Below are 217832 nucleotides of genomic sequence, written 5' to 3' on the forward strand. Positions count from 1 at the left end.
ACCGCACTGATTAAAACTGGATTTCTCTTACAAATTTGACTTACCCTGACTACATCCAGGGAGATTTTGGGGCTTCTAAAGTTGTGGGCAGAATGGTTTATATTTTGTAAACCATCTGGTTTTTGCAATTATTCTTTGGGAATACTTGAAATTTTTATTCAGAAGAAATAATTACAAATGAGTAATGTGAGTTATAGTTTTACAAGATCCTTCTCTGCCAGAGTGCTAGTATGTCATCAAACTGTTGAGTGATTTCAGCTACCACAGGAACCGTGGGTTCAAGGCCTGGCATGCCTAGCTCCAAAGATTAAATAAGACATGGATGGGTCGAAGGGAAAAGAATCAGAGGCTTTTATTCACTCGGCCAAAGTGGATGTCAGTGGAGTCTGCACACCAAAGACTGACATACCCCAATGCAAACATACAGAAATATTTATAGGACTTTGATAACAGTTTGAAACAAGGACTTTTGCTGTCCTGGGTGCATATCTTGGAACCAGCTGGATCCATGTGCTGGTTGACTCTGGTGCGCTGTCTTGAGCTACAGTTGATTGGTTTCCAGATCTGGAGAGAACTGTAATACTTTCATTTGCTCAATTTGAAGTTTGGTGGCTGTTTCTTGTTCTGCCCCTCATGGGTGTGCAAAGGGAGGGATGTGGATTAGGATTGAGGTAATGAGTGCTAATAGTTTGGTTCCAGTTTGCCTGAGGTACGACAACGGGTCTTGGCTGTCTGAACAGCCAGAGTGTTGGCATGACCTGAATGGGTTCCTATGGATAAGGATTGTCTGGATGTTGAATAACTTCTGTGATCTTTTGGTCCAGATCTATTGTTAAGTATGTGGGGCTTTGTGAATGGCTTAAGGTTTCTACTTGGATAAACAATGGTATTCACTCTGGTGTGCTTGGTGTAACTTGGTGGCTACAGACTGGAGGTTGCCTGAGACTGGGTTTTTGGAGGAAAGGCCACAAAGGTACTGTGTCTCAGTGCTCTTGAGGGTGCCATTATTAAGGTTTGTTTTGGGGTCCTGGGGTTTCATAGCATTGAGCCATGACAGTTATAGTTGGTGGGAAACAGCATCCATTCCACAATGTAGCTCCACAATAAGGGTGCTACAGCAGTTCTTCTTGATGGGAGGGAGGAGGAGGGGGTTATTTCCAGCATTTCGGGGATCAGTAGCATATTTATGCCTATTGGCTATGGCTTCTTCTCTCCTGGAAATTCTTCATGGACAAGCTGCTCTTGGCTTGTGGAGTGTAATGTGATACTTTCCTATCACATTCTAGCAAGTCTTTCATCAAGTTTCAAAATATCAGAATTCCATTGGATGGAGCTATTGCTTGATGTAATGGTTGTGTAAAGTACTGAAAAACTTTAGAACATATGATGTATAGAGAGATTAGGAGGCGGGCTTAAAAACAATATGAACCACAATGAGACAGACTTTTCCTCGTTAGTGATACCTTTGGCTTGCTTGCATATGTTACCTGTCAGAAGCCTCTTAGGTACAATCTTCCAGTTTGTGTCACCTGCTTCTTTTCACTGCTTGGATTGTTGCTGTTTTTTCCCCTTACAAAACTCTGTTTTTGTAGCAGTAAGTAAATTAAATCCAGAAAGTAATGCTTAACAGATACTTTGATTTCACTTTTTATTTAGAAGACAACAGCTGTCAGTTGCTATAGAAATATTCATTAACGAATATGTGCAAAGAGAGCAGAAATAGTAATAATAATATAAAAATACCCAAGAGTTTTGTACAGTTGGCCCTTTGCTGTGACAGTTACGGCAAGGGGACACCAATATCATTTATTTCCCAGGAAAACCTATTAGTACTATGATCCAAAAACCAGTCATAAATTCTTGGAGTTTGTCCTATGATTCAGTCATTCACTCAGCCTTGAGCTCAGTGGGTGGTTTTGTGCAAGTCCCTGCCGTCTTTCAGCCTGACCAGTCTCTATATATCAGTCAGAATTGGGAAAAGTTACTTGTTTGGACTGAGAATCCTCTAGCCAGCAGGTCCTGTGGTCCCAAAAAGTCCCCTTTCTCAGTTCTGGATTGAATGAATTGCCACCATTCATGGCTCTATTGGCTTCTTGGGAAAACAGTAGGATCCAGATATGGTAAAATGCATATACATTTAATCTGATTTCCAAGAAATCAAAAATAAGAACAGCCCAAGGGCTGGAAGTGTTAACAGCAAGGCTTGGTGTTTGCTAGAATATTACTTGCTAGTGATTTTCCAGTAAAGCTTGAGAGAAGAGTCCCATTTCTAGTCTGTCTCAGACCACATCTACACAACAATTTAATGCAGTGAGAACTCTCCAAACTTTGGTGGCTGCAAATGCACGTTACAATGTGCATTAAAAATAACACTAATGTCCAAAACAAGCCATAAAATGTGCTAGAGCAGATTGCAATATATCCCAGATATATCAAAATCAGCTCCACAAAAGATAGAGTGCATTTAAATATCCTTCCCTGCTGGAGTGCAGTATAGAATCAAGAATGGAGGCTGCCAAAAAACACAGTGAGGACATGGTTGGGAAACAGAGGGCTAAGTGATCCCCTGGGAGGAGAACTTTCCTTTTTTTCACCATTATGCCTTTGGTGCACTCATGTGCATCTCTGCAAGACACAGGGCAAAACATCTGCAGAGCAATTTGAGGTCCTGTGTGCAATGTAATCATCACCTTGGCCTTAAACCAGTTCCTGGCATGGCAGTCTGATCACCTGCACAACAAAACCAGTTTCTGCCAAGCCAGTTCCATTCTGTATTATAATGCCAATGTAGAAGTGCTTGCAATTTCATTGGTGTCCATTAATAAATCATTCCATCCTGCTTCTCTATCAAACAGCAATTGAAAAAAACCCCAAAGTGTGTCAAAGATGTGCATTTATACATGTATAAATGTGTGTTTCAAATAACTTTCCCCTAAATATACTTATGAGTATCTAATTATATTGACTGCTATCCTGTTAGCCATATATATATAGGAATATATCCAACTTATGTACCTGGTGTTTTTTTGGTCATTGCAAAAATCACAATTCTGTCTCCTGCACATAATGTCCAAATCCTTTTTTCATGCTTTCTACATGGCCACTTAGTAATAAGTATAGCATGGAGACTGCTTAAGGTCCTCTGCCTATGTGACTATCATGAAATGCACAGTGATGCAGTCATCTTCTGGGATTTCTTGAAGTGTTTGAAGATGACTCCACAATTGTGCGTCTGATTAGTCAAATAACCAAGCCTAACTAGTCACATTTCCAACCATCTCTTGCTCTCCACTGGCTATGACATGGCTGTGTTTCAGGAGTAGAGGAACAAGATGAGTCACATGAGTTGGGAGATGTGTACTTCCCTCCCTTCCTCTCTATGTATGTGTGTATGTATATATGTATGTATATATATGGATAATTTTGGTATGCATGTATTTTTATACCATGTTGGGATATTTTTGAACAGCATATTGCTTTGCAAAATTACAAGATTTTAGAAAAGTAGCACTTTATGGGAAAACAACTCCAAGAGTCTTCCCTTGAGCCTGGCTAGAGGCTGGAGGATTCTAGGAGTTGTAATTCCAATTCACACATCTGTCTTACTGGCAGAGCTTGGGAACATGACCTTTTGAATGACCTAACTCCCAGCACTCCCCCACCATTGGCTAGGAGGTTTCTAGGACCACATCACGCTAAAGCCATAATTCACTAAGTTCTGTGGCTGCCTCCTGCAGAATTCTGGGGTTTGTAGTTTGGTGAGTCCCAGGATCTCTCTGGCTGAGCAGTTCAAAAGCCTATCCCTAAACCACAAACTCTATAAACCTACAGGAAGCAGCCATGGAATTTAAAGTGAATATTTGCTCTAGTGTGATGAGGTCCTAGGAGTTGGTTTTTTTTAAATTCTAAGTTGTATGACATAATCAATTACAACTTTGCTTCCTGATAGCTATGGCATTTAGAGACAGAGTGAATGTCACTTTCTCTAGGTCTCACCATGGTCATAGGTATGTCTGGTGAAGTCACCTGAATGGATTTTCTTGAACATCTAATGTGGGCCTGATCCAGAGTCTAGGGTGCCAGATTGGTCAGCATGGAGTCTTCACTGGGACTCTGTCAGCCACTTTGTAGGTGAAAGGGGTTCCTACCACCAGCTGCATTGAACACAGTTTAATGCTATTGGGCAACCACTCTACAGATTTCCCTCCCCACCATACACTGGTCCTAGGCCATGACATAGCAGCTGCTTGCTATTTGCTTCTCTACCTGACATCAGGCAGAGTGTTGGCTCTTTGACAGAGAAAGGAGGAGAGACAAGAAAAGCCCTCTTCTCCCCCTGCCCATTCCCTTCTCCAGTGCACTAGAAGAAGATAGGTCTCCTGTTGTGAATGGGGACCCACCACAACACAGGGGTGTGTGTAGGGGGGAGGACATAAGGAAGTGCCATTCTGTGTTCCTGGATTGCTAGAGCCTGGGGAATGTGGAATGGTAGTCAAGACAGTTGCAGCTGCTTCCAACTGTTTTGACAGCTCTTAAGTCGGGGGAAAACTCAAATCCTGGGGTAGGGTTCGACCTTTCCTCTGACCTCGGTTAACCTGGGACAAGGCCACATTAATGTTAACCCTGAGTAGCCCTTTGCAGTGTTTAGCTGCCATGAGACTGATCCATTTCCACACCAATCTAAGTGGCCAGTGTAGAAATACCCTTGGTGTCTGCTTCCACACCACGGAACTCTCTCCCACAAGAAGCTGAATCAGCCTCTTCTTTGCTCAACTTCTGATGGCAGACAAAGACCTTTCCATATAGACAGGCATTTGGCTATTAGTTGGGTGGTTGTACTTTTACTATTATCACTATGTTTTCTTTGCTTATAAAACTTTTGAACTTGTGCTGGTTTAAATGAGGTAATTTATTTAAAAGTTTTAAACTTTTTATTATAACCATTATTAGCTGTATTTGGTCCTATGTTGGAAGAAGCATGAAGTAACACAACACAATACAATATAATATATTCCAGTAGGCACTGGCCATTCTTTATGTTTATCTGGACCACACTGAACTGTTCACCAGACTATGTTTGGAGGTTCTGGGAACTGGAAGCCTACAAAAGTTACTGTTGGAGGGTTTTTTTATTTTTAAAAAATGAAATGGCAGAGGAAGCCCTCAAATAAAATCTAATGATGCATGCCTTGGCTCACAACGCAGTTGGCCTGGGCTGCCTTGCATTGCTTACTCTCCCTTCAAGAGCAGCATTTGCAAGGTTTCCTGGAATACATTCATTGTCAGTGCAGAAGCTATTTATAATCTGATAAACCATATTTTATGGACAACTCACATGAAAGTGGCTAGTTGTCTCAAGAACAAGCAGGTCTGAAGAAATTGCATAGACCATGAAGAAGGAAATATTGTACTTGACAAATTGGGTGTTTCCATACAGAAAGGCCCCAATTGACAAACACAATGGCTCATGGATCAAATTAAAGAGGCAAAGCCTAAGAAGAAAATTGCTGAGATGTTTGCAGGCATGCCATCATGTAATGGGAAAATGGCATAAAAGAAAGGAGTACAGAAGGCCTTCCACTTTTGCAGGGATTAGGAGCACCAGATGCCTCTGAACGCCATGGTTTTTTTTTTTGGGGGGGGGGGTTGCTGTGAGTTTTCTGGGCTGCATTACCATGTTCCAGAAGCATTCTCTCCTGACATTTCACCCACATCTATGGCAGGCATCCTCAGAGGTTGTGAGGTATATTGGAAACTAGGCCAGGGAGGTTTATATATCTGTGGGAACTCCAGGGTGGGAGAAAGAACTTTTGTCTGTTTGAGGCAAGTGAGCATTGAAAAAGCCTTGCAGCTTTAATGCTAATTAATTGCAGATTCAATGCCAATCAAGGTGATTAATTGCAATATTCACACTTGCCTCTGCAGAAGTTGGCCATAGAGTTCTATCAACAGCATAGGCAGAATTGATTTTTAATCTCCTCTGAATAAATCCTTCCCACCCCCCAAAGTTCCTTTGACAGAGTTGCTGAGTCAAGAGTCAGCTGAAAGGCACATAACAACAACAGCTTGGAAGGACAGGATAAGTACACAGATATGCCCTTCTTCCATATGCAAAATTGGAAGAGTACAGTAATGACCATTCTGGCCCAGTAAACTGGATAACAAGCAGTTCAGGCCAACAGATTTCAGACACTTGGTATTTCCATTTATTCTTGGATTTTCACTGAAAAGGTTTACTGAAGTGATTTATATGTCATTTGGTTTACAATGACACATAGAGAGAGGTAAGGGGGGGGCAGCCTGGGATTTGTGTGGCCTCGGCGTTTTTGGCAACACTCGTGATTAAGGATGACAGGGGGCTCACACCTGCCAAGATTTTAAAGGGACAAAATAGCTATTCAGTTGTGTCCAGTAGCCTTGGGTGCTCTCTTCCCAGAAACATGTGAGCAGAAATCACACTGTCCAAGTTGTACCAGCCTGGGAAAACAGAAGGAGAAAAGAAAATGTCACTTTGGTACTAAAGATGCCCAGACTTTTGTGACGGTTGCCAATTACATGCACAGAGGAGAGAAGACTCATTAAAAGGATCATTTTTAAAAATTGCCAGCTTGTTCTCTTTGGTTTTCTTGGCAGAGTTTACATAGCTGAAAGCCCAAGAGCCAGAGCTTCACTTCATCTCCATGCCAGGAACTGCTGCACCTGCTGACAGTCTCCAATGCACCTGCTGAGAGGGGAGAAGATTGAAGGCAATTCTTAACGATTAAAGACTTAACGAGCTTTGAATTCTTATACTGAAAGTGTATAATTACACTCCAAAGAAAAAGTGGTAGATGTGATAATTCTGCAAAATGACAAGAGCTGGTCTATGATAGTTAGAATATGTAGTAAAGGTAAAGGTTTCCCCTGACGTTAAGTCCAGTCATGTCTGACTCTGGGGGTTGGTGCTCATCTCCATTTCTAAGCCGAAGAGCCGGCATTGTCCGTAGACACCTCCAAGTTCATGTGGCTAGCATGACTGCATGGAATGCCGTTACCTTCCCGCCAGAGCAGTACCTATTGATCTACTCACATTGGCATGTTTTCAAACTGCTAGGTTGGCAGGAGTAGAATATGTATTGACTGTGTAAAAGGGGATCATAATTCACTCTCACATTTTGGAGTATTATTTTTGGACTACAGCTCCCAAAATTCCCTTCACTATAGCACTCCATGGCCAATTTCCAAGCCCTGCAGCATATACCCTAAGAGACTCATAGTGGTTGTTGAATCATGGAATAGGATCATAATATCATAGAGTTGGAAGGGGCCTTATGGGCTATCAACTCCAATCCCCTGCTTAGATCTTTAGTTAAAGCATCCCCAGCGGGTTGCGGTTCCAATTCATATTGAAGACATCCAGAAAAGAAGACTAGATCTAGGCAATTGCGTTCCTTATTTGGAAGCTAAATAGGGTCAGCTCTGATTAATAACTTGGATGGGAAACTGCCAATGAATATCAGGTGCTATATGATACATTTTGGAGCAGAGGTTCTCAATCTATGGGTCCCCAGGTGTTTTGGTTTACCAGCTGTTGGGATTTCTGGGAGTTGGAGGCCAAAACATCTGGGGACTCACAGGTTGAGAACCACTGTTTTAGAGGGATGAACTTCCAAAACCACTCCTGAGTATTCTTTGCCTAAGTCACCCTAAGTCGTCTGGTGACTTGATTTTTAGATTTAAGCTTAAAGTGGCAATACAGGAGGAGACACATGGGCTAGCAATGAAAATTCCTCAGCAGCCTCCCCACCATCCCTAATCTCTGCAACTTTGACAGATGAAGAATGGCAGAGGATCCTAGACCTAGGACATAGCTTCATTGATCACTCTTAGCACAGGTTGTTCTACATCTTACGGTTAATGTTTTTGCTAAACAAGTCACCAGTTTCTTTTCTGATAAAGGAGATGTCTTTAGATACACTAATAAGACTACCATTATTATGCTTTAAAAGTAAGTTTGAAGATGATGGAAGCATTAATTTGGGAAAATCCTTTTGAAAGGAAACATTCTGTATTTACCTTACCAGATAACTGGGGATGGGAGTAAGGATGGATCTTCAAAGACATTGTTCCCATTTTATCTGAGAAAGATATCTCTCCCATCACATAATGTTAACTGACTTAAGTTCAGTAAACTTTGAAGTCTCCACTGGCTCTTGGAACAGAACGTTTAACCTTTGTGAAAGTTAATCCCACTGTTTTTCCAAGTACCCAGTCCATCCAAACCACTAATTTTAAGTGTCTTTAACCTCAACAATTCACTGTATCAAATGCAGCTAGTAACCAAGTCAAGTGAGAATTTTGAGAAAGTAGGTTATGGTTTGAGCTGTCTGGTCTGTTTATGCAGACACAGTCCTGCATGCCTTGAGGCTACTGTTCAGTTTGATGGGATTAAAACTAAACTGTGATCAAGATTGCATTTACAAAGGCTGATGCTAGACCACCAAGACATTTTACTGCCTGGTGGAGCCCAAACGCTTGGGCAGCTTGGTAATAGTCAGTGGCAGTTGGTGATTTCATGTTGCTTTGCTAATATGATTTAATTTATTTATTTGATTTACAGTATTTATATTCTGCCCTTCTCACCCTGAAGGGGACTCAGGGCGGATCTCTCTCTCTCTCTCTCTCTCTCTCTCTCTCTCTCTCTCTCTCTCTCTCTCTCTCTCTATATATATATATATATATATATATATATGGCAAACATTCAATGCCATTAGACAAACAACACACAGACACAGAGGCTATTTAACTTTCCCGCTTCTGGCTTTGTGAGGGTATGCTCGATTCCAGCCACAGGAGGAGCTGCTGCTTCATCATCCACTGTGACAACGAGTCCTTTTGATGGAGTACTTCCTCATCCGGCACACACCCTGCTGGATGTTTTTATTATGTTGTAAATTAGTTAAATTAGCCTCCCCGCATAAGTGGCCCCTAAATTTTCCTATTTGACAGATGCAACTGTCTTTCGGGTTGCTTAGGTAAACAATGAGCTGGGGCTATTTAACAGTCAGGCACTCAATCTGACACAGGCTTTGAACTCACGACCTCTTGGTCAGTGGTGACTTATTGCAGCAGGCTACTAACCAGCTGCGCCACAGCCCACTACATCAGTTGTATGCTGTCTTGATTGAGGGAAGTAATAGTCCCAGTCTATTCTGCCTTGTCGAACCTCACCTGAAATAACGCTGTGTCCAGGTCTAAGCATCACAATTCAAGAGGAATGGCTTAGGGATCTGGGGATGCTTAGCCTGGAGAAGAGGAGGTTAGGAGGGGAAATGATCACAATGTTTCAGTATTTGAAAAGGTATCATCTTGAAGGTGGAGTAAGCTTGTATTCTGTTGCTCCAGGGACTAGGACATGGAGCTACTAATTCCAGCCACAGGAGAAAATATTTTACTTAAATGTTAGGAAGAACTTCCTGATAGTAGGAGCTGTCGATGGAATATGCTGTTCTGGAGTGTGGTGGAATCTCCTTTTCTGAAGTTTTTTTTAAAAAGGCCACCAGGAGTCACAAGGGTTGGACTGAATGGCCCTTGAGATCTCTTCCAACTCCATGATTCCATGGCTGGGCACTAAATCTACTCTGTGTTTTAGTCCAGATTCTAAAGATGATGCACTTTGCTTCTCAAGCACCTTGTGCGTATAGCCCTTTAACATTTTTACAAAGACCAAGAACAGGCTTATCACCCGACTGGCTTGAAAGCTGTAGATTCCACTGCTTTTTTTAATGTGTCAGAAGCGACTTGAGAACATACTGCAAGTCGCTTCTGGTGTGAGAGAATTGGCCATCTACAGACGTTGCCCAGGGGACGCCCGGATGTATTACCATCCTGCTGGGAAGCTTCTCTCATGTCCCCACAAGCTAGAGTTGGCAGACAGGAGCTCACCATGTCTCATGGATTCAAACTGGCAACCTTGAAGTCAGCAATCCAGCCTTCAGATTAGCAGTTCAGCTGGCACACAGGTTTAACCCATTGCGCTACCATGGATCCTATTCCACTGCTGATGGTGTAGCACATAAGGAAAACATGACAAGGGACCATCATAATCTAGAACACCACCTGCTTTCTGATTTTAAAGTATTTTATAATGCTAGAATGATGCTGTGTTGGTGTTTGTTTTGCTGGTATTTTTTAAGTTCAGTTCTTGTCAGCTATCCAGAGAACGTTGAAAACATTGCTACTGTTGAAAAATTCTAGCAGTTGAAGTCCTATATGCTGAAGCCATTTATGAACAGTTGGCTATGAATGGTTTCCATCTGCTACAATATTCATTCTTCAAAATAGTAACTTCCCATGCTGCATGTCACAATGGGTTTCAGTCATCAGCATTTCCAACCAATTCTTTAAATGTACTATAGGATGGTTTTGTAGGAATTTGGCATTCTAAATCCTAAAAAGATCTCATTTGCTCAGTCACAGTTTTTTCACAATGGGCTTTGGCAGTTTTATGGTGTAATATGTGACTGAATGAAAGTAGTATTCAAAATAGTAATGATATTTGTGAAAGAACTGTGTGTGGTATGATATTTGTCTTGTTTTTTAAAAAAAGTATCGCAAGACACATTAAAAAGAACTACAATAATTTAAAAAGTCTTTTCATTGCAGACCTGCTTTTAATGCTGGGTCATACCTTCTGCATTTAGGTGTGAGTGCCTGTTGGCTTTAGTGAGGGAATAATTTGTTGATATTCTTCAGTAATTGTTTACCTTTCCTAAAAAGTTGACCTCAGCCTTGTCAAGGAGGTCAAGAATGATTAAGCACAAACTCACCTCAGGTCCTTTGAGTAACTAATAGACAGCAGAGATCTGTGAAAGAGCTCACTTCCTTCATCTTGAACCTCTTGTAACAAAATAGGTGTCTTCAAGGAGTTTCTGACATATGGCAACCCTAATGTGAGTGGAGTTTTATTGGCAAGATTCATTCAGAGGGAGTTTGCCATTCCCTTCCTCTGAGGCTGAAAGAGTGTGATTTGTCCAAGGTCATTTAGTGGGCTTACATGACCCAGGAGGAATTTTAACTCAAAATCTTATGTCAACACCCAAATCACTATAGTAGCTGGCTCTAAAGGCACTGGATTTTTTTTACCACAGCTCGCAGAATCTGTCTTTCAGCATAGATACTGGATACATTGGTAGGTGTATGCTAGCAGCTGAAGTCCAAAAGAGAAAATAAAAAACAACAATGCTCTGGTTGAATTAAAGGTTCATCTCTCCTATCTCTCCAAGAGCAGCCAGATCTCCCAACATTGTCTTGAAACCAGACATGTTCTCTCATCCTTTGATGCCTAGGTGTATGGAAATGTAAAGATTCTATATCATATTATATTGTGTAGAGTAAATCTCTGCATTACACACTGGTTGTCTTATGCAGGTCTTCTTTTGAATGGCAACATCATGGAAATGAACATGGAGCTCTATGCATCACTGAATGTATTGTGTAATACCCAACTGAATATACAAGCAAAAGCGTGTCTATTACATACATAATTCCACTCCATAAATTTTTAAATTTAATATGGTCATTTTGCATTGGGAAAATTTTTTCCAGCTTTCCATAGGGAAATTCACAAAAGTGAAAGATGGCGGCAGGATTCCAGCTCATAACTTTATTTAGCTCTAATGACCAGCGGGAATATATAAATCTCCTCCACCAAAATGTTTCAGCACGAAGAACTCCTGTTCAGAGCTTCTCGGTAATGCTATCATCTAGGACTGAGTTGTTAACTCATTGAACTCATTGAGTCAGGATGAGTCCCTAACTAATCATGTCACAATAATGCCAACAACACATTTGTGCACATAAACAAAGATAATTGCGGAAGCTGTTTGGCGTCATAAAAAACACAAGGAACAGTCTGCAATGCAAAGCTAAAACAAACAAATGTTTCTGTACCCTGAATAGCTTTTGATGAAGGCATGTGACACAATTCTCCTAAAGTATTATAAATGAAAATATACAGTGCAGCTGTACAGCATTCAGTTTCCCTTTAAACAATTCTGGGCAGGATTGCCTTGCTCAGCTCTCTAGCTCATGTCTAAAAATGCTCCCAGATTGCATCTGTATTGTTTATCTGCTTGACGTTTCAAGTGAACGTTAAGGCTGCCTCCATCAAGGAAGAGAGAGTCTTCGTACCAGGAAACGTACCATTTAAATCTACTTTAGAAAAATCTGTGCCAGATTATTTCTGCCCAGGGCGACAGAACTTCTAATATTTCTTTGACTATTGGAGCACTTTTTAGGATGTAACTCATGCTCTTTTAATGGATTTGGCTATCCATTCTTTACAAAAGGAGATAAAACAAGATCAGATTCACATCTTTTATGTGTTAGTGTTATGATTACCAATTGCAAAAGATTCCGTTGCTTTGTATCACATCATATAACTTGGAGAGGCCTGCTGCTGAAGAAAGCATTTTCATTCTGAAAACAGGAATTTACAGCATACTTCACTATGAGGCGTATTTCCAGTAATCCATCTGGATACAAGGCATCTGCTTGGCTTCTTTATTTATCAAAACACTTGCAGATATGAGGCCTTTGAAAAGGAAACAAAAGCAAGTGGAATGGCCAATTGTAAGCTGCTTTGGGTTGAAAACTGGAATATAAATCAAACAGAGTCCAGTAATGGCTTGATACAAAGATGATGATGATGGAGGTAGCACTTAACTCCAATATAGTTATATATTACTATCTCTATTACCCTAATATATTATATTTACTACCACATTTTAATTTTTGTACCATGTATTTAATATATATGTTTTATGGCATGTATTTTATTTTGATGTGTTTTTAACTGGATTATACCCTGCTTTGAACTGTGAAGAGAGGCAGGTAAATAACAACAACAACAATAGCCCAGTTCTCAAACCATCACAACATGCTTACCAGATTTCCCTTCATTGTTCAGAACCTTGGACAGCTGCACTAAACCTTGGAATGGATTCATTGTCCCACTGATATAGGAGTCAGTACTTACTACTAAGGGTATCCATTGGATCTGTTGATTGTGGGAATAAACAACTCTGTTTTCTCCCTGCTTTTCCAACATTTGGGCAGGACTTTAGATCCAGGAGAGCTTCTGTACAACTCAGAACTACTACAGATAGAACCCAAATAGAATCATAGAGTTGGAAGAGACCTCACGGGCCATTCTTTTCTGGTACCTCTTGAGAAATGATGCATGTGTTATATGTACTCCATGGCAACCTTCTCCTGTGGTTTTCTTGGTAAGATTTCTTCAAACAAGGTTTTCTGTAAGGCTGAGACAGGTTGTGTTGTCTAAAATTGCCCAGCGGGTTTGTGTCTGAGTGGGAACTCAAACCTTGGTATCTCTGTGTTGTAGTTCAAAACTCAAACTACTTAGATCAGTGGTTCCCAACCTTTGGGCCTCCAGGTGTTTTGGACCTGAACTCCCAGAAATCCCATCCAGCTTACCAGCTGTTAGGAACTGTGGGAGCTGAAGTCCAAAACATCTGGAGGCCCAAAGGTTGGGAACCACTGACTTAGAACATGCTGGCCTTACATGACACTCCTCCCCCTCTTTTTTCCACTCATGCTTCCTTATTTGCTTCAGCTTATAAGTCCAACGTGTGGAGGTGGCCTTCATATTTTATTACTTCCTAAATCTAAATTGAATGTACAGTACCTCCAAACAGTCTTCGAAATGCAGATTTAACTACATTCTACTAAACAACATTACTGTCTATCAAAACATGCAGGAGCTTTGTACACATTTGGTTGTGCATTTAGATATATCTACTAAGCAATGCAATGCATGTGGAGTGAGTCTGTACTTGTAGAAATTGTTCAAATTGTCCTTCATCATTGGCTATGCTGGTAGCTGCTGATGAGAGTTGTGATATAACAGATACGTGTTCCCCAGCCTTGCTTTAAACTTTGAGGAAGCATTTTATGTTGTATTTTAATCGTTTAGTCTTAAGGAATCTACTATTCATTGTCAGTTTAGTCAACCATCAAAAAGATATTAGACTGTACTTTCTCAGCAAATAATAATAATAATAATAATAATAATAATAATAATAATAAAACTTTATTTATACCCCGCCACCATCTTCCCACGGGGATTCGGGGTGGTTTACATGGGCAAAAGCCCAAACAATATAACTGAACAAAATAAACAACAACATAAACACAATTCACAGTATAAAAAGATAAAATCAGGAATACAATGCAAAATGAGAATATTAAAGGGCAGATTTCATGAGGTCAGAAGTCCTGACTTCCGGGCAGGCTCCAGCCTGTATAGCAAATATTGAAGAATAAGGATCACTCTTTGCTCATTCCTGGTTTAAAACATGGAGAGGAGAGGGCTTCACCAAGTAGGTTACCTGTGATGTCCACAAGAGTACAGAGCATGTGTCACTGCAGTAAAAAGCGCACAAAAAATGGAACATCAAAGGGAGGGAGCAAAGCCCTGTTGACTTTAGTTAACTCCTTTTGTTTGAAGGTGTTGAAGATTAAGCCTGCCCGGAAGCAAGGACTTCTGACCTCATGAAATCTGCCCTTTAACCTCTACTGGGGATTCACTTGTAAGGGAAAAAAGAACATGGACTGTGAGTTCTCAAATGCAACCTTTCCTATACTGTTACCAAATGTTTCATTTATTTACTTAATCAGAGTTTGGTAAAGTTATGTTTCTGGACAGCTGCTCATACCGATGGAGGAAATCTGGAAGGTGCAATCCAAAACATAATAGGAAAGCTTTGTACTGTCATCTTTCATTAAATGGTACAAAGCTCATTTAAACATACACACACACACACACACACACACACACACACACACACATATATATATATATTATTAAAAGCATGACAGACTTCAATAACAACAACCAAAGATGAAAATGCTAGCCAACTGCGCCACTCCTATTCAAGAATTGATTTAAAATGTGTTCCTGAGATTGAACTGACACTGAAAACTGGCTCCGATTCCCTGGTTTGAATTAAGATGTGGCTGCCCAACCATGAAGCTCATCGTTGGCCTTGGATGAGTCACTATCTTTCAGCCTAACCTTCCTCAGGGCCAAAAAGAGGCATGCACAATTTGGGTTATGTCAAGTCTCCAGTCTACAAGGTTTGACTCTAGGCAGCCAGGTTGTAGGACTTAGGGGAAGATGGGTGAAGGAGTCAAGAGAAGGTGAGGTTGGGTTTCACAGAAGGCCAAGGAGCCAGAAACAGGTGCACACTATACGTCAGGAAGGAGAGGGTGACAGAAACACAGAGGTCACCTTGACCAACTTCCCCCTCAATGCAGGAATCTTGCAGCTGCTTCAGTAGCAATAATAGTCCCAACACATAGTCATCCATGGTATACATAAATACATCCAGCAAAGGAGAGCCCACTACTCTCAAGTCAGCCTATTTCACTGTCAAATAGTTTGTAGAATTTGGAAGTTTTCCCCTGATGTTTATCCCAAATAATCTTCTAATAATAGCTCAGAAATGATGGGAGGCAATACACTCAGTTTATTCATGAACCATGAATTACTATGTGTTTCCTTGCAGTATCGTATCTGTTTTATAGGCTTCCAGATGCTGGAGATGAAAAAAGTGGGAAGCCTTGCCTCTGTTTATGTACTGTCTGTCTTTGTTGTTAATTGTGTAATGGCAATGAATATTTGCCATGTATGTTTCTGTAATCCACTCTGAGTCCCCCCGGGGAGATAGAGAGGAAAATAAATAAAGCACATTATTATTATTATTATTATTATTATTATTATTATTATTATTATTATTTTATTATGACACAGCAAACAAGATAGATATGCCGGATTTCGTATCACAAAATCACAAGTCAAACACTTCCCAAGTGTCTAGGACTCTGTGATGTATTTTCGGATGATGCGTGCAGATCCCAGTAGCCTTTTGCAGTTGTTATTATTATTATTATTATTATTATTATTATTATTATTATTATTATTATTATAGTATAACTTTGCTAAGCACTGGGGAAAAGAGAAGCTGTTGCTGATTTTCTAGCACTTAGATCCTCCACCAATATACAGAAAGTTAAATCTGGAAATACCTGTTGCTTTTTTCTGCTTAGGATTTCAACAAAGACCCACCAAACTATCTGTTACTTGTTTTCTCAGTCAAAACACAGTCCTGATAACAGTGACAGGTATTTAACAAAATCAGGTTTCCAGGAAGGTCTCTAGGGCAGGCATGGGCAAACTTGGGCCCTCCAGGTGTTTTGGACTTCGACTCCCACCATTCCTAACAGCTTAAGTGGCTGAGGGGGAAAAGGAAGGGGCCTGATGCTGTTAGGAATGATGGGAGCCGAAGTCCAAAAACACCTGGAGGGCCCAAGTTTGCCCATGCCTGCTCTTGGGGGATACATTTAGCCCTTTTCTTTCTGTTTCCTGCTTCCCACCAGGAAAAGGGAGATCTCTGCAAAGAAGTGCAATTGCCTGAGCTTTTGAACAAGGATCCTCTGTTCACATGGGTCCTTTGGTCAGGTATTTTTCAAAGAAGCATCAGCCTCAGTCTCTCGCAGCATAAAAAGGAGGAAGGGAAGAGGAGGAAAAGGATGTCTGTCCATGGGCAGCACTTTTAGGTATTGTAACTCTCTGACAGGTCCCAGGGAGATGTGATTGATGACTTTTCCCCCTTTTCTCCAAAAGAAAAACCAAGCAGGATTTGCAGAGCTGTTGTCCAAAAGAATTAACACGTTCGTTTTTTTTCTTTGAACAGACACCACATCCCACACCAAGGGATGCAGTGCTTTCTGAGCAGCAGTGCTTTCAACAGGTCTTTTTTCCCAGGAGCAGGCAGTCGCTCAGTTGTCCAAGTGAGTCCTACAGCTCCTCTCCCCGCTTTCTTTCTAATCCAAGCCTGGCTTCCTCAGCTTGTCCCTCTCCCACCTCTGCCTCCCCCAGTTCCAGCTTCGGGGGTTCATCTGTCAGAGTAATGGCAGCGCAGCAATAGTTGGATGGAATCAGTGGAATGCAGAACGAAGTGACATCCAAACACTACCAATACACAAATCCCACATTAACATCATCTCCCCCTTGTCTTCCCTCCCTTTTCTTGGCACCCAGGACACCTTCCTTGGGCTCTTTTGCTCACCCACCTCCAGGTTCTGGGTGCCCTTCCTCTCTCGCACAACTTACTAGAGTCCTCCCCTTCACCATCAAGGAATATCTGCCACTCTGGGATCAGAGTGAAGAAGGACGGGGCCAGGAAGACATCATACCAACCTCAGAGCCAGGAAGATAGTTCCCTCTTGTCTCCTGTGCCATAGCAACATGCTATGCTAATCTTTTATATATATATATATATATATATATATATATATATATACTTTATAATAATTCATAAATATATAATATATTGTATATACATATAATATTGATTATAATATTATAATGGAATACAATATTATACTACGAATAATACAATATAATAATATTAATTACATATTATATATTAAATGTAACATTACTAATAATATTACCATATAATGATATACAGTAGAGTCTCATTTATCCAACACTCACTTATCCAATGTTCTTGATTATCCAACACATTTTTGTAGTCAATGTTTTCAATACATCGTGATATTTTGGTGCTAAATTCATAAATACAGTAATTACTACGTAGCATTACTGCATATTGAACTACTTTTTCTGTCAAATTTGTTGTATAACATGATGTTTTGTTGCTTAATTTGTAAAATCATAACCTAATTTGATGTTTAATAGGCTTCTCCTTTATCTCTCATTATCCAACATATTCGCTTATCCAACGTTCTGCCGGCCCGTTTGTGTTGGATAAGTGAGACTCTACTGTAATACAACATAGTAATTTAATGCTTATATTGTGCTATGCTAATAATATATTGTATGTTCATTTTATTTGTAAGCCACTCTGAGTCTCCTGCCAACCTAGCAGTTCGAAAACATGCCAATGTGAATAGATCAATAGGTACAGTTCCGGCGGGAAGGTAACGGCGCTCCATGCAGTCATGCCGGCCACATGACCTTGGAGGTGTCTACGGACAATGCCGGCTCTTAGGCTTAGAAATGGAGATGAGCACCAACCCCTAGAGTCAGGCATTACTGGACTTAACATCAGGGGAAACCTTTACCTTTACTACATATTCTAACTATCATAGACCAGCTCTGTCATTTTGCAGAATTATCACATCTACCGCTTTTTCTTTGCAGTGTAATTTACACACCTTCAGTATAAGAATTCAAAGCTCGTTAAGTCTTTAATCGTTAATGGAGATGAGCACCAACCCCCAGAGTCAGACATGACTGGACTTAATGTCAGGGGAAACCTTTACCTTTACCTTTTTACTGAGTCCCCTTCGGGGTGAGAAGAGCGGGATATAAATGTAGTAAATTTAATAATAAATAATAAAGTGGGCCCTGAGACTTCAAGTCTCCCTGACTCGGAGGGTTGCAGTTCCTCTTCTCCCTCTCCCCGCCCGGCCTCTTGCCCCCGCTTCTTCCCACTGAAAGAAACCCCCCAATAAATCTCGTCCTCCCACCTCTTTCTGTTCCCTGGGCCCCAGGGCTGGGCGCAGGCCATTCCCAAACTTCTCCTTCACCTTCGCCTTGCAGCCTTGGGAGAGGCACATATTTTCCTGACCAGCAAGGGCAGAGGACGCCCGTCTTCCCTGGCCGCTTTTCCACGCATCTTTTCTTCCTTCTCTTCTTTCCTCTTCCTCTTCCTCTTCTCTCCCCCTTCCTCTCCTCCGTTGGGATTCTCTCTCGTTGCGCTTCTTCGCATCTGCCGCCGGCGGCTTGCTTTCTCTCTCTCTCTCTCTCTCTCCTTTGCTGCCTCAGTTCCCTCTGCTGCGACCGCAACAGCTGGGGAGACCCCTTCCCCGCCCCCTGGCCGCCCCCTCTCTCTCGCCTCCCTCCGGAGAAGCCCTTTCCCTCTGCGGAGTCACCTCTCGCTTGCCCACTCCCCCCCACACACAATCCCCGCCTCGCCTTGCCGCCTCCTCCTCGCCTCAACTGGGCCAGCAGCTCCCAGTCCCGCCGCACCGGCTCCCCGCCTTTCCCTCTCTCGCTTCCACGGCACGCGCGGCTTCCTCTTCCCCTTCCTCTTCCCCTTCCTCTTCCTCCGCCGCGTCCTCCCGATGGTGCCGCGCCCGCCCCGGTGGCCCTCGCGCCCTCCGCGCCTCCGCCTCCCGCTGGTGCTGGCGCTGCTGCTGGCCGCCCTGGGACACGCGTGGACCTACCGCGAGGAGCCCGAGCAGAGCGACAGGTGGGTCCCGGAAGCAGCAGCAGGGCCAGGGCCAGGGTCACGGGGGAAAGAAAGAGGGCGGGAGAGACAGGGTTGAGGACAGGCATGGGTAAGGAGCCCTGTCACCAAGGGGAAAGGAGAAAGTTTGTTTTTTTTTCTTGTCAGGAGCAACCGGAGTTGCTTCTGGAGTGAGAGAATTGGCCGTCTGCAAGGACGTTGCCCAAAGGACGCCCGGATAAACGTTTTTGATGTTTTACCATCCTTGTGGGAGGCTTCTCTCATGTCCCTGCATGGAGCTAAAACTGATAGAGGGAGCTCATCCACACTCTCCCCGGGTGGGACTCGAACCTGGCAGCTTTCACGTCAGCAACCCAACCTTCAAGTCAGGAGGCTTTTATCCCCTTGGCCATTGGAGGCTCCTAAGAAGAAAGTGGAAAACCAAGATAATAGCAACCAGACTGATTGATCATTGTATAGTAGAGGCTTTTTCTTGGGAGCTCCGGTGGCGAAGTGTGTTAAAGCACTGAGCTGCTGTACTTGCAGACCGAAAGGTCCCAGGTTCAAATCCCAGGAGCAGAGTGAACGCTCACTATTAGCTCCAGCTTCTGCCAACCTAGCAGTTCGAAAACATGCCAATGTGAGTAGATCAATAGGTACCGCTCTGGCTGGAAGGTAATGGCGCTCCATGCAGTTATGCCGGCCACATGACCTGGAGATGTCTATGGACAACACTGGCTCTTCAGCTTAGAAATGGAGATGAGCACCAACCCCCAGAGTTGGTCACGACTGGACTTAACGTCAGGGGAAACCTTTACCTTTACCTTTACCTAGAGGCTTCTTCTTTGGAGACTTTTATGCAGAGACTAGATGGCCATCTGTGGGGGGTGCATTGAATGCAATTTTCCTGCTTCTTGGCAGGGGGTTGGACTGGATGATCGGTGAGGTCTCTTCCATCTCTATGATTCTAGAGAGAGAAAACGTGGAGGCAGTGACAGACTTCATATTTTTCTGCGTGAAGATGACTGCAGATACTGCAGCCAGGAAAGAAGACATTTCCTACTTGGAAGGAGAGCAAGGACCAATCTCCATAAAATAGTGAAGAGTAGACATCACACTAGCAAGGAAGGTCCGCATTGTTAAAGCAATGATATTCCCCGTAGTAAACCTATGGATGAGAGAGCTGGACCATAAGGAAGGCTGAGCGAAGGAAGATAAATGCTTTTGAACTGTGGTGTTGGAGGAAAATTCTGAAAGTGCCTTGGACTGCAAGATCCAACCAGTCCATACTCCAGGGAATAATGCCTGACTGCTCCCTGGAGGGAAGGATATTAAAAGGAAAGATTAAGTATTTTGGCCACATAATGAGATGACAGGAAAGGCTGGAGAAGAGAATGATGCTGGGAAAAATGGAAGGAAAAGAGAAGAGAGGCCAACCAAAGGCAAGATGGATGGATGGTATCCTTGAAATGACTGCCTTGACCTTGAAAGAGTTGGTGATGACGTTGGAAGTGACTGAATGAATAAACAACATGGGCAAACTTTGGCCCTCCAGGTGTTTTAGAATTGTGTGAGTTGAAGTCCAAAACACCTGAAGGTTCGAAGTTTGCCCATATCTGGTTTAGGAGGAGATCCCAGTCTCCCTCCATCTCCCTTTCCTTCCCCTTAGGTAGCAACTATCTGAAAACAAGACAAAACAATTTGACAGCATATGTTTTGGTTGATTTTAAGTGCTGCTACACTTAATGTAGAAATAATGTAGTTTTGACACCATTTAAGGTGTGACAAGATCCCTTTCTTTGCACCCAGCCCTGACTAACGCGGCAATGTCTTTGCTTTCCTTCTCTGGCAGGGAAGTGTGTTCAGAGAGCAAAGTGGCCACCACCAGATACTCCTGTCTCAAGCCCAGTGGGGAGCTCGCCACCTGCTTCAGGTGAGTGGCCTTCTTTGCAAAGAGGAGGAGGAAGAGGAGGAGCCTTTGTGGTGCCTTGTCTTTGGGTTTCTCCTGTCAGAGGACTTCCTCCTCTGAGAGCCTCTGAGATCCCCTTCCCGGTTTCATCCCTTCCTTCTTTCTTTCACTATGGTTACTGAGCAAACCAGCATGAGAGGCTCCTGGTGGCATCGCGGGAGGCAGGAGGGCACCTGTGAGCATGGGCAGAGTGCCATTTCCTTTATACACTTGCTGCATTTTAAATGCTCAGAGGAGAGAGCAGTAGTGTCACTAGGGAGTTTGTCAGCTGGTGCCACCCCCTGGACCTTCTTCAAGAGCAGACCTTAGCAGAATATTGTAGTCAAACTACCAGGATATTGGAGAAAAAGCAGCTACTCAAGCCCGCAGCAGTAAGAGAGCCGACAGAGCAGGTGCCTGTAGGATGTGCAGGTGAAACCCTGTGACTGGAAGTGTCAAATAATTATGATCACTCTGATGGCATGCATGTTGGAAAGTTCAAAAAGTGACCTAGCATAGAGTTTTAGCCTTGTAGGTATAGTGGAATCTGGGTTTACAAACATACTTTTGTGGTTATAACTATTTGCAAGGATAAATTTATTTTGAAAAATCAATACATTTCTGCTGAAACATTGCACAATTTTATATGGTGTTAGTCCTGGTGATAGTGTCACCCCCACAATCCCCTGATGATGCCCCTGGGAAGGAGGAGGCTTGGGTGACCTTTCCTCTTGGCTGTGTTGGTTTTCCTTCCTCCGGCTTTCTGGGATAAATGAGACAGGATTTGAAACCCCTTTGCCTTGTTTCTTCTTCTTGGAGAGAGTGGCAGAAGGCGGTTGTATGTCATTTCTGATAACTTCTGGTATCAAGCATCACAGCAAATGGTTTTTTGAAATTTCACCTTAAATACCCCCTTACTTCCTTTTTTTCACTCTTCATTTCTTTTTCTCAGTGGCCAGTCTTCTGTTTAATCTTATTCACCTCTGTTTTTACATATCTGCTTGATACTAAAATGCAATGGTAAATGTCTTTAAGTAAATGTCTGCTCAGTGCCTTGACTGATGGCAATGAGCCTTTCTCTGTTTTTTGAAAAATAGTGCTGGTTTCTGCTGTACAACTGTGAATCAAAATAACTCTATTGCTGTAATTATATCCCACTGAAATGAATGTCATTGTTTCTCAGGATCTTTTTTCACATCTTCCTGATGTCTCTTAGAGTTGTTTTCTGTACAAGGGCCCAAGGGTGTGGGCATACTAATGCTTTGTTTACAGACTTGTGTGCCATGCAGGTGCTTCACTCCCTGCAAGTTCATTTAAAGTGCATACTTGATCCTGAAAATCTTTATATACTTTAGATAATGTATTCTGTGCCACTTCTCTCAAAAACTTGCTTTTGCCCTCATGATAGGACACACTTTTCAAATCCTCTAAATCTGTGCAGTGTGCTGTCAGTCACTAATCTGCTTTTCAGCACTAAAATATACAGCAATGATGAGACAAATTATACAGAAGTATGGTAATTCATTGTTGAAATTAACACGGGACCTTGTTGCTGTTCCTGCTTGAAAAGAGTGCTTTCTGTGTTGGCAAAATATAATGTTGAGATAAAACCCTTTTGGTGTTTGAGAACTAGTTACAGTGTCAAGTGTCATGATTATAACAGCTTAACAGTTTCCAAACACATTTTGTTTTGTTCTGTAGCACTTTACCAAAGAGTGTTCTGGAATATATGACAGCCCACTCACCCTAAAGAAATATCTGTTTATACATCACTTTAGTCGAACCGTGCTTAGCTGATGCCTACAGTCTACCTACAATGGGGAATTGGAGTTTTCCACCTAAATCTAATTTTTTGTCTCAACTAGAGGAAGCCAGTTGAACTGACTAAAGTGTTAATTTGCTATCCAGCAGTGCAGTTGGATTTAGACCTCGCTAATAATACTAGTCCAAGACATTTTAAACAGTGCACTTTGCAATAATGAAATTATAATGTCTTCTGGGTGGTATCGTCACATAAAGAATCTACTTTTGTGTGTGTGTGAATTAATCTGGCCAGGATGCCATGACATTTCTAGATCTTTGAAATACTGTCACTTTGCAATGTGTAACTGTTTTTCATTAGAAACATATGTGCCTCCTTGCGATGTATATTGTTATGATTTATGTCCTTACAGTATATGCATTAAAGTTTTATATTGATCTGCTCTTAATCTTAATGCTTGTCAAACACTATGTTTATTGGACACAAATTATGATTATAAATTTTTGCTGACTAGTATCTGTTCATTAGACTGTAGCCTTAGCCTGTGAAATATTTAGCAAAGAGTAGACATACATTAATAACAGTATGAAATTACTATAAGCATACAATGTTATTTTTAAATACTGTTGAAAATCCAAGCAACCAAGTGAAGAATAGTGGACAACAGCACAAGAAATTCAGTAACTGAAAAAAAGGGAAATGAAACTTTTTGCTTTACAGTAGAGGTGTGAATAACACAGCTCTCCATATGTTAAGATTGTAGCTTCCAGGATTCCTTGCCACTGATTGTACTTACTAGGGCTAGTGAGGCTTCCAACAACATCTTGAGGACCACATGTTACTTGCATCTGTTTTATCAGAAGGATTTGGAGATCAGAATAAAAAAAACTTGGCAAATAGCTCATGAGTTATTGACAGTATATGAATGTAAAAAATTCTGTAGCTGAATTATAGTCAGAATGTGCACATGTATTTGATTGTAGTGTGATCAGAAACTTGACCGGCTTCCACAAAGGAAATAAATGAAAAACGTAGTGCCATAACATTTTTAGAAATGGAATTCCATGCTTGTAGCACTTGTTGAGCAAGAATGTGAAATGTTTGACACGTTTGTGGTGTAGTGTTGCCTCAACAGTGCAGTTCCCTGTGTGTCTGGCGATGTCTGTGTTATGCCAACATGACACTCGAAAGCTTGTGAGACTTGTGGTGACCGTGGCTTGCATTATGTGGCTGTCAAGACTGTGCATAATGTGATTTTTTTTTTAAAAAAGGACACAGCATGTATCTTGAGAGCAGCTGACAGTGCTACACATGTAAACATTTGCTGCAGGCCATTCAGCAAGATGTATGACCACTTTAATTGCTACATGCTGTTTATAAAAGAATTGTTAACTAAATCCAGGCAGGCTGCAGCGATTAACTTGGGAAATGGCCTGTCATTTTCTCTGCCCTCTGTCATTTTCCCTTTGACCTTTGTTACTGTGAAGAGTTTACAGAAAGATGAATTTGTGTAGCAAAATGAAATTACAGCCCTGTATGTTATAGGATGCGGTTGATTAAACCAGAACTCCTTAAACTTTGCTGTGCCAAACCACTATTATGACAGGCTTGTCATTTGCAGACCACCTCATTTTTATTTCTTCCACCCTCCTTACTAGAAGGTCCATGAAAGGCTTCCAGACTGAAACTCAGCTGTTACATTTGGCCTCTGGCTATATGTGGATCCAGAATAGGTCTTCATATTCATAGTCATTTACGGATCCACCACCAAGACTCTGCCTCTGGAACATAATTACACTTGTCCACAATTGAAAACAATATGAAAGGTAGGGGAGAAACATAACCAGAGTTTCACTGTAGCAACCTGTGCTGCTAAAAAGGCAAATGTCTTTTGGGACTGGAATTTTAAAAACATAAACTGCCATATAAAATCCAGATTATCTGCTTTGAACTGGATTATATGACAGCGTAATCTGGATTTTATGGCAGTGTAGAAGGGGCCTGAGAAATTGGTTTCTAGTGATATTGAGGGGGCAGAATTTGTGGCAACTTTTGCAACTAGTTGAAAATGTCCTATCAAACTTGAGTATTTTCTTTTGTTATTTTCATTGCATCCTCAGGGCCCTATGAATGTTCTCCTGAGAACATGTGGTATTGCCTAGTCATGGGGCCCTTCCACACAGCCATATAACCCAGAATATCAAGGCAGATAATCCACAATATATGAGTCTACACTGTCATATAATCCAGTTCAATGTGGATTTTATAAGCTCTGTGGAAGGGACTACTGTCTAAGAACTACTGGGAAATACAAATATCGCAGGAGATGAATTTTATGAGAGAAGGGTACTATGTACTGAGTTTATAAGCAGCTCAGCCCAGGTTTCATAAAATGGTCCATCTTAAATGCAAGTTGGAAAGAAGAGAGACAGAATGCGTGTAATTGTGTAGGATGTCTGAGTTGAAGTTCTAAGCATAAAGGAATAGAACGGAGAATGGGATATGTTGTTTTATTATAAAATATCAGGGAAATACCCATTTAGGAAACTGTAATGGATACTTAGGTAGATAATTCTGGAGTGCTTTGGTATGGCTTCTCATGACCATTTGTTGTGAAACTTTTTGATACTTCTGAATTGGTAGTTGACTCATGGTGATTTCTTTTAGTAGCTGTCCTCTCATGCATGGTCACCTTCTCTCAGTGTGTCCCAATAACCCTTGATGGAGTGAGAAAAAAGAGAGGCAGCCAGACCATTCACCCCAGCAGTCACTGGGTTGTCTTGCTCATCCAAAAAATGCTGGAAGGTGTGATGTTTTGCATTGTGGGAATCTATTTGAACAGACCAGGAGAAATGAGAATGTGAAAGACATAGTTAAGGTGTGTCATGCAATGTGGACTATACCTATACCACCTGAATGTGTTTCCTTCTCACAAATGAAGTGAAGGATGCTGACCACTGTTAAAAAATAAAATGTAACTTCAAAACCGAGACATTCTGTGGACCACCATCTTGTTCTTTGCTTTGGGCAATGAAATTTCTTGGGCAGGTCCTTCAGTTGATGCAAGCTTGCTTAGAATCAGAAACTGAAGTTTGTTCACTCTGCTTTTACAATGGCTCCATGTGATATTGGTAGTCAAACCTGTTTACTTGTTTGTACATTAAATAATATTCTTCCATATCTCAAATAGCAGAGTGAGGAAAGTGCAGCTATTGTGCCCCAGCCTCTCCGGCTCCCCAGCACCCAAAAAGAATTTCAAAGGAATGTTATTGGTCATTTCCAGATTACTTCCTGCTGGAAAAACAGGTATTTCCAGTGCTTAAAATCATACAAGACTGGGCACTAAGGGGAAGGGTTGTGGAGAAACATGAAGGTTTTGAGAGGCCTTGAGGGAGGCTTCCAAGGTCCCTTGGTGGTGCAATGTAGCCCCTTAATCATAGTTTATCAGTCCTGCCATATAGTGGTTGAAAACAGCATTTCTGAGTACTAAGAGACTCTTTTCTAGTGGATCCCATAACCTTTAATATAATCTCATGGCCAGAATATGGATTGGAGGAAAATATAAGAACCCAAATTCAATAAAAATGATGTTAACAACTTTAGATGTATTTAAACTACATGAGCATATACTGAGATATCTGTATTCCAAGCCATAAATAACCAGTCCAAACATTAATGTTATAAAGTTATGTGGGTGGTGGTCTTTTAGTTTTCTTGAGCTCTGTCCAGAGGGAAGGTTAGTCTTTATTCCTCCACTTTATAACACATGTCTTACTTTACAAAGAACAATTTTCCAAATTAAGCCCTATGAGAAAACAGAATTGTGTGAAGGGGATCAGTTCAAGTCTAGCTAAATCTTAAATTGTCTAAAGAAGGGAAGGCAAAAGTATTGCCCATCTAACTCTACCAGCACTTGAAAAGCTACAGAATGAGCGGGCACAGGTCCTATCTACACTGCCATTATAATACAGATTGAAGTGCATTATATACTCAGTATAGACCAGGCATTGACAAACTTCGGCCCTCCAGGTGTTTTGGACTTCAACTCCCACAATTCCTACCAGCCTATCAGCTGGTATAGATTCATATAAGGTAGTTTAATTGCTTTGAACTGGATTATATGACCATATAATTAAGTTCAATATGCATTATAATGGCAGTGTAGATAGGACCACAGAGATGACATGGACAGAATCTTCTCCACTGTGGTGAGATGTACTTCATCTTTATTTAAATTATAGTAAGACCCCTGTATCCATGGGAGATATGTTTCTGATTTCTATGGGAATCACTTCCACTAGAAGTTACCACAGAGTCACCACAAAGGACCTAGAAATTTCCCACAGAGATATCCCCCTATACTAGGAATGTTAAGTCTTCCAACATTACTCTATGGCAATTTCCAGTGAAAGCATATGACAGAATCACCTGGGGACCTAGAAAGTTCCTCCAAAGGTCATGTTTTGTCTGAAGTGGAAAGGTGCCTCACCTCCAACAGATTTCTGAAAATGCCAGCCACAGATGTAGGTGAAACATCAGGAGAGAATGCTACTGGAACATGGCCATAATTCCAGAAAAACTCACAGCAACCTAGTGATTCCAGCCATGAAAGCCTTCGACAACACATGGATATAAATCTTGTAAATACAAGGTCATACTGTATAACAATTATTTGTAGATTTACACTTGTGCATATAAATTAGCCTATGTTAATTTAATGCAAATCCCATGCCATTTTGAGGAGATGTGCTTCCTTTTTTAGCTGTCTATAACCAGTCACCCTCAGCATCACCAACTGCCATTGGAAAGGATGCTATGGAGCAGGTTAGCTTTGGGCAGGGAAACTGAGCTCAGACTGAGGCGTTCTCTTGTTGTTGATGTTTCATCTGCCTGGCATTCACTATGTGTCCATGTTTTCAGTGTCACCTGACTTCTGATAAGTTTTGTGTCAATGAAAAAAACAACTACAGTTGCACAGGCTGCTTGTCCAGTGTGGATGAGATTTTCAATCAAGTGAGAACAATTTCCAGAGATTGCAGAAGAGATGCCAATGTGGTTCCACTGTGGATGGACATGGATGAGCACTGGTGCAGGTTGTGCATGAATACACACTCTACATGCAGATGTGCATGCTCGTTTGGCAGTGGAATTTGCAACTGAGAGAGCATTGCATAATTGAGGCTGGATTTATACTGCCCTATATCCCAGGATCTGATCCCAGATTATCTGCTTTGAACTCAATTATATGAGTCTCCACTGACAGAAAACCTGGGATAAGTAGAAAATATCCGGGGATATATGGCAGTGCAGATCCAACCTTAGTCCCAGCTTCTGCCAACCTAGCAGTTCGAAAACATGCCAATGTGAGTAGATCAATAAGTACCACTCTGGTGGGAAGGTAACAGCGCTCCATGCAGTCATGCCGGCCACATGACCTTGGAGGTGTCTACGAACAATGCCAGCTCTACAGCTTAGAAATGTAGATGAGCACCAACCCCCAGAGTTGGACACAACCAGACTGAATGTCAGGGGGAAACCTTTACCTTTATTTAGATCCAGCCTGAGAAGCTACAGTCCCATGCTATCTCCTTGATGCAGGATCTCAGCTGTGGTTAAATTACTCTGTGTTCTCCTAGGGATTTTATTAGTAAAAACAAAAAGAACTACATTTTTCACAATTGGGACGGGGAAGCCCTTGTGATGGCTCAGAAACATCTGTGGAACCATATTTGGCTTTTGCGCTGCACTGTTCCCGCCTCTGCTTTTAGTGCCACTGTGCTTCTGTTTAAGAATATTGTTCTGACAGAGCTTGCTCTTTCACTTCTTTGTTTGTGTTCAGCAAATCTGGCAGATCAGTGATGAATTTATCCTTAATAGTTAATTAGTCAGCTTCTGTTTCTCCTTGAGGACATTAACCACTGGTTTACTTTGACTTCTTTCATTTTTCTTTTGTAGCAGCCTTGCTTTGTTTCACCAGAAAATATCAATGCAAGGCATAATAGAACATTGATTAATAATCTCACTGTTCTATTCAAGAGGAGATAATAAAATGGGGAGAACCCGTAAAGAAGGAACTATTGTTGCAGGAGTCTTTTGCAGACTACAGGTTATGTTATAAAAGTCTCCTGGACTACAGAGGAGGGCTGCTTCTGGAAAAATGTGGTACATATTAGATCCTGTTTTAATCACATTTAATTCTACTTTTTGCTCATTGTGGGAAAGCAGTGCCTCAATGGTGCAGAATGGCCCCTGGTGTAAAAGGCAAGCCAGGCTTTCCACAGAAATATTCTCACAATATAAGAATGAGGTCTCACATGTACTCATTTGTGCATAATACATATACAGTACAACCTCTGTATCCACGATCGTAAACTTACCACAGAAACAGGAAACCATGGATAATAACAAACCCTATTGGAGACCAATGGTTTCTACTGGTAGATAGTAGATACCGTAGGTCTTTGCTGGATGACCTTGAAAATTCTTAGAGATGATACATTTTGACAAATGTGAATAGGTAAAACTATGAGTACTGGTCCTATGGATATGGGGAGGTTACTATATTTGTGTGTGTGTGTGTGTGTTGTGTGATATGTAATACTTTCCAGTTCTTAGGCATTTCGAATGAGCACACCTATAAAATCTGCATTTTCAAATATCCTCTTTGGTCTGTCTCCATCTCCAATCTATGCCTGGTTCAATTGTTGTTTTTCAAGTAATACATTCTATCCTTTTCTGGATTCTTTTTTGGATTTGTGTATTTAAAATTGTACAGCCTCAATAACATTGTAGAAAAATGCATTCTTCACTCTACCCATTGACTAAATTAAGTTTAAGCAATAGTTTGCATGTGTTTGAAATGTGCACATTTTTTTCTGTGCAAGTTTTGGAAGATAAATATCTGCAGTTGCTTTTCAGAATGAGGACTCTGATAGCCAAACTTCATCCTTCCTGTAAAAAGTTTGAGGTGTGTGAAACTGAGTCGAACCTTGGACTGAAATTGTATTCTTCCCACATTCATGGTGGAACATCTTAGATGTTGATCCTGACGTTCTCTCCAACCTGTGTCTGCCTTCATAGGTTAGGATGAAGCCTGTGCTTATTCTTCAAAGCTGATTACAGAAATTAGGAAGGATTTTTTTTAAAAAATACCTACTTTACAAAAATAATCAAAATAGAAATGAAAAAAGTTTCAAAGTGCTGAAAATTAATGTGCTGGGTCAAATGACGTGGGCCTGATGTCCTAAGTAAACAACAAACAAGATATCTTATTGCTAAACCCATCTACGAAATCTGATCCATATTCACTTTAGATAAGACTTTTAAACACATGAGGCTTTGAATCCTGGTGGATGTTCCAGCAGGATTAGTGCTCTGGAGCAAAAGTTACTCAAAGCAAAACAAGATTTAAGCCCCTCTGACACTATTTGTTTACTGTCTTTGGAACTTAATTCTTAAAATGGTTTTGTTTGCTGTGAAAACGGATCCTAAGCAGTCTGGGGTGCATTTATACTATAGAATTAATGCAGTTTGACACAACTTTAACTGCCATGGTTCATTGCAATGGAATCATGGGAGTTGTAGTACTTAGCCTTCTCTGCCAAAGAGTGTTGGTGCCTCACCAAACTACAAATTTCAGGATTCTGTAGCATTGAGCCACGACAGTTAAAGTAGTGTCAAAATACATTAATTCATCCCTGAAAAGATCTGTATGTGTTGCAACTTAATGTATTCCAATAGTCATAAAGGACTCTAAAACCACTTACATCCATTTGCCTCCCCTCCAGTTTCCCCCAAAGTGTGCTGAACTGTAGAATTAATGCAGTTTGACACTACTTTAACTACCATGCTTCAATGCCATGAAATCATACCGTGTTTCCCCGAAAATAAGACAGTGTCTTATATTATTTTTTGCTCCCAAAGATGTGCTAGGTCTTATTTTCAGGGGATGTCTTATTTTTCCATGAAGAAGAATTCACATTTATCGTTGAACAAAAAAAAATGAACATTTATCATATACTATACAGTGGTTTTCATCACAAACCAACATAACCAAACCAGACAAACTGTGACTCCTGTCAAGAATTTCTTATTATTACCATTATTTCCATGTACAACTCGTATGTACATTTACCAATCCTGCATGCTCTGGTGTTCTGTTTGGCGAGCATGCTTCCAAACAAAAACTTTGCTAGGTCTTACTTTCGGGGGAGGCCTTATATTTAGCAATTCAGCAAAAACTCTGCTAGGTCTTATTTTTTGGGGATGTCTTATTTTCGGGGAAACAGGGTAGGAGTGGTAGTTTTATGAAGTCTTTAACCTTCTCTGCCAAAGGGTTGGTGCCTTACCAAACTGCACATCCAATGATTCCATAACACTGAGCCATGGCAAGCTGCATTCATTCTACAACGGGCATCCTCTCCAGTGGAAAGCACCAAAGCTTCCTCCTGTCTTGAGCCAAGTTGTTAGTAAACCTGGAGGCAGGGGAAGGGGTGAAACAGTGCTTTGCATGATCAAAGTGAACACAGACCTGTTTATTTTGCTTGTAGCAGGCTGCAGCCGGGGTTTTTTGTCCTTCCTGACCTTGCTTGCAGGCATTTTTTCACCTTTTTTGAGCAGCTGGTCTTGAATGTCCCTACTAATTAATATCTTTCCAACAAAATGTTGACTCAAAGGCATGTATAGCATTACATTGCTGAGCAAGCTGATAGGAGGCCCCTTCTGTACACAAAAGATTGCGGCAATGGTAAACTGTAATTTACTGTATATAAATCCTTGCATGTTTAAGATTAAGTTGTCTCCAGTTCATGGGGTCTAGGATTGTTGACTCAGGAGGTTTGTGGACTGGAGCCAAACCTAACCATATGAAAGGAAACAAATGGGTAATTGCATCTGCCAGTATTGTTCAGTACTGTCTGATTTTGGCTTATGGTATACAATTTGATATTGGGGTTTTCCACATCATTGAATGGCTTCTCATAATCCTGAGCCATACAATATTTCATAGTAACCAAGTGTGGTAATTGACTGCTCTCAGTGTTTTACAACTGAAGGGCTGAGGATGATATAGTGTGACTTTCTCAAGGTCATTCAACTGAATCCTTGGCTGTTCTGTGATATGAACTTGCATCAAGAGCCAATGTGGGCTGTTGTATTTATTTATTCAGGGATATATATATATATATATATATATATATATATATATATTCATATATAATATACACACACATGCATGCACACACGCACGCACACGCACACACTCTTAAACTGCCAAAAGAGTGGTTGGTTGTGGACAAATTGTTGAGCCTGATCTCCTACATGACTGTTCAGAAGTAAGTTTTGCTGACTTCTTAAATAACTTTGCACCTGTAGGGCATGCTCCTATATGTGTCTCCTTAGAAGTAAATTCCACTGTACTCAGTAATAAATGTTAGACCATTTCAGTATGAAAAAGAGGGAAGTATTTTAAAGGCTAAAGCACATCTCTGTCTCTGAAACTCAAGGCCGTCCAGATGCTGGACTACAACTCCTGTTTTCCTCATAATTAGAAATCATGTCTAGAGTTGATGAGAGTTGTGATACAGTAATATCTGGATACGGTTTGTTCTGTTTAGTCAGGATAGTGGGGTTTGAATTTAGATACAATACTTGAGAATATGATGAGTTATTTTAAAATGTCCTTTAACATTTTCCCCAACCTCAGAATCACAAGTGCGGTTGGATTGCAATTTCCATTATCCCCAGGCCACATGGCAGATAATTATCAAAAGTAATGGGAGTTGCCATTTAGTAAGCTCTGTGGAATCGAATTCAGTAAAAATTAAAGACCAACAATGACTATGTAAAAAACCTGTATTTGGCGCTCTCTATCTATGGATTCTCCATTTATGGATTCAACGATCCTTTGAAGGCAACCGGAAGGCTGACATGAGCCACAATGAAAATGGGGTTGACACCCCTGGACTAAAGTTTAAGTCTTATTTTTATTTTTGATTAGAAAATTAATTCAGATGCATCAACAATTGTTTCTGCGTTTTCATTTCAATTGAGATAACCCAAAGCATTCTGATGTCACTGTATTATTCTGCATGACCATTCATAAATTGCAACCCACAAGAAAAGGTGAAATATTGAAACATCTGATATAAATGCACAGTTACATACCCCTCATATTATTTAACTATACTTTTATATCTATTACTTTTATATCAAGGCTAGGGGCAGGCAGCTGTTGAAGGCTGGCTGGGCACAAGGGATGGGGGCTTCCTCAAAATGGTAGAAATACCCCCATTTGGGAGCATTTTATTCCATTTTATTTATATTCCAAAATGGGATTCAAGATGGCTAGAGGGGGGAAAATTAAAAGAAAAATTAATTTATTTTGCAAAAAAATATTTTGACCCCTTGGGTTGCACTTTGCTAATCCTTGACCATACAAATAGATGGCAATCCATGAAAGCTGATGCTAAAATAATTCTTGTGTGTTGAAAACAGACTGAGCTGGCATGCCATACTGACTCACCAATGAGACTTGAAGTTACATGAGCCTGGAGATCAATGAATAAACCAGAAGAAGGCCAAAGTGTGTGTGTGTGTTGCCTTTGTTTAGTTTTATCAGAGAATGAATGAACTTTGTTACATTGTGGTTGAATGTTTTGGCAGTATGTTTTCCTGGAATGTGTTGTATATTTAAGCTGTCTGCATGTTTTTCAGCAAATAAATAAGTTAATAAACAAAAATGAATTTGTTAAACACACACACATACACAAGATGAATAATTGCTGAGTAAATAGTACACATGGAACATGTTTTAATTAATACTACAACTTTGGGATTTTAGTATGCAATTAATCTAGCCTGGAAGAAAAACAATAAAGCTTAGGCTGGATCTACACTGCCAAATAATGCAATTTGAACTGCAATATATGGTCAGTATTGACCCATATAATGTAGTTTGAACTGCATTATATGGGTCTACACTGACCATAAAATGCAATTCAAACCACATTATTTGGCAGTGTAGACCCAGCCTAGAGGTAGTAGATTGCCCAAAGCTTTTTGTAGCCAGGGTCTGAATCCAACTTCTGCGAGTGCTTCTTTACTACATTAATTTAGTGGCATTGATAGGAACATCTCATTGTGTTCACTTGATCTCCCTTATTTTCATATGGCATTCAGTACTAGTTGGTAAACAAATAAACGACAATTGAACACTTTTGAATTTGACCTCTTGATGACTGCCATACTACCTAAATATATCCATGCATGCACATTTATAACATCCTTATTCTCATATTATTGTTTTTATTAACTTTGCCTTTCTATCAGAAATGGAATTCATAAAGGCTAAATAATTAAAACAGATATGAACTTGCATCAAGAACCAATGTGGGCACTTAAAACAAGCATGAATCAGAAGAAGGTGGACATAGTAAAACAAGAATTGGAATGTATAAAGTGGATGGAAATTAGACATTTTTGTGTTAGGCCTGTACACAATGTTTTCCTCAGGTAATGAATACCTTAAAATGAGGTGGCATTAATAGTGAAGACAGATGTAACTGAAGCAGTCAAAGGATATAATGCAAAGTCTGATGGTACCAATAAGATAAGGGGACTTGGAGGTCTCTCATTCATGAAGTTTGCATAAGTCAAAGTCAACTTGATGGCAGTTAACAACATTAACAAATTCCTTGGAGCAGAGACCTCTACACTTGCCATTCACCAAACACCAAACTACAGGGTATCAACATCCATTTGTGTTCTCCTCCAAAACCTGCTCTCTTTGTTTCCTCTCCAGCCTCCTTTTTATAGTTTCTCACCATCTAAAGTACAAACCTACCCTTTACCAGCTCACTACAGTACTGTCTTCTGTCTTCTAATCTTAATGAATAGGATATTTTGGGCTGTACTTTTGTTACATGCACATATTATTAATACAGTTGTCAGCTTTTTTGGATTATTCTAGGCGGCATGGGCTATGGAACTATCATGATGAACATGCACACTTCAGAATCTACCAGTTCAGCATAGCAGATAGAATTAGAAAAATATTATTTCTCTGTTAATGTATTATTAGAAATTCAAATATTCAAAATATATACCAAGCTTTTCCTGTGCAAAATGGTAATCTACATTCCACATCTGTATTTCTTGGACTCTCTGATGTGGGGGAATGATCAAGAAACCATTATTTTGGGTAACACCAATTTGAATGATTCCTTATTGTTTGTCTGTTAGGAATTGTGGGAGTTGAAGTCCAAAACACTTGGAGGGCTGAAGTTTGCCCATGCCTGGCCTATAAAAGGGGCCGGGCTGTGGCGCAGGCTGGTGAGCAGCCTGCTGCAATAAATCACTTTGACCATGAGGTCATGAGTTCGAGGCCATCCCGTGGTGGGGTGAGCACCCATCAATTAAAAAAATAAAAAAATAGCCCCTGCTCCTTGCTGACCTAGCAACCTGAAAGATAGTTGCATCTATCAAGTAGGAAATAAGGTATCACTTATAAAGTGGGGAGGCAAATGTAACTAATTTACGACGTTGGAATGAGGAAGTGCCATCACAGTGGATGATGAAGCAGCTGCTCCCCACTCAGGAGAAGGTTAAATTGCCTCTGCGTCTGTCTCTGTCTTGGTTCTATGAGTATATGGGCATTGAATGTTTGCCCTATATGTATATAATGTGATCTGCCCTGAGTCCCCTTTGGGGTGAGAGGGGCGGAATATAAATACTGTAAATACATAAATAAATATGCATTTACACCCAGAAGCATTGCAACAAGATGTACTCGTATCTCTCATCCTATTAGATATAATATCTACATAATCCACATAGTTTAATTCATCTATGTTTGACTAAACATTCCCCTCTCTAAGCATTTTCTAGGTCCTCAAGCATGACTCTATGGCTGGATCTACATTGCCATATAACTCAGTTTGAACTGTTCAGTGTAGACCCATATAATGCAGTTCAAGCTGCATGAGATGGATCTACACTGAGCATATAATACAGTTCATTATTTGGCAGTGTAAATCCATCTTGGGACAGAAATCCTTGATTTCAATAAGAAATCCATGTTATCCATGTTTTCGTGTATCCACATGGAGTCTGGAAATGTATCTCCTGTGCACAAAGGGATTTTCCTGTATTTTATTTAATGAATAGTATATACCAGTGGTTCCTATCCCATGGGCTGCAGTTTATTGGATCTTGCGCTCTGTATTTTTTCAACCTCAACCCCCTCCCTTTCTTTTTGTTATACATGAGTGTTGACAAAATCCATAGATTATTAATAACACAGCCCAACCAAAAAAAATTCTTGCCGTCTTTGTTTCTGGGCCTATTCCTGGGGTTATTTTGGGTGCTGATTCAGAAAATTGCATTGGATAGACCACATCAGCTCTGTGGGCAAGCAGATGGCAACTACTGAATGGCATATGTTCTGTATCAGAAACTAGAACTGATGTGGTCTATCTAATGCAGTTTTTTGAATCAGCACTCCAAATAACCAAACTGAATCTAAAGTTGACCAAAAACTGATTTGTAACCCTTTTGATACTAATGTTGGAGAGTGGTTCCTGGTCAAAAAGGGATTGGAAACCGCTGGTATATAGGATGCTAGAAAAAGTGAATTAAGCCTCCCCAGTAGGAAAAAAGAGAAACAGGAGTTTACTTAAGTTCAGGAATTAATAAGCGGGTTCTGCTCAATTGGTGAAGATGGACAAATGGAGTGATGCGTGGTAATGTATGTGGAAGATGATTCATTGCATCTTCTGTTAAACGTTGAAAAGAGGTCTGTGCTCCACATTCAGACCTAGAGACTTAAAGGGAATTTTGGGGAAAAAATGTATCAGGAACCTTTTTTTAAAAAAATAAAAGAAGCTGTTCTGTTCACAGAGTTGCTGTTGGGAAACATCTTTCTTTTCTACAGTTTTTGCAGAGTACGAATTATTGATAAAGTCAAATGTACACAAAGTCCTCTGTTGTTAGCATTCAGCTGATAATCCGTGATTTCCTTTTCTGCAATGCAGCCTCCCTTTGTTCTTTTGTTAGGGATAAGATGAGGGATATATTGGTTTGACTTCTAGTGACCTGCTATTTGTTCCCATGGGGGGTGGGGAAACGACATTTGAGACAGACAGACCACATTTTATCATGAAATAACTCCCTTGTGTGTTCTCATGAGAATGTGTTGTCTTTTTAAAATACAGTTCTTTGAAGTTAAGGCACTTGAGCATATAGCTTAAAGGAGCATTAAGATCAGAATGGAGAATGTTACAATGTCTACGTGAACATTTGCTCATGGTAATTTCAAAAGCAAAAAAGCAAGAACAAGAAATGAAACCTGACCTTATAAGAAGGCACATTGCAAATGCAGTTTCTCAACATTCAAAGGGAAATATTGCACTATGTTGGAACAGTCTAATATGGGAATGGCTAATAGTGAATTTGTTGCTCCATTGAAGTAATTTATTAAGACTTACTCACTTACTAAAACCAGCAGTTGCGATTTTATCTTTAAAATGAAAGGATTTGCTGGCTAAGCTCTGTGGTTATGTGCTGACATTTAATATAGAAATAATATACAAAAAATGACGTACTGTAATAGATTCTGGCACTGAAAACAAGAGGTATGTTTTTTATTTTTAAACAAAAGTAGAGTGTGATATAGTTCTATTATGGGCCCAAGTATAGCAGCAATGTTTCCTTCTATCATCATTTCTAGTTTAAAAGGATAATATTTCTATGAAAAACATAAGTTGGCTCATTCTGGGTACTCAACTTGTGTGGTTCAGACTTTTCATCTGTTAAGGTATGAATTCCTTATAACATTATTCAGTTTTTTTGGTGCTAATTTGCACTCAGAAGCAAGGAATGTTGTGGCAGAGTCAGAGCCCTAATTTGCAGTAGCAAGAACTGAACATTATTTGTATTTGGAAGTCTAGGCAAAATTCTATATTATGCTTGCAGTGTTAATCTGTGCCCACATAATTATATCATAGTTGCATTACATTACCCATCTGTTGATTGTGAGCAGCTAGTTGTGTATCTGCTAGTCCACCTGCTTATGAAGATATGTTTCTACACTCCCATTGAATACATTAAATGCTGCAGTATGTTGAAGGCACTCATGTATAGTAGTCGTAGTAGTAGTAGTAATAATAATAATAATCCAGACTGACAAAATTCTGGAACACAACACACCAGACATCACAGTTGTGGAAAAGAAAAAGGTTTGGATCATTGATGTTGCCATCCCAGGTGACAGTCGCATTGACGAAAAACAACAGGAAAAACTCAGCCGCTATCAGGACCTCAAAATTGAACTTCAAAGACTCTGGCAGAAACCAGTACAGGTGGTCCCGGTGGTGATGGGCACATTGGGTGCCGTGCCAAAAGATCTCAGCTAGCATTTGGAAACAATAGAAATTGACAAAATTACGATCTGCCAACTGCAAAAGGCCACCCTACTGGGATCTGCGCGCATAATCCGAAAATTCATCACACAGTCCTAGACACTTGGGAAGTGTTCGACTTGTGATTTTATGAAACGAAATCCAGCATATCTATCTTGTTTGCTATGTCATAAAATAATAATAATAATAATAATAATAATAATAATAATAATAATAATAATAATTTTATTTCTTACCCGCTTCTCCTAGTTATTCACTCTCCAGGAAGGTACAGAATTATAGCTAGAATCCCTTTGGTCAGTCCCAGCTTGTGTAGACTCATTGAATCACAACCAGATACAGTGAAGACATCTGTCCTTGTGCTTTATTACTCTGTTGCTGAATATGCATGGCCAGTGTGGAATACATCTCACCATGTTAAAACATTGGATGAGGCTCTTAATGAGACATGCCGCATTATCACAGGATATCTACGCCCTACACTGCTGGAGAAATTATACTGTTTAGCTAGTATTGCACCACCTGACATTGTTGGAAAGTAGCAGCCAATAATGAAAGGACCAAGGCAGTGACATCTCTGGCCCATCCCCTGTTTGGATATCAGCTGACACATCAAAATTTAAATCAAGAAATAGCTTTCTAAGATCTACAGAGATATTCGCAGGAACACCTCAGCAAGTGAAAGTCCAAAAGTGGCAGGTTAAAACCTGGAACCTCAATCAGTGGTTGATACTGGATGAGAAACTCCCTCCTGGGCACACAGAACACTGGCCGACCTGGAAGGTGCTGAATGGACTGCACTTTGGCACCACAAGATGCAGTGCTAACTGTAAGGAAAGGGGCTACAATGTGGAGTCCATGACATGCAACTGTGGAGAACAGCAAACCACAGACAACTTACTGTAATGCAGTCTGAGCCCTCCCACATGCACAATGGAGGACCTACTCACAGCGACACCAGAGGCACTCCAAGTGGCCAGCTAAAAGAAATTTAGCACAATGCCAAGTTTTGAACTTTGTTTGTGGTTTTTCTATACAGTGTTCCCTCACTTATCACGGGGGTTACATTCCAGGACCACCCGCAATCAGTGAAAATCTGCTAGGCTTCTCCATAGGAAGGAAGTAGAAAGAGGGAGGGATGGAGGGAGGAAGGAAGGAAAGAAGGAAAGGAAGAAAGAAGGGAAGAAAGAGGCAGGGGAACATGGCACCGCCTCCATCTCCTCCCGCTGCCATTTGGGCTCCTTCTCTGCCCCACCGCCTGCACCCGACTGAGTCTACTGCCACTGTAAATAATTATTTTTATGATTTAAAATATTATTTTAGTGTTTATTAAAAAACCACAAAACAGCGAGTCCATGAAAAGCAAACCATGAAGTAGTAAGAGATCACTGTACATTATAAATGTATTCTCAATTAGCTTCTGACACAATAAATAAATCAATTGAATCAATTGTTGAATGGTGACTAAACATGTACCTAAATCCAGTTGATTCCGTGGATGTACTGTAGATGGGACTAACACTAGCATTCAAGGCCATGTGAAATGGACACAGTAGTGGAGTGCTGATTATGTGATCATGAACTGAGTGGCTTAAAAATTACAACTACTGTACATGAGTAAAGGAAGTTACATATGTGTATTGCACCAATAAGATTCTAGCACAGATCAGTAGGAAAACAATACTAATATGTTAGCTCCAATCTCCCATATATTCTTTTCTCCTCACTGATTTACAAAAGATGTCAGAGAAGAAAGGCATGGGATAGTAGGCAAACTGAATATGACTCAGCAGTGTAACTGGTATGCCCCGTTTCCCCTAAAATAAGACATCCCCCAAAAATAAGACCTAGTAGAGGTTTTGCTGAATTGCTAAATATAAGGCTTCCCCTGAAAGTAAGACGTAGCAAAGGTTTTGTTTGGAAGCATACCCAACGCCCACCAAACAAAACACCATAGCATGCAGGATTGGTAAATGTACATACCAGTTGTATATGGAAATAATGGTAGTAACAAGAAATTCTTGACAGAAGTCACAGTTTGTCTGGTTTGGTTATGTTGATTTGTGATGACAACTACTGTACAGTATAGAATAAATGTTCATATTTTTTTTTGTTCAACAATAAATGTGAATTCTTCTTCATGGAAAAATAAGTCATCCCCTGAAAATAAGACCTAGCGCATCTTTGGGAGTAAAAAATAATATAAGACACTGTCTTATTTTCGGGGAAACACGGTAGTTTTAAAAGCAATATGATTCTAGGTTGCATCACTACAGTGGCTAGCCCAGGCATGGGCAAACTTTGGCCCTCCAGGAGTTTTGGACTTCAACTCTCACAGTTCCTAACAGCTGGTAGGCTGTTAGGAATTGTGGGAGTTGAAGTCCAAAACACCTGGAGGGCCAAAGTTTGCCTATGCCTGGGCTAGACTGAAGGAAGTAACAATTCACTGTATTCTGCTTTGGTCAGAATACTGTCTTCAGTTCTGGATACCATATTTCAGGAAGCTGGAACTAATGGACATGAAGGCAAACAACAACAACAACTACTACTACTAGTATTCATGGATCTTAGGCAAAGAGAGGCATTTTCTGTCCTTATTTTTGTGAAAAGTGTATGCTTTACCATTGAAATCTGTGACATCTGCAGTGTTTTTGAAAAATGGAATTAACGTTTTTTCTTACTATACCGGAAATTACCTAGGTCTTTATCTTAATGGCTGGAACAATTGGCCATGGGCTAGCCTATTTCATGTCTTTGATTTTGAGTATGAAAAGAAAACATTTCCTAGGTAACATCAAGATAAGCATGTACATACTTTTGTTGCTTGCTGATTAAGAGTGCTAATTGAAAAATACACTTCGGAAAAGGCTGTTTTTCTCCTTATCATGTTGAGAGGTCCAAAATTCATCGTACCAAAAGGTGCGGTATATCCCTAAAATTTCACTACAAGCCAGAGTAGTTTAAGACAGTGTGGCCCAACCTTTAGTTACCTGAGGGCCAATCAAACTTTTGTATAAGAATGTAAGGGCCAGAGACATTCCAGAAAGAAAACGAATTACATAATTAATATTGAATTACATAATTAAAATATTAATATTTAATTGCATGATTAAAATATTTTTCCAGTAAGAAGGGCAAGGGCCAACAAAAATGAATTGGTGGGCCGTGGGGGCTGCGGGTTGGACCACACTGGTTTAAGACATACTGGGGTCATAAGACTAGGTTGGACAAAATGTTCTTGTCCAGATGTGGTTGAACTTCAAATCCCAGCACCTAAGCCCCCATAATCAGTAGTGAAGAGTACTAGGACTGGATCTGGAAGGTTTCCCTAAACCATGCATGGTCATCCCTGCATGTCACCACCATAGTTGTGCACCTCCCTTCTACCTAGGTGATTGGTGCTTTTCATAGTATCAATACACTGAGCAGCAGAAAGCAATACAATGGGAAAGCGATACAATGGTCAATCAGGTTTCATTTATCGTAGACCTTTTGCATGCAAAGACTTACAGACCCCCCCCCCCCCCTTATTGACGTGACATTTGTGATGCTCTGTTGGACACTGGTGGCTTGTGCTGCTAGTAATATATCTGCCATATTATTATATTCCACATCGGTTCTGGAAGGGAAGCTCTGTTCTATACAAATACACACATACAAAAAATCCCATAGCTAGCATTGTGATGCAATAGCGAAAGATGTTGATCTTAGGAGGCCTGTGGTCTGGCTCTTAGTGAGCTCTGCAATACACAGGCTGGCTTTGGATTAATCACTTTTTCTCAGCCTCATCTACTTCACAGGGTTACTGTTTGAGGATAAATCAGATAAGAGTAGAGCTGTGCATACTGCTCCAAACTCATTGAGGGGAAGGTCGGGTATAAGTATAAATAAACAAATTGATGGGTCAAAAATGTTTCCATCACTAACACAAAATCAGAAATTTAAGAATTCAAAATGACATGATACCACAAAACAAAAATGTTATTTATTTACTAATTTAATTTATGGTGGTTTTGCAAAACTAATACAAGGACTTTTGCTATTCTAGAATGGTTTGTATAAACACATTAATCAAATCATGGTATAATATTAAAGCTTTAGCTTTTAAAAAAGTTTTACTGTAATTTGCTGATGTTCTGAGAAGTCAAGATAGATGTTCTTGGTTATTTTTTTTAAATGCAAAGAGCTGTAATATTTCAGGCTATATTTCTGCCAAAATAGTGTTTTAAGATCCTATAAACTAACAATTCTGCCTTTGCATGTCATTGACCTTTAAACTTGATAGACGCTTGGAATTTTTTAGAATGAAGATGATACTATCTGTTCTTTTAGAGTGTCACATATTCTACATGTTATGATTTTACTAGCAAGAAATTATGAATATGATTTTGGCAGTGTTTTTACAAGCTCAGCTGTTGGAACTCAGAAAGAGTAACTCATGTGCCATACAGAACCATATACTGCAAATAATCTAAAAAACCTAGTTTATTAAATCATTAATTTGAAAAAATGTATAGTTTTAGAGCAGATGTTCATCCAGGATACTTATGTTGTAGATCAGACACCAGAGGCTGATGGTTTAATTGATGATTTAGAGAGAATTGTGAGCTTTCCTATGGCACAAAGTGATGGGCCCTCAAGTCTGGGAAATTATGATTCTCTCTATCAGACAACCGGCTCACAAAGTGCAGGGCCTCAAGGGCACTCAGCGGAGTCAAAAGAAGCAACAGCAGATAAGGATTCGAGTGAAGAGCTGAGTGATAAGGAGGGTTCCCATGGGAATCCACCTGAAGCTATGGAGATCAACAAAAGTCTTCAGATTGCGTTATTCAGAGAGATTATGTGGGAAAGTTCGGAAATAAATTCATGGGAAATGAAATGATTTCATGGGTGTCTATTAAACAAGTTGTTTACCTTAAAGTCAGTTCAGGCAACGCTCCGTAAAAGTGAGAAGCTAAGCCTGAGTTCTCTTGTTCCTGGTTTTAAGTCAAGCTCTGATTTTGGATTTAATATATCCTGGAAGTTTTCTGTGTTCCTGTTCATGTACTCCTGTTCAAGTTACTCGTTATACCTTCATGATTGTGGACTTATGCTGTATCTGTGATTCCTGGCTTTACCTGGACTTTGCCACCTTTATGAGATATTTGGATTATTGTTTGGATATCACCTGTTGCTAAACCTTTTGGGTTATATATCTTCCTTTCTTATTCCTGATTTTATATGCTTTTTATATGTTTTTTTTTTTGACAAGAAACTGTCTGCTTATGTTCCTGGATTCTTGTGTGGTGTGGTGGTCATAGGTGTTTCCAGGCCTGGAGTGCAACAACTAAAGGCTAAGATGCAATAGGTTCAAGATTCAGTAAAGCAGATAGAAAAAACTTTACTAATTGCCAAACTCTTTTTAGCCATTATCACACTCATCAGAAAGTTGTGAGCACCCTTTAATGAGAAATCTTCAAATAAATAAATAACAATTTATTTTCTTTTTAGAGTTACTCCAAAGTGCATTGGAGTATTTTGGTCTCATATCACTTGGTTTCAATCCTCAATCAAACACATCTGCTTTCTCTCAATAGAGCAGCATAGCTCAAAATTCATTTCATTTCAATAGATCTTACTGAGATATAAGGGATGATGATTATGGAAGGAAAAATGTACAGCCTTGTAGAGTGGAAAGAAGATTAGAAAATATTCCAAAATGGTAGAAAATGTGTTTCTTGAATACTGAGAAACACTGATGAAATGAGCTGTGAAGTGATGGCAATCTTCAAGTCAGATTTTGTCCAGTGTAAGTTCATTACATCATCTGCAAAATTTGCCTGTGTTATTTTAGAGTAGAAAGCCACACTTTCTTTATAGGAAACAGTATTTGCTGTATCAAAAATAGTAAATAATAATAATAATTTTATAATTTGTTGTATCCAGACTCTGAGAAGCAGCATGGTGTGATGTTTTGAGCACTTTACTAGGAATCTGGAAGTCAGGGTTTGAAGCTTTGCTCAGACATGGAAACCTACTGGGTGACCTTGGACAAGTCACACTCTCTCAGCCTCAGAGGAAGGCAAAGGCAAACCCTTTCTGAACAAACCTTGCCAAGAAAACCTTGTGATGGTTCACCTCAGGACCATCATATGTCCAAAACAACTTTGAAAGCACAGAAGAGGAGCTAAAATTATCTGCACTACTATACAAAGGAAGCAGAGGAGGTTTTGCTTTGGGCACTCTGTGCAAAGACCTTTAACATGTGCTGATTATTTGGGTTATATGTACAAAAATTACCACTTACTTATTTACATAGCGGGGGGGGGGGATGTTCGAGGATGATGGTCCTCCAAGTGTAGTGTCTTGGTGGTGGATGCGTAGGTGGCTGTGGAGACTTATTCTTGAACTGCATGTTCTTCTGCAGTGAAGGCATCGGTCTCCAGATGGAAGGCGTTCCTGGTTATGGTTGGCTTGACACACCTTCCTCTTGGCACATTTCTCCCTTAAGCCCTCCATTCATGCCTCTTTGATTTCTGCAGCACTGCTGGTCACAGCTGACCTCCAGTTAGAACACTCAGGGGCCAGGGCTTCCCAGTTCTCACTGTCTATGCCACAGTTTTTAAGGTTGGCTTTGAGCCCATCTTTAAATCTTTTTTTCCTGTCCATATTTGTATTGTATGCCTGCATTGCTAAAAATTAATTTAAAAAACAAGGCCATTAAAATCAATAAACATCAACACAGTGAACATGGGGAATGTTGCCTGGGCAGAGAAGTAGTCATCCTTACATTGACTACACAGCTGAGTAACTGCCAAGGCTCTGCCTATGAGACCTTCCACACTGCCAATAATCCAGTTCAATGTTGATTTTATACAGCTGTGTGGAAGGGCTCTATATTAGCACAAATAATCTGGATGCAAGACAGAATAGATTGCCCTGTAGGTTCCCTGTATTCACCTTGTTGGTGCCAGACTAATGGTATGAGAATGATCTGATGTTGTCCTGATGGTCGTCACACATGCCTCCTGCCTGAATGTGAATTGAGTCCTCTCCTGCTGCCTCCTTCCTAGGTTTTCCCTCCTCTCTTGCTTAAACAAACCCTAGAGAACAGATTGTCTTCTACAGGTTCCTGCTAAGGAGTAGGAAAAGATGAAATCAACTATGTGATTGTATTGCTACGAACTGCCCTCCTACCTGAAAAATTGAAGCTAATTCTTCTAGAATTATAGAATTGTAGAGTTGGAAGAGACCACAATGGCCATGCAGTCCAACCTCCGGCCATGTAGGAATACACAACCAAAGCACGCTGGACAGATGGCCATGTAGTGATCTCAAGAGAAGGAGGCCCCACCACCTTCCAAGGCAGGATATTCTACTGCCAACCTTGCTCTAGGAATTTTCACATCTAAACAACATACAATTTTGTTCATCAGAATTTTCTGAATTCCCTGTTGGCCTAAAATTCACCTTAACCCTACAGAAGTCCCTGCTTGACCTCTTAGCATTTCTTCTTGATTCTTTAACAGTGACTTTTCAAAGACTGATAAATTACAGGCATGCATTTTTGCATTCATGTGTGCCCAATCTTTCCCCATGAAGTAATTTTAAATACTGTGGAAAGCAGAGCATTTTGAGGTTGCTGAAATCTCACTGGAATGTTAATGACTTTAAGATCCCATTAAAGATACTGTACTTTCAATCATTTGAACTAGTCATTAAGATGATTACTGAACAATTAGTGAAACTCAAAATAAAGCTTTCTTTCCTTAGTTTGAGAAGGCATGGCAATTTCTGGCACAGTGGTTTTGATAAAAAGTTTAATTTAGACACCATTAGGTTTGATGGACAATGTATTGAAACGACCTATAAATCAAATAGAAAAAGATGGCTGAAGAACAAATTGTTGTCTGCTTGAAACATGACTTTAAAATTGTGCATGCCTACTGGGTTAGAGAGCAATCTGTTATCCATCAGTATTGTTGTCTGAGCAACCTTCCCCTTGGAAACAACTGTAGGAAGTGAAGATGTTTTGCAGACTTCGGCTTGAGAGGATGTTCAATGTCATTTGAGGGCAAATTGTTCATGATGGAATGTCAAAGGAGTAGTGAGAGATGGAAAGGAGAAATTCCAGGAAAAGTTAGGAAATAGGCATTCAGAATTGATGCAGGGCAGTCGAACTGCTCAGTATGAAGGTATAATAAAGTGAGAGGGGAATAAAAGCTCCATGGAGGGAACGGTTGTGTCCTTTTCATATCAGTTAACATGATAATAACTCCAAGGAACAAAATAGAAATCAGGCCAAAGGTAGAAATGTGGTACGTTGGGACTGCAGTGTGAAATCCAGAGTTCATAAACTAAATCCTCTAAATATTTTCGCTGCTCAGAATTCCTCTTGGACATGGAAGATATTTTTACAAGTCAGAGAAGTCAATGGTAATATGCATCAGTGGACAGCAGAGAAAACCCTTTTGCTCAGGGAGTGTTGCCAACTATGTATCAGCACATAGGAAGGAGTCGCTGTGGTGCAATGAGTTAAACCCTTGTGCTGGCTAGACTGCTGAACTAAAGGTTGGGTTGCTGACCTGAAGGTTGCTAGTTCAAATCTGAGAGATGGGGTGAGCTCCCATCTGTCAGCTCTAGCTTGCAGGAACACGAGAGAAGCCTCCCAGCATGAGAGAAGCCTTCTAACACATCTGGGCATCTCCTGGGCAATGTCTCTGTAGACGGCCAATTCTCTCACGCCAGAAGCGACTTGCAGTATGTTCTCTAGTCACTTCTGACATGATTTTAAAAAATCAGCACATGGAAGAGTTTGCTCACAAATCATTTGGCCCTGCAATTACACTCCCTGTCAGAGTGATTCCACCAGTCATGATGGTGTTGGGGCAAGAAGATGGCATGCCATGTTCTGGTCATTGTAATTTTTTCATGGGAATTGGTCATGACATGTCTTCCAAGAAACATGATTAGGTAGTTCAAAAGATCTCCAATGCATATAACAGGAAAAAAGCAGGATGAGGATAAGAATAAATATGATAATGATATTTTCATAAATACAGGATGCTATCAACAGCCATTCCACTCCTAAATGTTTACTCTGGATTTGTTAAAGATAAAGAAGAAAAAGGGCAGCAATTTTTTGAGTTTTGTTCAAAACAGCCACATCTTGGATTGGGAAACTGTAATACCATCCAATGCAACTGAGCAGGTAGCATCAAACAGGTGTCTGTTTGGCATTTCAATATCCCCATTCCCCATGGATTAAGTAAACCCTAGATTTTCCCTTATTTTCAATGAAGCCGAGTATCTTAGTGCTTTGAACCTTTACTGTTTTCTGTCCCTTAAGTATTTCTGACTCCAGCATAAACAGATGTTTGTTGCATGTGGTATCTCTCTGTGTGTCTGTTATGTTTCTCAGCCAACTGGAAAATACAGTATAATTTTAGTTGGATGTATAAACATAGTCTTTTTTTGGAATATAATATTCCTGACCTTTTATAGGTCATTTATCTTCCTTCAGAAGAGACATACATTTTCCTTCTGCTTTCATGGAATCAGTTCAGCAACATGAGAAATGTGGTGGAGATGTGCACTATAAACATGAATGCTGACATATCAAATACTGGGTACTTCTGCATTATTTGTTTTAGTAAATAAGGAAAACAGAAGGGTTGGTTACATGTTACATCCCAGCCAATATCTGCGGTCTACTCCTATCCCACAATATGTATGGAGGTGGCGAATATTAGGAAGTGAACCTATTGTTTCTGATTTCTGCATAATACCTCTGCTTTATTTTAGGAGGAAGGACATAATCTATTAGTGTCCAATAGTAGCCCTTTATTTTACAGTGTTGCTTTCCTTCCATCTGAAAAAAAAGGAAAGAGAAAACCTAGAGCTTGGAGTATCATTTTAAGAATAAATAATTGTTATAGGATTTTTTTTAAAAAAGAAGTAGACCTTTGAAATACTTGTTAATGTAAGTACTTGTAGGGGTTGCAGTGATGCAATGGGTTAAACTCTTGTGCTGCTAAACTGCTGACCTGAAGGTTGGCAGTTTGAATCTGCGAGATGGGATGAGCTCTGGATATTATCCTTAGCCCCTGCCAACCTAGCATTTCGAAAACATCCAAATGTGAGTAGATCAATAGGTACCGCTCAGAGGTTGTTTGTCATTTCCTTCCTGTGACGTATGGCTTATAGTAACGTCCTACTTTCAAACATTAATTTATTTTAAATACAAATATGCCCTAAATCACCCCAAGAGCAGGATTTTAGGATTAAAAAGTCAACACTACATGTTTATTTAATAAACTTGTTAAGAAATAATACTCTACTACTCCTTTCCACTGAATTCCAAGGAAGCCCCTCAGGCCCTGGACCAGTGTCTGGCTGCTGTGATGGACTGGATGAGGGCTAACAAGCTGAAGCTTAATCCTGACAAGACAGAGGTCCTCCAAGTCAGTTGCATGGCTGATTGGGGTATAAGGTGGCAACCTGTGCTCGATGGGGTCGCACTCCCCCCGAAGACACGTCTTCAGCTTGAGGGTCCTCCTGGACTCAAGGCTGACGCTTGATGCTCAGGTGTTGGCGGTGGCTGGGAGGGCTTTCGCACAATTAAAACTTGTGCGCCAGCCGAGAGCGTACCTCGTGAAGTCTGACTTGGCCACGGTGGTCCACGCCTTAGTTACCTCCAGACTGGATTATTGCAATGTGATCTACGTGGCTGCCTTTGAAGACGGTTCGGAAACTACAGTTGGTGCAAAGATCAGCGGCCAGGGTGATAACGGGAGCTGGCTATAGGGAATGGTCATCCCTCCTCATCAAGCAACTCCACTGGCTACCAATACGTTTCCGGGCCCAATTCAAGTTGCAGGTCATTACCTATAAAGCTTTAAACGGTTCTGGACCTGCTTATCTCCGTGACCGCCTCCTCCCCTATGAACCCACGTGGGCCTTGAGATCTTCTGGGGAGGCCCTTCTCTCGCTCTGATCTCCATCTCAGCTGCGGTTGGTGGGAACGAGGGAGAAGGCCTTCACGAGGGAGAAGGCCTTCTCAGTGGTGGCCCCTCGGCTCTGGAGCTCCCTCCCCAGAGAGATCAGGCTGGCACGCTCCCTGTCCATCTTTCGTAAGGACCTTAAAACATGGCTGATTCAATGTGCTTTCGAATGAACAGTTGCAGTTAGATCCTCAATTTGTCACAACTACTGCACTTTATCAATGTTCCTCACCCTTGTTTGTTTTAATTTTTAAATGAGACCTAATTATCTTCCTTGATCACCCTATATTTTATCCTTGAGTTTTATGTAGTCTGTACAAATGACTAGATATGTTTTACGCTTTATGCTGATTATGCTGTTTTATACTGTTTTTATTATTATATTGGTTTAAGTTATGATTGTGTTTTAATGTATGTTGATATCAGGCTTGTCCCCATGTGAGCCGCCTCGATTCCCTTTGGGGAGATGGGAGCGGGATACAAATAAACTTGTTGTTGTTGTTGTTGTTGTTGTTGTTGTTGTTGTATGACACAGCAAACAAAATAGATATGCTGGATTTCGTATCACAAAATCACAAGTCAAACACTTCCCAAGTGTCTAGGACTGTGTGATGTATTTCGAATGATGCGCGCATATCCCAGTAAGGTGGCCTTTTGCAGTTGGCAGATCGTGATTTTGTCAATGTCTATTGTTTCCAAATGCCGGCTGAGATCTTTTGGCACGGCACCCAGTGTGCCCATCACCACCGGGACCACTTGCACTGGTTTCTGCCAGAGTCTTTGAAGTTCAATCTCAAGATCCTGATAGTGGCTGAGTTTTTCCTGCTGTTTTTCGTCAATGCAACTGTCACCTGGGATGGCAACATCAATGATCCAAACCTTTTTCTTTTCCACAACTGTGATGTCTGGTGTGTTGTGTTTCAGAACTTATTATTATTATTATTATTATTATTATTATTATTATTATTGGTCTTTGGTATCTGTTGAGGTTTATTTCCAGGACTTTCCATGAACATCAAAATATTTTAATATATATTTTATTTTATTTTTAATATTTAAAAATATTTTCTAGCTATGAATTGTTGAATCTGTGGATGCTGAATCTATGGATATGACATGCTGATGGTTTTGTTTTCTTACCAATCTCTAGATGGAGATGGGTAATGAAGGTGGAAAGAGCAGCCTTAGTGCTGAAAACTTTAACATCTCAAAGATCTTTAAGACCCTTCTGTGCCTGGGTCCCAAAATGTCATTCAGGAAGGACTATGAGGCAGAACAGGAGGTACAGCCACAAGCAGGAAAGCACTTGCCATATTTTGGTGAAGGCAAACATCCAGGTAATCTTATTAGACCTGTTTTTTTCAGGCTGGCCAAAGGTCTTAATTCATGTGGCAGAAGTCTCTTTTAAAAGGGTGTGCTGTACTTTCATATATTTTTAAGCATTTTACCTTTTTATTTCTAATACTTCGTAGAATTGTTTGTTTTTTAAACTTGTAGTAATAGATTTTTATTGAACTTTGTTATAATTTAAGATGTTCTTCTTCTCTGCTGGGATATAAATTGAATGAATAAATGAATGACATAATGGCTCTCACAACCTCAATTCATTGTGACCTTGCGTTATGCAGAATGAGAGCAATTCAATAAAGGCAGCACTGCCTTTACTCTTAGTTTGCGACACCTACTCATTCCACAATTCTTGATAATCTGTGGCTATTTTCTGATTAAGAAAGAAGCCTCACAAGGAAAAACAAAAGAACACTGAAAGAACGCTGGCAAAAATGAATAAACAGTAATTTTGCACATACACTAATCTAACTTTTTTTTTTGAGGAAGGAACCCACTTTTCACATTGAAAATATTCACCCAAGTACCTTTGTTACAGCCTTCATCTGTTTCTTGAAATTGAGGTACCCCTTGATGTACATTCACATGTTCTTCTGAGTCAGTAAAGATAAAGGTTTCACCTGACGTTAAGTCTAGTCGTGTCCGACTCCGGCGGTTGGTGGTCATTTCCATTTCTAAACTAAAGAGCCAGCGTTGTCCGTAGACACCTCCAAGGTCATGTGCCCTTACCTTCCTGCCAGAGCGGTGTCTGTTGATCTACTCACATTTGCATGTATTTGAACTGCGAGGTTAGCAGAAGCTGGGGCTAACAGCGAAAGCTCATCCTGCTCCCCAGATTTGAACCGCCAACCTTTTGGTCAGCAAGTTCAGCAGCTCAGTGGTTTAACCCACTGCTCCACCAGATCAGTCAATCCCTTTAAAAAAGCCAGTAGACATTGTTTGTTTGTTCCTCTGTCCTGACCCACTTCTTTCTAGGTCTGTAAGTTAATACATTCCAATGCAATGGGAAAGAAAAAATATATTGTGATTCTGGAAAATACTTTTCATATCCATAGAGGCAGAAAGTAGATTTCTGAAATGTTTTCTTATGTATCAAATCTATCCAAACCATTTCCACAGTGGGAATATGCAAATGGTACATAGCTGTAACTGTTCCAGAAAAAATAACTGTGGTTGGGCTGAAACAGCAGGATTGAGGGTGGGAAAAACATGGAATACGTTTCTTCTTTTTAGACGTCTACCGAGTTGGAATGGACGAAGACCAGGGGAAATGCATTGCTTCTTTGTAAATTCAGCCTTTCGTATCTAAGAAAAAATTCTAAGTAATCTTCTCGAATTATCCTGCACATCACCATCATCTTCATTGTTATTACAGTGGGTCCTCCACATTTGAGAGATCCAGATCTGCGATTTCCAGTAATGGCAGATTGCTGTGCCCATATTAGTAATTGGTTCTCATCCTAAGGGTCCCCAGGTGTTTTGGCTTTCAACTCCCAGAAATCCTAACAACTGGTAAACTGCCTGAGATTTCTTAGAATTGAAAGCCAAAACACCTGGGGAGCCACAGGTTGAGAAACTATATCTGGCTACTGCTATTGCCTTGATATCCAAGATGCTCATTTGGGTCCAAAAGTATTCCTAAACTGCAAATTTGCATTTTGAAGTAAAGGACTAAAAAAGTCAGACACAACACAACATCATTTCTGGTTCAAATACTTTTTTTCTTTTGCAAAAAGTACACCTTCCTTTCTGGATTTATTAGTCTTCATCCAGGCTTTCCCAGCACTGATTCAGAACTTCAGCAGTTTTTCTGGAATTAGATGGAAAGGAGAGAAAGAGCTGGGAGTCATCAACATACTTGGCATTTTGCTGACTCATTGAGACACATGTGGAATGAACTGAATGATCCACTATACACACATCTTTGTGCTTTCCAAAGGTTCAATATGAAGAAATTCAGTATCAAAAAGGCCTTAATTAAAATAAACACCTGAAGATCCCAGTGTAGTCTCTGAGTCTGCCTTAGTGAACTTGGTCAAAGTCACACAAACTAGAATAACAAGGATGAAAAGTGTTATATAATTTGGACTTTGTCAAATTAGTATTCCCCCTCTTTCCCCCTAGTTTACACATGATACCAAATTTCTGATATGATGACACAAAGCAGATGTTACTATGGTGATTGAGGATATGAAACATTGTATATGCATTTGTTACAGTTTTCCTGCTACCTTGTGTCCAGAATGTCGAATTGAATGGTTTGATTTATCAATAAAAAAGTTTTCAAAAGATAGAAAAATATGCAGAATGGGAATATATGTAAAATAATGCCATATTTGAAGTCAAATTTAGAATTATTAATTTTAAAAGACAACATCTCACCTCTGTTTATTTACCATATATACTCTATTATAAGCTGACCTGAATATAAGCAGAGGCACCTCATTTTACCACGAAAAAACTAGGAAAACTTACTGACTTGAGTATAAGACAAGGGTGGGAAATGCAACAACTACTGGTAAATTTCAAAAATAAAAATAGATAGCAATAAACTACATTAATTGAGGCATCAATAGGTTAAATGTTTTTGACTATTTGCATGAAACTGTAATTTAAGATAATAATAAGACTTTAATAAGATAAGACTGTCCAACTCTGATTACCTATATACTCAAGTATAAGCCAACCCAAATATAAGACGGCCTGGTCCCTCACTTGAGTATAAGCCGAGGGGGGCTTTTTCAACCCTTAAAAAAAGGCTGAAAACTTGGCTTATACTCGAGTATATGTGGTAATTTAGTGTTAGAGGTGTAGCGTTTAGTGTTTCAGTGTATTCTACCCCAATCTTTCATCTTCTGTTAGTTGTACAAACATGTATACTTGATTCTCTGTACAGTCTGATTGTTGCTTAATGTTGTCTAAACTTATTCGTTTAACAATAATAATAGTAATAATAAAATAATATAGAAAAAACTGGCTAATGTTTGATATTTTCAGAGTTGTGTCTCCTTTGCCTATGATAGTGCTTTTGATGTGAAATGCAGTGAGCTAATGAGAATCCATCTTTCTTCAGTATAGATTGCTAATTTAACTTTTAAAGGTTATAAAAAAAACTTTTAAAATATCTTTGAAGATTTCTTTTTTGGAGAGAGAGTCAATTAGGATATAGAAACACTGTCTTCATGTGAATCTGGGGAAGGATACATTGTCTAGGACCTTGGGGTATGGCTTCTATGAGACAAAGCAAAAGCTGATGATTGGTATGTAGGTTCTTAAATCTCTTTCTTTTTCTTGTCTGAAAGTTAGTCTCTTCAGAAAGAAGAATTTTGCTTGTCTTTTAAAATGACTTGCATACATCAATCACCATGAACATTTTGCTTATTTTAGCATTCCCCCCAAAAAAATCATATCATAAATCTGCACTGAGGTCTTTGAACTGTTTTTATTTTTGGCCAGATTAGAATATATATACATATAAAATATTTTGGCCTTGAAGAATGTCTGTGCTTCGCAGTTACATTGTCAGCAATTTTGTACTGTTTATAAATAATGGCATCAAGACCTGAACACTTACGAGGTGGTGGAAATTTAGAGTGGATTTGCATGCCTCTCTTTGACAGTTTCAAAAGATATTTCATAACCTCAGTCTCATTTGTTCAAGATCTGCCAGAGGAAAGTTTTTGGATTGCAATGTCTGGTGTTTGTATGATTCCTCCTCCCGTTCCTTTTTCTAGGGGCCCCCCTAGGGGCCTGACTGTAGGGTACCTTAAGCAAGCTACTAGTTATTAGAAAGCTCGACTTTTTATTTTTACTGCAGTATAGCTTTAGTACGCAGCAGCTTTTTCGTGGCACTGGTGAATAGAGATGGTGCTTTAATAATCTTTCTTTAAAACAACTCTTTAGGTTCATGCATTCCTCATGGAATTTTACAAGCATCTGTAAAATCATAAATTTATTGAACAATATGATACAACTAGAAATGGAAGAGTTTGCGTATTTCATTCTCTCATGTCAGAATGAGTACTTTTGTATGTTCCTTCTTGCCGGGTGAAATTACAAAAACATTTACATCTTTTCTTAAAAAAAATTAGCACTGGAAAACTTTGCAAAAATCCATTTACGCAAATATACTAGTTCTTTGCTCTAAACTAGAGTTTTTAGATATATAAGTATTTTATTTTGAGCAAAGTACACATGGTTTTCCATCATTTTCTTTGCCTTAGAATTCCATCAAAATGAAAAATCTTCTTCCAGTTGATCTGTTTCTCATTCGGATGAAAAGATGTATGTTTTGAGATGGAGTGTCATGATTCGTTGAGGCATCCTTTCTTCTTGTGGACCAAACATTTTGTGAGCATCAGGTTGCTGTAAGTCTTCCGGGCTGTATGGCCATGTTCCAGAAGCATTCTCTCCTGATGTGTAGCCCACATCTATGGCAAGCATCCTCAGAGGTTGTGAGGTCTGTTGGAAATTAGTCAAGTCGGGTTTATATATATGTGGAGTGTCCAGGTTGGGAGAAAGAACTCTTGACTGTTGAAGGCAAGTGTGAATGTTGCAATTGGCCACCTTGGTTAGCATTGAGTAGCCTTGCAGCTTCACAGCTTGGCTGCTTCTTGCCTGGGGAGATTCTTTGTTGGGAGGTGTTAGCTGGACCTGATTGTTTCCTGTCTGGAATTCTCCTGTTTTCTGAGTGTTGTTCTTTATTTAATGTCCTGAATTTAGAATTTTTTAATACTGGTAGCCAGATGTTGTTCATTTTCGTGGTTTCCTCCTTTCTGTTGGAATTGTCCACATGCTTGTGGATTTCAGTGGCTTCTCTGTGTAGTCTGACATGGTAGTTATTGGAGTGGTCCAGCATTTCTGTTTTCGCAAATAATATGCTGTGTCCATGTTGGTTCATCAAGTGCTCTGCTATGGCTGACTTCTCTGGTTGAATTAGTCTGCAGTGCCTTTCATGTTCCTTGATTCGTGTTTGGGCAATGTGGCATTTGGTGATCCCTATGTAGACTTGTCCACAACTGCAAAGGTATACGGTAGGCTCCAGAGGTGAGAGGATCCCTTTTGTCCCTTGCTGAACGTAGCATTTGTTGGATTTTCTTAGTGGGTCTGTAGATAGTTTGTAGGTTGTAAAAGCCTTCTACAACACATCAGTTACAACCTTCACTGAAATACTGCTGAATTTACTCATCCCATTTTGGAGAGTGGGGACCAATTATATTCTGTTTAATCATGTTGTGATGAATTCTGATATACATTGTGACAGTTACACCCATAAAGGAAATCCAAAAACTCAGCCAACTATGCTGATCAATATCAGTAAATCATCCCAGGCAGTTTTTATCTCTCCCAGGAATGGTTCTTTAGTAAAGCCAACATTTCTTAATTGGCCTTTCAAGATCAAGCCACCACAAAATAAAGGATGAGTAGATTCCAACAATATATTGCTATTGGGAAAGATCCACTTCCCAGCATCATCTACTTTGAAGATCGTAGATACACTCAGAGCAAGCAAACCTTAATAGGATGGAATTTATCAAACAGTCCTAGCACTTCAACCCTGTCAGACCTGGGTTAACTATAGTATGAATGCAATTGTGGTTAGGTGCGTGCCAGATGGGAAAATTCAAGCATCTGTAATTCCAACCTCATTCAGAATGGAGAGGAACTTATTACAAAGATACTTCGCATACTTGCTAGACAATACCAACAGCATTCACCAATTTATCCAGTAAACAAGACGAACCAAAGAAAGTGATGATATACTTGTGTTATGAAACGTGTTTAGCATTAATGACATATAGTCAAACACAATAAAGGCTGTAATGATGAGATGAATGTAGCCACAAGAATGCTTTTGGAATATAAAAAGGACTCTTCAATCCTTAGACCACTGTGCATGTTAATGTACAGCTTGGGACATCTGCAACAAATGCACTGATCTAATCAGCCGTGATTTTGGAGCACATACAATCCCGGACTCCAATTCTTGATTGAATCTTGTTGTGGGTTCTGGAGGACATAGCATCCCACTCAGATTCTGACAGCAGACTGATCCAATTATGGGTCTCCAGTCACCTGTTTTGGATTATCCTTCGTTATGGGATGACTTATCTTTGGTGACCATCAGTCCTCAGTTTATTGAGGTTTCACCCTGCTAACCGCTTTGAGCTAGTGGTTTACTTATTTTGGCTCTTCTTACTTACTGAGTGAACTTTTATATGGCGGTTACTTGCACTGGATTCATCTTTTGTTTCCCAGTAATTTATCTTTTTGAAAGAGAAGACATAGCATTTTTTTCATTCTGGGTATCTATAGCATTAAGGCTGCAATTCATAATTAGCCCAGTAAATGCTTTCCTACACTCCACTGCCAGTTAATTGCCACCACTGGTGGTTCCAAGGTCATCAAGGGTGGAGACACAGCAATGAATCCTGTCTTGGCTTTAATATTTAATATTAAATAAGATATCAAAATTTCCAAACCAACTTTGAGTATAGATCACAGCACCTAGGATAGCTCCTTTGAAGTTAGAACTTGAACCAGGAATGGATTCAAGAGTCCATGGCTATTGCTAGTTTCCATGAATGGCCATATGACAACAGTGTGAGGCTACATCAGGCATGGGCCAACTTTGGCCCTCCGGGTGTTTTGGACTTCAACTTCCACAATTGTGGGAGTTGAAGTCCAAAACACCCGGAGGGCCAAAGTTGGCCCATGCCTCCTATTGAGGTCTTTAAACAGAAGCAGGATGGTAATCTGTTGTGAATTATGTATTCTTGCATGGCAAGGGGTCAGACTCAGTCTAGATGGCTATTGTGGGTCACAGTCCTGGGAGAAAGGCAGGATATAATTAAATAAGGCTTTACTAGACTTAAATGAATTTTTTTGCCCAATTATTTAGGGCTAGGTTTCACTGGTGGTTAATTTCAAATCAAAATGCACAGGCACAGGTTGCTAATCGACTAGTGCTGTTGACATTCAGTGTTTGATCTCCACTTGGCAAATCAGGCACACTGTTTTTTGTCCTAACTGGAGGAAGTGCTTTAAAAAGCTCCATTCAATTTCAGATTTAACAATAAGGCCTAGAAAAACTGTGATTTGAATTCAACATCCAGCAAGGAAATTTGCTATACAGGCTGTAAACCTATGCAAAGTGTAGTCTTTTTTTTTTTTTTTAATTGTTTTTATTGTTGTTTTGTCGTTTTATCCCCTCCCACCCTCCCCTCCTTGTACATACACTTTATACAACAAACTACAGAAGTTACATTTGAAATATCAATCTCAATCTTAATTTTTCCACTCCACATCTTAGTACGTTCTCTAAATAGTTCTTAACTGGTTCCCACATCCCCTTGAATATTGCAATATTTTCAATTTTATCTATATTATTCCATTTGCAATTTGTGATTTCTACATTTAACATATCAACTATATACTTGTACCAATTCGTCAGAGTCCATTTTGTTTTATCTTTCCAACCCCTCACTAAAACGATTTGTGCACATGCTATTAATTTGTCAATCATTTTAACCTATGCAAAGTGTAGTCAGTCTGGGAGAAAGAGGAACTACATGGTTCTCACTTTTTACTCTCTACTCCCTTGGCCACTGATGCTCACATATTTGAATATTGAAGCTATACATTGAGGAGTATGAAAAGCATTTTGATTTTAGGCACCACCTGTTTTATTTCAGGACATAGTTGCATGATTATGAAAGTTTGCATACCAGTTGTGAGATGTTCTCTCACACAACTCAGGTAGAGCAGTTAAATTCATATGAGTGCTTAGGAATATATTTCCATATTGGTCTTTTTGAGGGTAAAATCCAACAAACTTGAGATATTCATCAGATATATTTTAAATCAAGGATTTTTTTATTGCATATGCTGGACATTGAACAGATCCCATCCTCAAAGGCATTAATCTTCACAGGTATGGCAATAGGAATGTCCCTCTTCAAATGTAGCAACACGTAGTCTGCTGGCCTTATTCTTATCAAGATTTGGCATAATTGCTAATCGTGGTTCATGTAGACCTCCATATGATATTGATGGCCCAGACCCAAACTCTACATTGTGTTCATGAACAGTCTTGACAAGATGAGATAACTCACCTTAATAAACAAGCTGTTCAGTTGAACATCTTTATGTATGTACATAGAGCTGGCTCAGATGCAGTCCAAGAAGAAATGAATCACATGCAAGGAGACATGTGGGATATAAGTTAAATACGTAATGAAGGAATTGAATTTTATTTTAATCTGTTACCATATGTGTTGGAGATAGAAATTCATCTGGAGTATCTTTTTGTCAGGACCCAGGCTGCAGAGCACCAATAACCATGCACGGAGACCAGAATCTATCTAATATCTTTATTAAAGGAATATATAAAGTCAATAAAAACAAGTGAAGAATAAAGTTCAGAAGTAGAGCTTTCAGGAAAGGTCAAATATAGTCCAGGAAAACAATGTCCAATATGTGATATTAGAGTCCAAAGTTATAATCCAATAACCGAAACACACACTTTGCCAGGCAAGGTGTGGGGAAATGACAGGGTCCTTTAGTCCAATGAAGCTTGACACAAGGCTGGAAGCAAACTAGATTCTTGGCAACAAGGCTTGATACGTGGCTACAAAGACAATAAGCAAGAACAGGGTCCGTGGCGAGGTCCGTGGAACAAGGAGAGCTTGATGCTAGAACAAGGTCCGTGAAACAAGGCTTGGAACTTGGTCCTGGAGGCAAGGGAATGGAGTAGCGTAGTCCACACACGATCTCACTCCACAAGGTGATGAATTGACTCCGCAAGGATTTCTTTGCGGGCAAACACCTATATAGGATCTTGTTTTCCCGCCAAGGAACACTTTCTCTGGGGAACAAGAAACGAAACCCATACTGTGTCCAGATGCACGACTCCTTAAAGTTTCCCAAGGGAAACAGACTTAATCAGCTAATTGTCTGGCAGCTATCCTGGCGCTCCTGCGAGTCGCCTCCCGAGCGCTTCTATCTTGATTATAATAATCCCGGTGAGAAAATGGGGGAGATTTCTGCTCAAGGCTTGTTTGGCTGACTTCTGGTGGGCAAACATCTTGCAGGTGCAAGGGCTCCAATTCTGGCTGAAATGGTGGGAAACCCAAGTTTTCCTCTTCATCTGCCACCATAGTACTGGGAACGGGACTACATGGCCCATGAGTCATCACACTTTTAGAATATCTTTAAAACTTGTAATACATGTTTTACGTCCATCTGAAATATGTATTCCTTACTTAGGAAATACAGTAGAGTCTTGCTTAACCAACCTTCACTTATCCAACGTTCTGGATTATCCAACACAGCCAGCCTTCCACCCAGATCCACAGCTATTTCTTTAGGCAGCAAGGATTGATGTTTTTACGGATTTAACTTCCAACAATGTTGTTACTGCAAGTTTATTTTATGCGATTCTATCTTTATTTGTAGTCAATTTGTTAGAAGCCAATGTTTTTGTAGTCAATGTTTTCAATACATTGCAATGTTTGGTGCTAAATTCGTAAATACAGTAATTCCTACATAACATTACCATGTATTGAACCACTTTTTTGTCTATTTGTTATTAAACATGATGTTTTGGTGCTTAATTGGTAAAATCATAATGTAATAAGCTTTTCCTTAATCCCTCCTTATTATCCAACATTTTCGCTTATCCAACGCTCTGCCGGCCCGTTTATGTTGGATAAGTGAGACTCTACTGTACCTATGAAATGCATGGGGGTCATCATCAATCGACAGACGACTTGAGAGCATACCGTTTCCCCCCGAAAATAAGACAGTGTCTTATATAAATTTTTTCTCCCAAAGGTGCTCTAGGTCTTATTTTCAGGGGATGTCTTATTTTTCCATGAAGAAGAATTCACATTTATTGTTGAACAAAAAAATGAACATTTATTTTATACTGTACAGTAGTTGTCACCACAAACCAGCATAACCAGATAAACTGTGAATCCAATCAAGAATTTCTAGTTACTAACATTAGTTCCATGTACAACACTCTATGGTACATACATTTACTGATCTTGCGTGCTTTGATGTTCTGTTTGGCGGGCATGCTTCCAAACAAAACCTTTGCTAGGTCTTATTTTCTGGGGAAACAGGGTACACACAGAGAGGCCAAACTAGGCCTCTCTGTGCCTAGTTTTGGCATAACTAGGGGTGCATATATGGAGCCCTCGATGGGGGAGCAGGTTAAACCGCTGAGCTGCTGAACTTGCTGACAGAAAGGTTGGCAGTTCAAATCTGGGGAGTGGGGTGAGCTCCCACTGCTAGCTTCAGCTTCTGCCAATCTAGCAGTTGAAAACATACAAATGTGAGTAGATCAATAGGTACCGCTTCGGCAGGAAGGTAGCAATGCTCCATGAAGTCATACCAGTCACATGACCTTGGAGGCATCTGTGGACAACGCTGGCTCTTTGGCTTAGAAATGGAGATGAGCACCAACCCCCAGAGTCAGACACAACTAGACTTTATGTCAGGGGAAAACCTTTACCTTTAGGGGTGGATATACACTATAGAATTAATACAGTTGACATCGTTGTAGCCGTCATGACTCAATGCTATGGAATCCTGGGATTTGTAGTTTGCTGTGGCCTTATTTATTTATTTGTTTATTTATTTACAGCATTTATATTCCGCCCTTCTGACCCTGAAGGGGACTCAGGGCGGATCACATTACACATATAGGCAAACATTCAATGCCTTTTAACATAGGACAAAGACAAACAACATAGCTCCGAGAGGGCCTCGAACACATGACCTCCTGGTCAGAGTGATTCATTGCAGTTAATTGCAGCTGGTTTGCTCTCCCGTCTGCGCAACAGCTTAGCACCCTTTGATGGAGAAAGCTAAAGGTCCTGTAAACTACAACTCCCACATTTCCATAGTAATGAGTCATGGCAGTTAAAGTGGTCAAACTGCATTATTTCTACATTGTTGGTGCATCACAGCACTTGATTCCTTCACTGTGGCTCCTTCCACACAGCTAAAAAAAAATCCCACATTTCCTGATTTGAACTGGAATATATGGCAGTGTGGACTCAGATAACCTAGTTCAAAGCAGATATTGTGGAATTTTCTGCCTTGATATTCTGGGTTATATGGCTGTGTGAAAGGGCCCTGACTCCAAGTGCCATTTCATGAAGGACTCATTATAAGAACTGTAATAATTGTAACAGACATTTAAGTGTAGAGACTAAAATGACCTAATTGTATCAAATGGCTCAGACAAAAGAGAGGTTCACAATAGTTCCTTAAGAGCTGATGGAATGTCACCTGTAACCATGCATCTTGCAGTTATCTGTATCTCCAAGGTACCTCATTAAGTCCAGGTTTATCTTCTAATAGCGTCTGTAAAGTTGAAAGAAACAGAGCAGTGGTGATAATAGGGTTACCCTCAGAGTTGGACACGACTGGACTTAACGTCAGGGAAAACCTTTACCTTTTACTATGTAATCAAAGATAACAGATGAGCCTGCCTTCAGATCATTATTTTAGCATAACACCCTTTATTGTGTTAAGGATTTGTTAAACCAAAGTAGCCATTTTATTTTACAATTGGATTTGATTTTATCTGTTTTGCGGAGTACTGAGCTGCTTAAGTTGCTCTGCAAGTATCAATAGTTATTAATGAAAGCAACGTGACATGTTTAATTTATCCTTAATCAATAGAAGATCCACAGAAATGTTACATTTTATTTCTTATTTCACATTTGCTGGAAACTAAATATTTCTAACATATTTTTCTATTTATTTTTGCATCATTAGTAGTCATTGCTTTTGTGATTGGAAAGCATATAGAAGTTTGCGTTTATTGTCTTTAAATCACACCTTTCTTGTATCCCTTGCATTGTTGATAAGATTGGATAGTATTTTTAAAGTATGCGCGTTGTTTTTGACCTATTAGAGCTGCCCTTTCCCATAGAAGGCATATCACAACTCTATCCTTGGCTCTGCGCTTGCAACATTCTTTTTGTTTTGTTATTCGACTTGTCTTATCTAAGAATTAGTCCCCTAGGGATTGGGGAGAAAATAAATATGAGCAAGGATTTGGCAGGAGGTAGTTTGGAAGTAGGGATTATCTGGTACATTCCTTTGGCTGCCCTCTGCCATCAATGCACATATGTATATCCTTGAACACAGAAGTCCAGGCAATGGAGGTAAATTAAAGCCACTGCTGCCAAGTAGTCCATTGCCTCTTAAAGTCAAATCTTAATATTTTCCAATTGACTCAGCAATAATTAGGCATACTTTTTTGCGTTGTCTTTGGCTTCTGGATGACACCATGACTGTTTAAATGGCTTGTTTATTTCACAGATATCCTCCAAACTCTCTGAAGAGTTCTGAACAATTTGCCTAGGGTTCCAAGCAGTTTTCCATTTAAGCCAGTAACTCTGAAAAGTCTGCTTAGTTTCAGCAGTTAAACTAGTCTCTATGGTGTAACTTTTAACCACTATCTGCATTTTGGAGAATGCAGTGCTTTTTTCAAACAGCCATAAGCACTTGTCAGAATAGCGTGCAGCTAATTCTGTTTTCCAAAAAACTCCATGGCTTGCTTCATCCTTGCAGGTGCTTTATGGGATGGTTTAGGACAGCTGATAATGCCAAAAACCATGTGGCCAATTGTGTGACTAAATAGAGACTAGAACTCAGATTTCAGTGCTCTGGGGTTCACATCCAATCTATGTTGTCTGGGGGATAGTGGGTACAGCAGTCCAAAAAGTAACATTTCCAAGGTCCAAGCCCTGTCATATAGGTGATGTCTCAGTCAGGATTCCTTGTAAAAATTGCTAATATGTTGTTAAAAGCTCTGCACTTTATAACAGCTCCCCTCTCCAATTCTCCTGTGCTTTGGTGCTAAAACATAAGAACTGGAAATGAGAGGAGCGTGTGCTCTGGATGTATGTGGGGACTTACAGCTCTTGTAAGTGGAGAGTATTTGGGGCTGAATCAATAGATACATCTGGTTTTTATCTCTCTTAGAAAAATGAGAACAAAATTGTGTAATCTTGGAATATTTTTTGTTGAGTATTGACTTGCTGCTTAATGGGAAATGAGCCCTCCCTTCTTTCTTTCTTCTCAAATTCAAATATATACAGAGTAAACAAAAACCAGAGTAAACCCAGACAACAGTGTGATTTTTCAACTGGCTTTGAGAGGACAAAGAGTTGAAATTCAAAATTCTGAGGTTACTTTGGTAAGGGGAGTCAGACTAGCAAATTACTATGGCAGACTGTATTCTCAATATGTTTGTTAGTCTTTACAGTTATTGTTTTGTTGAAGCAGATGAACATGGGGGATGGGGTGGGGAAAAGCAGAGGGAACTGTCTTCTTTCATTTCTTACCTTCGAGGTCCCGTGCCTTCAGTCTTCTGTGCTAGCAACTGTCAGTTGCAAATCACATGTTCTTTGTCCGCCTTTCCCTCATTATGTCTGTCTTCTCTCATTGGGAATCGGGTAGCACCCAACTCCTAAAAATTGCTCTGAGTTTTTCAGGCTGTGTGGTCACGTTCCAGTAGCATTCTCTCTGATGTTTTGCCTGCATCTGTGACCAGCATCTTCAGAGGTCTTTGGGAAATGAGGCCAGTAGAGTGTATATACATCTGAAATGCCCGGGGTGGGAGAAAGAACTCTTGTCTGTTTGAAGCAAGTGTGAATGTTGCAATTAGCAAGCTTGATTAGCATTGAGTAACCTTACAGCTGCAAGGCCAGTCAGTGAGGGAATTTGCATGGAAGTAGCCTGGCTGTTATTTGCCTGGAGACATCCTTTAACTGGCACTTGATTGTTTGCTGTCTGGAATTCCCCTGTTTCTGAGTAGTGTTATTTATTTACTATCCTGATTTTAGAGTTATTTAATACTGGTAGACAAATTTTGTTCATTTTCATGGTTTCTTCCTTTCTGTTGAAATTGTCCACATGCATGTGGATTTCCATGGCTGTTTTGTGTAGTCTGGCATGATGTTTGTCAGAGTGGTCCAGCATTTTTGTGTTCTCAAATAATATTATGTGTCCAGGTTGGTTCATCAGGTGCTTTGCTATAGCTGACTTCCCTCCATTTCTCTGCACTGCCATAACAGAGTCCCATGGGATTCTGTTTCAACCGTTCAGAGAAATGTAAAGAAACTGCATGGTAGGAGATCCGTGGTAATCTCTTTGGATACTATTAAAGTTATAAGAACACAATTATTTTGAGTGCAGAGGTTGAGTGGTCAATTGGTGGAAAGCAGCAGCCAGAGTCCCTTCCTTGGCCCATAAACCCTAAGGAAGGTCTTGGGCTCAGTTGAAAAAAAAGAAGATGCACAAATGCAAAGTTGAATCCTTTTTACTCTTTATTCTGCATCACTTACAAACTTACCCAGAATTATAGAGCTTCATTTTGTAGCGGCATCATGTGTTCACCTAGAGCTGTGATGGTGCAATGGGTTAAACCCTTGTGCTGGCTGAATTGCTGACCTGAAGGTTGGGTTACTGACCTGAAGGTTGCAAGTTCGAATCTGCGAGATGGGATGAGCTTCTGTCTGTCAGCTCTAGCTTGCGGGAACATGAGAAAAGCCTCCCAGCTAACACATCCAGGTGTCCCCCGGGCAACATTCTGTAGACAGCCAATTCTCTCACACCAGAAGCAACTTGCAGTATGTTCTCAAGTTGCTTCTGACGTGATTAAAAATGTGTTCAACTACATAGGAATTTTCTTGTCTGTCTGGGATCTGGTCTCTGCAATCATTGTGTGTTGGCAGAGCTGGTTCTCTTTAAAGGAAAGGACAGTGGCCTGGGGTGAAAAATTGAGGGCTGACTTCCAAGAAACCCTCTGAAAGTGATTATAATTGCATTTCCCCTTGCTTTTGTTACCTCCTTGCCCTCAACCACTGTCCTAATGTCCATATTTGTGCATTTGAAAGGTAGAGCTTGTTTTACACTTAGCTCACATTTTTTTCCTCATTTGTTCATTGTGAAATTGTGCACTTAAAGCAGATTTTTAAAAAATCCAGATGGCTTGAGCATTCTTTAGAAGGTTATTGTGATCATGCGATTAGCATAGTCTCATCTTCTTTCGTCTTGCAGCAGAAATCCCGGGTTGCCAACTGGCAGTGTGGACAATGGAAAAAATGTTTTTCCTTTTCCTCCTCCACTCCACAGAATGAGTAACTAAGATAGAAAAGCCAGAAAAAGTTCCAGAAAACAATCAATCAAAGAAAGTCTGTTAGTTTGTCTCTTCCTGGTTATGAAATTACCTGTTGTTGGAGACACACACAAAAATTCTTATTATAATTCTTGGGAGGTGGAAATGGAAAGAAACTGCTCAGATGTGTATAACCACAGCACTTTCCACTCTCTGTATACAAGTTTAATAGACTTACCTAGTGTTTTGAACTACTGGCACAAATGATTAATTGAGTAAGCCAAGATCTCTCTCTTGCCCAGAGGCAGACAGGCCCTACACCCCAGGATCTGATCACAGGTTTTCTGCATTAAACTGAATTATACGAGTCCTCACTGCAAGGTAATCTAGGATAAACAGAAAACCCGAAATCAGACCCATGGGTATAGGTCCTGTCTGGAAGGGCCCTGAGTCTTGTATCTGTATGCTTCTTCCTCATACTGCTTCATCCATTCTCAATGAGCTAGAACTGAATGGTTTCTGGGCCTGTTAACACTAATCTCTTATTAGATCAGAACTAGTTTATCAGAATAGGGAGAAACTAGAATCTTGACACTACCATTTCAAGATGATTTTAACTTCTGAGCTTTCTTAGCCTGCAATCCTACATTAAGGAGCCATGGCATTGCAGTGGATTAAACCCTTATGCCAGCTGGACTGCTGACCTGAAGGTTGGGTTTCTGACCTGAAGGTTGCTGGTTTGAATCTGTGAGATGGGGTGAGCTCCAGTCTGTCAGCTCTAGCTTGCAGAGGCATGAGAGAAGCCTCCCAGCAGGATGGTAACAGATCCGGGCATCCCCTGGGCAACATCCCTGTAGACAGCCAATTCTCTCACACCAGAAGCGACTTGCAGTATGTTCTTAAGTCACTTCTGACACAATTTTTAAAAATCCTACATTTTACTTGAAAGTGTGAAGATACACTCATATAGTTATACGTAGAATTATTATATGACACTACCCTTCATTTGAATATTGTTAAATCATTTCAAGCATACGGTTACAAGACACACAATGGGCTTACTTGTTTTCTTATTTCACAGTTAGGAATGCGCAATGGCTATTTCTACAATCCCAGTGAAACAAGTGGTACATTGAAGGGATTAATAGCACAACCCAACAAAAACAAAAAACAAAATACCTTGATGTCTTGATTTAGGCTTCTTCCTGGGGATATTTGAGGTACTGATTCAGAAAATTAAATTGGCTAAACCACATCAGCTATAGTTTTTTAGATATAGTTACCATGATTTTCAATGGCTGAGTAGATGGTGTCTGGTAGATGGCATTTCTTCCTTATCTCAAAAACTAGAGCTGATAACTGGTACCATTTTTGGAGTCGGCCGGTAAAATATACCCAGAAACAAGGCTAACATTTGAGACCCCAAAATGTGTGTTGGTCAGTGTAATTAGTTATGCACTACCCAAGTGGGCACAACTGCGTGTGAAGTGGTTATACTGCCAGAATTTGAACTTACTGTACAATAGCCAAAATGAACAACGTAATGTGTAATTGAGCTTATAGTTGTGTATGACACAAAAAAGGGTATCATTCATTAACCCGGAACATTTTCAGATGCAGGGAGTGGTAGCGGGAGAAATGAAAGATCTGCAACAGGTCTCTTGGACATCCTGGTCCAAGACTGATGGATATCTTAATTACTTGAGAAATGTACATTACAACCAGGCTGTTGTTTGTCCGTAGGTGTAGTTCTCAACCACAAAGTATACATATTTTGCTAGATTGCAGTGTCCAGAAACTGCAGTCCATGCTGCCAGTGGTCAGGGATTCTAGTAGTTGAAGTACAACTACTTCTGGAACTTCCTGGTTGAGAACTACTTTGCCAAGTGTTGTAGGCGGTATTTCACAGGAAGGAACTGCCAAAATCACCTCTTGAGTATAACATCCTCCTCTGAGTATTCATTTCCTAAAAAATTCCATGGGGTCATACCATAAATCAAGAGGGAGCTTGAAGGCACACAAACACACAGTTTATAACTGCCTAATTTGTGTTAAGTTGAGTATGGTTCACACTGAAGTTTGGTATTCACTTTGGATTGCAAAACTTGTAACAAGTAGAAGGACTATGGATCTCCCTGCCCTCTACTTATATTTGCCAACTCTTTCTCTGTGGCTTATTTTGAACCTTTGAGCAAGTTTGTTGTTATTATGCACCTTCAAATTGATTCATATGGTTGACCTTATTGTAAGTTTTTTTCTTCCAAATATATATTCAGAATAGCTTTTCTGTTGCCTTTAAGGTTCCAAGTCTTTCATTTGCCCAAGGTCACACAGTAGGTTTCCATGGCTGAACAAAACTGTATGGCGGTGTTCTATATAAATCAGTTTTATAGTAAGATTTTAATTGATTTAAAATTTGATGTTATTTAATACTATTTTAATCTTAATTTTGCATATTTTTGTGGATTTCAATGTATTCTCTGCCTTTTGTAGGCCAGGAATAAAGGTGGGATATAAATAAAGGGATGAATGTACTAACACAGTGGTTTAAACTACCTGGTGTAGAAGATCCTTCCAACTGGAATGTTTAAGACCAGGTTGGGGTGAGCTCCTGCTGTCAGCCCAGCTTCTGCTCATCTGGCAGTTCGAAAACAATGTAGGTAGATAAATAGGTACTGCTTTTGGCAGGGAGGTAAAAGGTAAAAGGTGCCCTGAAAAAACATGCCAGCAAAAATCCGACCAGTAAAGGAATCCATGGACAGCACGCTCCTCGACGTGGAAAATGACACAACAACACCTCTCCGTGACCAAGTCGAGCATAGCTGGATACAGAGATGAAAGGAGGGAAGCCTTGCCTCTGTTTATGTACCGTCTGTCTCTGTCAATTGTATAACGGCATTGAATGCTTGTCATATATATGTCATATATATTGTCTGTTTTGATGTTATGTCTGCATTCAGTTCACACTTGTTTAAGTGGAATTCTGTATGAGTATATCTAAGTATATCTAAGTTCTCTTGGGGAGATAATAGTGGAATATAAATAAAGGATATTATTAAACCACCCTGGTGCTTCCTGAGCATGTTACCTTATTGTAAATGCATGGGGTATCATACCATCTGTTATAGAATAGTAATGGCTCTATAGAATTATGCTAAGAGAAAAATAATGATGGCAGCCAAACAACAAAACAAAAAGCATTCAAAATGAGCACAGCTTATTTGAAAGTAGATATAAATAGGAGATATGGCACTTTACAGCCTGAATCCTCTCCTGTAAGCATTGAATTATGAGGTGAAAATTCTTTTTCCAGAACATCTTTGGTATGAGTAATGCTGTATTTCTTCAATTCTAAGACACCATTGATTGTAAGTTGCAGACTAATTTCACTATTACCAACAGAAGAAAGCTACACACACACACACACAGATATCTCACCTGCAGTTCTAAGATACACCCTGTTTCAGAGATGTCTATATGGGGAGAAAGGTGTGTTTTGGAATCAAAAAAGTACAGCAAATACATTTTCTTTTCCTTTGGATTTTTTTCTGAACTTCCTGGGCAAATCCTTTTTCTTTACTGTCGTATCTGTTGTTGTTGTTGTTGTTGTTGTTATTGCTTTGGTTTCTAATTTTTTTTGACAGGAGTCCCTTACATGGAACAAAAAAGAAATACAGTAGAGTCTCACTTATCCAACATAAACAGGCCAGCAGAACGTTGGATAAGCAAATATGTTGAATAGTAAGGAGGGATTAAGGAAAAGCCTATTAAACATCAAATTAGGTTATGATTTTACAAATTAAGCACCAAAACATCACATACAACAAATTTGACAAAGTAGTTCAATACGCAGTAATGCTATGTAGTAATTACTGTATTTATGAATTTAGCACCAAAATGTGATGTATTGAAAACATTGACTACAAAAATGCGTTGAATAATCCAGAATGTTGGATAAGTGAGACTCTACTGTATTAAAAATTCTTAACAAGATCTTAATACTTGACATTATTATCAGCTCTCTTATGAACTCTTCTGTAAGAGAAAATGGCTGTCCCACCTGCCATATTAATTAATACATCAAAGAAAGAAAGAAAATGAGTAGCTGTGTTTGATCTGTTAAGTATAGGGAGTGCGAGTACAAGTCACCTGAGTCTTTTGACAAGTAAGGGCATAAGGTTAAGATTCAGGGGGAAATGTTTTGTTGTATAAATGGAATAACTGAATGAATTTATAAAGTGATTGCAATGTTTATAACAAAAAGAGCTTTTGATAGTTGCCTAATGTGCAATACAATAATTCCACGCCCAAACAATGGTATTTCCATGATTAGGTTGAATCTCGTTTAAATTAAAAAACAACATTATGGCAAATGGAAAGCAGATGAAGAATTTTTAATAGGTAATGGTTGCACATTACTCACGTCTTTGCGGGAGGAGGTTTCAAAACAATGTGCATGATTAAACACCATGTTCAAAGTGTGTACAGAAAAATGTCAAAAGAAAAATTGATTTGCAGTATTGTTTAAATGTGTTTATATCAGTAACGTGCAAAGAAAATTACACTTCTTTTTAATGTCACAGTTATTAAACATTTTTTGCAAAGGTTTTACTAAGAGACTATGTAAAGTAGGGCAACAGAATGGATGTTTAAAGTCTCTCATCTCACGTGACAGCTGGCATCCTGTTTTACGCGCACGTACGTTTCATTAGGCATTTGATTGTACGTTTTGATGTTACGTTTGCATTTTGTTCACAGTTGTTTAAGTGGAGTTCTGCAAGAGAATAACTAAGTAAACACCTAGAAGATAATATGGGAGACAACAAAAAAAGATGTGTGTTGCAAGAATATTTGTTAAGGATCTGTGAGTAGTCATAATTCCCTTTTACGTATGCTCACAGTTTTGCCTAAGCATAATATATCCAGCAATGGGATGTGGGAGAGATTTAACCAATTCATATCGGTGTGCATCTATACCATCTGTGGGCAAGTGTGCCTTCAGATGTTGTTGGACTGTAGCTCCCAACATTCGTCCTTATTCCTTACCATTTACTATATTGGCTAGGGCTCTCTACCTTTCCTCTTTACAAAGTTTGGAATAGCATGCGGTGTTCTAAATTTTCCCATCTATCTCCAGACCTGAATGTGCAAAAGTTTTTTGGGACTGTGGATTGTGTGAATTGCAGTCTAAATTCTAAGTTCTGTGTGTCAGCACAGGGCTCAAAGATGCAGGGCTTCCAGTTGCACAACTTGCTGAACTTGGAGAAGGAGCATAGATGAATGAGAAAGCACATGCATGGTTCATAGAAGATCCTAGGTTTAAGTATTGGAGGCCTCTTCCACACAGCTGAATAAAATCCCACATTATCTGCTTTGGCAATGTTGACTAACCCAGTTCAAAGTAGATATGGTGGTTTATTCTGCCTTGATATTCTGGGTGATACCCTGTTTCCCTGAAAATAAGACATCCTCAGAAAATAAGACCTAGTAGAGGTTTTTCTGAATTGCTAAATATAAGGCCTCCCCCGAAAATAAGACCTAGTAAAATTTTTGTTTGGAAGCATGCAGGATTGGTAAATGTACATACCATAGATTGTTGTACAAGGAAATAAAGGTAGTAATAAGAAATAATAATATAATAATAGCTTTATTCTTGTATCCCACCTCCATCTCCCAGGAGGGACTCAGGGCAGCTTACACAGGGACAAGCCCAACAATAAAATAAATTTACATACAAACAAAATTAAAACACTAATTTAAAAACAGTATAGCAATAAAATATAATATAGAAATTCTTGAGTTAAAATTATTTTTCTGTTCCTGTTTCCAGCCTCTCTGTAGATAAGGCATTGTTGTGCACCCAAAAGACTCATAGTTTTGGTAGTAAATGGGAAAAGGAAGAGCATTGCCAGCTAACCATATATCTAGTAGCAAGCAACAAGTCATGGGACCAATCTATACTACCATGGAAACTAGGTCAGGACAGAGAATGTTTCCCTTCCTATCACTCTGTTATCTCCTGGCAACATTGAAGAAAGATATTAAGGTAAATCAGCTTTAGGAAGGGATTTGGAGCCTGAATGGGGATATTGCTAGCAGATTTCAAAGGACAAGTGGGCACTCTTATTGTTTTTCTCTATTCTGTTGCTCTGCTTCTGCAGAAATACCTGCTAAAGGCTGGCTAAGATAGGGGTCAGGAGGGATCTATTGTTGGTAACATACTGCCAACAGATATGTCATATACGTGAAAATAAGGAACATTATTGTGCCATTACGCCTTTATAAATTGTCTAGATTTGGACTTTTAATGATGTGCAGCACAGTTTTAAAGGTTCCGTCTATAGGCAGTCTCCAAATGACAAACCAGGTAGGTTTGTTTTTAAGTTGAATTTGTTTGTAAGCCAGAACAGGTACTTTTTAAAGTGTAACATCAACCAACTATATCTATACAGTAGAGTCTCACTTATCCAAGCTAAACGGGCCGGCAGAAGCTTGGATAAGCAAATATCTTGGATAATAAGGAGGGATTAATGAAAAGCCTATTAAAATCAAATTAGGTTACGATTTTACAAATTAAGCACCAAAACATCATGTTTGACAGAAAAAAAGTAGTTTAATATGTAGTAATGTTATGTTGTAATTACTGTATTTATGAATTTAGCACCAAAATATCATGATATACTGAAAACATTGACTACAAAAATGGCTTGGATTATCCAGAGGCTTGGATAAGTGAGGCTTGGATTAGTGAGACTCTACTGTATTTTAGCTTTGGATTGAACAGGGAAGGGTTAACACCCCTGTGGAGTTTGTTTTGCTGTCTGTGCTCCTGTTCAGGAGATTTTACCTCATTTTCTGTCTTTGTGAGAATTGGATTTGGAAAAATGTGGATTGTTGTGGAAACAAGAATTGGTGATAAAGCTTCACTGGAAACACCCTTTCCCCATGATAATAACTCTTTCAGGAGTGAATTTCCCTTCCTATAGGTAGGTCTTTTCTCTTTTTGTTGTCTCACCCCCATTCTTAATTATGACTCATTTGTAAGTCAGATGTTTGTAACTTATAGACTGGAATCTTTTAATCAATTTCAATCTTTAATGTTTTAACATTATAAATGGTTTGATTCTTTTCAAATCTTATATTTTGCTTTTATTATTGTTTCTGTATTGTTTTCAATTTGTACTGTTCTAAATATGTTATTAGTCCCTTGAGTTCCATTATTGGATGAAAGATATAAATGAACAAAATCAGTCATCCAAACATTGGAACACGGATTCATATGGAGAGAGATAAAAATTGTTGGGAAGATGGAAAATGTAGTTCTTCCCATACAACTGTTATGGGAGGAATGTTTTATAAATATAAGCAGCTTTATGGAGACCCCGGTGGCACGATGGGTTAAACCACTGAGCTGCTGAACTTGCTCCCACTGTTAGCCCCAGCTCCTGCCCTACCTAGCAGTTTGAAAACATTCAAATGTGAGTAGATCAATAGGTACTGCTCAGGCGGGAAGATAACGATGCTCCATGTAGTCATGGCGGCCACCTGACCTTGGAGGTGTCTACGGGCAATACCGACTTTTTGGCTTAGAAATGAAGATGAGCACCAACAGTCAGACACAACTAGACTTAATTTCAGGGGGAAAGCTTTATCTTTACTAAGCAGCTTTAGCAAGCAGTTGCTAAAAGAGAAAAAAGAAACATTTCTGACTTACGGTAATTGGTTGGTTGGTTTTATTGCTGAAGCTTCACAGTCTCTTGGTTTATGCTTGAATAGTACTTCCTGACAGTTCCCTGTGTGTTAAGCAGTGTTACAACATAAATATTTAACAATAGTATTATACACATTCCAGTAAGTGTTTTCTGTTGGTAAGATTTCATGCTCCATAGATGAATCTGCAAGCCATATATACTTATCAGTCCTTTACTGATTTTTACACAACGGGGAGAGCAGTGAGTCTGAGGATTCCTTTGTTTTGATTTAGGGACTACATTTCTTGGTCCCTTCTTGCAACCTTCTTGAAATGTCTATTTAATCACCTCTTTCCTGAAGACCAACCCTTGCCTTGTAGACAGGCAGCGGTAACTCATGCTTTATTGCTTTTTTAGTCTTTGACCTGTTGTTTGTAGTAGTTTCTGTATGCGCTCTAGACAGTGTTAAAACTCTTTTATTATATAGTAATCCCTTTGTAATCCCAAAGGCAGAGGGTCAGTCACCTTACAGTTCAGAGTTTCAGATCCTCTCCCAATGTTTAGTTAAATTTGTGAAAAGGGGTTTCTCTTTAATATTATTGGTGTGCATACATATATATGCAAACATGATAGGCTTGCCTTAGGGACACCATAAGCTGGAAACAACTTGAATACACACAACAATAACAAATGCATGCATGAAAATACACTTACGGAATATAGATATTGTTTAATGCTTTGGTTTCCTTTTCTTCTTTTATATGCAGTTTAATATTAAATTGCACGCCTTGAAATGCATTGAGTTCTAGTTAATCTTGTTGATTTTCCATTATTTTCTGAAACCCACCCACTGATAACCTCCCTTCCTTACTTCCCAATGATTTTAATTCTTCTCTGGGCAAACATTTTTTCATTAGACCTTATCATATGTTCCATGTTAACCCTGGATTTCATTTCCACTTGATAATAACATAATTGGTCTTTTTCCTTTTTTCAAAAGTACCTTAAGTTTGTAATTCAGCGTATCCTTACTTAGGAGTTAAGGCCCCTCATCACAGCCATATAACACAGAATATCAAAGCAGATAATCCACAATATCTGCTTTGAACTGGGTTATATGAGTCCACACTGCCATATAATCCAGTTCAATGTGGATTTTATACAGCTGTTTGGAAGGGGCCATAACCACACACAAAAAAGGGGACTTATTTCTGAGTAGGTATGTAGAATTGCACTGCAAAACTCATTTATTTTAGGCAACCTATTGAATGAAGTCTTTGGTTTCTTCTCTACTTCTTTTGTAATTCATTGTTGCTGTGTTTTCATCGGTTATTACTTGCTGTTCTTGCTGTTGTTGTTGTTGTTGTTGGTATTATTATTATTATTATTATTAACAATTGCATTTCTATACCACTTTTCTCACTCCTGGGGGGACTCAAAGCAGTTTACAACATAATAAATGGCAAAATTCAATGCCTTACATATGTATAAAAATATATCACATATCCAAATCAAAAACATATAACTGTAGATTAAACCATTAAAACTATAAAAACATCAAACATAAACATACGCCTGAAACATGTTATTGCAGCAATTAACGTAAATAACTTCTCTCCCCCCCTCCCCCCCTCCATCTCCCTCTGTTGAGGCTGGAAAACCATGTTTACTTCATTTAGTAGATGCATTATTTAGTAAGGTGCCCCCTTTTAGCTGCTGAACTTGCTGATTGAAAGGTCAGTGGTTTGAATCCGGGGAGAGGGATGAGCTGCTGCTCTTAGCCCCAGCTTCTGCCAACCTAGCAGTTCGAAAACATGCAAATGTGAGTAGATCAATAGGTACCGCTCCGGTGGGAATGGAGCAGTGCTCCATGCAGTCATGCCAGCTTCATGACCTTGGAGGTGTCTACGAACAATGCTGGCTCTTCGGTTGAGAAATGGAGATGAGCACCGATCCCCAGAGTTGGACACGACAAGACTTAATGTCGAGGGAAAACCTTTACCTTAACCTTTAATAGATGGATATCTTAATTGAGAGGGAGTATCCTTGTTAAATTCTGAAAACTGATTTTTTCAGTGCTGTTTTGAAGGCAACAATTTTCAAAGATTTTCAGCTACACTTGAAGTACAGTAGAGTCTCACTTATCCAACACTCGCTTATCCAATGTTCTGGATTATCCAACACATTTTTGTAGTCACTGTTTTCAATACATCGTGATATTTTGGTGCTAAATTCGTAAATACAGTAATTTCTACATAACATTACTGTGCATTGAACTACTTTTTCTGTCAGATTTGTTGCATAACATGATGTTTTGGTGCCTAATTTGTAAAATCATAATCTAATTTGATGTTTAATAGGCTTTTCCTTAATCTCTCCTTATTATCCAACATATTCGCTTATCCAACATTCTGCTGGCCCGTTTACATTGGATAAGCAAGACTCTACTGTATATATTTCAAAATACTTTCACAGACTTCACCAGCCATTTCTAATGTTAAGGAAAATTGCTTCAGGAGAAGGCAATTTGCAATAATGAAGTCACAGGGATCTCTGTGTGTGCTTTGTCTTTGCCCTTCAACCTATCCTGTGTTGTTGTAAATCCTGCCCTGGATGCTTCTACCTTCACGAATGTGTTTGGAAAAATAAACACAAACATGGGACCCTGCAGGCAATAAAGGAGACAATGAGATTAATTGGGGCTACTGTTGAAAAATGGTAGAGGTGTGTGTCTTTTCTGTTTCAAGCTTCTCATTTTCAAAGTTGATTTTCCCAAGAAAATCACTGAGGGGCTGAGGTTTGCATATAACTCACCCCCTCCTCTGTATTCATGGGATGTGGTCACTCAATGAGAACAAAGTACTAATGCTGAAGTTGTCCAAGACCTCTAAAGGAGAAGATACAGATTAGCATATGGTTTGCATGGAAAACATCCCCAATGCAATTGCATTGATTTCCCCGGTAGATGCACTGGAAAGACTCTTGTCTTGAAATCTGGAATGTCACATGCCAGTCTAGGCAGTAATGACTTATTTATTGTTTGTTGACATGTTTAGACTTCTCAGTTTTCTGTTAAGAGATACATACAATAATGATGATGTAATAAATAAAATCAGCACTTTACAAGTTAGATAAAATCTACATCAGTTACTTTAAAAACTTCTGCATAATAAACCAAAGTGAGGCCAGAGAAAAATAGAAGTGTGCTAAGATCTAAATACACATCAGGAGTTCTTAAAATGCCTTGGAGAATAAAGATGTCTTCACCTGGTGCCAAAAATGACACTGTAAACACAAACACTCACCTTGCCTTTTTAGGTGAGGCACCTGGATAGGTAGATGATGGAGATTATATTAAATGGACCACTAGCCTGATCTTTCCTTCCTATGTAAAGGCAACAGACTGGGAAGGAAGTAATGGAAGGAACATGAAGGAAAAGTGAGGCCTTGCACCAAATGTATTTTCCTGGCAATCACAGAAAACAGAAAGAGCAGACAGTTATTTCAGAGAGTTGAGTATAATAAATTGCGGTACTGAAGGCAATTGGACTTTTCAAAACTTTATGTCGGAACTGTTTGCTATGTGGACCTCTACATATTTATTTTTGGAACTAGCCAGATATTGAGAAATAGTTAGCTTATTAAAACAGAAGGCTTTTTTCGTGTTAGAAGTGACTTGAGGAACTGCAAGCCACTTCTGATGTGAGAGAATTGGCTGTCTGCAAGGATGTTGCTTAGAGGACACCCAGATGTTTTATGTTTTACCATCCTGTGGGAGGCTTCTCTCACGTCCCCACATGGGGAGCTGGAGCTGACAGAGAGAGCTCACCCGCTCTCCCCGAATTCAAACTGCCAACCTGTCAGTCAACAGTGCAGTAAAGCTTGAACCAAAAAAAGATGGGATTTAGTTCTAGCCAACCCCACTCTAGTCATATGTAGCTGGCTGCGTATAAACAGCAGTTGCCTCCAGATTCCTTTTCTGCCCACATGTGAATGACAAAACAGAAAGAAATAGAGAAAATAGATAAGCCTGCTCACCAACTACTTTCAAAATGTTGAAAACAACATTGATCTATATGTTCAGTCACCAAAATGGCATGACAATTTAGAGGCTAATGAATCAAAGGTCACACCTATATTTTTGGAAGAAGCCTTGAAGTTGTCACAGAAAGATTCCATTTTTTTTTTTTTACTGTCTTGGTTTTTTATTTTACGGGAGCATTTCATTAGCTTTGATTAAAATGTTTGCTGAAACATGTTGAATTCCTTTTTTTTTTGTGGCGTAAGAATCCATCTCTACTCTTTCAATGTTATTTCTTCCCAGGGTACAACATTTTCTGTTAAAGAATTAATGCACAGGAAGAAGTCCACTGTGTGCCTTCAGTCATTTGTGTTTTATGGTAACTTGTCATGGCTTTCTCAGCAAGATTTTCCTTTTCAAAGGGACTTGCCTTTGCCTTTCTCAGGGTCCTTCCAGATAGGCCATATATCCCATGATCTGATCCCAGGTTTTCTGCTTTAAACTGGATCATTTGAATCCGTACTGTCATAAAATCTGGAATAAACAGAAAACCTGGGATCAGATCCTGGGATATAGGGCCTGTCTGGAAGGGCCCTCAGAGACATGGAAGGGCATAAATTGCTCAAGGTCATCCCATGAGTTTCTATAGTTGAGTGGGAATTTGAACTCAGATTTCCAGAATCATAGTCCGATGCTTAAAATGCCACATGATACTGGCTCTCAAGAAGTAATTGCTTAATTATTGTGACAGAACAGATTTATGGAGGGAACAGAAGTGAGAGTAGCATGAACCAGAAATGGACTGTTTATGTAGTTCTGCTGCTGGTGAGAAACATTTTTAAAACCTGTTACTTGACTGGGTGTCAGTATATATGAGTTAAGGAAGTTTTCTAAGATAATCTGGTTCAGATTTGATGAAGGGAGGAGGAGAAGGAATTGGTACATTCAATGGGCATGGTCTCTTGGTGTGCCCTTTATCCTAAATCTTATTTGACTCTCAGATCCATATTTTCTTTTATCAGCAGTGGGCTATGAATGTGTGGGGTAATAATAACAGCTCCTCCTTGAGACTTTCTATTTAAAATTGTGCTTTAAAAGAGGTATCCCCAGAATTTACATCCTGAGTATCTTTATGTTCTTTGTTAAACTTTACTAGCCTGCAGAGAGCAAGATATTAAAGGAAACATGAGGCAGTTTTTACCGAGCGGAACCTCAACTTTGGAGCACCTCTATGGCAGACGGTTGGGTGTTCTTGATTGTTTTTGATAGTGACCTTGGGAATTTTAGGCACCACTCAAAATGTAATTAAAGATCTTTTAAAAGTCTTAATTGGAGCTTTGGGGTTCACAATGCTAATTCAAACGCTCAGAATTTCTGTAGGATTTCACTGAGAAAGATTAAGTAAATCCCTGCTTCATTGTGACAAGCAGTTTTCTCTCCAGGAAAGATCCATAATTAGCTTTTAAAAGACCCCAATTAGGAGGTTTTTAATGCTCTTTTTTAACCAGTTCATTAAATGTTTGTTGTATTAGCTTGTGAAGTACTTGGGCTTTGTATTTTACACTGACATTTTGAAGTAATGTTATCTACATGTTTGGGACTTTTATCACACTAAGTGTATTAGAGGTGTTTACAACTCCAAAAACCTGTTTCTTTTATATTTAAAAAAATTATGCAACTCCCATTTTGATTCTAAAATGTTTTGAACAATTCCTAAGAGGTTCGGTACTACCTAATATGAAGTGACAAGAAATTTGTTATATTTTCCCTTTTGTTATTAAAAAAAGTTACAAGAGCTAAGCTTTCCCTGTTGCAGGAGGAGGTCCTACCTCCTCCTATACAAAAACGCAGAGGTGGGTGTTTTGATTCATTCGTGTTTGATGGGGGTGTTGTAAATAGGGTCATAAGTATGGATTTAACTAAACACTTATGATCTATGACTCTCTTATGATTTTTTTGCACAGCCCTACTAACCAGAGCTGACTCTACTTTACTTCCAAAATCGGATGGGATCTGAAATCTTCAGGCTCTTTAAAAAAACAGATTAGCAGTGCATATTTTGTGTACTTTTGTGAATAGTATCTGTTAGACACAATCTTCGTTTTAAAAGTAAGATGCATTGTGTCCCATACTAAGAGAAAGGTGGAATCCACAATTGCCTTCAGATAGACAGCTAAACATAGAACATAATCAAACAAAACAATTTAGATGGTTCAGCAGTTATGCTAAAATAGATTCAAGGCAGTTTCTAGAAATGTAAACCTAATGCTAGTATATAACAGAGATCTTAGTAACAATTAAACAGTGTAGCAGTTGTAGTACACCTTTCTGAACAAAACAAAGCAACTCCCAACAGTGTAAAAGTACAGCCAAAAAGGACAGCATTCCATGCTTTGAGTTTAATCAAAATACAATTTTGTAGATCCAAAAACAGCAAAATGTAATGATACCTTGACGGTATTATATAGCAAGACTCCCCTTCTTTGTTTGTGGGCATGTCTTGGTCCTTCAGCATGGCTCTGTGATATATGTGGGCTGGAAGCTGACTTTCCACCCTCAGGCAAATGTACAAGCATATGAGGAACCTGCAAGAGAAAAGCTGGGAGCTGACTGGGGCAGGTGAACTGGAAGAAGACTCCTAAGGTAAAGGTAAAGGTAAAGGTTTCCCCTGACATTAAGTCCAGTCATGTCTGACTCTGGGGGTTGGTGCTCATCTCCATTTCTAAGTCGAAGAGCCGGCGTTGTCTGTAGACACCTCCAAGGTCATGTGGCCGGCATGACTGCATGGAGTGCCGTTACCTTCCCGCTGGAACGGTACCTGTTGACCTACTCACATTGGCGTGTTTTCGAACTGCTAGGTTGGCAGGAGCTGGAGCTAACAGTGGCCGCTCCCGCCGCTCCCGGGGCTTGAACCTGGGACCTTTCGGTCTCCAGCTCAGTGCTTTAACGCACTTCGCCACCGGGGTTCCTAGAAGACTCCTACTGACCATGAAATGCCTTGCTTTCAACTGCCCGTTAACTTTAGAGTAAATCCTATGTTTCCACACTGTGGTTGACTATGTTAATTTCATAGGTTAGAATATAGCAACTATCATATATATACTTGAACTTATCAGTGATAAGTCTGTATTAAGTTTCTTTTGGGTCTGTTCAAGTCACAACGCAGGAAGGCATGGGATTGAAATCCTCCCGGGATACAAACCAATAAGTGATGCTCAGGCCACTCAGATAGACCTTGCATACTAAAATGGAAACTTCCCAAGTCTAGTTATCAGCCAATAGCCACTTCAAGACATGTAGATGTTACCGTCGTCTTTGCAGGGTCTTGGACAAGAATAAGTACGTCGGAGTTGTTGTATGTCTTTCGGGCTGTGTGGCCATGTTCCAGAAGTATTCTCTCCTGACGTTTCGCCCACATCTATGGCAGGCATCCTCAGAGGTTGTGAGGTATGGAGAAACTAAGCAAGGAAGGTTTATATATATCTGTGGAAAGTCCACAAATAAGTACGTCTTTTATCAGCACCTTGCTTTAAGATGCAAGAGTCTCAAAGTCAGGTAGGGGGAAGGGATCAAGCAGGTCTCCAGATGAATTGGGACTGTAACATAGCCATTGGAGAGAGAGATGGAAAGTTGCAGTTCACCAGCATCTGGAGGACTGAATGTTCCTATCTTTGCCCTAAAACAATGGGTGATTATAACTTGAGCACAGCCCAACAGGTCTGGCTTCATGCCACCCCGCCTTCTTTTTTGCCAGGTTCTTATGTGTTACATACATTTCCGTCCTCCTACTATACATTTTACATTACTTCTCAACCTTCCCTCAGAAAAGAATTAAAGCCATGTGAGAATTCAAACTCCTGCTGTTGCAAGGCCTCTTCAGAGATGAGGGGGGAAAGAAAGAAAAGAAAACCTGACAAAAAGGAAATGGTTATTGCTGGTCGGCTATCTGGGAGATAAAACATTACAAGTATGCCCAGTGAAGCATTAAATCTTAACAGATGATATACTGCTTATGGAGACGCCAATGAAAGAATGGTACATTGGCTATGAAAGCCTGGTGCAGGGTTTATGGAGAGCTTTCTCCATAGTTATTTTTGCTAGAGGTTATCTCTATAAAACGGGGTTGGGAATCGGGCAGCTCTCTGGATGTTGTTGTTACACTGCAAGTCCTATCAGCCCTAGCCAGCATATCCAATGGTGTGGAATGCTTGGAGTTGCGATCCAACAACATATGGAGAGCTGCATAATTCTCATCCCTGTTGTAAAACCACATGTGAGGGATGGAAACTAAGTTTATGAAAAACAACATATGGAGCTGGGTATATTTAGGTTAGAAAAGTTCAGTGGAGAGGTGACATGATCACTATCTTTACAAAGTAAAGAAGATGGAGCTAGCTTATTTTCTGATGCTCCAGAGACTAGAATATAAACCACTGGATTCAAATTACAAGAGATTCCTTCTAAACATCAGGAATAACTTTCCCCCCTGTAAAAGTGCTTTGATAGCTGAATAGATTGCCTTGGAAGATGACCGCTCCTTTGTCTTTAGAAATTTTTAAACAGAAGTTGGATGGACATTGCTTAGTTGAATAGCAGGGGCTAGACTAAATGGCTCTTGTGGTACCTTCCAGTTTTACAACTCTGTCATGATGTAAGGTAAAGGTAAAGGTTTCCCCTTGACATTAAATCTAGTTGAGTCCAAATCTGGGAGTGGTGCTCATCTCCATTTCTAAGCCGAAGAGTTGGTTGTCCGTAGATGCCTCCTAAGTCATGTGGCTGGCATGACTGCATGGAGCTCTCTTACCTTCCTGCCAAAGCGGTACCTATTGATCTATTAACATTTGCATGTTTTTGAACTGCTAGGTTGGAAAAAGCTGGGGCTAACAGCAGGAGCTCATTTCATCCTGCAGATTTGAACCACCAACCTTCTGGTCAGCTAGTCCAGCAGCTCAGTGGTTTAACCCACTGCGGCCCCTTAAAAGACGGTGTATCTTTTAAAAATTTGGTGCTGGGCACTTTGTCCTTTAGAGACTACAATTGTGTCTTCCCATGCCACTAACTGCATTTGCTTTGTTTTGTTTGAAGTATCAAGTAATTTTATCACTTCATACATTGCTAACTGACTAACCTAATAGTGGATCCCTGCTGACATGGTACATATGTCTTAAAACATATAGTTATCAAGTTAATCAGTTTTTAAAAGTTATGTTTTGACAATATTTTCCAGAATCCCCCAATCAGCCTGGCCACCATTCCAAATTCAGATTTGTAATCAATATTTTTAGTATGCCTTTAACACATCCACACAAAAAGCACAAGACGATCTAATGTTGGTGTGATGGGATTGTTGTTTTTAATTACCAAAACTGTATTATATTCTGAATACTGAGTGTTACTTGCAACAGAAAAGTGGTAAAAATAATTTTTAAAATGAGTAACATATGACAGCTGTGGAAAAGAGACTTTGTGTACATACCCCAGGTACGTAGTATCAATGGTCTCTCTTTCAATTAGGCACCCTTAGTAAATAAACAGCATACATGGCTGTCACATATTTTAGAGGCTTGTAATCCAATATTCATACAACAAATGAAGCCACACGTGTAATTGTACTATTGAGCTTTTTCCTTTAGTGACAACCATGTTATAAATTATCTCTGCAAAGGCTTTGCTTGTTGTTCTATTACGTGCTGTTGAGAACAACCTTTGGAAATACTTATCTAACCACAAAAAAGTATCATCGGGCCACCATATGGTACGTATCGACAAATGAGTAAAGAATGTTTACTGCTTTCCTTGACAGCAATTTGTTATAGGATGTCATAACAGCTCTTTCTCGCATGCTCTAGATTACGACAGTCATTTGATTTTGCAAATGTTGTGCCGCGAGGAGCACGCAAGGAATTAAAGCATGTTTACTCTCAAAAACGCATCTCTCTGCAGAGCGTGGGCTGGTTTTTAAAATAGCCTCACTATGCTGAGCAAATGTGGAACAAGTTTTCTCCGTATGCATTGCTCTATAATAAGAAAGGACGTTTTTAAACATGGTCTGTTTTAGGTTACCAGCCTAGCATTTTGAATAGGATACATATACTAATATCACATTTTGTTCCCATCTGTTTAAACCAAGTATGGGCAAACTTGGGCCCTCCAGGTGTTTTGGACTTCAATTTCCACAATTCCTAACAGCCGGTAGGCTGTTAGGAATTGTGGGAATTGAAGTCCAAAACACCTGGAGGGCCCAAGTTTGCCCATGCCTGGTTTAAATATTAATATTTCTTTCAGTTTCTGAATCCATCAACATTTTTGTGAGTTTAACATTCCTACACAACCCTGGAGATTGTGAAGAAATTCTTTTTTTTTAACCCAATACTTTGAAACTTTGTATAAAGTAATGAAAAAGTCTGATTAGATATTATAGAGTTGGAAGGAACCCCAAGAGATATCAAGACAAATCCCCTTTTTATACAGGAATTCACAGATTAAATATTCCTGGGAGATAACGAGCCACCCATTGCTTAAAAACGTCAGAAGAACACAAGCATCTACCAGAAATTATTTTAATGTTTTGGTGGAATCTCTTTTCTTGTAACTTGAATGCATTGATTTAGGTCCCAGAATTTGCTAGCAGGTAGTGTAATGCCTACATGTCATCTTTTCAAATATTTAAAGATATCTATTATGGCACTTGTCAATCTTTTCCTCGAAATAAACATGTCCATTTCTGTGTTGTCGAAGGCTTTCATACAGTTCTTTAATACAGTTCTTCATGTTGTGGTGACCCCCAACCATAAAATTATTTTCATTGCTATTTCATAACTGTAATTTTGCTAATGTTATGAATTGTAATGTAAATATCTGATATGTAGGATTTATTTTCATTCACTGGACCAAATTTGGCACAAATACCCATACGTCCAAATTTGAATACTGGTGGGGTTGAAGGGGATTGATTTTGTCATTTGGGAGTTGTAGTTGATGGGATTTATAGTTAACCTACAATCAAAGAACATTCTGAACTCCACAAATGATGGAATTGAACCAAACTTGGCATACAGAATTCCCATGACCAACAGAAAATACTGAAAGGGTTTGGTGGGCATTGACCTTGAGTTTTGGAGTTGTAGTTCTCTTACATCCAGAGAGCACTGTGGATTCCAAACAATGATGGATCTGGATCGAACTTGGCACAAATACTTAATATGTCCAAATTTAAAACTGGTAGAGTTTGGGGAAAATAGACCTTGACATTTGGGAGTTGTAGTTGCTGGGATTTATAGTTCACCTACAATCAAAGAGCCCTTGAACCCCGCCAATGATAGAATTGGGCCAAACTTCCCACACAGAACCCCCATGACCAACAGAAAATATTGGAGGGATTTGGGTTCCTAAGACCATCAGAAATATGTGTTTTCTGAGAGTCTTTGGCAATTCCTCTGAAACTCCTCTTGCAACCCCCCCCCCCCCACACACACAGGGGTCCATCTGTATTTGTATAAATGCGCATGTTGAAATATCTTGGAGCTATTAATGCCCTTTACAAAAATCAGTGCCTCATTCAGTCACTGATATTGTAAAAGGCATGAATATTGATGAATCAATTATGGATGACCTGATATATATTGAAATGCTTGGGCATTTATGTTTGAGTTGTATTTAAAGCTATGCATAAGTACTTAATATTTGACTGCTGTTGACATTAAAAGTGGTCAACTAAAAAAAATGGGTGTTGAGCCCAAGTTTCCAGTTACAAGAAGCAAAAGAAAATCTTTGTTGGTGTTCTAAGCCATAGGAAGTCTTGGCGTTTTGTCTTCATATCATAATTGTTTAAAGATGTTTGAAATGTTCTTGCGAACAATAATATCTTTCAAACATGAGCTTTACCAGTTGAAAGACATTTTGCAATTTGATTAACAGTGTTGGATTAACTAATATATACTGTGTCAGCTGTGTTACACACACTTTTATTTGTTGTCCTACGGTGTTTGGCTTAATTTGAAAAAAAGTATCAGTCGAGATTTATACAATATTTTATCAGTGGGATTATACGATTCAGACTAAGCAAATAAATCTGTCATATTATGGTGTCCTTTCCTTATATTCCAGTGTTTATTCCTATCCTGGCCATTTTTTTTGAACAAGTAAAAGTCATGCTAAGCACAAGCAGAAAATGGTTAGATAATAGTTTTTACATTTATAATTCAGAATGGTTTTATTAAATTTGTGAACATAGGATAGAATATTCAATTGATTGCCATTTGGCAAACTAAATAATCTGTGGTGCAGACAGGCTTCACAGTTAACTGTGGAAACATATCATATGACGTCTATCCTGTCCTATATTGCAGTTTCACAATGCAGTTTGACTACATTGAACTGCATTACAGTATATAGCAGTGCAGACTCATATAATCCAGTTCAATGCAATTAAACTGCATTCTCTTGCCGTGTAGATCAAGTCTGAGATTAATCAATGTGAAGATACATTGACAGATATCTGAACCTTTATACTGGCTATGTGAACTTCATTCTTTAGTGAATTACAATACTCAATGCAGCCCGTTGCCGAGGATGCATAATGGTGCAGACTACATGCAGAAAAATGTTGGTAATTTGGATCTCTCAACAGTTTTATAGTTGAGTAGATTTCACTATATGCAGGTCTCCTAAAACAGGAAATAATGTACATACCTTTCCACATATGTAACATGGTTAATATGGTGTGGCACCTCTGCCGACATCGGCCATAATCTGCCAATATAAACAATTCAACGTGTATAAGATACACAAATTGTCTCACTGTAAGCAAAGCGCTACAAGAAAGCAAGTGTTATATGTATATGAAGAATTCCATCAGTCACAACCATTGGCTACTGGTGGCCAGAGCATTTGTACAGATATTTCAAAGCTGGATGATTTTTTTTAAAAATGCATACAAACAGGTGAGGATGTAAATCTTTTTAGATTTGTAAGCATGAAAATGGAAAATGTCTCCCTGCTGAGTGGGATTATGAACTAATTCTTATTTGCATTCTTCTTATTTATTTATTTCCGACATTATGGGACTTTTTGTGCAACTTTGCACAGATTTCTTACTTTGTTTCTTTTTAAGGAAAAGTTCTTGGTGGTATTGTATCCCCAGAGCACCAAAATCTGGGGGAAATTCATAGTGATTATTAGATGTCTCAGTGTGTCAAAATATGCTTTGTAATGGTGGGCCTTTGGTATCCATGGACCATCGTATATAATGGAATTTAGCATCCAAGGACTCCTATGTGGATACGAAAATCCGTGGGTGCTTAAGTCCCATTATACACAATGGTGGAGTAAAATGGTGTCCCTTATATAATATGGCGGACAACTCAAAACTGAATTAGCAAGATGCTACAGCAGAGTATGTCTATATATCAACATAATGCTTGGAACACAGCAAAACAAATGTTGTTTGTTTTAGTAATATTAATGACTAAAGCATTCAGAACATGCAGTTTTGTAACTGCTCAAGTGTCAGTTACAACTTTGTCGACAAGCTAATTAGCAATATGTCTAGTCCCACACAACATTGGCATGCACTGAAGTAAGTATTCAAATCTGGTTTGCAGCTGGGGAACTAAGTTTCTAAATGTTGTGCAAGAAGGAGTCCCAAAGTTTAATTCCTGGCATCTCTCGTAAGAACTGGATAACTAGTGAGTTTCAAAGGCATCTCCCTGAGGCCCCACTTTCATAGTGGCAGAGTTGGGAATAAATTAGCTAATTATCATTGATAATTGTTGTATATCCCATGGGGTGCCCAATGTAACATCTTAATCAATATTACCTAAAAGCAACTTAGCCAATTAAGTCATTTTTATCATGAGTTTGGATGGTATTTAATTAATTAATATCACAGTTTCTAATAGCTGACATTATTAAATTAATTTCCAGAACTAATATTCTAAGCTCTGAAGAATAGACAGTGTTGGGGAAAAATAAACAGGTAGCCTGGTCTACTGTGTATCTTACATGGGAAAATAGGCATGATAGCAGGAGGACACCATGGATAGAGATTGTTGTAATATAAGAATGGTTGCTTGGGTTGCTTCAACCCCAAAACTTTAGAGAAATTACTAGGTACTAGGTATCATGGCTGGGGAATTTTGAAAGTTGTTGTCCAACAAATACTTTTTCCATGTTCTTCTCCAGTTGCAAGATTCCATACTCAGTAGTAATGATAAAAGTCAAGCCATAGAATTTTGTTTCTTGGGTTTGAAATGCTAAGGACAGTATATGGGGGAACAGGTGCTATTTTATAAATGTCCTGTCCTGATGTTCATTAAAAGAAAGCAATGCAACAAGAAACTGCCCAGATGAGGTATTCATTTTGGGGTGTCTCTTCCTTGTACTCTCCTGATGAAGTGATTTTTCCTCCCTTTAAAAGATTTAGGAGAACTGCAATTTCAAAGCCTTTTACAAAGTCAGCGTGGTTTCACCCAGAGGACCTTAGGCAATAAGATACAGAGAGTATTAAAAGCGCGGAGGTGGTGGGAGTGTAGAAAGTAGCAATTCTTTGACATATGGAGAAGCTTTTATTTCGTGGAAAGGTTCACTCTCTTAACTTTTGTGGATCTACCGCATGTGGTCTCAAACACGCTGAAGATGAAGCCTGGATCGCTGCAACATATACCTCCAGCAGTGATTTGTGTAGTTTCAAACCTTGTTTTGTCGGCCAAGGTGACAGCTGTCAAAATACCAGCTGGCAAACTATTGAGCAGGGATTCTGTAAGTCAGTATGGAAATGGTGCAGGAATAAGTAAAAGTTCTTGTCGAGATAATGATCCCAATGTGTTGCTCACTGTAGTCAAGGCAGTGTCCTATACAGACTATTTCCAGAATCTTTTTAAAAAAAAACTGATCAGGTCCAGTTTCCCCCACCTCCAAAGTGCAGCCTTCATAAATTATGTCAGTCAAACTGATTTGCTTAACATCTTTTTTACTTAGTTTAATTTCAACTATATTGTTGCCTGTTTGCACATCTTATTCCAATATTTCTAGTTATGGAAAAGGAGTGAGAAGTCATAAAAAGTGCTGGATCGCAACCATTAACCATCTGCTTCACACACCTCTTTGATTTGTGAGGTTTTGCAAACATTGCCTACATGGTTCCAAGATTATTTTTGAGCCATATGGATTAGCAACATGGCAAGAGAAAGAACGATGGATTTTTCACTCTCTACCATGTATTACACTTTATTGTTTTCCATGGATTATATCATATAGCGCTGTGCACAACATAAAAGATGGAAATAAATATTACGCCATAGTAACAGTAGCAGAACAGTAGAATTGAATTAACAGCATTTTTATAAATGTTCAATTTACTTTGGATTCAACTGGTCAAAGTTGGAAACAGAGATTTGGGACACAAGGCCTTTTTTTAACATGCACTTAACAATGTGAGAGAGTTTCTGAAACCCTGTTAGTGAAAGGGAGAAATGAGATAGTAAAGTGGCTGTGTTAGAAAATAGGAAGTTCGGACTGCAATCTGTACTCAGATTTAAAGTACAGTTCTGGCTTTGGGAAGGGGTAGAAAAATCACTTATTATCCAATCTAAGCATCCTCATAAGATTCCTGTAAAGCTAGACCACATCTCTAGGTTCATAAGTGGGAAAATATGGGATCCAAATAACTTGAATCTAATCTTGACTGGCACATACTCTTTTCTTGGCCTGGAAGAAATATGTATGCTTAAAGATTGTCTGCAGAGTAAAGCTGTCTTCTTTGTTCTGCCATTTGCCATGCGTTTATTGATGCTTCTAAATTCACACTTTAAAAACAGGATGCTCAAAATTCTTTGGACTGTGTCATAGGGAAAGAGCTGTGTGCATGTGTGTGCATTTGCAGAATGTCATCCAAGGAGTAGGGAATCTATAACGTTCCAAACACTGTTGGTCACATTTCCATCATACCCGACCATTATTCATAGAGGAAAATTGTCAGGCTTACTTCAAAGGACCAGTCTGAACGCAGATCAAAGACAGCTGCTCTCAAACACAATCTTTATTGAAGAATACATGACTTTGGAAAAGTCGAGAATGACCTAATGTTTACATACATCTAATTTTATCACTTCTGATGCAACGTAACATCACACGCAAATATCATCATCAAACCCCACCTTCTGGATCACATTTCCACCAAGGTTTCTATCCCCCCCACACTACAGCAATTATAATTGTTTATACTTTCACCCCTGAGTTCCCAGGCTCATTTTATCTTCTCCCGCCAGGTGCTCGCATGTTTATGTTATGAAGTCAGATTCAGGGCTTGGAAATTCAGCCCTGGGATCTGGCTGCATGACATGGCGCCCCCGTTTTCTTCGTCCTCCTCTTCGGTTCTTCTTTCACCATAGTCCTGAAACAAATCAAACAATAACTCTATGGGTCCATTTTGTCTAAAGTCCCCATATATTTTTTCAGCAAGCTGCGATGGAAGACTGGGTGTATTTTCCCTAAACTTTTTGGCAATGCCAATTGGAAAGTCACTTCATTGATAACACCCTGTATTCTGAATGGTCCAATATATTTGGGGCCCAGTTTTCTTGAAGGTAACCCCAATTTGATGTTTTGGGTACTTAACCACACTAGATCTCCTTTATCTAATTTATCGCCTTCCACCCTCTTTCTGTCTGCGAACGTTTTATACTTTTTGTGTGCTTCTTTTAACGAAGCAGTCACTTGATTCCAACATTCCATCATTTGCGTTTTCCATTTCCCTGCCTCTGTTCCTTCATTTTCTGTCCACCTCGGCAATTGGGGTAAAGGTTGTATTTCATACCCGTAAACTACTTCAAAGGGGGTTTTGTTTGTTGCTGAATGTATAGTTGAATTAAAGGCTAGTTCCGCAAACGCCAACCACCTAGACCAGTCATTTTGTCTCATGTTAGAGTACATTCGAAGGAACTGCCCAAGCGTTTGCTGAGTACGTTCTACCGCCCCGTTTGTCATGGGGTGAAAAGCAGAACTTAAACTCCTTTCTGCTCCTAGCATTTCCAAGAATTTTTCCCAAAATTTTGCTGTGAATTGTACTCCTCTGTCACTGACTACTCTACTTGGACATCCATGTAATTTGTAAATATGGTTTATGTACAATTCAGCTAGTTTCTCAGCCGATGGTAGCTTCGTCAGTGCTATAAAGTGGGCCTGTTTAGAAAACAGGTCTAATACTGTCCAAATATAACGATGTCCTTTGCTGACTGGCAGTTCTCCCACAAAGTCCATAGCTACACATTCCCAAGGCCTGGTAGGTTCCGCTACTGTCTGTAACAATCCCATAGGCTTCCCTCCTCCCGATTTATTTCTGGCACAATCATCACATTGGACAACATGATTCTTTATGTCCTTCCTCATTCCTGGCCACCAACAATGTTTTGCTATTGCCTTTGTTGTTTTGGTAATTCCTGTATGACCAGCGCTCTGGTTGTTGTGAAAACGATGCAGAATCTTAATCCTTAATATTGCTGGGATATACAGTTTCTTGTTTACAAACCAAAATCCCCCCTTCTGGTCCCCCTTTTCTGCGTTGGACGCGATCCATTGATCTCCTTTATAAGACTGTTTTAGTTCATTTCCCCAGTTATCTTCCCCGCCGAGTTCGACAAAAGCCGTGTCCTCCTTTTGGGTTTGTGCTCTTGTCCTGACAGCTAAGCCCCATTGTTTGTCAGAGAATATTGTCCCCTCCTTTGCTGTGGTTAGGCCTTCGTGTTGAGGCATGCGTGAAAGAGCATCTGCCAAGACATTCTGTTTCCCTTGAAAAAACTTTAATTGGAAATCGAATCTGCTGAAGTATTGCGCCCATCTGATTTGTTTGGGGGACAATTTTCTAGGAGACTTTAAATACTGGAGATTCTTATGGTCAGACCAAATTTCGAATGGGATTCCGCTTCCTTCGAGGAAGTGTCGCCAGCATTCTAAGGCTTTTAATATGGCTAATGCCTCTTTTTCCCATATTGGCCAACTTTTTTCAGTTTCGCTGAACTTCCGTGACAAATATCCACAGGGTTTTAAGTTCCCATTTTGATCCTTTTGCAATAGCACTGCCCCGTACGCACAGTCTGAGGCATCGCAATGGATTATGAAAGGGCTCCTGATATCAGGGTGTTTTAGGATGGGTCCTTCAGTGAAGCATTCTTTTAAGGTCTCGAATGCCTTTTGGCATTCTGGCGTCCAACTCAGTTTGGCGCCGGGAGCTTTCACTTTTGCTGTCTCCCCTTTCCCTTTTGTTTTTAAAAGTTCTGTAAGGGGTGCGGTTATTTGTGCAAAGCCTTTTATGAAGGGTCTGTAAAAATTTGCAAACCCCAGAAATGATTGTAATTGCCTCCTTGTTTGAGGCACTCCCCATTCTTTCACATCTGCTACTTTAGCTGGATCCATAGCTAACCCTTCTGGAGACATCCGATATCCCAGAAAGTCAATTTGAGTTTTATTAAATTCACATTTGGACAGTTTTGCGTACAGCTTTGCTTCTCTTAGTCTCTGCAAAACTTCCCGGACCAATTTTACGTGCTTTTCCTTATCTTCAGAAATGATCAAGATATCATCAAGGAATATGAACACCCCTCTGTACAATAACGGGTGTAGTATTTCATTTATAAGCTGCATAAAGCAGCCGCTTCCATTTTTTAACCCGAAAGGCAAAATTTCGTATTCAAAATGGCCGAATGCGCAGGAAAATGCGGTTTTCCAAGTATCCTCCGGTTTGATCCTTAATTTATGATACGCTTCAATTAAATCCAGTTTAGTAAATATGCTCCCTTTCTTCAATACGGTAATTAAATCCTTGACTAAGGGCATAGGGTATTTATTGTCCTTGGTAATTGCGTTTAAATTTCGATAATCAATGCACAATCTTAGGGAATTGTCTTTCTTTCTCCTAAATAACACTGGAGCCCCGAGAGGAGAATTAGATGGCTTAATGAAGCCTCGAGCCAGGTTTTTATCAATGTATTTTCTCAATTCCTCCTTCTCTTGCACAGACATGGGATACACTTTTGGTTTTGGTAAGTCTGCTCCTGGGGTTATTTCAATCCCTACTTCTATATTTCTTTTGGGAGGCAATTTACTGGCCTCTTTCTGATTGAAAACATCCGCAAAGTCTCTGTATTCAGGTGGCAATAGCTGTGGGTCTATTTCCCCTGCTTCGTCTTCCTCGTCCTCCTCTTCTGCAATTTTGCTTATCTCCCATTGCATCTGCTGTTCTTTAAATGCTAAGCTTTTTCCTCTCCAATCTACTTCAGGATTTGCTTGTTCGAGCCATGGTATCCCCAATATTACATGGTATGTGGCAATAGGGGCTATCACAAAGGATATTCTTCCTCCCCATTTGCCTATTTTGCATGGAACTCCCCGTAATTCCTTTGTAGATACTTCCCCAGCAGCGACTGATCCATCTAGCTGCGAAAATGCAATTGGGGAGTCAAGTGCCATCTGCTGGCATTTCAGCGCTCCTGCTAATTCTGGGGTTATAATGTTCCTAGAACACCCGCAGTCTACAAACGCCTTGCAGGTGGCCCGATTTTCTAGCCCCGAGAGGCAAATTGGTACTACTATCATGCGTTTGTCCCGACTCACCAATCTTTCCGAAGATTCTGGGACCTGCACCTCCTCCTCCGCACGCCTCCCGGTTGCTGGCTTGGGCTTTGGGGCTTTTGGCGGCTCCCCCTTCCGGGCCCAGCATTCCGCTGCTCGGTGGCCCGTCTTCCCACATACAAAGCATCCCGGTTTAGGTTTGTTGTCGTCTCCTCTGGAGGGAATCCCCGGCCTCCCTCCGGGTCTTTCTTGCTTCCTCGTTTCTCCTCGACCTCTCGCCACCGGTCTTTGCTGGCCGCTGCTGCTCCTGAAGCGCTTTACTTGTGCCAGGGTAGATTCGACGCGCCCCGCTAGTTGAATCCATCCCTGGAGCGTCTCGGGGTCGTCTCTGTGCGCTGCCCAGCTGAAAATCTCGGGGCGTAGTCCCTCTTTAAATAGTTCCACTTTGGTTACTTCAGACCACTCCGGTACCCTTTCCGCGAGGTGGAGGAATTCCTCTGCGTACTCGGGCACCGTTTTGTCCCTCTGTTTTATTCCTTTCAGCTGGTCTCGAGCCCTCAATTGCTCTAGCCGGTCTCTGAACCGGTTCTCCAGTGCGGCGAGGAAGCGGGGCACTGACCTCAGGCATGGGTCGCGTCTGGCATGCAATTGCACATACCAGCTGGCTGCTCCTCGCTTTAGTGTGTTGCCGATGGCTCGAACCCTGCTTGCTTCGGAGGGAAATGTGTGTGCGTTGTCTTCCATGTATCCTCTAATGCTAATTAGAAAAAAGTTCAGTTCCTCTGATTCCCCTCCGTATTCCAGCTTGAGATCTTCCCTTCTAGGCATCCATTCTGCAGCCCTTTGATATTGTCTGGGCGGCATGGGGAAGGGTTGCATCAGGTTTCCTCGGGTGGCTCCTTGGAACACGCCGCGCCCCACTCCGGTGGTCATTCTGCGCGGCTCCTGGAAGTCTGCCGCCGCTGTTGGCTCTTCCGCCCATCCGCATACTGGCCTAGCTGTAGCCCCCTCATCTCGCCTTTCCTCGTCGTACGGCACATCCTCCTCCTCTTCCTGGACCCCCCGCTCCTCTCCGCCTTCGTCTGCGAATCCACTGGACCCGATCCCTGGCCCCAGTGGCCTTTCCACCCCGACGCCCATTCGGGGGGTTGGGAGCTCTGTTGGAGACGGCGGCCTCAGGGTCCCCAGGGCTCGCTGACGCTCCACTTCTCGCGCCATGCTGTCCCGGAACTGCAGCTCCTGCCAGTATTCCTCATCTCCCTCGTCCCTTGCCGCCACGGGGCTCTGCGTTGACGCCCGCTGGCCCCTCTGGCTCCAATCTCCTTCTTTGCTTGGTTCTCTCTCGGCGCCATATCGGCTGGCCTCCTTCTGGAGATTCTCTTCCAATAATGGCACCAATCTCCCCACGGTTTCCGACAGCCTGGATAAATTAGTTTCCAGGATGGATAACCGCAGGGCCACGGTCTCCGGCATACTTCCTCCAGATCCCCAACTGGTTTCTGCAGCTGCAGAGACGCCTCTTCCGAGCCTGGGAATTCTCTGGGTCACGCCGTTCGGCTTGGGGTACCCCGTAGAGGAAGCTATGGCTTGCAGCGTCTCTTCTCTCTTCGGCCGGGCCCCTTGCAAAGGCCTCTCTGCCTCATTTGGGCTTTGATCTTCTTCCTCGCTCATTATCACTTCACTGCGAATTCCGCAGGAGGGTGAGAAATGGGATTCTCGACTTTAATGTCAGGCTTACTTCAAAGGACCAGTCTGAACGCAGATCAAAGACAGCTGCTCTCAAACACAATCTTTATTGAAGAATACATGACTTTGGAAAAGTCGAGAATGACCTAATGTTTACATACATCTAATTTTATCACTTCTGATGCAACGTAACATCACACGCAAATATCATCATCAAACCCCACCTTCTGGATCACATTTCCACCAAGGTTTCTATCCCCCCCACACTACAGCAATTATAATTGTTTATACTTTCACCCCTGAGTTCCCAGGCTCATTTTATCTTCTCCCGCCAGGTGCTCGCATGTTTATGTTATGAAGTCAGATTCAGGGCTTGGAAATTCAGCCCTGGGATCTGGCTGCATGACAGAAAATACTTTCCTTCTTCCACGTGCTGAATCTGATGGGACCTGAAGTCCAGTAATATCTGGAGAAACACAATTTCCTCACCACCTCTCTGATCCCAAAATGCCAGTGAAGAACAGTAAAGAATGGCTCTGTTTTTCATATTCATTTTGCGAATGTAGCTTCTGCTGGGAGCAAAATGCTTGATTAAGCTAGCGGTTCACCATTTTTGCTACAGATGTTTAGAGCAGCAGTTTCCTGATTTTTGCCCAAAATGTTTCAGGAAAAAAATGTTGAGTGTCAGTGGATTAGATGAGCCTTGGCATGATTCAGCAAGCCAACTCTTTGAGTATTGTAAAAAGACATTTATCAATGAATGCACAAAATTGGCAGCGCTCTAGATTTTATCTGTCTGCTATTTTGCTTTCTGTTTATAAGTACATACACTTGTAAATGAGTTCTGTTTTTACTAGCCTGGGTAAGTGGCTAGTTGTCAGCTAGTAGCCACAGAGATTCTTCTTCTCATAGCAGAGTAGCTAGGACAGTAGGGAAAGAGGAAGACTGCATTGAGGTGGATGGACGTGTATGGTAATCAAGGAAGCAACAGCTCTGAGTCTGTAAGACCTATAAGGAGAATAGGGTGGCTTTGAGGTCTGTCATTCACCATTAATTGAAGTCAACTTGAAGGCAGTTGACAACAAAGCTAGCATAAAAAGTCTTTTTATATAATCACTACTGAAGGCCTCTCTGCCAGCCAGTCCAGTGTATTTTGGTGATGGTCACTGAAATTATACACTTGCATTCCTCTGTGATGAATTTTGAAACCAAGCAGTCTGACAGAGTGGTTTAGGCTATACTTGCTTTAGGTGGTCTGATGCCCAAGGAAGGTTAGTTATTATGTCTGTATAGGAAGACTCACTGATTTAGATAAAGCTTTATTTTAAAAGGTATTGTGGAAAGCACTATAGTACATAAACAGTACAATGTGTCAAGGAATCTAGATCGCAGTTTGTGGTCTGTGAGTGTTTTCTAAAGCCAGATTGTACGTGTAGTTTGTGTATGTACTTTTAAAAATCATATTGTGGGATAAGCTGGAGAAGCATTTCTCTCCATCATAATATAAAAGCCAAAGACATGATTCTCCTTCTTTCACTTGGTACATTTCTGAAGTTTTGCTCTTTTGAATTTGAGACATGTTGATCATCGTCCAGCAGCTGAAGGGGTTGGATGCACTTCAGATTCAAGTGCCTTATGCCTTAAAAAGATATATAGTTTTTCAAAGAACTAAATCAAAATGCTTTAGCCAGATTTTATATGCAATGCCATTAGAGATGCAACTTGTATTAAGAAACTGGCCAGAATTCAAGAGTTTCCCCCATATTTGGACCTCACCAATCCACATTTTGTCAAAGCTCTTATAAAATATCCAATGTTTCTGGTTTCGATTTACCAAAAATAGGCTTTTGTTCTCCAGCTTGGCTCTAAAGGATACAAACTGTCAGGCGATAGGCAACATTTCGAAATCTGCTGGGCCCTTAGACCTGTCATTAGATCTGCTCGAATTTGTTACTCATATCACTTAAACTAACGTATTTTCCTGGGCAGTGTTAAGGTCTTTAAATCATTTCCCCTTTCTCTAAAGACACCAAATGTGTTTATTTTTCTTCCTCTATGCATGAACTTATTTGATTAATGCTGGTTTGAAGCTATATGATTTCATTGATCAGTCACTAGGGTTTACTTACCAAATGAGTGAGGACGTTTGTATTGGCATCTCTTATTGACCTCTTGGAGTAGGAGCAAGAACAACGAAGGCCTGAAACGGTGCTTCTTGTGCAACAGCAAGAAACACTTTCAGCCCCATCATCAGGAGTTTAGCTCACAGATTAAAAAACTGGCACTCTTGCCAACAACGTTTGCACGTTCGAACACGGCACCATCTGGAAAACATGGTGGTGAAAATGCCCATTCTAATAGTTGGGACAGTGTCAAGGTTAAAAGAATGAGCTGTGAGCTTGGATTGTCCCTGTTTGAAAACTCATCACTTTCATAAACTCAAAGGGTGGCCATAAATGCGCTGCTGTTTGCCAACTTCATCCTTCTGGCTTCCTGGTCAGAATGGTAATAGTAATGGTGCATTGTTCAGAAATACAGGCAGTCCCTGAATTACAATTTATATATGACTTGCAGTAAAAAACAGGGGTGAGACAGCAGAAGTGAGAGAAATCTATTCCTTGAAAGAGAAATTCAATCCTGAAAGAGTTATCATGGGGAAAAGGTGTCTTCACTGAAGCTTTATCGCCAATCCTTATTTCCACAACAAGCCACATTTTTCAAAATCCAATTCTCACAGGGACAGAAAGGGAAGTGAAATCTTCTGAATGCCATGATTGCTTACATATGCTTCTTGCAGAACATGTTAAAAGTGAACACAAAGACATAGGCCCTATCTTACGCTGACCATGTCATGCAGTTTGAAACTAGCTTCAAACTGTGGTGGCCAGACAACACACAGTTCATGAGAAATCATGTTAATCAAGCCCACACTTTATGCAGGGCCCTACAAAAAGCAGAGGAAGAAGCCCCATTCTGGACATGTGGTTGTATGTGGCGATCTAGAGATGAGTAACATAATCATAATGTAATTTCTTACCCACCTCTCCTCGTGGCTTGAGGCGGGTTACAGCATAGCTAAAACACATTATTATTATTATTATTATTATTATTATTATTATTATTATTATTATTATTATTATATACACGTATTGAAACATATTTTTACAAAATACATATGAGGGTTGAATGAAAAGTAATGCCTTCACCTTCGTAACTCCTCAACAGATGGCAGTCCTGGTATGCGGCAGGTACTGGCTTGTTCAATAGACTCTCCTCTACACTTCCATTTGGCGGGAAGCCTTAGCATTGAACGGTTGTGTTATTAAAGTGCAAAATATGGAACCCTGTGCAGATGGTCTGTCGATGAGACTTAAGCAATGTGCAGTCATTGAATTCTTGACAACAGAAGGTGTCACTCAAAGGAGAAAAGCATCACCTTCATTCCCGTAGCGCGAGAGGAGTTCCTGGCAAGTTTCAAGTCTGTGTGCTTTCATTTCAGGCATCAGCATCCTGGGTACCCATTGTGCACAGATCTTCTGATAGGCAAGCAAAGCAATAATGTGACCCACACATTCTTGTGTAATGCCAATTATGCTTAAAATTTCTCTCTGAGTGATACTATGATCGTCCTGAATCAATCTGTCAAACTTCTGCTTGTGAAATTCGGTGGTTGCTGTCACAGGACATCCAACTCTTTGTTTGTCATGCAAGTCAGATGTTCCCACCTCAACATCTTTAAACTTACTCACCCAACATGGCACAGTACTCACATCAACACAATCACGATAAACAGCTTGCATTCTCTGATGAATCTCCTTTGGGGTGACACCTTCTGCTGTCAAGTATTCAGTGACTGCACATTGCTTAAGTCGCATTGACCGACCATCTACGCAGGGTTCTATACTTCGCACTTTAACAACACAACCATTCAATACTAAGGCTTCCCAACAAATGGAACTGTAGAGGAGAGTCTACTGAACAAGCCAGTACCTGCAGCATACCAGTACTGCCATCTGTTAAGGAGTTACGAAGGTGGAGGCATTACTTTTCATTCAACTCTTGTAGATTAAAATACACAGAACAATTATAATTTTGTGGACACAAGATGTGAGCTTAAAATTCATAGCTAAAGCTGGCTGAGTGGGCCTTTCATTTGTGTCTTAAATTCCGACATCTTATTTAGCTGTCAGAACTCTTCTGGAAGGTCATTCCATAGTCTTGGGGCAGCTGATGAAAAGTGCTCTGGATGACGGTGGCTGACTGCCATATTTTGAACCAACTGGATTTTCCGAACTTGGTACAAAGGTAGCCCACTGTAAAGCACATTGCAGAAGTCTAATCTTGAGGTTACCAAGGCATGGACTACTGTCTTTATGTCCTCAAAATTTAGGAAGGGGCACAGCTGGCATATTAGCAGAATCTGGTAGTAAGTACTACTGACCGTCACATCTCCCTGAAGAAAGGGAACTGGGGCAAGTATAAATTCCACCTTGTAATGTGTCAAAACATTAGCATAACAGTGTTCATTTTCTTTCACTAATGATGTCCAACAGTTTCCTCCCTAACTTGACACGTTGTTACGTTATTTAATGCAATATATTAAACAAAGTGGTTGTTTTCTTAATTTGCTCCAAAGGGTGGCCTTGCTTTCCATATATTTCCCCCTCTGCCATGTCACAATACATGTTAGAAGACATTTCTTTCTTAACCAAACAAGTTTTGAAGCAAACAATCAAAACCCTGAAAAACCACAAGAATTGTCAATGCCAAATACTATATTAATGTTGAGACTGGTAACCACAATAAAGTTCAAGGCGATTTTGAGTTATGACAACCAAAACTTGGCTGTATCACAAGCAGACAAAGGCAGTGAAATTAACACCACACATAATAATAAAATAATGTCAGATGTGTGAGTAAAGTGTCTTGAATTGCAGTAGCTGTGGGAGCTCTTACTTTGAATAACTGTGTTTTCCTTTTCCAAATTTGGAATGCTGTGGATGGATGCTGTATAGAAAAGGCACTCAGTCAACTCCTCCTTATTTTCCTTTCTTTTTCTTGATATGCATTTCTGAAAATCATATTCCTCTTTCTTTGGAATAAACACCTGATGTGGACTCCATTGAAATCAACTATTCTTTGGGGAACACAGAAAAAGTTGTGGTGCTAAAGACACCAGTTCCATGATCCTGGGAAGTGGTTTTGTTGGTTGAGCTACTTCCAACATTGGAACTGAAAGATGGGGGATTGTCTCCACTTCCCTGGAGTGTTCTGAAGGTATTTTTTCAGTCAACGTGATGGGAAGGAGAAAGGAAGAAAATTCTGTAGGCCCTGTGATGGAGGGTCCTTCTTTGGAGGCTTTTATGCAGAGGCTGGATGGCCATCTATCTGGGGTGCTTTGAATGCAGTTTTCCAGCTTCTTGGCAGGGGGTTGGACTGGGTGGCCCACAAGGTCTCTTCCAACTCTACGATTCTATGATTCTATGACAATAATTGCAAAGTGATTTTATTATGATTCGGTGGTAGTGTGTGTGTTTATGTGTGCCTTTTTATGATGATGATTCCATGATAATGGCAGGGAATTGGACTGGATGGCCCATGAGGTCTCTTCCAACTCTATGTTTCTATGATACAATGATTCATGAAAATAATAGGGTTTTCTTAAGCAAGGAATACTTTGGTGGTGGTGGTGGGGTGCCAGTTCCTTCCTCTGAAATATAGCCTCAGAAACTTCAAGGGAGATTAGCCTGGCTTTACTTTAGATGTCAGATGAAAAATCCAGTAGATTTTAGGGAACTAGATGTTTTGCAAGAAAAGAGATTTTTCTAGTGAGCTATACAGGTTGAGCACCTCATATTCAGAATTCTGAAATCCAAGATACTCCAAAATCCGAAATGTTCCACATGGGTGGCTGAGATAGACACCTTTGTTTTCTGATGGTTCAAAGTACACAAACGTTCTGTCCACAGGGTTATTTTACACAAGACTACATAAAATTACCTTCAAGTCATGTGTGCAAGGTGCTTATGAAACATAAATGACTTATGTTAAAGAGATTTTGTTATACAGTAGAGTCTCACTTATCCAAGCCTCGCTTATCCAAGCCTCTGGATTATCCAAGCCATTTTTGTAGTCAATGTTTTCAATATATCATGATATTTTGGTGCTAAATTTTTACATACAGTAATTACAACATAACATTACTGTGTATTGAACTACTTTTTCTGTCAAATTTGTTGTATAACATGATGTTTGATGCTTAATTTGTAAAATCATAACCTAATTTGTTGTTTAATAAGCTTTTCCTTAATCCCTCCTTATTATCCAAGATATTTGCTTATCCAAGCTTCTGCCGGCCCGTTTAGCTTGGATAAGTGAGACTCTACTGTATATGGATATGGAAATACAGGACTTTTTTTTAAAAAAGCCCAAATACTTGTGATCTAAGTATTTTGTATAAGGGATACGCAACCTGTGCAGCTTTTAGCTTTTGATTTTCAAGGTTTTTTTTTAAACATGGTTTAAATTATATGAACAATTTAATGCTTTGTTTGAAAAGTTAACAGTTTGTACTTTTTTATTTACATTTGTTTGTACTAAACACACCTTGAGTCCCAGGTTTAGAAGACAGACAGGATATGAATAAATGATGCAGCAAAACACAAGGCACTGGATCCTATGCCTCAAATAGGTTTAGCACCTAGGAGAGCTCATTTAAAAGTTTAGACTAAAAACCAGTTTGGATTCACCACCCACTGATATGGAAACCACCAGCTACTAGTGCAGTGGTCCTCAACCTGTGGGTCCCCAGGGGTTTTGGTCTACAACTTCCAGAAATCCCAGCCAGTTTACCAGCTGAACTTGCGGACCAAAAGGTCCCAGGTTCAAATCCCGGGAGCGGAATGAGCGCCCGCTGTTAGCCCCAGCTCCTGCCAACCTAGCAGTTAGAAAACATGCAAATGTGAGTAGATCAATAGGTACAACTCCAGCGGGAAGGTAACGGCGCTCCATGCAGTCATGCTGGCCACATGACTTTGGAGGTGTCTACGGACAATGCCGGCTCTTCGGCTTAGAAATGGAGATGAGCACCAACCCCCAGAGTCGGTCACGACTGGACTTAACGTCAGGGGAAAACCTTTACCTTTACCTTACCAGCTGTTAGGATTTCTGGGAGTTGAAGGCCAAAACATCTGGGAATCCACAGGTTGAGAACCACTTCACTAGTGGTTTCCATATCATTCTTCTGTCTATTCACCAGCTTGCACATTCACCTGCATGCAATTCCTTGTTTCAAGGCAAGGGATAAAACATACAGCTACCTAATATATTTACTGTTTTATTATTTTATTGTTTACCACTCTGAGAGTTTTTACTGAATGTTGACATAAGGAATTGTTAAATAAACAAATGTGCTGGAGATCCCCATCTTGCTAAAGGAATCCCCAAGTTCTTTTAAGATCACAACCAAAGGATCCAAATATGAGAGGTGAGTCAGTGAGCCTTGTTTCCTGATATGCTTGATGAAGAGGCTTTGGGGAATAAGCAGAATTCCCTTCCCTTCTCAATGAGATTACCAGCTGCCGGTGGTTTTGACACCTTCACACTATGAGCCCTGCTACCACTGACAGGCGGTGTGTATTTTAGGAAACTGAATGCTTTGACCCCAGGTGGTAAAACCTCCCTGGTCATCTGCTTCCCATGGAAGATTTATATGCCTTTGGTTACTATTTTTGGCCAAGGATGTTTTGCTTTTCAGAACTCACATTGAAGAGGTTTGTTTGGCAAATGTTATCCTTTTAAAACAAAACCAAACCTTAATATATAACTTCTGTAGTAATAGGTTGAAGGTGCTATCTTGTGGCCGGGTAAATTTGAAATACAGTTTTTGTATATCTAAGAAAATATAATAAGAGGGAGAGTTGCAGCAGCGCTAACTGAATTTTCACAGAAATGTAAGGTCATTGTTGCTCTTTCCTCTCCAAGGGCTCCCAAACTATATCCAGTGCCAGATCTGTAAAGGAGACCTTTATTCTTATTTTAGACAGTTAGAGGAAATGAATACAATATTGTCAAAAATCCCACTCTTATTATCAATGTAATGTAGCAATGGTTACATTTACAGGATCATGTAATGTGTGGTAATTGCTTCTGGGAACACTCTTAACCACCCTTTGGCTCATGTGGTAGATTTTGAGGAGCTTTAGACATAATAGGTCACATTTGTGTTTTTATACATTCTGTGCTTCCCTAAGCAGCGAGAGAGCCTGCAGCAAAGCCTACCAAGATTTTATTTTCTTTGGAAGGGAAGATTACTAGAAACCTGGCCATGCTGGGGATTTGGGGATCTGTAATATCATTTCCCAGCTCTGATGGAGGTGGACAACATAGCATTTCCATAAGCAGCTCAACACCAGATCCAGCAAAATTCAGTGGTTTTCTGTTTAAGACAAATACATTAAAAGATGAAATTTTAAAGTCAGCAAAAATTACCGTATTTAAACCTCTAGAAATCAACTTCTGAAAGCCACATGGTAGTAGAAGGACAACAAGGGAGGGAATTCCAAAGGAGCCCACCAGACATGGCTGTGGAGGTAGTAGGACTGCGAGGAAGATCTTAGAGTCTAAACAGTCTCATTTAGGAAATTAAGTTATTCATTAACACTAAACATCCGGGCATCCACTGGGCAACATCCTTACAGACGGCCAATTCTCTCATACCAGAAGCGACTTGCAGTTTCTCAAGTCGCTCCTGACACAATTTTTTTTAATAAACTGCACTTTGAATTGTGTGCAGAAATGGAAATGTCTCAATAGACAGCTCAGTTATCCAATATGGTGTGCTCCAAGGAAGGTCTTACCAGTTGACATTACTCCTTCAAGCATATTGGGACCAGTTTTGCAATAAAGAGGCACTGACCATTCTCTTGACCAGTTCCCCTCTAGTTTGTTCAAAAGAGCCAGGAAGGACATGACATGGATTTGTCTTTCTAAGGGTTCTGTCCATATCCTTCAGCTGTAGAAATGGAAGAAAAACCCACCATTACCGAATAGACAGGAGACTGAAGGTCCATTTACACCAGTGGTTCTCAATCTGTGAGTCCCCAGGTGTTTTGGCCTACAACTCCCAGAAATCCCAACCAGTTTACCAGCTGGTAGGATTTCTGGGAGTTAAAGGCCAAAAGCTCTGGGGACCCACAGGTTGAGAACCACTGGTCTACACAGACCTATAGTATGTATTTTTTTCCCCAGATTATTTATTTATTTATTTTACCCTATTTATGCTCTGACCTTCACAACCCTAAAGGGGACTCAAGGTGGCTTATATATGGCAACTATTCAATGCTGTAAAACAATGTACAATTAAAATAAACATTTTTAAACTAGAATTTAAAACACATTAAAACATTTGTAAACATTACAATCACTATTAACCACACCATCCGCAGATTAGCCTGAGGCATCCAAATGATGCCCGAGGCTAATCCATTTTAACCTGAAGCAAACCTTGATTTCCAGAGTTAAAGAAACACCTGCAAAGATCTGGACTTTTCAATAAAGTTTGGAAATCTGGGGTGTGGGCAGACTGCTCCTGAGATTGACATCTGCAACCTCCATAGTGATCCCGCCTCCTTGGGCTCAATCAAGGGAAAATGATGCCTGAAAATTTCATGATGGATCCTTTGCATCATTTTCAAGTGCAGTGGAACCCCTAGAAGCACCCAGCCTTGGTAACTACCTATTTTTAACTTGTTTAAATGCAGGAAAAGCTGATGCTGGTTTGGCATGGGAGAAATGTGGCCACCTTCACCCCCCCCCCAACCTAAATGGTGGGGTTTGAATTCTCTGAATTCTCTCTCAAACCTGATAGAAACTGGCATTTTAAATGCTGGTTTTTATTGTGTTTTTGACCAGTGTGGAAGAACCTACAATTATGTCCAGCAAAACTGCATCAACTATATGGTGCTCTAAAACACTATTCTTGCTTTGGATGAATTGATGGATTGTTATTTGGCTCATTTGAAAAACAAGCAATACCTGGAGTTTTGCATGCCACCCCAATACGATAAAATGAGGGCTCATCTAAGGAGAATGTACTAATGAAGAGAGGTGTTTGCTCAAATCGTTGGTAAGTAAGGAACATTAGGAGGAGGGAGAGCTGGCATGGTGAGACTATGACTGTGGAGGCCAGGATTTGATTCCCTTTTCAGACATAGAAACCCAATGGGTCACTTTGGATCAATCACATCAAATCCCATGATAAGTTCACTATGATGTCACCATGAGTTGTAATCAACTTGAAGACAACAATACTTTTATATATAGGATGGACCATAACTCTGGGATACGTAGCATGTACAGTGCATGCAAAAGGTCCCATGTGTGGTAGCAGTAAGAGATATTAGGCAACAAATGTATGAGAAAGGTGATGTTTTGATGGTCCTTCTTCATCTAGAGAATGAAGACATCATGATTTTTTTAATGGCAAAAATGATGCCCACCAGCACAAAATTCCTCTCCTTTAGCCTTGCAGTAAAAGGAAAGATAAGGGAAAAGGAAACAAAGCTATGGCATTTCTTTCCTTTTCTTTAAGGAGCAAGTGTAAAAGATCCATGCTATTAATCTTATTGACTCTCCTCAGACCAAGCCTTGAATCTGGAGCCAGCTAATCAGTCCCTAACAAGCAGTTTTTGCTCAGCAATCTGATTTGGTGCAGACTTAGTCTTTTAAGTCAGGGTGGGGATGGGGTCAGGGAAACTCCATTCGGCTGTTTAGATCTAGACTCTCTACTTTACTTAAACCACTGTCATTATGGAATGTGTATATGCATGTTGTGGGAGGGTCTTTCAGCTTCAATGGAAAATAGGGATAATGACTTAACTAATAGGTGCTAAAAGCAAATAAGTTGGCAACATTGTTTAACTGGGCTTTTTTGAAAAAAAGTAATAGACCACAATATGTCAGCAACTTCAGAGAACTATAATAAGTCTTGACATAAGGGGAATAATTGCTGGCAAAACATCTTCAAAGTCAGTGCATAATCTCCTCCAAGAGGAAACTTGGTTTTGTGAGGTATTCCCAGAAGACAGCTGGCAAAGCTGAACAGACACGTCCTTTCCTCCTGCAAAACGGTGATGATATTCTTTGAAGCTTGAGCAAGCAGTCATCTATTCGGCACAAAAAGATACACCGGGGGAAGCAAAGGATGCTGAGGATGGTGCAAGGCAGGAGTGGAATGGCTGAGTCAAGGTGCAAATTAAGTCCAGCTTCTGTTACAAATGACTGTGCCTTGAATCACATTGGTGCAAGCAATAAAAGGTGTGCTATTTTACATTTAATTAAAAAAAACAGGAATTGAAAATACAAAGGAAGAAGCACATTTTAATCCTGCATACCTGGTGCTTGTTTTTATGGTGCATCACCATTTTCTTTCAGGAAGGGTCCACATATTGAAAAATTCCATCTGTATTTAGTTTGTATGTAATGATTATTATCCCTATTTTTATGGGAATCTATGGAGCTAACCCTCCTTTAATTGTCCAGACTGTCAGTTCAAACAGCATGTTATTCTGGTACATATAGTTCAATACAGGTGTGTGCATGTGTTTTCTTTTTCTTTTGCGGAGTGGGGGTTGGAGCTTTGTTTCACTGACCATTGAATTGAAATTCTGGCTAAATTAAGGGACAATGGTTCCTTTCTTCAAGTCCTGACATATGAAAGAGAAAGTAATGGACCAAATCTTCCCTTTCTGAATGCCTCAATAGTTACTTCCTAATTTCAAGACACTGTAACTATGGAAGGCATTGTTTAGCTATGCCAAAATAGGGGCTAAAATTTTGCACTAAGAATTATATCCTCCATTTGATGTTTTGTCTCTGCCATGAACTCACTAGTCACCTCAGTAAGCCACTCTCTGCTTCAGTAATATGATTTACAGGATAAATGCTATGAAAGTTATTCACTGTATTTTCATATACAGTCGGAATTCCACATTTGCAGCTTTAATTTTTAAAGATTTTATCAATATCCTTCATGTTTTCTAGGCAGAAACTAACTTTTTGGCATAGGAAAGCGTAGAAAAACCAGGGATTTTGCACACAAAAATGTAGTTTTATCTGTGACTAATTCATCCATAGTATTTGGGGATATTCAAATATGGGAAAAGATACTGTGGAGGAATATTCATTTTTTCTTTCAGAGAGGGGGGAAATGACATAATTTACACCTTGTTTGTGTAAATTGTGGCAGCCTAAGACTCTCTCTCTTATGGTCACAATAAGTCAAAAATAACTCGAAGACATATGACAACAATGTTATCAAATCATTTCCCCAATATCAATGTAAATAGCTGGGTTGTTGTATGTCTTTCGGGCTGTGTGGCCATGTTCCAGAAGTATTCTCTCCTGACGTTTCGCCCACATCTATGGCAGGCATCCTCAGAGGCATCCTCACAACCTCTGAGGATGCCTGCCATAGATGTGGGTGAAACGTCAGGAGAGAATACTTCTGGAACATGGCCACACAGCCCGAAAGACATACAACAACCCTGTGATCCCGGCCATGAAAGCCTTCGACAACACAGTGTAAATAGCTATTTGTTTTTATTCGAAGTAGTCATTTTGCAGATTTTTCCAATTGTAGAAAATGTTCTTTGCCATCTGTTCCATAATATCTTTAGCTAAACCTGCTTTGTTTTTTCCCCCTCTGCACCCCTTGCTTTTTTTGTGTGTGAAGAAAATACAGCAAAACATACTTAAGACATGTGTTGCAGATTGGTTAACTTACTGTTAAGTATACTCATCAGCAATACATTTGTCTTTAACCCGATGAGGCAGAGCAAGATAAAAATGATTATCTGGTAAGTAACCTATTACTGGGAAGTAACCTATTTTGACATTTCTCACATAACATTTCTTGAAAGGCAAATGGAATATGATATCATTGCACGCCCCTGACTTTCAGAATAGTGCCTGTTTACATTAATTGTCCTGATGAGAAATCGCTTCTTTGAAACCATCGTCCAAATAACCCTCAGCAAAGTCATTGTCATGGACTGGAAAGAACGTGCAGTCCATATGTGATTAATTGCAAAGGAAGAAAAGGGGAGGGAAGTTGAAAGAAGCTTTGAATGGTCAGAGCTGGTCTGTAGTAACAGGAAATTATGAGCCATTTATATTCAGGACACTTTTTCATTGCAACTAACAAGTAATTCTAGTTTTTTTAAAGCCTGAGCCAAATGACAGGTATAGTAATATTTCTGTGGCTGTGCTATGCTGGGTCATAAATCCAATCTGGTAATATATAGTCCAGGGTTAGTATATATCAGTTACAGAAATATTTTCAACTTGCTGGCATGCTGCTGTTTATTTCCATTTACGGACAGTGTCATCAACAGAGTTCACTATGAAATGCTGAAATGTAAAAAAAAAACCCAAAAACCCAACCGTACATATTTATCTTATTAAAATGTCTATCCTGTTCCATCTTAAATGTACAAAGTCATTTTTTTTACAATTTCATCCAGAGTTCTTGTTTGCAAACTCCCCAAATCCTTCCAAGTTTTTGAAAGTTGCCTTTCAGACTAATTTACATGGATGCCTTTTCCTTTAGCATTGTCAATCTGAGTTAACCATCTATCAATTATTTCTGAAATATTCTTCAGAATCTGCTTGGTCCCATTGCGACCTCTTTATGCATGAGACCAAATCAATCCATTGGCCAGAAGTTTTTTTGAACCTTAGCTATTCTCTTCCAGCGCATCAGCCAAATATAGTACTACCTTCTTAATAACATCTTCCACAAATGCTCCCAGTTTAGCCAGTTCATCTGACAAACCAATTAAATCATTAAGGGTGTTGGGCCAAAAAATAAAATAAAAAATTAAGGGTGACAATCTTTTGATCTGAAATATTAAATTTGGAATTGGTGGAAAGATTGTTATTCTTGATTGTTGCAGGACAGAGTGTCTCCCAAATCTGGTGACGTATCTTCTCCCTAGGAGCAGAAATTGTCCAGAACTTCTCCATCTTGGTCACTATGTGATCATGCTGATGATGACTTTGGAAAAGAAGTTGAACATCTCTCTGAGGAGATATGGTGGACAGAAGAAGGTAAAAGCAGTCATGTCTGAGGAGAAAGAAGAGGAAGAAAGGAAAGAAGAGTGCCAGGCTTTGAGAAGCAGAAACACACTCATCCTGGGAGTCACAGGGACAACTGGGGCATCGTCCTACAGGGAGAAACGTGGAACGAGACCCACTGATACTCCTTAGATGAAAGCCACTATATGATTCCTATGAGGAGTGGCAAATCCATTGGCCTTCATGTTTGGCATGTGTCTGGATGTCTCCAACCGTTAAGGTCACTTAAAATAACTCCAGAACAATGGGTCTGCAGGCTCCTTCCCCTGAAAACTTGTTCATATCTCATAGAAAAATTACCCAAAGTAACACAATATGGCTACAGAAATATTAGCCCATAGTCCTTAACAGCAGTCTTCCTGCAACCCCAGAGCTGAGAATAGGAGTAAATCTAGGTCCAATCTAAACTGACCATGTAATGCAGCTTGAAGCTAGCTTCAGTTTGCTGTAGCCAGACTCCCATGAAAGCACACCAAACAAAGCCCTTAATGTGTATCAGTGCTCTGTGGCTTAAGTAATTGTCAACAAACTGGTAGCAGGTTTTCCTATGTAATCATCTGCATATTGAACCCATTTTTTTTGAACACCACTTTGAAACTGCATTAAATGGACAGTATAGATAGCGCCTTGAAGTCTAAATGTGGGGTGAGGCAGCTCCTCCAGGGAACTCCTAAAAGTCTGTTCTTCCTTCTCCATTTCTGATTTTTTTTCATACAGAAATGGAAAGATTGGAAAGATGGCACTAGTGTGCTGCTAATCCAGGGATGGAACCCATTCTGTTTCTCATTGTCTGGTTTTATGGTACAAATGATGTTTCCAGGTAAATTTGGGGACCATAGCTTGTATTCAAAAAGTCTATTCCCTTGCCTCTCCAGGCAGAAAAGATTGCTTGACCAGCTGCTGTTGGTCATCTGGACAACACTCAGTTATACAGACCAAAGGTCTGCATCCGTGTATGATAGCTTCCTATCTTTCAAGCATTCTGTTTTTTCTGGCTTGGAAAAATGGCTCCATTTAATTTACATTTTAACTAATAAATGAAGCAATCTGGAAAGGGACATTGTTGATTTTTTTTAAAAAAAATGTGAGAGATAGACATCTATTAATGTAAGCCATACGTTAGCTGTTTTCTCTGGAGTATGTTGATCCAAACATACTAGCCCAGTTTGTTTTTAATTCTTTCTTTGTTTTTCATATTTATTATAATCATTAACTACCAATATCTTTCAGAAAATCTGACACTTACTATAGATCTGAATGGCGGACACACTTTTTCTTCAAATGATTTTGCTGAAAATAATAGTGTTATGCTTTCAATAACTATTTACACTGTCTAGGACTTTAGTCTGTCCTTGAACATCTGTTTTGGAACTGAACTTTTGTGACTACAAAACCTTGTATTATTATTTGGCACAATGGATATGGGTTAAATAATCATCCTATAATGGAGAACCTTATAAAAGTCCATGTTAGGAATACTTTAACTGTGGTAAAAAGAGATATTTAAGATCTTTTATGCTTTTTTCCCCCAAGCAAATGGCCCAGACTCTTCTTTTCATGCCTTTTTATTATTCAAAATACAGTAGAGTCTCACTTATCCAACATTCAATTATCCAACATTCTGGATTATCTAACACAGTCTGCCTTTTAGTAGTCAGTGTTTTTGTAGTCAACGTTTTCAATACATTGCAATGTTTTGGTGCTAAATTCATAAATACAGTAATTACTACATAACGTTACCGTGTATTGAGCTGCTTTTTGTGTTGATTTGTTGTAAAACATGGTGTTTTAGTGCTTAATTTGTAAAATCATAACGTAATTCGATGTTTAATAGGCTTTCCCTTAATCCCTCCTTATTATCCAACATTTTCGCTTATCCAACATTCTGCCAGCCCGTTTATGTTGGATAAGTGAAACTCTACTGTATTTAATAAGGACATGGGCTTGCATTCAGAGAAGATGGATTTTACAAAATCCTGAAGAAGCACAGTCATTATAAATACTGTAAATTAAATATAAGATCCCCTTTACTCACTGCTTTACCATTTTAACAAGAATAACTGCAAACTATATAAAATATCTGTATCAATACGGTATCCACCAATTGTGTGTAGACTGAGAATCATGTCAGAATTCTTTGTACTCTTATACATGGCACTTTTGGAAGATTAAGAGGGTTCAGAACCTCACCTTAATAAATAAATTCATTTTATTTTTGCATTTGTGAAATACCTAGCAGATATGGGTGAATTAGACGTTTTCCCAGTTATCATGGGAGTTGTAGTTTTATGGGTTTTTAGCATTTTCTTCTAAAGGGGGCTAGTGTTCCCACCAAACTACAAATCCCAGGATTCATAGCATTGAGCCCTGGCAGTTAAAGTAATATCAAACTGGATTAATTCTATGCTGTCGATGCACCTTGAGAATACATTCTCTTATGCTCTGAACGATGTATCTGTGAAGATAGTGGGACACAGAGATGGGCCTTCCAGTAAAGCTCAAAGCATGGGCTCATTTGTTAAACATTAAACATTAACATGTGTGCAAGAAACCCAGTATATATACATGTCTGTGTGACAAATTAAAGTCTTCTTGCTCCCAGGGACTGCTGATTAACCTTAGTGGACCTTTGCAAAATTAGAATGGACACTTTTCAACTCGTGCCAAAAAAAGGAGAAATAGGAATATGAATGATCAAATAAAGCAGCAGCCAAAATAAAAATGTTTCCATTGGCTTTTTTTGCCTACCTCTTGGAATCAAGCATGAAAGGATTTTCCATGGGGAGAAAAAGGTCGAGGTTAGCTTCCTCCAAAAAAGAAATCTACACAGATTTATTCTGAGCATATTCCATTTTGTAATTATTTTTTATAGAAACAGAAGAAAACTTTTGGGATTTAATATCAGATTAATTCTCTGTGGGGATTTGAAAAAAAAGAAAAGAAAAACACATTTCTTCCTTCCAATGCTTCCAGTAAAATGCACTCATCAGTTCAATAAGCGCATGTAAGGAAAGTGATATGAATTGGTTCCAGAGGTCAAGAATGCAATTCTAAAGAACAATTAGATTTTGATTCTTCCATCACTCATTTCAAAGCAACTTGTATAGGACATTCTGGAGAATTTTGGCAGATACTCAACACTCAAACACATGTTGAAGAGTAATGCTGCATGAATACAGAATGTGGGCTCAGAAGGACTCAGACCATTTTTGCTCCATTGTCCTGTACCATTTCTGATAGGAGAACTCCAAGATCCTCAGAGCAGGAGATGCAAGGAATTTCACCAAATGCCTTCTGCATGCCAAGTATGTGCTTTATTTATTACTCTCAACAGTTTCAAAAAGTGTGATTTTCCTCAAAAGCATAGTGGAATTCCCAATTCCCACAAACACACTGGTTCCTTTCAAGATCTTCCGGGAAGAGTCAGCTATTGGAAACCATATATCACACTGTTCTGTACAGTAGCTATGTGTGCACCATAGGTGTGAGAAGATAGCCCTAAACCTTTCCGTTTATTGACTCTTTGTCCAACATTAAGAGTCTTTAGGATATGTCCCTAAGTTTATTTTCCCTTGAGAGAGAGAGAGAGAAACTGGATTTCCCAGCTGTGGTTCCCCACAACTTTGGTGTCCTTTGGAGCTGATGATTATGCCGTTTTAAGTTGTGCCTAGTACAGACCTCTCACTTGAGAACAGGAAGATCCAACCTTTAAAACAGTTGAACGGACGCAAAACGCAAAGTTGCATGGTATTAACAAACAACGACATAGTTTGAAAATGCCAATAATAGCCTCCTTATTCTTTTAAAGTTATAGAATGTGAAAATGGATCTGCTAACAAAGGGAGTTTCAAACCACCAATTTAAGATAAATACACTTGTACAGGTTTTTGCTGTAGTACTTTTCTGAACTAAGGATTACACTTGATTCTTTTTGGCTTTCTGCATGGCTGACTGCAGAGCTTCATCCTGGCTCCGTTCTCAGTCAAGAAACCGAGAGGAAGAAAGACAAGGAAGAGATTGAGCCGCCGTAAAGGAAAGAAATACTATAATCCACACATTCTGAAATATGGCCAATTTCTTCTTGTTGTTCTCTTAACTAGAGTCATAGCTATCCTTGATCATGTGCATACAGTGGGCAAAAACCTGGGCTAGTTAGCTAGTTAAACATGTGAGCCAGCTGGCATGATCTTCCTCCTGTTTTCTTACAGGTGCCAATAACAGCCTTCCTTTAGAGCCAGATAACAACATTGGGGGTAAGGTTTTCATCAGAATTGCAATCTGAGGAAAAACGGTTTATCTCATCATACTTTTTATACATTGCTAGTAAAGTTTTGGAAATACCGTAGATATATGGTATACAGTCATACATTTCAAGTATCGGGTTTTCTTGACCCTTAAATGCTTCTTTATGCTGCGTTTGCTGATATGTTGCTATTGTCATGAAGAGAATATATCTGACAGAAAACCTCCTTAATCAGCATTTCAGAGGAATGCAGTTGAGGGAGTAAGTTCTTCTCTTGTTCTTGCTGATATGAGGTCTGTTCTCATTCTGGTATGAAAACACAACTCCTGCTTTATCATTGCCCGAAGACATGAAGCAGCTGTCCTCTGCCACGCAAGCAGTTTGAAGTCTTTCTATGCTGCTGACATCTCATCTGTTGTTGCAAACTAAAAGATCACTGGTTGTGTTCAACACTTTCCCATTTATCTTTACATCCACATGTATAAAGGGTAATATGTGAAGGCAAATATAAAAGCCAAGGATGGGGATGGTAGCTACCAGATCCATGACTGACTTGAAACCAACCATGTGGCCAAGGAGATGACCCAGATTGTGCAGCAAGGACTGGACTTTGGGCATGAGAACTTTTAGATGCTTGATTGGAGGTCAAGTTGGAGGCAACAGATGGGCCCCAGGAAACGGGAAGTTGTTAAAGGCAAAACTGATGGGAACTACTCAAAGTGAGGCCTCAGTCTAAACAAGCAGGGGGCAGGCAGGGAGCCTGGGAGGAAGACATGGCCTGCACACAATGCAGAGGAAAGGAAATCATAGAACAGATAGGGGAATGTCACTACCATCAGTCCTAGAAACAGAGAACAAAGGTGAAGAAAAGTGCAGGGCCTGGATAGCCTAATTGCATGAGATCCAATCTGATCTTGAAAGTTAAGCAGGTTCAGCCCTGTTTAGTACTTGAATGAGAGACTGCCAACAAATACCAGGTGCTATAGGCAATATTTCCTTGGAAGGAACTGGCAAAACAACCTCTAATTATTGCTTGCTTAATAGAATGCTGGGTGCAGAGACTTGGTTTGTAGGAAAGCACTCCTAATTGTTTTGGGGTAGATATTCAAACATGCTTTCAGACGACAAAAATAAGAAGTGGGATTCATTGTTATACTGCCCTTAGGAGAGCAGTGGGAAATTTCCTGGGGAATTGTATGTATGGATGTGCTGGTACAGTTGTACCAGAAGCTCCAACTTTATTTTCTTGCTGCTAATGTTTGCAGTCATAGGACAGGCTGCCTGTCAATCATTAAGTTTGGTTCTGCCCCTTGTTCAGGGCTCTGGGAGGGAAGGAGCCATTTTTAAGTCTGTCTCTCTTAAGGAAGCTAAGCTATAGGACGTAGACCAGCTCGTCCCGTAGAAAAGCTTCATATCTCAAGAACATCCGGGGATATAGAACATCTGGGGATATAGAACATCCGAGGAATCAGAAACAGAAATTCCTGGGGAAAGGTCCCAAATGTTCTGGCTAAGAGCTCACAGCCTCTCAGCCTCATAGCTCCTGGGGGAAACAGCCCTAAAGTTTCCAGAGAAACCTCGGAGAGGGAACAGCACCACAGATCCACGGAACCCCAGCTGAAACATGTGCAAACCTTGGTTGGTAGGTCCACTCGATACCCAGACACAATTGGAGTCGGCAGTGGGTCCCACATCAGCTAGGCCCAGATAATAGACAGCCTGAGAGAGGTTATAAGGGGATTTTCTTATAGAGAAAGCACAGTTATCCAAAGCCAATTGTCTGTCCCCTGGGGACAAGATTGAAAAGTCATCAGTTTATTAATGAAACCTTGAAGTGTTATTTGACTCCTTGAAGATTTATTATTTGTTCATCAATAAAGACTTTGTTATTTCATTAAAGACTCAAAAGGCCATCCTTTTCAGGGAAATCCTCAAGAACTTCTCTTTAGGCTCCCTGGCTTCCCACTGGGCATAAAGTATACATCCTATACAAAAAGACAATAGTTACAGGCCCAGCGCGTGACAGAACAATGGACACCATTACCACTTAATGGTTTTGTAGCTGCAGTGTGTGCAATAGAATTTCAATTCACTGCATTGCATTGTAAGCCCTATTAAGCGATTACTGTATAATATTTTGTAACTTAATTACACTTGATCCATTGCCTAACAGACCTTGAACCTTTTATCATTTGCTAAGTTGTGCTTCTGCATTCCTTCTAGCTATTACTGAAATGCAGAGGAATCTGCTCTCCACAGCTGAAAGGTTACTGGCAGAAAGTCAAACTGAAAGAAGTGGAACGAATTCACTCTGAGACTTGTTGTGCCACTGGAAATCTGACAGTTCATTTTTTGTTTACATGTGCTCTCTGTTTTCTATAAATTTGGGGAGATGTGCAGATTGCTATTGCTCTGCCATAGACTGTAACACTTAGAATCATCGATTTGTATAGTGGGAGGAGACCTCATGGGCTTTCTGATATCATTGAACATTTATTGATGTTTGACCAGAGGTGACAGACACATCAAACAATATTTTCTAGATTGTTGTAGCCTCCTGTATGGATGAGTCTATCTAAATGTTGTGAAATTGAGATGAGAATACAAAAGGGCTACTGTTCTAGGTATGTCAAGCATCCATTCTTAGCAGGGACAAGTTGATCTCCAGAGCATCACAAATGCGTATTTCTGTAAGCTGACAGCAATATGTTGTAGGGTTAGAGTACTTCTGTATAGTATATCATTGACTGTAAATAATCCAATATTATATAGGGTTAGAATACCCTAATGACAACAGATCCAATCTGTTTTTGGAAGCTCAGCAGGATCAGTCCTGATTAGTACTGTTCTTGGATGGGAAGCCACCAGGAAAATCTAGAATTGTAGGCTATGTGTTAGAGGAAGGAACCAGTAAAACCACCTCTGAGCATTCCTTGCCTCAGAAAACAATATGATATTAATGGGGTTGCTAGGAGTCAACTTGAATCTCACTTTGAGAGAAAGGTGGGATAAAATTCAATAAATAAATAATATTCATCCAATATTATAATTGTATAAAAATGATATTAAGATAATTAAAATCTTTGAAAAGCTCATTGTCGGTTAAACATGCTGCTAAAGCTGTTATTGATAGTTTGAGTTGAATTGTAGTCTGATGCACATGAATCTGCAGTAAGCCCTCCGCATTTGCTGGAGTCAAGGGAACAGAACCTCCAAAAATGTGAAAAATCTCCTGGGAGACCATCGCTCTAGGAATACCTAGTTTCTCCAGCATAACTCCACGGTTAACTTCTGTCAGATCGTACTGGAGAACCTAGAGATTCTTAGAAAGAACATTTAATCAAATCTGCAAATGTGGAGGGTCAACTGTACCTTTTAACATGACTTTTAAAAATGCCTTTATGTTGTTATAAAACTGCTTTGGGAAGATGTAAGTAACATTCTTTCTTCAGTCATCAAGCCCTCCCTATCTGGGAAGTTTGAAAATTCTCTTACTTCTTCAAAAGGAGCTTATTTTCAGACATACATATTATCTAACAGTTCTCTTTAACTCATGCCTTGACAACCAGTTTCCCCTTATGTGATGAACCCCTGTAGATTTCATTATTAGTCTTGTTTTTGTTCTGTATCAAAAACACGTGAGTCATTGTCCAGAACATCTCACACCCAGAACTGTGGCAGGATGGGCTGGCAATAAGAGCGGCACTCAGCGGGAGCGAGAAGCACAATCCTGCCATCACCATTCAACAGAGCATAACATTCCTGGTTTTTTCTTTTTTGTATTTAAGTTTCTGGTTTTGATTTTCTTATCTTTCCCAACCTCCTGATTCAACAAAAAGGGAATTTTAGCATAACATTAGCTAAGGTGAAAATTCTAGCCCTATTATTCCGTTACTATTCTCAGTGTGTATGTGCCTTGAATTCACCTGTTCACTTAGGGTGACCTCATTACTTTCATATGGTTATGCAAGGAATGCTGTGGATGTAGCATATCTTGATTTCAATTAAGCCTTTGACAAAGTCCCATGATCTTCTTATAAACAAACTAGTAACATGGGGTAGGCAATGCTATTACTAAGTGGATCTGTAATTGGTTGAGCGACCAAACTCAAAGGTTGCTCATCAATGGTTCCACTTCACCCTGGAAAGAAGTGACTAGTGGGGTGCCATGAAGCGGGTTCTGTCTTGGGCCCAGTACTGTTGGACATCTTTATTAATGACTTCAATTAAGTTTTAGAATGCATTCTGATCACGTTTACAGATGACACCAAATTAGGAGGGATAGCTGATACTCCAAAAGACAGGATCATGATTCAAAATGGCCGTAACAGATTAGATAGCTGGGCCAAAGCTAACAAAATGAATTTCATCAAGAACAAATGTAAGATACTGCACTTAGGCAGAAAACATGAAATGCAAAGATACAGAATGGGTGATGCCTGCCTCGACAACAGTCCGTGTGAAAAAGATCTTGGAGTCTTCATGGAGAACAAGTTGAACATGAGCCAACAGTGTGATACAGCAACTAAAAAAGTCAATAGGATTTTGGGCTGCATCAAAAGGAGTCTAGTGTCTAGATCAAGGGAAATCATGGTGCCTCTCTATTCTGCTTTGGTCAAGTTTCACCAATTCTGGGCACCACAGTTCAAAAGAGATTTTGACAAGCTGGAAGGTGTCCAGAGGAGGGCAACTAAAATGATCAAAGTCTGGAGACCATGAATCCCTATGAGAAGTGTCTTAAAGAATTGGGTATGTTTAGCCTGCAGAAGAGAAGGCTGAGAGGAGGCATGATGGACATGTATAAATATGTGAAAGGATGCCATGAGGAAGAGGAAGCATGCTTGTTTTCTTCTGCCCTAGAAATTAGGATTTGAAGCAATGGGTTCAAATTACATGAAAGGAGATTCCACCTGAACATTAGGAAGAACTTCCTAACTGTAAGAGCTGTTCAGCAGTGGAATTCTCTGCCTCGGAGTCTATCTTGGAGGCTTTCAAACAGTACTGGATGGCCATCTGTCTGGGATGCTTTGATTGTGTTTTTCCTGCATGGTGGGGGTTGGACTAGATGGCCCATGTGGTCTCTTAAAACTCTGTTATTTTATGATTCTTAGGCAGGGAATACTCAGAAGTGTTTTTGCCAATGTCATTCTATAGCCTAAAGAAGCTGATAGTCATTGGCAGTCCCTTTCTGGGGGGATGAGGGAAAGGACTTGCCCTGCTTAGCTTCTAAGATCAAACTGGATCTGGTGTTTTTTAAGGGTATTTAGACCCATGTTCCCAGTCCCATCCAGAAACCTTTTCTCTAGAACAGTTTCTCCCATCTATTGCTCTTTAGATAGATTGTGTTGCAACTCTCCTCTTCACATAGAAAACTTTCCAGGTCGGTCTTCAACTTTTTAAACTAAAGTTAGGCAATTGTTAATGCCACGTAAGATTCAGTTTGTCTTCCTGTATTTGCAACCTGAAGTGGTTGTTCTGGATATAAGATTTTAGCTGTAAAATTTGCTTCATAAAGAAAAACACATGTTTTTCTGATTGCTTAATGGAGCAAATTTTTAATTATTCTGCCAGCTTTGTAGATGCAGCACATTCTTTCTCACAGGGATCAGTTACTCACCTTAGGTAAAGACTCATTTATTGACTCTTCTTATAAACCACATACCATATGCTCCTAACTGGATACAAGGTGCATACACCACATAGCAGTGCATAAGAAAGCATATAATTACACAATTATACACATATAATAAAAACACATTGACAAAAATGACCATTATATATATTTGCAACAATATGATTAAACAAAAAGATGTTTTAAAGTGAAGCTGAGCAGTTTTCAGAGAATTAGACCTCGGTCTGGATGGAGACCAACAAAGTGGGAGCAATCACAGAGAAGACTGTCATTGGCACGGCCACCACACATGAGAACATCCCACACACATGATGTGAGATATATCTTTTATGATCATGGGTCCAGAAATATATAGAGCTTATAAGCTAACCAATACCTGGTAGTCTTTCCAGAGGCATACAGGTTACCATTGCAAGCTTATTAAAATTGTAGTAATATTCAGATTCCCTGCTTTCCTAGATTACAGCTTAGTAGCATCTTGCACAACTGACAGCCTCTGTTCCATCTTCAGGGACAGCCCCATGTAGCACATATTGCAGTAGTATAGCTGAAAGGGTATTAAAGGTAAAGTTTTCCCCTGACGTTGAGTCTAGTTGTGACTGACTCTGGGAGTTGGTGCTCATCTCCATTTCTAGGCCGAAGAGCCGGCGTTGTCCATAGACATCTCCAAGGTCATGTGGCTGGCATGACTGCATGGAGCGCTGTTACCTTCCCGCCGGAGCGGTACCTATTGATCTACTCACATTTGAATGTTTTCTAACTGCTAGGTTGACAGGTACTGGGGCTAACAGCAGGCGCTCATTCCGTTCCTGGGATTTGAACCTGGGACCTTTTGGTCCACAAGTTCAGCAGCTCAGTGCTTTAACACACTGTGCCACCAGAAAGGGTATTAGGGCATGAATAACTGAGACCAAGAATAGTTATAAATTGAAAATCAACTCCTTACCCCTAAGGCATCTGGGACTGTGCTTTACAGTCAAGAATTACTTCCAAGCTATGCATCATCTGAGGAAGAGTACTCTCTTCAAGAACAGGCCATTTTCCAAATCCAAGAACCATCTATCTAAAGCATGTTCTTCTTGTTAGGTTTCAGCCTCTGTTGGTCCTCATCCATTTTCAACAGCCACTACTGATGTAGAAAGAAGAAAGAGTTAGGCATTATCCACATATTATTTACAGAGATGTCCAAATTTCTAGATGGAGCCTCCAAGTGCTTTCATTTATATGTACAGAGGAGGCAGCTGTTGAAAGAGGGAAAGGAAAGCAAATTTGTTGTTATTCAACTATAATGGGTGCTGGGGTTATTTCTAATAACTTATATAGTCAGGATATTTAAAGTGAGAGTCAGCATAGGGATTGGTGGTTTGAAGAAACCAATTGGTAAGTATCCTCTTTTTTTGATTTTTTTTTTGGCTAAGTCAACTGTTGTGGATTCAATGGAGCAGATAGATGAGATAAATGGACTGAACCATAAGAATCTCTCCTCTTCTCAGACTCAGGGCTTTGGTGGCTTAAGCTACTGCAGGTTTCGCTAACCTGGTGTCCTCCAGATGTTCTGACTTGAAAATCCCATTTAAACCTAACCATTGGTCATGCTGGGTAGAGTTTATGCAAACAGTAGGTTTTTTTTTTAAGTGGACCACACCATGTTACGAAAGGCTGAGTCACTGATTTCTTGAACAGTCCTGGCTTAGTAAAGTGAGCTTGGGATGCTAGAGAATTTTCAAGTACACTTAAATTGTTTCAAGATGCTAGAATCTGAAGAAATAATAAATGCCACCTGGGATTAGAAAATGTGCTGTTAAGCAAGATGCCTGCTACGATTTTTTTTCTTGTTGTTCAGATGTACAATAGAAATCGGCCTTCTCCTCAAGCCAAGTGTGTTATCTTTTGCTTGGTTTGGTTATTCTTTTTTACAATATTCTCTTATGGTTCATCTTTTTGGTTGGATGTGAGTGTCTTTTTAAAAAAAAATGTTCTCTGCTTCTTTAGCTGTGGTAGATATGGTGAGATATTGAGGAAAACCAGGACAAACTGTTACTGATTTTTTTTAAGGCTGTCTCTGGATAGAAGATTGTCTGCCTTCTATTGATAGAATAACGTATGGATGCTATTACAAAAATGCATTAGCTGGAGTTGCAGATTTCTTTCTGTAAGCTAAACACTAAAATTTGGTTTGAACCATGATCATTCAGTAATATGATACAGTGATTTAACAGCAGATAAAGAGATAAACTGTAGATCAGAGCTTTCCAAACATTTCACGTCGACACATCAGTTGTATATGTGTATCCGTTTTATTAGCAAACCGGAAGTTAAACTGACTCCTTATAAGAGATGCAGCACAGACACAAATTGTATCAAATGAAATGCATCAAATAAAAATCTTTCATTTATATCTTTAAAATATATATGATTTATTGCTTATTTCATGTAGGCTCAGAAGTCTCTCATTATGTTCATGTGATACACTTACATACTGCAACTAACACATGAATGATGTGTTGCAACAGAGTTTGTAAAACTCTGTTGTAAATGCTTAGAGACTACTTTCAGAAATCTCTGATCAGAATTTCAGAATAGGAACTGGGTGATTTGGGAAGTCATGTAAGACAATATGCTTAGTATATAATTAGAAATGCTCTTTCATCCAAGTGATGAAAGATGGTTGTTTGTTTTAAAAAGCACATGTTTTTCCTCCCCTATGCATTTTGCATTTAGTCTGCTCTATTCTGTGATCGGTCATTTGGAAAATAGACAAGGCAGTAATTTGAAAGTCTGGTTGCTGAGGCATCTTTGAAGGAACCTCTTTGGTGGCCGAAAGTGTTAAGAGTTAACCAGATAGAGCATGCAATGCATCCTCCTTAGTTTTTGGGTTGACTCTGGGAAGACAACACACAGCTACAAGATAATCCCACCAGCATGCATACATGGAAGCAACTCATCTCAGAAGGAAACCACATTCTTGCTACACAATGGTCTCTCTGGCCCACTTGTCTGGCTTTTGCATAGCAAATCCTACCTAACAATTCTAACCATTTTAACCAATGGTGCGGGATAGTAGGAATCATAACTAAAGAACATTTCAATTTGTTCACCCCTACTATAAAAATAACTAGTTACCCGGCAGAGTTCTACATCTTTGTGGGATTTTACAAATGAATGATAACATAAGCAACACAAATAGTCCTGTAGATTTTGTCAAGAGAAAAAAAAATCAGTGGACTCTGAGCGATAAGGCTATCATTTTGTATTTTTTCTTAATCAGTGTTTGCCTCCCCTCCTACAAACTGCAGTGTCAATTATTTGAGGATTTGTTTATAAAAAGCTTTTATTCAGAGGAATATGTCCAGAGGGGTAATATCTTAATCAGTGGCTTGTAGAGATAAAGATTAAATGGAGGCAGGAAGCCTAGGGGCTCTTGCATTTTTTGACAGCAAATTATAAACATTTGCTCATGAACAAGAACCAAGTATGAATTTTTACTGTCTGGCTTTAATGAGGGATAGCTCAGCCATTTTATTGCTCTTTTCCGTAGCTGTCTGAATGAAACAACAAAAACCTGTTCATAAATTCCTGCCACTGGAATTTTTGTAGGTAGGGTTATAAATAGTTTTCGATTATTTTTTTTCATATGATCTTTTCTTTACTTTATCAAAACGTATTTTGCTTTGCCATGCAGAGTGTCAGTATTCAGTATGAAATGGCAGAAGTCTGACAACAAATAACCAAAGGCTTAAAATGAAAGAAATGAAAGACAGACAGACAGACAGATATGCCTATGCAGTTAACTGTATACATGTGCATATATATACATGGCTTGATGGAATGACATCCAGGGCACTGTAGTTTTGCAAGTCTTTATCCTTCTCTTGAGGCTTTCGACAGTGCAGTGGATTAAACTGCTGAGCTGCTGAACTTGCTGACCAAAAGGAGGAATGGGGTGAGCTCCCACTGTTATTCCCAGCTTCTGCCAACCTAGCAGTTTGAAAACATGCAAATGTGAGTAGATTAATAGGTACCGCATGCAATGCAGTCATGCTGGCCTCATTACCTTGGAGGTGTCTATGGACAATGCTGACTCTTTGGCTTAGAAATGGAGATGAGCCCCAACCCCCAGAGTCGGACACGACTAGACTTAATGTCAGGGAAAACCTTTACCTATCCTTCTCTACTAAAGAGTGCTAGTGTCTCATCACACTAGAGTATAGATCCACTTTAAATCCTGTTTCTGCCTCCTGCAGAATTCTAGAGTTTGTGGTTTAGTGAAGCCCAGAACCTGCCCCTCTCTAAACTACAAGCCCCATAATTCTGCAGGAGGCAGAAACTGGATTTAAAGTGGATCTATACTCTAGTGTGATGAGACACTAGCACTCTTTAGTAGAGAAGGATAGGTAAAGGTTTCTCCTGACATTAAGTCTAGTCGTGTCCAACTCTGGGGGTTGGTGCTCATCTCCATTTCTAAGCCAAAGAGCCAGCATTGTCCATGTTTTAGTGTGATAAGGTCCATAGTCAGCAAATTATAATTCCCAGGGTTCCGTACCATTGAGCTATGGCAGTTAAAGTGGTGTCACACTGCATTAATTCTACAGTGTAGATCAGGCATGGGCAAACTTTTTTGCCTTGGGGCCACATGGTCGGCCTGGCCAAGAGAGCTGGGCTAGGAGGGAGGCTCTCAGCCACCACGTGCCTTCCTCAAGCCGTCCTCCTAGCATAAGGATGGGGCTGCTAGCACTGTCCTTATTCCAGGAGGGTGAGACACATGGTGGCTGAGAGCGCTCCAAAGGGCTCTCAGCTGCTGCGTGCCTTCCTTATCTTTTTGGCATAAGGACAAGGCAGGCCACTGTGTGGACATTGTGACGTTTGTGGTCTCACGTCCAATATTAAGCAATTTCAACATCCATCATTGCTCATCAAGATCAATTTGAAAAACTACATGACTTGTTCATCAGAAAACGTAATCCATGTTATTAGATGCCCTTGTGATTTATTATACATAGGTATGACCAGCAGACCCCTGAAAATCAGAATACAAGAGCATCGATCAAAAATTAAAAGAGGAAGTTTAGACTCCACCCTGTACACTCATTTCCAACAAAAAACTCACCCATATAACAGTTTTAAATTTCTTGCTCTTGAGAAGGTTTGTGCTGCTGGCTACACAGACATCAAAACTAGTCTCCTCAGAAGGGAAGCCTTCTGGATTTACAAACTGAGGACCATTACCCCTGATGATCTAAATGACAAATTGGACCTCACCTGCTTCCTGTAATCAGGTATTTAAATCACTAGGGGACCATGAATGGCTGCTCGCACCACAAAATCCACAGCAGCATATTGATACTGCGAACATGTGAGTAGATATGTTTACTACAGTACTATATCTGGGAAAAAGATAATTCCTTGTTTGTAACTTAGAATACCGCATATCTTGGGGTGCTTTGACATGTCTATTTTCACAAGGTCTATACAATTGATGATTTATATGTTATAAAGAGCACAACATTAGACAAATTTCCTTTTATTTTTATTTCTGTTAAGAATTAAGAATACCTGATGCAGAGCCATCAATAAAGAAATAATAAAGCTTTTGCCGCTTACCAGAAGAAGGGTTACCGAAACTGGGATAAAACCCGGGAACCAGTTGTAAACGGCGTGCAAACGGTGTGAACGGATATATTACCACTTACTCAGGAGTTACATCAGCATTGACTCTGTCTACTTGGCATCACTATTGATCCAAAACCTGTGGAGTCCTGAGGAATCCCTCCAGAACTGCAGAGACTCTGAATCAGTTTGCCTTTAAGCCAATCCAAACCTTTTAGGACTGCAGAGACTTATATCATTTTGTTTGATTTATAATACTGAGTTAGATACTTTTGAGTTATATACCTTAGGACTGTGTATTGTTTCTGTGTATGTTATATGTATATGATGCCCTAGTTTGCCTATGCCTGGTGTAGATGGACCTTCTGTCCAGCACTAACTCTTACATTTTGTTGACTCCACTTTTCAGCTGTGAAATATTAAAAGGTATATAATGTCGCTCTGAGCATTTTAATGTTAAGAAGCATCCAGATGAATTAAGTATTCCAAGGACTATGTTTAGAAGTGTACCATAAGATTCAAAGTCCGATATGATATGTACATATAGAGCTCTCCCATTTTTCACTGCAATGTACACACAGAGACACACTCACAAACAAATGAGATGTTTTCTGGGAAATTTAACTTCAGGTATGCAGTATTTGCTGCCTGCAGAGTGATCTATAGTTTTATAAAAATGTCAAGTGTGATCAAATAATGTAAATACACACACCGTATTATTCTATTCAGGGCATGATGTTTAAACAGTGCATTGAGAAGCAACCCTTGGGTTTTAGTATTGCAAACCAACCTTCTACCCATCTGAAAATATGCATGTTAATAAAGACTTGTGTTAGGAAGCATGGATGGGGCATTCTATTTAGTCCATGGACACAAATTAGAATCTTGAGAAATTCTATTATTATTGTGTGACACAGCAAACAAGATAGATATGCTGGATTTCATATCACAAAATCACAAGTCAAACACTTCCCAAGTGTCTAGGACTGTGTGATGTATTTTCGGATGATGCGTGCAGATCCCAGCAGGGTGGCCTTTTGCAGTTGGCAGATCGTAATTTTGTCAATGTCTATTGTTTCCAAATGCCGGCTGAGATCTTTTGGCATGGCACGCAGTTTGCCCATCACCACCGGGACCACCTGTACTGGTTTCTGCCAGAGTCTTTGAAGTTCGATCTTGAGGTCTTGATACCGGTTGAGTTTTTCCTGTTGTTTTTCGTCAATGCGACTGTCACCTGGGATGGCAACATCAATGATCCAAACCTTTTTCTTTTCCACAACTGTGATGTCTGGTGTGTTGTGTTCCAGAACTTTGTCAGTCTGGATTCGGAAGTCCCACAGTATCTTTGCATGTTCATTTTCCAATACTTTTGCAGGTTTGTGATCCCACCAGTTCTTTGCTGCTGGAAGGTGGTACTTGAGGCATAAGTTCCAATGAATCATTTGGGCCACGTAGTTGTGCCTCTGTTTGTAGTCTGTCTGTGCATATTATTATTATTATTATTATTATTATTATTATTATTATTATTATTATTATTATTCCTAGTGCAAAAGAATGGGCATGGAAATGCTAAAAGTACAGCAGAAAAGAGGGCTGTGTAAAAAGCAAGCAATATATTCTGATATAAGATAAAGTTGAATATTTTCCTATTGGCAATAACGGAACTTGACAAAGACCCCCATCTACACTGACCATTTAATGCAATTTCAAAAGGTTTTGAAGAAAATGGTTTTGCTGTGCAGATGATTACATTGAAAGTCCTGAAACCAGTTTGAGGCCCAGATGATGATTACACAAACCATAGAGCACTGGTGTACATTAAGGATTTTCTTTTGCATACTTTGTGGGAGTTTGTTGTCTTACCACCACAGTTTGAGGCTGGCTTCAATGTAGATGGTCAATGTAGATGGGACCAAAGCCTGTCATGGCTTGTGACTTTGAACTTCCCAGGATTTCTAGGCCTAAATAGCAAGGTTTTTCCAGTAAAACCAGAAGAAATTGGCCATAGAGGAGCTAGGGATGCCTAGAGAGAATCTTTTAAATCAAATCCATAAAAGATTTTAAAAACCCATAAATATGGAGGGACATCTGAATTTACTTTGGGAATGGAAATTATATCCTCTATGCATTTATAGGAAATGTAAAACATCCAAACTCATATTTAGAAAAATAAGTGCATTAAAAACCCTCTAATTTAAAATAAATCAGGTCCAGCTTGACTTCCATTGATCTCATTTGGATCTTTTCTGAATATGACTAAAATCCGAATCCACACTAACAGATCTGTAGTCAATGGCTCTTTTGTTTGCAATCATATTCTTTGTTTTTTTTTCCTGTTCAGTGTTACCACGAAGCCTGTTTTTGCATACTCTCAAGCAATATGCACTTGTCAATATATTGTATGAATTGGCATCATGAATATTTTCTTGACATTTAGTTTCATCGTTTGTCCACACGGGATTCCAACAAGGATACCATAAGATCTTTTTTCCCCCCAAGGGCTGCATGAATGAATTTTTCCTACTAGATTTTAAGCATAAGTAGGCAATTCTTTTTAAAAACCCAATTGTTATCCATGCTAAACCATGATCTTGGCTGGAAATGACAGTGTGTTTGCCATGAGTTACACACACGGTAAGCTATTTGCATAAACAAAAGTCCCCGTTAGCTGATACCATGCAATTTCTTGCCTCTTAACGCAAGAACATTTGGCACCCTTGAGATGTCATAATTTTAACAAATTAAATCTGTCTTGCATATGGTTGAAAAACAGACTTCTGGACCTGTTTTAATATGGAATACATGTGGACTTTGATTTATTTTCATTGATGAGACTTTCACAAGTTAAATTATACACCTGTGCAAGGGGCAGGGAGAGGTTATATATATTCAGTGATTTGCAAGCCGTTGGTATATTGTCTTGTCGAAGGCTTTCATAGCCAGAATCACTGGGTTGCTGTGAGTTTTCTAGGCAGTATGGCCATATTCCAGAAGCATTCTCTCCTGACGTTTCTCCCATGTTTCGCCCCAAACAGGGGAATTCCAGACAGGAAACAATCAGGGCTAGCTAACACCTCCCAAGAATGAATTCCCCCAGGCAGGAAGCAGCCAGGCTTTGAAGCTGCAAAGCTATTCAATGCTAATCAAGCTGGCCAATTGAAATATTCACACTTGCCTCAAACAGACAAGGGTTCTTTCTCCCAACCTGGACATTCCAGAGATATATAAACTCCACTTGCCTAGTTTCCAACAGACCTCACAACCTCTGAGGATGCCTGCCACAGATTTGCCATCAGGAGCTCACCCCATCTCGTGGATTTGAACCGGCAACCCAACTTTCAGGTCAGCAGTTCAGCTGGCACAAGGGTTTAACCCATTGCACCACCACAATTGGTAGATGCTACATAAATGTAGTTTCTAGTTGCCTGAGAGTTACTATAAAAATAGGCCTAATATACTACATCCCATATTATATTATACCATAAACTCTGTATTGACTTGATCTTAATATTGAAATACAATATTAAAATTAAAAGCAAATTAAGACAAATAAATACAAACAACTCAATATACCACAGTTTATGATATTACGAAAACTGATTTAACTGCATTACAAAAAGGATTTTGCATTATTTTTTCAATTTTTGGCTGCTTTCTTGAGAGTTCTGGTTGCTTGAGTTCTGGTTAACTGAGGCTGGATCTACACTGTCAGTTTCAGTTTCAGAATGAAGATTAATTACTTAATAGAATCACAGAATCATAAGGTTGGAAAAGACCTCGTGGGCCATCCTGTCCAACCCCCTGTCAAGAAGCAGGAAAATTGCATTCAAAGCACCCCTGACAGATGACCATCCAGCCTTTGTTTAAATGCCTCCAAAGAAGGAGCCTCCACCACACTCTGGGGCAGAGAGTTCCACTGCTGAACAGCTCTCTCTCACAGTGAAGAAATTTTTCCTAATGTTCAGGTGGAATCTCCTTTCCTGTAGTTTGAAGCCATTGTTCCGTGTCCTAATCTCCAGGGCAGCAGAAAACAAGCTTGCTCCCTCCTCCCTATGACTTCCCCTCACATCTTTATGCATGGCCATCATGTCTCCTCTCAGCTTCTCTTCTGCAGGCTAAACAGGCACAGCTCTTTAAGCCACTCCTCATAGGCCTTGTTCTCCAGACCCTTGATTATTATAGTTGCCCTCCTCTGGGCACATTCCAGCTTGTCAACATCTCCCTTCAATTGCAGTGCCCAGAATTGGATACAGTGTGATTCCAGGTGTGGTCTGACCAAGGCAGAATAGAGAGGTAGCATGACTTCCCTGGATCTAGACACTATACTCCTGTTTATGCAGGCCAAAATCCCATTGGCTTTTTTAGCTGCAGCATGACATTGTTGGCTCATGTTTAACTTGTTCACGGGGACTCCAAGATCCATTCTGTATCTTTGCATTTCATTCTTTTTTGGCCCAAGTGGAGTATCTTTGATTATATGAGTCTACGCTGCCATATAACTCAGTACAATACAGTTAATCTGGATTCTGAAACTGGATTATATTGCAGTGTAGATGGGGCATGGGGGGTCTATTGTAGTTGTAATGCAGGTGAGTTGGCTGAAAAACAGTCCAGAGCTTTTCTCCATTTTCTGTGTAACTTAGAATCATAGAATTAGAAAGACCACCAAGGTCAAATAATCCTACCTCTTTAAGTGCAGGAAATACTTAGTACAGAAAGACTTAGTTGGATTCCACAGGACTTTGATACAGGCACAGATACTGCCAAAAGGCAGACATGGAGGTCTTGTCAGCAAAAAATGCTTAGGAATAATCAGATGAGATTTTATCATTTTAATGGGTAATTGGGCCATTTTGGTTTGGTATGTCTGTTTTCTGATATTATCTGGTTTCTGGCTACTTCTTTATGGTACAGCTATATACATTAATTGTGCTTCTATTACGTTGCGATTAATTAATTTTTCATTGCACATTGTATGGAACATTGTAATAGCAAAACAGCAGATAAACATTTTAGAGAGATAAATAAACAGCTGCTTTATTTCCCAATCAACAGTGTATGCTTTTGTCTCTTTTGAAGACATAAATACACCATGTAGGTATTTTCTGTTATAAACTAATATTCTTGTTATGGTTTGTATATGAAGTAATTACTTCCTCTTCATAAGGACATTTGGAGTAAAAGGCAACTGGGAAGAGTTTTGTTTAGTTTTGTTTGTATAATAAAAGCTATAAAAATGTCCAATAAAATATTAATTCAAGAGGCGGAAATTAACCATATTCTCTGTTCTTTCTGGTTCTCAAGCCTGAAAAAAAATCCCCTCAGTTTACGACATACTTTTCTTAATTGCCTGATGATGCTACGACTATGATGAAGAAGAAAGTGTATCCACATAGTCAAATCAATGCTGTTCGACCCCACTTTAGCTGCCAGGACTCTATTTTATGAATAGTGGTTGTTATAATTGGGTGAAACACCAGCACCTTTTGTCGGGGAAGGTGAAAGATTTTGTGTAACTACAACTCCCATAATTGCATAGCCTTGGGCAAAGGCACTTAAGGTGCTGTCAAAAGGTCTGCTGTGGATTGAAACCCCAAAATATCTGGTGATTTCCACCTTGGTGTAGAAGGTGCAATTACTTCTTGTAAGTAGTGCAAGTAAAGATCTGAAAGCAACAAGAAAGAAAAGGCCAAATTAGTCACAATGCCGTTGTCTTTAGGAATTGCATTGTATGCTATACATTTATTTAAATAAAGTTATTTTTACACTTGAAAATATTTTGTTGGTTTGGGCCCATATGGAGACTTAGCGGGTGCCCTTACTTTACCTCTTTGCTTTGCACTCCAGTCCCAGTCTGAATGAAGGGGATGAGGAGTCGCTTTTTTTACACTGATGGTGGGGACTTTTAATTCATTTCAATGGCCAGTAAGAATCACAATCACTGGGGAATGGGAGTGAGGCCAGTGGTCTAAAGCACCCACCCTCTTCCAGGAGTCTAATCCAAATAAATCCTCCTCAAAACTGTTTACTTTTTAGAAATCTATCAATGCGAATCCTAGTGTAAATGTCATTTTTTGGTGCAGAAACATATGTGGGTTTTCTTTGCAGGAAGCATAATTTCCTTGAAATCCACAAGCATGTGGACAATTTCAACAGAAAAGAGAAAACCATGAAAATGAACAAATTCTGGCTACCGTATTTAAAAAACTCTAAATTCAGGACAGTAAATAAAGAACAACACTCAGAAAACAGGGGAATTCCAGACAGGAAACAATCAGGAAACAAGTTAAACCCTTGTGCTGGCAGAACTACTAACCTGAAGGTTGGGTTGCTGACCTGAAGGTTGCCAGTTCAAATCCAGGGAAAGTGCAGATGAGCTCCCTCTATAATAATAATATAATAATAATAATAAATTTATTCTTATATCCCGCCCCATCTCCCCGAGGGGACTCGGGGCGGCTCACAGCAATAGTAAAAACAATGACAATTACACATTGTAAAATCAAACATGAAAAACAATCATACAATCAAAACATACATCACATGTTAAAAACAAGGAAGTAAAACAGTTCTGGGCCGAAATAGAGGGCTACATGAAGAAGGTAGCTTCGTAGCAGGCTCCAGCTCCCCATGCAGGGACATGAGAGAAGCCCCCCCCCCCCCAAGGATGACAAAACATCCAGGCATCCCCTGGGCAACGTCCTTGCAGACAGCCAATTCTCTCACACCAGAAGCGACTTGCACTTTCTCAAGTCACTCCTGCCGCACAAAAAAAAAGCTAACACCTCCCAACAAAGGATTCCCCTAGGCAGTAAGCAGACAGGCTTTGAAGCTGCAAGGCTATTCAATGCTAATAAAGCTGTCCAATTGCAACTTTCACACTTGCCTCCAACACATATATAAACCCACTTGTCTAGTTTCCAACAGACCTCACAATCTCTGAGGATGCCTGCCATAGATGTGGGCGAAACATCAGGAGAGAATGCCTCTGGAACTTTGCCATACAGCCCAGAAAACTCACAGCAACCCATACTTTCCTTGAAGAAACATCAATTTATTTTTGGCCAAAAAGTTCTATAAATAAAACCTATTTTTTGCACAAGCTAATACTTCAGTAATCTGACAGCAGTTTTATAATTAATCTGTCTTTTAAAAAGAGAAAGTCAGGAAAAAAGAGTGTTGTACAAAATAGTGTTTTCTGCACAGAAAACATGTTCCCTGAGGGGGGGAATGTGTTTTAAGCACAAAACCCCATTTTTGTTTTTGCATAGAAAATCCCCTGGAATTTTTGAATATGGGGAATATTTGAATACTGGGAGCCAACTGTGAACGGTCCCTTCCACACAGCCATATAGCATAGAATGTCAAGGCAGAAAATCCCACAATATCTGCTTTGAACTAATTTATTTGAATCTACACTGCCATATAATCCAGTTCAATGTGGATTTTATACAGCTGTGTGGAAGGGACCATAGTCTCATCACAATCTTCTTCTCAGTGGAGTTTCCCAACTATCAGAAAACAATTTTTTGGAAATGAAAGCAAATAATAGAGACTATAATTTCCATCCCTACTGTAAATTCAGATGTCCCTCTGTATTTGAATTTTTTTAACTTTTATGGATTTAACTAAAAACGTTTTCTCTAAATTTTAGATCCGCCAGTGTGATTCTGTGCTAAACTTTCTCTAGTCATGCCTATAAATTTCTGGAGAGAACATCTCTATGAATTCCTAGATTTTACAGAGTGATTGTATGGCCAGCTTCTAGTAGAAGTTTAAGTTAGAGTTAGTCTGGAAGACCTAGAAATGTGAGAAGGGAAAAAACAATAGCAATTTCTTCATTCATGTTTTTCTACTTTCATGGGGTCCTGTGCCCCTAACCCCAGCAAATGTGGAGGGCTCATTGTGCAATGTCTGCCACTATCACTGTGATGAACTGTATTTTCTATTTTTTCAGAGCTTGGAAAGGTTATGTCTTTGGACCACAACTTTCCAAACCCGTAACCATCATGGCCTGGAGATTGTTTAAAAGACTAACTTTGGCACAAATAATTAAAAGTGGTTAGTATTTGACTTCCTGAATTATGTCTTCTGCCAATAGGAATTTATGAATAAAATAGAATTCACGGATGTAAATAATCAAAATATATGTTTATGTGCAGATGTTAGTTAGCAATGGTGGTTTATGTGATTCATGTCAGACACAGTGAATCTCCTCTGGAGATTTTTAGTAACCTCACAACCTCTGAGGTTGCCTGCCATAGATGTGGATGAAACATTAGGAGATGATGCTTCTGGAACATGGCCATACAGCTCAGAAAACTCACAGAAACCGAGTTTTTAGTATCTATTCAAGATACTGACGCTTGTCCCCAAAACAAGTTCTGTGCCTCTTCTGGATAGTTCCTTTCATATCTGAATAAAACCCAGAGTGAATTCACTTCATGTTTGATGTCAGATGCACCAGCTGCCATTGTGCTAACACATTCCATTATGAATTCTTTGAGAGATGTGGTTAAGACTATGAGATGACCTGTGATGCCCCTTACAACCATCTGATTTTGTTATTCTGTAGATGGCCTGAATGGTCACCTGTAACTGTGGATTTAGTGCATTAGCAAGGCATTAGGCGAAGTTTGAGATCAGATTCTCTGGTTCTATTAAAAACAAAAGTAAGTGACATAATCCCTTTCAAAAATTAAAAGAAAACCTTGAACATCTGGCTCAATCTGTTGAAGGAAACAATGGAGAATATACCATGAAACTAACAATGTTCTACTGTCTTATTAGAAAATGAGCAACCAGGCATACATAATCTCCCTGTAAAGGAGAACACATGCCCAAAATGTAATGAAAACACGTTAAACTTCCAAAATCCCCCATCAGTCTCATAAGATACATTCCAAGAGGTCAGAAGCCACAGATTTTATCTCTCAGGCTCACCCAAGTGACCTCTGGAATAACAACAGTAAGTATATCGGTGTCAGAAAACCTGGATGCTCTTTCAAGTCAGTTGAGTGCCTCTTGGTCAGTATGATGGATACAGCTCTTTCATTGATGGGCTTCATTTTCTTGCTCTTTTGCATGTTTTCTCCTTAAAATGTTATCAAGGGGCACAAATTACTACTCTTCTATGTCGAATATCAGTCAGCCTTCTGTAGTGTTGGCCTTATCTGTTGTTCCCTTCAACTTGATTTATATAGTTTGTTTTATCATGTGTTTATCCCATCCTTCCTCTGTGGAAATCCCTTTTATCTTCACACTAGTACAGTATGACCAGTACTGTATCTGTAAGGGATATTTTCAAAGACCCTCCATGGAATTCAATATTTCTTTACTAAACTTGGGCAATACCAAGTTTAAATAGTCAAGAATACACCAGAGAGAAATTAAAATGGTAGATATATCCTTTACCAAATAATAATCGATCGATGACTCAATTGATGGATCGACAGACACAAATGTTTAATGAAGGCTAGTGGGGCAGTGTTGGGGAAGTTATTCTAGTATGAATTTTAAAGAAACAACATCTGGTCACATCTATTCTTACTTTGTCAAATCTGTAAAAAATGTCTTCTCCAGCCAAAAACAAAACACATGTCCCTCCAAAAATTCAGGGAATCCAAATTCTTAAAGACTCATGAGTGGAGAATCTCTAATTTAAGTGCAGGCTGATATTCAAAACTTCTTTCATATCCCCAAGTGCATGAGGTTCAGTCCAATTTATGTCACTGTGATTTACACTTAGAAGGAACTGCTGAGTGGAAAAATGAGCTTGTAAGGTTGCTTTAAATCACATAGCCAGCAATGAAGCAGAGATCTGGAACCCTTTCACACTATGCAATTATAGCACTATATTTCACTTTGACATGGCAACATCCTTTAGGATCCGGAGAGTTGCATTTTAGTAAAGGTAAAGGTTTTCCCCTGACATTAAGTCTAGTCATGTCCGACTCTGAGGGTTGGTGCTCATCTCAATTTCTAAGCCGAAGAGCCGGCGTTGTCCGTAGACACCTCCAGTCATGTGGCTGGCATGACTGCATGGAGCGCCGTTATCTTCCTGCTGGAGCGGTACCTACTGATCTACTTACATTTGCATGTTTTTGAACTTCTAGGTTGGCAGAAGCTGAGGCTAATAGTGGAATCTCACCCTGCTCCCCAGATTTGAACCACTGACCTTTCGATCAGCAAGTTCAGAAGCTCAGCGGTTTAACCCGCTGTGCCACTGGGGGCTCACTTTTAGGGACGCATATTTTGAATTCTCATCCGGAAAGCCAGTGTTTCATAGGAAGTAGCCATGGCAGTTAAAATGGAATACAGTACTATAATTGTATACATTATGACCCTCTTATCCATGAGGGATGCATTCATGAACTTACTATAAGGGTAAAGGTAAAGGTTTTCCCCTGACATTTAGTCTGGTCATGTCCAACTCTGGGGGTGGTGTTCATCTCCATTTCTAAGCCGAAGAGCCGGCATTGTCTGTTGACACCTCCAAGGTCATGTGGCTGGCATGACTGCATGGAGTGTCGAACTTACAGGAAACAGGAAACTGTGTGTAATAGTGAACCCTATTGAAATGAATGACTTCCATAGGAAGTTACCATGGAGTTGTATGGAAGACCTAGAAAATTCCTAGCAAATGGCAAGCTTGGTTTAACATTTTCTCTGTAATTTTGTGGCCACTTTAGTGTAAAAAACCTTTAAACAAGCCTTAGACATTTGTCATCCAGAAACATAATGCCAATTTTATTTTCTTTAAACAACTCTTTCCTCCTTGTGATTGGGAAATACATAAAAAGTCCAAGTATACGCTTTTGTTGATCTCCCCAAAGCCAAAAAAAACAGTTCATAAGAATTTAACACACACTTGATTTGTTAAAGAATGGCTTGTTATTTCCAAGTGGTTGTCTCAAAGTATTTTTAGGAGGGCTGACTCAGGATTTCTGAGTATTTGGAATTGGCTGAAACACCTTTGCCAGAAGAAAGGCAGCCAATGCATTTCTCCTCGGTTGGAGTGACTCTTGAGCTGTGTGCTAACATTGAAATGCAAACTGAAAAAACCAGCTACTTACAAAGAACATCAGTCCCCTTCCTGAGCGCATAATTGCTGTACATTCAACCTGTTTGGAAATATGATACTTGTCTTGAATATATATACACATTTTGTCATAAGGGAAATTTTTGATCTAGCCCAACAGTTTACTAGGACTGGCTGAATCTCATATGGCTTATAGCCAAACTGAAATGAAATTGAACAGGCAAATGCAAAATTCTACATGTAGGCTTTATGAACCCAGTGCTCAGCTATAGGATGGTGGGTACTTGAATTAACAATACTACATGTGAAAAGGAATTTGGAGTTAATGTTGGGGACAAATTGAGCATGAGCCAGCAGCGTACTACTGTGGCAAAGAAGGCAAATGCTATTCTAGTCTGCATTAATTCAGGCATAGCTTTCAAGTTGAGGTGAGTAACAGTCCCCCGATATACCACACTGTTCAGGCTTCATCTGAAGTACTGTGTTCATTTCTGGATAGTACATTTTATATGGATATAAATAAGATGGAGTTTGGAGAAGGGAATGAAAATGAAGAGTTACAGAGAACAAAATAAATGAGAAGATGTTGAAGGAGCTGGGCACATTCAGCTTAGTGAAAAGAAGACTTGGCTCTTCTTTGGCTCTCTCTGTGTGTGATTATCACTCTCTAAATACCTCAAGGCTTTTAGACTTTTTGTCTGCTTCATCAGAGGGTCAAACTAGGTCTAATAGCTCAAAGTCAGTGGTTCTCAACCTGTGGGTTCCCTGGTGTTTTGGCCTTCAACTCCCAGAAATCCCAGCCAGTTTACCAGCTGTAAGTATTTCTAGGAGTTGAAGGCCAAAACACCTAGGGACCCACAGGTTGAGAACCACCATTGCAAGTTAAAGAAGGGTAGATTTTGATTTCATATTAGAAAGAAATTTCTTGACAGTAAAAGCAGTTTGACAGTGGAACTGGTTGTCCAGAGAGATGATGGTGCCTACTTTTCCATATGTCCTCAAAAAGAGGCTGAGTAGCTGTTTGTTGGGAATACTCTAGCTGGAGATCTTGTGTTGAGCAGGGCATTGGGACTGACAAGCCCATCAGCCTCTTTCCAACTCAAAGGTATTTAAATCTGAAAGACAGAATCCCCCTTCATGAAGCTGTCAGCTTTCCTAGCCCCTTCAAGTTGTAGAGCAATTCTAAAGCTGGAAAACATCCACTTAGTGTTGAAGGAATGTTCCTGCTGGACTGGCAAAGGCAGCTCAGTTTAGAGGCCCCTGCTGAGTTCCTCCAGTTGTAGAGAGTGGTTCTCTAAGGCCTGCTTCTGCTCTGACACCTTTCTTTTCAGACTTGACCATGTTGGCACTTGGGAATGGGAGAGAAATTGATCCTACTTTGATCTAACCTCCTCCAGGCAACTCATTCTGGCACCTTTAAAAATGCTGGTTCTGCAGGGCTAGAGAATGGGAAGTCTCACCACTGTTTTGTCCCTATGAGTATTTTTTGTGTGTGTCAGGAGCGACTTGAGAAACTGCAGGTCACTTCTGTTGTGAGAGAATTGGCCATCTGCAAGAACGTTGCCCAGGTGATGCCTGGATGTTTTGGTGTTTTACCATCCTGTGGGAGGCTTTTCTAATATCCCCACATGGAGCTGGAGCTGACAGAGAGAGTTCTTCCGTGCTATCCTTGGTTTGGATTTGAACTGACAACCTTCAGGTCAGCAACCCAACCTTCAAGTCAGCAGTCCTGCCGGCACAGGGGTTTAAGCCGTTGCACCATCGGGGGCTCCTCCTATGTGTAAATGAATGGGTAGGGAGGCTGGACTTTTGGAACTGTTTGGGAAGCAAGAAACATTTGTGGAATGAAGTTCTTGGTTGTGCCTCATGGGTAAATCATGGGAAATGAGGGATTTAATGTGCCACTCCTCATGGAGAAGGCAGAGACCATAAGAGAGAACATGAGGTAGAAGAGGCAGCTGCACCCATGAACTTAGGGTTATGCTGCCCCAGATGTGAATGGTTGGCCACTCCCTCAGCAAAATGCTGGTATAGATAGTTTGGATGTATAAGATTGAGAAATGCAGTTCAGAGTAGATATTTAATTGAATGAAAAGAACAGTTATGACATTATATGTATAATGTATAAGTGTAGGTGTATGTAAATATGCAATATATAAATGCATAGGGCACTTGAACTTCAGAGAAAGAAAGAAAAAATCCCTTCTAACAAATTTTGCCAAGAAAATGCCACAATAGGGTCGTTTTAAGGCCACCATAAGTTGGAAATGACTTGAAGATACATAACAACTACAACTACTCTAATGTATTTTGGTGGAGTTTGTGCAAGAACATTTCTGATGGACTATTTCCCAAGTTATTTGCTGGAAGGGATGCAGCTTGTTTTTTCCAGTTTGGGCACCAAAATGTCTTGATCCATGCCTGTGTTTATAATGAATTGAGCTGTTAATCTCATTAATGAAGAGCCTGTTTCCAATTCAGACATCATAATTCTTATTTTAAAAAAAAATTATTAATGCATTTTTTCTTTAGCATCTTTCCAACATATGTTGTTTGATCTGCAGGACTTTGAAACAAACAACCTGTGACTGAGCCTAAGTAAAATGTAAACCTTGGCTTCACCATTCCATTGTAGAAGCACTCCATAATTCTCTATTGCTTTATCTTCTGAAGATATTATGTATAAAGATAACACATCAGTTCTGGGAGCTGTTCATAAGGAAAAGATAGACTCATAATGACTTTTGCATCTCTAGCATATGTTGCTTTCCTCTATATGAGTAATAAACGTTTCTCTGGCTCAAGAAGAAACATTTGCTCACGCAAACAATTCTTGCTCATTTGTTTCTTCTTTCCTCCATCCTTTCTAATACAGTTTATTAAGTCAGTGCACTTAATTTCAGAATGGTTCAGCTTTAACAGTGTCATTTCCTAAAACAATAGAGCAGGCAAATAAATGGAGAAAAACATCTGGATATCCATTTGTATGTTAACAGCCACACATTAAATGTTTTCTTTACTCTCTTTATAGAGATCTTTAATGGTTCCCATTAAAAAGGCTTTCCAACTGACTCCTGTTGATGTTAGTGAATATGTTAAAAACACAGTATTTTAACCTATAAATAATTATTGGTTTGGTATTTTAGAATTAGCAATTCAATGTCATCTTGCACCATAGCTTATTCCAACAAATTGGGTTACCTCAGTACACTGATATGGATCTGTATACCATCAAAGCCCTGCCCTTTTTCATGAGTACAAGTGTTTCATCAGGATCCCAACAGAAAGTAGAAGAAGCCTTGATGTTGTACCAGAACACACAGAAAATCTTGAAAGTGTTCCAGTGAATATGGATTTTGGAGTGCTACTGTGACTTTTAGAAGGCCTTGGAGTCAGTGTTGCAAGAGGCCTTCTAGCATAAGGTTGCCTTTCAAGATGGTCTGGCAACATGACAGTCCAAAATAAGACTACAGGGTTGTACACTTTGATCATTCAAGTATGTGTTTTTGCATTTGCTGTCCTGTGCCTCCAAGTCATTCCCAACTTATGGAGCTCCTAAGGCAAACTGATCCTGTGGTTTTCTTGGCAAGACATGACTGCCATATATAAATATGTGAGGGGAAGTCATAGGGAGGAGGAAGCAAGCTTGTTTTCTGCTGCCCTGGAGACTAGGGCATGGAACAATGGCTTCAAAATACAGGAAAGGAGATTCCACCTGAACATCAGGAAGAACTTCCTCACTGTGAGAGCTGTTCGGCAGTAGAACTCTTTGCCACCGAGTGTGGTGAAGGCACCTTCTTTGGAGGCTTTTAAGCAGAGGCTGGATGGCCATCTGTCAGGGGTACTTTGAATGCAATTTTTCTGCATCTTAGCAGGGGTTGGACTGGATGGCCCATGAGGTCTCTTCCAACTCTATGATTCTAAGACAGTGGTTCCCAACCTTTTTTTGGCCAGGGACCACTTGACCAAGGACCACTCTCCAACATTAGCTCTAGTTTCTGATACAGAACATATGCCATCCAGTAGTCGCCATCTTCTTGGCCACAGAAAACCATATTTAATAATCTAGAGTTGATGTGGTTTATCCAATACAATTTTCTGAATCAGCACCCCAAATAATCCCAAGAACAGGCTTAAAAATGAAGACAACAAGATTTTTTTTTTTTGGCTGGACTGTGTTATTATCTATAGTAGTAACGGTGAGGCCACAGACCATAGTTTAGTTCTTGTGGACCACTGGTGGTCCATGTCCACAGGTTAGAAACTACTGTTCTAAGATTTCTTCAAGGGAAGTTGGCAATTCCCTACCTTGCAGCCTGAGTGTGTGTGACTTGTCTAGTGGGTTTCCATGACCATGTGGCATTTGAACCTTGGCTTCCTATCCAGCACTCAAAACATTGCACTCATATTGACTATCTGATTCAAATATATTACAAATTAGCATATATATCCAGCATTGGCTAAATTTACATTTTCTTTATGGATTTCTTTTCTTCCTTCCTTTCCCTCATACACCTTGTTCCTCTCTCTTTTCTTCCTTCCCTTCCTTCTTCCCTTTCTTTCCCTCATACACCTCCCTCTCCCTCCCTCCCTCCCTCTTCTTTGTGTTCCTTTCTTTTTCTTTATTCCCTTCTTTTAACTTTTCTTCATTTTTCTTCCTTTCCCTCATACCTTTCCAACTTTCCTTTTTTGTCCTTCGTGCAGCCTTTTCTTGGAAACCACAGTCTCTCAACTTCAGAGCAAGGCACATAAACATAACATTGTATTGTTTGATCTGGAGACAAAATAGGAAAAGGCAACAAAATAAAATTATTTAATAATCCCACAGTTAAATGCTCTAACATGTTTGTACCTCATTATTACAAATATTGATAGTGACTGATAGCAGTTACTGTTTCCCTGTAGTAAGTAATGTTCCCACATGATTTTTTGTTATGGTTGTAGAACGGAAAACATAAGGAGAGCAGAAGGTGGAAGGAAAATAAGCCATCTCTGGATTGTTTCAGAAGACGCTTTCAAGTGGTCTCTAGAAAGTTTATAATGTTTTGGCTTACTTATGCAAGGCTTACCTAACCTGGTTATTTAGTTTCATGTGTACATGTTAATTTGAGGGTTTTTTTTAACTCATGGAAGACGCTACCCCTGTTCTTTTTATATTATGTCTGTCTCTAGTACCAATTAGCGGCAGGGCAAAAGGAGTTACAATCATTGGGATGATTGAGAGAGAACAACAGCAACCTCTCCTTCCAGGAAGCAAAGCTGCCCTGTTAGCTGCCAAATTGCTTGGGAATTCTCAGAAAATTTTTATTTCCTAGTGGGATCTAACACTTTCGCTATTGTCATACCAGCGTTGCTATACATTGGTTACAAAGGACTTGTACGTATTCTTCATGTCCTCAATAGGATTCTGGTTATGACTTCCAAACTCTGGCTCATTACTGAGCAGTTGATAACTTCAGACCGGTTAAAAGCTATGCACTGACCTCAGCAATGAGGGGGATCTATCTATGGCACAGTGGGTTAAACCCTTGTGTCGGCAGGACTGATGACTTGAAGGTTGGGTTGATGACCTGAAGGTTGCCAGTTTGAATCCAACCTGGGGAGAGTGCGGATGAGCTTCCTCTATCAGCTCCAGCTCCATGCAGGGACATGAGAGAAGTCCCCCACAAGGATGGTAAAACACCAAAATATCTGGGCATTCCCTGGGCAACATCTTTGCAGACAGCCAATTCTCCCACATCAGAAGCGACTTGCAATTTCTGAAGTCATTCCTGACACACGCACACACACAAATCTTTAAAGTAAAAACTTCTACCTGAAACTATGGGAGGGGAGCACAAACACTGATCTGCTCCCTACACCATTGGAGAAATTATGCTCTTTATCCGGTATTGCACCACCTGACATCCAACGAGAAGTAGCAGCCTATAATGAAAGGACCAAGGCATTGACATCTCCAGCCCATCCTCTGTGCAGATATCAGCCCTCAAACCAACACCTTAAATCAAAAAATAGCTTCCTAAGATCTACAGAGGTACTCACAGGAACACCTCAGCAAGCGAGAGTTCAAAAGTGGCAGGCTAAAACCCAGAATCTCAATCCATGGCTGATACCAGATGAGAAACTCCCTCCTTGGCACACAGAAGACTGGGTGACTTGGAAGGTGCTGAACAGACTGCACTTTGGCACCATGAGATACAGAGTCAACCTTAGAAAATGGGGCTATAAAGTTGAGTCCACGACATGCGAATGTGGAGAACAAACCACAGACCACTTACTACAATGCAGCCTGAGCCCGGCCACATGCACAATGGAGGACCTTCTCACAGTGACACCAGGCACTCCAAGTGCCCATCTTCTGGTCAAAGGAAATTTAATGCCAAGTTTTTAAATTTGTGGTTTTTCTATACTGTATTCTCAATTTGCTTGTGACATGATAAATAAACAAACACAGACGTCACCAAGAATAATTCTTTCTCCCCAATGGATCCCCATTTCTAGTGGGCAGAGGATGAGACTGAAAATAATTGAAATGCTAGAAGGTAAGTTTCATTAGATGGCAGATTTTTCTTGGGGGAAATGCTCTCATTTCTCTCCCCTTGTGGCTAAATCCCAAAGCTGCTTTGAATCTGAGTCTGATGGCAATGTTTTCTTCCCAGATTTCCTGACACCAGCTCACTCACTCCATAGTCATTCCTATGAGTCGTAATGCACAGACATCATTCAATACAAAGGGAGCTGGTGGTGTATTCATCATTTTGACACGGCGGTGATGTGGCAAAACCACTGTGTGAGCAGACTCCATCTGGAGAATTTCTAAGTGATTCCTCATGCCTAGCAAGACTTTTGATTTACTTTCATCATATGGTTACCCCCATAGACAATAAGAATCTGCTTTTAAAATATCAGACGGCTTCCAATAGGAATTTGCAGTGTGGCTTCATGACAAACTGCAGTTCCAAGAACTAGAAGCTCATTTTTATAGTAAAAAGTATTTGCCAAATGGATATTAAGAAAATCTTTCCGCATCGCTGAAGGGACCTTCCTAGAACCGGAAGAGCACCATGTAGGTAGAAAACATGATCAAGAAAACCCTAGAGGTTTGGCATGGTGCAAAAATAAAAAAAGATTTAGGAGTAAAAGGGTTTTTTGGAGGATGGATGTTACCAAAGCAACCTTATTTGGTAAAAAATGTTCAGTAAGCACAGAATGCTGTTCACTGACTGCTGTAGGAGCAGGAAAGAAGGACAGAAGGGAGTTCAGGTGTACTTCAACCGAAGAAGTCCCTTTTTTGCACATTTAAAGACTTTACACTGCTATATAATTGTTTATGAACATGTATGGCTTTCTTTTTCATGTTTTCCACAGTAAACCTGAATGTACAACCATTAAGAAGTTAGTATTTTTCTGTTAAAACATGCATATATTTAAAATATATTTTCCCATCTGTTTAATGACTCTGTGCTCAGAATTAGTAGGCATAACTAACATAACTTGGAAAGCTAACTCGTCAGAGATCTGGCTTAGTAGTTAACCCTTCATTGATGTATATATTCAAAGATTTGAATGTAATACATCTCACTTATCCTTCGTTGAATGAGATGTGAACAATGTGCAACCCCCCTTTACATTTTTCAGTCTGAGCTCTCTTTCAGTATAACTTCATCAGACTGTAAGTAAGCAAACACTACCCAGGAGGGCTCTCTTGGCTTCTCTCATGAGAGAAGGTAGATTTCTCAATGGCATCCTGTGGTTTAAAAAGAGCATCGTGTTGCAGAGAACTGCCAAGATCTTTCATTCACTGCCACATTGATTCATGATTATTTAAATATACTCTAAGATAAGCATGGAACTCTTAACTGATGAACTTGAAGAGGGAAGTCCCTGAAATTTGTGGAAATAAAAATGAAAACCCAAAGTTTCATAGGGCATAACCAGTTTTTTGTGTGGACTAAATTTACATATGTTTTTCATTTGCTGTATACCACCATTAGGTTGTCTCAAAAACTTGTGCTTTTCTGCTGAATAACACACTCAAATATACAATATTGCGTTAGCTTTTTTTAGTACCTGCCGTTGTATTTATTACAGCCAGCTGTCCACATTTGTGGGGTTAGAGGTTCAGGACCCCCTCTAATATGAAAAAAAACCCTATAAATAAAAACAGTTGAATTATTTTTACCTTTTTCTGGGGACAGCTTGGGACCTAAACTCAGGAGTGTGCACTAACACAATTGTTTTCAAGCTTCAACCTCACAAACAGTTGAGGCTTTTAACATACAGAAGCTCAAACTTGCACTGGTGGTGCAGTGGTTTAAACCCTTGTGCTGACAGGACTGCTGACTTGAAGGTTAGGTTGCTGACCTGAAGGTTGTCGGTTCAAATCCAACCCGGGGAGAGTGCAGATGAGCTCCCTCTGTCAGCTCCTGCTCCATACAGGGACATAACAGAAGCCACCCATAAGGATGGTAAGACATCAAACATCCAGGCATCCCCTGAGCAATGTCCGTGCAGATGGCCAATTCTCTCACATCAGGAGCGACTTACATTTTCTCAAGTTGCCCCTGAGATGGAAAAAAAACCCTGTAATCAGCACTCAGGTGTTATATAAGTTGCTATCCAAACCATATAGAAGGCCATAGTTTGACAATCACTGAACTAGAGCTGTCTAGCAGAGAGCTCTGAGTATCTTGTTAAATTTGTAGTCCCAAGATACTCTGAGTTAGACTCTGAGCAAAACTGGTGTCAAGCTAATATTACTACATAGTCCAGGTAGTTGTTGCTGTTGACTTCTATTGAGTTGACTTTGACTTACAGTGATCCCATGAATGAGGGATTTCCAATCACCCTGTCATCAACTGCGCTGCTCAGGTCTATAAAACTGAAATGTGGTCTTCCTTTCTTGCTGTCTTCTACGTTATCAGGCATTATTGTTTTCTATAGAGTCCTGTCTTGTCATACAGTGTTAGTTTAGTCATCTTGGCTTCTAGTGAGAGATATACCTTCTTTGAAAATGTGTGTCACAATTTGTTTAATTACTATATCTCACCTGGTTCAAGATGATAGAGCCTTGGATGGTGTTTCAAACCTTGGCATCCAAATTTTTAAAAGCTCTCTTTTTGTGGCTATGTATGGACTTTTAATATTGTGATACTGGCTGTGTTCTAAAACATTGTCTGCCGATATCTGCTTAGATTTCTGATAACAACAAGAACATTTCTCAATATGCTCATATCTTAAAAGTGTCTGTGGAAATCCCATTCTATTGGAGTACAACTCCCAATATACTTCATATTTAGCTATACTGGCTAGGGCTGATGGGATTTGCAGTCAAGTAAAATTTGACTGAACCTACCCATCCCTGTTCATCTCTTGAGCATTAGTCTACAGGCCAGAATTCCTGAGTATTCTCAAGTGGCCTTTAAAAGTCTACAATTAAGCCTAAAGAGCTCTGACAGTTAGATCAACTGTCGGAATTTTAAAACCATCTAAAAATCTATATCTTCTGGCTGGCCTACCCAGCCAGTCGAAAACATGAATTTTAAACTCATGTTATGTGTTTTGGCTTCTGTCCTGTGTGATTAATGTGTCTTTGATCTGTATCTTTTATGGAACTGAATTTTAATGTGTGTCCCCTGTTTACTCCTAGCTCAAGCTTCTTCTCCTTCCCATCTTTTCTCCTTTGGGTCTTTTCTATATTGGAAGGCTTTCCACAATATCCTTATGAATACTATATCAAATAATATTTCTCAATAACATCAGATAACGTTAGATGGCTTTGATAAAAATTTGTAATGCCTTAGGGAGATGGTCCTTATTAAACTTTGATCTATCTATCTACCACTACCTAGAATGAGATGGCACCACTGGCAGGAGGGGAAGTTGATAGTAAAAGGTAAAAAAATGATGGGATAAGACATTAGGATAAGATGATGCGATAAGAAAATGAAATAAGGTCACCATCCAAGCCAACTCCTCCTATATTGCCTCAGTGCCATAGAGCCTTTCCTTCCCTCAGTATGAAGCATAGTGTGCCTCTGTATTCATAGTGCGTACACATGTTGGCTGGTTTAATTCTAATTGCTGTTTTGGAAGAGATTTTATTAGCTGTCACTTGTGTGACTCTTTTGTGATTCCACTGATGAAAGATACTGCATTAAACTGAACCAGAATATTTTCAGTAAATCTAAGAAGCTATCATCAGCCTGTTGCTATTTAACTTGGTTGACCTAGCAACAGAGTGACCACAGCTCTAAATTCCTCCTTTGGCGCTGGATTTGTTAGTGAAATGGAATTTATGGCTTCCTATCTCGCCTGCATTTTTGTGTGAAACTGGAGTTGCGAATGAAGAGCCATGGAAGTTTAAGAATTCCAAGAGAGTCTGGACAGATGCGTGGTAATTAGTTCTGGATTCTGGCTCACCTTTGTTTAGACAAATAGCTGACAATGTGCCATTAGCGAGGCAACGGATTTACAGACTTGGAAAGAAACTTGGCTTTGGGACTAATTAGGAGTTGGAAGATAGCAGGAAGAACATTTGTATTGTCCCTCTGCATTTTGAACCTCCAAGAATTTCCACTTGAGTTCCAGTCATGTTAAAACTTGGTTGCTTTGGATTTCTGTGCTGCGTGGGGATCACTTCTGAAAATAGCCAAGAACTTCTTTTAGTAAAGAGCCTGGCCGAAAGACCACTAACTTGGACTCAGCGACACAAATTTTCTCAGTGCTTTGTCATGTTCACTGGCTTCCAAAACAATTCTGACTCCAGCTCTGAGTGCTGGAACAGGGTTACTCTTGGTTAAGAAGCAGGGGATCTGCACTCTTTTGACCTCGCTTCATGGCCTCCAGTTCTCCCTGGAGGCCCTTGTGAAAGTCCTTGTGGTTCCTGTCCTTACACCACACTCTTCTCCCTCATCGAAAGGACTCTTTTGACCATTCTGGGAAGCTGCTTTCAACTTTCCCCTTCAGCAGTTTGCTAATAACAGAAGCTTTTCTCAGATTCTCACTCTTACCCCCCATTTGAGCTGCAGGAAAGGAACCGTGAAAGTGCTTAATATGGCTCTTTAGGTTGTGCATAGGTTCCAGTGCTAGTGAACAATAGCAGGCATGCTCAATATATGCTAAAAGAAATGTTTATTCCAATACAAAATTAATAAATTAAAAACATATGATTCTGTTCTGTTCTTCAATTCAGATCTTGCATTGCATAATAATATAATTGCTTTCACCTGCTTTATTTATAAAAAGGAAAATATGAGGAATAAAGGAACATAGCAGTGTCTTTAAGGCCATGTTTACACTTACATGATTACCTGGTGGGAGCTGCTTGTGACCGGCCATGCAGGAGTGGATCCCTTAGAGGCGAGGACAGTGGATCAGCCTGGATCTAGACCGATCTAGCTGGGCACACCTACAAAACTCCAGGACTGCTCTGGAGCTTTCTCTCAGGCAAAAGCCCAATGATTAATGTAATGGTGCTGAACCATTTTAGTATAGTACATTCGTTACTACCAGTTACAGTAATTTAGATGTGTCTTTCATGAAGGAGTCAGAGTTGGGTAATATTAAAAGACAATCCACAGTGCTGCCAAATACTGTCTGCAGGTGGTTGTTTATACATATAATGTGCATTTAAAAAAAGAATATAAAACCTTTGACACAGGTATCGTACTTCTAAAGGCTTTGTGTTTGAGGACTGTCACCAGGGTCTTGACAGGTGTCATAGATAAGATGTCTGTTTTGCTAAAAACAATACTCAAGCCTATAATGATCTAAGGAAGGGGGATGGATCTCTTTTGTATAGAAAGTGGAATCAACAGGTTGAAAATGGAAAAGACCTGCTGGGCTTTTGTTAGTCTTCCTCATAAAAAGGCTTTTATACTTAATCCTTGGTGTATTCCACTCTTTAGATGCATACTCCCCTTTTTATATTTTGGTTAAAAAATATTAGCTGTTTGAATATACATTGCATGTAAACGTTCATTTCCTTCATTTTGGAATGGTGTAGTATACTGTATATTACCTATATCAAATTTTATTAACTATAAAGCATTTTTTAAAATAAAATACACATAGTATGGTGTAGTCTTCTGCAGGCCTGAATGGAGTTTTGGTGATGAAACCGTGGTCTGAATTTATCTTGGGAAATCACATATTGAGCAGACCCATTTTATTCATGTGATATTATTAGACAAACATTCAGAAGTATCTGAAATACTGTGGATTGCACTTCTATAGGTGCAGGTGCGTGTTTCTATTTAGTTTACCCTACTGCTTGGAAACGTTACATATTGGATTACACCTCCCAGAATATTTTAGCCCAGGCATAGGCAAACTTTGGACCTCCAGTAGGCTGTTAGGAATTATGAGAGTTGAAGTCCAAAACATCTGGAGGGCCGAAGTTTACCTTTGCCTGCTTTAGCTACTATGACTAGTGGCTATGTTGGATATGGGATTCTGGGTACCATAGTCCAAAATAACTTTTCCATATTCTATACTGGAATCCAGTTGAAATGACACACATATGTTGCAAGTTTTTGGCAGCAGTACAATGGGCACATTTTCTATGGATTTCTACAAGTGTTATTATTTCATATGCAGATTCACACTCTCTCATGCTACATAACCATTTCTCGTTGCCTGTGTGTTCCTCTATTCCATGATGGGACAATGAACAAGAAAACGAGTACATAGGCAATTGTTGCACAGTATTAGTATTCAACAGAAGGATAGTAGTGAAACCACTATGCAGCTTCATGCGTCTCAAAGCACACTATGAAAGCACAATGTAAGAACTCTTTCTATCCTCTGTCTTGGCTCCACTATGGGAGTTCTTGCTATGACAGATGTAAGGGATGATTGTAAATGACAGGGAAAGTAACACTGGGAAGTGTCCCATGCTGTTTGTTCTTCTGTTCATGGAAGACTTTTTGATCCAACGGAGACTTCCATGAATAGACTAGAAACGTAAATCACTTTTTGCAAATATTCCTTCTGTCTTGCTATCCGCCCCCCCCCCCCCAATCCCAGAAGAGCATCTGGAGCAGATTTGAAGGCTATTGATGAAAAAAAGTGAAGAATCAGCAAAAACGGTTCCCTCTCCTGTGACTTCTGTACACAGAAGCCGCTGCTACATCAAAGGGTCTTCCATGAATGGAGGGACACTGCTGGATACAATCCATTGAGTGCAAGAAAGGGAGCAAACAGTTATTTCAGGACTTTTGTTATTTAGCTCCCAAGAAATCCCCAGGAAAAAAAGTCCAGCTTTCAGTTAGGTCATTCGAAAACAGCACAGCTGTCTTAGTCTCTTTGCATATGAATTATTGCTGGAATCTCACCAGCTACCGTGTTACTTGACATGCTTGCAAACACAGATGGCCGCTATTTGTCCATATTGATTTTTTTTTTGGCAAAGAAGCAAAGATTACAGAAAGATTATTTTTAACATAAACTTAAAACAATTAAACTATTTTTATAACTTCTTGACTCACCAAATAATTACAAGATTATTCAAAACTATAATTGGACCTTTCAAACATGTACCTAAAATTCTGTAAGAGCAAAGGCATTAAATCAGCTTCTCTAGAGCTGAAAATTCATGTGAGCAAATATATTTATATTGGTTCTCAGTGACAGATGTATCTTCCTTCAGGTTCACAGGAAATGGACCATATAATAAGATTTATTCTATAGGTACACGTTGTGCTGGAGGAGGATGTCCCCTACCATCCCTACCCTTCTTTCTTATGTTGCTTTTACATGTAGTCACAGACTCACCAGAAGTTTTGATGCCTTTTTAAATTTTGTTTTATCTTATTATATGATCCTTTCCTATCAGTGATCAGTCATATTCTTCTGACACTCAACATTTGAGTGGCTGGATATGTTTTTAGATATCTCACTCTCCAGCCAGTTCAATCCTAAAAATGACTGGCTTTTTAGCCTTAAATGCTAAACTTGGTCACCTTGCCGTAAGTTCTGCAGCTCAGTAAAACTTACTGCTGATTAACTGCACTTTTAAAGGCATGTGTTTTTAAAGGAATTTTCAATCGAGGTCAAAGTCTAGCTGCAAATATCTAACTGAGTAACAATTTTATTGCTGATATTGCTGCTGCTCTTATGTACTGTACCTTCACAATGCATCTGACTTATAGTGACCCTGTCATATGATTTTCCTGGCAAAAAAATTTTCTGATTAAGTTTGCCATTGCTTTCCTTTTAACCTGAAATAAAATGGCATATGGAAGAATTCAGCACCACAGTCTGGCCTTTGGATGGCATTCCTAGCTGTTGCTAGGAAAACCTGCAGAAGGAAAAGATGTGCTTCTGGCCTTTGTAGAAGTCCTCCACAGGTCCAAGAGGCTGGCGTCAAATTTACCGTATATACTCGAGTATAAGCTGATCCGAATATAAGCCGAGGCACCTAATTTTACCACAAAAAAACTGGGGAAACATTGACTCCAGTATAAGCCGAGGGTGGTAAATTTCAGAAATAAAAATAGATACAGTAGAGTCTCACTTATCCAACATAAACGGGCCAGCAGAACGTTGGATAAGCGAATATGTTGGATAATAAGGAGGGATTAAGGAAAAACCTATTAAACATCAAATTAGGTTATGATTTTACAAATTAAGCACCCAAACATCATGTTATACAACAAATTTGACAGAAAAAGTAGTTCAATACGAAATAATGCTATGTAGTAATTACTGTATTTACGAATTTAGCACCAAAATATCATGATGTATTGAAAACATTGACTACAAAAATGCATTGGATAATCCAGAACGTTGGATAAGTACGTGTTGGATAAGTGAGACTCTACTGTACCAATAAAATTACATTAATTGAGGCATCAGTAGGTTAAATGATTTTGAATATTTACATAAAGCTCAAATTTAAGATAAGACTGTCCAACTCTGATCAAATCATTATTCTCATCTTCTTCAATGTAAATGTGCTTATGTATCCTTTTAATAATAATAGAGTAAAATAATACATATAATAATAATAATAATAATAATAATAATAATAATAATAATAAATACAGGAAAATAATACAGGTAATAAATAGAGTAAAATAATAAATGCAATAATAATAATAAGATCAGAGTGAAAGAATGTATTATTAATAATAATAAAAAATAGAGTAAAATAAATGTAATAATAGCAACAATAATAGAGAAAAATAATAAATGTAATAATACCAATAATAATAGAGAAAAATAATAAATGTATATTCTTGAGTATAAGCTGACCCAAATATAAGCCAACCAAGACCCTCACCCGAGTATAAGCCAAGGGGGGCTTTTTCTGTCTTAAAATAAGGGCGGAAAAATGAGGCTTATACTCGAGTATATAAGTATTTATTTATTTAATTATTTCCATCATTTCTATCCCGCCCTTCTCACCCGAGGGGACTCAGGGCAGCTTACATCAATGCAGAGTCTTGGCTGTTGGCTGTTTTGTTGGTAGGCTTGTTGATTGGCAAAGTCCAGTATTCACTAGTTACTGCTTTGAATTAAACAAATCGTTGTTTATTTGAGAGCTCGCCATTCTGAAAGTATGGCGAACAGTTTCCCATAGAGTAACAATCCTGGGTTAATCACCACCAAGTGAACATCGCAAAGAAATTGTAACAAACTAAGGGTGCATCTAGACTGTACGACTAATGCCATTTGATACCACTTTAGCTGCCTTGACTCAATGCTGTGGAATCAAGGGATTTGTAGTTTTGTGAGGCACCAGCACTATTTGGCACAGAAGACTAAGATCTTGTAAAACTACAACTCCCATAATTCTGTAGTATTTAGCTGCAACAGTTAAAGTGGTATCAAACTGCATTAATTTTAGAGTGTAGACCAGGTATGGGTAAACTTCGGCCTTCCAGGTGTTTAGGATTTCAACTCCCACAATTCCTATAGGCAGTTAGGAATTATGAGAATTGAAGTCCAAAATACCCGGAGGGCCGAAGTTTGCCTATGCCTGGTGTAGATACATCCTCTTCTTATATATTTGTAACTTTCAAACTTTTTATTGAGTCCTATAGATTATTAGAACTGCAATTCCCAGCAGCGGCAGAGTTCATAGCCAATGGTTTTAGAAGTGTTTGGAGTTGCATTCTAGCATCTGGATGTTTGCATGATTCCTATCCCGACTCACATTTCTAGGTATACATTTTAAAGAACATTAGAATTTATCAGAAATTAGTTGTGCAGCATGAACATGAGATGCATAAACATGTGGTGCTTGAAGCAACCATCGAAATAATTAAATAGACCAATAGAAGTCAAATGTTTTCCTGTCACTAAGAAACTGAGGTCCAGTAATTTGGTGAGAAAATGCCGGTCAACCTGTTTCTTCTTGTCTGACAATTGGTTTTGTCTGGAAAATACATCTGGCAATCTCCCACTTTTCTGTCAGTCATTTTGATAAATTGCTTCTGGGAAACATAGTTGGCATGAGGAATGCCAGAGGTCACATTAGACCTTGTAATTTAGAGCTGTGTATATCAGGTTAATTTTCAGAGGGTTGCACTGTCTGTTCTGAACACTCAAAAACGTGACTTGTCAAAGCTGCCTATGCAATCAAGGTAAGATTGCCTGTCTGGCAGGTTTAAAAGTGGAGAGGAAGTCACCTGGGTTGAAACTAGAGAGCTGTTCTTACAATGGAAATATGTGGAACAGAAATCCAATAACATGCCATTAGGGGGCTGTGGTGACATGACATGATAAGCCAGTATATAGTTTACATAACTCTATAAAGTAGATGATTAAGACACTGAAATAGTCAAAAGCTTCACTATACTTTGGTAGAGTCATTAATCAAAATGGGGTCTACAATCAAGAAATCAGAAGAAGACCAGGACTTGAAAGGGCAGCTATGGAGGAACTAGACAAGACCTCCAAGTGTAAAGATATACAATTGAATAACAAGACAGGATTGTCCATTCCAATATTTGTATGTATGGCAGTGAAAACTGGACAGTTAAGAAAGTTGATAGCAAGAGAATCAACTTCTGCAAGAGTAGAGACAAAGGGAAATTCTTTGGATATCATGGGCTGCCAAAAAGACAAATAAATGAGTCCTGCAGAAGGCTAAGCTGCCGGTGTTGTACTATGGAATATGGAAAGACATTAGAAAAGACAATGCTGTTTGGCAAGGTAGAAGGCAGAAGGAAAAGGGAAAGATTGTAATACAAGTGGATAGACTGTACTTATTAGCTGTGTAGAAGCAGGAATTTCTGCTTTTTACCTGGTTTCATGACAAGTAACACCAGCTGAAACCCCCTTTTCTATATAACTGTTACTGGTACAGAAGCCCTCTCCTGTTTTCAGTCCTGTAGCCTTGTTTTGTATATCTATGTGAATTGTTTTTAATCCATTTTTCCAACTCAGCTGATTTTGCAATAGTACATTAATTACATTGTTATTTGTATCATTCTTTTCCCCATATCATTTTTCAAGCCTCACAGTTTGAACAGCTGTGAATAGGCCCTGTTGTTTAACTGTACTACCAAGAAAGATTCATACGGATCAAATGCATTCCCCTTTGTACAAAGGTTTTTAATGAATCCTTTCCCACACACATGTCGTATCGTTACATTTTCTGTCTTAGAACTACTACCTGTTGCATATGAATCATTGCTAAGCAATGCTCGTCTACAGGCCAATGGATATTCCACCACAGACATGAGAAGAGCTGCAAGACCAAGAACAAGCCATGAGAGTAAAGACAAAGATCCACCCAGAGGAAAAGTGTTTTTTACCATACATCAAAGGAATTGGGACACATAGGGAAGCTGATGAAGAAACACAACCTACAAACTATCTACAGACTCACTAAGAAAATCCAACAAACGCTACATTCAGCAAAGGACAAGAGGGATCCTCTCACCTCTGCAGGAGTCTACCGTATATTATGCAGCTGTGGACAAGTCTACAGAGGGACCTCCAAATGCAGCATTGCTTAAACATGAATCAAGGAACATGAAAGGCATTAATTCAGCCAGAGAAGTCAGCCATAGCAGAGCACTTGGTAACCAACGTGGGCACAGCATATTATTTGAGAACACAGAAATGCTGGACAACCACCATGTCAGACTACACAGAGAAGCCATTGAAATCCACAAGCATATGGACAATTTCAACAGAAAGGAGGAAACCAGGAAAATGGAGCAAAATCTGGCTACCAGTATTTTAAAAAAACTCTAAAATCAGGACAGTAAATAAAAAACAACACTCAGAAAATGGGAATTTCAGGCATAAAACAATCAGGGTCAGCTAACAGCTCCCAACAAAGGAGTCCTCCAGGCAGGAATCAAGCAGGCTTTGAAACTGAAAGGCAATTGAATGCTAATCAAGCTAGCTAATTGCTACAATTACACTTGCCTCACACAGATGTTGGGGCTTGGCTTCTTTAAGCCTCAGAAGCACGTCACAGACAAAAATTCTTTCTCCCACCCAGGACATTCCACAGATATATAAACCCACTTGCCTAGTTTCCAACAGACCTCACAACCTCTGAAGATGCCTGCCATAGATGTGGGCAAAATGTCAGGAGAGAATGCTTCTGTAACATGGCCATACAGCCCGGAAAACTCACAGCAACCCAATGCTCTTCTGTTTCTTCATTTTGATTATATTGGAAATATTTTTGAGGGGCTTTGCATTTGTTTCTGAACTTATTTTGCTGTTTTATATTTCTTTGCTTAAAATGCTAGGAAAGAGAATCCATGGAGATTTTCCATGGAATAAAGAAGCTTACATTGCAACTAAAGTCACTGTTCCTTGCTCCACTAATTGTTAGTTTGTTTGTTTTTGCTTCCCTTCTCCCACATTGTACACAATATCTCATTTTCCAGTTTTGGAACTGACTGTGTTTTTCTCTGTGTTTTGCTAGCTCCATATTCCACAACAATGTTAATGACAATTAAGAAAAACTGTATAAGGACTGAGATTACCAAAAGTGTGTTTCTGCCTGAGAAGGCAGTAAATAATGTCTCCAGCAGAGGCATGAAATGTATTGCCTGCAAATCCATCTGAGTTGCTTTGGTATCTTAAAATAGAATATCCTATGAACATCTCTCTTTCACACCAGGCAGTAGAAATACAACAGCAGTAGTAAATTGACAAGCAAGATTTTGCTGGCATTTCAGGATATCTTAAATCTCTCACTCTGCTCAGTGGCAGTGCTGGCCACCCTGTCACCTTATGCGGAAGTCAGAGGGATAGAAAGGACATGATTGAAATGTCACTTTGCCACAAAGGCCAAAAAGAAGACAAGATTGGCACCTTTGGTCAGCCATGAAGCAGAAAAATAGAGACAAAAAAACTTTATGAATGGGACGGGGAATCCAATTCAAGGAGAGTTGATTTAATCACTTGAGCCATGCAGACATCCTTCCTGCTCCATGCAGGGCTATTCAGAGTAATGTTTCTGGCTATTTGAACATTATTCATGCACAAATATAGGTCACTGCACAGCAGCCACTTGGATTTACTTAGAGTCTGGACAACCAATATGTGAAAGGTTAATATGAGTATGATAACGAAAAATGTCTCTGATACGTCTTACCTTGTGTCATGTGTGTATATTCTGGAGTCTTCCTTTTACATCTCTGAACTGCTTCCTTCCTTCTTCTCTTTTGTTGTTAAAGTGAAATATTTATAAGAGCATTTTCTAAGAGATCTAATGAGGATCAACATTTGTACAACACAGAAAAGCTTTCCCTCTCCTTCACCCCATTTTAGACTTAATTCAAGACTATTTGTTATTTGTGTTGTTGAAGTTTTTCATGGCCGGAATCACTGGGTTGCTGTGAATTTTCTGGGTTGTAGGTCCATGTTCCAGAAACATTATTTCCCGACATTTCACCCACATCTATGGCAGGCATCCTCAGAGGTTGTGAGGCATATTAGAAACTATATACCTCACAATCAATATACCTTACAACCTCTGGGATTGCCTGCCATAGATGTGGGTGAAATGTCAGGAGGGAATGCTTCTGGAACATGGCCATACAGCCCGGAAAACTCACAACAACCCATTATTTTTTCTTGGTTTAAACTTTGAAAAAGAGATATGTGTGACCAGAGCAGAAACTGAAAAGGTGACCTTAATGGACTACATGCCCCATAATCCCCCAGCCATTGACTCTAGTTTCTGGGTAAGAAGACAAATATGGCGTAATTATTTGAATATTGCACTAGGACTTTAGGAGACCAAACTGCAAATCTCCCCTCTGGGCAAGACACACACTCTCAGCCTCAGGGGAAGGCAATGGCAACCCCTCTGAATAAATCCTGATGGATTTGTCTTAGTATCACCATCAGTGAAAAATGACTTGAAGATCCATGACAACAGTCTCTGGGCGGTGTTCTAGTTGTCTGTGTATTTTTAAAGATTATTTTGATAACCAATTATTGATTTGAAAAGCAAAGAATTTTGTCTGGCTGGTTCTTTTATGGGTCTACTTGTGTCACTGGCTCCTCCGAATGTTTGGCACAGGGAGATAGGGGAGAGGCTGGGGTGGGTTACTTTACCTTGAAAGGCTTTTTGGCTCTGGGATTGTTATTAGATGCAGGAAAATATCTCTCCATCCACTTTCTCCACATTATGTATAACTGTATGATCTATCTCCCATGTGAGTCCTAAGGGTTGTGGCTTACAGAATACAATGGTAAGGTCTGGTGCACCATTTAATATCTCATTTGTCTAACCACATCTGCAAAACATTCTGGAAGTCACACTACTTGAAACCACATGGAGAATAAAAGTTAGGTCATTTGTTTTAAATGTAATTTAAACAGAAATTGAACCTACTCATGTCTATGACCAAGCGGTCACCACTACCAATGCTTTGAAAAATAAATGCAGTAACACTGCATTTAAAAGTCCACTGGCAATTTCAACCTAAGAAAGTGAGCACTAGTCAGTGGTTGTACCTGAGTGCAAGTCCCATACAATTACACGGGACCTGTTAAAGAGGCAACATGCACTAAATTGGGTCTTCAAGGCCCTGCAAACCCAAAGGAATCAGCTGTAGAGGAGAACTGTTACATCTCTGCCTAATCTCTTGTTGTGATCTAGCCATTTTCAAATAACTTCATTGGGACAAGCAATACCTGTTTTGCATCGATTATGATTGGAGCCCCGGTGGCGAAGTGTGTTACAGCACTGAGCTGCTGAACTTGCAGACTGAAAGGTCACAGGTTCAAATCCCGGGAGCTGAGTGAGCGCCCGCTGTTAGCTCCAGCTTCTGCCAACCTAGCAGTTCGAAAACATGCCAATGTGAGTAGATCAATAGGTAATGCTCCAGCGGGAAGGTAACAGCGTTCCATGCAGTCATGCCGGCCACATGACCTTGGAGGTGTCTACGGACAACGCCGGCTCTTCGGCTTAGAAATGGAGATTAGCACCAACCCCCAGAGTCAGACATGACTGGACGTAACGTCAGGGGAAACCTTTACCTTTACCTTATTATTCAGCTACTCCCAATGCAGAGAGTTGCCTGAGCTTACAGGGGTCTTCTTTGGGTTTTGCTCCTTTACTAATCACAACGTGCTGAGTTTGATGCCTGTATAGCCATCTCAGGATTAATAAGAAAGCAGGGCTGTGAGCACAGTATACTTAGGGCGAGGCCATAGTTGTAAAATTGGAGGGAAATATTCAAAGGAGGAGAAATGAGAGGAAACCTTCTTGAGAATTGAGCATGTTCTCTTCTTTGGGAGGGCAAATGAGAGGTTTGCCATGAAGCATCTCGGAAGAACGCATGGCTGGTTGGTTGGATAGATCCATTCAAGTCCACAGTGTTCTGCTTAAGGTCCTACTTGTACATACTCTAAGGACCAGCATAGTGAACAGTTTGAGCATTTCACCATGAATCTAGAAACCAGGATTCAAATATCCACAGCTATGAAACTCATGGGATGACCTTGGGCCAGTCATGCTCTCTCAGCCTCGGCGGAAAGCAAAGGCCCCTTTCAGAACACATGTTGCCAAGAGTTACCTTCAGTTGGAAATGGCTTGAAGTTACATGACAACAAAGTATATACTCTAAATGTAAAGAATCATAGAATCCTAGAGTTGGGAGAGACCCCAAGGGCCATCCAGTCCAACCCTCTGCTGTGCAGAAACACACAATGAAAGATGGCCACTCAGCCTCTGCTTAAAAACCTCCAGAGAAAGAGACTCCACCATATTCCATATAGTGTTCTCCACTGTCCAACAGCTCTTACCTTCAAGAAGGTCTTCCTACCGTTTAGGTGGGATATGTTTTCTTGCAATTTGAACCCATTGCTCCATGTCCTAGTCTCCGCAGGGTTCCCCCAGTTTGTAATTTTCTTATCAGTAGTTTTAGTCATAAACATATACTTTAAAAGCCTGCTATGTATTACAACCCCCTCTTCATATATATGCTGAAAATACATATAAATAGTTTGCTTCAGACTATTATTAGAAACACATGGGTTCTCTCCCTCATCCGTAACGTGTTCCTATCTTGAGCTGGTTGAAAAAGAAAACTCTCACATCATTTAGAATACTTTCCATATCTGACGGGACCTTTTTGCAGAACATCAAGACCACATGTTATGCATGTGGATAAAAGTATGTCACTAATCCATTTTATTTGCTCTTCTTTAAAATATGAACAACAAGTTATAACAATGCATTTTTAAGTCTTAGTAGCCAAAATTTTAAATTGTTTCTTACGGTCAGCCAGATTCCAAGTGCCCTCTCTCAAGCTTGAAAGATTTGTTAGGTATTCACGCAGCAGACATGTTTAGGACATCCTATTCCTATAAAGGGGATCGGCTTGGCTTCAGCACCAGAAATCCTTGGACAGCAGCCATGGCACCAGTTTTCTGACAGAGCCTACCACTGGCATCTGGCATAAATCTCCTATTGATTTTTTGTGGGGATTTTGTCATGCTTCTCCAAACTGTGCTCTCCTTCAGCAAGTAGGCTATGTTCTGTCATTTTCTGTCCATTTAATAGCACACCGTGCCCTCAAACTATGTATTTAAAGCAAGATGTATGGGAGACGGTAAAACCTTGTTTTTAAGCTGGACCTTTTCCCAGGAGTTCTATTTGCTTCGAAAATGAAGCACATACTCTTCACGTCCCTTGTTTTCAAGTGAAAATGTGAACTTTTCCCCCCACATCATATGATATCAAAATGAATTGGCACAATGGAAAAAGAGAAATGAGAGTGCTGAGTGCATCAGGGTAGCAAAACCATGCAAGTGTCCTATATGCCATGTGTTGTTCATCCCATCTCCAGATAAAGTATCTTTTGCCTCAAGGCTAAAATGTTGGCTTGATGCTAGTTTACTGTTGTATATTGCTGTTTTTAAATTGCTTTAGATTTTAGTCTGTTTTGGAAGCTGCTCTGAGCCCTAGGGGAGTGGCGGCATATAAGTTTGAAGAATAAATAAATAAATATATTAGGCAAGTAGGCATAATTCATATTAAAATGAAATTATATTTTATGCATGGCTGGAATCACAGGGTTGTTGTGAGTTTTACAGGCTCTCAGTTGGTTCCCTCAATGTGCTTACCCAATGGGGACATCTAGGTTGGCAACTCTTGCCTTTTAAGTATATGCGCAGCAGAATGATATCACATGGAGATAAAGGAGTCCTGAGTTGATAGAGTCAACTATACTGTCACAATTTAATCCTCTTGAGTCCATTGTTCAAAACAGCAACAATCCAGATTGGGGAATACCCTGAACTTCAGTCTCTTTTTTCAATGTGCCTTCATTTATTTCCATATGAGCAAGGGTTACATGGAGGACCACAACAAAAGGGGTTTTCTTCCTCCTTATAATAGTTAACCTGCTACTTACCTTCACTAAATTTCAGTAGGACTCACTTTAGTGAAAACATTCACACAAACATATTCCTACTGATTCCTTCATGTATATTTTCATTTCTCTTTTCAGGAAAAAGTGCTGTCAGGGCTATAAGTTTGTTCTTGGACAATGCATCCCTGAAGGTATGTAATTAAGAGGTTCTTTCACCTCTCACCTTTGTCATTGCATTACCTCTGTTTTAGTTGCCTGTACGAGTAAGAAATGCAAGATCAATTATTCATTTTGTAAATATGCTGATGTTTAGGTCAAACTTTAAGGATGCTCTCCGAGGTTTAAAGCTTATTTAGGGGTTAAGTTTCAGTACCTTTGGCACTTCCTTTAATTTCCAGATTGAGTCCTTGTGTGGATTCATCACCCCGTTGACATGAAAGCTACCTATCAACATTGGTGTGCGTTTGTATATGTATATGTGTATACACATCTTGTGGCCCATGGGGCTTTTTTCAGCCCTTGAATCCTTTATGACACATCCCTCCCAATCCTTTCTGAAAAATATTAGCAAAAATAGCATTTTACATAGGTCCTTTGAAGACTGGACTAAAACCCATGAAGGGCAAAGATCGATATGGACAATCAAGCCTAATGGTCACAATCACATTCCCATTCACCAGTGTAAATTCATAGTTGTGAAATTTGCTTGATACAGGTGGGTTAGCATTCCCTTTTGATTTTCCAAAGGGATGGCCAATTGTGAAGTATTAGGAAACTACATTGTTCCTCTGGAGAACCCTGAAGGGCCACCCTCCTGCACAAAGAATGAGGGAAAATGCTCTTAAAAGCCACTACTTTTTTAGGGTGGAGGGAGCTACAATCTGTGGAATATTACCACTTCCACAATGTGGCCACACTAGTGGGCATTTGAGAACATGAAAATAAAAAATAATAGATTCTGTAGGAGTTCAAGAAGCTCACTTTCGCCATAGCTGCTCTAAACCATGACACCACTGATCTTTGTAAAGGATAACTCGCTTCCTTGCTAGATATAATATATAATAGACAAAGGTGGGTTAGAAGGATTCTGATTCAGAGAAATTGAGGGTCCAATCTGCAGGTGACAATGCCACATGTTATGCTGAAGAAGGCTATTTGGCATCATCAGGTTGCTCTGAGGCCACTGTTCAACTCCCTGGACACCTGTTACCTGTTTGTGCCTCAACTTGGTCTCTGCTACACTTTGTTCAGCACAGTTCCAGCACTTCTTATAAACATTGCTTGAAATCATATTGGGAAGTTATAAATAGATAAACATTGCCATTATGTCACTATGATATCAAACTGAGCTCCTCCTCACCCCCAGTTTTTCCAGTCTTTCAATTGAGTTAGATCACTCTTTGGGGGGGGGGGGGAGGCAGTCCAAGGATTCAAGGGGGCAGGGGCTGAAGGTCAAGGGGGAGATTGCATGTGGCCTCAGGTGTGTCCTTTGCCTGTTCTAGATGTTGTCAGAGACCACTCTTGATGTCCTTATCCAATGGCTAGGTACAATGGAAGCTGTAGTTCAATTACTCTAGGAGGGCCGGGCTGTGGCGCAGCTGGCTAGTAACCAGCTGCAATAAATCACTACTGACCGAGAGGTCATGAGTTCGAAGCCTGGGTCGGGTTAAGCCCCCGACCATTAAATAGCCTGGCTTGCTGTTGACCTATGCAGCCCCGAAAGACAGTTGCAGCTGTCAAGTAGGGAAATTTAGGTATGCTTTATGCGGGAGGCTAATTTAACTAATTTACAACATCATAAAAACTGGCAGCAAAACACGAGGAAAGGAATGAGGAAGTACAGCCACCAGTGGACAGTGAAGCAACAGCTCCCCCTGTGACCGGAATCGTGAAGCTGGAAAAAAATGTTAAATGCCTCTGTGTCTTGTCTATATATGTTGTTTGTCTGTTGGCATTGAATGTTTGCCATATATGTGTTCATTGTAATCCGCCCTGAGTCCCCTTTGGGTGAGAAGGGCGGAATATAAATACTGTAAATAAATAAATAAATAAATAAATGTTCCCCTTTAAGGGAACAAGATATATAGGCTGAGATTGTGGATAATGTAAATTTAAAGCATATGGGACTGTGCTAAACCTCCTTTCTTACCCTTTCCTAAACACACATTTCAGCTGCAGGACCTTCACTCCATTGCCTTTCAGCAAATGATGGAGAGCAGGGGGCATCAGAGAAGCATCTGTCTATGTCACTGTAGCCAAATGCAAAACAATGACATCATCCATTCTCTGGCAATCTAAGTAGTTGATGTCATTGCTCTGCATCCGCCGTAAGGGCACAGATTGGGTGAGATTTGATCCTTGCTCAAGGTCATTAGGGAATTTTGTCCTCTGCAATGACAACAAGGAAAAGAACCAAAAAAAGCAAATTATGATGACGTAAGTTGGACTTTTGCCGCTGCAAATCACGAATAGGATGACAGGCATGTTTTAACTCTTATGGGATCATTACACCTCTTCTGCAATTTGGTATGGATGAGCTCAGCCTGTGGTTCATCATATACTGAAGCTTTACACTTACTGTGTGTTATTTGGAATGGTAGTGTTTTATGGGCCGTACATTCTCTGCTTTGGCAGTTGATCTTGTACCGTTACTAGTGGTATCCTGCCAAGACAGATGCATCTACTTAACTTGACACACTCTTGCTGTGAAACAAAATGTGCTCTAGTTAATGGATAGACTCACCTTGATTTTATCGGATTGAATTATAGCCGGCAGATGTGCTGGTCACTACAGTTCAAAGTTTTAAAAATATTGGCAACCAGACACAGGTTTGATGTTAATGTGTTGGGTCAAAACCAAAATATAGATCAAAATCTTAGGAGGCAACTGAATGCAGTCAGTGACTTCACCTATCTTGGCTTTGTTGTCCACACTGAGAAAACACTTCTCACTGAAAAGGGGTAAGAGCAAGTTTAGGGATGGGAAATCCAAGAGATAGTGGACAACATTGCATCATCTGCATTCAATGAGACTGCAGCCAGCTTCAAAGCATGCCTACGTTAAGGCCAGTTTTGGAAATATGCAGCAAAAATACTTGTAATTGGTTATTTAATCCATATCTTATCTTTTTTGCAAAAGGGCATGCAAAGTACAGATTAAAAAGAAAATCTTGATTCAAACATGATGTGAAATCCAATTAATTGAAAACACAATAAAACATGCAACCATAGCTGGATCGTCTTCCATGACAAAGTTGTTTTGGAATAAAAATATGCCTGCCTGCTGTCAAAAGGAGATTAGAAAGGGCAAAGCACCCATTCTCTGTTGACAAAAAATTCCAAAATTAGGTAGCAAGCACTCACCCCAAAGTCTTTTGCCCACCTTTCTGCCATATCTACCTCCAGTGTCAACAGAGATAGGTTCTTGTTAAAGAATATGAATTTGTGCTGGAATTCAGAAGTGATGGTATGGAATTCTGTTGTTTTCTCTGAAGTATGTTTCCATATGTAAAAACAGTGCTACATTTGAAGCAGCCTTAAATGAATGGATGGATACATATACAAATACTTCTCAATATTAGTAGTGCTTTTCAGCCTGAACCTAATCTGTCTATAAAAAATAAAGATGCAAAAACAGTTACTTCAAGGATGCATTCAGATACATTCAACTAACTCACAACAGTGAACCTCTTTGACTTGGTGCACATAAGAGAAAATGTGGTGATTATTGTGCTCACTTAGTAATATCCCTCTTCCTCTGGAAGCTATCTAAAGTACTAAGTCTATTACGAAGGATATTACTCAGCATCCTGGATAGTTCTTTTACAGTTCAGACTAAAACTAGAAGGGATTCAACAACACAATGGCATGGAAGCCACCAGCACCATCATGATTTTTAGTCCTTGAATCCTATGAAATACCAGTTATGGGTCTACAAATAACACTGTGAAGGCATATGATTCCTTGTCAGGTTACTGTACATACTTTAGCAAACTTAATATACAAATATGTTCTCATATGTATTTTACAGAAATATCAACAATAATATAATTGAAAAATCATTGACTACATACAAATTTTCCATCTAGATAAGCAGAAAAACAAACACTTTAAAAAAATCTAGCTTTCTATATTGATTAGTTGGAATATATAATTGCATCAGAAATGTAAATAAATATTTCATAAATTCTCATTACTTTTGCAACATTGTACAGCTATTAACATCAACTACCTTTCACTCCCTTAGATTATGATGTCTGCGCAGAGGCTCCTTGTGAACAACAGTGTACAGACAACTTTGGACGTGTCTTATGTACTTGCTACCCTGGTTACCGGTATGACCGGGAAAGACACAAGAACAGGGAGAAGCCCTATTGTTTAGGTGTGTAGAAATATAACATTTCTGAAAATTTCTAGTTCTTAACTATGATCAATGATATTATGGTTTGTGGTTTCACAGATATGCAATGCAACACTGTAGAAGCATTTTTGTTATTATTGTTGTCTCTTCTCTGAGGTTGATGTTCAGTACACCAAGGTGGGCAGCCACATGCATTTCTGTTTCAGATCCCATAATTCTCACTGTCACTAATACGAAGTAAGGCTTATGGAAGTTGTACACCAAAAACATCTGGAGAGTTACAACTCCTCATCCATGTTATATACAGTAGAGTCTCGCTTAATAATAATAATAATAATAACAACAACAACAACAACAACAACAACTTTATTTTTATACCTCGCCCCATCTCCCCGAAGGGACTCGGGGCAGCTTACATGGGGCCTTGCCCGATACAACAGTCAAATAACAATAACAGGGCAATAACACAATTATCCCAATAAAAACATCAGCTTATCCAAACGGGCCAGCAGAACGTTGGCTAAGCAAATATGTTGGATGATAAGGAGAGATTAAGGAAAAGCCTATTAAACATCAAATTAGGTTATGATTTTACAAATTAAGCACCAAAACATCATGTTATACAACAAATTTGACAGAAAAAGTAGTTCAATACGCAGTAATGCTATGTAGTAATTACTGTATTTACGAACTTAGCACCAAAATATCACGATGTATTAAAAACATTTACAAAAATGCGTTGGATAATCCAGAACGTTGGATAAGCGAGTGTTGGATAAGTGAGACTCTACTGTACCAGTGATGGGTCAGCTTTTGTCAGTTAAGGGTCTATTATGTCAGCTGAAACACGTTGAAATCCATATTTCAGACACGGGCATAGCCAAAACCAAAAACAACTAGGGTTATAGCTGTGACTCTCATCTTTAAGGAAGGAAGGAGCAGGGGATCTCGAATCCAGAAAGTATCTGCAGAATCTGGTGTCCAGATGGTCCTGCCAATCCCCAGGCTGACCCATCCTCTTGTCCTCATCACTGCTCCTTACTGACCATGGAGCTTCTTTCTAGTACAAACAATTGTATGTCACATTTGCTAATGGCAGAATGTGGCACCCATGCAATCAAAAAGACAGTGCAGTTTCTTTGTTCTCGCTGATTATTAAGCCTGTTGTGATATCAGCAGACACCTGCAGCATAGGTCTCATAGAGCCTTAAGCATACACATGTATATACAAATCGTTGTCATTTTGATTCAATCCAATAATATTTCTCTTAAATCCATCCTGCCTGCATGAAAGCAAGAATATTGCTTCTCTGAGCTCAGTACCATCTACTTTGCCTTCAACAACACACCATCTACTTTGCGTAGTAGCAGCTCTCTGGGTTCTCCAGCAAAGTCTCTCCCTCAATCCTCTGATTCCTTATTAGTGATTAAAACTGGAACCATTTGCATGCAACATATGTGTTCGACCCAGAGTTTGAAAATGTGTGTTTAGACTTTGTTGTTGTTCATAACTGTTGTCAAGTTGGTTTTGATATATGGTGATCTCAAAAATGAGAGACCTCCACATCCTTCTGTTAATCAAGTGCCATGCTTCAGTCATGCAGACTCAGAATTGTGGCTTTTGTGACTAAATCTGTACATATATATTGTATTCTTCCTTTTTTCCCCTACTGCTGTCCTCTTTGCCAAGCATTATTGTCTTTTCTCATGATATGGTCAAATTATGGAAGTCTTTGTTCTATCTATCATCTTGGTTTCTAGGCAGATTTGCTCTAGGTCTCATTTAGCTTCTTTTAGTAGTTCATGGTATACATGAAACTTTTATACAGAATCACATTTCAAATGAGTTTGTTAGATTCAAATTCCCAAAATCCACTAACTCAAATGCTACTGTGTCTGTGTTGGCTGAGGGATCCTGGGAGTTGTATTCAAATAAGTATTCTTTCTACTGTTGAACTGCCTATAACAGATCTGCTCCTATATGCAAACAGGTATGGATTAATTATGTTGTATTAAGTTTACAATAATTAATGTTTTATTAATTATTATAAACTTTCTAAGGGCTTTCAGATATATATATCTCAAAAACATTAGCTTTAGCTCTTTTTTTCACTATCTCCAACTGTTTTTCTCTAAACACCAAGCAGTGTAATTTATGAGGATATACTTACAAAAGCCCTATCTTTAAGAATATAAGAAACTGCCTTCTAACAGGGGCCTTTCACACCACTTAATTTCAGCACTAAATTTAATTTTAACAGCTGTGCCAACAGCCTAGGGAATCCTGTGGTTTGGTGAGGCAATAACTAAATAACTAAAATTAGACTTTCATATTTTGGATGTACCATGAGACGACATGACTTACTGGAAAAGACAATAACGGTTGGTAAAAGACGGAGACCACACTATAGGTGCATTGATTCAATCAAGAAAAACACAGCCCAGAGTTGCAAGACTTTTGTAGGACAGTTGGGTTCTTGAAGGCCTCTCATTCATAGATTCACCATAAAGCAAAATTGATTTGATGGAAATAACAACAACAGAATCTTGAACAAAGATTTTCCCAAACTGCCACTCTCAGTATTCCATAGAGTGGAACCATGGCAGTTAAAGTGGAATTATAGTGCAATGACTGCATAGTGTGACAGATCAGCAGACTCTTAAACTATGCTGTAGGAGACCTACTTGCATTTGCAGACAGACCTTTGTATTATGTTTGTACATCTGCCTCTCCTGAGTAGCGTATCAGTCTGCCTTTCTCACCATATAATATTTGATCCCTTTTAAATGGAGATGCTATTGATTGATCTTTTCATGCAAGGTATTTTACTTATTCATGATCTGAGCTCCCTTCAAATCAAATACAGTTAGTAAATATTGAAAAGTCACTTCCAGAGCTCAGAACAATCACTTTTGCTGACTACTACACACACAAGCGCCTGTGTATGTGTGTACGTGTGTGTGAAATATAGATCAAGGATGCAATATCTCCAAACCCTTGTAAATTTATATCTCTAATCATTACGTTTCTCTCCTTCCCCCCTTTAACCTTCATACTTTTTTCAGATATTGATGAATGCACCACAAACAATGAACCTCCTTGTCCCCACATCTGTGTTAATACCCCTGGCAGCTATCGTTGTGAGTGCCATGAAGGTTATATTCGGGAAGATGATGGGAGAACATGCACCAAAGGAGACAGAGGTATATTGCCATAGAGTGATCTCTGTAGACGCAAGAGATGTAAAGGTTCCAGTTTACAATGTTTAATTTAAACCTGAATGTTTAATTAAAGTCAGGCATCTTTAATCTAGAGGAATAGATCCTTGGAGATACTGAGATCTCACATATATTTCAAGGCTCCATTCAAATCAGGTTGAGATTCTTAAACTTTGAATGCTGTTCTCAGTACCAGTTCCTCTCTGTGTGTCATAGCATGAGATTAAAGTATGTACACAGCCATATCCCACTAACTTCCTGTATCAACAGCTTCAAACCCGTCTCCTAACAGGTTCATGATCATTCATAGATGGCTCTAAGGAGGTATAGGTATGACTTGTAACCCAGTCAGGATCAGCACTTTATCCTATTGTGACGCCCCTGGCTGCGAGAACACTGGAAACCAATACACCGAGGCCAATAAACAATCTAATATCTTTATTAAGGAATTAAGGAATTAAAACGAAAACAAGTAGAAAGTATAGTCCATCAATAGACCTTTCAGGAAAGGTCAAATATAGTCCAGTAATATATTGTCCAATATTTTATATTAGAGTTCAAAGTTTGTAATCCAAACCGAAACGCACTCAAACTTCCAAGCAGTTTGAGTGGGGAAAAACGTCCAAATCTTTCACTAGAGTTCAAAACAAGTCCAAAGGCAAGGAATTGAAGACAAGGCTGAATACACGGCACGACAAGGCAAGACTGGATTCACGGCAAGGCAAGTCAAGGAACTCGGCTTGGCAAAGCACGACAAGGCTGGAAGGCAGTGGACTTAAACGCAGTCCACACTTGGCTGGAAGCGAAGTTAATCCTCCAAATTCACACATTGACTCCGCGAGGACTAGCCAGTGTGGGGAACTTTTAAAGAACTTCAAATCTTTCTACAAAGCAGGTGTCCAGTGCTCCTTTTCCCAAGGGAAAGGAACTGAAACAACATCTTCGTCCAGATGCGATCCTCCCTGAGAACTCTCAGGGAAAATGAGCTAATTAGCACTCTCTCTGGCCGCTAATCTGGCGCTTTTTCGTGTTTGCGCTTTCTCTGAGCGGCTAGCTTCCCAAAACTCCCTTCTTGCAAAGGGGGGAGAGGCGCTGGGAATAGGTGCCTGTTCAAGGTCCTTTTTAATGAGCTCCGAGCTAGAATTGTCAACAAAAGGCATCTGGAAAGGAACAGCCTCTTGCTGAAATGGCAGAAATCCCATTTCCTCATCACTGTGATCCATAATGGCGCCAGGGTCACGACCCAGAGGCCATGGGACATCACACCTATTGGATGGAGTGATCCAACATCACCACAGTGACCCCACAAGCAATAAGTGAACTTCAGCTGACCCACTGTTAGATTTTGACTCTCTAGGTCAGTGGTTCTCAACCTGTGGGTCCCCCCAGGTATTTTGGTCTACAGCTCCCAGAAATCCCAGCCAATTTACCAGTTGTTAGAATTTCGGGGAGTTGAAGGTCAAAACATCTGTGGGCCCACAGATTGAGAACCACAGCTCTAGGTGCATCTACACTGTAGAATTAATTAGTGCAGTCTGATATCACTTTAACTTTAACTCAGGTTTTTACCATACTATGTTTTATTGTAAATGTGATTTTAATGTTTATTGATTTGTTTTTTACATTGTTGTGTCTTTTACATTGTCTGTAACTACCTGGGCTTGGCCCCGTGTAAGCCGCCCCGAGTCCCTTCGGGAAAATGGAGGCAGGGTGTAAAAATAAAGTATTATTATTATTATTATTATTATTATTATTATTATTATTATTATTATTGCCACATAGTGTCGGTGCCTCAGTGGATTCCATAGGATGGAGCCATGTCTATTAAAGTGATGTCAAATTGCATTAATTCTACAGTGCAAATGTACTTTTTGTCAACATATTACAGCTGTAAACAATGCCAATGTTGCGCTGTACAACTTGAAGAGTTACCCTCCAAATTTTGGGATATGTTTCCAAACAGGGACAGGTGCAAGTCACAACAGAAACAAGTTTTGCCTCCCCCCCCCCCCCCCCCAAACAAACCAGAGTTGGAACAATCTGAATCAAAGCACTTTTGCATGTGGATCCAATTATGCATATAAACAACAGGAATCCTCTTTGGGCTGAAACTGCAACCTGTGTATCTTTTTCTTTATAGATTTCCAGCACATTGCAACAAATAAAGCAGAACATGCTCTGTTTTATTTGAAATTCTAACTACTTTAGGATGCCATCCTGTGGCAAATAAAGTTCCTGCAGCATTGCAAAGCTATCACTAGTTTCCATATGATCTGCTACTAAGAATAGCTGTCTCATATTGCAATGTTTAGACCATTGAGGCAGATCTTCTGATAAATTCCTTTTTATGGACAAAGTTAATAAAATGCTAATAAAAACTTGGTACCCTGCCCTAGCTCTAAACACAATACACAGCATGGAGGAAAACTAATCATTGTGTGTTTGTTCTGCAGCACAAAAGGAATGAAAGCTGTCTGCCTCTCTTGACCTTTGGAGAGTGAATTAAATCTACACGTTTGACTTCCCTGTGTCTAATGTTAGGGAAGATGGGAGTTGCAGCCCATAATATGCTAACACACCAAGATAGGGAAGGCTGCATTAAGGATATAAAGGGAGATTTAAAATAATACAAAGAGCTTGGAAAGGACAGATAGAAAGCTCATGAGGATATCAGGTAGCCAGAGGATGATTTAATATCTCCTTTCCTGGGAAATTATTTGTAATGAATGCAAAAAAAAGTAAGGTGCATCCAGATTTGCTAAATGTACATCAGGTGTACAGAATGGTACATAACTACAGCTTTCTTTGTAGCAACATATTGATTTTTTATGTAGGTGATAGCAAAGACCTAAGGTCCAGTACAAAGCGCTAAGGTCTAGTACAGAGTTCCTTTTTCATGACTGTGTCTCTAACCCTTTGCTCCGTCTCTTTGATCTTAAGGGTCCCTTTGCACAGCAGATACAACCAATGATAATATAGATGACTATTGTGCGAAGCAAAGGTCTTATTCCATGGGATATTGGTACAATTTATGATGGATGAAAGTTGGTCCTTGAAGAGGGATAGTAATGAATCCATATAGGTCCTGTACAGTAAAGTCTCAGATAAGAGCAGTGAGGTAAATAGTTTCCCCCCTTCCTGTGATATAAAATAAGCTTTACAAAAGGCATTAAGATCTACTAACTGGAAACAGATGCTACTAAGAAAGACTGCAATAGACCTCACTGAGGATTTGTTTTAGCCTTTTGTGGTGATTCATAGCAACAAAAAAGGGGTTGTTAATATTTTGGGCACCTTTTCATCTTATGGAATATCCTCAAAGAAAAGCTTCAAAGACTCATCTCCAAACAGCTGTCTTTGTCATTTTATTTCCATATTCTCATTCCTTCTCATTTATAAAAAATTGTATTGGAATATTTACTCTCTTTTGTTGTTATTTTTGTTTTAAGCAGGCTTCTCTGAGAAGACAGAGAATGTGGTGAAACCAGGGGCATGTTGTGCCTCTTGCAAAGAGTTCTATCAAGTGAAACAAACAGTGTTGCAACTGAAACAAAAGGTACAACAGGTGTTTTGTTTGTTTGTTTTAAAATCATGGGTTTTGACAGATATTCTACAGTTTTATTACAAAAACACAGAGAGAATGATTGTGATACATACCCATAAAATGGTTCTAAAGAGAGCACTTCTGCAATGAAATTAATTCCCTAGTGAGGTTATAGAATCATTTTCCATAGAGTGTAAAGATCAACATGTTCCCTCTGGGGCACTTTCATACAGATAGGTCATTTGCAAATCAATATAATTATAAATCTAGTAGCATGATCTAAGATCAAGTTCAGATGATTTTTCAGTTGAATGTTTGTATTGTAGTTTTAGGACTCAGCTTTTCAGAAAGATCCAAAAGAAAATGAAACTGGAGGCAAAATTTTAGGAGGGAGGTAAGATGATGATGATGATGATGATGATGATGATGATAGTAATAGGGGCCACAGTCGTGCAGTGGGTTAAACCCTTGTGCTCCTGAACTGCTGACCTAAAGGTTGGCAGTTCAAATCTGTGAGATGGGGTGAGCTCCCATTTGTCAGCTCCAACTCCTGCCAACCTAGCAGTTCGAAAACATGCAAATGTGAGTAGATAAATAGGTACTGCTTTGTCTGGAAAAAGCAAAGAAACGCTTCAAGCAATCTTGCTGGCCACACAACCTGGAGGTGACAATGCAGGCTCCTCGACTTGAAAATGGAGAAAAGCACCTCCCCAGAGCCAGAGATGAGCATTGCCTCCAGAAGCCGGGAATGAAAGGAGAAGCCTTTGCCTTTGTTTGTATTTGTGTGTCTTCATTGTATATGACTGTAAAGGCACTGAATGTTTGCCTATGTATGTAAATGCTGTAATCCGCTCTGAGTCCCCTAAGAGAGAAGGGTGGAATACAAATAAAGTATAATAATAATTAATAATAATAATAATTTCTTATCTACCTCTCCTCGTAGCTCAAGGCGGGTTACAACAATCATCTAAAACATTCTATAAAATACACACATTAAAACATATTTCTAAAAAATTATATTAAAATACACAGAGCATATATTAAATATAAGGTGGAGTTTAAAATTCTCGATTAAAATTGGCAAGACTAAATGGAAAACTACCAAGACAGCAGGATGACAATGATTATAATTATTAACATCACCACCATCATTACCCTTATTACAAGATTGTTTAATCATGTTTTAGCCTTTGAGTCCCAATCAAAAGAATTATAAAGTTACACAACAAATGTCTTGAAATAAAAACTTCTTGACTTGATCTGTGAAAAGAAAGTTGGGAGGGTGTCAATCTCTAGGGAGGGAGTTCCAGGGATAGCAACTGAAAAGGCCCTTTCCTGTGTTCTTACTAGATGTACCTGTAAGAATGGTAGGATAGAGATAATAAATGTGGAATTCCAGGACTTACAAGATCCCAAGTCCAGATTGCATTATTGTAACTATTGGAACAATACTCCTTGGCAGACAGCTTGTACAGCATCCTCTTGCAATGCATGCAACTATCAGTATCTTTTCTTGTTTGTACTTTCAGGTTTGAATGGCTGACTTTAAAGCCCAATTAGTCTGTGGACTAAAACTTTAGGTGCCAGGTTTCAAATTTCTTTTCAGCCACAGAAACCTACTAGGCAAATGTGGGCAAGTTAACATTCGCTCAGCATTACAGGAAAGCACTCTGAAAAAAAAATCTTTCCAAGAAAACCCTGTAATAGATCTGCCTTTGGATCACCATACAACAGAAATGATTTGAAGGCACTTTACTACTACTACTACTACTACTACTACTACTACTACTACAAACCCAGGGAGTATTGTATGTGAACTGAATGTGTGCCCTAAAATGTTCCATGTGACTTAGGCATTCTGTGATGGATGTGATGGAAAGCGCTCCATGAAGGTGACATTTAAAAAACAACTCTCACAACACTGGCTTATTCCTTCTTCTACAAACTAGTCAGAGGGAGTCCTAAGCTAAAAGAAATAAATAGAAGTCCACCTAGATATGCAAGGAATGCTGTATGTGGAATAGTTCTCCTTGCACATGTGCTTACTTAAATAAATGTAAGTACGCCTTTAATTAGAAGTAAATCTTCAACTGGATCCAGACAATCCATCTCTAAGCCAGTTCAGCAACAGTTCTTGCATAGAAGCTCTCCAGAAGGAGAACATGAATGCAAGCAACTGCGAGGGTCAGATCTCATCTCTATGACTGATCTTCCTTTTGAAGATATTATTTTCTTCTTGAGGGGAAAGACTTGTGCCTCAAGAAAGACTGGAGTGAGATCACTTTCACACCATGGTTTTGAGCAAGAATTATGGAAGGGAAATACAACAGGAATAATGAAACAATGTCTGGCTCAGATGCTAACATTCAACATCGAAAGTACCCAACTCAACATGTGAGACAGATGCTTCTAGATAGGGAAGATGAATTAATTGTACTAAATGGGTGGGCTATCACATATTATGTAGGCTTCAAGGCCACGTTGACTCATCCGGTTGGCATCTGTTATCGTACATGCATTTTTGGATTAATGTTGCCTGTGATATATGTTAAAGATAAATAGATGATTCATTTACAGATACTATTGCATCCAGACACACTCAGCAGGAAGAGAACATTTCATCACATTTTAAATATTCTAGCTTTTGGAAAAGTACCCCATAGTTGAATCATAGGGCACACATTTAGAATGGGGAGGATTCCAGGTTCTTTCCCCGTACTTTTAAAGAGACAAAGGATGTTATCACACCAATCCACTATTCCACAACAGTCATATTAGTATAGATAATGGATACTTATAATATTGCAGTAGATTCACTTATTTGACAGTCCATAGTCTAGAGATCAGACTTTTGTACACACTCCATTTCTGCCCTACTGCATTTCATTAAATTTATTGCATAATTGTGCAATTTCATTAAAAAAAAGTCAGAAAAAAGCCTATATATATAAAAGGAAAAGAAAAACAACTAGCTTGAGAATAGCAAAGGGGAGGAGAGGAGAACCTGGCTCCCTGACATCACATTGCCACTTTCATAGAAAAAGAAGGGATTCACTGCATGTAGTAGTAGTGGGAATATAATAGCATGAGGAACTAGTATTGACAGTTTTTTATCTGTTAGTAACTAGAGATGTGAGAATCATGGGGTCAGGGAAGCAAACCAGCAATGGGATGGACATGGTTTCATGAGATAGGAACCCAAGGTGACATTCCAAATGCAGCATTGGTCCAGTTACAACTTTGGTCCATCCAGCCAAATGTAGTCTACTCTGGAGATGTTGTTAGAGTAATCATACTCGGCTTGCTGGACTACGCAGGGTGGGTTATGAAGCAGGCTGCTGTTCCCATCATTGTCCCTGCAATGCAAAATATTTGTGCCAAGTCTTGCTTCCTTTTTGTACTTGAGGCCACAAATACATGTACAAGGCTTAACTATGTTTCCTTCAAGCTGCCAGACAAGACAGTTTGCTGAGAGCTTTCTTGCAATTGTGAACAGCAGGCATCGAATGTAAAAGCTCAAAGCCCTTTTCTTCTCATGGCATGGGCCCAATCCAATCCAACCCAGATCTTTCCCACAGGAGTTATTTCTGAAAGATGATTAGGTGCACATCTCTGAAGCCACACTGTCAACATCAGAGGAAGGCAATGGCAAAACCCTCTGAATAAATTTTTGTTGTGGTAATCTCTGAGCGGTTAGACTCAATTTAACCCTCTCTGGGGGAGATTCCACCAAAATCAGCGGAGTAGCAAAAGCAAAGCTTTCAAATCCAACAATTACTTACACGTGGGCGAGCAAGAGAAGCCTTTGTCTATTTAGGATTGCAATGACTGCAGAGTCTCAATAAAAGTTCAAAAAGTATTTATTCAGGTAAAAAGAACTACATTGTCAATAGAAAGGCTTGGGAGCTGTCTAGTCTACTCTAGACTGGTTTCTAAGGAAAAATAAGAAAGGAAAAATAACAAACATCTAAATAGTTACATCTTGCCAGGAGAGATGGCAGGATGCTTCTTGTTAGCTGGAAGAACAAAGGGAGGAGAGTGAACCAAAATGGTTCCAACCTCATGGTCCAGTTTATTGGGGCCATAAAACATTCTGACCAATGTTCACATTTCTACTAACTTCAAAGTAAGGGATGTGACGTAAACAAGATAGAGTGAAAACACAGTAAAGCCTGTCTAGGTATGCTTTGGAAACAGGGAAAGGATTCCCTCAATCTAACTCTATCATCTATCTAACTATATCTAAACTTGAGTAGTCCAGGACGATTCCCAACAATTTTGACAACAAAACCTAGGATAGAGTTTTGATAAGTTAAAGTTTCCATAAATCAAAGTCAACATAGAGTCCCAAAGCAACAAGTGTATATCTCTGCATATGAAGTTATGCCTTAATTCTGCCACCTAGTCCTTGAGTGACTGAGTTGTGCAAGTGAAAATGATACATGTTCAATTGAACATACAAACCAATGTAAATGTTTCCATGCACAGTGTTCATCCATGTGCAATGTGTAGTGCACATCTATGTTCAATGTACAATGCAAGTTCATGTCCAATGTATCATGGCTTTCAATTCACGGTGCCCATCTGCATGTATAATGGCACTTCATGTGTAACTCTGCTTCAGCAACGTTGAACATAATGTGGATGTTACACATAAATGGGAACAATCAATTCTTTTCACACAGGTACTTAAGGCATGCCTGAGACATCAGCACTGTTCCAGACTCTGTGTGTTCCCTGTCAGTGTCTACCATATTCTTCATTATATCACTTTGGCTCGATAAAGAAACCATCTTCTGAAGCTGGGCCATGAACTGAAATAAATGACAGAAATAATGTTATATTGAATCATGGATTCAAATACAACATCTCAGCTAAATGCCATTGAACATGGTGAGCAGCTGTTGATTAATAACACTTTATTTGTTGCAGATCTCCTTGTTGCCAAACAATGCTGCTGATGTTAGCAAACCCATCACAGGAGAAAAAGTACTTGCCTCCAATGCCTATATACCAGGCCCTCCTGGACAGCCAGGTGATCGGGGTCCTCCAGGTAAGGCAACAAAAGAATAAACCTTTTCTAGTCATTCAATAGCCATTTTGGACTGCACAGATGTATCATATTTTTATCATGTACTGAAGAGCTGAAATCAGGAGCAACATATACCCGTCTCCCATAATAGAGGCTTCAATGCCTGGCTTGTTCCATCTGTTTTTTCCCCATATCATGAGCTGTCCAAGGTACTGTTAGCTTAATTTTTCCTCTCTTTTGCTAACTGAAAATCATCCATGTTGTATATTTTGTTGGGTAACACATGGAACCTACAACATGTGTATCACAAACAAATTTGAGAAAGGACTGGGAATTCTCCTTGGAAACAAATCAGCACTGCTTCTAATTTCTCATTAACTTATCTATGTCCAGCAATGTGGGTCAAATCTAAGAGAAAGGAGATCACACCTAAGCATTAGGAAGAACATGCTGTCTCGGAGTGTGGTGGAGTCTCCTTCTCTGGAGGGTTTTAAACAGAGGCTGGATGGCCATCTGTTGGGAGTACTTTGATTATGTGTTCCTGTGTGGCAGAATAGGGCTGGACTGGATGGCCCCTATGGTCTCTTCCAGCTCTATGATTCATGTTATCTTGACACAGAAGTGGGCTTTCACAGAAGACCTGGAAGACATACCTGTCTCATTTTCCATCCTACCCCAAACATCCACAGGCCACACTTATCTTTCCTGGAAAAAGTGAAAGTCACTGGAGGGCCACTTCTGGTTTTAGGCAAATAGTCAAGGGGATAAACAAGTGCCAGGAGGCACAAGGTGTCATTCCTCTTTGGGACTACTGGAATTGTTTGGAGGAGGGAGATTCATCCATCCCTGTCTTATGTAAACCTTACTCACCACTTACTCTGAGCCTCATGTTAACCTTTGCTGTTATATCTGGTTACAGGTGCTGCAGGTCCAAAAGGGAGCCCTGGATTTCCCGGATCTCCTGGTCCTCCAGGCCACCCAGGCCCTAGAGGAGCAATGGGGCCAATGGGGCCATCGCCAGACCTGTCTCATATTAAACAGGGCAGACGGGGCCCGGTGGTTAGTATTATGCCTCCATACCATTAATACACACCATCTTCTGGTTATGCCATTACTTGTTTTTGAGGATGGCGGTTATGTTTTACAGGGTCCTCCGGGTGCACCAGGAAGAGATGGAGCAAAGGTGAGTGAAAAAATTTATCTCCCTCTAAAACACAGTGTTTTCTATGTAATAAAAATAGTATTTGCTGTATGTGTGGCCAACGCCCTTTATAATAGTCATGAATGCATTAGGTAAAGTTAAACACATTTGATGCATATTCATGATCCCATGAATAGGAACCCATTAAAATCTCCCAGTCCCTATTTACAGGGAGGCAGCTGCTAAAGTTTATAGGGTCTGTTCTTCTTTTATCAATTATGAAGCATTTGACAGTTTCCTCCCTCTCTGATGTAAGCAATCTCTGAAGCAAGGGAGAAATGCACTAGAGACCCTCTTCTGACTGTTGAACTAGAAATTGCTCATGGGAAGGGAGTGGAAATGGCAGACTCTATTGATTGCAGCAGCTGCTTCCCAGTAAGTAGAGATAGGAATGGTCAGACCCAGATTCACTGTGTAGCACAGCAATTATGGTGTTTAGGCATACATGTCTCCTATATGAAAATCCAGCCAATGTGTGGATTCTGATATAGGTATAATGGTAAAGAGACTTTATGGACACCCTGTGTATAACTGATTGCCCATTGTATATTACTTATTGATATTATAACATTTTAAAATAATGCTTTGGGGTCTTGAGTCTTCAAATAATTGTTAATTTAAATACTTGGAATTTAAAGGGGCCGGGCTGTGGCGCAGGCTGGTGAGCAGCCTGCTGCAATAAATCACTCTGACCATGAGGTTATGAGTTCGAGGCCAGCCCGTGGCGGGGTGAGCACCCGTCAATTAAAAAATTAAAAAAATAGCCCCTGCTCATTGCTGACCTAGCAACCCGAAAGATAGTTGCATCTATCAAGTAGGAAATAAGGTACCACTTATAAAGTGGGGAGGCAAGTTTAACTAATTTATGATGTTGGAATGAGGAAGTGCCGTCACAGTGGATGATGAAGCAGCTGCTCCCCCCTGTGGCCAGAATCGAACATCCCCTCAGGAGAAGGTTAAATTGCCTCTGCGTCTGTCTGTTTCTGTCTCGGTTCTGTGTGTATATGGGCATTGAATGTTTGCCCTATATGTATATAATGTGATCCGCCCTGAGTCCCCTTCGGGGTGAGAAGGGTGGAATATAAATACTGTAAATAAATAAATAAATAAATAAATAAATACTTGCAGAACCAAAATAGTGCTGTTTGGAAATATGTCAGAAATTGTAAAGTACTGTGAAAGTCCCATTGAACTCAGGGCGCTTCTACACTAACATTATAATCCAGTTTGGAACTGAATGCTGCATCTGTAATCACAAATTTATCCAGTTATCTCAGCTGAACTAAGTTGGTTTTACTTCTGAATAATGTATATGATTTTACAGAAAGCAATTCGGAGGTTTGAAAATAAGATTTGGTTTTATTAGATTGGAAAGTACTTTTGATCTAAATCATCTATGAAGCAAAAACTTAACATGGAATTGATCTGAAAGTTATAATTCAGTTTTGATCAGTGATGGTGTTTATTACAGGGCGAGAGAGGTGCCCCAGGAGAAAAAGGAGCACCTGTAAGTACATTTTATCCATTCAGGGTGGATCTTGTGTGGAATGTCTGGTGTTCATTAATCAACATTATGAAGCAACAATAAAACCAAACATAGATTTAGTTTCTATACAGCTGAGGTCAAACCAAAAGGGGAAACTAGTATCTTATGCAATTTCCCCATGTCTGGAGACTATTGTATTCCTGTATTTTTGTTTTAATTGATATTGTATTACTGTTTTATCTTTTTATAGTGTGATTTGTATTATGTTGCTTATGTTTTGCTCTATGTTGTTTGGGCCTCTGCCCCATGTAAGCCGCCCCGAGTCCCCACGGGGAGATGGTGCTGGGGTATAAATAAAGTTTATTATTATTATTATTATAATCTATATTCTCCTCCTTCTAATATGGTAGTAATGTAACAGTGGAGAAATACTGCATGCCACAATTTAAGCATATTAGTAGATTACATTGACATTACAGAAGAGGAAGGGAAGTGTGCAGTATCATTTCCACATTATTCACTGTACCCTCTAGTCCACAAATTTCAACTCTCTTAGCGAGGTCAAAGTGGGTTTCACTGCCAATTAATCCATTTGCATAATAATGAAGATAGAGGCACCATGCCATCTCAATCCTGCTAATTTGCTTTTGGATTATAAGGTGCTTCAGTTGTCACCAGGGTGCAAGGTTGTAGCTATGTTGGATAAGAGTAACATACCATATTCTAGCAAGTAGTTATCAGCATGGGATTCGTGTGCTCCTTAATTTTGAAACACATTGATCAAATGTGCACCTTCTCTTCAATCAGTACAGGGATAACTTGTCCCATTTGTGACATTTCTAGGGGCCGCCAGGTTCTTTTGATTTCTTGTTACTGATGATGGCAGATATCAGGAACGACATTGCGGAGCTGCAAGAGCGAGTGTTTGGGCACAGGACTCACTCCTCGGCAGAAGAGTTTCCATTACCTCAGGAATTTACAAACTATCAGGACATAATGGAGCTGGGATCTGGAGATGACTACAAACAAAGGACTACATCCAAAGACTCCAGAATGCCCAGGGAAAGCAATCATTAAAAAGAGCTTGCAGCTTGGAAAAAAAGTTTTTAAAATGAGGACAGTGATCCGCCAGTCATTTAAGCCAGCATACTTGCATATATCCCAGTTTAGCCCTGTGGAAATAAACAGGAAGTAGAATGGTATGCTCATTTCAATGGGATTACCACATTCCCTTCCTCAAGTATTACAGACAGGCAAGACCAAATGAAGAGTGAAATAACATGACAGTTTGGCAGCTCTCATGTGAAATTATCTGTTGCTGGAATTTGCCAGTTCAGGGTGCCAATTGCATAGATGGATGCTCCACTTATCTGTAAAAAAACCTTATCTGCTGGAAAAAAGTGATCTGCGCTGGAGCTTTTCTTGGCATGCTGTGTTTTGTATGTTATGAGATGTTTGCTTGTTTCTTTTCCTTTTTAAAATGGGAATGTCGAGATATTTGTTATCTTAGTGTCTCTCTGAAGCGCTGCGTATCATATGAGTCTTGCAATTGTGCCACTCAAGTCTCAAAAGTGGCATGATGAGAGTTGTGTAGCTGTGGCCATACATCTTGCTTTGCCAAGACTCACACTTTTAAAGACAGGACTTGTGTAGCTCATACAGCCTTCCTTCTGTCACTTCCCTTCTGGTGGCCAAGATTGTGTTCAATACTGTGAATTATCAAAGTGCGTACATACATTTGACATTCCAGGTAACATTCCAGCAGCTATTCCACCTGAAATCTGCTGCCTGAGAAAACTGTTTCAATTCGCTAAATGTTAGAGCTGACCCTGCCCACAGAGATCTAACATTGGTACAAATATCTGTAACAACAGGTCTTGTGAAATACATAAATAAGCTTAAATCACATCTTTGTAAGTTTCTGTGGCTTATAAATTTGCTTTAATGCAAGTATCATGGCTTGAATGGCTTGCAGATTACACTGTCCAAAAGAGTTGTAGGATATTTCTTTAAAATGCACTGATAATGTATAAAATTATATATGTATTTTATTGTTCAAAGGTTCCTCTCTTTTTATTTCTGCCCACTTTCTCTTTTCAGCATAGATTTTTTTTACCAGAATTAAACACAGGACCACCTGTGTGTATCCAAATAAGAATTAGACCTTTGAGGGAGATCTAAATGTGGATTTACAATAGATTTGCAGTGGGTTTGCTACACAAAACCTCTTTAAAGGTGTCAATCTGTAAACATGATTACAGTAGAATCTCACTTATCCAACATTCGCTTATCCAACATTCTGGATTATCTAAAACATTTTTGTAGTTAATGTTTTCAATACATTGTGATATTTTGTTGCTAAATTCGCAAATACAGTAATTACTACATGGCATTACTGCGTATTGAACTACCTTTTCTGTCAAATTTGTTGTATAACATGATGTTTTGGTGCTTAACTTGTAAAATAATAACCTAATTTGATGTTTAATAGACTTTTCCTTGATGCCTTCTTATTATCCAACAAAATGGAGCCTCCGGTGGCCTAGGGGATAAAAGCCTCGTGACTTGAAGGTTGGGTTGCTGACCTGAAAGCTGCCAGGTTTGAATCCCACCCGGGGAGAGTGTGGATGAGCTCCCTCTATCAGCTCCAGCTCCATGTGGGGACATGAGAGAAGCCTCCCACAAGGATGGTAAAACATCAAAAAAACATCCGGGCGTCCCCTGGGCAACGTCCTTGCAGACGGCCAATTCTCTCACTCCACAAGCAACTTCGGTTGCTCCTGACACGAAAAAAAAAATCCAACATATTCGCTTATCCAACGTTCTGCTGGCCTGTTTATGTTGGATAAGTGAGACTCTACTGTATTTCTAAGTATTTTTCTAAGCATAACTGCATGATTTCTACCTTTACTCATTTCTCAGTAAAACAATGAAATTACAATATTTTGAAAAAAAAGGTTTTTACTAACTAGGTAAGTGTAAGTATTATCAGCTCATTAACAAATTGCACTTTTCAGCCATCATATGCTTTCCTTAAGAAATTTATGTTCAATGTGCATTATACTGAACACACATATAATGATGCTGAGCCAGGACTCAAGTTTTCATACCACTCATATGACTGATTAGACTCAATAGTTATTGAAAAGAGACTACAGTAGTGCGGGAATAGGATAGAGTTTATTGGTTCACAGAGAATTAGCCCATTCTCTAGCAGAGTGATTGAGTCAATATCTTTTAGCATAAACACTGGTAAACTTTGGTTTACTTTGGAGGAGAGAGAGCAGTGGAGACTTGTGGTCTTTGCAATATTTTCTTTACTTTTACCCAACAGATTTTCTAAATTAGTGAGATCGACTCAGAGATTCCTTCCACTTTTATGAGTCTAAAGTTGGTAGTGACTCTTTGGCTGTGAATATTGGCCGCTGGAGCCATGTAGACTCCTTTCGAAAGGCAGCAAAAGAGATGGTGTTTTGTGCACCATTTCTTTCCCTTGAAGTTGCTGGGAAAATAACAGATTTTGCCATAGGCCTGAATGGTGTCAGAAAGAAAGAAGGCTTTGATTAGGCAGTGACCTTAGGTTTTATGAGGAATCCATGCACCACAGTAATTTGCTTTCTTTGGTCTTTTTATTTTTCTCTCCTTCCTTTTTTTGATGACTGGAAAATGAAATATGCAGACTAGTCTTCTGATTCTGCTAGATTTAAGCCATTGGCCACCTAACATTTCTCATAAAATCCACTGCAATCTTATTTCTTACTCATGTTGTCTCTGGTAAAATACAAATAGTCTTGTACATCAGCTCTCCTTCTGCATTGCTTGTGTGTAATTCAAGTTTTGTCCATAGGATAGAAGATTATGGCTGGTCCATTGTACAGAAAAAGAATTCCATTTATATGTAAGTACTGGCTTGAGAAGTGCATTGCCCACAGGATTTCAGAGCATTTGTAATACTTTAGGAAAGTCTCACTAGCATTAATCAGTCTGACCCAATGCTTTGTTTTCATATGACTATACAACAAGATGCAAGGGCAGTTTCCCCATGCGTTCTCTGCACAATGGGCAATATACCACATTGCCCAAAATAGTTTAAGAAGGCAGAACTACACTACAATTCACCTTCCCAGGGCTCATAGGTCTTCTTCAATAGCTTCCCAGAATGGTCATGTCATTGGAATAGTGAATCTGCTGTGCACTTTGGTCTGGACAGGTGCTGAACCTATTTTGAGGGTGAGGTTCTTTTAGCTTCCTTTGAAGCTGAAACTAAAGCAAGAAGAGGATTCACCATCTCATTGACATTAAAGCCACCATTTGTTACTTCCCACTTCCAATCTGACTGGATTGACAATTGACTCATCCCTGTCCCCTGACTCCCTTTAGGATTGGTTTGTAAACATCTACCTTAATGGCAGTATGATTGATTTCAGTGGAATTCCCCAGGTTAGAAAATATGGCAACTTCCTCTCATGCATGTTTATTAAGAATTAGGTTCCACATTCCACACACTTTCAGGGGACTGGTCCTCATATAAAAGAACACAAGATCACAGTCTTAATGTGTACATATACTATGTGTACATGTTTATATAGTAGTTCATAATTTTCAGAGTGTGGGGTGGGGAGACCTGAAGCAGATATATCTATTTTTATGCCAGGATTCTCCCATTTGATTTAAACCAGCTAACCAATAAATAGAAAGGATGAAATAAATCCATATAATCTTAAAAGTCTCCCTGGGGATCTAAATGCTTATCCAGTCTGAAATCATTTGCAATTATGCAGACAATTAACGTGGATTTTCACCTCTGCCTGTTCCATATTAATGAATAAATAAGAGGTAAGTGTAAACTAATGACTATTAGATTTGTGCCCTTTGAGGTCTTATTTCACAGCAGATAAACAGAAGCAACTGCTCATTAATGATGGGTCCTATAATATCATCCTTCCTCTATTTTTATAAAAGATACACTGCTTTCATCCCTTTGTGCACATTTAGAAAGCTATGCGGCACACAATTATTTATAATAAATATATGAAGTATTAGAGAGTGTATAAAGCTGTGATTATGTATTTGCAATTAAAAGAAAGCTATTTTTTCTTAATAGTGTCATTGGTTTCTCTTTCTACTTTCTTTTTATAATGATGGTGATAAAGGAGGGATGAATCAGCGAGGTATAATGTGCCATCCTTTCAAATGTTTAAACATGGCTTTTATGTCCCACCTTAACCTTTTCTTCTCCAAGATAAGTAACTCTTCACAAAGTTTGGCATCCAGACCTTTTGCCATTTTGGTCTCTCTTTTCTGGACATCTCAACCTGGGGACTATTGTTAACATTACAGCATATGGCCTTGTTGCAGAGGGGTAGCTAATGGGATGACTGATGCTCCAGGCTCCAGTGTAAATCAGGTGATTCCCAATTGAAGTATGGACTGGGAAGTACTGGAGCACAATGGGAACACCTGATGCACATCAGACATGTCCAATGTCCAGATGCACATCTTTGCCATTTTATTAACTGGGCTTTGTTGCATTGCTATGGATTTGTAAAATTATGAAACATACACTATGAAGTGGGATCCCAGCCATCATAAAATAAATTAAACAAAGGAGCAGCTGAGCTTGAAGATACCGTTAGGATTTTTAAAGTGAAACATTTGGCTGTAACCTTGGCACAAAGGGCGGGAAAATCTCTTGCTAGTTTAAAAATTAATAAGGCACAGCAGAAATCTGCAAACAGTTTTCACAAAGCTTAGAAAGTAAGGAAGAAAGACCCCTTCTCTCTGAATCGCTCTCCATCTGTTTGCTTTTCGAACAGCCTAGACATCTAATTCCATGTGTGCAACATCAGCATTTGTAACCACTTTCAAAGCTCAAATCACCACCACATGCTCTTCTTCTTATCAGGACTTGGAAAATGCCCAGCATGTGTATGTGTGTGGTACATGAGAATTTCAGTGTCAGTGAGAAAGTGTACATTGCCATCACATGGAACCAGAGGCGTAGATTGATTATTCAGTGGTCTAAAGCTGTAAAGAATGAAAGGAATAAACTTAAGAAGGCATTTGCTATTTGGCAAAATAAGAACACTTTAAAGCACTTGCAGAATGCATTTCCCTCCGTTCCATAAACAAAAAAAAGGCCTCTCTTCACCTGAAAGTAGAATCAAAGCCTTCCATGATATCTTTCTTACCTCAACCTTGCCTGTAACATACATCAGGATATGGGCTTTTCCATCCAAGAGCTTAGAAAAGGATCTTTTTGGGTTCAGAATTTTACAGCTATAACGGTCACTGCCTATACTGTCTGAGAGTGTTTGGAAGCTGTAGTTCCAAGCGGGAACATTTCCAAACTCTGCTCGATCTCCTTCCTAAGATGCTTCTCTCCACCATAAAAAAAAAAAAACCATTTCCTTTGTAGAAAGCAAAACAGAAAACTCTGGGATCAGTCACAAGTATCACTGTTAGCAATTACACAAAGATCAGTCTGAAATAGAATCATAAAATCATAGAATAGTAGAGTTGGAAGAGACCTCATGGGCCATCCAGTCCAACCCCCTGCCAAGAAGCAGGAAATCGCATTCAAAGCACCGGTGGAGTCAAATAGACGGTGGATCTACACAAGTTGAAAGTTGCTCTTTCTTCAACAGTAAATGTTTGTGTTTCCACTCACACTTGCTACAAACATGGCCATTTCTGCTTATATATTACACAATTAGTACGTTTTATTGATTAGCCCATCGGCCATATCAAAACACTTGACAATCACATTTAACATCTACACATACAGTACAACACACAATTGGTTATCTCTTGGTTGTTTCCAGCCATGTCGAATTCCAGCTCACTGATTTTTCAACTACTATATATGGGTTGCCATGCTATCATGCTGTCCTACAGCCAGAAGATGGAGCTCCTTGTGTTTTATGCTAGCTGAGGGTGCTTCCAGATGACATTTGTGATAAATGCATGCTTAGTCGCAGCAACTGAGGGAAAATCCAATTCAAAAAGGTCCTCTCTTATCCCGATTCTGTGTGAAAAAAGTGGATTTTCCCATGACTGTGTGGCCCTGCAGTCATGTAAAGTTCAGGACTGCTTCTCACCCCATGCCAGTTTTAAAAATCTAGAAACAGCTAATCAGCTGTTTGGGCTCCCATGGAGACACAGCTGATTTCCAGCCGGTTTCAAGAGAGGAGAAGCGGAGAGCCATTAGAGATCTCTGAAAGTGTTTATTTTAAATTTTATAATATTAAATAGATGTGAATAAGCAATTGGGGAAAAAGGGAAATCTGGCAGCATTTTTTAAAAAAATTGCTGCCATTATAAGCTAATGCTTATATACGCACATAGGAATCTCTCCATATTGGTGTTAGGATATACGCATGTCCTCCATTTTACCCCTATACACAGAAGGACTGGGAGCACAGCAGGGGATGAACGCCCAGGACCGGCAACTCTGTGTGAGGACCTGTTCTGAGGTCCCGGGTTTCTTTATCCCACAAATTAAGTTTTGGTACTGTCTGGAAGCGCTCAGAGTCTCAATTTTGTCTATCCCCTCTTTCCTTGTTTATTCCTTTCCCACCAGGATAGCTCTCAAATGCAGGCATTCACCCTGTGGATTAGGAGACAGGTTACTAAATTGGGGGAGGAGGCACACAGCAATTGCACTTCCTTCTTTTTAACTCCAAACCAATACGCCATTTGGGAATGGATGATTTCAGCTCCCATAAAACACAAGCAAGGACAATAATTCCTTCTTCTGCCGATAGCATTGCCTCTTCAAACATGTGGGTTATAGGATGGGCAGTACTTTCAAAGGAAGAGTGTGACTAGCAAAGCAGATTGTATGCATTCATACTGCATAAACATCATCCTCTCTCATGGTGAATCAAGGGAGATCATTTATTACGATTGTTGTTGTTGTTGTTGTTACAGTAGAGTCTCACTTATTCAAGCTAAACGGGCCGGCAGAAGCTTGGATAAGCGAATATCTTGGATAATAAGTGGGGTAGAAGTAATGTAATAAATAAATAAATAAATAAGGAGGGATTAAGGAAAAGCCTACTAAACATCAAATTAGGTTATGATTTTACAAATTAAGCACCAAAACGTCATGTTACACAACAAATTTGACAGAAAAAGTAGTTCAATACGCAGGAATGTTATGTTGTAATTACTGTATTTACAAATTTAGCACAAAAATGTCACGATATATTGAAAACATTGACTACAAAAATGGCTTGGATAATCCAGAAACTTGGATAAGCGAGGCTTGGATAAGTGAGACTCTACTGTATCATTATTGTTATATTATCCTGCTTTTACCTCTTGATTGAGACACAACGTGGCTCACAACATTAAGAAAAAGATTTTTAAGCCCGCAACATACACATATTGAAATAGAAAATCCCTTAGAACATTTTAAAACTATTAAAATAATCAAATACCCCATAGCATCCCCTTGACGCTCTCTTAAGAACTATCTTTTTAAAAAGCCTGTCTAAATAATAAACTATTTAGAATAGTCCCGTGTAAGACCATTTATGAAACTGGCTGTAAGAGAAGAAAATATAAAATGGAAACTCGTAACAAGTCAGTAATTATTGGTGATCCTCTCGGTAGACTGAAAGGGATAAGCTTGTCTTTCTTATGTGTTGTGAGCCATGCCAAATGGAAATGAATTCCCACTTCACAAAAATCACTGCATGTCCCATGTGTCCCACAAGGGAAGATCTGCAGGCACAACACACTGTGTACATTTTTGTTGTGGTGAAGTCACTCTTCCTTGCAGTGGACCTGTAATGAGATGTGCCCTGCCAAAAAACCTCTCCTCTTATTTAAGAATCATGTAAGGAAAAAACTGGATAAACCACCTCTGAGTATTCTTTGCTGAAGAAAACCTTTTGAGATGCATAGGATTACCACAGAAGGACATTTGAAGCCACGATACATGCATTACCTAGAGCAAAAATTGGCTCAGTGCTGTATATCAACGTCTTGCAGTATGACACATTGTCATTATCACTCAGAAGGAAATGCAGTATAAAGCAGGCCCTGTGAATTAGAAAGACAACTTGCAATAAAGGAATGCATGTTCAGAGTAGCCAAAACCATCCACCCAACATTTCCTTTAATTCACCATGATGAAATGCATTCAGCTGTCATGCACTAAAAGCAAACACAAGTTCTCCTGGGCTTATCAGTTAGAATCCTAATGTGGCTGTAAGCGAGGAATGTGTGTTCACATGTGTGTCTTTTTGGATGGAGTACAACATGCCCTTGTGTTGTCCAATGTCAAAAACCATATCCAGCAGCTTTCCAGGCCCATGACAGACCACTGGCAATGCTATTGCTGCGGGAAATGCATCTCATTGTACAAATAATTCACTTCGACCCCACCTTAACTACGATGGTGTAACACTATGGAATTATGGGAGTTGTAGCTTGGTGAGACACCAGTGCTTTTTGGCAAAGAATCATAGAATCATAGAATAGTAGAGTTGGAAGAGACCTCATGGGCCATCCAGTCCAACCCCCTGCCAAGAAGCAGGAAATCGCATTCAAAGCACCCCCGACAGATGGCCATCCAGCCTCTGCTTAAAAGCCTCCAAAGAAGGAGCCTCCACCACGGCCCGGGGGAGAGAGTTCCACTGCCGAACAGCCCTCACAGTGAGGAAGTTCTTCCTGATGTTCAGGTGGAATCTCCTTTCTTGTAGTTTGAAGCCATTGTTCCGTGTCCTAGTCTGCAGTGCAGCAGTAAACAAGCTTGCTCCCTCCTCCCTATGACTTCCCTTCACGTATTTGTACTTGGCTATCATGTCTCCTCTCAGCCTTCTCTTCTGCAGGCTAAACATGCCCAGTTCTTTAAGCCGCTGCTCGTAGGGCTTGTTCTCCAGACCCTTGATCATTTTAGTCACCCTCCTCTGGACGCTTTCCAGCTTGTCAACATCTCCCTTCAACTGTGGTGCCCAAAATTGGACACAGTATTCCAGGTGTGGTCTGACCTTGTAAAACTACAACTCCCATGATTCCATAGCACTGGGCCATGGCAGTTCAATCTTCTTTAATTCTATAGTGTAGAGCAGTTTTCCAACTGTGGGTCACACCATGTTAGTGTGTCAGCTGCAGTGTGTAGGTTTGTCGTGTGAATGAGAAACTTCAGCATCTTATGTGAAATAATAAATCATATACAGTATTTCAAAAATATAAATCAAAGATTTTTATGAGATATGTTGTGTCCCAATCCATTTCGTTATTACAGTTTATGTATCTCTTATAAGAGATGGTTTAACCTCCGGTTTGAAGGTAAAACTTGATTACTGTGTCACAAAGTGATGTATGCCTAAAAAGTGTGTCACTAACAGGAAATGTTTGGAAAGCTCTGGTGTAGAGGCACCCCAGGAAGGTAAGTAAACTGATGTATATCAGCAGACAAAAGGGTAGAAGGGTGCATTCAATTTGTTCCTTCTTTTCACAGCCGAGCCATTTTGTCTCTCTGTGAGCCAAGACAAGCTAAGCTGATGTAAACTTTTGTCAACTTTCTCTGCTTTCTCTCTCCTCATCATCACAGTGGGATTTGACAGCTATGTGTCATGGGAAGAAGGTTTTGGATGAGTATAAAAGGCTTTCATTTCATCTGAAAAGAGGCACATACCCTCCTTACTTACTTAGGCAATTCCTTATTGTCCGAGTATGATGGCCTTCCAAGTCTTGGCAGTGGATATGTACATGACTAAAGAGCCCTATTCTTGACCCGCGTGTTCTTCCACAGTGAGGACATCGGTTTCCAAGTGGAAGATGGTCCCAGTCAGGATTGATGCACCTTCCTCTTGGAATTTTTCTCCCTTAAGCCCTCCATTCGTGCCTCTTCAAATTCCACAGTACTGCTGGTCACAGCTGGCCTCCAATTAGAATGCTCCAGGGCCAGGGCTTCCTAGTTCTCAATGTCTATGCCATATTTTTTAAGTCTAGCTTTAAGCCCATCTTTAAATCTCTTTTCCTGTCCACCAACGTTCCATTTTCCGTTCTTGAGTTGGGAGGATAACTTCTTTGGGAGATGATGATTGGGCATTCGGACAACATGGCCAGTCCAGCAGAGTTGATAGTGTAGGAGCATTGCTTCAATGCTAGTTGTCTTTGCTTCTTCCAGAATGCTGACATTTGCCGTTTTTTTTGGTAAGGACAGTTCTTAATGGTTCTACGTTTTCTGCTGTTTTTCAAATGTCCCAGATTTTCTCCCCCCCCTTTCCTCCTTTGTCCTCAGCTTTCTTCAATTTTTGCAAACTAGTTCAAAATGCAAATGTCACAGCTATCTCTTGAATTGTTTATCCAGTATTTTTCCATTCGTGAATGAAACAAAGAAGTTGGGAAGGAGGAATCAAATAAGCCTGGACTGTCAGTCTCTTGCGAGCAGTAAAAGAAAGAAAATTTGGGCATAAAATGGCAATCCTAGGTAAAAAGGGGTGGAGGATATGGTGGAAATAATCCCTGGATGCACTTTGGAAGAAACTTTCAAGTTGTCCTTAGTAGAATCAATTTTTTTTTAAAAAAAACGAATCTTACCAGACCCATTTGTTTCATTTTACAAGTGTACTACATTGTTTTGAATTAAAACTTTGTTAAAACATATTGCTCTCTTTGTATCTATTTTTTCCTCTATGAACCTATTTTTTCCATATTATTTTTCTGGTACCAAGTTTTTTTGTAAAAGAAGTTATATACAGGAATCCATCTATTTTATTAAGTGAAGATATACCTGCAAAACAATAATTTAATGTACTATTAATACCAAGCGGGCTTAAGTCAAGCTGGTGCCCCAGGAGACCTACAGCATTACAAAAATATGTAGATTCTTTCAACTTTGTCTTGTTGTTGTTAGCATTTTGTATCTTCAGAAAAAGAATTCAGAGCCCAGGAATTCACTCTCAGTTCCAAAGAGTTCCAAATTCTTGAATGCCATTGTTCATTTTTCCCCTTGCTCCCATCTTTTCTTCATTTCAACAGTGTAATTCCAAGAGAAGTGCTATTGTTAAAGAAACATTGCTGCTGTTAAACAACTGGGAATCAGAAATACTTGTCAATCAATATACTAGAGAGCATCCAAAGGTTTACGAGTAAATCTAGATTTATGTTCTTCACTTGTTTTGCAGATGAAGCACAAAACATAACAAGTTGTCTTCCTTCTTCTCTTGCAGTCACTACAGACGTTATCACACGAGGCTTATAACCCTCCCTGACCACAAACAGAGTTGCTTACCATCACATGTTATTGTCCTATATTTATTCCAAATGTGTGGTTGACTCATCTGTAACCAGTGCTTTTCTTAGGCAACTGAAAGCACTTTGAATCTGTATTCAGAGTGTTTTCTAGTCTGCAGTAAATACAAAAGTAGTTTAGCAGTGAATGTAGGGACTGTCATGCATCACTATGGGCATGTTGGGGGCATCACTTTGAACTGCTTTACTTTGCCATAACAGTAGTCATTATATTTGTAGTTATCAAAATGAGAGGAACTCGGCTGCAAAGCCATAACTGCAATTTTTGTTCCCATTCATGTCTTCTTAATAATAATAATAAACAGACTCTGCAAGGAAACCAACGAAACAACTGATCATATCCTCAGCTGCTGTAAGAAAATTGCACAGACAGACTACAAACAGAGGCACAACTATGTGGCCCAAATGATTCATTGGAACTTATGCCTCAAGTACCACCTGCCAGCAGCAAAGAACTGGTGGGATCACAAACCTGCAAAAGTATTGGAAAATGAGCAAGCAGAAATACTGTGGGACTTCCGAATCCAGACTGACAAAGTTCTGGAACACGACACACCAGACATCACAGTTGTGGAAAAGAAAAAGGTTTGGATCATTGATGTTGCCATCCCAGGTGACAGTCGCATTGACGAAAAACAACAGGAAAAACTCAGCCGCTATCAGGACCTCAAGATTGAACTTCAAAGACTCTGGCAGAAACCAGTGCAGGTGGTCCCGGTGGTGATGGGCACACTGGGTGCTGTGCCAAAAGATCTCAGGCGGCATTTGGAAACAATAGACATTGACAAAATTACGATCTGTCAACTGCAAAAGGCCACCCTACTGGGATCTGCACGCATCATCCGAAAATACATCACACAGACCTAGACACTTAATAATAATAATAATAATAATAATAATAATAATAATAATAAACTTTATGTATATCCCGCCACCATCTCCCCACGGGGGAAGTGTTCGACTTGTGATTTTGTGAAACGAAATCCAGCATATCTATCTTGTTTGCTGTGTCATACAATAAAATATAATAATAATAATAATAATAATAATAATAATAACAACAACAACAACAACAACAAACAACAACAACAACAACTTTATTTATACCCTGCCACCATCTCCCCAAGGGGACTCGGGGCGGCTTACACAAGAAAAACATGAACAACAGAATAGCATTACAATACACACAATATAAACAAACAATAAGATTTAAAAACAATGCAATACAAGAAAAACAACATCACAGTTACTTAAAAACTGAGTATAAAATTGTTCTGCACAGAAGGGGGAAACTAGTGTAATGTTCCACAGGGTCCGTGGGTAAAATCCAAGCAAGTAAGGATGGAACGTGGAACAATTCCACTAAAGTGCTATAACAAATAGAGTGAGGAGCAAGGTAACATGCCAAAACAGATTTGTAAACATAAAACAGATACCGAGTCTGATGAGCTATTCATTCAAACGTGTTCCGGAACATCCATGTCTTCAGTTCTCAGCGGAAGATGGATAATGATGGAACTAACCTGATCTCCCTGGGGAGAGAGTTCCAAAGAAGTCTTCTTCTTCTTTTAATTAAAATACAAAACTCTGCAGTTTTGGAGTTAATCCTTGGAACTTCTCTTCTTGATTAAGTATTTCCAAACTGTTTGCTCATTTTCCTTTATTCTTTTGAAAATATTGTTAGAACCAAACTTCTACAAACTGCAGCCTGTGCTTATTTGGCAATGAGAAAGTGCCCTGTCCCTTGCAAAATACACAAACCAGGGAAACAGAACTTAGGGGGTTGCACAATTCATCTATGGGGAAATGAGAGAGGGGGGACATCGACAAATGGACAGTGTACAGATTGGGGGCAGACAACTCCCAGCAATTGGGGTAAGTTAATAGCACTTAAAAGTTTCTTAAAGTGGTTAGGAAACTAATTGGTGCAATTAGAAGTGACTATCCTGATGTGTTCTAGCTGAAACCCCAGATTTGCGACACAAGACAATTTTTAGGACCTTGTGCAATAATGTACAATAATAGGTCATTAGAATTGATGCAATTTAGCCACCACTTTAACCAACATAGGTCAATGCTATAGACAAGAATTTCTCAAACTATACTCCTCCAGATGTTTTGGACTTCAGCTCCCCCAATTCCTAACAACTGGTAAACTGGCTGAGATTTCTGGGAGCTAAAGTCCAAAACATCTGGAGGAACAGAGTTTGTGAAACACTGCTATGGACTCATAGGAATTGTAGTTTTACAAGGTCTATAGCCTTCTCTGTCACGGGGTGCTGGTTCCTCACCAAACTCTAACTCCCATGACTCCATAGCACTGAGCCATGGCAGTTAAAATTGAATCAAACTGGATCCTGGGGCCCTCAGGCTGAAAAATAGGAATAGGAATCTCAGGATGAGCGCATCATTTCGTAAGTCACAGAATCTACCAGCCAAGTTGGCAAAAACAATATTATGGCATGTCTTGAATTTCTTGCAGTCGCTGAGCCAGCTATAGTGGCAGCCCAATGTAGAAAACATTGCCGTAGTCTAGGCTAGAAGCAATCCTGGATGTGCATTCCCTCCACTGATAAATTATTTCAGCATCCCAGGATGGCTACTTGATCCAAGTGTTTGCTCCAATTAAAAGAATCCTGGCATAATTGAGCATTTAGTTGAATGAGCAATTCACTCGTGAATAGCACAAATATTTGGATACAAGTGTGTGGGCAGCAAACGCTTCTCAGACAATGAAGGGCCCTGTGGGAACAAAATGGATATAAAAGAAAAGGCATCCCTTTTTAAAAAAAAGGTCACAAAGGAGATCCTCTACTCTGAGTCCCAACACACAGTTGATCTTTCCCGCCGTCAGAGCAAAAGAGTCTGGTATGGTATGGAATACGGTTGACCAGATTAGGATCCTGACTCATTAATTTAATTCAGAAAAAGGGAATCGAGGCAATCTTGCAGTATTCGAAGACAGCAGAGTTTGTATTCCAATTTGTGATTGAGTTATTTCGGTGTCTTTTGCTTCTGGGGTGGGTCACATTAAGATTTTCTTAGTTTATATCCCAATCTTTCACCTCGCCTAGGGCTAGCTATGTGATGCCTGAACATAGCACTATTTTAAAAAGTAGTACTGCATCAAAGTAAGCATGTAGGGATCCGTGGTCATTATAGTCTGGCCGATTTTCATTTATTTAAATGTCTTTCTATATTATTTTATTTGTGGCTTTTTTATTTTTCTGGGCTACTGTTTTGGCACAATGTTTTGAACCGGAATAATGAAATATTGTTGGTTTGAGATTTTTCACACATAAGGCTTAGATTGCCTTTCATTTGTTCTTACACTACCTTTTTTCATGGCCAAACATTGCAGATGGAAAGAAGATAATGGTTTTTTTAAAAAACTCCACAAGTGGTTGTTGTTATTTATATCCCACTTCTTCTCTCCCAAAGGAGACTCAAAGCAACTAGCACTAAAAATCATAAAATATGTAAATTAAAACCCAAAGCATGCAAACATTAAAATACAAATAAACATGGGACTTATTAAAGACACATAGCTAAAACCAATAAAACAATTTATAAGTCTGTGAAACTATTAGCTAGCATGCTGACTGGTGAAAACAATAATTTTTCTAAATTTGGAAAAGTAACCTGGGAAATTCAGAGTTTCAAGCTTGGGGAAAAATGTATACCCTTGAACTTAGTACTTTATTTGTCACACATGTCTTAGGCTGGAGCTATACTGTCATATAATCTAGTTTCAGATTGCAGGTTAACTGCATTTAACTGGAATATATGAGTCTACACTCATATAATATGATTCAGCCTTACAACTCCTGTTCCTTTGCTCCCAATTCAATTGTGATACTTTTTTTTACAAAATCTTTTATGGACCCTCACTTTTTATTCTCCTTCTCTAGCTAAAAATTGTTTAGCAACATCAGCACTAAAAGGCACTCTGGAGATATACAAGCTTTCAGTGCTGGGTTCCAGCAGCATGCCTGCAGTACATAATGCAATAAAAGCAGAAGTGGGAAAGAATTAGATTCTGTTTTACTCATTCGTATTGTAACTATGTGTGCCTGCTTACAACAGGCAAGGCAAACAACAGCTTCCAGAAGCACTTACCAGAAACACAAACAGCAAAACAGAGAATAAGGGAGAGCTGAACATCTTGCCTCACCTCTTCTCCCAAGTTCTACCCAACATGGAAATGATAAGTGTAAAGAAGTGTGTTTTTATTTTGGTTTATAGATGTCATGTTTAATTTCGTTTTAAAAGTCAGGTTTAACTATGTTTAAAAGGGTAAGTATTAGTCACCAGTGCGTGGGGGATGGTAACCAGCTCAGCATTCCGAGGCAGGTTGCCATAGTAATGAGGGCGGAGCCAACTGCCATTTGAAGAAAAAGGAGGGAATGTTTTAAAAAACAGTTGAGTCTGTGGTCAGAGAACCATAGGGAAGGTTAGTTTTAGAGTCGGTGCCCTTATGAGGTACCGAGAGACTGATTCTGGTTGAGGGATCAGGGTGGCTCATTTTGAGTCAATTTTAAAATAAGTGGTGACTTATTTTAGTTTAGTCTGTGATTTTAGTCACAGGGAAGACACTGGTTCCAGGTTAGGGAAACCAGGGGAACTCAGATCTCTAGTGGTGTTAAATTAAGCAAGTTAGGTGACTTGTTTAGGTTTATTTGTAGAGTCTGAGTAGGAAGGGAAAGCAATCCCAGTTAGATCCAAAGTGATCAGTTAATAACTTTGCAACCATTATCTAAGTGCTTTTAAAGAAGTTACTGTAACCACTAAGCTCTGTGCCTGAAATAAACTTGTTTTTGTTCTTCAATATCCAAGTCTCGGTCACCTATATTCAAACTTAAGTAACACTACCATCTAATGTGAATAAGAATAAGAAAGAATAAGAGAATAAAGAAAAATATTTCCCCTCTGCCTGAGATCTCCACAATTTGGTGGCAGCGGTGGGATAAAAAGATTCCTCCCTGCCACATCTTTACAATAAGAAAGGCACAGGCTGGTAAAAGAAGAAAAGTTGACACTGGGTGCATTCAAGTAGTGTCTAGAGGATTCTAAATTTCCCCCCCTTTCCTTACATAATAATAGTAATAATAATAATAATAATAATAATAATAATAATAATAATAATAATAATAATGTTTATTTGTATCCCGCCTCCATCTCCTCCGAAGGGGACTCGGGCCGGCTCACAGAAATATCAGATACAAAAACAATAGCAATATACAATACATCAACAAACAATAACATGCACCAGTAGTAGCATTTACACATTAACCAGAAAATTAAAAAACACCTATTAAGAACATAGAATTAAGCTTTATGTAACTGGTTGTTTTGTCTCATATGTGCATGTTGTTTTGAATTTAAAAAATGCCTGAAACTTGTGAAACGGTGGTGCTATAGCACAGAACATAGACAGAGGGTGTTGGTGCTCCTTTCAGGTTCTTCCAGAATGGACTAAGCTCCTGCCTTTCTCTGCCCTGCTCAGAGAAGGGAATAACTCCTTTTTGGTCAGAGTTAAGTTATAGTACTACTTACACTAATTCATGACCCAGGCTTTTTTACTTGATTTTTTAATTACAATTTCTAGACTTATTCTTGAGTATATATAGGGTTAGTTACATCCTACTCCCATAACTGTGTAAATATGCTTTATAACTGAGCATTTATTATCACACTGTACTGTATCTGGAGAATTTATATCCATTAAAGGTCATGAAAAAATAAAATCAGGTGTTGCTATATTTCTTTTTTCTATTACTTGCTCCCTTCCTCCTTTTTCTTTACCTAATATCTCTCTTCTTTTCTTGTCCACAAGATGGCATCAGCAAGTTGTAGAATTATTCACAACAACAGAACGTGATGTCCTTTCAAAAGGTCTAGAAAAATATTCATATTTCTGCACCAATGTCATTGGCCCAGATCCGTGAATTCATCTCTTGTTTTAACATTTTATTCTGTATGTTGACCTTTTATGACTGTTTTTATCGATGTTGATGTTTTATTGTTGAATAATTTGCTTTATTGTTTTGCTTCTGCTTTTTTATTGTTGTGTCTGGGCAAGGCCCCATGTAAGCCGCCCCGAGTCCCTTTGGGGAGATTGGGTGGGGTATAAGAATAAAGTTATTATTATTATATATTATTATTATTATTTCAGGTAACAAGGAGAGAAAGGGGCTACTTCCCTAATCATTATTGTTTAGAAGTAGAAAGTTAGGAAATATTTCTTCACTAGACCTTTCTGTTTCTCATCCGCTCTGACTTGTATATTAACATTATTTCTCTCTATGCACACTCTCCCCTCTCCTTCATTATTAAATGTGATTAAACTTTCCATAGAATTCAAAATACTGTATGGCTCTGATACCCTTGATATATGGGGTATACATTTCAAGACTGCCCCATAAAACTGTGGATAGTAGTGAATTCTATATTTGGTCTATTTTTGTCTATACTGGGTTGAAAATGTACAACAAAATTGCACTAGAAGACCTAGAGAAGCCCTCAACCTCTTCTGGGATTTTTTAAACATATTCATAAGTCTGAATATAGAATTTGTGGATAAGGGGGTTGTCATGTATTTAAAATAGGCTCATTAAAAGGCAAAAAAAAAAGTCAGCAGAAGAATACAGGGGTTCTTGGTATCTGTTGGTGTTTGGTTCCAGGACTCTCCATGGATACCAAAATACATAGAAGCTCAAGCCCTGTTACATAGTATGGAGTGCTAAAATGACATTCCTTATATGAAATTATGAACAATTAAAACCATGAGTGCATAATGGCCAATAACGGGATTGTGGGAGCAGTTGAGCAAAACATGTGGACAGCCAGATGTTCCTCATCTGTTGCATATAGCACTGAGAACATGAAAGGAGCAGAAAAGGAAGACCATCTAGGAGAGGCCATATATTGGCAGATGACTTGAAGGAACAAACCCACAGGTCCCTCCACCTGTGCTCTAGAACAAACTTGGGCCCCAGATGTTGGTCAACTTCCAGAATCCATATTTGACCAAGCTGTTTGTGAATGCTGGGTGTTGAAATGTAACAACATGAGCAGGAATCCAAGACTGCAAACTCTTGATTTAGATCTTTATGATCTTTTGTAGATAAGAACCGATAAGAACCTGTTATTTCAAAGAGAAGATCAATTCAGCTTGTGTTAAATGGCCTTGCAGAAGAACAAGTATTGGTTTTGCTATGATAAATTTGGTTTTGGTGAAGCCAGCTATTTAATGTAATTGTGCGTTTAAGCTTTCAGAATCTCCTTTTCTATATCAAGAAAGGAGCTAGCAGGGCTGCCATCAAATCTATTAAGAGTCACCAGCCAAGGCACACCAAGCTTCTAGAAGTTGTCAGGCTCTTTCCAAAGAACGCTGATGGGATTATAAGAATGTGGGAAATGGCTAAGCTTGTTAATTTAACAAACCTTGTTAGAATTCGCGGTGATGGACAGTGAAAAATTAATTTTCCATCCAGTTAGGCAAAATTCATTTATTTCAGGAGATGCTTTTTAGTTAAAATAACACCTTCGACTTTCCAATTATAATTTCTTGTTCTGATGGGGTTTTAGCGTTTCTCTCACTGCATTTTGGGCTGCATGCTATTAAAATTAATCAACTTCATAATTTCATGATGTATTCCTTATCTGGTTTTCCTTCTACATTAAACATTTAATTACACTTATTACATATTAAGAAACCTACAAGAGTGTTGATTCAAACACCACAATGAGCCATGTGAGTTTTATGATATGCTGTAATCATTATATGTGGCTCTGAATACATTTTCTGGAGACATGACTACTCAGAGATTCTGTAGCTTAATGGCTGAAATACCAAACTGATATCAAAATAATGTCAACATTATGAGTGAATTTAGTTACATCTTTAGTATTTGTGTGCCCAACTTTTAAAGGTGGATACCTGGGGGTGTCATGATGGGTTGGGTCAAAAGTAACATCCAATGGTAAACACCAAGAGAGCAAACTGAGCATGAACCTGAGCATGCATATCTATCTGCTTGTCTGCTTATCTATCTAGTCCAACAATATGAAATGTGTTACTTTTATATTTAAATTTCTAATTTGCCATGCATATTTATAAATTAATGTATGTATATTTCATGGAAACGAGTGCCCTTGTTTGCCTTATGGATGAAGCCTTCCCTCTCTTTTTGGCACGGTAGCAATGACTACCAGAGTGGCTAGTTCAATATCAGACTAGTCTTACATACAGATGGTGCCAAATGTTCCTTAGGTTAGCAGGGAATTGCAAAGGCCAGGATGAAACAAATAAGAGGAGCTCAGAAGTGTTGTCTTGGAGCCCATATTCCAGAATTCATCAGTCAGCATGGACAGATCCTGAGAGCTGTGCTCCAATATAGCCACTCTCTGAGTGGGGCCGCTGCAGGTTCCAAGGAATTTTAGTGGATTCAAACTACAGTAAAAACAGATTTTACCTAAACATTAGAAAAAACATCTTGACAGTAAGAGCTACTGCCTCGAAGTGTGATGGAGTCTCCTTCTCTGGATACTTTTAAACAGAGCCCGGATGGCCATCTTTACAGAGAGCTTGCATGGCAGAATGAGGTTGCACTGGATGGCTCTTAGGATCTGTTCCAACTCTATGATTTTATATATGCAGACTTTGGCACCACTTAGGGACATATGCGCATATAGGGCACGCTACAATGCTGGACTACAAAGTCATTGTTGTGCCATAAATGTATGCTGCTGATAGCAATGGAAGCAGAGTTGCAAATTCATCTATGCCTTACTTTTGCAAGTTGTACATTGTGCACCGTGGTAGTGTCTCCTATACTTTGCAATTCACTTGTGCATTCAATAATTTGCAGTGCAGTTGTGCACTCTGTACTTTGCAATGAGGTTATATATCCTATACTTTGCATTGCAGATGTGCATTCTCTATTTTGCACTGTGGTCGTGCATTGTGTGTTCTGCCCTCTCATTGTATGCATCCGTCAATGCTGCCAGTCTGCATGGGACTTGCGTGGCGTTGTGGTGATGTGGCTATTTATGCTAAGAAGATGGTGGATTGAAACCCGCTTGGGTTTCATTCCAACTCTATTTATGCATTATTTATCAAGAGCAACTCTTTGCTCCTTCAAAGATACTCAGGTGTTATTTGGTCCGGGGCAGAAGAAACCCCGTTCCAGCAGTAACCCAGTGGATGCAGTTAATAGTCCGCAAGCTACATAGGGCAGCCTGTGAAAGCTTTTAATATTCTCTGAAGTGCTGCTTGTCTCCAATTATAACTCGCTACTTGCCATCTTAATAATTTAAATCTGTCCACTCGGTGGAGGCAAGGAGGGGGGCAACGGAGGGGGTAGAGGAAAATGCCGCCATCAAACCATGGAGGCTTTTCTCCTGTTCTCCGTCCCCTTTGCTTTTGACAGCGTCAAATTAAAACTTAAATGGGAGACCTTGAATGAGTTACTGTGCCCAAAGAAAGGCCTTAATGAGGTAATTTCATTATGGAGGCTCATCCAAGCCTATGTGAAAACAAGGGGGAGGTAAATGGACAGGAAATTAGGGTTCCTTCCACACTAATTAATGTTTAAAGGCATTTAGTACAGTCACCAAATTAACTGGTCCAAAGAACTCTCATTGGGGGGAGAGAGAAAAAAAGACATTGTTGCCTTTCCCCTGTAATTAGAAGACAGTACAAGGAGAACACTTAATGAGTATAAAGCCGGCCTTTAACTTATTCTGCCCAGACCCTGAAAACAGGCTTTTATGGAAGCCTAGGTTTAAGGAAGCACTGAGCGTACAATATAGGATTGTTTCGGCCCTTCTGCTCCGCGAGTTGTAAACAGGTAGCCCCTGAATGGGCCACTCTGAGACTTCTGGGAGGCCTCTCTTCCCAGCCCAAAGGAGTCCCCAATTCATCCCCAGCGAAGAAAGAAGGGTGAATAGGCCCAGCTCGGGTAGAGCCCTGAATGGCCAAGCCTGTCTTAAGCGATTACATGATGTTATGCCACCCCGCTCTCATTGAGTTATCTTTACCCTGCTTTTGTCTCCTCTAATTGAAGCTGATGAGGTGCTAATTGGTTGCTTCTTTTTTTTTTTTTAATAGGGTGGGGGTCCAAGATTTTTTTATTTTTAAGTGCTACTTAAGCCTTGGCAAACAGAACGAGAGGGCGCGAGGGGAGTTAATGAGGGTTTCGGCCCCAAAAGGGGAGAAGTATAAAAAGGAAAGAAAGAAACGGCTTTCCCAAAGAGGTATGAAAGGTGTGTGTGCACATTGGTCCCAGGAGAGAAAGGCGGCTGGGGTGGGTCCAAGGAGAACATGTTTTCACTACATTGCTTTGGTGCACTTCTCCTGAGTAAGAGATACTGGCCTCATTGGCTTTGATCTGGAAACAAAATGGGGAAGAGTTTCCAAATAGCATACAAAACAGGCCCATTTCCTATTCTTCCTTACACATGGTGCCATAGAGGTACACTTTTGGGCAAGGCGCTTTGCGCAAAGCCCCAAAACAATTTGGGGGCAAAAGAATCAGGTGAGAAGAAGCCCTGCTCCCACCTCTTTTACCCCATGAATACACTTTTGAGCACCTTCCATCTTGTGATGACTCATGGGCCTTGTAGTCCTGCTCATGGCATTGTGATGCCTGATGAAGAAGAAAACTTGGGTTTTTTACCTTCCCAGTCAGAACTGGATTCTTCCCAGACAGATTCTTCCCAGCCAGATCTGGGAACCTTGCACCTGCAAGAGGGTTATGTTCCAGAAGTATGTCAAACAAACACTGAGGCTACATCTCCTGTGTTTTCTCGCCATGAGTTTTGTAAACAACAGAGAGGTTTGGAAGCGGCCTCGCGCAGGAGTGCTAGAATAATTGCTAAGAATTTAGCCAATTAAGCCTGCTTTCCATGAGAATCTTTAAGGAGTCAAACATCTGGTCTCAGAGATTAGCTTTCGTTTCTGGTTCCCAGAGAACTGCTCTCGGCGGAAAAGTTAGACTCTATATAGGTGTTTTACCCGCGGAGTAACTTTGCGGAGTCAATTCGTCAGCCTCCGGAGCGAGTTGTGTCTGGACAGCGCGCTCCGTTCCAAGCCTCGCTCCTGTTTCAAGCCCTGTCCCTGATTCCAAGCCTTCGCTCCTGTTTCCAGCCTTGTTTACCTTCGCGGACCTTGCCTTGTTTACCAGGGCTCAGCCTTGCTTTGTTTTCCCGGATTTTGCCAAGTAATTCCACGGATCTTGTTCTTGCTCCTCGTTACCTTGTTGCCTTGAATCAAGCCTTGTGTTCCAAGTATCAAGTTATTTCCTAGCCTTGCTCAAGTTCATGGACTAAAGGACCTTGTCATCTCCCCTCACTTGCTTGACAAGTGAGTGTTTCGGTTATTGGATTACAACTTTGGACCTTAATATTTCATATTGAACATTGTTTCTTTGGACTAATTCTGACCTTTCCTGAAAGGTCTAACTCTGGACTATTTTCTACACTTGTTTTTATTAACTTTTTATATTCCTCCAATAAAGATATTAGATAGGTTCTGGCCTCTGTGTATGGTTATTGGTGCTCTGTAGCCTGGGTCGTGACAGTTTGACTCCGCCACCCTAAGCACCAATTAACCTCGGCCAGAATGTCTACCGGAGCCGGACCTGGACCGGGCGGCCAGCCGATTACCTACACCATCGACAAGGATGAGGTGGACCGAATCCGTGATAAGCTCAATGCACAGGATGGGGAAATAAAGGGTTTGAAGGAACGCGGAATCCGTCTTCCGGCCATGGCGTTGCCAACCAAGTTTACTGGAGAAGCTTCTAAGGTTCATGTTTTCCGTCGCCAATGCCAAGCCTATCTAGAGGCCCGTGCTGCCGAGTTTCCCCAAGAAGACATCAAGGTGGCGTGGATTTACAGTCTCCTAGACGGGCCAGCGGCTAACTGGGCGACGGCTCTGTTCGACCAAGCCTCCCCACATCTAAGGTCAGCGCAACATTTCTTGGACCACCTTAAGGCGACCTGGGGAATCGAGGACAATTTGGAGGCAGCCGGCCACAAACTCCGACGCCTCTCCCAAGGGGACAGGCCCTTGTCCCAATACATAGCCGAGTTCCGAGTGCTGGCCCACAACACCGGCTGGAATGATGTAGCCCTTAGAGGACAATTTCGGGAGGGTCTCAACATAGAGATGCTGGAAGAAATCTCCAAGGTAGATCCCCCCCACTCTCTTGAAGCACTCATTGATCAATGCTTACGAGCTGAAGTCATGCTTGCCAACAGGAAACAATGGACCCGAGGCCAGGGCGGTAGAGCTGGGACGAAACCTCCCGCTCCCACCGGCGTTCAGCCGCGTCCCGTGTGGAGACCCCCACCACCAGCCCCATACCCCAGAGGGGGCGAAGAGGTGCCGATGCAGTTGGGCAGTGCGCGTCCTAGACTAGATGCCGCCGAGAAGGCCCGTCGCCAACGCCTAAATCTCTGTTGGTACTGCGGAACCGGGGGCCACTTTGCCAGAGAGTGTCCAGCCAAAGGGAAGCCCGCCGCTCGCCTGGCGGCGGCGTCCTCCACGGAGACGAAGCCGTCTGAGACGGCTGGCGCGCAGCCGGCGGGGGAAGCCAACGACCGGGCGTAGAGAGGCTCGCCAACCCGGTCAAAAACCCCACCCAAGAGCCGCCAACCGGGGTCCTATTCCTCCTAGTGGTCACCTTGTGGTCAGTGAAAAAAGGACCCGTCATGGTCCATGCCATGATAGACTCCGGAGCTACGAACAATTTCATTGATAGAGAGTATGCCGACTCTCTGGGATTACAATATCACGATTTCAAGAACGCCCGTGTGGTGCAGGCCATAGACGGCCGCCCCCTCAAGACAGGTCCAGTGAGCCAATGGTCAGAACCCACCAGAATGTGGATAAGGGAACACATGGAAGAAATTTCCTTCTTTGTTACCGAGGTCCCCCATTTCCCTGTGATTTTGGGAATTCCATGGCTGACTCTCCACGACCCAAACATCTCCTGGTCCAACAGAGAACTACAGTTTGCTTCAAAATATTGCCAAAACCATTGCCTTGTAGCCAAGGTCTGCCATGCCACAGACGCTGAACCCATCATCACCTTGCCCAAGAAGTACTCAGAGTATTGGGATGTATTCAACGAAAAAGAAGCCGAGAGACTACCCCCACATAGACCTTATGACTGTGCCATTGACTTGGTGGAGGGGGCCCCGATCCCGCGAGGGCATCTATACTCCCTGACTGAACCGGAGCAAGAAGCTCTCAGGGAGTTCATAGAGTCAAACCTCCGCAAGGGATTCATCAGACCCTCTCAATCCCCAGCCGCCTCCCCAGTGATGTTTGTGAAAAAGAAGTCAGGGGAATTACGCTTGGTGGTGGACTATAGAGCGTTGAACAATATCACTAAGCGAAACAGCTATCCCCTGCCTTTGATCTCGGACCTATTAGACCGACTTCGAGGAGCCAAGGTCTACACCAAGCTGGATCTTAGGGGGGCTTATAATCTAGTTCGCATCAGAGAAGGGGACGAGTGGAAGACCGCCTTCCAGACTAAATTCGGATTATTCGAGTCCCGAGTTATGAATTATGGATTATGTGGAGCTCCCGCAACGTTCCAGCATTTTGTCAATGACATCTTTCAGGATTATCTAGATCGGTTCTTGATCATCTACCTGGACGATTTTTTGGTGTTTTCTAGATCACAATCAGAACATGAGAACCACGTCAGAATGGTGTTACAACGATTGCGGGATCATGGACTTTATGCCAAGTTGGAAAAATGCGCTTTTGATCTACAAGAGGTAGATTTCCTGGGGTACCGCGTCTCACCACTAGGGCTCTCCATGGACCCGGCAAAGGTTTCAGCAGTATTGGAATGGCGGGCGCCAACCAACAAAAAGGAGGTGCAACGATTCCTGGGGTTCGCAAACTACTACCGCAAGTTCATTCCAGACTTTGCCCGCTGGTCTGACCCAATCACCAGCTGCATCCGTGGGAAACAGCCTTTCCGCTGGACGGAGCACGCAGAGAAAGGGTTCCAACAACTAAAGAAATTATTCACGTCCCAACCAATCCTTCAGCATCCAGATCCCGAAACCCCTTTTGTCGTGCAGGCGGATGCCTCCGATGTGGCAATTGGGGCTGTACTCCTACAACCAGTGGGAGACCATCTTCACCCTTGTGCCTTTTATTCTCGTCAATTGACCGTGCCAGAGAGAAATTACACCATTTGGGAAAAGGAACTATTGGCCATAAAGGCAGCCTTTGAAACTTGGAGACATTGGTTAGAAGGGGCCAAATTTCCCATTGAAGTCCATACTGATCATCGGAATCTAGAGCATCTAAGAACTGCCCGCAAGCTGAATCAGAGGCAACAACGCTGGGCTTTATTCTTTGAACGTTTTAACTTCCAAATTCATTATGTAACCCCAGCCCAGACCAAGCAAGCAGATGCTCTGTCACGGAAACCGGAATACGCTGCAGGGCGCAAGGAGGCCTTTGAGTCCCAGCTGCTGCAACCCGAGAACTTTGCCACACTCACAGTGGGAAGCACCAAATCCACTTCCATTGAATCAACTCCCTCTACTCCAGGACCCCTTTGTGCCCAGGAAATCAGGGCTAGTCAGCAAGCAGATGCCTGGGCACAGGACCAACTTCGCCAAGGGCTACATTTTCCCTTTTCGCTTAAGGATGGGCTACTTTGCTATAGAAATCATGTTTACATCCCCCCAGGACCGGGCAGGGAAAAGGCACTACGTCTGTGTCATGACTGCAAGCCAGCAGGGCATTTTGGGCTATTTAAAACCATGCATTTGATCCTAAGAGATTTCTGGTGGCCTAAGATCCGCAAGGATGTGGAAAAATACGTCAACACCTGCCCAGTATGTCAGCGCTCCAAGACAAGAAGGGAAAAGCCCTCAGGGCTTTTACATCCCCTCCCTACCCCATCTCGCCCATGGGAAATAATTTCTGCGGATTTTATCACTGATCTACCACCTTCTTGTGGATTCACCACGATCCTAGTGGTGGTGGACCTTTTCACCAAGTTAGCTCATTTCATTCCCTGTGATGGCCTCCCCACGGCCAAAGAAACTGCAGATCTATTCCTCCAACATGTTTTCAGATTGCATGGATTGCCCAAGAGTTTGGTCACAGACCGTGGAACCCAATTCACCTCTCGTTTCTGGAAAGCACTACAAAAACTATTAGGCATAGACTCTCGTTTATCTTCAGCTCATCATCCCCAAACAGATGGGCAAACCGAGCGTACCAATGCTACTTTGGAACAATACCTTCGCTGTTATGTGAACTACCAACAGGACAATTGGGCTTCCCTGTTACCGCTGTCAGAGTTTGCCTACAACAATGGGGTCCAGGCTTCAACTAAGGAAACCCCGTTCTTTACAAACTACGGCTTCCATCCACGTTTCTTTCCTCCGGTCATTGAAACCTCAGAAGTTCCCGCAGCAGAGGACTGGCTGCAGGAACTCACAGCGGTGCAGCAACTTTTGCTCCAGCAATTAGACCAAGCCAAGGAGGACTATAAACGTCACGCGGACAAACATCGCCAACCGGGCCCCGAAATCAAGGTAGGAGACCGGGTTCTTCTGTCCACTCGCTTTTTGCCCTCCCATCGCCCTTGCCGGAAGTTAGATGCCCGTTTCATTGGTCCCTATCCAGTGGTGGCGCAACTTAACCCCGTGACTTTCAAACTCCAACTTCCGCGCTCAATGCGCATTCATCCGGTGTTTCACCGCTCCCTACTCCTTCCGGCGGATGGTGTGCGTCCTGATGCAGACCAGCCGGCTCCCACTCCTGTTTTGGTGGATGGGGAGGAGGAGTTCGAGGTCCAGGACATTTTGGATTCTCGCTTTCACCGCCGCCGCCTGCAATATCTCATTGACTGGGTGGGTTTTGGCCCTGAGGAACGCTCTTGGGAAGACGCCTCCACAGTCCATGCTCCTGATCTAACCCGTCGCTTTCATCTGACCTATCCCGCCAAGCCACGACCTCGCGCCTCGGGGAGAGGGCCCCAGTTTGGGAGGGGGCTTGAGGAGGGGGATAGTGTGATGACTCATGGGCCTTGTAGTCCTGCTCATGGCATTGTGATGCCTGATGAAGAAGAAAACTTGGGTTTTTTACCTTCCCAGTCAGAACTGGATTCTTCCCAGACAGATTCTTCCCAGCCAGATCTGGGAACCTTGCACCTGCAAGAGGGTTATGTTCCAGAAGTATGTCAAACAAACACTGAGGCTACATCTCCTGTGTTTTCTCGCCATGAGTTTTGTAAACAACAGAGAGGTTTGGAAGCGGCCTCGCGCAGGAGTGCTAGAATAATTGCTAAGAATTTAGCCAATTAAGCCTGCTTTCCATGAGAATCTTTAAGGAGTCAAACATCTGGTCTCAGAGATTAGCTTTCGTTTCTGGTTCCCAGAGAACTGCTCTCGGCGGAAAAGTTAGACTCTATATAGGTGTTTTACCCGCGGAGTAACTTTGCGGAGTCAATTCGTCAGCCTCCGGAGCGAGTTGTGTCTGGACAGCGCGCTCCGTTCCAAGCCTCGCTCCTGTTTCAAGCCCTGTCCCTGATTCCAAGCCTTCGCTCCTGTTTCCAGCCTTGTTTACCTTCGCGGACCTTGCCTTGTTTACCAGGGCTCAGCCTTGCTTTGTTTTCCCGGATTTTGCCAAGTAATTCCACGGATCTTGTTCTTGCTCCTCGTTACCTTGTTGCCTTGAATCAAGCCTTGTGTTCCAAGTATCAAGTTATTTCCTAGCCTTGCTCAAGTTCATGGACTAAAGGACCTTGTCATCTCCCCTCACTTGCTTGACAAGTGAGTGTTTCGGTTATTGGATTACAACTTTGGACCTTAATATTTCATATTGAACATTGTTTCTTTGGACTAATTCTGACCTTTCCTGAAAGGTCTAACTCTGGACTATTTTCTACACTTGTTTTTATTAACTTTTTATATTCCTCCAATAAAGATATTAGATAGGTTCTGGCCTCTGTGTATGGTTATTGGTGCTCTGTAGCCTGGGTCGTGACACATCTTTGCTTGTATAAGATATCACAAAGGGATACAATGGGTCTAGTAAAGAAAGAGGTTGGCCTGAAATAGCCAAAATGCCACTTCTGTTTTTGCAAGATGTCACTCTTATGTTTTAGCAATCATATCTAGAAGCTTGATTTTCAGTTTGGGAGTGGGATTCCCACAGTTCTAAGAGAAAAGTAGACAAGTTGCTTTGGAAAGAATGAGGTAGTATATTTGGAGTTGTGCTTATAATGGAAGAGTACTTGATGTGTATCTCCACCAGTACTTCATGTACTGGTTACAATGCTGTGGTGGCATCCTTTAGCATCCCACTATTTAATTCATGATTTAATCATTTACATTCTGCATTTTCAAGGCAGTTTGCAACCATATTTGAACACATGCATACTAGGTTGGCAAAAGAGTTTGTGTCACATGTTGTTGCTGCTACTACTACTCCTACTGATGATGCTATAAAGCAGCCATGGGCAAACTTCAGCCCTCCAGGTGTTTTGGATTTCAGCTTCCACAATTCCTAACAGCTGGTAAGTTGTTAGGAATTGTGAGAGTTGAAGTCCAAAACACCTGGAGGGCCAAAGTTTGCTCATGGCTGCTATAAAATATTTTTAAAACTCCTACATTTATTTTTATGACATCAACAATTCAGTTCATAAGCTGGAAAGTACCAGTGCTTAGAAAAGTTCTTTTTTTTGGACAACAGCTCTATGTGGAAAGGGGGCAACTTTCACTGTATAGACTTCCAGCTTAAAGATACTAATTGGAGTTTTATGTTCTACCTGTATTAAATAGAATCTAAACCATAGATCCTAAATAGATCCTAAAACAAAGAACAATAGAGGTTTTGAAATTGCCCATCAACACTTAGCAATTTGGTAACAGAACCAACAGCCAGCATTCTAGTTATCTGGTACCCTTCCACAATACAGTGGTATTCCACTTTAATTGCCATGGTTTCATCCCAAAGTAGGTTAGTGTAGGTAGTTAGTGATTCCCAGTATCACACTGAACAATTCAACCTGGATTCCCATAGGACACAGCCATGACAAAGTGAAATGACACTGTTATAATTTTGTAATGTGAAAGATATGGTGATGGTGTTCCTGTCTAGGAGTCCTAGTAGACCAAAGTTGAAATGAGTCAACAATGTGATGCGACAGATAAAAAAGCCAATGCCATTCTATGCTGCATCAATAGGAGTACTGTATAATGTCAAGATCGAAGGAAGTAATAGTATCACTTTATTCTGCTTGAGTCAAAACTCACCTGGAATACTGTGTCCAGATCTGGGCACCAACATTCAAGAAGAATATTGAGAAGCTGGAACGTGTCCGGAGATGGATGACCAAAATGGTCAAAGGTTTGGTAGCCAAGCTCTATGAAGAGCGGCTGAGGGAGCTGGGTATGTTTAGCTTGCTTAAAAGAAGGCTGAGGGGGGCTGATAGCCATGTTTAATTATTTGAAAGGAGGAGGCAAGGTTGTTTTCTGATGCTCTGGAGACTAAGAACCTCTTCGCACAATCCAAATTTCAGTGGCAGTAATGGGTTTTTTGCCCTTTCACCATGGAGCCCACTTAGTAAAAGTACTTCTGGGGCAAGTACTTGCAGAATGCCCTCACGTTGTTTCTGACTTATGGTGACTCTGAGGTGAACAATAATGGGGTTTTCTTGGCAAGATTGTTCAGAGGGGGTTTCATTTTGCTTTCCTCAAGATTGAGAGAATATGACTTGTGCAAGGCCACCTGAGTCTTGGAGAGCACCTACAGTGCGGAATTATTTGAATGCAGTTTGACTCCACTTTAAATGCAATGGCTCAATGCTATGGATTAAATACCAATCTACACAGCTGTTTTGTGAAGTTTTTTTAAATAGCCCATATAAGATAATGACAACAGTTTCAATTATCATGCTTAAACTTCTGAATTTTACAGAGGATTTTATTTGAATGCAATTACAGGCAGTCCCCAAGTTATGAATAAGATTTGTTCCTAAGTTGAATTTGTATGTAAGCTGGAACAGGTACATTTTTTAAGTGTAACTCCAGCAAAATACATGCATTTGCTGAAAAAAGATTTCAGCTCACTTTATGTCCCTTTCATAATTGGACTTTGAAAAATGTGGCTTGTTGTGGAAACAAAGATTGATGAGAAAGCTTCAGTGGAGACACCTTTTCCCCATGATAATTCTTTCAGGAGTGAATTTCCCTTCCGAGGGGTAGATTTTTCTCACTTCCTGCTGCCTCATCCCCATTCTTAACTATGAGTTGTTTGTAAGTCAATTTTTTGTAACTTGGTGACTACCTGTATTTGGGTGACACGAGCTCAGATTCCAAGTGTGTACCCAACAATGTCAATTTCAGAATCATAGAATCATAGAATTATAGCATTGGAAGAGACCACATGGGCCATCTAGTCCAACCCCCTGCCATGCATGGATTATATCTTCTTGGAAGTACGTTGAATTGAACAGGAGTTTACACCCAGCTAAATGAATATAGGGTTGCAGATTATTATATGGTATCCCCCCCTCCACAAAGCATAACATTTAGAATAACCACCAACATGAACAACATGGGGTCTCAATCACATAATAAACTAGCTTTTATCTGTCTCAGTATTTAAGGTAAACAAAGCAAGTTTGCTTTGTCTTTCACTGAGAAGAAAATCTTGTTTAAAGAGCCCTTTCTTATAGGTTGGCCTGGCAGAAAAAGCATATTGGCAAACAGCCAGAATCTAGCTAAATGTTTATTGTGTAATTTGTAACCCTCTATTCATAGACTCAATGGAGAGCAAGTTGTCTCCAGATTTCTTTTGAGCTTTGTGCTTTTTTTTTTTTTTGCTTTAAACTTCAATTGTCATTAAAATTAAGGATTTCCTATTAGCTGTGGGAGTGGAAGTGGGGAGGGGAGAAACTTCCTAATGAACAATTACAAAATAATTGATATAAGCAGGTCTTAATCCAAAGCATTTGCTTACAAAGATGAAAGGCATCTGTAGTGGCAACAAGTGCAAAATCCTGCAAGAATGTAAATAGGGCTTTGCGGGATTGGACTTTTTAGGACTGCGGTTCCCTAGAATCTCCCATCAGTCTGGTCATCATACAGAATAGGGGAACATGATAGGAGTTGTAATCCTAAAAGTAAACTGCCCAACTGCTGCTGAAGACTTATTTAGCCCAGCATTCAGTTCCCACAGTGCTTTATCCAGATGCCTGTGGGAAAACCCACAAGTAGGGCAATGAATATAATAGCATTTTCTAATTCGCAACCCCTAGCAGTGCTTTTGAGAGGCCAGCCAGTAGCCCACAAAAGAGGACACAGAGCCACAAGTAGCCTCCTTCCCCACACTGAGCCATGGACCACCAGTAAGGAGGCATGCATGTATGTACAGTACTCGCAAGGCATTTGTCGATTTATGGAGACCTCATGAAGTTTACCAGCAAGGAATACTTGGAAATTGTTTTGCTAGTTCCTTCCTCTAAAATCTAACCCACAGCAGATAGTACTTGGGTGGTGGTTCTGCATCCAAGTACTATCCAGATCAGACCCTACTTAGCTTGCAAAATTTGTTGGGATCTGGTACTTTTAGGCTACCCTGTTTTCCCCAAAATAAGACATGTTCTTATATTAATTTTTGCTCCAAAAGACTCCAGGGGCAGTCTTATTTTTCCAAATTGACTTTTTAAATGAACTATATATAGGGCTTATTTTTGAATCCTCGAAATGCTGAAAAATCATGATAGGTTTTATTTTAAGAGTAGGTCTTATTTTGGGAGAAACAGGATATTTGGGAGAGGCATTTTGGTTGCAGTCTTTTTCACAAATCCTCCCACATCTATGTGTGTACAATTTGCAAACACACTCTCTTCCAAAAAGTTCTACTAAGCTTGCAAATTTCTTCTGATTCCATGAAGAAATTAAGACGCTATTGGTAGTTCCAAGATACTTAAACTGTGGATAATAGCAAACTCTATATTTTGTCTATACTTGGACCAGAAGCATACTGTAGCATCACAAAGATGCTCACAAACATCTGGGATGTTTTTTAGAGCATGGGCAAGGGAAATCGTGAATATTTAATCTGTGGATAAAGGGGTAGAAAATTTGTAATGTAAAACAAATTTTATACATGTAACACAGGGGAAGGAATTGTGTGGGACTCCAGATTTTGGGGATGCAACTTACAGCACTCATCATTGGCTACGTTGGCTAGGGTTCGTTGGAGTTGCTATCTGGAGGATTACATTACTCCAATTCCTGGCATAGCACATAATGTACTCCACCTATTTGTCTTTAGTTGGGCAATGATAGCCCTCTCTTAAGGTTTTGCTAAGCTCAAAAATTCATTCAACAGTAACAAGAGAAGATAAGTTATAACCATGCTTCTACTTCCCATGAATCTAGAAGTACCTGGCACTAGAAACCAAAATGTGATACTAGAATAATAGAGTTGGAAGTGACCACAAGAGCCATCTAGTTTAATCCCATTTGGGATTGCCGGAACATATCAAAACACAGATGACCACTCAGCCTCTGCTTAATACCCTCTAGAGAAGGAACAGTGACAGGTATCAAATTTATTTCCAAAGGTGTCCGGCGTCTTCATTGCTTTGGGTTGAAGAGACCACGTAAAGCAGTGGTTCTCAACCTGTGTGTCCCCAGTTGTTTTGGCCTACAATTCCAAGAAATCTCAGCCAGTTGACCAGCTGTTAGGATTTCTGGGAGTTGAAAGTCAAAACATCTTGGGACCCACAGGTTGAGAACCATTGGCTTAAAGGTTTTTATTGCATCCAAAGTGCTGTTGGTATTTCAGGACTATGATTCAGGACCTTGGATAGTTCCCATAAAACTTAGTGTCAATACTCTACTCTGAAGCAATGGAGCCATTGCCTGCTTCTAAATAGAAATAAAATTTCAAAACCACAGTGAAACACTTAAACTGCTCTTTATCACTCTGAATGTAATAAAGTCCTTATATGCTGTCTAGGGCTCTTATAAAGTGGTTAAATCCTATTGAAAATGGATACAAGATATAATTACTGAATTCATTTGCCAAGCATTACAGTATATTGTTCTCTTTGGGGGAAAAAACTCATAAAGGAGTTCTTTGATCATTTTGGTCACCCTTCTCTGGACACGTTCCTTCTTGTCAATATCCTTCTTGAATTGTGCTGCCCATATCTGGACATAGGTGAGCTCTGATTAAAGTGGGATAGAGTGGTATTATTACTGCTCTCGATCTGAACATTATACTCCTATTGATGCAGCCTAGAATCACATTGGCTTTTTTAGCTGCCTCGACACACTGTAGTGTTGACTCATGTTCAGCTTGTGGTTTACTAAGATGTCTAAGGGCCCTTCCAGACAGCCATATAACCTAAAATACCCAAGGCAGATAATCTACCATATCTGCTTTGAACTGGGTTATCTGAGTCCACACTGCCATATAATCCAGTTCAATGTGGATTTTATACAGCTGTGTAGATGAAGCCTAAATCTCTTTCACATGTACTATTTTCAAGCAAGGTGCCACCCATTGTATATCAGTGCAATTCATTTTTTCCTGCCTAAGTCTTACTACTACTGTACATTTCTCCCTGTAGACATTTATTTTGTTAGTTTGGGCTGTCTAATCTGTTAAGGTCATTTCAGATTCTGATGCTGTCCTCTGGAGTGTTAAATATTCCTCGCAATGTGGTATCATCTGCACATTTGACAAGCAAGACCTCTAGGAGTAGAAGAAGAAAAAGTTAGCATTACAACTTTAAAAATCAATCTCTTCCATCTTTTAGGTGTTGGGAGGGTAGCTACAGAAGGTGAAGAACGGGGAGGATAACCACTTGAGTCGTTTTGCATGATGGCATTTGGATAGTCAGAGTTCAGAGCCCATGCTGCTTCCCTGGTTTTTCATGGTTCACTTCCAGGTCATTTGCTTTGTAAGATTCTAAACTCTCTCGCCATCAGTGGTCAAAGGGCCTTCAAGATGTCCAAGCTGGCTTGCCTCAAATCCTGCTTGAAATAATCAGAAGGAAAGTTGGTTGTTCATTTTGACACAAATACTTTCACAGAAAGGTAGTGGATCATTCTCTCAATGTTAGAACTGATTTTTAAAGGATGAGTGAGAAGGAGGAGATAATTCCTTAAATGAGCGGAATGACATGAAATAAGTGAAACACAGAAAAAAATAGTTGTTGGACTCCAAGTCCAAACATCCACAGTCAGCACAGCCACGCAAGTACATGTAGCTTGCCATATGATGTTGGATTGCAACTACCATAACAGAGAAAGTGGTATAAGTTGGGAGATGTATTCCAGCAACACATTCCCCACTCCGTGCAATCAGAGGTTGCTTTGTTCAGAGGTGGAAACATTAATTAAATGGGGTGTGTGCTTGGTGAAAGTTTAAGTAGCCACAGGACTCTTTGTTGTTTTTGTGGGAGAAGACTGTGAAATAAGAGAGAATTAAAAGTTCCTCTCCTGTTAATAACAAGTACAAAAACAGTTACACAGAAAGCTAAGATTCACTGTGGCAAGTCCTATGGAAGGAAAGAATTTCCACAAGAGCTTCCATTCATTTCATTGTGGATTGCCCAAATTGTTCCTGGTCCTGCAAACTGCCTTGCCTTCTTGAGTTATTTTTATAAACTTATGAGTTATACAAAGCATAGCAAGGCATTAAAACACCACTTGAGCTTTAGGCGTATGCAACTAGTAACCTGGAATAAATAGGGAGTAGAAATACTATTCCCATTAATCTCAAAAGATCAATCCCACCAATTCAGGAAGGTCCAGACAGGCATTGGAATGGCAGCATGTCAGCCTCTGCTCTTGTGTGTTGATGTCATTCTTGCTCAGTCAGGACAAATATTTGGCAACGTACCCTGCCATCATGCCCAAATAAACAACATTCCTTCCTTCCCCTTTTTGCTTTCTTCCTGAGATAGAAATTCTTCTCTAATTAATAGCAAGAGCAATTATTATTAATATTAATATTAATATTAGTATTATTTCTTGCCTTTTCTCTTCCCATGGATTGAGGTGTGGAAGAATGCCACATTGAAAATATAACAGATAAAGCGCATAACATCAGTTAAAAGCAAATTTGTTTAAAAGAACATATAAAATCAAGAGATAATGAAACAATCAGTACAGAGTGTAAAATTCATAATTAAAAAATCGTTTATATAGGCCTGCCAGAAGAGACTTTAATGAAGTGTTAAATTTAGAAAGTGTAACTAGCTGTTAAATTTCTTCCAGCAGGTTATTGCATAATCTTAGGGTGGTTGAAGAAAAAGTCCTCTGAGGGTGCATCTACATTGTAGAATTAATGCAGTTTGATCCCTCTTTCACTACTATGGTTGAATGCCATGGAATCATGGGAGTTTTCATTTGATGAGACACCAGTACTAATTGACAGAAAAGCTAAACACCTTGTAAAAGTGCAAGTCTCACGATTCCATAGCATTGAATCATGGCAGTTCAATTGGTGTCAAACTGCATTAATTCTGCAGTATAGATGCCCCCTGGGTGACCGTTGCCAGTTTTGTCCTATTTGAATAATGTCATCCAACGAACCTACGTATGTTGGGTGGATGATGTGGGAAAAGTAGATCCCATAACTAAACAGGATCCAAACCATGTATGGCTCTGACCAACATATCAATCTCTTAAGAGATGCATGAGGGTCAAAACATTTTTTAAAAATCCCCTCCAAAGTTTTGTGTTTCCCACTTTCATAGATCTGGTAGGTTTGTGAGACATCACAGACTGCAAGGGCTCACTCATTTTAAGGGGCCTGGACTGTGTGATGAATATGAGGCCAGCAGATGGAGTAATCTCACCAGGAATCAGAAGAAAAGCTGCACATGGGATGGAATGTGTTTTGCTGTTCAGTACATTGTGTAAATAAATAAAGCTTCTTTGACACAGTATCCCGATTACTTACTGGTGACATCATTTGTCCTTGGGGCTGATATGCAGCATAGTTGAAGGGATGATGGCTGATAGCATCCTCAAACAAATAGATGTCCTAGGGCAAGAGTATGAAACTCATTTTCATTAACGGCCACATCAACTTCATGGATGCCTTCAAAGAGCTGTGAATCCATGGATGGAGATTATGTAGATACAGAGGGCTAACTATAATTTTTTTTTACATAGTGGTCAGTGCACTTTAGTTTTAATGAATTTGTGTCCCTAGGTGTTGTCGAACAACAACTTCTATTATTTTTGATTATCCACCATGCAGACTGGGGATAGTAGGAACTGCAACCCAACAATACTTGTGGCTCTGAGGTTGAGTACAGGCTGAAGGACATTTTAAAGATGGACATCATATATGCAAGCCTTGTATCTAAATGAAAACCCTGTTATCCTGATTAAATAAAACAAACTTCCAGGTATTATTGTATCATAACCCCCATCAGCACTAGTTCTGATGTCTAATGATGGGGAATACAGGCATTATAATCCAGAATCTGGAGGGCCAAATAAAATGACGGTGGGCCAGATTCAGCCCGTGGGCCTTGAGTTTGACAGATGTCCCAGGGGCTTCAAAACTGGGCAATGGAGTTCATTTCTCCACCTTTATTATTGTTGTGTGTTAAAGTGGTGCCAAACTGCAATAATTCTAGAATGTAGAGGCACCTTCAGTCTATTTCCTCAAATGCAGATAATGTTCCTGTTGTCCCAGACTGTTTTCTTTTCATGTCCAACACCAGATGAAACATATTTTCACCTGGAAGTGATTCCTTTTCTAATTCTGAAATACAGTAGAGTCTCACTTATCTGAGCCTCGCTTATCCAAGCTTCTGGATTATCCAAGCCATTTTTGTAGTCAGTGTTTTCAATATATCATGATATTTTGGTGCTAAATTCGTAAATACAGTAATTACAACATAACCTTACTGTGTATTGAACTACTTTTTCTTTCAAATTTGTTGTATAACATGATGTTTTGGTGCTTAATTTGTAAAATCATAACCTAATTGGATGTTTAATAGGCTTTTCCTTAATCCCTCCTTATTATCCAAGATATTCGCTTATCCAAGCTTCTGCCGGCCCATGCAGCTTGGATAAGTGAGACACTACTGTAATTCAAAATGGAAAGCATCCTTTGCTTTGGGGGGGGGGGGTGTTAATTTTTTAATGTTATAGTACAGCTCAATGGCAGTTTCACACTATAACTCTCCAAAAATATCAATCAGAAAAGAGTAAATTTGACCTTCAAACCCTAGGGTCATCTCAGAAAACCATACTCCTTTTTAAAAATAACATTTGGAAGAGCGCTATAAGAGATTGCAAAAAATAGCTCCTAAAATAAGACTCCCTAAAAGCCAGCATTTAGGAGAAAATAATGTCTGAAAAGCAAAATATGCTTCCTTTTTAGTGGGGAGGGGAAATCTTTGGATGGTTTTTGTTTCTAAATTGTGTATTTTCAAAACACTTGCACTGAGTGACAGAAGATAAACGATGAGCTATGAAAGCTCTCTTAAGCCTAATGTACTCTCTACTTAGTAAACACTACTTGTTTTATTATTGTCATATTACAGTTTTGCAAGCCAATAATCCGATTCCCAAATGGCTAAACTGCACGACCTATTGCTTATTAACCAGACAAAAGGATCTGATGATTACAGACAGAAACAAATGCACCTTCTTATTATTCTCATTTGAATGGGGCGGGGAGGGGGGAAGGGGCTCTCAAGAAAATGAGACACAATTGCAGAGGAAACAGGATTGTCGTAAGAGTTTATAGTGTCTGTTCAGCTGGATCTTTGTGACTCGTTCAGTGGATTGGTTGCTGGGCTTGACTTTTGTCCAGCAACTGGAAAATGTGTTTATTTTCTCATTCTTCTAATCCATCAGCAAAAAGATGAAAGTATGTGAGAACAGGGGAGGGGATATTGGGAACAAGGGGCTGAGAACCTAATCATAAGACACATCCAATTGGGAAACCACAAGCAGTGGGCTGGTAGTTCAAAGGTATTTCTCACTTATACAGGTGACACTGCGATGTAGTGGTTAGAGCACTGAATACTTCCCTTAAGCCCCTTCCACACAGCTGTATAACATCCACATTGAACTGGATTGTATGGCAGTCTGGACTCAGATAACCCATTTCAAAGCAGATATTGTGGATTATCTGCCTTGATATTCTGGGTTATATGGCTGTCTGGAAGGGTCCTTAGTGAACCTGAACCTTTCACTTTCTTTCTTTGTCTCATTTCCTCTTATGCCTATCCCACAGGAATTCTTCAGGAATGGAATGGAGGAAAGGTAAGCTATGTAGGCTGTGGCTCCATCTACACTGCCATATAATGCAGTTTGAAACTACATTACATGGCAGTGTAGATTCATATAATGCAGTTCAATACAGTTA

At 39.9% G+C, this 217832-nt stretch overlaps 1 protein-coding gene and 1 long non-coding RNA gene across 3 annotated transcripts; one reads left to right on the forward strand and one right to left on the reverse strand.

Moving 5' to 3' along the window:
- Positions 1–334: 334 nt before the first annotated feature.
- On the reverse strand, positions 335–18747 carry LOC134296784 (uncharacterized). The gene is made up of 2 exons (XR_010003639.1): positions 18622–18747; positions 335–6724 (listed from the first exon to the last, which is right to left on the reverse strand). It is a non-coding gene; the product is annotated as an uncharacterized LOC134296784 (long non-coding RNA).
- A 407-nt stretch (positions 18748–19154) lies between these two features.
- On the forward strand, positions 19155–183236 carry ccbe1 (collagen and calcium binding EGF domains 1). 2 transcript variants are annotated; one of them, XM_062972526.1, is made up of 11 exons: positions 19155–19286; positions 21115–21195; positions 159432–159484; positions 163540–163674; positions 166720–166857; positions 170322–170428; positions 175349–175469; positions 176368–176507; positions 176596–176631; positions 178121–178156; positions 178979–183236. In XM_062972526.1, the coding sequence occupies exons 1-11, from the start codon at positions 19159–19161 to the stop codon at positions 179210–179212; spliced, it is 1209 nt and encodes a 402-aa protein (XP_062828596.1). In that variant the 5' UTR covers positions 19155–19158; the 3' UTR covers positions 179213–183236. The 2 variants fall into 2 exon arrangements, with proteins under 2 accessions (XP_062828596.1, XP_008116804.1); XM_008118597.3 differs by having other exon boundaries at positions 170325–170428.
- The last annotated feature ends 34596 nt before the right edge of the window (positions 183237–217832 follow it).

Source organism: Anolis carolinensis, chromosome 2, assembly GCF_035594765.1.
Source record: "Anolis carolinensis isolate JA03-04 chromosome 2, rAnoCar3.1.pri, whole genome shotgun sequence".
Classification (NCBI taxonomy): Eukaryota; Metazoa; Chordata; class Lepidosauria; order Squamata; family Dactyloidae; genus Anolis; species Anolis carolinensis.

Excerpts from the sequence above, each read along its gene's own strand:
- ccbe1 (XM_062972526.1), top strand. The coding sequence starts at position 19,159 with ATGGTGCCGCGCCCGCCCCGGTGGCCCTCGCGCCCTCCGCGCCTCCGC. Across the intron at positions 159,485-163,539 it reads TGGACAATGCATCCCTGAAG|ATTATGATGTCTGCGCAGAG; the intron begins GTATGTAATTAA and ends TCACTCCCTTAG. Across the intron at positions 175,470-176,367 it reads AGGTGATCGGGGTCCTCCAG|GTGCTGCAGGTCCAAAAGGG; the intron begins GTAAGGCAACAA and ends ATCTGGTTACAG.